This window comes from Crocodylus siamensis, chromosome 6, assembly GCF_052110815.1.
Source record: "Crocodylus siamensis isolate JL-2025a chromosome 6, ASM5211081v1, whole genome shotgun sequence".
NCBI lineage: Eukaryota > Metazoa > Chordata > Crocodylia > Crocodylidae > Crocodylus > Crocodylus siamensis.
The window spans coordinates 70,684,707-70,898,069 of NC_143400.1; the positions used below are offsets into that span (position 1 = coordinate 70,684,707).

Sequence of the window (213,363 nt, forward strand, 5' to 3'; positions counted from 1 at the left end):
ATGATGACATTATTGGCTAAAATGGAGATGGAAAAGAAGAATGGAGATTAGTATAAGAATGCCTAAGTGAGTAAGGAACTGGCCTTGACAGAGGGAAAAATAGGAGCAAGGTGGAATCTATCAAAGACTGGTTTTGGGAGTGAAATAGGCATAAATAGTAGTGTTGTATTAATTTTGTACCAAACTGGGGGGCATGTCAGTAGAAAGGTCACAGGGGGGGCATGTCTACACATGCAATTAATGTGCTGAAAGCTTATTGGGTATGTCTAAATGAAATGGTACTGCAAAGTGGATATTGCATTTTTATTTAACGCTAGCAAATTGCCCATCAAAAATGATGGGGGGGCGGTTGGGTGGGGGTGGCGATGGAGTGCTGCCACCCACCACCCTGTGTCACCTCCCAGGAGTAGGAGAGGAAAACTGCCTCACCGTCCCCTCTGTCCCCCTCTGCCAGCACCCCGCACCACTGCTGCCTCCAGCACTGCTGGCGTTGCCCCCCTGCTCTGTCCCTGTCAATCACTAACCAATGCTCCAAGAGCATTACGGACAGACAGATGGACAGACTAAGTCTTTTATTATATAAGAATGTGTATAGGTAGGTGCTAAATAAATGCACAGTTACCAGAGTTACTGCACAGTAATGCTAGTTAATGTCTTTTAAGTGACACCACTGTGCAGTAACCTAATAATACTGCCTTATAGCATATTAACCCTGTTGATACTATGATGTGCTACTGCACAGTATTATGCTGCTACAGCATAGTCATCTTCTTATGTAGACGTGCCCACAGTGCAGTAAAATACTGTGCAGTAAGCTTTCCCTAGGAGCGTGTCTACACATGCGCCCTTTGGGAGCAAATTTGCTCCCAACAGGAACAGGTATGGGCAGGGCTACTTCTGTCCTGCTCTGCTTCCATAGAGCAGCCAGGGGGAGCTCTAACTCCCCTGGCTGCCAGCCATGAGCTGGCAGGGAGGCCCAGGGTCAGGCCTGGGCTCTGGAGGGTGGGAGGAGCTGTCCTGCTTCCAGGGCAGCTGCTTCCCACCCCACACCTCTGCCCCAGCAGCTGCTTCCAGGCCCTGGCTCTGAGATTAGAGCTGGGGCTGGGATATCATCCCCTGTTCCAGCAGCAGGAATCTGCTGGGGTCCAGCTCTGGTACTGCCTACTTCCAGAGCAGGGGACAATGTCCCAGCCCCAGCTTGGATCACCAGATTGGAGTGGGGGCTGAGAAGCAGGCATTTGCCTGGGGGAAGGGACAGTTCTCCCACCTTATGCTCCCTGGGAGCAATTTGCTCTTGGTCAGCTATGTACCTGTGCACTATTGCGCATTAACTAATGTGCAGTAAATCTATTGCCTGTATTTTTAGGTAGTAGAAAACCAGGCATTAGCCTACTTTAATGCACATGAGCTGCTGTGCATAGTTATGGAGAGACACTTTACTGCACAGTAGATAAGTCTACTGCAGGGGTTTCCAACTGGGGTGTACCCCTGGGGGTACTTAGGCCCCAGGGGGTATGCGGGAGCAGCATGGAGAAGCCAGTGGCAGTTCCTGTTTCACTGGTAGCACTTCTAGTTTTGCTGCTGCGTGGGGGACCCCCCCTCTCATTAACCAACCACCAGGGAAACTCCCCCTTTCCCCCCTGCTCCTCCATAGGCTGCTGGGGGACCCTGTCCCTCACTCATTGGGGTAACTCCCTGCTTCAAGACTGGCTGCTAGGGGTATCCCAACCAAAACAGTTTGAAACCCCCCTGGTCTACTGCATAATAAAGCATCCTGTGTAGATGCACCCTGGGAATAGGATTATATTGAGGACTGGAGTACCAGAAATGGGATAAAATAAAATAGCACAAAGTGTGAGGTCAGCTACTTAGGGAATCACAGCATCATCTTTAAACTGATAGCTTGACCGACTCATGCCGCTTGAGGTGGTGGGGCACAGTGACTGCCTACAGGTGGAACAGGAATTTCCCACAGGCAGCTGCAGCAGTGTCGGTGGTGGGGGAGAGGGGGTGAGTGGCAACCACCGGTAGATGTTTGTGGCAGTGGCCAATATCATGGGGGGGGAGGGAACACATACTCCCCTGTGTCCCCTATGCATCGCCTATGACTGAGAGTTTAGCAGCTGGAAACAACAGCTAGGTACAGAGACCTGGATTAGAAGCCACCAGTGTAATGCAGCTGTAAAAGAGCCAGCTTTTTGGAAAATTGCTACTTCAGTACAAAGGGGCTTTTCACAGAGACTTCAGCTTTCCAGCATTCAATGCAGCCTCTCTGGTCCATGTGCCAGGAAGCATTGTATCCTATGACCTGTGCTCTCTACAGGCTGCAGCCGTATATTAAAAATGCAACTCAGGGTTCAAACCTGTAGTCCTCTGAGTTGAGTTCAGCTGCTTGCTGTCTCATCCACCCCGGTGCTTAGCTGCGAGATCCCCACGCATCAAAACGGATGAACACTTTAGGAAGCATTAAAAGCTGAGCTTGGCTGCCTAACCTGGGAGGCTTAAAGCTTGGTCTTTGCCACCACAATCATGCCTCAAATCATAACTGAAATAATGCTGTTGTGGTACGAAAAACCTGCTTAGGCTTCAAGGGAACGAGCAGATGCTGAGTACCTCTGAGACAAATGGTGTATCTATTCAAGTTTTTTAATACTGTGGTGATGAAGGTGAAGGAGTAAGCGAGGAAGGCTATGTCAGCCGTGGTGGGTAGCCTTCATCTAGGTGTTTTGCAAGGATGGCTTTAATAAGCATAAGAAGTCACAGGCCAAACTCTACTCTTCTGCTCCTGCAATGTGCAGCGGGTGCTGCACCGGACCTGGTATTAAATACTGCCGGATCATGTCCCTGCCCTCCGCACAAGGCACGAGGAAACCCCCCCCGCAATTACACACAGGAGCTGGGGTGCATCCAACAAGCCCGTGTCCGCCAGCGAGGACGCGGCCAGGCTCGCGCTGAGCACACAGACGGGGCCACATCCTCGCATTCACCGAGGGTGGGGACAGGCGTCCCCATAGTGCCCGCGGCTCGGTCACGCGGGCTCTGCGACTCGCAGCTCTGGGAGGTCGGGGGCAACCCGCGGAGAGGGGACGCAACCCTGCACTGAACCCTTGCGCTTGGCGGAGGCGTAGCCGCACTGTGAATGCGGGGCCCTGCGTGCCTACGGCACGGACGGCGGCACGGGCGAGGTCCATCCGCGCTTCGCACGGGACAGATCTCGCCCCCGCGCTCAGCCTTCTCCCCCTCTACCCCCCCAGGGACGTACCAAGCCCAGCGGGGGGGGGAGCGGATAGAACATTCCAAACGGTTGATGGGAGGGGGTCATCCCCGCGAGGCTCCGCCCTCCGCGGCCCCTTCCCCCTCCCGCCAGCCTGTCAGCGCGCCGCGAGGCGGGGCTTGGGCGATGTCAGCGCGCCGCGGCGTTGCGTGGTGGGGGGGTGGGTCGTCATTCTTCCCAGCGTGCCTCGCTGCCCCATTGCAGCCCCATCTTGGGAGTGAGCAGTTTGAATTTGAGCTCCTCTGGTCTCTGCGTGTGGGGCGCTGCGAGCGGGGCCCGCGCGGCCCGGCCCGGCCCGGCCCAGCGCCGCCGCGCCCCTCCCCCCCCAACCCGCCGCCGCCGGTCCCCTCCCGCTGCCTCCCCGTCGCGGGGCCCGGGCAGGGGTCGCGGTCGAGCCGCGGAGCGGGCTCGTTCCTCCCAAGATGCGCCTGGTGCTGATCTCCAGGTAGAGCGCGCACCCGCGGCGGGCGCGGGGCCTGGGCCCGGCCTCGGCTTCGCCCCGCCGCAGCCGCCGCGCACAGACTGCCCGGGGCCGCCACGCGAGAGCCCGCCCGGGAGCCCCGCGCCGGCAGCAGCAGCAGCGGCACTCGGAGGAGGCGGCCCCGGCGGGAGAGAGGCGGCGGCGGCCTGCCGAAGGGCCCGCGGCGCTGCTGCGAGGGGAGGAAGAGGAGGAGCCCGGCCGCCCCCAGCCCGGCCTGGGCCTGCGGAGCCGGGGCGCCGCGCCCGAGCCGCCGCAGGAGGAAGGTGCCGCCGGAGGATGCGCCGCGGCGCCAAGGTCCCAGCCCGCAGAGCGTGACAGCCTCGCCGGCCCCCTCCCCTACCCCGCCGCGGCCCGCGGGGGCGCCGAACCCGCTGCCTCTGGAGGCGCCATGTCCAAGATGCCGGCCAAGAAAAAGAGCTGCTTCCAGATCACCAGTGTGACTACGGCGCAGGTGGCCAGCAGCATCACGGAGGACACGGAGAGCCTGGACGACCCTGACGAGTCCCGCACCGAGGACGTCTCCTCTGAGATCTTCGATGTGTCGCGGGCCACTGACTATGGCCCTGAGGACGTGTGTGAGCGGAGCTCCTCTGAGGAGACCCTCAACAATGTGGGTGAGGCTGAGACTCCTGGGACGGTGTCCCCCAACCTCCCTCTGGATGGGCAGCTGGTTGCCTCAGCCCCAGGAGGGGCACCAGCTGCCAATGGGGGGGCTGTGCCGAAAAGCACTGCGGTGCCCCCAGTGGCCCTGGCCCCAGTGGCAGGGGGCAGCAGTGTCCAGGTTCTGTCCTCTGTAGCAGGAGCTGCTGCTCCTGGGACTGTGGCAGCAGCTGCATGTAGTTCACGCTTCAGGGTGATCAAGCTGGACCATGGCACAGGGGAGCCCTATAGGCGGGGCCGATGGACGTGTATGGAATACTACGACCGGGACTCAGACAGTGGTGGTGTCCTGTCTAGGACTGGAGATTGCATTAGACATAGCAGCACCTTTGATCAGGCTGCTCAAGAAAGGGACAGTGGGCTGGGTGCCACGGGAGGCTCTGTAGTGGTCTCGGCCATGCCATCCTCAGCACACGGCTCTGAGTCTATAGCTGACAGCTCCCTTACTGCTGTGTCACAGCTGCTCCAGACAGAGAAAATGAACCAGCCCTCTCCACAGCAACCTAATTTTGTCATTGGGCAGCAGCAGCAGCCTGTAGGCGGGGCCATGCCACAAAGTACTGCTCAGCCCATGTATTCTGGGGCTCCAGTAGCAAGTCAGCAAATGCTGGTGCCGCCGCAGCAATCCCAGCCGCAGGTAAATGCACAGGGTGTTGTACAGGCTGGACCCAACGGGAAAGGCATGCCACCGCCGAATGCAACAATCTCCCAGCCTAGCCTGACGGTACCACAGCAGCAGGTGCAGCCAGCAAATGTCCCTGTGAGTCAGCCTCAGCAATTTACTTATTCTCAACCCCAGATTCCTTCAGTACATCTACTGCCGACACAGCCTTCTGGCCAGGCAGAATACATGCAACACGTGACAGTTATGCAGTCTCAAGGAACTATCCCGCAAGCTACTACAGGCTCTGTTCCAAGTACTGGGGCTTCCAGCCTTCCTGTGTGCCAGGTGGCTGCCCAGAATCCCTCACCAGTGGGAGCACCAATGATGGGCGTTTCACCCCAGCCTGGTGAAGCAGTGGGACAGGGGTCAGGATTAATGCAGAGTGGCCAGGCACCTCCTAGTCAGACAGCCATTCCCCAGCAAGGAGGTGTGGTGCAGCAAAACATTGGACCTACAGGGATTGTGCAACAGAAATCTATGACTCAGCATCAAATGGGTGGAAGTAGTCAAGTGTCTGGAATGCCTAGTGCTCCTCATGCCATAGTTTCTGGAGTTCAGAACGTGCCTGCAGTTGTGCCCGGTACAAGTGTGCCTAGTGTGTCTACCACTTCTGTTACTATGCCAAATGTCCCTGTTACTCTAGTTCAGTCGCAACTGACCAGCCATACGTCTGTAAGTAGGAGTACCAGTGTTGTCCAACAACATGCTGGACATTCAGTAATGCAAGGCACTCCTAATGTACCTACAAATCTGCCACAGTCTAATATTGGACAGTTTCAGACTCAAACACAAACCTTAGCAGGTCAAATTGACGATACTAGAAGAAAATCAGAACCCCTACCTCAGCCACCACTTTCTCTCGTTGCTGAAAATAAGCCTCACGTGAAGCCTCCGGTTCCGGACACTTTAACGAATCCTCTTCACTTACCTGCAAGTACTCCTATGAACAGTTTTGCCAGCTCTGTATTTGGCATATCTATTCCCGTTGATGGTGACGAAGACAGGTATGAAATATTTTATTACAACTTGAAAATCATTACCCTTTATTAATAATAATTTAAAAAGCTTAATTATCCTTTTGTATCAGGATTTCAGATAACACTGAAGAATGGTCATGAGGGCTAAGGTAATTATGGAACACCAGAAAAAAAGTAGATCAATAGTGAAGCTTATATGGATTCCTCTGAAATTGCTAGTCTTACATTTTATGAATCTGAGGAACCCATGTTAGAGAGAAAATCTTGTGCCCAAATAATACCTGTTTCCAAGTAGGAGATGACTTCTCCTAAATTTTAGGTTATATGCAGCATGTATGTAAAGAAGTAACTCTTACTTTTCCCTCTTCTACTTCCACCGTCTCCCCCTTAGTGCCCACCCCCTTTCAGATGTTAAATCAGGTGAATGGTTTATCTAAATATCAAAATTGCTAGACTGCAATACAACTCTTGGTTATGTTGAAGAGATGGTGAAGCATTTTCTTAAATTAACCCTGCATCTGTCGGTTGTGAGGTAAAATAATGCCAACCAACTTTAAAAAAAAAAAAATAAAAAGTCACAAACTTCAACTGTAATGGCGGTTTAAATCACTGCGTGGAATATCTGCATTTTGAATTATTCCTGTTGTATGTATTATAGTTGAAATGTTCCAAGTTCCCTTGATGTGGCAATTCTCTAAATGGAATGAAAATGATGACCATTTCCTTTTTGGCATTGCCACGCATGGGGGGATCTTTTTTTTTTTTCCCTTTGATTGATACACATGCAAGTCCAGAAATAATGAGAATGGAGTTTCTCTGTTAGGAACTGCCAGATTCTTATTGCTTTTAGGAAAGTGTTAAAATATGAGTCCGTTAACAAATGTCCTGTGTGACTTGAAAGAATTAGGACTTATTTTGATTGCAGATGAACTTTTAGAATCTTGACTGGTATTACTGCTGGATGAATGAATAATCTAAGGTAGTAAAATGTGGTCAGATTTGAAGAGTTTTCAGAGAAAGTAATGATCCAAGCATTGGAGATACTCTTGGAGAATCTTGCGTTATTAGCTTGCTTTATATCTTATACAACTTTTGACATAAATTTCTGCCTTCTCCTCAGTTTTGTGAAATATGCTTATCATTTCTTTGAAAACAGGAATAACCTTGTCATGGTAGGTAATATTTTGATATTCAAAGAACTGTCATGTAACTTTCACATTCCTTGGAAGTGTAAAAGTCTAGTTTACTCATAGTACTTCTGTTTAAACTTGCTGCAAATGGGCAGAGAAGTACAATGTGAATGTACTATGCATCTTATGAGATCTAAACCAAAATATGTTAGGCTTGATTCCACTAACACTTGTCATAGTTGTTGCCTTTAATGATGTGTCTCTCTAGTATTTGGCTTCCCCTTTTAGAAGGCTGAGGTTTGCTTACTATTTTACAGGAACTCAGTATTAAATGTGAAATTACTACCTGCATATGATCTGATGTCCCATGGAAATCACAGTAAGAGTTTGGAGTACAGGTGATAAATGGGAGACTAATTGGATAATGACTTCAACACTTTGGGTATTCAAAATTATAACTTGCTCTCTGTTCATAAAAACTGGAAGTTATTGGATCCCTAGTAGCTTACCTCAAAAGATTATTTTTATAGATATCTTTACAGTATCAGGCTTTTACAAGGCCTCCTATCTGGATATTGTCTTGCTAGTCTTGTCTTTGAGTCTTGTATTAGGATGCTTCTTCTAATTCAACAACTCCATGATTTGTCTTTGGAAACATTAGAAATATTTCTGTCTTCCAAAATTACGGCAGTAGTAGTGTAGACTTATTCCATTCATAGTCTTGTTTTTAAGGCAAAAAAGTACTGTTTTCAGAAATAGGTTGTGACTTTGCAGCTGTATTTTGAATTCCTGCCTTAATTGTGATTTCTAGTGTCCTGTAGTATACCCCAACTCCCGTTTCTCAAGATCCTCATACTTTTCAGTGATAGACTCCTACTTGGTGTGACATCCAAGTAGAATAAATGTTTGTTGTACTGCACAGACTAAGGAAAAAAATTTTGTATACAAGAGAGCTGTTTGATGTTTGTTTGTTTTTTTTCCAGGGATGAGTACAGGATGTCCCTCCAAGTCCATCTTTTCTTTCAGCTGTTTGAAGTTCTCTTCCTTCTTACTTTATAGAGTATAAACCAAAGCTCCATTTCCACAAATAATTCTCTGTGGAGTGGGATGTGAGTGAGGCTGTGTGCAAATCTTCCCAAATGGAATACCTTGCAGGGCTGAAGTGTAAGAAAGTAATTGACTTAGGCAACTTGGTTCCCTACATGAAGCACTTGAAAGTATATGGTTGGTAAAGTAAGGTTATCATAACTGGGAGAGTACATAAAATGATTCTTATAATCTTTTAATGTGATAGTTCTGCTTATGGGTGGCACTGCCATTTCTTCTGTGTTGTCACTTCCCCATTTGCATCTTTTGCACAGTAATAGAGGGCAAGAGACACTTCCTACAAACTAGGTAAAAGCTTGGTTAAAAGTAAGTGAGGGAAGAAACTGTTGGCTTTGGCAGACTGCTGTAATATCTGAATATTTGTTTCCTTCCCACCCCTTTTTTGTATTTGACAAATATAATAGGTAACAGTATGTCTTAAATTTATCTATGGATGTACACATACAAACATTGTGTGTCAGAGCCTGATCAAAACTTAGCAGTTCATTGGGTTACTATAGCTAATACATGCCAATTTCTCAATGACACACAGTAGTGCTATGTAGCCACCTTCAGTGGACCTAGTACCCTGTACTTGGTCATGAGACTGAAGCAAGGTGCAAACTTGTCTTTAAGGTGCTACTGTGCCCATACAATTACTGTTTGTGGGATTGGGGCAATATTAAATGTAGAAAGGCAGAAATCAGAGTACTTAAAAGTCAACTCTTAACTTATATGACTTTTGCTCCTTGTTGTTCGAATAAACTTTGTGAATCTGAACTCTCACAAGGTTCACAGGTCACTTTGAACAGTTAGCAAGCTATTTAAGGGTGTGTTCACACATACTAACTTTCTGACAGTTAAGCCCACTTAACTTTTTAAAGTTACGGAATCATAGAAAATTAGGGTTGGAAGGGACCTCAGGAGGCTATAGCCCAACACCTTGTTCAAAGCAGGACCATCCCCAACTAGATCATCTCAGCCAGGGCTTTGTCTAACCCGGTGTTAAAAACCTCCGAGGGTGGAGATTCCAGAACCTCTCTGGGTAGCCTGTTTCAGCATTTTACTACCCTCTTAGTGAGAGAGTTTTTCTTAACAACCTCAACTTCCCTTGCTGCAACTTTAGACCATTGCTCTTTGTTCTGTTATCTGCCACCACTGAGAACAGTTTAGCTCAAAGCTAGACTGAGCTTAATTGACTTAACTGTCAGAGCATACCCATGTATGTGGAGCAGAGTTGGCTTAAATGAGGTGCAGTACTCTGGGGTATATTGTATTGAGTCTCATTAGTTAAGTTGACTTAGCTCACGAGATGGCTGTCACTATGCCAAAGGAGCTGATGTGGCTTAAATTAAGTCGAATTTACAACGTGTGTACACACCCAAAGAGATCACTTTTGAAAAAATGTAAGTGAACCACATTAACTGCACAGACTTCAGCGGAGATTGTATGCAGCAAAAAAAAAACAGCTTGCATTCCTCTCCCCCCCTTCTTCCCCCCCCATAATAATAGTGACAGTAAGTAGAAAATTCATTCAGTAGACTGACAGTGTAACAGAATGTATCAAAATCATTCAATACTGAATCCCAGTCTAAATTATGGTGCATGTGCTGATGTATAAATTTAGAAATACTCACTTCCTTTAAATAACAGCACAGCTTCCAATGATGTCAACAGAAAGCTTATTAAAAAAAAAAAAAAAAAGGTCAAGGGGAGAATATGGCCTTTGTGTAGTTAACTTCTATTTCTTCAGTACCTTCTCAAGTTCACTATCACTTGGTGAGAAAACGTTCACTTGGAGAATGACTGCTCTTTTGTCTTGTTTGTTTCTGTTCTCTTTTCTCTGTGTTGTTTTTCCCCTCTCCTCTTTTCAGCCACTTAGATTCCAGCCCCCAGAGGAGACTTTGCTCCCACCCATTTTAGCAGATAAAATGATCAGCTGTGAACTAGTTCATGTAGACCCTGATGTCCTCATTGGACTTGGAATTGACACCTTAATATAATTAATAAGACACTAAGGGGCATCACATTTTGAAAATTAATGTTTCAGGCTGTATGCAGATTCTGGAAATTAAGACTGAGTTAATTTACCCTTGGTTCATTTGGAGGGTTTACTTTGCACCCAGTGTGGGCTAGGAGCCCTAAAGTGTGAAGGCTTAGTTTTTAAACAACCAGAATATTATATGGACCATGTCAGATGCTTCCCATGAGATAGATTGAACACATGGGCCAGATGCTTACCCTTGGTCCAACACCTCAGATTAAATGTCAGTCTTCACACAGTACTTGTAACTCAATAAAGAATGATCTCAGAAAGAATGTCCATAAATACTGGTTCCTCAAGGAATCCTGTGTAGCTCAAATGGGCTTTGGTTTATTTTGTAAACAGCTCATCATTTGCCTTAAATCGCTAAATTTTCTTTAAGTTTAAAATGTACAGTAATCCCACCCTCTTTTTAAATTTACACTTCTGGTATACAGAGGTAGGGAGAATCTGTACAAAGGATGACACTCTGAGAAAGGAAGGAAGGGAGAATACCTGTATTGTTATGGTTCACTACCAACTAAGTCTTTGGCAGTAATATGTGTGGTAGCTTAGAGTGTAGACTACTTTGGATCAGTTTATTGTTTAGAGAAGGTTTTCCACATCACCAAAAAACTGTTAACCTAGCTGAACAGCCAGGCAAGTTATTTTATAAGATGTTTGTAGCTAGTCCTACTGTTGACCTTATGAATAATGAGGAAATGATTAGTCAGGAAATTTCATGTCAGGGGGAAAAATAGAAAAAAGTATGCAACAAAGGTTTTTTTTAAACCTGATTTTGGCACTTGAAGCTAGAAAACATTTGCCAAAAGAGAGAGAAGCTCTAGGCTTCAGGTTCCTTTTCGTAACTTGCATAACAAATAGTTTTAGTTCCTGTTCTTCTCCAAATGAGGCCATGGGTGGTATAAAATGGAACAATACATGTGGATGGAGGAAACAGTACCTTTGGGGCAGTCATAACTGTCTGAACTACTACATGATGTTTCTATCAAATACTGAGGAAGAGATGTCGGGGGGAGCTGGGAATCAAAACACCCATCTTGGCTAACTTTCTGTTTTATACTGAACTTAATATATGGCACAAAATAAAGCACCATGTCATCTTAAAATCACAGTAATGGAGTATTAGACTTGTAGAGGTAGAGAATGCAGCATATTCTAATGCTGAAATTTATCTATTGGATTTGAACATACCAGCTGGCTTAATACTGCATTTTGGCTCTTGTAATATATGTTGCCACTTAAAAGAATACATTACTGAGAAAGCTTGTTCAAACCTCCTACATGTTTGGCAGCCTTTGGGGGCAAAATATTATGAGGCATGTTGGAAAAGGAGCAGTGTAGATCATTTTCCAAAGATAGCTGACCAGTGTGAACTGTACAGGCTATATTCCAGGAACTCTAATGAATGGCTGCAATTGTGAACTGTCAACTACAGCAGCTAGACTGTTGAAAACCTGATTGTAAGGACCTCTTCACGGAATATATCTCTCCATTCAGCTAAATGGTTTATTTGTATAGTGTGCTAATTGTTGCTGATAAAGTATTATAATTGGTAAAAACTGAGCTCTTGAGACCTCATTCATAATATAAGAACAAAACCTGCCATGGACATTAACATAACTTTGATAAGGGCCTCTTTATATCTTAGTCAGGGTGCATATTATATGCTCTATTCCATCAGAAAAATAAAAGGATTATGCAAATAGAAATCAGTAGGCAGTACTTGAATTGTACTGTTATTGAATACTATCCCATTCTTGCTTTCTTCATAAGCCTACTAAGACTCCTTAAACTCCACCACAGCTGCACATCTTAAATGTTTCAGCCTTTCCAGTCAAGGGTCCTGTCTAAGCAGAGGTGAAGGGAGTGTTGTAGAAGCAGGCCAGAGCCAAACATAGGCAAGTCTTCTTTCAGACCATAAGTATCTTCAGGTGCATAAATGCTTCCTTTGGTTCAGCGGTTCTCAAAACTTTTTTCTACGAGGACCCATGTGTAAACATCAGTGGACAGTCCCAACCCAGTGCGCCTCACTCCCGACCCACTGCCCCCCAGTCCCTTTGTGTGAGGGGCTCAAGAGTGGAGTGGTGTGTGGGACAGGGCCTGGAACTCTGGCAGTCTGCAAAGGAAAAGCCACGGTTTTCTGCATTTTTCTCCTCTAAAGGAGAACCCATTTTTAAAGTTTGTTCACAACCCTTTTGATACATTCTTGCAACTCACTTTTGGGTCATGACCCATGGGTTGAGAAACACCAAAACAACATAATTTGAAACTCATGTTTATTTGGAGCCAGGTTCCTAAAGTGAATGCTAAAGTCTGCAGTAATAAATGACATTCACATGCAAGCAGCATGTCATTTAACTAAATGAGATGGGCGAAATGAACAAATTTCCTTTTTATTTTCAGTAAAAAAGGGCCATTTAAGATGTTTCGGTTTCACAATACCTTCTGTAGGGTGAAAAACTTAACTGCAAAAATGGGATGTAGAACCCTCAACAAATACTTAAAATAAAATTGCCAACCTGAATACTCTTAAATTGAGTAACACACTTCAGTATTTCATGGTGTAGAGCATCTTACTGGATCCTGGAGTTCCTAACATTTCCGTTTTTGGTTTTCCATGATTTTTTAAAGGGTATCTGTAACCAATAGGAAAACATGGAAGTTGAGTCGAGTGCTGCTAAATGAACAAAGTAAAACAGCCTATTTCATGGACAGGACTTAAATATGCTGGCTGCGGTAGGTGCAAGTTAAACTTTAAAATGTATGGAGTACCCCCCAAAAATGCCACTTTGTCTTTTTAACTTATTATTTCTGATAGCTTTTTTGTGCTTAAATACTACAAATCTTTAATCTTCATTCACTAATGGAATCAAAGTACTTTTCATTACTATTAAAAAAAGGTAGCCACTTCCCTGAGAGAGAAATATAGCACCTATTTCATGGAAGCTGTTTTGAACGAGAAAAATGTAGTTTCTTTTGGGGGTGGGTTGTGGGTTGGAGAAGGTGCATATAAAGTGTCTGAGAATGTAGGTGGTCAAAATTTACCTATCAGACCTGGAATGTAGCCCAGAATGTAAGAACTGAATAATAATGTTTTTGAGACATGCTGTAGATTTTTTGTTTTTTGTTTTTTTTATGACCACAGGTGGCATTGCAGTGAAAAAGAAATTGCAAAAGAAAAATTAACACCCCCCTCCCAACCTAGCACTTTTAGGAAGAAACTACAGTTTCATTGTAGTCAGTGGTTCTGATAATTTCCCATATTAAGTTATAAATTGAATCCCTAGTTTTTATTCATGGTGAAAAATTATCTAAGTTCTGTGCTTGCTGTATGTCAACAAGCATTGATACTCAGTAAGAAACTTCCTATGAATCTCTTCCAAAAGTGTGTGAACCTGTACTTTTAAGGTAGTATGAAACTTCAGCAAACTTACTACAAACACTAGACCAATGTGACGGTTTGTTTTTTGCTATTCTGGAAAATACATCTAGATCATGTACTCTGCAGCAGTTGATACCCTTTCTTTAACTGTGAGTGAGTTGAGGTAAATGATTTGAGGTATTAATATTGAAGTGGTCCTAGACGTAATTCTTCTAGATCCAGGATAACTACTAGTGCAGTGTAAGGCTGGTTTTCCCTTCCCCCTCTTCCATCCAGCCTGCATACTTTATGAACTCAAAAAGGATCTTTGAGTGAATGAATAGTACATTTTGCTATGTAGATAAATTACATCAACCTAACATTAGATCAGCAGCTTTGCTGTTGGCTTATCCTGTTGCTGCATGAAAGACAGCATTGAAAATCACCAAGAATCTGATTGTTGCTGTTTGTTGTGAGATCATAAGAATTCCATATTTTTAGAGGTTATGAGAGAATGCATTGTCACTGGCATATCATGTCCCAGCTCTGTTTTGTGAGCTCTTCCTGCAACTACCGGGTAGGGAAATTTCTAGACTACTTTTAGTGATAGAAAATTGTTTTCTCTTCCCAAGTGTGGTGATAGCTAGCCAGCGTGTGAGTTTGTCTGCTGATATATTTATTAGGGGTTGTGAACTGAAGCAAAGATGCAGTCCAAAAGAAACAGGTTAGTTTTGTTCTTTGTCTGAGGGAGAAGTGGGATGGAAAGATGGTTGTACATGTGTAATGGGAAAAGCAGATGAAGATCGGGTTGGGACTTACCGCACAATAGCGTAATGATGTCTTATGGTCTTTTGGGACAGGATGATGGCATTATAGGGGGGAGACATCTTGACATCTTGTTTTGACTTCTTGGAATATTCGATTCAGCTCTTGGATTGTAGGTGACTGAGTCTTAGTGGTGGAGGTGGACACAATATAACAAAACACAGGAGTTGGGGGAGGGCCTGTTTAATCATCAACACTACTGAAACAAAATTGATGTCTTCAATGTAAACAATCTTAGGTCATGGCTGACATTCACAGGTTTAATTTCTAATGAACGAAGTATGACTGAAGTATTGAAAGTTGTGAAAAATGTACGGTTCTTAATATTATGGGGAACATTATTGTTAATTTCTCTAGTCTGTTTTATATTCTGACTTCTGCTCATGTTTTTAAGCAGCAGTTTAGAAGTCTAGGGTTAACGCAAGTCAAATCTGCACTGAAAATGAGTATCAAGTTTTAGTATATAATGTATATCTAGAACTTCTCTGCATGACTAGAGGGGCAAGAGAGAATAGTAGTTCTAGCTGTAATGAATACAAAATAAGAATTCGGATTTAGTACATATTCTGCCATCAATGAAGTAGAAACTTATTGGATTTATGGGTTAAAGGTAGATGCAATAAAGCATGGGAAGGGCAGAAGCAGATGTCATTGGCAAGTCTGTCACTGATTTCAAGTAGGTGTCTGGAAGATGTCCTAGCCCTGTATGATTCTTCAAGAGACAGGATCCAGGAATTTGAGAGGTTTTGGGCTGATGGCCTTCAGGACAGAGAGGGTTATGCCTTAGAATTCTTCACTTGAAGATGTTTTGATATTCCTTATGTCCTGCTGCCAAAGGAAACAACAGACTATATGGTTATAAATCATCTGTACAAATACTACACACAGAACATTTCAGGAAATTTTATTCTCTCATTCAAGAAGAATTCAGCAAAGGCTTTCTGTTTATGGATAGAAGCTTGTTAAACCAGAAGCTTCCCTCCTTCAAATGTTTGTGCATCGAGGACAGTGGAGTGTAGGATACAATCTAAAAAGAGATTGAAAGTAGCCACCTGATGGGTTTTTTGGGGAGTTTTTTTATCTGTACTTTGAATAAATTCAACACCTTGGATATGCAGCTCTCATCAGATGTGGTTTTGGCCAGCAGATTCTGCACACTGTTGCTCAGTAGGCCAGTAGCTAAATTCTTACACATTCATACTACTTTTTCCTTGGTACATGTTGCTTTTGGACACCTCCCTGCAATATGTTGATTATCCTTGAACATAAGAATAGGAAAATCTATCTTCAGTTTCTGGAAGCTTCCTTATTCCTAGCAGGAAAGTATATAGATCAATCCACCTGACAATAAGAATAAATAATGCTGGGTTGTGTTTTATCCACATTAAGACTTCTCAGGCCCCTCTTCACTAGAAAGTATTTATGTATCCATCTTCTGTGATTATAACCTGTAAGTTTAGTTTTTGGTATTGGCTACGTGAAGCACCTTATCTTTATTACTGGTAGATTTCTAGAATATGGTCACTCCCAGTTTGACTGATGTTGCTTCCAATGAGATACATACAGACAGAACAAGACCTACTCTAATAGATCAGTAGGCTTTCCTGCTGCTGGAGGGAAATTCTGGGAAGTGAATATGCTACATTAATATAGGAAAGCTGCTTTAACTAAAATGCTGGGTGTTTTTAGAAAGCTCTTTTCAGCAAGCTTGCTCACTACACTTCTGGAAAAATGTAGTTTTCATTTATATGTTCATGCATACTACCTGCTTCTTAGACTGAACAGGCAAAGAAAATGTTCTCGGAGCTCTTCATAAACTTCATTTTGTGGTCCATATTTGGTGTGCGTAAAGATATAAACTATACTAGCAGCAGCATACAAGTCGTAAATTGACTGAAATATTCCCACAAAAGTGGCATATCAGACAAAGTAGATGCTATCTTTGACTTGTATAGCACTGATTTCCCTACTACTTACCATCCTCCACCCCACTTTCTTTTCTTTATTAGATTTGCATTCTCCATGTCCAGTACCAATTGAATTAAAAATATTTTACTGTTGCCTTTTTAAGACTTAACTGAGCAGAATTAATATATCATCTTTTTAGTTGTTAGCAATGAGAAACGAATGTAAAAAAGGCAAAACAGGATTTGTTGAGTATTTTAAATGTTCCAGTACACTTCCCTGCTCCAAACTGCAGAATGGTTGTTTCTGTATACTGATTGCAGTTGCATTCCTTAATTTATTTAATGCTTGTTCTTCATGCTGCTTCAAGTTTTGGTTACAACAAACAATGGCACGTATTCTTTTATTATAAACCAGTTGTACTTAATGCCTTAAATCATGCATCATGGAATAGCTTAGTAGTCTTTTTTAATTTGAATTTCAAAGAATTGTAGAATCACTTTCAGCCCAGGTTTTTCTTTTGCCCATGTTACTGATGTAACCAAGTAAGGCTTACTTCTCTAAAAATGAACTCTTTCTTTATATGAGAAGATCTTTAACTATCAGTGTAAAAAAAACTTTCCAGGAGTGAACCTAACCAGTGGCTCATGGGTGGTATGCTGCCCATGGGGACCCTCAAATACTGTCTATAACCACAGGAAATTAAATGTTTAAAGTCTACCTTGATGAAGAAAGCACTGTATGATATCTACAACGTGTTACTTGCTTGGTATTAGGCAAGTGAAGGTGGGGAACTGCTGCTTTAAAACAAATATGCGCCACTGCACCTTGCACTCTTTCAGATAGGTAAACAGTTGAATTTCCCAGCTTTTTGTTTAAATGCTTGGGTCTCATCTTTTTCCCCATCAGATGGAGCAAAAATAGTACCCTGGGCAAGCTTATGTTCTGGAGCATATTATTTGACAGGATGCAACAACAGGCAGAAGTGAAAACTCCCAATTCAGCATTTAATAATCCTGTCTTATTACACAATGGCAGTCGAATGAAATCCCCCTCCCTGTAAAGAAAAGGCCTTTCAGATTTTCAGATATTAAATTAAAATTTAAAACTTGTCCTTTGTAAAAGCTAACTTTCAATCCCAGTTGATAACGAAGGTCCATGTTTGTGACATGCCCCTGGAATAAAAGGAAAAAAAGCAGTTAATTTTAGGTCCATTCTTGGGTAGTAAACGTGCTGGATCAGGCGAACTGCATCGGTCTAATAATGGTATGCATTAAAACAGCTAATCTGGTCTCTTTGACTTTGTGTTCATCTTGTACCAAAATAGACCCTTCATGCTTGGTTGCTTTAATTTTCCTGCAAGTAGGAATGCATGTCGTATCTCCCTTCACGTGTAACTTGCAACACCGAGGAGAAAGATGTTTGACCCCTGGTGGGGGAAGGAACCAGAGTTGCTAGTAAACAGAGCTGGGCTTCAGCATTTACTACTTGAGACTCTCTCTCTTTCTTTCTCTCTCTATCTCGGGTTTTTTAAGCTTAAGACAAATGGATTATCAGCTTGCTGTTCTGTAACTGTGTTTTTGAATGTCCCTCAGCACCTAGATAATGAGTATTCAAGAGGTAACGATCCAAGGCTGGTCCTCTTCTCCTCCCAGCCCCTTTCCCACCTTTTTTATGACTCCAGCCTTTTGGTCATACTAGGGTTCCCTTTCCAATTTTTGAAAGTCTGTCTCTTCTGTGCCTTCTCTCCCCCCCACCCATAATAGTTAAAAAATGTTGTAAGTTTAAATAGTGCCTCATCCTCAAAATAGATAAGGGAAATAAGAGAGCTGATGACAGCATCTCCAGGGACCAAGCTTGCAAGGAGAGAATTTGGCTTTTTAGTGAACTTCCTTATGCTGCATATCCCCCCTCCCCCCCATTTCATATTTTCTCTCTTTTAGAGACCATATGATTTTTTTTTTTTTTTTGACAGGGTAGGACCTTCACCAGCATCTTGCTGTCAGACGTAGGAGGGCTGATTAGAACTACTAGATGGAACTTAAGTTTCCTTGCTGAAGCGAAACATAGTGGTGCAAAGTTAAAGGCAAATAGAACTGTTCAGGACCTGTGCTCCTGGCATTGCCCTGAGCAGTTTCAAAATAAGAGACTTCCTGGTTCCCTGGGTAAAGCAACTTTATTCAGTGTAGGTGCTTAATTTTCACAGTTTCTGAAGGCAGTTGGAGGAAGTAAGGTCTTAGCAGTCACTGTTGTTTCAAGACGCTGTTGTTGGTGTCTGCAGAAGATAGACGTTTTGCTGGGGAGGAGGGAAGAGTTGGGCCCTCAGTATCTAAAGATCAGACTTGGTCAATTTCTTCAAATGTCTTCAGTTTTAAAAACCATGAGATACAAAAATCCCACCACAATTTTTACATATTTTTTTTGTTTTATGTTGTTTTGTTTGTTTGTTTTTTGGGGGTAATTGGCATTGGAGCTGGATGGCTCTTTCACTCCATAAAAAAAAAAAAAATCTTTTGCAGCTTCAGTTGGAAAATACTGTATTTTTATTCTACAGAAATAAGAAATCCTTCCATGGAAAATTGTAAAGATTTTCTGCTGCTTAAATTCAGTTGGAAGGCTACTACTTGTCATACCATAGTATAACTAGAGATCACAATTCTGAGAAGTTTTGAGATTTTATTTTCTACTTATAAAAATGTGAAATCTACGGTATTCTAAATTCTTGTTGGCAGTTGCAGGGCAGTGCTGTAAGTAGGATGGATTTCTAAAGAAGTGCTTGCTGATGAGGTATGTAACTGGCAACTTTTAATAAACAGAAGGAACCACCAGTTTTTTTGTTTTCTGTTTTACTGTCTTGCAAATGGAATTGCTAAGTGAAGGTTGATTTATTGTTCACTGACTGCAACATGAAAAGGATGGGTATCTAAATAAAAGGAAAGTGAAACATCCTTTAGGTAGAAGAAGAGGAACAGAGAGAATTTGGATATTAAATTAAATTTTCCTCCTCTTATGCCCTAAATGCTGCTATAATCTCGTGATGATCTTGTACAACTTAATTGGCTTAGTTGTTAAAACCATTCATACCTGATGTTTCATCTGAAGGCCAGATGTCACCAACGTCTTTGTTCCAATTGTTGGCTGCTTACGTGACACTGCAGTCTCTTCTTGCTTGTAAGTTCAACTTAACTTGCATTTCTTATCCGAAAATCGTGAATTTTATTTGTTATTCACTTATGGTCAGTATACATAGTCAACACCTTTTGAGACTAACAATGTTAAAGTAAATAAAAAAACCCTCCTAAAATTAAACTTGCAGTAAAACTCCACAGTGTCCGTTAGTGTACAACAGCATGATACTGATGCTTTTCTTCAATATGTGGTCTCCCTCTCTCCTTGGGCTTTCTTTGCCTATTTCAACTTTGGGTTCCTCATAGATCAGTAAACCTTTTTTTTTTTTTTTAAATGGATGTGTACCTACCAGAGGAACATGTTATGGTGCCTGTCTTCTGATGACACACAGGAAACAGAAACATTTCATGTCGTTTTACCTACTGTGTCATGTTTCTATTCTAGTTGTCATTTCAGGGCATACACTTGTTTCCAGTATGAAGGTAAATACTGAGTGCTATACAACTAAGGTAAATCATTCTTAAAGACTCATTTATGCTGGTCTGCATTTTGTATACTTGAGTAAATTTTATTTGCAAAGAAAGAACAGTCCTGTTTCTTTTCTTTTTTTTCCCCTCACTAGAAAACTTTCTGAAAATACACTTTTTAATTTTTGGACTCTACCTGATATTCAGTTAAAATTTATAAACATGTAGTTCTTCCTTGCCAGTCTCTCTTTTTTTCTGTAAGGGCCAGATTCTGCTTGCTGAAATTGCATGCAGCTCTTCTAGAAGCCACAAATTGCTTCTTGTCTTTTGAGCTGCTTTAATTAGTCATGTTCAGTTATGTATCAGTAGCTGAATGCTGTTTTTTCAGAGAGCTTCTTGGTGAAGAGAAACTGGTGCTGCATGCTCTGAATATCTCACTTAAGCCTTGATTACAGGATATCACTCCTCCCAATATTTGCACCTTACTTGCCTGTTTTCTGTGCTTCTGCATATGTGATGTGACTGTTCTGTGTTCATTGTTGGTTTTGTACAGTCTCGATAACTGAAGGAAATGAGCAGTGCATTTCAAGTGCACACCTTGCACATGGGCATGCTGATTTGCAGAGGCCAATACCTGCCATCCATAACTGAAGTAGTGTCTGACTGTCATATACCAGCTTTTTAAAAGATGGTGGTTTTGGACTCCTTTAGAATAAGTTCTCTTTTTTGCTGTGTTTTTAGTAAAGTTAAAATGCCAGTCAGATGAAAATAGCAATGTTTGTGTTTTTATATAGAGTAAATTTCTGTAGCATGAAAGCTGTTCTTGGTATTCATTTCAGAAGTATTGGGGCATGTAATTCTTAATTAGAAAACAGACATGGAAATGGGTAAAGGAACTGGAATAGTTAAATGTGATCTCATAAATGATGGCTTGCTTGTGTTTTTTTAAAAAGCAAGCTGCTGAAAACTTACTGTGTGCCATTTTTTTGAGCCTGGTGCTGAGTTTCTAAGTTTATTGCTGGGAACATGTATGTGAAAACAGGGTCATAAGAACTGATTATTTCATTTCCCTATCTAATGTTAGGAAAAGAAAAATCCAGTTTTAGGACATGACATGCTTCATTCAAATGAAGTTTCTACCTAATGGATAACCCAAACTTGTAGATCAGTCCAGTACACAACACTTGAACTTTTTATTTGCCAACACTGGGGGTGGGAGGTGGGGAGTGATTTGTGGGCTTGAAGAGAATTCCTAGAGGACCAGTCTTGTATCTGATTTTCTATATGGAGAAGAAGAGCGCATTTGAAAAATGGGACTTGATCTCTGAGTTGTCAGTAAAATGCCCTCTCTTGTCCTCCCTGCCGAAGCCTTTCTGGCTCTCCAGCTCCAGCTCCGTGGAATTGTTTTGAGGGCCCAGCCCAAATGCTGGCCTCTGAGAATACTTTGAATACTGAGAACTTGGAGAATACTGACCATAAATAATGGTCAGCTCAGAATACTAGCTTGGTCTAACAGTAAATTACCTGTCTCTGGACAAGTCATTCAGAGCTACCTTTGAATACTTTTGTATTACAGCAAGTAACAAACAAAGCAGCTTTCAGGCCATGTTCTACTATTCTGACTCCATGTAAGAGAATAGGTAGTCACAGAGATCTCTATAAAGCTCAAGATTTTTTAAAAACAAAAATAAGATAACACTATGAACTTTTTTTGGCAATTCTGCAATCCGTTTAACTTTTTTATGTGATCATAACAATAAGTATCTCAAGTACAATGCTGTAATTTAGAAATTAGTGTTGTACATCAGTCACCACTTCTTTTTTTGTTACTTCAGTTGTGGCTTAGTTCTTTTTTTCCTGTGGGGGAGTTCTTCCTGTCAAGTTCAAAGGTTTACCACCCCCCACACACCAGCAATCAAAATTTTATATTCTAGCAGAAGTTTGGAGTAGAAAAATGAGAAGTGTTTTTTATGCAGTTTCTTAAATTATCCTCTCAGGTAGGGCTGCAGATAAATTCAGCATAAGGCAAATGTACTTTCAGGCCTTTTCATGTATTTGCATATTTGTACTTTGCTTTAAGAGTAGCTAACTTTTTAGGTTATTCGTTTTTAAAAATAGAAGCTTGTGAAATAAGGCTTTGTGGCTTAAACCATGACTTTTCATACTTAATGATGGTAAGAGGTTTTGACATGTTGCAAATAAATGTAGTCATTATTGGAAGCAGATGATTTTCTGTTTAAATTGCTTCCGGAGGAAGAGGGTTTTTTTGGTTTCTTTTTTTTTTTTTTCTTTAGCACCTTTTATCTAATTAAACTTGTTTGTGTAGAGCTAAGAGCCATAGGACCTTGTCGGTAATTTAAGATATGAGAGGACATATTGTACAAGAGGTATCAAATGCACAGGAAACATTAAAAATACTGTGTTCCTTGTATCTCTAAAGAAATGGCATTTAGATAAGACACTTTGCTACAGTGTTCCCAATTTTAAACAAAGTGGTGTTTTAATTGCTGAGGAAGGTGATGTTCCAAGTGTGAACACAGCACCAATATCTGTTGTCAGGCCAAATTTTTAAAAAAATGTTGTAGGGGTTGGTGGTCTAAAGACATGATTTCTGTCCTCCCCTGCCACACACACACTTTGATTTGGTGTCTTCCATGGCTAAGGTATCAAATAAATCTTTTATTCATTTTCCTGTGGAATCCTGTGGGGATTTTTAGTATGATGGGTTCCAGAAGGTTTGAATACTTTTTGGAAGAGCTCTTGTGCCATTAAATTTAGGGAAGGGGAATTCCACCTAATCTGTCTATGCAGTAGTGTGTAAGAACTGGCTTGGGCTGTGCAGACTTCAGAGTGGTGATCTTGGGAAGTCCTTTGGTTGAAGTGGGGGGGGGGATTAGACTCATTAAGTCCCAAGATTAACCTCCGGGGTGGCTGTGGTGCCACCTAGTGGTGCCAGACCATTGAAGGGCTGTATCTGAGCGTTAGCCCCTCATAACATGGAGGGCCTCCCAGACACCCCACTCATGGCCTCCTGTCCTTTTAAGCCACCCCAAACCTTGGAGTTAACATAAACCCAAACAGAAACAAAACATGCAACTCTTCTTTACACTGACCATTCTAGTCTTTCCTAGCCACACAATTAACCATTAACTCAATGGTAGAGGCAAGTCATGTAGGATTTTCCAGGTGTTTATTACTTGTGTGTTCATAATTGGGGTACTTGAGAGATTCTGGCATCTGATGTACAGTAGAACAGGGTGCAAGGGCCAGTGAAGCCAGTGTGGGGTATGCATCAAAAGGACATAAAATACAAAGCTCTGGGAATGTTAACTGTAAAACACTGATTACTTTCACTGCATCTTTCCAGACTTTCTCTCTTTGCTTGTAAAATAGGAGTAATGCTACTTTACCTTTATTAGGGGTCTTGTAGAACTAAATTCATGTAATATTTGTGAAAGTCTTGGGGTCCATATTGATGGGTATCATAGAAAACCTATGAGGAAACGAGAAATTATATATTCGGTACATGGTTTACAGGGCATTGGATTGGTGTGACTGCAGACCTCATGATGATTGCGTTGTTTTTTAAATAAAAACAATGGAATGCTTGCTACCTCCTGAGGAAGCACAGTTCACCTGTACACTGAATGAAGTAGGAGTCCTACTTGATAACATGCAGGGAATGTATAATCATTTAAAACTAGATAGTGCATTTCCACAAGGGGACTGATGTACAAGTCCCATACATTACTGTTGTAACTCTTTATTTTAACCTCAATGTAGTATTTTAGTACAAGACATTAATGTGATGGTTATGTTGATTATCTCAGATTAGGAAGTGGTATACTACTTTCAAACTGATGTGGGTTAGACTTGGAATCTAACTTTTTTTTTCAGTCATTGCAAGGCTGAAAGTGGAATAGTGTGGTATACAAAGTAAAGATGCCTTATCTTTCAGAAAATTACTCAAAGTCATGAAGGAAAAACTTCTTAACTATTGATTTGGAGGAGATCGGTGTTTTCTCCCTGGCTTGTATTTAACTGGGTGTATATTTATACTGAACTACACAAATAAATGCCTTCTGAGACTGTTCTGTGACTATACTTTGGTTCTTCATACTCAACATTGGGCAGGGACACCCAGGTTGTATTGGGGAAATTTTTCTTTCATTTTTGCTGAGACCTAATGCTTGAAGGTCTTTTTGAACTTTGATTCCATTGAAATAGAAGCCCCCCTCCCAACCCCACCTCCCCACCAACCAGTTTTTCAAGTCTGGACTCCACTTAAGTGGTGACCAAACAGCAGATCACCTGATGGGGGAGTTGGATGTTGATAAGGGTGTTGACTGACAAATGAGACTAGAAGTCTGTATTAAAAAAAATAAAAAAAATCACACTAGACCATTGAAGGTCTGTGGAGAGTGATCAGAACCAGAATGCCAAGTTGTGCAACCGGTGAAGTGAGGGGAAGGATCCTGGCTTCTGTAGAGGAAACAAATCTCAAAGAATGCTTAACAGTCCTTAAAGAAACTGAGGAAGGAAATCGTAAGCAGGTGTTTATTTTGGATGATCTCTATCTCTTGTGCTCCCAGGAGTTCAGAAGGACTTGTAAAAGCAATCAATGCCTGTCTGCTTTAATAAGCCTGTGTTCCTGAGCAGTTGATTTAAACCACAAGAGCAGAATTTTGGGAACAGCTGTGCATAAGCTATTGGGCTGTCTTAGGGTGCTAGCAGTGGTCCCATGGGGACCTACAGCTGTACTGTTTCTGGAAATGGGAGACTGTCATGGAAGTATGCCAAAAACAGAACTCACTAAGCATCTGGGCCCAGCATGTGTATTCAACTGTAGTGGCTTTGTAAATGTCTAGCAGCCAGGGTTCAACCAAGGGTGTGATGCCTGTCTACAAATGTAAGGATCCAGCCTTGGAGTCTTCTGTGTCCTGCTTGCTGTTCTTAGCCTCTTCATTGTGGCAGAACTTGGACCACAGTTCAGAGATCCATGGAAAATGATGTGTTTCAAAGTGAACTGACACTTCTGTTGGGGGCTGGGATATTGGGTGGCCTTTCAGGCTTTTCCTAGAAGGTGAAAATGCATGCATGTAAAGTGTATGTAAGCATAGGATTCAAATTATACACATTTCATAGTATTTTTTTTGTATTATCAGTAGTTCATAAGTAGATTTTTGTTGCAGCACCTCTGCATTGACCGCAATAGTTCAGAATGGTCTAGTGAAGGGATTGGCAGCCTTTGGCCAGATCTGGCTTGCTAAGAGGCTTGATCAGTCCCTTGCTGCATTCAGTGGTAGGAGTATGCAAGCAGCACTTGGGGAGTGAGTGGGGGGAGCAGGGTGGAGGGGTGGAAGCTGGTATTCAATAGCATGTGGTGTCAGGGGATGGTAAGGGGAGCGGCAGCTGGGTCATAAGGGATAAGTTTTAGGGATGAGCCACATTACTTTATCCTGTCTTTGAAGAAAGGATTCCAGCCCCTGGTCTAGCTCTCATGGCAAAAGACTAAACATAGTTTCTGAAACTACCTCCTTTTATGGTAGTGCACAAACTTAAGACCATAGCAATTAAAACAGTGTTTCTCAGTTCTTCAGTCATGGCTCTGACTAGCCTATAAAAGTTATGTAAAATTGTGTATCTGCCATATTTTTGAGGGTGTTGGTCATGGCTGTGTTGGTCTAAGGACACAGGCAGACAAGGTTCTTGGGTGCATGTGATCAAAGATGTGACACTTACCCATGTAAAATTGTGTGAACCTTGAATCTTCCATGCCCCTTGACATTTTAGTTGTTTTCATAGGACTACATTCTAAATGAACTGGAAGATGAATTAGATTGAAGGGTATATAAAAAGGCTGTAATTTTTTCTGTTTGCTGTTTGAGTTGTCTCATGTCCATTCTCAATATCTTCCATTTGATTCTTGGATCTCCTAGGAATCCTTTAGCTGCTTTCTACCAGTCATTCCATTTGAACAACTTACATGAATCAAAGAACTTCTGGGACAGTTATGATTACTTAAATGCAGATTGCATACATGCTGAGGTTTGTGTGGACAGTTTTGCACTTGTGCAGATTTCTTGTGACTTATAAAAGGAGCATGTTCACTGCTTGCCTCTCAACCTGATTTGTATACTAGATAAAGTTAGTGTTGCATAAAAATACCAAAGTAGGTTTCTTTGCTTGGTGTTTATCTTGGATGTTTTCAGAATCTAAAAAACCATGTAAGATTTATTTTTCTTCTTCAGTGCTTCTTCAATCCATATCAGAATTGAGGTACATAGCAACTGCTCTGCATTTATCAGATTTGATATTTGTTGTTTAGCAAATAAAAAAAAGAATACCTGTTGGAATAATTGATTCCTCTTCTTGAATTTATGAAATTAACACCTGAAATGATATTAAAGGACCTTTGTTCTCCAATAGGTTGTGAAGACATGTTTAAAGTATGTACTTCACTAAAGTGAAAATTAACTTTGAGAGGAAGCATGGGGGTAGTAAAATAATAATACAGACTTTAATTTTTTTCCTTTTTATAAGTTTGGGCACTTAATAGAGAAATAAACCTCAGTCCTTCTGACTCATAAAAGAGTACCAAGTGCAGTCTATCAAGTCACCATTGAACCATGATGAGAAATTTCAGTAAATTCTAATTTTATGGACATGGATTGTTAAAAGCTGCATTACTAATTCAACAGCTGCAAGTAATTTTGCTTACTCCCGCTATTATTTTTTAAAGTTTTGTAGACTTTTGATTGAAGTCCTTGTGATATACATATATGGCTTGTGGTGTTCTGGTCTGTCCCAGGATTTTTCCTTAACGAACTCTGTATAGTACAAACTGTGTTCACTTATTTGTTGCTGAATATTGATGAGCACTTCATCATTCTGTGTTTTGTTTGCATTTGACTTATTGAGACAGTCTCTTCAAAACTTGCACAAAGCTTCATTGGATTCTTTAAAGTTTGCTTGGCAACGCATTTGTACACTATAGAACGCTGACGTAGTTCTGAGCAATTCAAATGTGCTTACTGCTGTGTTTCTCCAGTTAGAAGAACTGGAATATGGCTTTAAAAAGAAAGGAAATCCTACTAATGTGATTCTGTTTCAGACTACAACATTTCTACTATGACTTTATATATTTTAATTCAAGTAATTTTTTTTTTGCACTTGTGGGATATTGTCAGCATTTAGTTCTGGAACACTTGCTTTTATTCAAAGCATTTGGGGCTTGAGATGCACAAATCTACTGTGCAGCCTGAAAGTCCAGCTTTTTTCTAGCTTTCACTTACTCTTCATAATTACTTTTGTGACAGAATTATACCTGGGATGCATATTATAACATTCATAACTGGAAGGTCACAAGTTTATATTTCTTAAACTGGATAATGTTAGGGATGTAAATTTCTAATGTCTGCTAGGATGGATTTTGGACTATATACAAAGTAATTTTACCACCCTCTCCCTTCCTTGTGCACTGATTTGAGAGGATGTAAATACATTTTAACTTCCTCCCCTCTTTTCCCCCCCGCTTCCCAAAGCCTTGCAGGATTCCTTGCATACATATCTTCTTTGGTTTGATGCCTTTTACTGCCATCTAGCAAAAACAAACCTTTTAAAATAAATTATTACATTTCATCTGTCCTAGTGGACAGTTTAAAATTGCTGGGAAAAAAGACACTGATGCCAGTGTTGTGCACATGGGCTTGTCATTAATTTGAGGTCAGCTTTCCATACTCTGCAGTCAGTCTCCAGCCTGTCAAAGGTTCAGCATCCAGGCATGTCTGCCATGCCACTGGCTTCTGTTGCTCTTGTCTTCCATTTAAGGTTCACATCTATAGGGTCCAGGTTGAGTTGCATGGGGAGTTCAAAGTGAATGGATTATGATTTTAAATAACAAGTGAAAAATTGTTTTCCTGGAGAGAACAGTATGCATGTAAAACCAGTGGAGGCCATTCTACCTGTCCCTTCTGTGTGGTGGCACTATGATAGAAGATTGGTATGGCAGAGCTCTGTCTTTTGTAAGTTTTTTGTGTGGTTTTTTTTTTTTTCCCCTGAAGTGGTAGGTAGAAGATTAGGGGGCACATAGCCTTTTCTTCCTTGTAGAAAGTGAAATTCTGTTTAAAAGGGAGATTTAGTCTCTAAAGATGGACCTTATATCAGACTTTGGTGGTCTGGAAATAGTACCAAAAACTTTGTCCACAAATCAAGAGGAAATTAATCTTGCTGCCAAAAGTACCAATGGCCTCTTCAGATTATAGTTTATAAATTTTCATGTAGTCCACAGGAAGATTAAAATGTTTAATGCCTTTAATATTAGCACCCTCCTCCACCCCACACATCTCCCTACCTTTTGATAAATGGATAATAATAGCTGAATAACCAATTTTTTTTAGGAATAGTTGGGGTCAACAAAGCTGAACATATGCTGCTTCAAGTTCCACCAAAATACTTTTGGAAATTGTAGAGACTGCCGGTTTTTTAGAAAGCTAGATATTTATCAGCAGCTTGCATGCTGGAGAGGGTGCTATTGCTTCTTTTGCATTTAGTTGTTGTAAGAGATTAGTCATTATTGAAGCTTCCTTGGGGAAGTCTGCAGATGTTTTTCCTGTTCAGCACTCATAGGTGTTGTTAGGTACAATGGCCCCATGAGTCTTCCATCTTCAATAACACAATTATTTCAGTAAGGTGAAGAAGGGGAAAATGTCTCCTGACAACTTTTCTGCGAGTTGTTGTGTGTGTGTGATAGTGCCGCAAGAACTTGAATTGACATATTGTTCTGAAGCATAGTTAGCTTAAGCAATATGGCCAAGAATGAGTTTGGCACTAATTAAATCAAACTTCACTGAGTTTTCACAGGATGCATCAAGCCATGACAGTACAAAAAAGACTTCTGGTTAAGATTTATTTTTTTTGATACAGGCAGAAAATCCAAACATCATCTCAGATGACTCATGTAAACATGTGTATATTCACTCCTGTGTAAATCTAGTGGGACTGGTAGGCAAAGAGGGAAAAAAAGAAAGCAGTACCATCTGATTTCATTTTTCAGTAGCAGTAGTTCCAAACTTACTCTGAAATTCTTTAGCAATTCCAATTCTTTAGCGGAATATTCTTTAGCAATTCCAAGAAAGCAGTCCAAAAATTCTCATGCTTTGTTCTTTAAACACAGCAGACAATGCTGCTGTGTTAAATACACTAATTCCTGAAACTATCTATTCTATCTGTTCTTTTGGAGAGAGAGAGAGAGAGAGAGAGAGAGACAGAGAGACAGAGTGTGTGAGTGTGTGTGTATGGCAAGAGTGGCATTTGTTCATAGTGCACATCTGGATAGTGACTTGAAATGAGCACTTAACTGTAACTGTAGAAGGATGAAACCTTTGGTTCTTGTCCAAAGTTTTGTCTCTTGGATGCCAAAAATAAAATTAATACAAAAAAGGTCCCAAATGTAGGTTGTTTTTTTTTTTTCCTGTTTGTGTCAAGCCCTAAGATAACACGGCATTGATGCCTACACAGTCAGATGGATGGCATGGTAGCTAGATGGTTGTACCCAGAGACTGGTGGTGGATGGGTCATTTTTGATTTTGGAGGGGTGTGGGCAGTGGAGTCCCCAGGGCTCGGTTTTGGGGCCTGTACTGTTCAACATCTTTATCAGTGATCTGGATGTGGATATGGAAAACACACTGTCCAAATTCACTGATGATACCAAGAGGTGGGTGCACTAGAGGGGAGGTACATAATCCAGCTAGATCTTGATAGGTTACAAAGGTGGGTGGATGAGAATAGGATGCAATTCAATGCAGTCAAGTGCAAGGTGCTGCATCTAGGGAGAAGGAACCAGCAACAAACCTATAGGCTGAGGAACACCCTTCTTGTCAACACGTTGGCAGAAAGGGATCTTGGAGTCATTGTTGACTCCAGGATGAACATGAGCTGCCAATGCGAGGAAGCGGTCAAGTAAGGCTAACCGCACCTTGTTGTGCATTTACAGATGCATCACAAGCAGGTCCAGGGAGGTGATCCTTCCCCTCTGTGCAGCATTGGTCAGGCTGCGGTTGGAGTACTGCATCCGGTTTTGGGCGCCACACTTCAAGAGGGATGTGGCTAGCATTGAGAGGGTCCAGTGGAGGACCACTCACATGGTCAGGGGGCAGCAGGTCAGGCCCTACTAAGAGAGGCTAAAGGGCCTGAATCTATTCAGCCTCCACAGGAGAAGGCTGAGATGGGACCTGGTGGCCGTTTACAAACTCACCAGCGGGACCAGCGGCAATTGGGTGAGGCTCTGTTCCCCTGGGCACCACCAGGGGTTCCTAGGAATAATGGCCACAAATTGTTAGAGAGAAAGTTCAGGATGGACATCAGGGAGCATTACCTTATGGTTAGGGCTGCCTGGCTCTGGAATGGGCTCCCAAGGGGAGTGGTGCTCTCTCCTACCTTGCGGGTCTTCAAGAGGAGCCTAGATAGGTATTTGGCTGGGGTGTTATGACCCCAGCACTCGTTCCTGCCTGGGGCAGGGGGTCGAACCTGATGATCTGTTTAGGTCCCTTCTGGCCCTAAGCACTATGAACACAAGACTAAATTTTGGAGTTGCCTCTAAAATTCTTTAAATGCTTTACTAAAGTTTAGTTCTATTGAGACTGAGACTGTTGGGTAACTACAGAGGTATCTAGTTGCTAGATATTTTCACAAACTCATTGGTGTTCTGTGGTGTGCAAAAATTAACTTGCAGACAGATGACTATTATGTTAACCAATACTATACCATATTTTCTTCTGTTTCTCTCTTTGCATCTAACCTTGTCAACTCTCTGAGAAGTTCACTGTATGGTACAACAAACTCCTAGTTCAAGATCGGAGTTCTTGGGTGATACGGAGATGATCAGTTCCATGCATCTCATTGTTGATTAAACATTCTTAAGTTCCATAGCCCACACTTGCCATTTCAGATGTGTTATGACTGCTGCTAGCATTTTTCTTTTAAACACAAGTGTACTGGTCTGGTGAGTTGAAAGCTTTAGCAAGCATCAGAAACTTTTAGTTCAACCATTTTTGTATCACAAGATTTCCCTGCAGTAATGTGGATAGGAGAGCGTTTTCATCTATATCTGTTGGATAAAGAATTTAGACGGATATTCCCATGTTGTTCTAAAGACTATTCTGAATATCCCAAGACACTTACAGAGCTCTTTTTTTTGAACATCTCGACAGTACCTTAAAATATAGGTCCCTTCCAACCTTCCAATCTATGAATTGAGAAGGTAGGAGAATACCTAAATTTGTCTTTCTTCTGACCTTTTTGAATGATTTATAACTGTCATGTCATTCTTGGAACATGCACAGACCTCACAGTGAACCAGTACATCTGGTTGTAGGACATGACACGCTTTTTGTGACTGGCATGTTTTTAAAAGCTGACGTTTGCATTTTGCAGCCTTAACATAAGTGTAATGAACTATCATGAAGTAGTGTATCCAAAACTTGAAAACCATAAAAATGAAAGCATTCATAATTCTTATTCCTAATTCTGTCAATGTTTATTAAGGATTGTGTAATCTGTTTAAAATAAATGTTTTAAGTATGTAAAGCTGATTTTTTTTTTTCCCCCTTAAACCCTTTAAATACCTTTTTTCATGAAATCATAGAAAACTAGGGCTGGAAGGGATCTTAAGAGGTCATCTAATCCAACCCCCTGCTTGATATGGTAAGACCATTCCTATCAGAACTTTCTATTATACAAATCCATTGTCTAACCTAGTAGCAAAGCTACACAATGAACCATAACACATCACAATATGTAACACCTTAATCTGTCACAGGTAAATCAAGGGGACCATAGCACCCAACGTCTTGTGACTATAAAGGTTAACAGGTTTGGGAAGTCCAAGAAAGAGGCCTGTGACCCTGCTATAGAGGAAGGCAAAAACCCCAAGAGTCCATACCAGTCTGACCATGGGATAAAATCCCTTCCTGACCCCAAATATTGTGAGGAAGTCTCAGCAGGAGCATTGGCACACCACAGTCAAATTCCCCAGCCTTCTAAGGAACACTTAAAAAAACAAACAAACAAACCCTTGACACACATGAAAAGCAACCTGTGTAAATTTGCTGATGATACCAAAATTTGGGGTGAGGTGAGCATGCTAGTAGGGAGGGAAAGACTGCAGCAAGACCTGGATAGGTTACAGGGGTGGGCTAGCAAAAACAGGGTGTGCTTCAATACTGACAAGTGCAGGGTGCTGCACTTGGGCAGTAGTAACCAGCAGCACATATAAGATGGGAAACTCCCTTCTTGAGAGCACGGAGGCAGAAAGGGATCTTGGAGTCATTACTGACTCCAAGATGAACATGGGCCGACAATATGAGGTCACGGTGGCAGGGCTAACCGGACCTTGTCGTGCATCCACAGGTGCATCTCTAGCAGGGACAAGAAGGTGATCCTCCCCCTCTATGCAACACTGGCCAGGCCATAGCTGGAGTACTGTGTCCAGTTCTGGGTGCTCCACTTCAGGAGGGATGTGGACAACATTGAGAGGGTCCAGAGGAGGTCTGCCCGCATGATCCGGGGACAGCAGGGCCTACCCTACAGTGAGACACTGCAGGACCTGAACCTGTTGAGCCTTCACAAGAGAAGGCTTAGGGGGGACCTAGTGACCATCTGTCATCTCACTAGGGGGGACCAGAAGGGTTTGGTAGAGACCTTGTTTCCCCTAGCGCCCCCTGGCATAACAAGGAATAACGGCCACAAGTTGTTGGAGAGCAGGTTTAGATTAGAGATCCGTAAGAACTACTTCACAGTTAGGGCGGCTAGGATCTGGAACCAACTTCCAAGGGAAGTGGTGCTGGCTCCTACTCTGGGGTTCTTTAAGAAGAGGCTTGATGCCTATCTAGCTGGGATCATTTGAGCCCAGTTTTTTCTCCTGCCCAGGCAGGGGGTCGGACTTGAAGATCTACAAGGTCCCTTCTGACCCTACTTCTATGATTTGTATGTAGCAGCTGGAGGGGAAGAAATTCCTTCCTGGCCCCAGAAGCTTTCTCAGAAGCATGGGAAATACCCATAGGAGAACATAAGCATAGCTATTTTGGGATCATCCTTGACCAATGCTTATCCATCCTTCTCTTAAATAAATCCAAGGATGGAGTGTCCACAACCTATCTAGGTAGTGCCTTTTGCTGCCTCATTGTTCTAACAGTGAAGAAGTTTTTCCTGATATCCAATCTAAGCTTATTTTGCTGCAACTTCAAGCCATTGTCCAATCTTCTTTCTGCAGCAAGGGTGAGAGAATGGAAAGGCATTTCCCTTCCTCTTCATGTCTATTTTCCCTCTTAAGCAGCTTTTCTGCAAGCCGAACATGCCTATTGCCTTCAATCTCTCCTTGTATGGCTTGTCTTCCAAGCCCTTTATATTTGTTGCCTACCTTTGGACCCTCTCTAACCTCTCCACATAGTTTTTGAAATGTGGAGCCCAAACCTGCACACACTACTGTAGATATAAAACTAAATGAGGCTTAACCAGTGCTAAGTAGAGAGACTGTCACCTTCTGTTTCTTACACTTAATGCTTCTGTTGCAGCCTAAAACCATGGTTGCCTTCTGTGCAGCTGTATCACACTGCAGACTTATTGACTCTGTGACCTACCAAGACTTCCAGATCCTTCTCCGTAGTGCTGCTATCCAGCCAAGTGTCACCCATTTTGAATTTTTAATTATTTTTCCTGTGGTGTAGTGCCTTGCATCTCTCAGCATTTAACTTTATCCTGTTAACCTCCAGCCTAGCTTTCCAGTCTGTTGATTTTTATGCTTGGGAGTCGGATTTCATTTTTCTAATGTTCTCAAAACATCACTTTTGAGCTGAACAAGGATAAAATTACTTGGAAAGCTTCTAGCAGTATTTGTCACGGGTCATAATGGAAATACCTATTTGATTACAAAAGTGATTTAATGCGCAGAGATTATTGAATGCCTGCATATCTTGGAGCATAGACTTGAAGGTCAGGTACCTCCTGAACATCCAAGAAGTTTCAATATGATAGGTTCACTGATGCAAGTTCTTAACACAGACATTTTTTCTTCACTTGTCCTCTTTCAGTTCTCTAAGCTCTGATTTTTACATTTTTAATACTGGCTTCTGTTGAACACTACTTTGGGGTGTGTTTGTGTGTTGTCCACTCAACTTCCCATTCCTTCAAACAGTATTATCTTTCATGCATTTTGAGTATCTTTATAATAAGAGGCTGTTTCATTAACCATAAATATAAGTTCTATTGTACTTTACTACAGCAAATACTTGCTGATCAGAATGTAAGTCCTTAGTTTTGTGACTTTTTTTTTTTCTTTTACACTAATAGCATGACAATGTGTAGCAGTACTTTGTCTGCATGAGGGTTCACTTTTAAAATATAGAATTTTATTGATGGCACACTTTGGAATAATTTTTTAAAAATCATGTTATAGCTACATTTTTGTGTGTCAAACTTGCACCTACTTGCAAGATTGGGTAAGAAGTCTATTCACAGCTGTCAACTGGGAATGTAAGTATTCCTCCTCATCTAATGTACCCAACTGAATACCAGTTTTGCCACTAACGGTGCAATTAAATATACTAACACATCTTTCATGTCTTGCTAGTTTGTGTCATCAGCATATTATGGATTGTCTCTCTAGCTAATTCTCATCCAAGTCCAGAGTTAATTTGAATGCTAGATTTATTGGTTCTCACAAGTTCAGGGATTGAGCTCTGTAAAAACATCTGGTATCAGCTTTCTGCCATGATGGGGGGAGTGGGGAGAAGCTAACTTGTGTGCTAATGGGGGTGGTGGGGAATTGGGGAAACTACTGCTTTAATGAGCACAAAGCATAGGTATCATCATACAGGTCATTCAATTCAGCATGCCTTCTGAGTCCTCTCCATTCATTCCAAGATGAAGGTTTAGTAAAACCTGCAGGAGTCAGTCAGTGTAGATGGATTACTCTGAGATCAGTTTCTCTGACGATTGGGGATCCAGAAAATAGTCCTAAAATATGAGGGATGAAAGAAACAGCTGCTCTCAGGACTCTTGGTTATTTTCTTTCTTTGCTGTTTGAACACTGTTATCCTTGTGGTATGTCCAGGTTCTTTTTAAGATGGCTTATTATATAGCTTCACTCTAATTTTGTTCTTTATCTAGCTAACACTATAGGTAGGAAGGGTGAAAGTGGGCAAAAGTCACTTGTCAGCAGGCAAACATAACTATTAAAGGACTGTAATTTAACACTAGTACCTTTCCCAAATACTTATTCAAATCCAAGATATGTCTCTCCCCCCCCCCGCCCCCCCCCCCGGCGCCGTCAATTTGGAGGGGAAGGGAAAGGAAAGCTTCACCTTAGATTTGAGTACTGGGCCAGGGTGGCCAGTGGCTCAGCTTCAGCTTTGGACTCAAGGTTGGGTTGGCTTTTATACTGGAGGAAGGGGTGTTGGGTAGCATGTGGGATATTTGTGGTATGCGTCTCAGTGGGAGTGCAGTAGGCAAAGCCTGCCCCCTCTCTTTTCCTCCCACTTCCCTGTGGTGATGGGGAGGGAGGCAGGGCAGCCAACTGAGCCAACAGCAAGAGGGGGGTCTGGCCCCTCTCTTCCCACTACTGCTTTTCCCCACCGCAGCAGTGTGGGGGGAGAGAGAGTCAGTTTCAGATGACCCTCTGATAATTGGAGTCTGTCCATGAAAAGTTATAACAAATGACTTTCCCATATATAGAATCTAATTATTGGGGAGTGGGGGCATCTTAAATTTGAAGTCATCTTGTATTTGGTAAATCTTTTAGTTATCACTTATAACTTCATAAATCTTGCATTTGGCTATTGGCAGTTAGCCAAATGAACTAGGAGAGCGCTGTTTTGAAACCAGATCCATTGCAAGAAATATAAATATTGATGTATGTAGTAGCTGGGAATTATTTTATTTTGTCAGGGCTGCCTTTTGTATTAAACTTGTGTCATAAATAAAAATCAGATTTATTTATTTTTAGTTTATTTAAAAATATAGGAACCATGGGAAGCAACTGAGATTTCACAATTGAAGGCAAAGACTTGCTATTTTACGAAGTAAGGATGGAATATAGTATTGTTATTTAATTCATCCTTTGTGAATGCCCCCCTGCATCTCTTGAGATGGAACCATACTAGTAACAATAGAATAATTATCAGAATTGTGGTGCATTATTAGATTTTAGTAGGCACTAAAGCAGCTCCCTTTGTTTTCATTACACTATGCTGATGGCCAGTGCTAGCTCTTTTCTGAGTACCAGAAAGCTCCCTTTCTCCTTTGCTGATTCTGAAGCACTTGCAAATCACTCTAGTGTTGAATATGTAGTGATGTTGCACCTCTGTCTGATTGTGAAAGCTGAGTAACAAATGTGTATACAAGCCCCTCTTCCTTTTTGAGATGCATTACAACATGGATGATGTGTACAAGAAGAATAAGTGGTTACCAGTACTTGAGTTTATTAAAAAAATTCTGAGCTTTTGAGACAAATGAATCTTACTACTTGAATAGGACAGAAGAATATCCTGACTACTTCCATTGGGAGTGTTTCATATGACCACCTCCTTATTTTTTTTTAGATTTCAAGTACATTTTTCCTGGTAGAGAAGTTATATTACTTTGGCTATAGGTGACCTGAGCAAACAGTCTTCTGTTTCAACCACACTGCCGATCTGAGGCATTTAAACATTGAGTCAGATTCCCAAAATCGTGAGATCTTAAAAAGAAATTGCATTTGCTCTCTTGTAGGTTGAGAGTTATTTACAGGTCTTTCTTGGCACCCAGGAGGACTTGTCTCTCTCCTGTATTTAAAAAAAAAAAAAATATTAGAAGATCAGAGACTTCAAGACAAATCATGTATTGCTGAATTTTGCAATATTTGTATCTCTTGCCTGTATACCAGAGAGTCATAGGAATAACCTTTTGTTTAAAAATCATTTTACTTGCTTTTTGTTTAATTGTAAATACTATAGGAAGCTGTTGAACGAACAGAGTGCAAGAACATGTTAATGCTTGTATACATTTTTAATTATAAACTGGTTTTGGGGAAGGCCAAATATGATACCTGTTTAACCTCTGCAATAAATTGCACTGAATTGATATTCAATTTTTTTAAACTAGCTTTTTCAAGAAAGCTAATCCTTACCTAGTTATTTAAGATACTTTTGTAATTTGTCATCATCCAAGGGTTTAATAATGTCTCCCATATGGCTTTGACCAGCAAAGTTCTTCTAGGATGTGTGCTCCAGGGAAGTCTTGGCAGACAAGGTTCTTTGGGTAGATGTGATATCTTTTATTAGACCAACTAAATAGCTGAAAAAATGGTTCTTTGCAAGCTTTTGGGCACAAACACCTTTCTTCAGGCAATAGAGAGACTCCTTAATTAAGTTGTAGGATATTTGGAAGTGCATTCATACTTCATTCATGGCCATATTTAATTCAGTTGAATTATTTCAAATTTTAAAAGCAATTTTATGCAAATTTGATTGACATTTTAAATACACATTTACATACATATAAGCCAATGGTTTTATGGTTTAAAAAAAAAAATACCACCAGGTCAGTTTTTGGGATGAGGGTATAATTTTCTAAGAAGCATTGAGCTTTCTCTTCCATAGTATCCTTTTGCTAGCAACTAGATACAACTTTTTATGTCCTTTCCTCCAGCCAGAACCGCCTGTCTATACTCCAGAATTGGTCACAAAGTTGAGCTTCAACTCCCTTTCCCGTGAAGCAGAGAGAGGTCTGCATGTGGACTATAGGCTTCTAGGCCTGAGTTTACAGTGAGGCTCTATATAGGTGAGGTTGTGCTTACATACATAATTTAATGCTGTATTGCCAGGTATCCGTCTTAATCTCCTAATCTATTTTTCTTAAACCTTCAATGTCTGGAACCACATGACTAAATCTCTTTCTTTTTCTTTGTTAGTTGCTGTAAGTTTCTAGCCTTTGCCTGTTCCAGATTTTTTTGTCGTTATGGAGTGTACCCTATGGCCTCAGATAACTGAAAACATATTAACACAACCCTAAACTTCATCTTAAATGAGCTTTAAAAAACCACCAAAACAAAATAACATAACTGTGTGAGGGTGACTTTTAATGTTTGTTAGGATTGTGCATCTCTTTGCTGATTTCACAGTTTCCCTCCATCTTGTTGCATCTTTTCCTACCCTTTCCAGATTAGTTTTTGTTATCTTCCATCGTTACCTCGGTCAACCTCAAGATCCTGTGCTGTCCATCTTGGCTTCAAGGTCTGCCTCGTGTGCCTTCTTTCATCAGTTCTTTTGATAATGCTCTCTCTACTTCATTCTCTATGCTTTTATCTTGCTCAGGACATTGGGTCTTTTGTAAAGGTCCACAAGTTCTTGAATATGTCTGCTCTTCCATACTTCATTTTCATGTACTGCACCAAGTGTTTTCTTCAGCACTGCACTTTTTCAGACACTTGCAGGCTTTTTATCCAGGATTCATATCTGTATAAAAGGACAGGTTGAATAATTGTACTATAACGCTGGATTTTAAGTTTTCTTGAGACTTTTGCTTGCTGGCATTTATTTTATCCAGGCTGAACCAGCCTATATAAATGCTGTAAATCCTTGCCTTAATTTCTTCAGTTTGATTGTCTGAAGGTAGCGTCACTTTGACTATAGTGGAGAGGCTTGTATCTCTAATCCTAGAAACTATGTTAATGGCAACATGGCATAGCTACCAGCAGGATTTACTATGCAAAACAGGGTCGAGAGCAGACTAAGAGGAATAGCCTGGTCCTCCAGGTTGGGGGTTGGGCATAAGGCAACAACGTCATCCAGGGGGGAGCCTTGGATAAATATGAATTTTGGAACTGTGGGTTTGCTACACTTAGCTTAAAAATAAGTTGAAATAACTTTGTTCCCAAATTCATTTGAAAGCTTGCCTCTTTGAAGGGTGGCTCAGAAATCTGCAAGTAGCACTCTTCCAAAGAGAATGCTTTAATAAGCAAGCCATAATAAGCTTGGCTGCAGTGAGGTACTCTGAAGCTGTTCCATTGCACAGAAAAGTGGTCATAGGACTGCATAGCCCACTCTGAGCTCTGGGAAGGAGGAATCCTGGATTCAGTTCCTTGTTCACAGCAGCATTTAATGTGTTTTTATCCAATTGCTCTCTAACGCAGAGTGCATAAGTAGCCCCCAGAAATAAGACACTTTTGTACATGGTGACATACCACATTTACTCAAAATCAAGGCATGGTTGTTTTCCCCATTTAACTGGGGGGGTGGGGAAGAGAGGTGGGAGAAGCCCATATCTTGGAGTTGAACATGAGGTGGTAGGGAGCAAGCAGAGTTTTATATAGATAATCAGCAGGAATTTTCTCCTGTAAAGGAGAGAAATGGAGGAAACTGGGTTTTTCTTTGCAGGATAGGAGCATTGCAGCCTGCAAGGGTCTGCTTGGGGCCAGGAGGAGCAGGGGGTAGGGGATGCCACATGCATGTGCACATGCAATGCCAGGCAGTGTGGTGGAGAGCAGATCCTTCCAGGTAAGTCCGGGGGGGAGGGGCATATGTCTCTAGATTTTTGTGTGCACAGTGGGGTGCTGGGCTGTCACCTGGCCAGACCAGTTCCGTGCAGGAGCAACCTATGTGGTCCCTGGTGGGACTGGGCATGGGAGGGAGGGAAGGAGTGCTGTGCTGCCCAAAGCGAGGCGGGGTTTCCCTGTATGCCTGGCAGGGGGGGAGCACAACTACACACTACCACTGCAGTCTTTAGTAGGACTTGAATATGTTGTCAGGGCAGTTTTGAGTAGCTTAATTGCAAGGTAAGGTCAGTGTAAGAATGTATCCTCAATTGCAAGTTGCACCTTTGTGCGTACTTACTTCAAATGTTGTGCATGTTGAAGTTCATTTTTTTTGTTCCTTAAAAAAAAAAGCTTTTCACTTTGCAGACTCAAATCCATCTGTTCCAGTTAAACAGATTTATGTTACAGTATAGTTTAACTATTCAATTTTAAGAATAACATCTTGTACCAATAGCATTTGTTTTCCCTTTCTAAAACTGGCTGTTGTAACAATCATAGACTAAAAGAGCTTCAAGACTTGCTTCAGACTGTTTCCTGCATGAAGTTAAAAAATAACAAAACAATAATACAGTTTACTTCCTCCCTCCATTTTTTACCGTTCATAAACCTTCACCTTTTTTTAGTCTTCATTGATATATATTCCTCTGTTCCTCCTAAGGTTGAGGTTATTAGCTTGAGGTTGCTAATGACATTGGAAAGGTTATCTCTAACTATTCACAAGAAGTCAGTTAACTTACCCAGGGCAAGTTGTGCCTGACCAACCTGATTGCCTTCTATGATGAGATGACTGGCTCTGGATGAAGGGAGACTACTGCATGTGATATACCTTGTCTTTAGCAAGGCTTTTGATATGATGCCCCATAGCCTTCTCGTGAGTAAGCTAAGGAAGTCTGGGTTGGATGTATGGACTGTAAGGCGGATAGAAATCTAGCTGGATCTTTGGGCTCAAAGTAGTACAGGCAACCCTCACTTTAACGTGTTTTTGCTTACTGCGGTTTCATTGTAGCGCTAATTTAAAATACCTTCCTGGTTTCACTTAGTGCTCAGCGTGTTCCATTATAATCCTCAGTGTGGGGGTGAGGAGAAGCAGTGGCAATGTCAAGGGAAGTAGTGAGTGGCAGCTAGCGGGAGCCCAGGAAGGGGTGGCAGAAGCTTGGGGTCCGCTCTGGCACGTGGTGCTGGAGCAGCCAGCAAACGGGGAGGAGCGGCGGTGGCAGTGCGAAGGGGCGGGTGGGCGGCAGGAGTGTGGGGCCTGAGCCAGTGCAAGTGGAGCCCACAGAGCTCCCCCATTCCCAGGCTGCCACCTGCACCCTGTTCTGCTCTGGTTACACACTCGCCCACAGGGTATGGATACTGTCCCAAGCCCACGGCGATTTTGGTGGTGGCTGCTCATCCCAGTGCCAGGTTCCCTGGAGGGAGTCCCTGCTGGGCAAAGCAGGATGTGGGTGGGTGGGTGGCCCCACTGCTTACTCCGCGCCAAAGCCCTGCTGTCTTCTCATAAATCCTTGAGTGGGTGGGTTCCCAACTCGGGCACCACGGGCAAGGTGGCTAGGGCCGTGCACAGGTGCACTGGTGGCTGGCAGGTGTGGGTTGGGAGGGACATTTGCGGCAGGGGAACAATAAGGCTGGGAGGAGCTGATGCCTTCCCTGGCGCAGCCCACGTGGTGCCTTGTCAGAAGCAGCCCGGCCAGAGCTGGCGGGAATGCAGGGCACAGGGTGGGGCTGCAGGAGTGTGTGGTCTGGGCTAAGAGGTGGTGCAGAACCAGTTATTTTTATTTACATTAAAATCCTATGAGGAAATGGGTTTCGCTTAATGCTGTTTTGCTTAGCACTCATTTTTTTTCCAGAACAATTAAGAGCACTAAGTGGGGATTGCCTGTAGTCAATGGCTTGATGTCTAGTTGGCAGCCGGTATCAAGTGGAGTGCCCTAGGGGGTCAGTCCTGGGGCCAGTTCTGTTCAGTGTCTTCAACAACGACCTGGAAGATGGCATAGAGTGCACCCTCAGCAAGCTTGCAGATGTCACCAAGTAGATATGCTAGAGGGTAGGGAGTAGTAGATATGCTAGAGAGTAGGGTTAGGCTTCAGAGAGATCTAGACAAATTGGAAGATTGGACCAAAAGAAATTTCATGAGTTTCAATAAGGAAAAGTGCAAAGTCCTGCACTTAGGATGGAAGAATCCCATGCACTGCTACAGGGGTGGGACCACCTGGCTAAGCAGCAGCTCTGCAGAAAAGGACCTTGAAGTTACAGTGAACAATAACCTGGATGTGAGCCAGAAGTGTGCAGTTGTGAAGAAAGCCAATGGCATATTGGGCTGCATTAATAGGAGCATTGCCAGCAGATCAAGGGAAGTGATTCTTCCGGTCTATTCAGCACTGGTGAGGCCACATCTGGAGTACTGTGTTCAGTTTTGGGCCCCTGCTGCAGAAAGGATGTGGACAAATTAGAGAGGGTCCAGCAGAGGCAATGAAAATGGTTAGGAGGCTGGGACACATGACTTCTGTGGAGAGGCTGAGGGAACTGGATTTATTTAGTTTGAATAAGAGAAGACTGGGTGGGGTGGGGATTTAATGATAAATTTCAGCTACCTGAAGGGGGGTTCAAAAAAGGATGGAGCTAGACCAGGGGTGGGCAAAATGCAGCCTACCATCAGGCTGTTGTATACGGCCTGCGGGGCCCCTAAAAAAATCTAGAAAATAGTTATCTGCCCCTGGCTGCCTGTCATGCGGCCCTCGATGGCTTGCCAAAACTCAGTAAGAAGCCCTCCACCCAAAATAATTGTCCGTCTCTGAGCTAGACTGTCCTCTGTGGTAGCAGATAACAGAACAAGGAGCAATGGTCTCAAGTTGCAGCAAGGGAAGTTTAGGTTAGATGTTAGGAAGAATTTTCTCACTAGGAGAGGAGTAAAACACTGGAACAGGTTACCCAGAGAGGTAACCTGTGGACTCTCCATCCTTGGAGGTTTTTAAGACCTGGCTAGACAAAGCTCTGGCTGTGATGATCTAGTTGGGGGTGGTCCTGCTTTGAGCAGCGGTTTAGACTAGATGACCTCCTGAGGTCCCTTCCAACCCTCATTTTCTATGATTCTAATGCAAAAGTCTAAAATGAGTTAAGCTAATTTCAGAAAAATGATTATATTCAAATCATAGGAGAATAAAAAGGAAACTTGTTTTGGTGTTGGTGGCCACTTTAAATATTTGGATTTCAAGGAAGGAAGTTGATAGTAAATGTGAAACAAAGGAAGGTTTGGAGGTAGGAACACAGTAAAATAATCTTGCTGTAAAGTGCCTGTTGAAGTAGACGTTCTTCTACCCTTTTTTAAATTAAAAATCTCTACCTAAAACCTTAAATGTTGGGGCAGCTTGGAAGCCTGGAAAGGCTTGCCTTGGTTGTAACAAGATAGGCAAAAATACTGTAGTTTGAATTGTTTCTGTTTTAAAATTGTATAACCAGTATAGCATTTAGAGCCTTACTTCGTTGTCTTGGCAGTGACAAACTATGTAAGTGGTGATGTGGAGAAAAACTCCTTTGAAGTCCCAACATGTTCAATAGCTAGATAGTCTTAATTTAGTATTTACCAGTTCCAGAGTTGAATTCCTGTCCTGCTTTGTGCATGCATCATAGCTATTATGCTTCATGGAAGACAATAAAAGACTGACTGTATGATTTTTAAAATAAAGTGAAGTGTCAAGATTCATGATAAAATTACTTTGTAGATATTTGACTTGAGAAACCACAAATAAACGTAGTATGTTGTTGCCCAGTATCAAGACTACAGTTCAGAATATTTTTGAGAAACTTGGATTTAGAATGTGAGAGCTAATGTTTTTAAAACAAACAAAACCACTTTTGAGCCCAATGTTAACAGCCATCTTGCTTAAAACTGCTTGTAACTTGACTTTCTGCAAAGATAGTACCCCACAGTTTGGAATCTGTTAAATCAGCTCTTTTGTGCAGATGCAGAATTGCTTCAGTGTTGAACTATTTTACAGACTATTTGGATTTTAGTGTTGTATAAATAACTTGGTGCTAGACCTGCGGCTGTCTCCAGAGATGAGCATTATTATCTTCAGTAGGATTTTCTTAGAGAAGAATTTTTTCATGAAATTACAGAAACCTTCAAATAGCTTAGCCTGAGCATAGTTGTCCTCCTTAAATAGATTATGCTCATGTTTAAAACATAATCTCTTTAAGACTACATTATGGTAAATGAATCCCAGAGAGATGCCGACACATTGATTGTTTTGTAGTTAAATATACAATTGCTAATGTTTTGTCCCTACCATGGGTTTCTTGATGCCTGAAATAATGCTAGCCTAGAGGCAACTTACCCTCTTGGGTTGATGGTGTGAAACCTGCTTTGATAAAAATTGTCCCATACTAGTAACCACCTGACTGGGATTTAATGGCTCTCAGGACATGGAATTCTATTAAATTCAATTATCTGAGAGAAAATGAGCACCCTTTTGGGTTTCCAGGACTCTGAACATACACATGAATGTTTACAGCTAAGGCCCTACTTAAAGCTGTAAATACAATCCTGATCAGATAGTTCCTTTCATAGTTTGTAGGGTTGGAAGGGACCTGAGCAGATCATCGAGTCCAACCCCCTGCCATGGCAGGAAAGAGTATTGGGGTCAAACGACCCCAGCAAGGTGTACATCTAGCCTCCTCTTACAGTCCCCCAGGGTAGGAGCCAGCACTACTTCACTTGGAAGTTGATTCCAGATCCTAGCTGCCCTGACCATGAAGTAGCGCCTCCTGATGTCTAGTCTGAATCTACCCTCTGCCAGCTTGTGACCGTTATTTCTAGTCACTCCTGGTAGCGCTCGGGGGAACAGGGACTCCCCCTGTGCCTGCTGGTCCCCTCTGACTAGTTTGTAACAGGCCACTAGATCTCCCCTCAGCCTTCTCTTGTGGAGGCTGAACAGGTTCAAGTCCTGCAGCCTCTTCTCGCAGGCCCTGCCCTGCTGCCCCTTGATCGCATGAGTGGCCCTCCTCTGGACCCTCTCTATGTTGTCCACTTCCCTCTTGAAGTGCGGTGCCCAGAACTGGATGCAGTACTCCAACTGCGGCCTGACCAGTGTCACATACAGGGGGAGGATCACCTCCTTGGACCTGCTCGAGATGCATCTGTGGATGCATGCCAAGGTGTGGTTGGCCTTCCTGACTGCATCCCCACACTGCCGGCCCATGTTCATCTTGGCATCAGTGATGACTCCAAGATCCTTTTCTGCCTCTGTACGGACAAGAAGGGAGTTCCCCAACCTGTAGGTATGGTGCTGGTTGTTCCTCCCCAGGTGCATCACCTTGCACTTGTCTGTGTTGAATCCCATCCTATTCTCATCCGCCCACCCCTGTAACCTGTGTAGGTCTGATTGCAGCCTATTCCTCCCTTCTAGCATGCTCACATCTTAGTGTCATCAGCAAATTTGAACAGGGTGCTTTTTACCCCCTCGTCCAAGTCACCGATGAAGATGTTGAACAGTGCGGGCCCGAGGATCGAGCCCTGGGGGACCCCACTGCCCACATCCCTCCAGGTCGGAAATGACCCATCCACCACCACTCTGGGTGTGACCCTCCAGCCAGTTGGTGACCCAATTGACTGTGTGGGTGTCAACACTGCAGTCCCCCAGTTTCTTAATGAGAATGGGGTGAGAGACGGTGTCGAAGGCCTTCGGAAAGTCCAGGAAGACTGTCCACTGCTACCCCTGCATCTAATGATATGGTGATCTGGTCGTAGAAGGCCACCAGGTTGGTCTGACAGGACCTGCCGCTAATGAACCCACGTTGGTTGCCCCTAAGCGTAAACTCCCCTGCTGGTCCCTTGCGGACATGTGCTAGGATAATTCTCTCAAAAAGCTTGCCCAGGATTGAGGTAAGACTCGCTGGCCTATAGTTTCCCGGGTCCTCCTCCCTCCCCTTTCTGAAGATGGGAACCACACTGGCCCTCTTCCAGTCCTCTGGCACGACACCAGAGCACCACGAGTGCTCGTACAGCCGTGCCAGGGATCCCACAATGACCTCAGCTAATTCCCTCAGTACTCTGGGGTGGAGATTGTCTGGAGCAGCTGATTTGAATACATCCAGTCCCTCCAGAAGTTCCCTGACTAGTTCCTCACTAACCCTTGGCCAAGTTTCCCCTTAGACCCATGGGGTTTAAGGGGAGCCCAGAAGGGGGATGGCTGTTCCAGTCCCTGCTCAGGAAAATGGAGGCAAAGAAATAGTTAAATACGTTAGCTTTGTCGTCTGGTGTGACGACCAAATTTCCTAGCATGTCCTGCAGGGGCCCCACGTTACCCGGAATCTTCTTTTTGCCCCCTATGTATTTAAAAAAGGACTTCTTGTTGTCCTTGATCCAGGAAGCCAGTCCCAGTTCCATCTCCGCCTTGACTTTCCTGACTGCCCCTCTACATCCTCGAGCAACCGCAGTATAGTCCTCCCTGGTGATGGCCCCTCCCTTCTGTTGGGGGTGCGCCTCCCTTTTAGCTAGGAGACATTCCTGGATGCTTTTGGTGAGCCATGGGGGCTTTTGTGCCCTCCTGCCCCATTTGATCCGTGTTGGGATTACCTCCCTTTGGCCTTGGAGGATCATCTCCTTAAGGAGTGACCGTTCTTCTTGGACACCTGGCTCCCCTCCCCTCTGGGACCTCAGCGCTTCCCCGACTATTCTTCTTAGCTCATTGAAGTCTGCCCTCCTGAAATCTAGGGCTGCTGCCTTGCTGTAGGCTTTTGCCACCTTGCGCTGGATGGTGAATTCCAGCAGGCGATGATCGCTGTTGCCCAGGTGGTCGAGCACCCGCAGCCCCCTCACCAAGTCGTCGCTGGTGGCCAGCACCAGATCCAACCAGGCGTCTCCCCTGGTGGGGCTATGCGCCTCCTGGGTTAGATGGAGGTCCTGCATTCTGGCTAGGAACCTAGGTGAGTGGTCAGACCTGGCTGACTGCTCTTCCCAGCAGATGTCTGGAAAGTTCAGGTCCCCCATGACTACCACATCCTTAGCCTTCACTACCTCTGTGAGCTGACTTAAGAATTCCTGGTCTTTATTGACAAGCAATTGGTAAGTAGATTCTGTGAAATACTATTAAGAGTTTCTGTGCTTAATGTTTAATATAACTACCTGATCGAGCAGGTTAGCAGGAATTCAAATTGTATACAATGAACTTGTCTATATTCTGCGTAATCCCTGCTTTTCCAAGGAGGCTGGTTTATGAGGAAGGGAAGGTAAGCAGTTTCAATTACATAAACTAAAGTGTGTAATACATAGTAATCAGTTAGCTTTTGTGGCAAAAGGAAGAAGTTTTAATGGGAAGAAGCAGTGTTTTAGGGCGTAGTAGTGCAGAGAAGGACTTAAGGTTACAGTAGATTGTAAGCTGGGTATAAGACAAGTGTGCAGTTTGTATGTTTTTAAAGCCAGGGTTTGAAAACCCCTGATTTTAGAGGCTTGGGAGCATGATTTATGAGGAAAGGTTGAAAGAGCTAGGTTACTTAGCTTGGAGAAAAGACTGAGTGGGGATTTGATAAGTCTTCAAATACCTGAGTAGTGATTTTTATTTTTACTATAAGGAAGATGAAGATGGGTCAGTGCTTCTCAATCTTTTTGGACTTGGAGAACCCCACAAAATGCCAGATTTTAGTTTCTGCTGGGTTTTTTTTATTATGAAAAAATAATAGAGATTCTTCTGTTTGAAAGAACTCAAAGACAACAGGACAAAACCTGTTCTGAAACAACACCCTGGTTGAGAATTACCGAGTAGGCTGTCCTCTGTGGCCATAGGGGATAGTCTCAAGCTGCAGCAGAGGAAATTTAGGTTGAAGTTTAGGTGGAAAAGTTAGAGAGAGTCCAGAGGTGAGCAAGAAAGATGATGAAGGGCTTGGAAAGTAAGTCATGTGAGGAGAGGCAGGAGGAACTTGAGCTTGAGGAAAAAGTGCTTAAGAGGGGACCTGGTAGCAGTCTTCAAATACTTGAGGGGCAGCCGTAAAGAAGAGGGAGAGCACCTTTTCTGTATTGCTGCAGAGAACAGGACGTGGACCAGTGGCTTTGAAGTTGCAGCAAAGTAGATTGAGATTTGGATATCTGGAGAAACTTCTTCACTGTTGGGTTATTGAGGCAGTGGAATAGATGCCTAGGGAAGGCATGGATTCTCTATCACTGGAGGTGCTCAAGAAGAAGTTGTGTACAGCTGCTAGTCAACAATTTTTGATTTAGGTGCAACTAGTTTATGTTCTGCTCTGAGTATTTCCCGTGCTTTTGGGCTTTGCTGGTTGTTGCATGGGATTAGGAGGGGGAGTCCTGCCCATTCCCCTCTTATGCTGTATTTGTTGGGTGTGTGGGTCGTATGAATGTGTGGGGGTTTTTTTTGGTTTTGTTTGTTTAAGCCTTTTTCAGAAGCATTGGGTGGTGGCTGTAGCTGAGGGATTTTGACTAGGGTGTGCCAGTGCTCCAGCTCAGACTTAAAACCAGAGAGTTCTGATTAAAGGGTCTTGCCCCTCCACTCAGGGTCAAATCAATCACTATATTGGGGGTCAGGAAGGAATTTTACCCTGTAGTTAGGTTGGTATGGATAGTCGGGGGTTTTACTTTCCTCTGTAGCAGGGGGCATAGACTTCTACCTGGGGTCTCTTGAGCATGTATTAATAACTGTTTACAATAGCAGGCTGTTGGCTGCTGTGGTCCTCCTGCTTTTACCTGTGACAGGTTAGGATGTCATGTCTTGTGTTGTATCAGTTGATGGTAGTTTTTATGAAGAGGTTAGATTACGGATTTGTATAAGATGGTTTGTTCAGGGATGAACTGGCAGGACTTTGAACTAGATGACCTGTGGAGGTCCCTTGAACCCTTTTTTGACTATGAGGGTGGTCAAGCACTGAAACAGGATACCCAGAAAAGTTGTGGAATCGCTATCCTTGGAAGTTTTCAAGAGCAGGTTAGATGGACACTTGGATGCGATGGTTTAGTATGGCTGATCTTGCCCTGATATGACCTCACAAAGTCCCTTGGAGCCCTACTTTTCTGTGACCCTATATTTATATCTTAAACTATCTCGGTGCAGGTAAGAGAATTTCAGAGGGGATATTTTAAAGAATTCCATAGCATGTTGTGTATCCTAAGACATAAGTTGTTCAGCGAAGGCACATAGTTTAAAGGACTGTCAAATGGGTTCAGTTTTAGTGAAATAATGTAATGTCCACTGAGCACCCTCTTTTTCTCTCTTGCAGTGCATCTGGTGCAAGTGTTGTAGCCATTGACAACAAAATAGAACAGGCAATGGTAAGTACAAATTTCTGCCTCTGAGAGGGCAGGTGATTAATCCATCAAATTATATTTTGAGCCACATTTGATTTCCCCTCCTCCCTGCAAAGTTTTAGATGATGTAAATTTCCTTAAAAAAAATAGTAGTAATATTGAGCAAAATTGCATGCTATGCCATGAATGTAATTAGTCTTATTCTGTTGATTTGAAGTAAGAGTTTCCCTATGTTTGTAGATTTATAGAATAACAGCAGATCAAGATTGGCTCTGCAATTGACCAAAAGAGATTCCAGTCTGCCATTTGCTCACAACTTCTTCATAGGATTTGACTAATTCAGCTCTGCTTTTAAATGCTAGAGGGACATGAAGATACAGTGCACTTTAGTTTTGATTTAACCAAAGGACTTAATTCCAGTTATACCCGTAGTGGAAGTGCTTGCTTGTGAATTTAATTTAGTTTGACTGAGACTATTGCCTATTCTCCCTTGTTTAATCATTTCAAGTTTTTCTGGTTCTTATACTAAATCAAAGATGCTTAGGACCTATTAGTCCTTACAACTGGCATCTTTAGTGCTTATTTTCTAACCATAAAATTGTTTCTGTATATAGCCCTAGGAATAAGGCCCACTTACCTCTTGTTACCCATCATATTCTGTGCTATAAACCTAAATATTTTTGAGTAGGGCATTTGAAACGTATGTATTTGTTAGATTTTTCTAGTTGTGGTAACTTACCTCTGGCAGCCAGTTCTAACAACTGCAATAGAATACTTTTTATAACAGTGGGGGCCAAACTTTTTGTAGTGGGGGGGGTGCCACAAATTAGTCCCGTGTCCTCCATGAGCGCCACTCTGATCTCTTACTCCTGCTTGATTTGCTTTTGTTTGTTCCTGCCCTGTCGCCACTCTTCTGCCTGCCCCTCCCCAATCTGCCTCTTGCCACATGCAGAGGTTGTCTGTACCACTTGGGCACCCCTGATTTTAGAAGATGCTTGTTGAAGTAAAACATATTCTGGCAAATGTATTATATGCCTCTGAGGCTAAAACCTAGAACATTACCTACAGATTATTGCTGCTGTGTGCATGCATTACAATGCAGCATTGCTTCTGGGCATTACAATGTGTATGATGAACAAAGGGCCATTTAAAAAGCTCCCTCTGTTCATATTTCTGCAGTGTTTTTAATTCCTGTTGAGTAGAAAAGATGTTCAATTTTTTTATACAGATAAAAGTACCTATGCCCATTATTGGGTAAAAGAACCTATTTAACATACGGCTTTTGAAATTGGGAAAGTTTCACGGTGACTCATAATTCTGGGTTTGCTATTGAACTCAGTCATGCAGGAGATCCAGCTTTCAGTCATGAGGTAGTAATAAATGCCTTATAAAATCATACTGAAATGTTGCATTTGGCAGCTGTATGAAACTTTCAGTTTGTGTAACTATTGACTTACTGTTTACAGGATTTGGTGAAAAGCCATTTGATGTATGCAGTCAGAGAAGAAGTGGAAGTCTTGAAGGAACAAATAAAAGAATTGGTTGAAAGAAACTCTTTACTTGAACGAGAAAATGCACTGTTAAAATCCCTTTCAAACAATGATCAGTTATCCCAACTTTCAACCCAACAGGCCAATCCTAGTAGCACTTCACAACCGCAAACAGTGATAGCACAGCCTCCGCAGCCAACACAACCTCCGCAGAAGCCGAATGTTTCCTCAGCATAAAGCTTTCTTGCCTCATTAAGAAAAAACTGAAAGCAATCTGTCCTTGTGTGCCACTGGTGTTCTTTCCACTTTATATGAAAGCAAGTAGCCATGCTTCAGTTGTGTGTTTGGCCTTTTCAGTATTAGACAATCATTCTGCAAGAGCTTTTCCCTCACTTTGAGATGTTATGCAGCGCAGTTGGTGTTCAGTTATGTCATCAGTGGACAAGGGAAATGGTAGAAGGAGTTCTTAATGCAAAGAGTCTGCATTTATTGGGTGCGCATGAGTGGGGTCTTTAAGAGCTTTGGTGGCTCCCCAAGTTTCCGTTTTCCATGGATTACTTTGAGCCTTGCTATCTTGTATAAGAAGTAACAATTCATCTTAAGAGCCACTGTTCTTTCAATATAAGTAACATTTGCCTACATTTAGTTTCATTTATTTGTTTTATTTATTACAGGGCTGCTATTTTCATAATGTACATGAACAATGTCACAGAACTTTTTTTAATTTTTTAATAAATGTAAGTATCAGTAAAATGATAGACGGGATTGCGTTTAATAGATACAATGTTTAGGCAATAATTGAACAAAAGAATCCTGGCATATTTCTAACACTAATGGCAATTTACCTTTGGTATTTATTTACGGTAGTAAAGACCCAGCTTGAATGTAAATTTTTGTATAGAGTGTAAGTATGAAGACCATAGTGCATCTGTACAGGTAGTCACCAGTTATTGTGATATAATAAATAATTGATGGGCTATTTTGATGAAGAAAACTTCGCTCATTTCTGTTTCTACTTTCTAATAGAGAGAAATTGCCATGATTCCTCTGCTTTTTGACATTTCGTATGATTTTTTTTTTTGGGTGGGAATAAAAAGCTGTGAAATTGTTCAACCTACTTTGTAACCAAAGAAGCAAAGCTGTGTAATTGAGTTTTTATTTTATAATGCACATTCTTTATGTATTTTTATTTAGTGTTTTCTCATTCACAATTTTTCTTTGCTGTCTAGCATGATCTGCATGACCTATAATCTTTGAACCACTTTCGTACCTCATGTTTTTATCCAGCACTCTTATTGTAATATGTAATAGTCTGTGAAAAAATGTCAAATAAAGAACGAACGGCTGGTGTTGGTGGAGCTGAGCTAGTGTAGTACACACTAGTTGTTTAAACAAATGAAGTGAGCCATCTTTTGTTCATTTAAAATGGTGTTTTGAATTTCGTATGCAGAAAATGTTTTGTTACATTGCAGATTTTAATGTATTTAATAAATGCAACATGCAGATTAAGTGCAGTGTATACTGAGTATTTAAATTAAAAATGTACATTTCATAAATACAGTTTCAAGAGAGGCCATCATTTGTGTATACTAACACAGTGTGTCAGAAACTGATGTATAGATATATATTTTAACACTTTCTGAAATTAAATTGCAGTTTTGTTGAACTGTTTGGCTCTAGATGTGTTAAAAAGTGATTAGATTGCATAGCACTTTACATTTAAAAAAGAAAGTTATAATATCCTTTTTATTTATGTCTTCAGTGATCAGGAATCGATTTAGGTAATATTTTTAACTTGAAATTAAGAATAGTAACTTATTCACTGTAATATCAGTAAAGCTAGGAAATAGATATTTCATTTGTTCCTGGATACGTTGTGCCTATGTTTTTTGTCCCTGAACAAAAGTAACACAGGATTGGTATGTACACACATCACACCTGTAATCAGGGTTTAGTGACTGGCTGAATGTAGTGCTGCTTTTCTGCCATTGATTCATTCAATCCCAGGATCACTGATATAGACATTCTTTGCAATATCATGGGGGAAACTTACTTTTCCTTGTCTCAGGATAAATCCTGAAAGTTTCCGTGATTTTAATGCACATGGACATGCCTTGATCAGATGATCTGACCTTGAATCTCAACTTCAACAGGCCCTGATTGGGCACCAAAGCAATATTATGGCTTGGAAGCAGTATCACTACAGTTAGTAAAATCTTGATAGAACTCTTAATGGGGAAGGAAAAAGCCTACACAGCATTTTTGTAGGCTAATTCCAAAATAATATGTATATTGTACATAAATGAATATTTTCTGCAGCACCTGACTTGGTTTGGGAGGGGGATATTATTATTTGGGTTTTTTTAAGGCTTTTACCTTAGACTAGGTTAGGTACCTTTTTTAATTAATTGTAGAAAGTTTGAAATTTATTTGGAATGAATCCTGATCATAAAACAGTAATTTGTCCAATGATTATGCTGATACTCCACTGGTCATTGTAGATTTTTATGCCAAATCTTGTAATACAGCTGTCTGTTTTGGATACATTTCCTCATGCTCCGTAGCCCTTTGATCATGCTGACATTGATAGTTGCACTTAATGTCACTTTTCACTGTACCCAATCCCATTGTTCTGTGAATGGGTGGGGAATGTGCAGCATGATTATACTACTCAGAGCTTTAATCTTTTTCCCCTATTTAATTTGGTTTTCCTTAACTACTTCTAAAGTAGAGTCTGAACGTGTTGATTCTAGAGCACTTTGACATTTGGCTTTTAAGTCAAAAGCTTTTTTACCCTTAGAACGAAATGTCCAGAAGGAAAACCAACAAGTTGGGAACTGAGAGCAACTAATCTGCACAAAACACATTGTCAAAAAGCTGCAAGTAAGCAGTATTCTAATTTGCAGGACCTAGGTGTAATCTGAATTCCAGTGACAATATCATGTTGCCTTGAGCCATCAGCTTGCTTTGTCAGGCTGCTTACAAGTACTGACTTGTATCAGATCTGCAGTTTTGCACATGTTCAGATGACCTTTTTCTGATATGAAGTCTTGGCTGGAGAGACATCAGAGATGCAGCTTTCTCTGAATAACTTTTTAAACAGTTTCTCTAAGGTGGTAGTAAGTTATGGACGCAAGTTTGGCTGGATTCACGTGGGCGTTTTCTTGTGCAAAAAATATTTGACTAGTAAGCTTAAACGTTTGATGTTCACAGGATTTTTTGTCTCTTAAGGTGTTTTATCCATTCAAACGTTTGTGATGAGAAGTTCAGAAAAAAAATAATGATCATACCAATAGAAATTAAATCAGATTATGTAAAATCCAAATGCTGGTCTCCCTTCCACCTCTGTTTTTTTTTAATTCCTTCTGTGTGAATGGAAAGCTGCCTTATTCATCAACATCAACACAAGCTAGTAGAAGCACAAGAACTTAGTGAAACTGACTAGGACTAAGCAATCGTAATCATGGTCCATGATGCTTCTGTCCTCAGAGGAGGAACTACTGCGTGTGGTCGCAGAGGTGGTACTCCATTGGTGGGGAAAGAAGAGAGGTGATGGGCAAGGGGAAATAATTATGAAAAATGGCTAAAAAAGGATGCTGCAACCTGAAGAAAAAATCCTCAAAATCCTTAAATAAGAGGTCTTAAAACTAAAACGATTACCAGTTGATTAACTGATCTTGTTGCAGCCAAGCTTCTGCTGTTTGTATATTGCCTGTGTAAGCCAGCTCCTTACTTTTCTAAAGCCTTTTCTTTGCTTGTTTGTTTTCTATGCAACTGTACAGGGCTCAGTCAGTGGTTTGCATCACATGATACTCCTATAACAAAGAACACAAAACCCCTAGAACATCAGAGTCTGGTTGGTACTGTGAATATTTACAGACAGCACTGCCAGCTGTTCCCAGCTAGGTGAAGAGATGTAGTTAGCCATGGTAGTCTGAAGTTAGCAGAAGGCTTAGGTCAACCACTTGATTTTTTTTTTTTTTTTTGACACTTAGAGGGGCAAGAAAAGAGCCAACTCAGCATTGTACGTAAAACTGGTCACATGAAAGTGGGCCCCTACAACATGAATGAGGGACTGGAATACACAATGTCCACATTTCTTGCCTTCACCTGAAATCTTCTAAGGATTCTTTTATCCAAATAAAATCATTTTAGCCTTGCACCTTTCTTCCATTAAAAATATGCTGTTTTATAACAACTCAGCTGCTCCAAAACACTTAGCTCTGAGAAAATAAATAGGAAAATAATGTGATGGTGATTGGATATGGAAAGTTTGATTAGTGATAGATAAAAATATTTCCAAGTAGCTTCCTTTAGTCTTGTATATCAGAGCAACTGTCCAGAAAAGCAATTGGAGCAACTACAAATTGTCAAAACCTTCTATAGCAGGGGTTCTTAACTTTTTTGTGCCATGGACCCCTTTGGCAGTCTGGTGAAACCTATGGACCCCTTCTCAGAATAATGAGCGTCTGTAGACAGGAAGACTGCGATCATATGCGATCTAGTGGCGGGTCTAATAACTACCGTAATTTTGAAGTAGTGATGAGCGTAAATGATATTTCAAGATATCTGCAACAACTGTAATGTGATATGAAAATATCTGTGATTTCTATTGGTGACAAATCACAGGTACTGCTAATACTACTGTGGTTTGTTGCCTACATTCATAATTGAAGGAAATGCTAAATTTCAGTTAGAGGTTAGTGAAAATAAAGATGTAATTTTTTTCCCATCCAAGTTCACGGACCCCCTGAAATCTATACACAGACCCCTTGGGGGTCTGTGGACCCCAGGTTAAGAACCCCAAGTTCTACAGACTGAATCTTTGAAAAAATCATCCTGGCACACATCCAGGAGGGCCTTGCGGGGGAATGCATGCTCAGGGGCAACCAACATGGGTTCATCAGTGGCAGGTCTTGTCAGACCAACCTGGTGGCCTTTTACGATCAGGTCACCAAATCATTAGACGCAGGGGTTGCTGTGGATGTAGTCTTTCTGGACTTCCGGAAGGCTTTCGACACTGTCTCTCACCCTGTCCTCATCAAAAAGCTGGGAGACTGTGGTGTCGATGCCCACACGGTCAAATGGGTCGCCAACTGGTTAGAGGGCCGCACCCAGAGGGTGGTAGTGGATGGGTTCTTCTCAACCTGGAAGGACGTGGGCAGTGGGGTTCCGCAGGGCTCGGTCCTCGGGCCCGCACTGTTCAACATCTTTATCAGTGACTTGGATGAGGGGGTAGAAAGCACCCTGTTCGAGTTTGCTGATGACACTAAGATGTGGGGGGATGTGGGTGTACTAGAAGGGTGCAATAGGCTACAAGCTGACCTTGACAGGTTGCAACGGTGGGCGGATGAGAATAGGATGGGGTTTAACACTGATAAGTGCAAGGTGTTGCACATGGGGAGGAAGAACCGGCACCACACTTACAGGTTGGGGAACTCCCCTCTTGCCAGCACGGAGACAGAAAAGGATCTTGGAGTCGTCATTGACTCCACGATGAACATGGGCCGGCAGTGTGGGGAGGCAGTCAAGAAGGCCAACCGTACCCTGTCATGCATCCACAGATGCATCTCGAGCAGGTCCAGGGAGGTGATCCTCCCCCTCTATGCGGCACTGGTCAGGCCACAGCTGGAGTACTGCGTCCAGTTCTGGGTGCCACACTTCAAGAGGGACGTGGACGATATGGAAAGAGTCCAGAGGAGGGCCACTCGTATGATCAGGGGTCAGCAGGGCAAGCCTTATGAGGAGAGGCTATGGGACCTGAACCTGTTTAGCCTCCACAAGAGAAGGTTAAGGGGGGACCTTGTGGCCTGCTACAAACTGGTCGGGGGGATCAGCAGGTATTGGGGGAGTCCCTGTTCCCCCGTACACTGCCAGGAGTGACCAGGAATAACGGTCACAAGCTGGCGGAGGGTAGGTTTAGATTAGATATTAGGAGGCGCTACTTCACAGTCAGGGCGGCTAGGGCCTGGAACCGGCTTCCAGGGGAAGTGGTGCAGGCTCCTAGCCTAGGGATTTTTAAAAGGAAGTTAGATGAGCACCTTGCCAGGGTCATCTGACCCCAGTGCTCTTTCCTGCCAAGGCAGGGGGTCGGACTAGATGATCTTCCTAGGTCCCTTCCAACTCTAGCTACTATGAAACTATGAAACTATGAATTTGTGGTAATTCTTGAGCCTAACAAAACCCAAGTAAACCAGCCTCTACTTTTTACTCTGAGTATTTTATTTGCATTTCAAGTAAATTTAATCTTAGCTATTTGGTAGTTTGCTTTCTAAGTGCAAGCACTAGAGACTGATTCATTGAACAGATGAATTTACAATATTAGTAAAGCAACTTTACGAAGATCAAGAGGAAATGTGACATCTTTTAGGTGTATAGTCTTCACAGAACAGGAACTACTGTGGAACTCCGTATGTGCAGATCAAGGCAGCATAATATGCTGGTTACCCTGGCACAGCACCCTTCCTATTCAGTTGTCTGATATGGTGTAATGTCCCACAATCTGGCCATGATGCCCAGGCCTTGAAGAGTGCAAGCTTTGGCTCAGTCCAGATTGGTTGGGGGATACCGAGGGTTGCATGAGGTTGGCCATCTATGGGCGTTCTATACTTCCCTTTTGTTCCTGCAGACTCATTTGGTTCAGTGGCCAAATCTTGCTTCATAGTTTTTACCTTTTTGCTTAAATCCAGGATTATCTGCATTTATTTATGCATCTGTGGCTGTAGATTAGATTAGTCTTCTACACCCAGTACTTGAAACCTTCTTGAAAGGTTTAGCTGGTACAGGAAAACAAGCCGGGTCAACCTAGGAGGTTTAAAAATTGGAGCATGTTACACCAGTGCTTGCATAGGCTATGATGGCTGTTATTTTCCATAAGGGTGCAACTCAAGGTAAGCTTTACAGATCTCTGTGGTTTGAAGCCTACCTACCTGAGATCCTTAGTCAGTATTGTATCAGTTGAGGGCTGTTGATAACACTCTAGCTTACAGACCTAAGATCTGAATGTCAGGGGTTTCTTAATGGAAGGCTTTAGACTATGAATTTATAGACCATTGGTGTAAGAGCCCAAATATGTCAGACTTTCAGGCAGAGCACAGAGCTTTTCTTTTATTTTTTTGCTTGAGGAGGATAGAGGGATATATTTGTACTCTTAACACTTCATGTGTGGAGTCCATATTTTAATTAACAGTTGCTATAGTTGTGTTTACATTCATATTAAGCAATAGCAAAGTGCTTTTTTAAGGTCATTATGGAACGCGGACTGTGATAAGTTTCATCTCTATTACAATCTTTCAAGGGGACATAATTAGTTTCTATAATAACTTTTTTTCTTCTGTACTTGTCAGCTCTGCATATGCAGCCCAGGATCTGAAAATCATGCTGAAAGTCCTTTTGATTTGCTCATCATCATAAGGAAAAAAGATTCTGTATGCCAGATTTGTTGGGGTTCAGCAGGTGAGCAAGATAGAATTCGGCCCTGTAATTTAAATTTTGTTATGAACTGGAATAGTCTCTGTCTCTCTCAGGTGTTGGTGCTTCAGTAAGTAAGTACTATCTGTATTCTTGCTTTTATGTTTAGAGGTAATGTTTAAAGTAATATTAAATTAGTTTCTTCGTTCATTTCTTTCTTATGTAGGAAAAAATACCTCTTACTGTGTGTGAATAACAACTAGACTTCAAAGAGTTTTCTGGGTTAGTATTCCTTCTTTAGGCCAGCCCCTTTTGGCAGGGCAGACCGGCGAGTTCAGTTTGTGAGTTTCAAGATGACTAGGTAAATCATTTTCTGAGTCTTGTCTTTAAAATTAGGGAAACGGGATAGTTTAATGGATTGATATTAAAAAGGGAATTTTCTACTGCCTCTAACCAGTTTAGTTGTGACCAGCCCAGGAGTGACTAAATGTTGTTTAAAAGCCAAGTAACTAAAAGCTTGATAGTGTTTCACTAGTCTATGTGAAATGAGCTTGGTGGGTTTAGTCTAATTCTCAGAGCATTACAAAACTGGCACTAATCGGCAACCTTCTTGGCAGTGTTAGCCAAAAAACTAACCATTTAATGGGCTTGGAAACTGGATTGTCTTAATCGCAGTAAGTTCTTTGGTTTAATTATCCACCAGGTTCCTCTGCTTCATAAATATGTATGTGTCATAGGGCTGTGTGAAGCTTCGGTTGCCTATTTGATTCGGAGGAGATTCGGCAGCCAAATCGCCGAATCCAAATCGAATCAGGAGATTCATTAATCTTTCCAAATAGAATTGGAAGCCTCTGATTCAATTCAGAGTGATTCGACGATTTGGACATAGACACAGCTTTATATGTTTTATCTATATATCTCAAGGTACCAGACGACTTGTAAACGCTGAGATGGTGGGGCAGATGGAATGTCCCATGGGAACGCGGGGTCGTCCCCAGTGTGCTCGGCGGCGGACTTGGAAGCGGACCAGAAGCACTTCTGGTCCACTTCCAGGTCCGTCATGGAGCATACGGGGGATCTCCCCCTGGCCCCGGCTCAGTGACCGGTGCCTCCTGGGTCGGGGGGACACTTAGGGTCCACCTGCGGCCGGTCGCCGAGCTGGGGAGGCTCAGGGGAGGTCCCCTGTGCACTCAGCGGTGGACCTGGAAGTACTGGTCCACTTCCAGGTCCTTTGCTGAGCACATGGGGGCCCCCTGCACTGCTGTGGGATGCTCCATCTGCCCCACCACCTCAGCATTCATGAGCTGCACCTGGTAGCTCGAGGTATGTAGAAAAAACATAGTCTGTGGCTATGACTGATTCACCGAATCGGAATTGAATCTTCAGATTTGGATTCGGCTGAATCAGATTGGGACAGTGAATCGGTGAATTGAATCACTTATCCCCCAAATTGGGCCGAATCAGAATTGAATACGGCCCATTTTGCACACCCCAACTGTGTGGCATCCTAACCTTTCACAAGCAGTTAAATGTGTTTGCCCTCCCCCTATTACACACACATTTGTTGGTAATACAGAAGCAGAGGCATTTCTGCACATTTAAACCAACAGTTTTTATTTACTGTTGCTTGCAGAGATGGGCATAATAAAGGCACAAAAACAGAAGGGGTATGCTGCAGTTAGGTAATTTAAAGCCATGTTGTCAAAGTTAGATGCATACCAAACTCACTTATGTAAATAACACTTAATGTGTTCATGAAATATGTTGTTTTTATGTATATAGAGACACACAGCCAATTGGGCACCTCTGTGGATATTTGGGCAACATGTATCTGTTCACATATTCTGCAGGTCTTAGACATTCCAGGTGAGGTTTGGGGTCCTATTTTGCTAAGAGCTGCATGAACATAGTATGAAACAGTCTCTGCTTCAGAGAGTTATAACCTAAATAGAAATAGCAGGAAAGATGTAGCACATAGATGTCAGTGGCAGAACTGAGAATAAATTTTTGGTTGCCAGTCTTTCCGTCTAGCATCCTGCCTAATTCTGATAGTCTGGCGCATATTTATAGTTATTCCCCCTTCTGAGCTGGATGTGCATTTTGGTTGAGATGCAGTAGTAAGTACTGTGCATTTTGTTCATAGTATTCTGGAGTTGAGAGGCATGTGCCATTTCAGTCAGAGCTATATAGAACAGAAGTAAAGAGAGAATCGCCCCTTCCACATTCTCAGAAATTAGTTCCAGGACCCAGAAAAGCCACCTCTGTTTGAATAAATTGAATGGGAGCATTGAGGTATAGGCAATTTGAGCAATTTCTTCTCTAGTAGGGAGCACTATAATGTTTAGCTAAAAGACCAAGCAGTTTCCTCCTCCTCGTGTATGATGCGGGTAAGGTCCTTGAAACGAAATTGGGACTAGCGTGCCATTAATAATTCAGACCTAGCAATATCTCCAGTAAGGAACACAAATAGGTTTTAAAATGTTTTCCAATGTGGCTGCTCACATTGGAAAACATTTTAAAACCCATTTGTGTTTTTTTATACCTTTGCAGCTATACTCAGCTTGCACAGCAGAAACAGGCCATCATATTTTTGTAATTGTTGGGTTTGTGATTGGTCAGACTTTCTTATTCCCCAGTTACAGAAGGAGTAAGTTTGGGATGGCAAACATTTCACAATTTGTAAGACCTAGGATAAGGATTGGGCCTCAAATGCTGTGGTAAAAAAGTATGAAGTGTCATATGCTAAACTGCCCAATTGTCAGGATCTGACGAGTTTGGTGAGTGTTCTAATAACTTTTAGGATCAACACAGCACTTTTAATGTATGCATCTGTGTTCATAAAATAAGGTATTCTTTGTTCCCAGTCCATGAGTAGGACTCCAGTTCTGTTGTTCAGATTATTTGTATCCAGCTTCTTTGCAAATCAGGCAATTTCATTTTTGTGCCTCTGAAACAACTTTTCATCGTTGTCACCCTCAGTGTTATTTTCCATTTTGAGGCGTACAAATAAAAACGGCCCAACTTTCAAAGAAACTGTCAGCGGTCAAGCTTTCTGGATTTTGGTCCCAAACTTTAGACCTGTATAATTGGGAAGTTTTGCTTCTGTGGTTTGACAGTGGGATCAGTGGGTAACAATTTCAGGATTGGAATTAATCTCTTTCTGAGTTGCTTTTCTGTCCCAAGAGACTTCTTTTCCTGGGAAGGCTTTGTCTTGTCTGAGGAAGTAACTTACTTGTACTTTGTCTCCACCTTCTGGTAGGAAGCTTGAACTGAATGCATCAGATTAATAATGCAAGATGGTTAAGAAACTGCATTTACAATACTAGTTCTTCATGTTGGAATTTACCATCCCCCAGTTTCTCTGACTCAGCTGCCTCTTTGTAACAATCCCACTTCCTCTGATTTACTTCTTCCTGTCACTTTTGGTTCATATTTTCTTTTCTTTTTCTTTTTTTAATCTTTGTTAGCTCATATTGTGGTTGAAGCCCTGTGTTTTACCAAGAACTTGCTAGTTAAGGCAACTTGTTATAGTGCCCATCAGTCCTTTCTTCTGTTCTCCGGGATTTTCATGGAAATCTGCTGGTATGTACTGTTGGTTTAGAGACCCCTGTTGCCTGTGGCAACATGTCCTACCCCTAGTGATTTCTCTTTTGGCCTGTACCCCACCCTGCCATGTGCAGCTTCCAAGCTACTGTCTGAAAGAAGTGTCTTTAAAAGATGTTCAGGGTTTTTTTTAAACAGCACATTCTCTTTCTCTCTTGCTTTAAATAAATATGCATAGTGATGGGCCTCAAGAGCTCTACTCCCTTCAGGGATTTCAAGGTCTGCCAGCATTCCAAGGAGACCAGCCAGACTGTAGGTAACACTTCTAGCAATGTCTGTAATTTCAGTCTTTTCTTCAAGGGGTGCCTGTAGAAAAACCAAAGTGTCTATCCCAGGAGCTTTCTTGGGAGGACAGTAATAAATCTTACCTCTTTTCTGTGTGCGACCTTGTTGAGTGGGAATCAGGAGATGCAAGGAAAAATAAAACCCGGTTATAGCAAGTTTAAGGAAGAGTGAGGCAGATGTAAGATTAGGGGAATATCCCTGGGCATATGGTCATTTCATTAGTATGTGGGATTTGAGTCAGTAAAATTACCTAGAGATGCTCAGCCTGTTGTCATCAACTGGAGAAGCAGTCAGTTGTAAAATCATCATGGCCTGAAGCCATGCTGTGAAAATTGTATCATGAGATATTTGTCAGTCAGTGAAGTCATGTACTCTAGCCCCCTGTTTAATGCAGTTCAACATCACTGCATGGTTATGGACCTTACAAGCTCTGTCTTACCCAAGAACATTTTGGCCTGCTACTTCCACTGCCACTGTAAGCATGGTTTCTTTCATTCCTTTTTACTGAGGTTTGTATCAGGTCTGCTTTGAATCACTACTAGTCGAATAAACTGTGATCCAGCTCCTGGTATTAGGCTGTAGCAGAGGTTGTAATAGCATCCCTGTGTGATGTCATCTACAAAGGTCCCATATCCTTTATCAGCCACATTAATGACTGTTATCCAAAACTCTACCAATGGCCCGGCTTGAAACCAAGGTATTTTAAATGAGAAAATCCTTACTGGTGTTCTTTCCTTCCAACATGCCTACAGTTCCCCATAGACAGCATTTTATTTTCAGTTACTTGAGGGTGAGGACCTAGCTACACATCAGAACGATGCAGCAAAATGTAGGGCTATGGGGCTGCTGTATTTCCCAGCCACTTGCTGGCATGATATCAGCACCTCTAAATCTCCAGGCAGGGTTTTTCCCCTAAAGTCCGTAGTTTCAGCCACCAACCCCCGATCTTTAAATATTTCCTGGGAAGATTGCCCCCTATGCCCTACATCTCCACTCAGCCATAAGAGCATCAGAAATACTTGTCTCTACAACAGAGTTCCCAAGTTTATTGAAAACAACTCTTTAGGATAGGGTTTGCCACTTTTTGCTGTGTGTATGTCTACAACCCCTATGGCAGAGGGTTGTGTCTGTGGCTCCACCAGCAGCATCAGTTGCGCTTCTTGTTGATTTACCAGGCCATTTGCAAGTGATTAATGTTCACCACTGAGATTCCTGCAGTAGTATCCACCTCTCACTCTGAGCCTAAGCACTATATTATAAAAAATTACTTAAGTCTTTTTCTAATTGATGAAAGGGATCATGCAGGGAATAGTGTCCAAGATGTTTTTCAAAACAGGTTGAGAATATCCATTTGTATGTCCTTTCTGAAAAGTTGGGTTCCCAGTCTGTTTATCTAGAAGAGCCAGCTGCTCACCTGGTGCAGAGCCGTCATTGCTTCTAGTTGTCATGTACCATTCAAAGAGTTCCCTGAACACTTTGCCAATGTAATTTTTCCACATAAACAAGCATTGTAATTGCTACAGAAATGTCACCTGGCTGTGGCTGGGAGGACAGGAGTAGAAAAGGTATGGTACATCAGACAATTTCTTTGAGAAGTAAGTAATGACACTTACCAGGAAAAGTTTTGAGAATTATCAACACAGAAAATAGAAAAGCTAAAACCAAAGGCAACAGACATTTCACATTTGCATTTTTCTCTTCTTGTTGCCATAATAATTGGTATATTAGTTTAAATTCCTTACTGGTTACATTCTGGTTTTTATATATATGTTTTTAAGTGAAAAAAAAGCGCAATGCATTGCTTTTTTTCTCATTTTCCTTGCTTCCCTGTTGATGATGGTTAACATTTGTGGCTCTTGCAGAATTGGCAGAGTTAGGGACCATGCATCGTTCTGGAGTCATAGTTGGACTTAAGTTTGGCTGTTCCAAGAGTTCTGTGCTGTTGACTCATTTGGCCACTGGGTGCCACTATTGATGCACTTATGCATACCAAATTGTTAAGTCTCCTACATGATTTCCCCATGGAAGTGGTATACTGTAGCTTGTTATGGGAAGTGCATCTCCCCACTGCTGGAGCCAGGAATTGCTGGGACTTAGATAAGCAACAAAACTTGAGCCAGGATAGCCTTAAGGGGGAGGCTCTGGACTTACTGAGCCTTGAAGAGTTTGTTGTGTACTGTTCCCCTTTCTTCTCCACACCATTGAAAGCTTTTTTTTTCACCTTTGTTTAATAGATCAGTCATTTCTCTCCCCCACACAAGAATAATGCCCATTTCTCCTATGGACTAAGGTGCCATTCTTTCCCTTCATGCCTCCCCGGGTGGCTTCCTTAACCTCAATAGAACAATATTATGGGTATGTTATTTTTGTTGGTTATAGCATGGGATTAGGAGGCAAAAGAACATAGTTGTTACTACGTAGTCTGCTTGGTTTGTATTTTTGGACAAGTTGTAGCCTCTCTCAGCTTAAAATAAATCCTAAACAATAAAGTGTATGTATGTATGTATGTATGTATGTGATTTATATGCCGCCTTTTGCAACAAAGGCTTGTCCCCCTGTTCCCTGCCCTCCCAGATTTCCCATATCAAGCTGGATGTTCCCAGGATAACATTTATGTTTCTCCCCTTTGCTAAGCACTCTGTTCATGTAAATTATACTGGCACTAATGTAAAAATGACCAGGTTTCTGTATTGATTTTGATTTGTGGGATTCGTGCATAGCCTAATAGGCCACAGGCATGTCAAAGCTAACTAGGAAAAGATGTTGAGTCATTCTATGTCATGAAAATATGCTTCTTTTAAAGGCCTGAGTTTTTTTTATCTACTGTGAACTTAGCTGAGCTACTATTTAACAATGCTCTAAAAGACTGGGAGAGGAATAAATACAACTGAAAGGAGAAAAAACTAACTCCCAACATGTTGATACAGCCATCCTATTTAAGAGTGCTCTAGGTAAGAATATTTCTGCATTAAGATTTGGAAATGAGCGTTATGATTTGTCAAGTCATACATTTGTTGAATGTATGGGGAGGTCATTTGCTGGATGAGAGATGGAGAGATCCAGTCCTGGATGATCTGTGGATTATAAAATACTGTAAGCACATAACTAAACAAAAAACTAACTGCTCCTTATAGGAAACCTACCTTTAGCATTCAGTGACAGTGGCTTCCTGTTGGTTCTTAATGTAAATCACAAAGTACAAAGATAATGTAAAATGCAGTTAGCCAGCTGGTCCTAAATCCCTTTTTGTGTCTCTCTTAGTAACTTTGTGCTCAAAAGAAAAGTATCCATCCTGGATAAAAAGGTCAACAGCTGATGTGGTTTACACACTTCTTAGAACCTACTACAAACATGAGAGGAAAAGTCTTCTTTTTATGCGGTACAAATATGCTTTCTCAGTGACTGGATTCTGGACCCTTGTTAAACAGCAAAAATTATGGTTTAGTTGCATTGGATTCTAAATTAAACATGTGAATCCAAAGTTTAGTATTAAGGACAGGACTTTGTCCTTCCTTTATGCTCTGATACAGCGGTCTCAGATACGAACTAATTCCAGTCCTTTCTGAGACAAAGGTCCCATTTATGTCAGTGGGTATGTTGCCTGCACAAGGATTATTGGATAATGTGTTGGTTTTTAAGACAATGCTGTGTTGGGAGCCCTGTGCAACAACTGAACATTTTAGCTTCATTGCTTGAAGGGGGAAGGGCTTGAAAAGTAATTCAAAGGCAACTCTGTGGTTGAACTTCCTTTTCCTTAAGGAAACTCAGCAGGTTTATACCATGCGTTGTTGCATTTCTTTAGAAAGGTGCTATGGACCTCAAAAGTAGCACAGAGAACAGTATGTACCTCATGACACAGTGGTTGTCATGGTAAGTGCATTCTTTTTATTACTGAATTTAACAGAAGAATAGTCGCATTCAGACAATTCTTTCAAGATTTCTCTCAGACAAGTGTGCAGGAGTGGTTCACCCTGTTTGGTTTATACTTGTGAAACTTATTTTCTAGTTAAACTTTCACTCTTTGTGTAAAATTTAAACATTACTAATAGCCAAGTTAAAAGTTGCTAGGCATGGTAGGCAAATGGCTTAAATAGCTCAGCATTTCAAAAGCCTAGAAATGATAGCTGGAAAACAGACCTAATTAACTCACTTTCTCACCCTCTCCTCCCCTTAAATCACAAATATATTTTAATACATTCATGTGATTTAGCCTCCTGGATAGCAGTTTACACAAGTTTAACTACTAACTTATTAATGCAAAAATGTTGATACCATCAGCATGTGAATGCCAAGGACTCTCTAACTGAAACAGCTGAGAGCTGTTTCTCAACATTTTAATTTGGCTGTATAATTGGCAAAGGGGCTCCTAGTTTTCCATTCAAAATTAGAGGTAATTTCATAGGATCCTCCTACAGAGACAATCTATAATTGAAATAATTTATTATTACTGTCACCGACTGATAAGAGATACTGATACTGTCCCCCTGCTGGTCATTCATTAAGTTGCTGTTAGGATTCACCCTGGATCTTAACATGCAGTGTTTGGGTACTTCCCAGCTAACTCCCCTCTTTTTCTGGTACCTTCTCAAACTAGCAACCCCATGCTCTAGGTGCACAAACCAGGAAACTGACAACCAAGCATCCTTAGTGCACAGCCTCCCTCCCTCCCTGCTGGCAGAGGGTCTTTTATCATTTGTCACAATTCCAAATGCCCCTCCTGCTGAGCCTTTAGGATCTCTGTCTGTCCCTGCAATCAGCTCACCTTGGTTTTTCAGGTCAGAAAAGTTCCCCTAGCTTAACAGATTTTCTTTTTCTCATGTGCTTCCTGGACTTTCTATTGTTCCAGTCTTCCTTCCTGCAGACAATCTGGGATAACCTGTTTCTTTTATTTGGCCAATCTCTTTAATTTACTCGTTGTTCTATCAAAGCAGATTCATTCCATGCTTCACAGTTCCTTTGATTGCCCTGTAGTGGCTGTGTATGACAAATGACATGGTCTCTGTCAGCTAATGGCTGGTTGAATATGTGTGGGGGTTGTTAGTTCATAAAATCAATCACAATTTGTAAATTGTACAGAAAGATTCCCCAAAGTCTACAATTTACACCATTTATAAACCTTTTTAATGACTGCTGTTGCTTTCATATTGCTTCCAGTGCAACCCTCTTACAGAGGAAGTAGTACGAAATGTATTGATAATGGCTTAGTCTAATGATAACTGCAATAGATTCTGTGTAAGAAAGAGAAATTGGCAATGTAACATTAAATGTAAGCATATCATACGTGGCAATACTTAGCTTCGCAATATATTTCTTATGAGGATATATTTACACTGATGTACTGACTACAGTTGCATTTCCATTAACACAGCCAGTGGTAAGCTAGAAAGACAAAAAACTGTTGGGGAGCAAAAAAAATATCAAATGCTTCCTCCTTTTACTCCTGGGTGTGGTCTATCACATGTAAAAGAGGAATTTGTTTGCCTTTGCCTGAGAAGCAGTTTCAATAAAATGAGAGGTGTCTGGTTAGTCACCTCAGTTAAGAGACACCAGAAGGTTAAAATCACAAGTATTTACCTCCTCTGCCATAGATGCTGTATTGCTTTATTAGGACAACATGAAATGTGTAACAGATGTAATATCACACACTACTTGGTAAACTATGCATTTAGCGAGACTTTCCTTATTTTCTTTTGCAAAGAAAAATGAGAGTTCCAAGTTTTGAAAGTAGTGCTTCATTTTAATAGGAATCAAATCTGGTACTCTGCTAGTGCGAGGGCATTATCCAATTACCAGTACCTGTGACACAAAATAGGTACCAAGAAAAAGATCTGGAGACTAAATCTTTTCTTCCAAGAAAGGCAATTTTGGTAACCTAAAAGTAGTTTCATATCCTGAGAAATTAAGCATTTAAAAGTTGTGTAAGATGTTGGCTTATGGTTAAAATAAACTCAGTTGCATGTTATGGTCAAGCTTTCCAGCTGGCACAAGTCAGCATATACAAGTTTCATTTTACAGCACTGAATGAACTGGCCCTATGTGTAACTTGGTGGGCAGTATCATTAGTTACTAAATGATCAGATCTGCTTCTAGTTTAAGATTCAGCAATGCTAGACCCGAGTCTTGGTCAACATGATCAGCACTCCCACTGTTTCTTTTTTATACTCTGCCTCTCTGTGTTTATCCTGCTGGTGTCATCCTATTCTTTGGGCAACTCTTTTTAGGGGGGGGGGCAGTTTTCTGTTTGTACAGTTTGAAATGCAAACAGGGTTCTGGCTCATAACTAGAGCTTCTATATACTAGAGTAACACCAGCCAAGGTAAATTGCCTATGTTGTGCCCTTATTAACAGAGTGGTCGGTCACCTACCTAATGCTGTATTCCATTTGCCTGTTTTTAATGTCAAGGCTGTCCTGTTGTTAATCCCATGCTACATGGTTAACAGACTCTCCAGATTGACAATTACCAACTAACTACTGTATTCAGTTTATGCTGCCTTATCAAATCAATACCTAAGTAGAAATAAAGTAATCCAAAAGTGTGTATGTGGAACAACAAATGAGTTTCAGTTCTTTGATTGTAGGAAAACCAACATTGTATTATTTTATAAGAATAACATGGAGGAGAGTATATCTGTCTGACAGACATGATTCTCAAGTTTGAAACTAATTTTGTTTTAGACATTCAAGCTGTGTGGTTCTCAGTGCAACCATATGAAGTTTGGCACTATCTAGCTGCTCATTTTTAGTGACATCTGAATTGTGATGCACGCGTTCCTTGTTCAGTCAAATATGATTAAGATGGCCTATTAGCAACTAAATGGGCAGAGCCTCAACAAAAAGTTACAGAATATTTTTTATTCAGAGGTAAACCAGACAACATGGTTCTCACTTCATAAAGCTTCAACAGAAAATGCAGAGAAGTGGTAAGTTGTATTTAAATCCATTCTGACAGAAAATATAGAAAAGCATTTATTTTGGTTTTACAAGTGCTACATTATGAAGCTGCACACCTATTTAAAAGTTCATCTGATCAATAAAGCTTATAGTATGGACAAGTGTAACTGCAAAAAAAAAAAATAGAAGCCTTTTTTCCCCATATTTTCATGGATAATTTGATATGGAATGGCCCAATTAAAAAAAATCAAGTTAAGGCACCGTCTCATTGAGTTTAAAAGATGATTCACATTTTAAATGCATTTAAAATCATACCAAGATTCTACACTTTTTCAATTTACAAAATATGCCAACTTCCAAGGATGAGGAATGTAAATGTGAAGTTGTGTCTAGACACTGGAGCACATTAAGTGCTAGAAACAGCCATAGCTCCTTTGACTTTAGATGGAACTTGTGAGTTTATGCCACCTGTCGATCTGTCCTTTGGCAGTTAGCTACAAAACAACTGAAATCGAATGCATCCCTAAAAAGTCTTTTCCTGCGTTGATCATAACATAAGCAAGTCTCAATCAAGCTGTTGAATGCTTTTTTTTTTTTTTGGCAGAGTACATCAACAAAAACCTCCATCTTTAAAGTTACTCCTAGCTGTTGCAACAGGCACTTGAATAGTCCAGGGTTGAAAGGCCTGTAAAATAAGCTAGGTACATTAAGTCATTAAAGGAGTTTCAGTTTTAATTTGGACTTTTCTTTCTTTTAAATATTTAAATCCAAATTTCATCCTTACTTGGAATGTATAAGGAAATTTAAATGCTAGAGACCAGAGGCAACTTTGGATTCAGTAGCATGGCTCACCTTGCAGAGATTTAGCTGCATTATTAGCATACATGTTTGAAGAATGCTCCTTTTCTTTGGAAATGTTGCTTGCATGTAAGTGGCACATGTTTGATGGATTCTTATCAACTACATGAAAAAGTCACATTGTATTTAAAACAAATATAGCATTTAATTTGCTGGAAGTGGTTCACAAATATTTACAGCCTAGTTTAACCTGCTACCAAGAACAGCTGAATAGTGCTGATAGTCTCAAAAGCAATACTTACCATAGCTATTACACGTTTTGTGAAATGTATGTCAGTATTACAGTATGCCAGAAGCAGCATTTGTTTTGTGTCATGTTTGGTCATTCCGAGCAAGTAACATCCACTGATTTTACACTAACAAGCACTTGTATTTTTATTAGAACAGTTTTGCAAGGGGCATGGGATAAGGTTTTCCTCATTAATAAGCATTTTGAGCACTAATGCACTGTCACATGCAGTAGTAGAGAGAGGCTACACAGACACAATGATGATCCATCTAGATAAGCAAAATAAAAATAAGGCTGTGAATGGCCCAGCTGGCTTACTTATAAGGGTGCTTTACATTCGCAATACAGCCACTATAAAACAGAGATGCTAGGATTCTTTTAAATAAAACCACTTCCACTTATACAGGAGGTTAACAGATCATAAGACTCGTGTTTACACAACAGATGTAATCAACTCCTACATATCTACACAGCATACAGCTTAACATATCTACATTGAACACAGATGTGTACTTCACTGAATAACTAGGTCCACGATTGTAGATCAATAATAGAATTTTATTGCTTTATACATGTGGTGCTTTTCAAGGCACTGTGGCATGGACTAGAAAACCTGGAATGACTCGTGAAGGAACCTGGAATGATGCGTGGCCACCATGGAAAGTCATTCTAGAGCAGGCTGAGAACGCAGTTATGCTTCCGCACCAGGGTCTCAAACGCAGGAAACAACAGTTCATTGTAATTCACGGGAGAGCAAAAACATGGTTTGGGAGCAGGCTCTCACATGCCCATCCGGATGCTCTGGATGATCTGGAAGATGGCTGTGAAAGAGGAGACGAGGTAAGGGGGGCTGAGGCAGGCAGGAGGAAGGGTCAGAGATGCAGGGTGGTGCCCTTTCACCAGCTGAAGGGGGGGGGGCAGAACTGGCTAAACAGCACAGGGGAAGCTTCAGCCTTAAAAGAAGCCTCTCTTCTCCATCCCCTTCCAGGCTGACACTTGCGCCCGATATCGCTCTGAAAGGAACAGGGTAAGTGGCAGGGGTGGGGGGACAGGGCCCGGAGAACAGGGCAGGCAGAAGCCGAGCCCACTCGGGCACGCGGCGCCAGACAGCTGCGCTGGTGCTGCTGGACGGGCCGGGCAGGAGCCTGGCGATTGCACCTACGGTCCCCCCCACCCCCAGCAGCGGCGGGGAACCTCCTGCGCCAGCGGCCGCCAGCGATAGGCCGAGGCCGTGCGGGGGCACCCCCACGGCTCCGGACGCTTACCGGAGCCGCACACCACGAAGATGAAGAGCGCCAGCAGCCAGGGCCCCACCGACGCCTTCTCCTCCGGCGCGTTGCGCTGCAGGCAGATCACAGGGTCAGCGCCGCGGGCCCCTCCCGGCCTGGACCCCCCACCCACGCCCCCCGGCCGCGGCCCGCACCGAGGTCTTGGCGACATTTCCGCGCTGCGTGATGTTCTTGCTGTGCTTCTCGTTCGCCATCCGGATCCGCTGCTTCGCCACCATCCTGCCGGGATGGGGTCTGCGGGTCTCGGCCGCTCAGCACCTCCCGCGTCTCCCGAGTCGCGCGGCTGCCAGCGTAAGCACTAGCGCTGCGCGCCGCCCCCGGAAACGCGCCGCGCGGGGCGGGACGCACCCGCCACCCGGAAAAGGTCGCGATTCCGTTCGCGTGTCCTCCAATCCGCGCGGCCGAGCCGGGAGCACTTCCGAGGCAGCGCTAGTTCGTGGGCGCGTTGGGGCAGGAAACCGCGCGCCTCTCCTCCGGTCACGTGACCGCTGAATCCCACGTCACCTGCGAGGACCTGGGCGACGTGTAGTTTCCTAGTTTACTCTGACCCGGACGGAGATTGCGCTGCCCAAGATGGCGCCTCCCACGCCGCTGCTGGCAGGTGAGGGCGTGAGGGTTGGCCAGGGCAGAGGGTGTGGTGGGGAAGGGAGGGGCTCCCGCCGTCCCGGGGCTGAGCTGGGGGCACTGCCTCCCAGCCGCCAGCGCAGGTCTCGCGCGGACGGCGGGGCCGCCGCGTCCTGTCCTCACCCGCGGTCGTGCCTGGGGCACCGCCCCCTTGCCTGGGACCGGCGGCACCGCCGTGAGTCAGCTCCGGGCCTGCGCGGCCGCGCCTCGCGCTCGGGGGCTGAAACCGACCCTAAAGGGCCCCCGGGGGCCTGGCGCGAGGCTGCGGTGAGGCTGAGCCCAGCGCCTGCGTCCCGTGGAAGTCTGAAATCGCCGCGAGGAAAGAGAGTGTCCCGAGCAGTTCCCGGGCCCCGCGGAGGTGGAAACGATGAAGGATTTTTCCTATGTGTTTATTAGGTTTGAAAGTTAGGGCTGCAGAGCCTTGCACCACCGGCCCTGGGTAGTACGGAGGGCCATGGCCTGCTGAACCCCACATTCCCTGGCGGGCCAGGTGACATGGCAGATCCTGGCTGTGGGTTGAGCACCCCTGGTCTATGTCAAGGAACATCTCAAAACTGTAGGCGAGCTCTGGAGAGATGCAGAGAGCTGGTCATGAGCATGTCAGAGAATCCTGACGTGAGGATCAGGGCTCAGAAGGGCATTAGGCAAGACTGTCTGGAGGGGTCTTATGACCTTAGTTCTCTTCGTAGTCATGATGGTGACTTAGAGTCATAAAATGATGGAAAATGAGGGTTGGAAGAGACCTCAGGAGGTCACATCTAGTCCAACCCACTGCTCAAAGCAGGGCCATCTTCTCCATACTTCAGTTTTCTTGCATGTTAAAGGCTGATGGAATTTGGTTAGTTTGCTGTGGCATGGACCATTTGTTTCTAAGCATGTCAAGTGCTTTGAAATCCTTAAATGGAAGAGACTGAGAGAAGAGTGTTGAAATAGCTAAAAATGAAGTAAAGGTACCATGATCAGTGTCCATTCAGTATAGTATTTCCTGCCTTTCCCTTGGCCGGGCTATCCAGACTGCCTGGAAGGAATAGGGCTTTGCTTTATCTTCTGTGCTTCCAACTTTTGGAAGCAAGTGCGTCTCTTCTCGCTTCTGGTTGCTTGTATATATTGGACATGTTTTCAGCTATTTATGTTTTTCTGCCCTCTAGTCACCTCTGTCTTCCAGCCTGTTCACCATGTTGTAAACAAGTTGCTTAGAGAATAGTTCTGTAATAGGCATAGAAAGTGTTTATTTTTTAAGGCCTCTTTATTGAGAAGCTGCAGGGTGGGTGAGGTAAGGATACCTAGTAATTGAATTAATGAGGAGCAGAAAATCATTTATAGAGCATAAAGTGTAGGGACAGTTAGGGATTGCTATATCTGTCTACTACATGGTAAAATTAATATTTTTTAAGGCAGAAGGGACCCTAGGGATTTTCTGCTCTGATCTGCATAACCCGGGGTGTAAGACTTCATGAAGTAATGCGTTTTGCAAATCCAGTATCTATTGTTGGATATAGAGTATAACTTTTAGTCTTGATTTAAAGAATACCCCATGATGGAGACTCAGCCAAAACCCTAGGTAACCTGTCCCCTTTAAAGTAATCCCAATTGGTTTAACCTTGCCCTTCGCTATTGTATTTTGTTATATTTTTATATGTTTGATTGAAGAACCCTGTGTTATCACATTTCTGTTTACATCTATGGTTGTATAATGTAATGAAATTGCTCATTTACCTTCTCTTTTGAGAAATTGAGTACTTTCAGCATTGAGTCTCTTGTGCATAGGGAACTACCTAAATCAGTACAGAAGTGTGTGGTGCATCAGCTCCTTTAATCTTGCTCTTTTTGCTGCATGCTTCCCTGCTGCTTGTTGGCTCAGGGACCAGCAGTCTTGCTGCTTGTTGCTGATGGGCCAAGAAGCAAAAATTGTGGTTTTAATTGTGCCGTGGTTTTTGCCTCCTGGCCAATCATCAGCCAGCAGTGGGTCTGCCAGGGCCCCTCTGTTAATCAGTGGTGGGAGGCAAAAACCACAGCATATTTAAAACTGTGGTTTTTGCCTCCTGGCCAATCTGGAGCAAGCAGCAGGGCTGCCTGGTTCCCTCAGCCAATCAATGTGGGGGGGAGGGGCAAAAAGAGCAAGATTAAAGGAGATTCTGCACAGCACACTTCAGGCATGATTTAGGTAGATCCCCACTTATTGGAAGGCACGTTTGAGTCCTATAATCACTTCCATGAAAGCTTGCCTAAGAACCTTTCAAATTCTTCAGTATTCTTCAAGTATTTCAGCACAGCTGGACAGGCTATTGTTGTGGGCTCTCCATGCCATGTTCAAAAGTAGTAGAAGCTCCTTACTTGTAATCAAGATTCCTTCTATTGTATTTTTTTTTTCAAGTCTGAGGACCACACAGGTCATTCTGGCCACAGCACTGTACTGTGCTCACATTTAGCTGATTATCCACCATAACCCCCCAAGTCTGTTTCAGAGTCGCTGCTTCCCTGAAAAGTAGAGGCTGCATTCTTTGTTCCAAAAAGTGTGTGTTTTGTTGTTTGTAAGTACATATTGCTGTACATATTGCTTGCTTGCACTCAGTTTATGTGATCCAGGTTGCTCTGTAACAGTGATCTAATTTCTTCAATATTTACCAACATCTCAAGCTTTCCATTACCTGCCAACGTTACCTGCTGACTTTGTGATCTTTTTTTCTTCTACATCATTCTTAAAATTAATAAATAGTATTGAGCTAAGAACCAATTCAAGGGGGATCCTCCTTGAAGCATACCTACCTGTCTGTCATTATAGTTTGAAACCTAGAAGTTAATTTTTTTTAAATACTAGTTTCTTAAATTTAGGGCTGTGTGAAACAGCATCATTCTGTTTTGCCTGGAGTTTCAACGGTTTGATGGAACAGTGTTTCGTACTGAATTTCATTTAGAGTTGAAACAGCTGTTCCGTTCTGTCAAAACAGAAATGCTGTTTCGAGTCTGGGTGGGGATGGGGATTCAGCCCAGCTGGACTGATTTCCCATCCTCAGCCTGTGGTCAAAACGTTTCGACCAGCCTCATTTTGTTTTGAGGCTATTTAGAGGGCCTTTGTTTCATTCCGATTTTGCTGTTTCGATCACAAAATTGGTCAAAACAGTGTCAGAATGAAACGGCCGGCAAAATTTCACATGGCCCTATTCTTAATTAAAATGTCACATGGTCCCAAGTCAAATACCTTACTGGGTTCCAAGTATATTACGTCTAGGCTGCTACTGTTTTCAACCAGACTTGTAAATCGTAAAAATACCAAATTAATTTGGTAAGATCTACTTTCCATAATCATATACAAATGTTAATTATATTACCCCTATTCATTCTGTATTAATCAAGTCCCATATCAGCTATTCCTTTATTTTGTTTGGGTTAAGCAGAGGACCTTGTATAGAGTCATCACATTTATCCTTTTAAAATAATAACCAAATATTATCCTTCTTCCTATTCTCTAGCAATTTCTAGCCTTACTAAATAACTACATTAGTAGTCCAAAAGTCCAGTAGTTTATCTTAATAAACGAACAGACACCAACAACAAAGAAACTTACAGATTTCATAGATTTTAGGGTCAGAGGGGACCTGTTAGATCATTGAGTCCAACCTTCTGCCCTGGGCAGGAAAGTGTGCTGGGGTCAGATGACCCCAGCCAGGTGTTTGGCCAGTCTCCTCTTAAATACTTTCAAGGAAGGAGACAGTACCACCTCCTTTGGAAGTGTATTCCATATTTTGGCAACCCTCACTGTAAATAATTTTTTCTTGATGTCCAATTTAAATTTGCTCTCCTTCAGTTTGTGACCATTGTTTCTAGTTACCCCAAAGAGCGCCCTGGTAAACATCGTATCCCCTATTTCCTGCTGTCCCTTTTGCTGCCAGCCCAAGCTCCATTTTCACTTTGGCTCTCCTCACTGCTTCCCTGCAAGCTTGAGCCAAGCAGGTTATAGTCCTCCTTGGTGGCTGCCCCTTGCCTCCACAGCCTGTAGGTCTCTTTTTTCCCCCTCCAGGCTCTCCTGGATTTCCCTGCTCAACCAAGAAGGTTTATTTGCTCTTTTGCCCCACTTTATCTGTACTGGGATGGTCCCTTTCTGTGCCTGCAGGATCAGTCCCTCACCCACCCTTCCTGGGCTCCCATCCCTCCAATGCTTTTGTCCATCAGTCCCTCCTTAACTAATCTCCTGAGCTTGTTGAGGCTGGCCTTCCTAAAGTCTTCAGAGATACAAAGTGACCAGCACATCCCTCTATTAAAATTAGAGGTACACTGATACATCAGTCTATTGTGTATCTGCACTGTGAAAAGGAAAAATGACATTATTGGCAATCAGCTTTTTTTGGCTGATGCGGCCGATAATGCTGCAGATAAATGCCATGTGTGCTCACAGCTGCAGCATGCGTGCAGCCAGCCCGGCGGCTTGGAGAGCAGTGTCCAGCTGGTAAGTCTGTTTGCGGGGAGTGGGGAAGGCATGGGAATGGAAACGTGCTGCATGGGGCGGGACCTCCCTGCCACCCGGAAGGGGTCACAGCTTCGCTTACTTGCAGCCTCCAATCCGCACGCCCCGGCCAGGAGGTAGCACCAGCCTGGGGAGAAAGGGATGTGGAGGCTGCAGATCAAGGCCCCTGCTGTGAGGGAGGGAGTGGGGCTGAAGCAGGCACTGCCCAGCTGGGGTCAGGCAAGATGCGGGACAGTGCTTTGAGAGGCTTGTCTGGGAGGTGCAGGGATGGGGGAGTGGATCCCACTGCTCCCTACAACCCTGGGGGACCCACGGGGAGTATGTGGCTCCTGGATCTGTGTGTGGGGTGAGGGTGGGCAGCTGCTGTGGGGTGGGGCTGGGGGTGGCGCCAGGCTGTTCCCAGCAGAGAGGAGCTGGGCTGGGGCTGTGCTTGGAGCGGGCAGCAGTGGCAGTGCTGGAAATGGGGGCTACAATGAATTCCGGGGTGGCCACAGCCCATCCCATAACTCCCCCCGACCCCAGTGCCACTGCCACACACCCCGATCACAGCCCTGGTCCAGCGTCCCTGCCAGGAAGAGCCTGGCGCTGCCCCCTGTGGCAGCCCACACTCGCCCCCCCATACAGATTCCAGGGGCACATGCCCGCTGTGGCTCCCCTGGGGTTGTATGTAGTGGCAGGATCTGTCCCCTCACCACATCCCCTGGACAAACCTTACACGGCTCTGTCTTGCACCCTGCCCCAGCCCCACTCCCTCCCTCACTGGGGGGGCTTCCATCTGCTCTCTTCCCCCCCCGCAACAAACTTGCCAGCTGGCTGCTGCTTTCCAAGCTGCCGGGCTCCATATCAGGAATTGGATTGGTATCAGCCAATATGGCTCATTATGCACCCCACCCTGGCTGGATAGCGCCTGCCCCAGCCCCACTCCCTCCCTTACCTCAGGGGCCTCAAATTGTCCCCTCAGCGCCTCTTCCCTCCCCCCCCCCCACTCCGCCCCCAAAAGACTTACCAGCCAGATGCTGCTCTTCAACCTGCTGGGCTGGCTGTATGATTGCTGTGGCCACGTGTGCACGCAGTATTTATCAGCATCATTATCAGCCGCATCAGCCAAAAAAGCTGATTGCTGATACTGTTAATTTTCCTTTTATGGGTGCCAATGTATCAGTGCATCTCAAATAATTGGCCATCAGTATCCTCCCAAAAAATCTTTATTGCTGTACCCCTAGTTAAAATATTATAGTTCAGTGTTTCCAATTTTTTTTGCCCCATGGCACATTTACCTAAATAGATAAGCACCACGGCATACCGGATGTGGAGGAGGGAGCAGGACACTGATTGTGGGGGGGGGGAAGGGCATGGCCAGCTGGATAGCATTTTGGGCTAGAGCCACACCCCCTGCCTGGCTGGAGCCATGTCTTTTTTTTCTGGTTGGGAAACATTGGTCTAGTTATAACGTAGCAAGAAACCCTTTTATCTGCCTGCCCCCCACCCCATGTGAAGCTTCTCCATATGGCAGAAGCCCCTCTTTTAGTATTTGCCCCCTTTTGGGGTTGCTTTCTCTTTTCTATCTTTTCTTTCTTCCTCTCTCTTTCTTTTATTATATCATTATTATTTTTATATAAGGTATATTTGTAGTGAAAATAGAAATTGTAGATGCTTTTACAAATGTACTTTAGGTTTAAAAGTAAGTAGTACCATGTAACGATGTTAGCAAGAGCAGGAATCTCTGTATGGAGCAGATCCCTGAATGAATCATGGTTGATTGTATAACACAGTAGCTAGTCTGGATAAGTATGTTAATGAGTGGCAATTAACACCTACAAGAGACCAAGAAGAAAGAATCAATAAAGAGCCAGGAATTCCCAGAAACTTCATTGTTAAAGGTATGGTAGCCCCCGTTTAAACTAATCAATGCTGGAAACAGACCCTTGGTGCTGAAATACCCCCTGATCAACCATTTCCAGAGCTCTATTCATCATGGCAGTGAATTAATCAAAACTCAAGGGACTCCTGAGACCACAGGTATGTGCTAACCCCTGGGGCTGGCAGCTGCCATCCCACAGCTACCAAGAGGGACATTGCTCAAGGTCAATGACCCCTTGATTGGGTAAGCCTGAGAATTGTGGGGGGTCACCGAAGTCTGCCAGAGAAGGATAAAAGGCAGTGAAGAATGACCCCAATGGCGCCCTCTTTGACCTGACTAGCATGCTGCCTGTGCAGCCGGAAGGACCAGCCGGCGACCCCCTTCTGCAGCAACATCGCACTGAAAGAAGCCTTGACTGGCCATCGACGCTAGACTTGGGGATAGGTATATCTTGTCACCAGTTCTTAGTGTTCAGAGCTAGCTACTGTGAGTGTGTGTGCGCACGTGCGGGAATGTGTGCGTGTTTGAGGGGATCAGCACCAAGGTTTATGGTCTGACTTTTGCATCTGTCCAATAAACTAGAATTTTATGATGATCCTGTGAGTTGGTGCTTTGTAGCTAACACTAAGTTTTTCACAATACCTATGATAAGTAACCCTTTATAGTACGGCTTCTAGCCCTGTTCTGACTTTGTGATAATGTTCAACTTCTCAATGTTAGTATAGGTCAGTGGTCTCCAACCTTTCTAAGCAGAAAATCACTTCTTGAATTAAAGTACAAGGCCTCTGCTAGGGCATGTGCAGCGGCAGAAGCCCGCACTTCACACCTGGATGAGCCACCCAGGCTCTGATTGTTCCACTACCCGGTCCAGCCGGTGTCCCACTTGTTGCAGTCTCTGCCTCTGCCCCAATCCTCAGTCTATTTCGCTCTCCACCTCTTCCCTCTGCCACAGACTGACCTGCTGGGCAGGGCTGAGGTGCATGCATACGCACACACACTCAGCTCCCCCAGACTGAGACTGAGAGACTGTCAGAGGCTCCACAACTGACCAGTCATTCATGATCTACCAGTTGGTGACTACTGGTATAGGTTGTCTGTTGCCTTAAATAATCTGGACTTGAAAGGGGCTGGCCATTTGCAGTGGCCAGTTGCTACTAAGTAATTCATATTTAAAGAGGTGAAAAGAATGGTAGGAATGTGTTCAAAACAGCTTTGGATCTGCTGTATATGTATTAATAATTCTGTTTATAGCATTAAAGTGAAATAATTCTTGCATTTGTAGCTCAGTGAAGGTTTACTTTTCCAAAGTCAAAATTGAGCTGTTTTAAATTGTTAGTGCTCCAAATTCTGCTTTGATGTAGAGAGCTCTGGTAAGGTATGAGTTCCATTTATTTATTTATTTTTTTGGTCAGTGGGAAAATCTTAATAAAATAATCCATTAAATTAACACGTAGGTTGCACCTTTCATGTAAAACATGCAAAGGTATTTTAAGTATGATGGCTCCCCACTGCAATTAATTTACTACCAGTGCCAGGCTGGTATGGGGTACACAAGTATTGGAATGCATGACACTTGCAGAACTCCAAAAATAAAAGGCTGAAATCACTTGGAAAATGGATTTCTCAAGTGGTATTTTTCCAGAGGAATTTTGAAGATATTGGACGTGATTATGACATGACTAAAGTAAATATTCATTTATATTAACTATGCTTTTCTATCGATTTGGGCAGTCATCCTGTTAGATACTTGAGAAATTTGTGGTGCTGCTTTTGTGAATCTGGTTGTGTGGAAGATTCCGAAAATGATTGCAGAAATGTTCCAAATTGTACCTTAAGAATATTTAATGAAAACACTAATTTACTTTTTATGTTAGGATTAAAAAAGAGAAGGAAGTGGCCCTTTCTCATTAATGTCTGTAGAATTACAGTATCTGTATCTGATTTACAACAAATAAGTCAGTGAGTAGTTTTTGCCGATCATAACTGTTTTGCGTAGACACTTACCTCGTCATTGGGTTGCATTAAAAACATGTTAGATATTTAAATATTCTACGTATGTAGTTATACCAAATGTGCTTCTATGAGATTATAAGAATTGCTGGTTGTTACTGAAATCCCACAACAAAGGTGAAGTTACCACTTTAAAAAAACAAAACAATTATTCATATTCATTGGAAAAATCCAAGATTTAAAAGCTTATGCAGGTCTATTAGCATGAGATAAACTTTTAACTGTGGTTACTAAATTTGTTTTATGATTTCGGAAACAAGTGTGAGAGCTCTCAGGAACACTTTTGAAAAGTCAATTGAGCTATGCTGTTTTGGGGGGGTTGCTACAGATGTCTTCCAGGTAGACAATTTTTGAATGGCTTGTTAATAAGAAAAACAAGGCCTTATCTATATTCAAGAATTCACATTCAATTTCCTATCAATATTGATTATTTGGTTGCTGTTCTAGCAGTTTAATTTTGAGGTCATTAATAATACAGGCAGTCCTTGCACTTATAGTGCGTTAAGTTCCTGGAAAAGGTACTGTAAGTTGAAAGGATGGAAGTTGAATCTGATTTTCCCATAGAAACAATGTTATAATAGAGGGTTACATTCATGACCAAGGGCCTGATGTCAGTTGGAGTGCTGCTGCCAGTTTTGGGCTCCACAGTTCAAAAAGGATGTGGAGAAGCTTGAGAGAGTCCAGAGGAGAGCCACGTGCATGATCAGAGGGCAGGAAAACAGACCTTATGATGAGAGGCTGAGAGCCATGGGACTCTTCAGCCTGGAAAAGCTCAGGCTCAGGGGCGATCTGATGGCCCTGATATGTTTGTCAGGGGTGCTCACCAGGAACTGCAGGAATGTCTGTTCACCAGAGCGCCCCAAGGGATGATGAGGTAAGACGGTCACAAACTCCTCCATGACTGTTTTGGGTTGGACATAAGGAAGAACTTCTTCACTGTCCGAGCCCCCCAAGGTCTGGAACAGCCTGCCGTCGGAGGTGGTTCAAGCACCTACATTGAACACCTTCAAGAGTCATTTGGATGCTTATCTTGCTGGGATCCTATGACCCCTGTTGACTCCCTGCCCCTGGAGCAGGGTGCTGGACTCGATGATCTTCTGAGGTCCCTTCCAGGCCTAATGTCTGTGACTCTTATATTTTGTCTGTTAAACTTCAATTTAGGGAATATTCAGAGAGCGTTTTTTATTCCAACCTATGGGATTATTACTGTGCAAGTTCTACATTAATGGAAGTTGTGAAGTCTTAGTTAGGTGCTTTCTGGAAGTTTCCTGGGAATAGAGAGGCTACTTAACCCTTTGTAGAATCAGGCCTTATTTAAGAAATTTTGCCATCCTTATGTAAGAATATCTTTCAGTTCAGTTTTGTTCAGTTGCTTTTGCAGAGGTAGTGTGTAACACACTTAGTGCTTTCATTAATAAACAAATATATTTTATGTTTAAGCTTTTCTTTATAACCTAAAGAAAACAGTTTGCCGTAGAATAGCACTTACTGCAGAGGGTTTGAGATGTACAGGACTTTCTGTTGAGGCCGCCTGCCCCAAAATCCATAAACGATGGAATCTCAGCTTCAGAATTGGTGAGGGAGAACTAAGCCTTGGCTTCAGACTTTTATCCATTTCCAAAATGAATAACATGTAGCCTTTTTCTTCCAGTGAGAGGATCCAAAGGACTCTATATGGTGAATGGACCACCTAGTTTTACAGAAAATGCAACGTTTAAAAGGTACTTCTTTGTTTTAGGCATTTTAGATCTTTTGCAGGGAATAAACAGTGTTCCCCCTCCCCCCCTCAATATACACATTTTAAATCTAGAGTGCATATAAAATCAGAATTGTCACATTTACATAAAAAGAAAACTTTAATAAAATGACAGTGGTAATATTGAGCAGTGAATGACTCTTCACCCACTGTCAATAATTTGCAGATTGGTGGAGTGGATGGATTCATTTTTGCCTATACACTAGTAGGTGTTGAAAACTGGTTGTACTACTACTGTTGTTCTTGTTTTGTTGAAAAGCCTCATGTGTATGTGTGTTATGTTCGGTTATGTCTTTTAGGGATGCTGGGAAAAACTGCAAAGCTTTCACATTCAGCCAGGATGGTTCTCTCTTTGCTTGGTGCAATGGAGAAAAGTCAGTGTATCTTTTATTACTAATAACTTCATTTCATTTATGTTAAGAAATCTTGATACTTCTGCCCTCTGTAATGTGCAATTGTAAATGGAAATGTTTGTGTGTATTTTATAAAGACAGTTTTTTGCACTTCAGTTGCCAGGGATAGGAGGTTAGTTTTGTAATTAGCCGGTACATTGTTTACAGTTGTTTTCACACATTTATTAGGTCACTATTATCATGGTACCTGAATGTGTGGTATTAGAATTTCTGTTTTCTGTTCATATTTCCTATAAGATATATGTCCAACTCTCAGGCCTGGGAGTTTACCCATGACCTTCAGTGCAATAGGGTTGCAGAGCTGTTTTTAGGCAAAACTCTTGAAAATCAGGTAAAAGAGATTGCTTTTGATGGGGAGGGGATTTTTTCTGAATATTTGGGCTGTCTGCAGTTACTTTATATCTGTCAACCAAAGTTAGATTTTTCAGTATAATGAGCAATACTTTTTTTAAAAGCTGGTACCTGAAAAAAATCAGGCCTGAACTACTAGATATGCTGGTGCCACCTGAAAAGTTGGTAGGAATTAAAGCATTTCACAGGGCCCATAATTATTGACTAAATTGAGTTGTTTCCTAGTATGAAGTTCGTTGGTAGCAAGTGGAGAGATTAGATAAGCTTTTTTTGACGTTTAAGTTGCCTTCCCCCCCCCCAGTAGTTTCAATCACCTGGAGAGATGGAGAGATCCATCTTTAATAAGGTCAGAATATTGTTATCACTGTCCCTTCCAGCTATACATTTTCTGTAATAAAAGGTGTCACCAGAAAAAAAACCTTACTTATCTCATCTTTAGTAAACTTTTCAATTAAAGTGTTTTAAAAAGTACTACATTGTATAGCAACGTAGTTGCTGCTGCATAGGATTGGTATCTTAGACGACAAATTCTTAGAAGTTCATTGTAAATTTAATAAAAAATAAAACGGAATCCATCAGCCCCTTTGAAGTTTGGCATTGTTTTGTTTCCAATCACTGAAGAGAGCCAGTGAATGCAGCTGGTAGGGAGGAGTCTCCTAATCCAGTTCCTGGAGGCTGTCACAGGTTAAATAACATTTCATTCTACTTTTCTGTTGTTCTTTGGGTCCCAAATTTCTTCCAGTCTTTAATCACAATTAACATCCTATGTCCGTGGCTGCTACCTGATCGTGGTTGTTTAATTTACTTTTTCACTGATCTATGTGATCTCTGAACATCAAACAATATATACAATAAAGCCTCAAACCTTCAATGCAAGATCTTCCAGATATAACAGTTCTTTTTGCTCTTGTCTGTTTGTGACCCAGCTTTAACATTACAAGAACATAGTCAAGAGTTTATTTTTTCTTTTTGTGGCTGTTTTATTAAGTTGGAATTCAAATGTTGCAGATCAAGAAATACATTTTAGATTTGAGAATTTTACTTACTAATTACATTGTTGGTCCACTTGGATCTGTGATCTTACAGTGTGTTTTATATGAATATTTAGCCAAGGGAGCAGGGAACTTCTTGCATCTGCCAAATTCAGAACAGATCTAGAACAGCCAAACATGTGAGAATGACTCTGGGTATTAATTAACCACTCTAATCATGCTTTGTTGCAATGACCTTTCTTGGTTCCAGAGTAAATATTGTGAATGTCACCAGTGCTGAGTTAGTGCGTTCTTTTGATCTTCCAAAGGCAGTTTGCCTTGAGCTCTCGCCAAAGAATATTATCCTGGCAACATGGCAGGCATACACAAGTGAGTATTTTCCCATGTGTAAAAATACATGCTGAAAAAAATACATACTCCAACTGAATCCAGTTTGATGATGTCTTGTTGCTGAGTTGCTTTGATTAGCATTGCAATTTGGCAAAGAGGTTTTAAAAAAGTGTTTCCTCCTTGTATAGAAAATGAAGTGGTTGGTTAAGTACTTGAAAGATGGTGCCATCTTCTGAAAGCATCTGTATTGACCACTACTTGAGGGAGTTACCAGACTGGATTGAACAGCAGTCTGATCTGTTGAGTAAACTTTATGTTAAAGAATTAACAGTTGTTGTTAACATACACAGCATGTTTGAGCACGTTGAAATACTGTCCAGACAGTGTGTGTTCAAGGAATCATAAGACATCTTATGGAAAGAGTTTATTATAAACTAGAAAGAGGATGGACTTCTGTGTGGGTTTGAACAGTGATTGGGTGAAAGAGTAGGTGTCAGATGTGGAAAGTCATAGAGTTGTGCTTAGTCCCAAATACAGCTTTGCAGAGACAGTTATGTTGTGCATAATGAGGAGAGGGGTGCAGTGAGTCATGGCAGTTCTTGAGAACCAGGAGGGCTGTTTTCAATAGGATACAAATATGGCTGTGAATATAAAGGTAATGAACACTGTGAATGATATTTTCATGGGGGAACACAACCTAGAGGATATGGAGAGTTTACTTTTCCATTGTACGCCTAGGGGTAGCTTTCTTAAGGTTTTGATGGATTTTTTAAGACTTACCTTAGTGCTGATGGGTTTATTCTGAGAACTGTAAGGAGCTGACCAGCAGATGGATGCTGGTAATGACCTGTAAGTATAGTACAGTGGAGGAACATTGCTCCCAAGTTTTAAAATAAAAGGAGATGTGGGGTTACACCAAAAAAATCCCTGTTCGAGAGATGGAATAGATGAAAGCCTTTCTAGAGGTGCACCAATATATCAGTCCATATTGTATCGGCATCTATAAAAGGAAAATTAACATTACTGGCAATAGGCTGTTTTTGGCCAATATGCCTGATAATGTTACCAATAAACGTTGCATGCAGGCAAGCAGCTGCAGCATGAATGCAACCAGGAATGCAGCCTGGCAGCTTGGAGAACAGTAAGTCTGTGTGGGGGAGGGGGGTTTGTAGGGGCAGATCGGGGCCCCCCATGGTGCAGGAGGGAGTGAGGCTGGAGCAGGCGCTGCCCAGCCAGGGCGGGATGCAGGATGGAGCAACAGGTGGTTCATCTAGGGGGTGCCTCCCGCCACTACGTGCACCTCTAGGGGAGGCGCAGAGGGCATGTGCCCCCCCGGGTATGTGCGTGGGGCAAGGGTGGGCTGCCTGCTTGGGGCTGTGCTGCCCTCTTCTCAGCAGAAGGGGGCTGGGCTGGGGCTGTGCTCAGGGCAGGTGGGGGTGAGGCAGACAGCAGCACTGAGAGGGGGGCCTACATGGGGCTATGGCCCACCCTGTAGCCCCCCCCCCTTCCAGAGCCACTGCCACCACCCACCCTGAGTGCAGCCCAGGCCCAGCCTGGCAGATGGGAAGAAGCTGGCATAGCCCCTGTCCCTGAGCCTGCAGCGGGCAGCCCACCCTCGCCGTGCACACACTCCCTCCCTCAGTGCAGGGGGGACCTTGTTCTGCACCCCCCATCCCCCTTCCCTCCCCCCCCCCATGCACCTTCCCTCCAACAGACTTACTGGCTGGACGCTGCTCTCCATGCCAGGCTGCATATCGGCAGTCAGGTTGGTATTGGCCAATACTGTTGGCTGATTAACCAGCCTGATTGGCCAAACAAATCTTTATTGGTGCACCCCTAAATCTTACTGTTACAACGTTCCCAGCATCCTACCTCATGAGAGTGCGTTGCTCGGACAGGATGGTAGTAAAGTAGAGTTACACTCATGCCTAGGGCCACCATGGTAAATGTGTGTTTTCATTACAGCTGCTAATGATGGCACAGCAGGGGTGCCCAACCTACAACTTTATGACGTGAAAACGGGGAAATGTTTAAAGTCTTTCATCCAGAAAAAGATGCAGAACTGGTAAATAATGTTTCTAAGCACTAATTATTTCAAAGATAAGTAATTTCCAAAACATGATCCTGAAAGTGTCATTTTAGTGTGGTGTTGTTTTTCAAAATATTGCATTTCAGTAAGTAACTGTACACAGTTGTTTTTAATATAGTGAATTTGCTATCCTCATGCACAGTAAGGTGCAGTTGGTGAGAAAAGTCTTATTAGCAACTCTAAGTTTGGTTGCATGCATTTTTATTATATAGCTGCTATCAGCCTCTTGCAAATTTGTAACATTATTGAATCTATTTGACCAGAGATCTAAACTTAAGATTTGCTGTTCAGCTTTTAAAGGTCAGGATAGTAAAATGTTGCCTAGTTCTACCTATATTATCATTTTTTTTTCCTTTAATCTCAGGTGTCCTTGCTGGGCGGAGGATGAAAGCATTTGTGCCAGGAGTGTAAACAATGAAATACACTTCTTTGAAAAGAACGAATTTAGTACGCAAACTTTCATTGCATTCTTCATACATATCCCCTTTGGCTTTCTTCACCTTGTCTCATTACTCTTATTTCTTGGCTTCAATTGAAATATTACTTAAAGCTTTTAGTATGGAACTGAAAATCATTTCAGATTTAATCAAGTCTTGGCCTGCTATATTTTAGACACAGGTGCCCAATTCTGACCTGACTTATTGCTAATAGAATTCATGAAATATGTGTTGGTACAGAATTTGGCTTGTGATTTCTCCCATGGCTTATGCTCAGCTTTTCTAGTCCAGTTGTCAAAAAGAAATAGGGGAAAAAAAGGTTAGAAAATGAATACTTGCAAGAACAGCACCGCAGTTGAAGGAGATTCTTTCAGAGGCTTGGTGTGTGTCAAGGGAATTTAGGGGACAAGGAAAGCAAGCTGGATGGTAGATGGTAGAGAGGATGATGGGTGGAGGCAGAGCAGCATGTTGGAAAAAAAAGACAGTGCTGGGCAGAGAAGAGAACATTGAAAAAGGAAATGGGGATGCAGAGAAAGAGAAAAACCTTTAAGATGGCATAAAGGTGTTGGGAGTTAATGGTGGGAGCACAACACACTGTCATGGGTAATGTACAACGGGAAGTATTTTTTTCTGAAGTGGTTGGAACTTAGAAATATCAAGAAATTGTGCATCTGACAGAGAGTAGCTGAAGAAAGAAGGTTAGGTTGAAAGTGGGAGAAGTCATCTGTCATTTGATGATGGATTCCTGGAGTAGTGTTTAAATATTCTTGGGGAAAGGTTTTCATCATCGTTCCTGGTGGGGGATGAAAGCTTCCAAAATAACTTGGAGGGGGAAATAGTCCTTGGGTTGCACTTGTAAAAATGTTTTTTCATGCCGGAAGGGTTCCTGCCCTGTACTACTTGTTCTTTCCCTTTTTGTCTTGATTCTGATCTTACCAAGAGGTGAGACTTGTGAAAGCAAATTTCCTTTGCACTTTATATTTAAAGCTAGTTGTTGTACAAACTTTGCTGGCTTTAGTTAACAAAGAAGTGGTTCATGAATTGAACCTTGCAGTTTCTGTGGGAGGGCTAATGATTTCCAGTCAGACTAATTCCAGCCACCTTTGAAAGATCCCATTGAACCAAGGCTACTTCTTGGGATTAAAGATGATACTGAACATTCTGTTCAGATAAAATGTTCAGAAATGAATGATCTACTCTGCAGATCAATAAGGATGATTTGTGACTTAGATTGGTATGTATTTTCCTGGAAGCAAGGGTGTACTTTCCTTTAAGATGGGTGTTAGGTGCTGTCTCAGTCCACTCAAATGGAAGAATAGTGGGAAAGACAACTGGATTCACTTGGAAGGAAGCACCCCTTAACATGGGGGTGGCCAACCTGCAGCACAAGTGCCACAAGTGACATTTGGCAGATCAGGGTGGGGGCAGGCAGCACAGCAGCAGGTTGGTGCCTTCTGCTATAATCCTTAACGTGGTAGAGAGACACCCATACACCCATCAGGTGTTTGGGAAATATGACTCGTCTAAGAGGAAATCATTTGTCATTTCTGGTACTTAGCTTACTCTGAGAGTTGCTGGAGTGGAATTTTTTTCTAAACGCATTATTTTGAGTGTGCTAGCAGTGGAAGCAGTGTTTGGTACACAGGAGGCCTTTCAAAGGGCCTGCCATATGAAGTCATCACCTGGCTTTCATTCATAAAAATCCTGGGAGAAGCGCACCTGGCTTTGTATAGAGTGGAGGTAGATGAGTAGGAACAGCTGTGGCTGCCTCTGTACACAACATAGATAAGATGGAAGACTGACACGTGCCTGGTTTATGGACCAAAAAGTGTGTTCGGGCAGGTTTAAGAGATCTTCCGACTGCATGAACTTCTTCCTCAAAGCTTGCAGAATGTTTCAGACCCAAACTTGGTTCAAGTAGGTTCCAGGTTGTGACTGTAAATAGAAGTAAATCTAGCCAGAGCTTCAAGTCTGAGGGAATATACAGTTAAAGGTGGTTGCACTGCTGTTTTTACCAAGTAAAGAATCTGTTTACGGGTAGATACACAGCTCCATGTTTATCAGTGTCACAGGCCCAAATAACATTATGATTAAGTATGCGGACTACCATTGTCTGTCATTTAACCTTTTTTTGCAATTGTGGTTTTGCAGATACTATTGCAAATAAACTTCATTTGCAAAAAGTTAGTGATTTTGTGCTGTCACCTGGATCTCAGCCAAACAAGGTACTTGTAACACTTATTCATTTGACATTTTACATTTTTGGTTCTCTTAAGGAATCATGCTTCTTTGCCTCTGTGTTGCTAAGAATAATACAAAAACTTAATATCCTGGTGTCGATTTAGGTTGCTGTGTATGTTCCTGGGAGCAAGGGTGCACCCTCCTTTGTAAGACTATACCAGTACCCCAACTTTGGTGGTCCTCAGTCGGCATTGGCCAACAAAAGTTTCTTTAAAGCTGACAAAGTGACAATGCTATGGAATAAAAAAGGTATAGTGGCCATGTGTTCAGTCTTTTATATTTTAATTGTTTTGTTTGTTGTGGAATTTCTAATTTTTGTACTTATCTAACTAATTTGTATCTAGGTGGATACTGAAGACAAATGCTTATAAGAATGCACTTCAGAGTGCTACCCGTCTGATCTCTTCCTCTCTGTCTCCCTCCCCCTGCTGTCATGTTGTCCTGCTCCTTTTGCCCCTAGTATTCATTTTATACTTTTCATATTCTTGCCTTCTGATACTTTTTAATGCTTCACATGAACCTCCTATTACAGTTAAATTATAGGTTTCCTGGTAAAAATCTCACCACATCATATCCTAATTCTTGTTGATATAGAACATACTTTCTCCTATTTCATTTTTTTTTAAAAGCCACTTAATCTAAGATCCTCTCTACCATTCCTCCTTTACTTGTCAAGCGTCATGTCTTAACTTGTGTAGACTGTAAACTGTTTCAAAGGAACAATCTGTTTTGTAAAATGTCCCATATGTTTGTAACGTATGTAAAATGTTTAGTAATCAACATTGTACAACGTGACCCAAATTTTGCCCTCAGCTGTGTCCTTACAGCTCCCACTGAGAACAGGTGGAATCATAACCGAGTGTCAGAGGACAGAAGCTGACCATTTTATTGAAATGTACATTTAACATCAGTGCGGCTAGAAATTCACACTATATTGTGTATTTGCAGTGTGGGCCAGCTTGAGTTGCTGTGAAAACCTGAATGTTGTTTTGCTGTTTTTAACTGTTTAAAGTGTAGGCTTATGGTTACTGGAGTGCGAGTGAGAAGTTTAAATTTATTTAACCTGTATGGGGGAAAAAAAAAACCCACGAAAGAGGAAAACATTCCCTTGTCCACTGATCTTACTGCTCTTCCTTATTTGCATGGTAAAAAATGTCCCAAACTAAAAGAACATAATAGCACAGATGCACATTTTATGTAACTAATCAACATTAATAATATGTTTATTATTCTGGTCCCATGAACTAATATGTCACTGAATATTGTGGAAATTAATTGCAGTCTTACTAATTGTATATGCCTATGAATATAATTTCTACTGTTTAGAGCCTTACGTTTATGGGAGTAAAATATTAAATTACAAGTATATGCATGTACTTCCATTTGTGTATACAAACTGCGTAACCCAGTGTGTGCTTTGCCACTTGTTGAGTAATGGCAAGTCTTTCAAAATCATGGTGGTAAAATGTTATGCTGCAACCCACTATTGCATACTCTTATATATGGGCATATACATCGTCTCTTTATGTCAGTAAAAGTTCGTTAATTTTTTGCATAATTCTAAAATGCAGTGACTGGGCTATGCTCTCATCCTTCTCTCAGAAAGTTTCCCTTCCACCCCTTGGGTTAAAATCTAGAAGGGAAAATTTCGGGTGAAAAAGAGAAAATGATAGACAGTCATGAGCATGTGGCTGTAGAGAAAGCATCCAAGTTACCTTAATGATAGATTTCACAATTAGCCACATCTGCATTTCTCAGTGTGTATATGATTGTTTGTGGAATAGTGCCCTACCTGGTTTGCATTTTTTTTTAAACGTATCTTCTGTTTTGTACCTTAATAGCCACTGCTGTGCTAGTAATAGCCAGTACAGAGGTTGATAAAACCGGAGCATCGTATTATGGTGAACAAACCCTACACTACATTGCAACAAATGGAGAAAGTGCTGTTGTACAATTACGTAAGTGGTTTTTAGAGCACTAGTGGGGTTAGAGTGTTGTTGCAGCTGTGATGGTCCAGAAGTGCATGACAGTCGAGACTTGTTTTCTGATCTCTTTTATTGGACTGACTGTGTAGCTGGAAGAGGAGTCTGACAAACTTTCAGGCATGACCGAAGGAATGGCAGTGTGCGTCTGAAAGTTTATCACACTTCTTCCCCAAGTGTACAGCTGGCTGGGTGAAAAATATCACAAAATGCTTTTCAGAGTGAGAGTTATTGTTGAGTTTGGTTGGGGTTTTTTGTTAATTTCTGTAAAAATATATTGTTTGTCATTTGAAGTGGTTTAGGAACAACAGGGTGGCCAGCGAGCGACACAGATGCCACAAAAGGCATTGGCAGTGTGTGTGTGTGTGTGGCATCTGGCAGATTGGAGAGGGGGCAGGCAGCACAATTGCAGGTAGGTCAGGAAGCAGAAAGCAGAGCAGCAGCTGAGGCAGAAAGTAAAGTGCAGGGAGTAGAAGGATGAGAGGTAGCTTGGGTAAGACTAAAGAATCAGAGTGGCACTTGGGGAGGATGCAGGGCTAATTGGTGGCATGCTTGCCACAAAAGTTGGTTCCCACTGATGTACTACACAAATAATAAGATGTTGGAGTTTGTGATGGAAATGGGCAATTCAAAAGAAAAATACTTTAAAAAATAAGTTCCATTTCCTGTGTTTCTTGGCAATTGAATACCTATAAAATTGCATCAGACTATAAACTGCAACTCTCATGCCTACTCATGTATATGTTTGGTGGTGTGCTGTGCTGAAATGCAGTTGTTCCATCATCTAGGAGTTTCCATAACAGGCCCTGCCCCTTTCCGTGTGTGTCCACATGGATATGTGTTCACACAAACAAGTTAATTGCATTTTCAGAGTACGTGGAACATGGTAATTGGAAAATAAATATTTTGAAGGAAAAATCAACAATAAATTTGGGATGAGACAAACAATACATTTTGTGGAAGTTAGAGGGTTTTAATCCTAGTGTCCTGGTGCATTCCAAAATCTGCTAACCCAAGTCTATTGGAGTGCTTTTTTTCCTTGCTCTCCTAAACTGCTATACACTGTTGAACAGCTCCTGTGTTTCACAGGTGTTGACAGGCTTAGCAGTCAAACAAATAAAAGATTTAGCAATCTTCATATTAAAAGAGATGTGACAGTGCAAGCTGTTGATTAACTGGATTTTCCCATTGTTGTTTGCCTTCTCTTCAGTACCAGTGCCGATTGTGATAGATTCTCCATTTGTCCTGCTACAATGCCATTTCTGGTAGCAAAGACTAAACCCCCATTTTCTTTTGTTGCTAACTTGACTGAAAACCTTGGCCAGGATTATAACTAGGAAGGGGTCTTCTTCTGGGAGCAATTACCTTTCTTATCTGAGCAATTAGTGTTTAAGTATGTACATCTTAAGGCTTATTTTGCAAACTGCAGTTTTCATTTCAAATGCATCATTAAAAATAACACTTTATAGTTAACTTTTCCAAATGTAGCTATTCCCTTTGAAAGAAAAAGTGAAACGTGTCTTTGATTATTGCCAACAAAGAAACATGAGCAACAGGAGTCAGTGATCAAAATTTATTTTGCTAAATTGAATCAACGTTCTGTTTTAAGAGTTCATATAAAAATGAGTATCAGCAATTCATTTAATAGATTTCATAGACATTTGGGCTGGAAGGGACCCCGGAGGATCATCGAGTCCAGCCCCCCACCCCAGGGGCAGGAAGTCAGCAGGGATCATAGGATCCTAGCAAGATAAGCATCCAAATGTGTTTTTTAAAGGTGGCCAAAGTGAGTGCTTGAACCGCCTCTGGTGGCAGTCTGTTCCAAAGGGGGCTCGGACAGTGAAGAAGTTCTTTCTTAAGTCCAGCCTCAACTGGTCACAGTGGAATCTGTGACCGTTTGATCTTGTCATCCTTCTGGGGGGCTCTGGTGAACAGTCGTTCCCCCAGATCCTGATGAGCACGCCTGATAAGCTTATAGGTGGCCACTAGATCACCCCTGAGCCTGCGCTTTTCCAGGCTGAATAGCCCCATTGCTCTCAGCCTCTCTTCATAAGGTCTGTTTTCCTGACCTCTGATCATGCGCATGGCTTTCCTCTGCACCCTCTCAAGCTTCTCCACATCCTTTTTGAATTGCGGAGCCCAAAACTGGACGCTATGCTCCAGCTGTGGCCTTACCAAGGCCAAGTACAACGGGAGAATGACATTCCGGGATCTGCTTGAGAAGCATCTATGGATGCAAGCCAGCGTTTTGCTCGCTTTACTAGCCTCAGCATCACACTAAAGGCTCATGTTCATCTTGTGGTCCATAATGACCCCCAAGTCCCTTTCATCTGTAGAGTTAACCAGCGTAGCACTACCAAGCCTATAAGCATGGTACAGGTTTTTCCTCCCAAGGTGGAGAACCTTGCATTTTTTGGTGTTGAACACCATCAGGTTCTCATCCACCCATTTCATGAGTCTGTCCAGGTCCGCCTGGATCACCCTCCTGTCCTCAGGTGTGGGTACTTTACCCCAGAGTTTGGTGTCATCGGCAAACTTGGCCAGTCCGCTTCTGACACCAATGTCCACATCATTGATGTAGATGTTAAACAGTATAGGCCCTAGGACAGAGCCTTGTGGGACCCCACTGGTCACAGCACCAAGACGAAGTTTGGCATGACATTGGCCCTCTTCCAATCATTGGGCGCTTCACCAGAGCGCCAAGAGCTCTCAAAGATCCATGCCAGGGGCTGAGCTATGATGCTCGCCAGCTCCCTGAGTACCCTTGGGCATAACCCATCAGGGCCAGCTGACTTGAAGGTATCCAGCCTGTTGAGGTGTTCCTTCATGAGGTCAGCCTCGATGGAAGGCAAGGAATCTCCCTCACCCGGGCCTCCCTGACCCATAGTGCGCAGAGCCGCCCGGGGCTGATGGAAAGCTGACGTGAAGTTAGCTTTTTCCTGGGCGTCATTTGTCAGTTGCCCCATCTGGTTTAGCAGGGGTCCAGTGTTGCCCTTGCTTTTCCTTTGGCTCCCCACGTATCTATAAAAAAGACTTTTTATTTTCCTTGACATTTATATCTAGCTGGAGTTCCATCGTGGCCTTGGGTTGCTCTCTGCAAGGCCAGACTATTGCAGAGTATTCTTCCTTGGTGGCGGTTCCAGTCCTCCATCCTTTTATAGGTCCTCCTTTTCAGACGCAGGAGGTCCGCCAGTTCCTTGGAGAGCCGAGGGGCTGCTGTGCCCTCCTGCTGTCTTTCCTCCAAGACAGGATGAACTTTGCTTGTACATCCAGGATTGCTCCCTTGAGGAGCATCCACATGTCCTGAATTCCCCTCTCCATTGGTTTGTGGCCTTTTAGGGCCTCTCTGACAAGCCTCCTTAGCTTGTCAAAGTCAGCTTTCCTGAAGTCAGGGACTTCAGTACAACTGACTGACTTGCCAGCTTTACGGCCGATGTGGAAGGTGATCAGTTCATGATCACTGTCACCCAGCTTCTCTTTGATTGTTAGGTTGCCAATTATGTCATCCCCAGTTGCCAGTATGAGGTCAAGCAGTGCTTTACCTCTTGTCGGCCCATTCCTGCATCAAATAGAGGTTGTCCACACGAGAGAAAGCTTTGCGACTGCTCGGATTTGGCCGAGCACTCCTCCCATGAGAGATCTATGTAGTTAGTCTCCCATGACAACCATACACCAGCCAGTTCCCTGGTGAACTCCTGGTCAAGGTTTTGACTCTGGGTAGGGGGTCTGTAGTAGACTCCCACCATAGTATCTCCTGTGCTGTGTGTTCCCCACAGATTTTAGCCCAGAGGGTCTCAAGTCAACCTCCATGGGTGCCAATGTCGACTTGCAGGGACGCATAGCTTTCCTTGATGTAAAGAGCTACACCCCAGCCCCTTTTGTCCATTCGAACTCTCCTGTACAGGGTATAGCCGTCTATACCTGTGGTCCAGTTATGGGTGGAGTCCCACCGTGTCTCTGGTATCCCAGTGACATCATAGTTATTTGCATTTAGGAGGAGAACAGTTAATAAACAGTTCCTCCTGTTTATTCCCCAGGCTCCTGGCATTTGTGTATAGACATGTAAGTGCCCCCTTAGGGGCTCTTGCCTTGCTTACATTTTGTTCCAGGGCTGGGGCTGGGGTGGGATCCCTTATGTGCCTTGGCCTGCTGGCTTTGCAAGGGTCACTCAGTGGGCCAGCAGCAGTCCCCCCATCCCCTATTCATTTGGTTCTACATGAGGATAGCTACCTAGACCATATGTGGACTGATATCTATGTGATAAATTGTAGAAATGTTCAGTAAAGTGCATTTTTTAAATTCAGCACTGAGCACCTCATTTGCAGTTGGACTGCTGTTCCATCTTTCCACTCTGTATTTCAGCATTCCAACCCTCTGACAGCCTTTAGTGGTTAACCGACATCCCACAAAAATGTATTTGAGTCTCCTCCATTTTTCTTACAAAAGGAAAATTTCTCTGGTAAGAGGCTAAGGATGATCAATCTTTGTTCGTGTTCCAGTAAAAAGATCCAGTATTTTACAGTGTAAAAACTTTATACAGCTGGTATAAAGGTCCTGTGTTTTTTTTGGAAGTTTCCAGTGCATCACTGCTACAAATTTTAGAAGGCCCTGATATTTTGGCTTTGAGTGGTGGGACAAAAAAACCCAAGGGATTTTTAAAATAGAGTATAAACTGGTGTTTTGTGGTATTAATTTCTACAGTGCCGTTATCAAAAGTCAGTTTGCTTTAATTGTCAGTGGTTGGATTTCAGCAAAGATTTGTACTAACATTGGTGGGGGTGGAGTTTTAGTCAAATGAAATGTATGAAATTTAAAATGTTAATTTATATTTCTTTTCCTTTTAGCAAAAACTGGTCCCATTTATGATGTGGTATGGAATCCCAACTCCACAGAATTTTGTGTTGTGTATGGTTTTATGCCTGCTAAAGCAACTGTTTTCAGTTTGAAATGTGACCCTGTGTTTGATTTTGGTACTGGTCCTCGCAATGCTGTCTATTACAACCCTTCCGGACATATCTTAGTTTTAGCAGGATTTGGAAATCTCAGAGGACAGATGGAAGTGTGGGATGTTAAAAACTACAAAATTATTTCCAAACCCCTGGGATCAGATTCTACGTATTTTGCATGGTGTCCTGATGGGGAACATTTTGTAACTGCTACGTGTGCTCCGAGGCTGCGAGTTGGTAATGGCTACAAGATCTGGCATTACACCGGCTCTGTTCTTCACCAGTATGAAGTCCCAGTAAATGAAGAACTATGGCAAGTTTCCTGGCAGCCATTTTTGGATGGCATTTTTCCGGCAAAAGCAGTAACTTACCAGGCAGTTCCAAGTGAGCTGCCAAACACTGAGCCAAAGCCTGCTCAAGCTTATAGACCACCAGCTCTGAGGAACAAACCTGTAACTAGTTCTAAACTTGTAAGTAAATGTCATCTTGGTTGTGCAGCAAACTCTTGCTAGTCTATCCTAGCACCTGTTTGATACTTCATTACAAAATACTTTTAATTGGGGAAGGTAGGGGAACGATCAGCCTAGTCTCAACTTTTAAAGAAATAGACATCTGTCAGAAACCTTGTGTTAGCAACCAGCTATCTTTTCAAGGAAATGTTCTAGAAGTCATATAAGCTTTGCAAGGCAAATCATCTCCTTAACTTCCTGATTACATAGAGTTTGCAAATTCTGTGTATAGTTGCTGTTGTTGCAGCATACCAAAAGGGTATGTGGGTAGCTGGGAAATCTGTTGCTCCAGCGGTGCTGCGTTCATCATGTTTTAGTGAACCTGTTTGCTAGAGTCTGAGCCAGAACTAAAGTTCTTGGGGGATGGTTTGCTGTCCTAAATCATACTGGCCTCTCCCATTAGATAAGTCCAGCTTGGTTGGGCATTTGTATCTCCAAATTAATATTTTCCCCTCTATTAAGCCCAGTGAAACCATTAACAAATCCAGTTCAGCCTAAGCATTTTTCTTTTGAGAACGTACTCTTTATCTTCCTTTTCAGTTGTCAGTTAGCAACATTGTCCAAAGTCTCATTTTATAATAAAATAAGTGCATTGTGTTTTAATTGTAATTAATGAGTATGATGATTACAGTATGTTTCCTCTTTATTTCTTTTAACTTTATATGGTTTTGATTTTGAGACTGCTGTCTACAAAGCAATAAGAGACTCATCACAAATCCTCAACTGTTACTCACCCCTAGTGTCTCATTTCACCATGTAAAGGCATTTGGTCAGCTTAAGGGGGGTAGGCAGAGTCATAGAATCATAGAAAAATAGGGCTGCCAAGGACCTCAAGAGGTCATGTTGTCTAAACTCTTGCTCAAGGCAAAATCATTCCTTGCTTAAGTCATTCTAGAAAATAGTGATAGAAAACTGTTTAAATATATTTAAAGGCATTGAAGCATTTAATATATCCAACCTGCTAGACATAGGTTTTTTAGAAAATACTTGGGAGTGTATTGATGGGTTTTTTTCCTGGTCTGTGTCTGTTTTTTTTCTAGAGTAGTCTGCAAGGGGAAATGGATATGATATGATACAAAAAAAAGGCTTTGCTTTTTGTTTTTGTTTTTTTTTAATTAAAAAAACTCAGAACTATCAGTTCTTGTCTTCCCTCCCTTGGAGAACCAAATAAGTGGTACCAGATCTTTCTTATTTTGCAAGTGAAGGGGCAGGATTATTGATGGTCTAACAGAATTTTGCTTCCAACTGAACCTCAAGAGTTTTAATTAAACAGTTGTCAATAAGACTAAAGTCTATAAACAGTCTGACAAAACAGTGTTTTCCTGTTTTATTTTTTCAGGTATTTATCTTCTGGGTACATGGGATGTTGTGATTCTGCCAGGAATCCATAATCTTTAGGAGGTGCAGGATAGACAAATCCTGAAACCTAAGGGAAGTCTTTTGGGGGCTGAAACTTCCTGTGCTGTCTTAAGCTATCAAAAAGAAAGGGCACAAATCCATTTTTTTTCATTTGTAGGTCACCTTTAAATGTATGATGGCACTAAATTTAATATATAAAAACATTTTAGCGGTTTTTAGCAGTAATGGTTTTTAGGGTTTTTTTACAAATATAGAATGCATATTTCAGAACTGCTTAATTTTGTGTTTCCCACAGCATGAGGATGAGCCTCCTCAGAACATGAAACCACAATCAGGAAATAGTGATAAGCCATTATCTAAAACAGCACTTAAAAATCAAAGAAAGCATGAAGCAAAGAAAGCTGCTAAACAGGTACTGCTGGAGTCAGTCCTCTTAAGGATAATATTAAATGTGTTTGCCAGTCCTATATAATGAACTTAGAGTTATTTGTGGAATGCATCTGTTCATGACTGCATGCTAAATATCAGGGGATAGGATAGCACATTTAATACACATCTTAAGTTATCAGGGCTCATGATAGAGGGTGATAACTTTTATTAGACCAACAAGATTTTTGCAAAAAAAATTCTCTAATTGCAAGCTTTCAGGCACAAACACCCTTCATCAGGCATTGGAGAAAAGATTGTAGAAGTTCTCCTGGGTAGAAATGAAAGTTCATATTTCATGGGATTTCACAGAGGCGTCAATATATGGAATACTCCTCTGGGCAGGCAGTTCTTAGCAGGTAAACTGTCTTAAAGTAAATGAGACCTGGGCTTTGTCTCTCTCATAATGGTTTTCATAGTTTCACAGACATAGGGTTGGAGGGGACCTGAGCAGATCATCAAGTCCGACCCCCTGCCCTGGGTTGGGATGAATACTGGGCTCATATAACCCGTAGTAAATTTAAGCTCGTACGACCCCAGCTAGGTAGTTATCAAGCCTCCTTTTAAAGACCCCGAAGGTAGGAGCCAGCACCACTTCCCTTGGAAGATGGCTCCAGATCCTGGCCGCGTTGACTGTGTTTTGCCCCCTTATATTTCTTTTCTGTGGGCATGCTGAACCACTAGCTGTTGTTTGTGAAAGAATCATGAAATGTAAAGAAAAAAATCGTACATTTTAAATAATTTTTTTCCTACCAGTACGTAATTGAACCAAGTTTTCTTGATCTCTCTTAATAGAAAGAATTTTAAAAAACCCCAAACCCTGCAGTGTCAGACAAATTCTGATGAATACCATATCTTATAACTGCAAAGTGGCTTTTAACCATAAAAAAACATTAGAGAGCTAGTGAGAGGGGGAAATGTCGAGTGGTTTTTCCTGTTTTCATGTGTGTCAAATCAAATGCATTGATAAAATAGTCTATATTGATATTTTTTTTTTTTTGTAGATGAAATATTTATTTTATTAACTTCCAGGAAGCCAGAGTTGATGGGAGCCAGGAATCAGCACCACCTCCAGCAACTCGGAATGTACCCTGCAATCCCATGCCTGCTGTGACATCAGGAGACCCCGAGGTAGACAAAAAGATAAAGAACTTGAAAAAGGTAAGAGAGGATTTTTGTAATGAAGGACAGTTTTTCTATATAAGAAGGTCCTAAAGGGCCAATCTCAAAGATTGCTAATAGCAGCACCAAGGGGAATGCATGTAAAATGTATAAGCTGTTCAACTGCTGTTTTCTGCTTTCTCATATTCTAAAGTAACACATCAGTAATCATTTAAAAATGGCTTTATCCATGTAGGGCTTAAGCACGGTAGAGCACATTGTGGTCTGTCCAGCATGACAGTCATTTCTCCACACTTCCTGCCATTTGTCAAGTACTGCTGGGTTTGGTTTGGGACAAACCGCTGCTAAAAAGGGCCAGTGTGTGGCTGATACCTAGCTGTACTTATGAAGCAACCCTAGGAGCCTCTTGTCTTTGCTTGGCAGGCACTCCCCTGGTGTTCTGGGAAGACTGTTCCAACTCCAGATTACAGGGGACAGGGAGAGTTGCTTTTGCTTACTGGTAAACTTTATTCCTTCCCGATAGTATGTTGCATGTATCTCCCAGTATAGCCTATCACTATGGCTTTAGATGGGCGTAATAGTTGTGCTGAGAGAGGCTTTTCACAAAGACAGCATACACCTATTCAAGGTGTCTCTTGTGGAAGAGAACTGGCTCTGGCACAACAAAGTTATCTTCACTTCCAACCAGGAAGATCTCTCCCCCCTCAATCTAATTTGAAGGCCTGCACACTTCTTGGTGGTTGAGGATACCCAGTGTCCTACAGTCTTCACAGAATTTTTAGCATTGGGAATGAATGCCTGTCCATGGTCTATAGTTGTGTTCTGAGGGGATATCAGTAGGAAATTATATAAATTCATCTCACTGTTTCTTGTACCCAAACTTCAAAAAGAGACCAGGTGAACTGCCAGGCCTGAGAGTTCTCTGATCTTAAATCTAGTCAAATAAGAATGAAGTAGTGTTCGGACAACAGGGTTGCTCTTCTTGATTAGTAATTAAGGTGTATTTTTGGTGTCTCACTCTTATCAGATCAGCCTTAGTTTTCTGCTTTGATTATGGCCTTAGCCATGGTAGAAGGTGATGTGTGGAGAAGGAGAATTTTTACTGCAGAAGATCTTCCTTCTGAACCTTAGATGTAGCCCTTCAGTGAAAGAAATTGTCCTGTTTCTGGATTGGTGATATACATTAAGGTATCTAGGATATGATGTTGTAGTGATTACATTTTTCTAGGGGTGCACCAATAGAGATTTTTTTTTGGCCAATACAGATAGCCAATTTTTAAAGGAGGCATATCAGCCGATACTGATCTGATTTCCGATATGCAGCCCGGCAGCTTGAAGAGTAGTGTCTGGCTGGTAAACCTCCTGTAGTAGAAGGGAGGAGGTGTGGGAGGGGGCAGATCGAAGCCCCTGTGGTGAACAAGGGAGTGGGGCAGGGTCTGGGGCAGGTGCTGCCCACCTGGGGCAGGACGCAGGATAGAGCCATGGCTTGTCTGGGGGGCATGGGGAAGGGGGAGCAGCTCCTGCTGCTGTACATACCCTGGGAGGGCATGGGGGACATGTGCCCCCAGATCTGTGTGGGGTAGGGTGGGCTGCTGCAGGCTGGGGCCAGGGCTGCCCTAGGCTCTTCCTAGTTGGGGGGGGGGGTTGGCTGCACTGGGTTGTTCTTGGGACAGGTGGCAGCCGTGCTGGGAAGGGACTATGGGGGGGGCTGCACCCACCCTAAAACTTGCTGTAGCCCTCCTCTTCTCCCCCTACAACCCTCCCTGCCTGCACCAAGAGCAGCCCAGCCCAGCCCCCTGCTGGGAAGAGCCCAGGACAGTCCTGACCCTAATTTGCAGCACCATCCCACCCTCATCCCATGTGCAGATCTGGGGGCACACACCCTCTCAGGGTGCAGGCAGCAGCAGGAGCTAATCCCACCCTCCCGTGCCCCCTGGACGAGCCATGGCTCTGTCCCATGCCCCAGCCTCTCTCCTTCCCTCACTGCAGGGGCCTTGATCTGTTCCACCCCATGCCCTGAACAGACTTACCAGCTGAAGCTGCTCTCCAAGCTGCCAGGATGTGCTCCTCACCACCTACATGCTGTGCTATGGCTGCATGCGTGCACGGGGCATTTATCAGCCACATTAGGCAAAAAAAAGCTGACTATTTTCTTTATATGGGTGCTGATCCGATATCGGACCGATGTATCAGTGCACCTCTACATTTTTCTTCAGTGCTGCTTAGATGCACAGGTGAAAAGTGTTTTTGTTACCACGTCTCCTGTGTAGGGAATTCCCTTATCTGATAAGTGAATCGACCATAAACCAAGAAAATTCCAGTAACGTTGAGCTAAGTAATGTTTCTTAGCTCAATGTAGTTTTTTTTTTTCTCTTTTTCACAGAAACTGAAGGCAATTGAGCAACTAAAAGAGCAAGCAGCTTCTGGCAAACAGCTAGAGAAAAACCAGGTATTACTAACGTGTATTTTGTTTGTTTTGAGGATCAGACCTCTTTCTCCAATGCTGTCAAGCCATAATCCATACTGCTTTTCAGTTATTCTCCTAGGTAAGTGCCAAAAAGACTGCCCACGCCCTGTATCAAAATCAGATTTGAGCCACTACCTCAAAGAAAAGCATTCTTCTCCTCAGATTAAATTAATATCTAAAAACACTGGATCACTGGTGGTGAAGAGCTCTTTGGGGGTGTAGTCAACAGAACACAAGAGAAGACTATTTGAGCCTCCTCAGTCAGCATCTCTGCCTACAAGTTGTTCTCCAACACAGCTGTCTTGTTGCAAGCTGTGCCATTACCATTACTTGAGTGAGTAGGTCAGTTCTTGGCAGAAAAATATTGACTGACACTGCTGTTATTCTCAAGTCCTTTCCTGAGTCCTTTTTTCTGTATATTCCTTTGTAGGCTGTGCATGTGCAGTAGATGTCTGAGATCAGGGAATCTTTGCTAACAAAACCTGTTTGATCCGCAAGTACCTTGGGTATCCTCATATTATCATAGCAAATACACAAAGCGCAGGACCAGCTGGCACTCCATTTTCTTTTTCCTGCTGTTTTTTTGGGATGGAATGCCTATGTCCACAGCTTTAGACCATTGGTAATTATGCTTTCTAATTTGTAGATAGTTAATAGATAAGAGTTATTTATGACATTTAGGGCCCCTCTAGATGTACAGGTAAAGGCACGATAGGACCTGATGTGCAATCCGCACAATCATGTCTCCTGCCGTGCTACATGTGCTTGGCTGCAGGCTTGATTGTGGGATTCAGCATCAGGTCCAATCACGCTTTTTTGCCAGAACAGGGAGGAGCCTGGGATCATGCTCCCTGTATACCAACTCCCATAGCTGACAGGGCCTACAGCTGGGGCAGCATTCCACATGTTGCCCTTGCTGCAAACCACATCACCTGAGGAGGCTACCAGTGTTCCTTATGCTGCCCCTGCTGTGAGCCCCACAGCTGATGAGGCTCACAGAGTGCTGAGTCTCATCTGCAAGCCCTGCAGCTGATGAGGTTTGTGGAGGAGGAGGGGGGCAGCATGGGAATGCTACTGATTTTCCCTCCAGAATGAAAAGTAAAAGTCCAGGGATAGTTTTTGATGGACCAGTCTACAAGGGCTAAGTAACATCTTGGTCTCATGAACTCCTGCATAAAACAGACTCCAGGCTTTTTTTTCAGTTGGATCTGAAGCGGTTTATCGCATGTCTTTGGCAAAAGAGTCAGTTCCACGGAAGAGGAATAGGGACAAACCTCTAAATACCTTAAGATACCTTGTATTTACATGGGGATACAAATTTTCAACTTGTAACAAGTCTAGTGAGAGTCTGTGTCCTAGCATGGGTGCATTTGGGGCTCCTGAAGACTTAGGCACCTTGTCACCTAAGTCTTACATTGCTAAAATGCTCCCTGGTACTGGAGCTACTGTTCTGGGACCCAGTGATACCAGTTCATTTGGAACCCAGTGGTGCCTTTTTGCCATACATTCTAGAAATTAGCCCCCTTGCATAGAGCCCCTTTTGCCTAATCATATGCTCTGCTTTCTGTTCCCAGCTCTGCTCCCTGCCTGATCCCCTTTTCTGTCTTCTGCTCCCTGTCCTGTCTACTGCTGTGCTGCCTGTCCTCTCCCTGATTGTCATACGCTGCACAAACAGGCTGCCCATTTGTGGTACCTGTGCTGCAGGTTGGCCACCCCTACCTTAAGTTAAGAGGTCTAATATTCTTCCTTTCATTGTTTAAGTAGTGGGAATATCTCATTTAATTATTTTCCTAGATCATGTTACACCTAAGTTAGCTCAGATAAGAGAGAAGTGCATTCCAGATGTGAAAATTGTTAATACTTTCCCTGGCACCTCCCTCTTTTGTTAGGTCCCTGTTGCAGAGCTCTCAGGTACCCTGCGACTGAGAGCAGAAACGGCTCAGGAGAGGCCCCTAGTGGCGGGAAGGGGGAATCTCAGCTGCCAGTCACCAGGACTGTGCAGGTGCTGGTTGCTAGGGCAACTAGGGAAACCTGGAGACAGGAAGGGGCAGAGCTTAGCCCTTCTTAAGCCCAGGCAGGAGGCCAGGAGGGCAGTTTCCCTCCGGTGGCCGAGGGAAGAGGAACTCGGCCAGCACAAGGGGAGAACTCTGATGGTGGGAACATCCCCTGATTCCTGCTGGGGTTTGGTGCGTTCACTGTCTCTGGTAGGGATGGATTCTTATATTTTTGGCTGGATGGTCTAGCTTTTTATGTTATAGCCTAGGGGCTTTGTGTTTACCGTTTCACCGGAGGACCGGGTGAAGCTATTAGGGGTTGGAGGAGGCCTCATAGGGACTCCACAGTAGCATGGGGGTTCCTGGCACCGGAGAAGGCACAGCATTGTTTGGGGTGCATTGGCCCAGCCCCGGAGTTAGGGGGCAGCGAGGAGCCCCGGAGCTGACACTGGCGAGAAGCCCCAGAACGGGCAGTGTGAGACAAGCTAGAGGGCACCAGCGAGGGTGCAGGCTGAGGGACAAGCCCGAGAGTGTCCGCGCGGCGCAGAGAGTAGGACAGACCTGAACAACACCAGACACATCTGCAAGCCTTGGGCTGCGGTGTAAGGGGAGGAAAGGAGCTGCAGACAGTGCCTCAGGCACCAAGACAGAGAATAGGCAGCTTCCCACTTGATTAAGATCTTTCAATCAAGCAAATAAAAACAAGGAGTGGCAGGAAAGAGGGCGGGCAGTTGGCCCTTCATCAGTGTTGCGAGACCACTAATAGACGGCCCCGAAGAGGCACAACTGTCACAGTCTTTCATTTTCATAACAGATGACATAGTGGGATTTTTAATATAGATCGCATAGACTGTCTAAGAGTCATTGCGTCTCATCAATATTATAGAGTTCAAAGCAGTGTATAGAGCATGTGATCATTTCCTACTATTTATTTCCAATCGGCTTCTACAGATAATAATGTCAGGCAACTGGACATCAGTATACTACATAAGCAAGGAGGAACACATTTTTTATGATTATGTAGAAAAGCAGTAATGCTCTGGAATTGGTACATTCGTCATCATATTACCTTGTCAATGATTCACTTCTTCTGGGTTCAGTGCATACGAGCCAGTAGTCTGACTGGGGATTTCTATGGGGAATGCAATGGGAGATCAGTTGACTCCGTGGTGTAAGTCATAGTCCAGCAGTGGGACCATCTATCCAGGGATTTGTTTCCAGCAAACAAGAAATGTCAAGAGTTTAATAGAAACTAAAGTTAGTAGCGAAGTTGTTGAGGCAGTGGTTCACCAATTCCATTACTCCTAAGAGAACAGGACAAGTCATTGTAGTAGCCCTCATCTTCACCAGCACAATTGTGGTTCCTACCGCTGCTTTAAGTACCTGCACCTCTTCCTCTTATACTCTGCTGTCAGACCATTTGACCCAACATGGAAATTTGTTCTGCTGCCCCAAGATAAGTAACAAATCTTGTAGAACTCCAGTCACTGTACACATGTTTATTTTCACATGTTTTGGATTGCAGTATGCCTTTTGCAGCTGCTTCTTAACTCTCCACCTTTTGGTGGATAGGAGGATTTTGCAGGGCTGCATGGTGGTGGAGAAAGTACACCAAGTTTTCCCTCTACACTGTCACCCAGCTCTTGTTTCCTTATGATTTAACAAGCTTGTTCACTTCATTATACTCCACTTGAGACTACAAGGATGTATAGAAGATTCTTAATTATATAGAGGAGGGGTAGCCTCATGGTTAAGGCACAGGATTGTTACTTGACACATTTGTACTTCTGGCTCTGCCTCAGATTTTCTGAGTGGTTTTTAGCTGGCTGGCCATCTTGGTTTCCTTATCTGTAAAATGAAGACAATACTTTGCTGGAACGTTGTGAGGCTGAAGTAAAATTATATCTGTAACATAAATGTTGCATCTATTAAAACTTTTCTACTATAGTTATGAATTAGAACTAAGATTACTATAGCAGAAGGATTTAGGGAAAATGGTTTCCTTTGTTTGTGTGTGACAGCACTTCATGTATAATCAGTTCTATTTTATCCCTAGACCAAAAGTGCTCAACCCCTGGCCTATAGGCCAGATCTAGCCCCTAGAGCCTTGTCTGCCATGTGGATCTCCATGGATCTGTGGAGATTTCTGCGGGTCATGGCCCTACATCAGGGTGGGCAATTATTTTGGCTGGAGGGCCACTTACTGAGTTTTGGCAAGCTGTCAAGGGCTGCATGGGTAGCCCCACCCCTTGCCAGGAGCCCTGCCCCCTGGTTGCCATGTTGTGACCTGAAGTCCCGCCCCCTAACCCCTGACCTTTTCCACCAGAAGTACTCCTTTCAGCAAGGGGTTTGGCCATCTCTGAACCAGAAAAATAACAAGCTTTACTCTAAAAATCAAATATCTACAATATTCATTAATTTGATTTAAAAAAATATTTATGTACTAATTTACGTGTCTGTGTAGTGTACATAGAGGGAATAACTTGAAATGAAGTGTTAGTCTTGTACATTGTGGTATGGGGGCATGATGGGATGGGCATAGGTTTGTGTGGGGGTGGGTGTCTGGGGGGGTGGATAGATGTGGGGGGTGTAGGGTGAGGGAACATGCGAGTGTGTGTGGATATGTGGGGTGTGGGTGGCTATGGGGTTTGTTGGAGATGGGTAGAGGAGGAGGGTGGCTGGGGGTGCAGGGTCTGTGTGTATGACCGTGCAAAGGGGGCTGTGGGTGCATGTGGGATTTGCCCTACAAACACACTCTATATGTCACTTGCTGTCTCTGTCTCACTGCACATATACACACTTCCCTCTCTCCCTCTCCCTCCTGGCCCCGAGGTACCAGGGACAGGCCCTGTGCTTCTGCAGTCCAGCAACGTAGCCAGGAGCCACATGGTGCCGGAGCAGCCAGCAGGCAGAAAGGACTGGTAGTGACAGCTGGACGGGAGCATGAGGCCCGTGTGGGTGTCCTGGGCCTCCTGCCCCCTCTCTAGAACAGCTGGTACCAGATTCTGTGCTCCTACTGCCCTGCTCTGGGCCCTGTTAGCACTGGCCCCAGGATACAGGTGTGGGCCCTGTGCTCCCACCCAACTGTCTCTGCACTCCCATGCGCCCGCTCGCTACCACTCGCTTCCACCTGCTGCTGCTTTCCCCTCTCTCCTGCCAGCCACTGCGGCACTCTGGCACCACGTGGTTCCCAACTGCACGGCTGTGACCACAGTTGTCAGTAGGAGCTGGCCCGGCCCCAAGGACTGGAGGCGATTTGCCTACAGTCCTCCCACACTCTTACCCGAGTTTCCCTCTCCAGCGAAGGGAGGCAGGGGGAACAGTGCACTGGGATGTGCTACCTCTGCTTGGCCTGTATCAAGCTCCGACTGCCCCATGCTGCCCCTGTTCAGTCACAGTACACTGGGATTTGGCCCCATGCTTGCCCCCGCATGGCTGGGGCTCTGGGGGCCTCACATTGTCCCTGTCCAGCCCGTATGCTAGGATTAGGCCTCATGCTGCCCCCACCTGGCCAGAATTGGGCTCTGGCTGGGCAGAGGTGGTGCAGGGCCCTAGGGCCAATCCTAGCATATGAGTGTCATGGGGCCCAACTTGGCCCCCTGCCATCCATGTAGCCCACAGGGCCCCAACTATGAGCACTATTTATGCCTTAATCTGTCAGTTTCCTGTGTTGTTTATGTGGGTTTTTACTTGCCACTGAATAAAGTAAAATGGTTAAGGGGAAAATAGAACAGTATGACTTGTAAAGCATCACAAATTTTCAGAGGGACTGAGACAAAAATGTAATACCTGCAGTTACCTTTTAACTCCTTTGTGCAGACTGACTGTATTTGAAGTCAACAGTTAGCACAATCCCATTGCCAGTCTTTTTGATGTTAGGAGCTGAAAAGTAGGTAGTGGTAGTCCTTTTATTTTAGGGTCCACAGAAAATGCATGTAGAAGATTGATAAAGCTGCAATACTGTGGAGTCTCTAATTTTAAAAAATGGATCAGTGTTTCTATAGATCAGCAGTTCATATCAACAGATTTAAATTGAATGTTACCCTATGTTCAGCTTCTTTACTTTTGAATTCCTAAAACGTGTCTATTGAATTATTAGAGGTTTCTTCTTCACTGTTAGGGTTGATCTTTACTTTTCATATGCGCTCAGTAAATCCTGCTATTTTTGTTTCCCTTTTAATAAGCAAAATTTATGATCTCTTGTGGTTTTTTTTCTAGTTGGAGAAAATTCAGAAAGAGGGTTCTCTCCTTCAGGAGCTAGAAGATTTGGAACTGGGCTTTTAAAACTTTACGGAAAACAACTGGGATTTTTGCACAAAATCAGTGCAAAATGGAATGCATATTAACTTGAACAGAGCAAGGAATTTCTTTCAGTGACAAATGGCCAATGCAAAGGTTTATGTATTTGCTGCAGACCTCCTTTCTTAACCCTTTTTATTTGCACATTCAAAATTGTAAACAAATTATATGCAGCACATCCAGTCCTGTTACCACTCGCACCAGAACACACACACTTGTGTTCCAGGAGGACATCGCTGAAAAACCAAAACAAGCGTGTTGCTTTCTTTTTTTTGTTTGCGTGTTTTGAAGGAGGGAAAGGATATTGCTTACCCATTTCATAGCTTTATTAAACTTAACAGATATGTGACCCTTATGCAAAATTAGGATTGTAGACGATAATAAAGAGCATATAACATTCAAAGTTTTGGGGTTTGCATTTAACATTAAAAGAAGTCGTTTTGTTAGTTAGTGTTTGTTTGTTTGTTTTCTTACCAGGTAGGAATTTAAGAAATGTTATGTTGAAGCCATTCTGCCAACTTCTCCTTTTCTAAAGATGAAATAGAAGTAGTTGCAGATATTTCGGATGCCTTGCATGCCCTAGAATCCGCACCTTCCCTGCACAGCCACACATCCCTGACAAATTTGTGGTTTTACAATCATATTTTCCTATCCTTTTATTTTATTTTTTTTTTCCTTTCCTTTTCCCTTTTGCTAAGGGTGATCTGAGCAAGCAAAGTTAAAATAGGTAATGTGAGAAAACACTAACTGCCTACACAGCAAGTGCTGTCAAATGCACAGAGTCAATAAAGCCCTTCAGCCTATTAGAATAATACTAGTCCCAATTCTGCAAAGTGATACTCTGCACAGAGATAAGAGTTTGTTCATCTGGATCAGATGTGACTTCTGGGGTTATGAATATGACCTGAATAGTAGATTTTTTTTAAAAAACAACTAGACATAGGTGAATATTTTTAAATGATAGCATCCCACTAAATTATGTTAAAAACACAGCCAGAACCTAAGCGATAACTGGCATGTCAATGGAATAATGTTTTCCATCATTAGCAGGTAATCTCTTATTACACTTTTCTTCATGGTTAAAAAAAAAAATCACAATAGTGTGTTGTTGATTTTACCATGTAAATGTATTGCCCCTGGCTTTGTAACAAATAATTTTGGACAAGTTTCTTATTTGCAAACAATTTCAAGTAAAATAAGGATTTAGAGTCAAGTTTTATATTGAAAGAATAAATCAAAGATTTTAATTTTGCTTCCACTGTGTCTTCCTCAGTTAATTTGACAAACATCATCTTATTAGTTATGAACATGTAGTTAGTCATTGAATCGTTTGTAAAGTCACCTCTAAAAGTAAATTCTACCCACTTTACACCTGCTTTGCATGTGTTTAAGCCTTGGCAGCTATGTATATTGAAGGCAGCACTCTGACCCTTCTAAGTGGTCTGTGCTGCCTGATTGCTGAGTTTGAGTATATGTAAGTGGTCTGGGCTTGGTTCTTGGCTGCAGTCCCAGGCTATGCAGGGAAGCAGTGTAGACATGGTGTTACCCTCCCTTGTCACAGTTCAGAGAGAAACAAATGAAATATTGCCAAATATATATATTAGTTTTACTTCAATTTTTGTCTTGGTTCGGAACATGTGATCTCAGCTTTTCAGTTTAGATTAAGAAAGAGCTGGTCAGATTCAATACAAATTCTCTTTCCAGAAATGTACTGCTTATTTTGGGTAACTTCCTAGTTTCTTAATGTAGCAACAAACAACAGAAAGACAAGAGGGTATAGCGCATGAAAACACATGAAGCTCAGCTAATTTTTTTTATCACATTCATGAAGCAGACTTGTTTTTGTTACACTATCTCTAGACTCCAGTAACTAAGGTCTGATAAATTATTTGTCTTGAGAGATCTTAAGAAGGTTCTGGTTTAATGGGAACAAATCACATGTGTCATGCTGTATGTGAGAAAACTGCAGGTTAACTTAACAAGCAAATGGTTTTTTGTTGCCAATATACTCCCCCTGGAGTATTCAGGTAGTGCGTTAATGGTTTGTTTGTTTGTATTAATTTTAATAAACTCTGCAGTTACATTTCTCCTAACTGAGCAAAAAACTATTTCATGTTTACTTGAGCAAATGGGGCACTTCTGAAATAAGTGTCCACATGGATTGCACCAATGTGAGAAATTTAAGTTTAAAACAAATTTAGTTGGTTTTGGAGTATGTTTGCATAAAACCAGCCTTTACAAGTTTAAAATGTTACGTTCACACTGGATCACTAGATACAGGGCTTGATTCTCTATTGTCTGGTACCTTGTCTAGACATTTACATCCTTGCAAAGTTTACCATTCTGATCTTGGTGCATTTTATTCATTTTGCATGGGTATGCATTAATTGAAATGGGAGCAGTAGGAAATATAGAAGATCACCCAGTTTTTCCTTTATTTCAAGTGGGATTCTGATTAAAAAAAACAAAAATGTCTAATCCAGTGACTACAAGCAATTCAAAACCATATGTTATCACAGAAAAAGGTAATTACAATCTTAATGAAGCATTTAAGAAATAGCCAATCTGCTAGCTGATTGATTTGAGAACAGAAGTTAAAACCAATGTGAAGTATTAAAGCTTTCCTGAGTTCCTATTCAAATTTTCTGCAGTTCTGTCATTTTTTAAAGATTCATTCTCCTTCTCATTACTTTGCGAAAGACCTGCCCAAGGAACATGAAAATCTAACTATAACACAGTACTGTCAAAGCCGCAAAAGAAACTGGAAGCAGAATTTTTTTCCTAATCTTTCAGTTACAGTAACCTGATGTGTTAATTGTAATAATTTGCTTTAAAAAAAACATGCACATAATTTTTAGTCTTTTTCAAGGCTCCTTTCCAAAATTGGCAGGATCTCTATGGATTGGAATTATGGAAGAACAACAGATTTATCCAGGGGAAGTGAAACAGCTCTCATTGTGAATGTCTACTAAATATTTAGAGAAAAGTAATACAGAATAAAGAATATTGAGCTCATGAAGTAGAAACAAGTACATATACCTGTCCATAGCACCATAGGAAAGAAAATGGATCTACCTTGGCCACGTTCCAAGACCACTGGATAACCAGTTTCCAAAGGAGCCCGTTTCGCAGCCCCAAAGTAGAAGGAAGAGAGGTAGAGGGTCCCTGACTGAAGTAGTAGCCTCTTACGTTAACAGTCTGAGCAAATGAAATTGGCCCAATCAGGACTGGCTGATGACAACTGACCTGTGTTAGGCACCAACTGGTGTGCAAAGCAGTTTGGATTGATTAAAGAAATAGGTTGTGATCTTCTTGGCTGTGTTAACCATTGTTCAAGTCCAGAAATCACTACAAACAAGCTGAACTGTTGAGTGTTTTATAAAGACTATTATCCTGATAGCCTACTGAGTTTTTGGCTTGTGGAACCTTCTGCTTGTCTGCTGTTGATACCGTGAGAGAAGGGATACTCTGGTATAGAGATAGCTATTGAGCAATAGGGAGTTATAATAGAACATATAACTGGATATAAGCATGTGACCAATGGAAACCAAAAATAAGGCTTTGTGTCTTTTTTTGGGATGAAGAGATATCTAAGGTTAGGGAAGCATTGGTTAATTCTTGCAAATGTATTGGCGTTTGTGTCGGGTGTAGATTGTAGCTGTGTTGGTCTAAGGACATACGCAGACAAGCTTCTTTGGGTAAATCAGATATCTTTTATTAGACCAACTCAAATAGTTGGAAAAATGATTAACAAGCTTTCAGGCACAAACACCCCTTAGGCTGAGAAATCTTCTGCAGATGGTCTGTGCACTCCTGGATGGAGTGATAAAGCATCCAGTATGTATGTATGCAAGAAAAAGAGTCAGTTAAAATATAAAATGTATTCTAAGCACTTGGAGAATTTCAGTGTGCTGTTTGGAGAGTGGGGAGGTGAGGATGAAGAGGCTCTTTGCTTCTGGCAGGGATCTAGCCACTCAAAAGGCCAGGGTCTCTTGATAGTCTGGGTGGAGAGCTTGGATGGTTGGTGGTTGAATTTGAATTGGATGAGCAGAGTGGAGCATGGGGGACAGCCTGAGAAAACTGAGACTTGGGGGGGCTGCAGGAACAGAGACCCAGACAGACACAGTGAACAGTCTGGGGATGGAAGGGAAACACTGAACAAATAATGACCGGGAGTTTTCTGGGGTTGGGACCCCCTGTAAGATAATACAGGGAGCGCATTTTCCGAGTTCCAGTTAGCACACCATGGCACTCGGAGATGCTGATATTATAAAAGCCTTTGTCTGTCCATAATGCTTTATTCATGCTCTGGTTGACAAACAGCCAATCGGAGTGCGAAGAAGCATTAGGACAGGTGGCAGCACACCTCCATGATTGAGGGGACAGAGGGGGGCTGAGGCCAGCACAGCTGGTCTCCACCCCCCCCCCTCGCTCCTTGGAGGTGATGGCGTGGGGGAGAGCGGCGTTGGGGTTGGGACGCCACGGGGGGAGGCCACCGGTGATGGCCTTGGCCTGCTCCTCCCCACTGTCATTGCCGCCTGTAAGGCCAACACGGCTGCAGTGGAGAGGAGTGGGCATGCTGTGGCTGTGTCGGTGGTGAGGGAGGAGTGGGGCCAGGCCTGACGCAAGGAGGAGAGGGGGCAACCGTGAGCCGGGAGAGAAGCCGGCCCACCGTGGTGGTGGTGGGAGAGCAGCGGGCCTGGCCTGATGCAGCAGTGACTGGGGGAGGGGGAGAGCGAGCTTCCTCCCTGCCTTGGTCCTGGGCCCACTTCTCCCCCTCCCCTGCGTTAGCCCGGAGCCCGCTCCTCCTGGCCCTTGCCACTGTTGGGTTGGCCTGGGCCCTCTGTGGCAGCCGGGCCTCTCCCCGCCTTCGGCCCAGTCCTCCGTTGCATAGGGCCTGGACCCCAAGCCACAGGAGGGAAGGGGGGAGCAGGCCTGGAACGGGGAGGTGCCATTCCTGCCAGCTTCCCACCCCCCCCCCCCGCCCCAGCATCCCTGATGGGCAACTGGCTAGTACGTATAAGCAATTCACAGGGTGCAGATTTGTGTGCATATCATAAGTGTTTGGAGAATTTCAGTGTTCGTAGGGGTGGTTGAGTGAAATAAAAAAAGCACATGGATTTACACACTAAATAGTTTTCCTGTTGAAATAGGAAAATAAAAAAGTAAAAAAAAAGGTCAGAATGAAAAGGAAAAAGAATGAGAATAAAAAAATGGTAAAATATTGGTGTAAAACAAAAATAATTTAAAAATGCATGTAAAATAATGAAATAACACGAGTAAATTTAATGAAATAGTGTCACTTTCAGCCAGCTGTGCATATCAGCAAGCGATGAGCTATAGACATCACTGGTCTGTAACAGGGATTAGTGGTGGGTGGCATCTCTTGCTGTAATGTAGTACAAAGAGATCAGTGGGTTGGATTATTATGTGGTGACCTCTGCAGTAATTTACTGTGAATTGTGCACTGAGCATGTCATAAAATTTGAAACTGATGATGTGTAAACTGATAGAAAAATAAAACCCACCATTTCAATATTTAGGGGGGACAAAATGCAACCCTGAAGGATTCAACCCGGTCACGTATATACAAGCAGCCCTGGAGAGTGAACAAGCTGTTCTGTGACTCCAGTGCAACTCCATAACCGACCCTTGGAGGGCACCAGAGAAGGAAGAAAGTTTACTGAGCGTTAACTACTCGGTACCATTGAAAGCAGTTTTACTTGGGCTTTGACAAATTGTGCAGAAGCTAATTCCTTAAAAATAATATCACTATCTGGCTGGCAGTGTCACATAATGATGTTCCCTGTTTCCTTTGAGCTGCAGAGTAAAATTCAAAATTAGCTCATTTTCAACTGATATCCCTCCAAGGGTCTTTCTCAAAAATGAATGTTTTAAATTAGTTAATTATAGAAACACTATTGTTACCTCTATAAATATGCATATTAAAAGAACTTCAGCACACAAGTTCAGCTTTTTTCATCAGAGCAAGCATGAGTAAGCATATATTTAACAGTTAGTGCAGGGATGGGCAAAATATGGTCTACAGGCTGGATGCATCCCACAGGCTGATTTTTTTGGCCTCACTAGGCAGCACTGCGGCACCCCCATGTCATGCCAGCCTGTAGACATGGCCAGGTCCATCCCCCTCTTTCTGTCTGTGGGCTGCGTACCTCAGGCTTGGTGAGGGAAGGGGGAGGGTGCTAAGTTCCTTCCAAGCCTCCTCTTGTGGGTGCTGCACGTCCACAGTGTGGCCCAGCGGTGGCTTCCAGCTCTGCCCTAGCCCTGCGCTGTCACCGCCTCAAGGTCCCATCCTGTGATTCCAGCCTTGCCTGCCCCTGCTGCTCCAGAACACTGCTGCCCAGAGCCTCATCCCACAGACAAGAGTTTTGATGAGTTGTTGCAGGGCGCAGGAGGTGCTGACCTGGCCTGCAACTGCTCAGCAAATCAGCCTATGTAGTGCTTGGGCCCAAATAATTGTCCATCCTTGTGTTAGTGATTAGAGCCAGTGCCTGTAAGCCAAACTTCTAGATCAGTGGTTCCCAACCTTTTTTTCTGTGCCCCATTGCTGGGAGCAGAGTGCAGGGGCGGGGGAGCTCCTGGCATGTAGCACAGCTCATCTTTTCTGTGTGGTGTTGCCAGCATTGCCCCTGCAAACCTCATTTGGGTCATGACCCAGTATTGGGAACTGCTGTTCTAGATGATGATGTTTTTGGAAAGTGTATTAAAGCTGTTTGCAAAGTTGTTAGAATACTCTGGAACCTCCAGATGAAAGGCAGTAAACACATCTGCATTGCTACAAATGCACACAATTAACTTTTGTATGCGATTGCTTGTTAAGCAGAACAACTTTGATTGGAGTACTTGTGTGCATGAGTTTTCACAGGATGTGGTGCTAAGAGATGTTTTTATCCAAGAGGTTAATTTATCTAAAAGGCCAATGTATCAGTTTCACCTTTGCTTTTTTCTGAAATGGGGAGAGAGATATAGTATAGAGCATAAGATCTAAACTATCCTGTCATTGGAGCTATGTGAATGGGTCTGGTCTGGTTAGCAGTCCCATACCCTGTGCAAAATCCCACAGAAACCACTAGGTCTTAGCCAGTATGCACGGATCAGCCCAGGTGTGCAGTGCCAGAATCTGACTCTTACAATGGAAGTGTAGACAAAGTAACAGTAAGTAGGAATCATCTTTGGAGATCTAATGATGGTACTTTTCATTTTACCAATATGGCTAATTCCTGCTGATCTTCCTGAGTTCATTTTCTTCTTACCAGGACTGATTTATTGTAGGCAATGTTATGTGTTGATAGAGGCAAACCCAACAAATTCCAAGCCTGACAAAATCAATTGTATGTCTGTTGCTGTATAGAAGAATAATTAAGGACTTGAGTGATGCAGAAACTAGTGGCCTTTTGTGAAACTACAAAAGGACAGCCTCCAGCCTAAAGCAGGGAGGTCCATGGTGGGTACTTATAAAGCTATTTAGTGCTTTAATTTTTTGGTTTCTTTTACAAAAGTCTGAATGATACACTTCTTATTTATTAGATGATTCATTTTTCATTCATAAACTTGTCTCAAATTGCATTGGGGTGCAATTTAATTCAATTAAAATGCATGAAAGCAGCATTTTTAAATGGCCACTTATTAACTAACAAACTATGTTGAGGGGACTGGAACCATAAAGAATGAAAAGCTGCTTTGCTTTTAAACTGGACTAAATAAAGGAGGTATTTTCTGTAGTGAGGGACTACCTCTCCCTCATGGGAGAGGCAAGGATGTACCTAGTATTGGAGCAAGGACAAAGTTAGACCAGCTTTCCATAGATTTCATAGACATTAGGGCTGGAAGGGACCTCGGGAGATCATTGAGTCCAGCCCCCTGCCCAAAGGGCAGGAAGTCAGCTGGGGTCATAGGATCCCAGCAAGATAAGCATCCAATTTACTCTTGAAGGTGTTCAATGTAGGTGCTTGAACCACCTCCGCTGGCAGACTGTTCCAGACCTTGGGGGCTTGGACAGTAAAGAAATTCTTCCTTATGTCCAGCCTGAAACGGTCTTGCAGGAGTTTGTGACCGTTCGACCTCGTCATCCCTTGGGGCGCTCTGGTGAACAGATGTTCCCCCAGATCCTGGTGGTCACCCCTGATGAAATTATAGGTGGCCATCAGATCACCCCTGAGCCTACGCTTTTCCAGGCTAAAAAGTCCCATGTCTCAGCCTGCCATCGTAAGATCTGTTTTCCTGACCTCTGATCATGCGCGTGGCTCTCCTCTGGACTCTCTCAAGCTTCTCCACATCCTTTTTGAATTGTGGAGCCCAAAACTGGACGCAGTACTCCAGCTGCGGCCTCACCAAGGCCGAGTACAAGGGGAGAATGACATCCCGGGATTTGCTCGAGAAGCATCTATGGATGCAAGCCAGTGTTTTGGTTGCTTTACTAGCCGCAGCATTGGAGGCTCATGTTCATCTTGTGGTCAATGATGACCCCCAAGTCTCTTTCTTCTGTAGCGCTAACCAACGTAGCATGGCCAAGCCTATAAGGGTGCTGCAGGTTTTTCCTCCCAAGGTGGAGAACCTTGCATTTTTCCGTGTTAAACACCATCAGGTTCTCGTCCGCCCATTTGCTGAGCTTGTCCAGGTCCCACCAAAACCAGCCTTTCTGGGATCTTCCTCGGGGAAGGATGAGGACAAAGCCTGTGGTTCAGCTCGTCTATCTGCCTCCCACCCACACCAGGCAGCCTGGCCCTCACAACTTATTTTTTTTTAAAGAAATGTTTTATGTTCCCAGCCAAATCAAGTCCAAATCCATGAGTCAGTCCAGAACCACAAGTGGCCCCACAGCTGGCAAACACCCTCCCACCCCCACCAGGGGCTGCAGACATTTCCAGCCTCTTTTGGCCGGCTTCCTACGTGCAGGGCCAAGCCCGGAGGCTTGGGGGTCGGATGCCCCCAAGTTTGGCCTGCCCTCGGCCATGTGGCTGCAGGAGCAAGCTAGGGCGGAGCTTCCTATTTCCGTAAAACAGGCATTAAGCCCCAACCCCTCGGCGGGTACTAAACCAGAGGAGCAGTCATCTCCGGGAGCGCCTAAGGAAAACTACCCGCATGGGCCAAGATACAGGGTGTTCCCCTGCTGGGCCCCGGCTCCAGCACTGCCGGGTCTCCCCGGGCGTTTCCTGCGCGGCAGGGCCGGTCCGTGCGGGCCTCCCCCTCCCGGGTACCAGGAGCAGCGCGGCGGGAGGCGGCCCGTGGCCCCTGCACCGGTCCCGCGGGAAGCCGGGCCCCGTCGCGTACCCCAGGCGCTTCCGGCCGGAGCCGGCGCGTGGGAGGGGCTGACCCGGGCGAGGCGGTGACGCGAGGCCCCGCGCATGCGCACCGCGCACCGTGACCTTGCTGAGGAGCGGAGCGGAGCGGAGCGGGCCGGGCCAGGCCGGGCCGGGCGCGGCGGGACGATGCGGGCGCTGGCGCTGCTGCTGCTGCTCGCGGCGGCGGGGCTGAGCACGGCGGCGGCGGCCGAGCCGGGTGGGCTGCCGGCCAAGAAGCTGCGCATGGCCTACGCCACGGGGCCGCTGCTCAAGTTCCAGATCTGGTGCGTGCGGCCCGGCCGGGCCTGGCGGGGCGGGGAATCCCCTCCCCTCCCCTCCCCCCTGTAGCGCGGCCTGGCTCGGAGCCGTTCTCCAGGCTTCAGGCGGGGGCGGGGCTCGGAGGCCTCGAGCTCCCGGGACTCGTCCCCGCTGTGTGGGCGTCTGGCCAGACCTGTGCAAGATGCAGGCCAGCCCGGTAGCCGCCCCGCTCGGGTTGCGTCCTTGCGGTGCGTGGGGTGGCGCTGGGTGTTGTTCTCGGGGCCCACGCATCCGTGAATTTGGTGATGAGTTTGATACCTTAGTTCTAGAGCAGGGGGCGAGCAAAATACAGCCCACCCATTGATCCTGTTCGGCCTGTCAGCTGCCGCCAGGAGCCTGAGGAGGGCAGGCCATGCCCAGTGCTGCTCTACTCCTGTATGGCTGGGGCTGGGCTGGCTCATAGTGTGTAGGCTCCTCTAGCCCTGTCTGCTCCACACCTGGCTTCTTGTTGGTGCTGCGGTTGTGCAGCTCTGACTCTGTGGCTGCGAGCAGCTGGGCTGGCACAGGAGTGGGTGCGGTACAGCAAGTTGGGAAGCTGTCCCACCTGCCCGGATGCTGCTGCAGCATCTTTAGGAGGTGAGTCCGTGCTGGCGATTCAGCTCCAGGTGCTGCCCATGGGTTCCTGGGTGTTGTGGTGGCTGAGATGGCTATGCAGTGTGCTGCATCATGCTCCCTCCCAGACAGGCCTGGCCGTTGGTGGCTGTTGTGCCATTACTGTGTGGTTCTGGTAGGATGCTGGGGGTGGAGGAGTGTGTGTGCTGCCTGGCCCAGGTGTGGTATGCAGCTCTCCCTCCTCAAGCTCCTGGTGACACTAGTGGGCTGGACAGGATCAATTGGCATCTCTCTCTGCCCTCAGCAACTTACCAAACTCTTTAAATGGCTCTCCAGCCCAAATAATTGCCCATCCCTGGTCTAGGACACTTCCCATGCTATTAACTAACAAAATACTGATTGCCTATCGGAATGACAGGTAAGGACTAATGGCAAGAGAAGTATAGATGGGAAAGCAGAGATGGTCTGAGCTTAAACTTCAAGGTCTTCTCATGAGATATTTGCCACCCTTGATAAAACTGACTCTTCTGAGTCTTTTGTGCACAGGGGTGCACCGATACATTGATCTATATTTGACTTTATCAGCAATAAGCTTTTTTTGGCTGATGTAGCTGATAATGTCACTGATAAGTGCTGCATGCATGCGTGCAGCCAGAAGTGCAGCCTGGAGAGCAGTGTCCAGCTGCTAAGTTTGTTGGAGGGAAGGAGTATGGGGCTGGGGCAGACACTGTCAAGGTGGGGTGGGGTGTGGGACAGAGCTGGCAGCTCTTGTGGGAAGGCAGCTCCCGCTGCTGCATACACCCCCGGGGGAGGCATGGGGATATGTGCCCCCTGGATCTGTGCGCGGGGCAAGGGCAGGCTGCCACTGTGCACTCAGGGCCAGAGGCTATGCCAGTCTCTTCCCAGCAGAGACTGGGCTGTGGCTACACTTGGGGCGGGCAGTAGCAGCACTGGGATGGGAGGGCTGTGGTAGGGCTATGGTGAATTTTGGGGTGGCTCTAGCCCCTCCTGTAGCCTCTACTCCCAGCGCCATCACTGCCTGTGGCAAGCGCAGCCCCAGCCCAGCCCCGACCAGGAAGAGGCCGCTTCCTTCGGGGGAGGGAGGTATATGCAGCAGTGGGAGCCACCTCCCCTTCTCCTTGAAGATGGCACATGAGTGACTGCCCTAGTTGCACCATTGCATCCAGTGTTAAATGAGCATAATCATGTGGTAACTGACCAGCTCTTGGAACATATAATGTATGATTTTAGGTATCTATCTAACTGTAGCAGAGCTGATAATTTGTGCACTCGCTGCTGTGATTTTTCTGTGTGTTCAAGTCCATTGTGAAAAACTTGTAGCACTATTTGTTGGCTGTTGGTAGCACACAGTGCCATTTCAGCAGGGGAAAAATATTCACAGTGCAAAAATGTACATCTTAGTCCCCAGAAGTGAATTCTGGGCCTTGCTCACTTTTGTTTAGGCAGTTCTGTCAAATGCCACAAGTAGTAAAGTTAAGATAAAGTAGTGTTGTTGTTGTAACTTTAATTTACTTTCTATATTTTTCTCATGCATTTTCACAAGTTGAGTGGCTGTCAGATTATTTCTACTGCAGTGTTTATGTAATGAAATAATTACACGTATACATTGTCAATCTTTCAAGAATCAAAATTGACCTGTAATCATTTATCTAAAATCCTGTTTCCATAGTGTATGGTTGTTCTGAGGTTTGTGTTTCATTTTTCGAATGAAATAACTGGTAGTTCGCTCTCTCAGACTATCAAGTATACTAAGTTGAGCTCCTGAAAAGCAACAGTGCTTTTGTTTCAAAGCATTTCTCAGAATCAAATTATTTGGGATCAATTGTAGCGTTTCTATTACTTGTGAAACGAAAAGAGTTTGGTTGTACTGTGCCCTTTTCTTTTCAAATTTTTGACAGTCTTAAAGCAAAAATATTGATCTAACATATTTCTAAAAACTGAGTTGCAGGTAAAAATATTAAACTGTGGTTATTTAAATAATATTGAGTTTTTCTGCCCAATCAGATGCAGGTTTTCTACTTGGATCATCTGACTCATAAGTGACATTTTGTGATAGCTTTCTCTATTTTTGGTGTGGTGCCACTTCAGTGTTTTATAGTATTGAACATTTTTTTAATATCAAAAGGTAGAAAAATGGAAAACCTAGTACAATCATGCTAATATTTTAAAGGTACTGCCTTTGGATTAATTCTGTTTTCCAGCAATGGACCTTCTTATGTTATGATGTCTCAGACACATGTTTGTAAGCGGAGCCGGATCTTGCTGGTTACACATAACAAAAATCTAAAAATTGTGTGTACTAGGGGCAAAAGCTGATGTTTAAATAATTTCTTTTACATTTTGGAGGACTAATATGATTCAAGTTAATGTAATTTTTGCATTGGGAGTTCACCATTAAAACATCTTGTTAACAAGCTCTTTTTTATATCAGTCTCTTTCACTGCTGTTTTTGATGTCTTTGAAATTCTAAGCCTTTTTATAATTATAAAGAAGAAAAAGAAAGATATTGATAAGCATTTAACATAGCTGCTTAATCTGTTACAGTATTTTTCTGAGTGCTGGAGATGGGTATCTCTTCTGGGTGTGCTGTGGAGCCCTCATTCTGTTGTCTGTTATCTTCTCTCTTATACCCACTTCAACCTGTTTCCTAACTGCTTTCCTGTTCAGTACTACTTAGTTTATATCCTTCAGTATTAAAAATACTTCATCAGTCTTTGCAGACTTGTACAGGAAGCTTAAATGTGATGTTTGGGATGGGGGTGGGGAATTCAGAATTAATTGATGCTGTTGCAAAAATGCAGGGTGATTTGTTACAGTCTGACCTTTCTGAATGTGTCATAGAACTCATGAGAAGATTTTATTACCTGTGATCCAGACAAAAAAAAAAGTTTCTTCATCTTTAATCTTTTGAGACGTATGTACGTGCTAGAACTTGACCTGTAGGTTAGTAAATGAAAGCAAATGCCATGTGAAATCTAGTTGAAAGCTTCCAGAATCATCAGCTTGGCAATTTGTGTTTAATTAATATTAATTTGTGTCTAAATGAATAAGCCCAAAAGTATATTTGGGAAGGTATTGGCAGTTTCCACTGTGCAGTGAATATAGTGTACAACGTTTGAAGTTCAGTAATAATGTCTGTCTTTTAGTGTTTCCTGAGGCTACAGGCGGGTGTTTGAGGAGTACATGCGGGTTATTAGCCAGCGGTACCCAGACATCCGCATTGAAGGAGAGAACTACCTTCCCCAACCTATATATAGGTATGTAAACAATTAGTTTGTTTAGATGGGTTAACTGGTTTTTTGGGGGTGTATTCTTCACTCTCTGTCCAGTGTGCTAAAGATGGCCAATGTATATGCTTAATTAAAAAAATTTCTTCTTACATCTTGTAAATTCTTTTTGTTTTCTTATGATGATCTTTCTATCCTCATTTCTTTAAAAAATGAAAAGAGGCTTCTTTTGGTTTTTTTTTTTTTAACTGCCAAGTGATCCTGATTTGAATGTGTCACAAAACAGAAAGCAACCACATCTGTATCATAATGTCTGTAGCTATTATTGTATGGCAAATTGAAGTCCATTTTAATTCTTCAGATCCCTCATAGTAAATTTTCACCATTGAATCTGAGTACGAGTTCACATAATTTTACTTTATAACTAAACTGTGTACATATTGATAGTATTATGTGTGTATATGTATTATGATATGACCTCATTTGGTTTGGAGCATTTGGTTTTAAAACCAAAGTGAAAAAACTTCACTGTGTCATAGCATAATTCCTTTAAATATAACTTAAAAACTTGGGGGGGAAAAAGTGATGAGAGAACTTAATTGAAAAGGAATTATTTTAGTAATTAAAAGAGTCCTTTGTAGGCTAGATAGAGGTGTACAGTTACTGTGGTGGTTACTGAATCATGTAGTACCTTACAGCCTTCTTGTTAGTAACAGCCAGTTTGCAAAATAGATATAAAATATTTTTTTAATCTTAGCAACTTTAGAGATAAAAGCAGGGTATCTGTTTAAGTCTTGGGGTGTGCTGTTACTTTCTGCCTGCTTTCTAATTATATCCTATGAAAATGATTATACCAATTGAAGTGATATTTAGGTATAAAGTAGTAAAGCATTTGAGAGCCTTATAAAGTGACTTGTATCTTTTGCTTTTGTTAGACACATAGCATCCTTCCTGTCAATCTTCAAACTAGTATTAATAGGCTTAATTATTGTTGGCAAAGATCCCTTCGCTTTCTTTGGCATGCAAGCTCCAAGTATCTGGCAGTGGGGCCAAGAAAATAAGGTACATGATTTACTTTTATTTTGTGGTGGTGTGGTCTAATTTTGATGCGATTGCATAATACTTCTGTGGGGGTGCTTGAAAACTGATATGGCTTATTTTATTTTCAGGCTCTTAGGGTGCAAGTAGAAGTGTAGTGCTCTGCTGTAACTGAGAATGCTTTGCAGGAAACATTCTGAATTTAATCTGATAACTGAGGTTAATCTAATTACTTGTAATGGTGGTGCCTGGTATTACTGGTAGAAATGCAGATATGAGGTCTGGTTGCCTATAGAGAGGTACCTAATGTCACCCCATTGATAAAGATATAGCAGCATGGGAGTTACACCGTCAGTAAGAAGGCACAGCTTTTTTCATTGTACTGAGAACAAACTTGTTGTGTTTTGGTAGGTGTTAAAATTGTGTTTTTTCTCCAAAAGCATTGAATCGTGGCAGTTTCTTAGATATTTCTTATCAAACAAGCTTTTGTTACATTTTTTAGAAACCCGTTTGGCACTTTAAAAAGTAAAATCCAGTTGCGTTTTTACTTTATAGAATATTCCCAAATACTTTGGGAAACTTGTGTTCTTGATTAGACCAATAGCTCTCCAGTCATTCCTAGTACAGCACTAAAACATTACTTTCAGAATTCTGAAACAGTGATTTCATTCTAGACTTTAACTAAAAAGACAGAACCATGATATGTTTTATACTGCTCCAAAGTTGTTGGGTCTTGAGTGTCTTTTAGATGTTCTTTTGTTGTTATAGATGCAGCAAACCTCAACTTAAACTACCAATGCAGTAGGTTTGAATCATGGGTCAGCTTCAGTACAGTACTGGATTCTGCTGGCCCACAGAATCATGTCTTGCGCATCTGACCTAGATTAAGGCTTCATTGAAATGTAACTACATTTTTTGTAGTGCCCTATTGTTATTTCATGTACTTAATCCTTTCATTGGTGGTTACCGACGTAAACAATGTTTTAGTGCTAATAAAAAGAGAATACTATAAATAACCATAGTAGCTATGAAATCTCCAAATGCCATGTTGCTGAAGATTGCATCATTTGATCCTTGGTGTATGATGCCAAAAGAAAACTCAGAAAGATGGTGCAGAAGGAACAGTGTGGTTTGGGTTTGCAACAGAAATATCATCTATCAAAATACTTTTATATTTAGTTAGGGAGGATGTATCTTACTTCTTAAGAAATTATGGAGAACCTCCTTGATTTTCTTAAATACTGTATTAAGCTTCTGTATCTCATTCCAAGGCTCTGCAGAATGTGTGTGGCTTTAATGGGAGTGGGAGAGGGGATGTTTGATCTTTTGTAGCAGGGTTGGCAGACATATGGCTCATAGGCCAGATCCGGTCTGTAGAGATTTATGATCCAACCTATGGTCTTTGGATCAGCCCTGCGAGCTGCATGCAGTGTGTGAGCTGAACCTGGCACTGCACATGGCACATAGGGTCAGTCTGGGGTGCGTGATGCATATGACACCCATGCTGGGCTGGTTTTGTGCACTGTCTCCAGATTGATCTTCTGTGCTTCACGCAGTGCCAGATCCAGCCCGTGTACCACTTGCAGCACAAGCCCTGGAGCAGGGCTGGCACCTACTCCATGTGGTATGCAAGCTGGACATGGCACTATGGATGCTATGTGTGGTACTTGGGGTCAGTCACAACCTGGCCAAGCAGGCTTCTGGGGCCAGATGAGTTTGACACCACTTTTCTTTAGTAAACTTAAAACGAACTTTTAAGAATCAGTGGGTTCAGTATTATTTCTGAATTCTCAAGCTGGATACTTGAAAGAAAAAATTGTGCAAGCTATTATTTAGAATAAAGAAAAAAAGGACTTTTATGTCCCTGAAAACCTGCAAATTTTTTCAAAGAAGATGCAGATGAAGAATTAAAATGTCTCTATGGACCTTTCAGTGTTTTATGAATAAAAAGTTTGGTTTAGAAGATCCCAATATGTGAGACTAATGCTGATTTTTAATTTGTTCTAGGTCTATGCTTGTATGATGGTTTTCTTTCTGAGCAACATGATTGAGAATCAGTGTATGTCAACAGGTGCATTTGAGATAACTTTGAATGGTGAGTTCTGTTCTCTTATTTTCAAGAAATTGCTATGTGTGCATGCCATGTTCTGTCTACAAGGATTTTAGAGGCTACCAGTCTCTTCTGTTACTCCAGGTTAAGTTGCAAGGTGGCAAATGAGTTTGTGAATGAGTTTGTGCACTTACCTGTGTCATTTGTTATTTTAGTATGTAATTGGAATCTACTGTATATATGTTGCATAAGGTGATTATTATTTGCCTCCTATTTTGAAGGCAGATGAGCTCACTCAGGGGAACTTCTATGGCAACCATGGTAGTCAGCTAGTTAGTAAGAAGGTGCAATTCTTTTCATAGTACTCTGAGTAGAAAGCCAAGTTAAAAACTTGTGGATTTAGTTTTTGTATGTTTCATCTTGATCTCCTCACCACCACAGGCTCAAAAAGCACAAGCCTTTTTAAGTCAGCCTTAAGAATATTAAAATTCATACAGAAATGAGTAGACCTCATTAGATTTCAACCTGTCTTAAGCCTTTTCTGCAGTTGAAAGGCTCAAAATTCTGCCCTGAACCCTAAATTTTCTGAATTCAGGAGCTGACTGGCTATTGTTAAACTTCTCAGCTACTTTGTTGTAACTGTGCATTTCCTCCACCCCGCCCCCCTCTTGTTTATAGATGTTCCAGTGTGGTCTAAGCTGGAGTCTGGTCACCTTCCTTCCATGCAGCAACTTGTCCAAATTCTTGATAATGAAATGAAACTCAATGTGCATATGGAGTCAATGCCCCATCATCGATCATAGCCCCTTCTTTCAGCGCTGAAACTTATTGTAAGTTGTTGTGTTGTTTTTTTCCTGTTTTGCATTTTGATTGCCTTTTGTTTGTTTTAATCCCTTCCTCTATACCCCCAGACACTTTTCCCCAGGATTATTAGGTACTTGTTGCATTGCAAATGGTAATGGATTGCTCACTCCAGGGTAACAGGGTGTCAGGTTTGGGTGGTCAGGGCTCTTAAAGAGTTTCTGATTCAAAAAGTCGGAAAAATATTTTATGATAAAAGTTACTTTTGGAGTCCCTTATTGAAAGCTATAGGGAGAATTTTGTCTGTCTGAACCAGGTCAACTCCTATTTACAGCATTTAGTTTTTGGGGAAAGGGTGTGTGTTTGTGACAAAGTAAGGTAGTAGGGTTAATCTGTTTTTTTAGGGGATTTGTTTGTTTTCTTTCTTTAGAAAATTAAGTAGAACAGGAGAAGATAATTTGGGATATATAAGTAATTAATAAGAAAGCTTTGGACATCACAGGAGCAGGAAATTTTCCTTCCAGAAGAGATTGCCTGTAATGGCAAGTCAGGTAGTCCTGCTTTATAAAGTACAGATACAGTATAGATCATTCTTCTATATCTTAACCCTTTTCATGCAGAAAAGAGGACTGGGTTTTGTGATGACAGTACAGGCAGTCCTCAGACTTAGGACGCAATTGGTTCCTGAAAACCGCTTCTTAAGTCGAAATGTTGTAACTCGGAACCAATTTTCTCATAAGAAACAATGTTATAAATGGGGGATTTGTTCCTGAACCAAGGCCTGATACCCTATTTTCACCAAAAATACCCAAGAATTATGTACTCGATCAATTATAGATGAGTAATCTAGCTACATTAATGTATTTATATTGTAAAAAGCAATCATATTGATTTGGAAGGACTTCTTTGAGGTGACTTTGCTGGACTTTATGAAAGGCTCTTGGTTGGACTTTTTGAAGGGTTCTTGGCTGAAGTCTTCTCAGGCGTCTTGGCTGCAGGTTTTTCTGGAGTCTTGTCTGCTTTCTTAAAGAAAGTGTCCAAGGAAGTTTGGACAGATGTTCTCCAGGGAGATGGGTGACACAACAAACTTGTTTGCTGGTGTGGCATCACATTGGATCAAGCATTCTAAAGTAGAAACTGACGTCATAAAGTTGAAACAGGGTGTTAATTTATAAATGTTGTAAGTGTGAAACATTGTAACTTGAAACGCTGTAAGTTGAGGACTGCCTGTACTTAAATTATAAGCTCTCTGAGTTAAAGACTGGCTTTTATTTTCTTTGTACAGAATCTAGCACAATGGAATCCTACTCCATGACTTTGGCTCTTAAAAGGTTACAAATAATAAACATAACTTCATTCAGGGTGTTTGTGTCTTTCCCACCTTTGTACCTCATTTAAGAAGAAAAATTTCCTTCTTGTGTATTTCCTCCCTGTTACATATGTAATAGATGACATTTGTTCAGTAATTTCTTAAAAATTGATCTTTCTGCCATAACTGCTAGTGATTCCTTTTTCCCTCATCTGTAAATGATATTTACGATGACCTCTCTTTGGTAGGACAGAGCCCAGTGTCTAACCTCCATGTTTCAGGTGTCTTTCAGCAGTTTCACTACCAACCACGAGCTGCCTGTAGCACCTTTGAGTAGTTGTACCAAATTTTTGTTGTCCAGAGAACTTTCCTCTGGCTTGAAGTGAAAGATTGTACAGACTGATCTTGCTAGGCAGGATATGAGTTCAACAACTGTCAGTTGTCCACTGGGGATGTCTGAAAATATAGGAAAGCATGTATTGAGCTTTGAAGATTTAAAACCCTACGTATGTTACGACATATAGTAGATGAGTGACATGCTTGTTTCATGAGTCCAGAGAGTAGGAACATATATTACTACCTTTTCTCACTATTACCCTGGTATTCTGCACATTATGCTCACTTAATAACCAACTGCACATACTACTTGGAAAGCTGTGAGTTGGAGGATGAAAAGTCATAACTAAATACAGAAGTTTAAAATTTGAATTGTAAAACTAGCACTCTTTAAACAGGTTCTATTTTAAAAATATCAAAGGGTGCAATAAACTATAATTCTTAGTAATATTAATATAGTAAAATATTACATATCTATGTGCAAACATGGGCTGTTTGTGCATGAAAGGTTTTCTTTAAGTTAAACTGCATTGATGTAGTGCAACTTTCATGGAGGTATTCTTGTGCTAAAGGGCTTTACTCTTCCAGACTGGTTGTATATCTGAGCCTTCTGCCTCTGGGGGTACCCTTTCAGGTCAGAGCCCTCACTTCTTTGTGGTTTTTTGACTTAGTGTCTGAGCTGAGGTTTTGTGAACAAATTGCAAGTACATGTAGAACGCATCTCTGACATTTCCCTGCAGGACTGGTTCTAGAGCGCACACATTCTGACCCAGTCTTACTTGAAGATGCCAAATCAAGAAATTCTTCCACAAACCTACTCTGGTAGGCATCATTTTGTGGCTGTTATTGCATACACCAGAGAGAGTGGTGTGAGGATAGCTGCAGAGAGATGCCTCCAGAGTGGCTTCTCTGCATGGTTCCTGGGTTTGGTGCATATGATCAGGAGCAGGTGGGCAGAGCACGTTTGAAAGTGTTCTTGTTGGGATTCATCAGGAACATGTCATGGACATTGTGTTTACTCTGCTGGTCCATATGGTTTTGGCCACTGGTGCAGTTTTCCCTTGGCACCTGTGATTTGAATGTGATACAGTAAACAAAAGTCAACTGCTTCAAAACCAAGTATTTAGATAGGTAGTAACATTTGTCAGAGCTTAAACATTCTGCATGCATTTGTTGGGGGAGTATTGAGTTTAAGCTCATGCTGAGTAATGTTTGTGGGGACTGGGATTCTAGCTTATCTCCTAGGCTACAAGTAAATGCCACCAAATGAAATGGATCAACTGTGTTGGGATGTGTCCCAGCACAGAAAATTTGCTTCACTGGGAGAGACTTATATTACCTGTTGATCCTGTGGGACAAGGAGCGATGTCTTCCCTGCTTACTGAGAGGCACACCAGGCAAAAGCTGGTTCCATTGCAGTCTGAGTCCTGGGACCACACTGAAGTGTCAAACCAGTGTCTCTGTAACCAGATGAAAGCCAGGCAGGCACTCTCAGGGCTTGTGGGGGGACCTGATCCTGCATGGAAATTACTGGGGTGTGTGGGATTGGATGATAAGCCCCTTAGAGAATCTGCTGGGGCAGTTGAAAAGTGTGAGCAGCTCTGGGCTGCCAAGCAAACAGACATCTGCTGCTAAATAACAGCACGAATTAATACTAGCTACTTCATGGCCACAAATTTTGGGCATTCGTGGCATGGCAAGTGGTATGGATGTCTGTTTGCTTGGCCTTTGTGCCTCCATAATAATTCTTATGGCAGTGCAAGGTTGGCATCTGCTTCTAAGCATACAGACATGGCCTCGTCTCATCTCTGAGCCTCAGACCTGATATTTTAATCCTTCCTCTTGGGCTTTTCCTTCCCCTTTTTCAGCAGCTTAACCAAAGCATGGTGGTGTTACAAAAGTCAACAGCTTCATAGTTTTATTATACAGGTGTTGCTGATTGGGTTAAATGAAGTTGTTGACTTTGACTTCTGGTTCCTTCAGACCAGCAAAATCACTTAAGCCTGATTTACCAATTCATCCTTTAGCTAACGCTTTAATCATTAAACGAACAGGAGGTCCCATAATAGATATAAAATTAGCTGTCTCCCACTTCCTTCAGAAGCACGACTTGGATCTTTTGTATCCTTCATATTTGATGCATGCTTATTTGTAGGACCCTGGACAGTGCACTCTTCCTGCTTGCAATGTGGAGTACAAGTTTTTGGCATGGATTTCCTGTTACATGAAGTTCATTCATCCTGTTAATCTAGGAAGTCTGCTGTTGTAGGCTTAAACTAGATTGTAGCTACATTTCCCAAGCAATGGAGCTATCATAATTTCCCTCTGGAGATGATTCAGTGGCTTAGTAGATTTTGTTTTTAGAAAGATTTCCCTAGGGTTGTTTTGGGGGGGGGGGGTTTGTTTTGTTTTCCCCTCCTCCCCCGCCTTAGTTTCTTCTTTACTTAACTCTCCCCCAGGATTCTAAGTATAGTCCAACTACCTTCCCACATCACTTTTCATCTCCGTAAGTGTGTAATGAGTAGTTCTTCTCCACAATCTGAGTGAGTATGTTGGAACTTCCAGAAGTGTATAGAGATATTTCACAGACGGTTTCCTTTCGTTTGATCAAGAAGGAAGTGCCCTCCCCCCATAACAATGTTTTATGCATTTCTTTTCAGGCATTAAAGCAAAACTTTCCATTGGCAGCGTGGCTGAAACCAATGAAGGCCTGCACTGAAGACAGCAAGCTGTTAGTGCAGACTGGATGCTTTCTTTACAGTCACGTTGTACCTCCTGAAAAACCTCGATGGAAGACCTCTTTCAGTGCTGGCATGTTTCCAAATACTGCACGTTCATGGAGTGCAATAATACTGTATAGTTTTTTTAAGAGTTAATTCGACCAGTTCATAGCTAAACAATACAGGCATTACTAATTGTAACTTTTATTTTATATTCATGTTTCACAGAATGGCAGATTGAGTTGATATCTAATTTTTCCTTGGAAAAAGTTTGTCTAATCTGTTGTAATTTTATATGAATTTATGTTCTTTTTGTAGTTTAAAATAGAATTACAGGAATATCCGATATAGTCCTAAACTGTCTTAAATAATTGACAACTATCTATCAGACATCTCTAATATGGTTATATCAGGTTTGTATATTTTTCCAAATATATTGCAGAGTGAAATGGTGCACTATATGCTAAATTATATGGACAAAACTGTATGGAGAGTAATTGCATCACTTTTGTGATTTCAGAAAAAACAAAAAAGATAACTGCTTTTTAAACTGCATTGGCCAGCTCAGGAGTTTCTTCCTCACCCAGTTAAAAGAATGGAAAAGCTGGGCCTTTATACTGTCCTAAATATAAACTAAGCAAATGTAATTTAAATAAAGAGTTGTCATTTGCTGTGTGAAGTATCTTGTATTAAGATTATAGAAAATATAAATGTTTTGTGCTGAGAATATAAACAAGTCTAGAAAATATACACTTCAGATACATGACTTGGATGAGAGAACTGATTAGTTTCTGAATTGTAGAAAAGCAGGAAAGGAAGGGATCTCCGGAGATTATATAGTCTTGCTCCCTGTATGAGGAAGGATTATCTCAGACTAAACCACCCTGCCAAGTGCCTGTCAAACCTGCTTTTGAAAATTTCCAAGGATGGAGATACCACAAACTTTCTAGGAAGCTTTTTGCTGTGGTTGACCACTCTGAGTGAAAAGATTTCTTTTTTATCTCCAATCTAAGCTGCTTCTACTGCAATTTGAGACTATTGCCCATAGCGCTGTCCACTGTGGCTACAGAGAAGAATCTACATTGTCTTTATAATTATCCTTCAGGTATCCCTCTGTCTTCTCAGATTAATCTAGCTCCCAAGAAAAGAATGTGAGTTCTGATAACCCTGGTTCCTTGAGTACCTGTTTCATAATCTTTCCAAGTATTGAGGTTAGACTGGTCTTTAGGTCTCCCATTTCTTCATCCAGGACTTCATCCAATATATGCATGTTCAAAGATGATAGCTAATGGCTCTGAAATGAACTCAGCCTGTACCTTTGAGCAGTACATTAGGGTGTTTTCTATATGGGACCTGAAATATTCAGCTTCTCTGAGTAATTCCTGACCTGTTCTTCTACTACTCTAAGAGGTTTGTCCTCTTTGCTTTCTTTGCTACTAGCTGCACTTGTCATCTTGTAGTTGACCTTATACATGGTCTTTTTTATTACACGCTTACATTACCTTTTATATTACCCTTTATATTATCTTTTACCTCCCTTGCCAGTTCCATCTCTTTATGTTGACAGCCTTGTATGGAAGACTTTCACAAGAGTGATATTCTTTTAAGTGAGCATTTCTAAATGATGGGGTAATAGCTTCAAAGATTAAAGACTGTTCTGCCCAAATGCATTCACAGTGGAGAACTTTTCTACTGCTGTTGATAGCATGAGATCTAGTTATTCCCTTGCCAAGCTCCAGGAAGGCAAATATCATCACCCTCATGGTGAAATTTGACTGTAGAGTTGAAGTAGCTCAGTAACAGGTAAGGTGGTTTTGTGTAGAGACTGAGTTAAGTGATAACTTATTAATGATTCTGGCCCTTTCCGTAGTCCAAAAATTTAGGGTTTAGATGATATCTGTAAGGAGCCAGATTGTGTGACCTTGCAGTTCCCACTGACTTCAGATATTACTACTGTTGAGAACTGTTACTTTTGTGAGACTTTTTTCTGGCTTTATGAACAGAAATAAAGCAAGTCCTATAATCCAATTGTCTTTTTGAAGTAAGATCTGTTACCCTCTCAAATTACTATTACCCCTTCTTCAGTATTTTAGGGGCAAGTTTAAATGATAGTTGGGGATGGTAGGACTTGAAGATCTGTTTCTAGGGCACAGCCAAGTAATGCTGTCAAGGCTAAGAGGATGGACCCTGTGGCCCCTCGCTATGGGTTCTGGATGGGTAAGCTCAGCACATGGTTCAGGCTCTGGGCTGGAAATGTTTCTCTTGCTCTATCTCTGGGTGTTTGGCAGCCAGGGGTCTCCCATAGAGCCTTAGTGATTGGGTTTGGGGCCTCTTCAGCTAGTACCTGTGGTCAGGCTGCTTGGGATGGGGCTGCTGGAACAACCTGAGCTAGAGTTAGAAAGTGGGTATGGTTTGGAGGCCTTGCAATGGACCCAAATGCCTGCTTTTCCCTCACATCAGTACAAGCTACATCCTTCCTGGTCTGAATAACAAGCACAACATCCAAAGTTAATTCACTTGCAATCCTACCAATGTCTAATACATGGTCTCCTGCTTGCAATGCCCATCTGATGTCTACATTGGATAAACAGCAATATCTCCATGATGGAATGACTAAACAGTGCTGTAACATCTGCTGTAGAAAAGGCACAAAAGCCTGTGGCTGAGCACTGTAACCTCTCTGGACACTCCACTGCTGAGCTCAGGATTGCTGTTCTCAGGTAGCAACGTTCTTAGAACCAGTGTGAATGCCAAATTGCAGAAGAAGAAAATACCCACAGACTGGATTGTGTTAAATCTTGTTTCAACAAGGAGTATGGATTTTATCCCATTATCTGGATTAGCTTCTATGACTCCTTTGGTCCATGTGTTTATTGCTTGTTTGTTTGCCTCTCCCAGCACTCTTCCCATCCTCTTCTCTGTCTCCGTCTCTCTCTTTGCACTGCCCCACCTCGCTTTTGTATTCAATTTTTTTCTTAATTGTTTTGTGCACATCCTTTCTGATGAAGTGAGCTTCAGCTTGTACTTCATAACCTTATTTAGTAAGGTGCATTTTTACCCTGCCTTCTGCAAGATGTGGAGGTGTCTTTCTGGTTGGCATGTTAAGACTCCTGGAACTAGGCTTAGGGCACAGGTAGGTAATGCAGTCCAGATCAAGGTTAGTATGATGGAGTACACCCCCACCCCCAGGGGTTGGGGGTGGGTGGGTTCCAAGCACGGGTCAGGTTGTGGACTGGGAAGGTTCCTCCTGTTCTCATGGGTGTTTGGCAGCTGGGGATGTCAGATTGATTCTAAGCCTCTATGTGCCAGAAGGGACTAGCCAGATCATCGAGTCCGACCCCCTGCCATGGGCAGGAAGCAGCAATGGGGGTGGCAGGGGTCATAAGATCCCAGCTGGGTGCCTGTTCAGCCTCCTCTTGAAGATGTCCAGGGAAGGTGAGAGCACCACCTGTCTGGGAAGCCTATTCCAGGCTCTGGCCACCCTTACAGTGAAGTAGTTCTTCCTAATATCTACCCTAAACCTATCCTCCCTCAGCTTGTGGCCATTGTTCCTGGTGACTCCAGGGGGGCCCTGGTGAACAGACTCCCCGAGTCCCTGCTGGTGGCCCCTGATAAAATTGTAGGCAGCCACAAGATCCCCCCTCAGTCTACTCTTGTGGAGACTGAAGAGATTCAGGTCCCTCAGCCTCTCCTCATAGGGCTGGCCACGGAGGCCCCCAACCATATGAGTGGCCTCCTCTGGACCCTCTCCAGGTTCTCCATGTCCCTCTTGAAGTGCAGCACCCAGAACTGGACACAGTACTCCAGCTGCGGCCTGACCAGTGCCACATAGAGGGGGAGCAAGACCTCTCCGGACCTGTTAGTGATGACAGGGTGCAGTTGGCTCTGCTTATTGCTTGGTCGCATTGGCGACTCATATTCATCCTGGAGTCGATCATGATTTATGATATTCATCCTGGAGTCGATCATTAATTATTAGTGATCAAGTTTGGAGCCTATCCAAGCTAGTACTTGTGGTCAGGCTGCTCAGGATGGGGACTGCTGGAACAGCCCGAGCTAGGTTTAGGGTTAGAGAATTGACAAGGTTTGGAGTTGTTTTTCCTATTGAGGTGGTAGGACTCCTAGAGCTATGTTTAGGGCACAGGTAGTAATGTAGTCCAGGCTCAGAGTTAGCAGGATGGACCCTGAGATTCCCCTACCTAGGATGGGGATGGGTGGGCTCTAAAACATGAGTCAGACTGCAGCATGGAAAAGTTCTTTCTCTGCTGGATGTTTGACAGTTAAGGCTTTCCCATTTAGGCTTAATGATTGGGTTTGGAGCCTCCAAGCTAGTACCCCTGCTCCAGTTGCTTGGGGGTGGTATTTCCTTGAATGTAAAGAGGCCTGTGATTAATTTGAAGTTTTTTACTGGTTGATATTCGTTCATTCTCATCTAAAATAGATGAATTAAAATTTTCTGGGGTCTCTGGGAGTTTTTAGCTTCTCATTAATTATGTACTTCATTCATATTTGACAGAAACCAGTAATTGCACATGCTCTGTGATTGTACAGATGTGTTGCTAGGAAACTTCCAGAAACTGTTCATAAACACTATATCCTACTAATATTTACCTAGGCTTCACAATTTGGAAAAGAAGAATAAACTACTTTTAATAGTGGTGGTGATCTGCTTTGAAGGCTAGCTGATCTGTTTATATAACAAACGATATATTGTCCATGTCCTTCGTGCAGGTCACAGGGTATGATACGGACTGTGAAGTGTGGTTTGTGTAGCTTGGGCTGGTTGTGGATAACCTCACGAATTACTCTATTATTGTAAACCTACCCAGTATAACTGTAAAAGATATGGGTATTTTACCAGGGATCCTGGTTTTCTCTCAAAAAAAATCTCGTTTTCAGATTTAAAAAAGTAACCCAAAATCCACATTTTCCCATAATTAAAATGAAACACTACTTTATATATATTAGTGGTGTTTCATTTTAATCACAGGAAAATATGGATTTTGGGTTACTTTTTTAAATCTGAAAATTGGGATGTTGGGTTTTTTTTTCCCAACAGAGAAAACTGGGGTCCCTGGTAATTATACTCACGTTTGTTAAACGTGGCAGAAGTACAAGTTTGTTTTCATGCTATGAGTGCACGAACCTTGCCATTGTTGCAATTTTGTATATAATTCTGGGTCACCAAGACCACCAGATGTTTTATTTTTTACAGGTTACATTGAATCCCATAAAACAGTATTTATGGTATGTTTTCAAGCAAAAATAACTCTAACGAGTTGGAGAGAAAAGTGTTGGCAGTCATTAAAAAAAGCATTACCTGCCTTCCTTCCTGAGAGATACTTACAAAGCATTAACAGAATACTTAGTAGTTTTACACTTTAACCAAAGGGATTTAATTCTGAAACAAGCATGCTGCATTTCTCAGTTTTGCTGCCATGAAATGTTTTTGTTTTCAATTAGGTCTTCAATTATTGTGGGTTATTTTCCCCCCTATAAATATATTGGTAACATGAAACCCAAATACCTTTTATCCAGCTATTATCGTGCCCCTGAAATCATAGTTTTGACTTGTCTGTCATGTATAACTGTTGGCTCCTACATAATGCATGTTTGCTTCTACATAATGTTAAAAGTAGATGATCAAAATTTTTTTCATTAAAATCATGTTAGCTTTCACATTTCCATGCACTAAGTGGATACATATATGTAGAAGTAGTCAATGGCAATTTTCAAAATTACAGTGTTTTAACCCATTTTAGTGCTTGCTAAATACAGGTGTTTAGAATACAAGGTGTTGGAGAATAGGGCCAAAATGTTGTTGATGTAATTGGGGGTGCTCTGTAAACTACTATGGATCCATCAGTGCAATTGAAATAGGAAGCCACCCCTTAAAAGCTGCTTGAGGCACAAATTTTTGGGGGTCCAACAGTTGGGAATAATTCCACCAATGCTAGTGAAATTATACTGGTATGAGAGAGCAGAATCAGGGCACTCACCTTCATTTTGTGTAAAGCACCAAAGGTCAAACTCCAATGATTTAAGTGTCTCAGGATGCAGATAAATCTAATGTTTTTTTCCTGGGAGTGAGGTATTTCATCCTTTTGAAATCCTACTTGGTACTTTTCTGTATGGGTAAGGGGCTTGGCTTGCACTGCTACAACAAGGCTCAGACTCCTAGTGGCTCCCCCACTGTCTGCTCCTGGCATACCAACATCTTCCAAGTCGAGCTTGTGATGTTTTTGATACTCTTCCCAAAAATGTTACTGACTCCTGTTGTTGATAAATATTTTGACTCAGATTCAGGTCTCTGTTTCCATAATTCTGAATAAGATCAGAATTGGGCCCTGTAGCTTCATGTACTGAACATAACCAATGCATTTTAACATAGCTTTTCCAAGACACAAAAGCTTGACAAATACTGTGTGACTGCCTAGAAACAATGGAATGGTATAAATCCATTTAAAATGTTTGCAAAGCTATTAGTGGAGCTTTTATACTGGTCTTTAACAAAAGGTTACAAGTAATATTTATCTTGGACTGGTTGACTTAAAATCAAAATCTGTAACAAATGTGCACTAAATGAAAATAGAATGTTTAACCAGCAGCGAAATAGATGATGTATTGGATTCATTTTTTGTTGAACTAGTTTGCAGCATGCCAGAGTGCAGATAGGGCCAAATATAATTGAAATGAATTACGTGCAAAATGGGTATCTGATTGATGATAAAATAGAAGCAAAAATACATGCTGCTTTTCAAGTAAAGAGCTACAATGTTTGGGGGATTAGAAATAATCCACTGATACATTTGCTTTGCAGGCAGACAGCCCTTTGCCTTCCTATGACCAGATAGAAAATACCCTTTACACATCCTCTGCATATGCCCTAATATTCCATATGATCCTCAGTGTGCAGCTCTCCACCTACTCCAGCACCTGAAGACATGATTGAACCCATTTTTTGTGCTAAGTAGTCCTTTAGTCAGGTCCCTGAGGACACCCTCCATTTCTACCTGTCAGTTCATCTTCTCCCCTGAATTACCAAGTGGAATATTCCCTGGTTCCTAATTTCTACTTGATTGGGAAATTTCCACTTCAGTTCATTGCTCTTGGCCTGAGTTCATAAACATAACTGTTCTGCTCTTTGGGTTTCAACATACTGCTAGTTTCTCCAATAAAGACTAAAGAACTTCACCTGATGCTACAGATGTAAGCAAGGTGAGCTTTATAACGTGCAATGTGAGCATAAGATGGACCCAGTCCAGTTTTTGGCCCTTTTTAATTTTCTAGCTAAGGCACATAGTGTGTAGACCAAAACCCAGCTCTGACCCAGGATTGTTCTCAGCTAAGATAACCTGATATCTGAAAACCAGGACACTATCAAGAGAGACATAGGATATGGTCTTGGTACAGGTCAAAGAGGGTGCATATAAGTGAGTTTTGGCAGATGGGGAGAAAAAGCATTTATATCCCTCCAGGACCTTACCCACCACTCAGTGCAGAGGAGAGACTGGTTTAAGCATGCGTGCAGAGATCATTGGAAGGAGAGGAAAGAAGGGGCTTGTTTGTGTGACAGGACTAGCAGTAGAAGCATGTGGTTCTTGAGGCATATTCCCATCCATCCGTTTTACTGTGGCCCCTCAGGTGATCACTCTGTTGTGGATTACACAGTACAGGGGTTTATGGAAGCATCATCAAAAAAAAAAAAGCTTAGTTCCTCAGGTGTTATGTTTTCAGACTAACATCTGATGATGTGACAGACTTGCAGGTCTGAGGGCAACAATTTAGATTACAAGATCCCTCCTGGGATAAGTTCCATGATGCATTGGTGGCTATATTGCCTGGAAATAGCATAACAAAACTAGCATGGAGTAGCAATAATTTATTTTCCCGTATAAAAAGAAAAAATACAAATAAGGGACCTTTACATTTGACCATGGTCTGGCCCTTTGAAGACTTAAATCTTGTCCTGAAATCTAAAGGTGGTTTGGTGTACTTGTAACTCCATGTGCTCAGAAGTGTGTGGTCCAGTCAGAAAAGCTGTAAACAAACCTCTTCCCAGGGTTATAGAGTGCACCGGCTTTAAGTGTTTGCTAAGGTCAATAAGGTTTCTGTAAACACCACCATATCACAACCAGCGCGCACGGATCTAATGCACTGTCAATCCAAAGCAAAATGCTCCATATTTTCCTAGATCTTTTAAAATGTGTTTATGTATTTACTTCTCTGGAAGGCCTATTCGTTTAAATTTCTCCTCTTTGGAGTGTTTTTTTCCCATAAATAAGGTCACGTTTGCTACAATCTCTTTGTTCAACAACATCTTAAAGAAAATGGAAACAATATTTTTTGTAAGGGTTTTTGCATTTGTCTTATACATGTACACACATGCATGTGATAGAAATACTATACATGAATTAATATAGTAATGAACATTGATATGCCATCTTATGACTTAGTTAATGGAAGAATCACAATGAAATGTGATTCCAGATGAGCGTGTGTTCCCAGGGATGGTGGTGATGCTCATGTGATCATGTTTTCAGTGTTTGTCATGCTCTTTCAGTTACCTACCCTGCATTCTGGCTGCCAAATGATTGACTCCAGGACCAACTTTTAACAATCAAAACCTTTGAGCAAATGATCTGTGCCTGAGACCAAACCGGATAACATTCAGCACTTGATCTGTGATGGGACTAGAAAGGGATTCCAGACTTGGATATGGGTAGTGGACTGTGTAATTAAGGAAGAGTTCAGTTTTTCTGCCTATAGTTTGGGAAATTAACACAACAAATAATAGTAGGTAGCTATATTTGGACAGGTTATCTGATAGTGACCATTTGACAGAAAGATCTATTTTAGCACTAGTTTTAGTGAGCAGCAGGGACTTTATAGAAAAATTGATTGTGGAAAAGAATTGAGGATGAACAATCGGAAGTTGATTTGATTTAGTTTAAATTGCAGGAGGTACAAAAATATGTCTATAATAAGGGTCCTGGCCTTCAGATGGGCTAAGCTTGAGAAGCAAAGGCAATTTAGTTGGGGAAGTCAACCAGATTCAGGAGCTAAGGGACTTGGATATAGATGTGGCATGGAATTATTATTTTAAGATAAAAGTGCAAACGCAATCTGGTGGTTGCTTCCCAAGCTAAGGATAAAAACTGTAGGAAAGGGCTACAAACCTGCATGTAAAAAGTCATTTGCCATTAAAAACAAACAGGATATACTAGAAACAGAAAAAAGAATTGACTAGGACAGTTACCTTTCTGTGGTCAAAGAACATAGAAATCAAGAGAACAGCTAAAGGCTTAGTTGAGTTAAACCTGGCAAAGGTTATCAAAACAAATAGAAAAAAAAAATCTCTGATCTCAAAAAGAGAACCAGGAGGGAAGAAGTTGGCTACTTTATGTAGAAGATGAGATTGAAGTAAAGCATTACCTCAGATCTTGGTCCATCCCTAGGCTGGCCTTGATTTCTGTCTTCTGCACAGATGCAGTTGTAATTGAAGAGGATGGTTGGGTAGCACATGACAATGAAAATGTGATTATAGAAATCTGATCTGAGGAAGCGAAATAGATTATTTACTCTCCCAAAATCAGGAGTCTCAGATGATCTCAATCCCACAATGTTGAAAAAAAGTGGTACATAAAATAGCAACTACTCAAGCAATGGACCTATCAATACAAGGATCATGCCAACCTCTGGAGAATATAGCGAATGTAATGTCTCTCTTTAACAGAGAGAGAATAAAGAGTGACCCAGGCCTATCAGCTTGACTTCAATAGTAGGTGAGATGCTTGAAAAGATACTGAATGAAAGAAAGAACAATCAAAGACAAACAGAAAGTTTTCTAAACAAAGTAGTAGGGACAAAAAGCCTAAATCCCTTAAAGGTTGAACTTGGTAAGTTTATGTAAGGGATAGTATGGTAGAACAGGAAATAAAGTGTATGAAATAAAGTATTTGCAATCCCTATTCTGCCCATCTGCAGGGGCTAGGAAGGATTTCTTTTTTTGTTTTCAGAAAAGCTACTGGCTTCTGGTTTGTTGTTTCCCTTCCCACCTTCCTCTGAATCATTGGACTCCAGTAGCCTGGAGTGAATTGGCCAGGAAGGAGGTTTAATTCCCCCCTTGCTGTCCCACTGGCATGGACCTGAGCCAGGGTCTGCCCGGCACTCCCCCCTCGCTGCTGCAGTGGTGGGGGAAAAGGCATGGGCAGATGCCAGCTGGCAGGGGGGCCACCAGCAGGGGTCAGAGCTGCTGCAGACTATGCAGGGTGAGTGGCAGCACCAGGGCTCAAAGGGGTGGCTATAGCTCCTCCAAGCCCCCAGCACCGCCACCACTCACCCCGCACTGTCAGAGCTGCCGCAGACTGCCCCCCACCTGCAGGAAAAGGTTCGTGGTCTGGGACAGCATGAGGGGGGCTGAAGCCCCATCATGGTCTCTCCGCCCTTGCTGCTTCAGTGGCAGGGGGAGGGGTATGGCTAAAGGTTAGCCAGCAGGGCCCCCTTGAGGAGGGGAGCGGGGAGGAGGGTTATTTCCCCCTTCTCTTGGTGTCTGTGGAGGGGGCAGGGAGAGGCTTATCCCACTGCTCACCCCATGCAGGGAGTGAGTGGCAGTGGAAGTCAGGGCTGGCAAACCCTGCTGCAGTCCCCCAGGGGTAGAGTGGGGAATAACCTCTCTTCCTGCCCTACCCCCCAGGGGACCTTGCCACCCCTGTCCCTGCTGCTGGAGCAGTGAGGTGGGAGCAACTGTGATGGGGGCTGCAGCCCCTGTCATGGTTTCCTCGAGCGTGAGCCTCTTCCTGGCCAGGGGGAGGGGGGAACCATGCTGCCGCACTCTGGGCAGGGTGAGCAGTAGTGGCAGTGATGGGGTGGCCTGGGGGTGGGGGCTATGGCCACCCCTTTGAGCCCTGGTGCTGCCACTCACCCCACACAGTCTGTGGCAGCTCTGACTCCCTGCTTGCGCCTCACCCCCTTCCTCCCCACGCCAGGAAGAGGCTTGCTCTGCCTGGACACCATGACAGGGGGTGCTGCTACCAAGGCCCCTGCCCCCTTGCCACTCCAGCAGGGGCAGGGGCATGGCCAGAGGCTGGCCAGCATGACCCCCTTAGGAGAGGGGGCAGAGAGGAAAGCTATTCCCCCTCTCCCACTGGTATCTGGTGAAGGGAGTGGTAGGGGACTTCTCCCACTGCTCTCCCCACACAGGGAGTGACTGGCAGCAATGGTCAGGGATAGCAGACCCTGCTGTCGTCCCCCAGAGGCAGAGGGGTGAATAAACCCACTCCCTGCTCCTTTTGCCTCAGGAGCCATGCCGGCCAGAGTTTGGCCATGCCCCCAACCCCCACCCCTGGAGCAGTGCGGTGGAAGCATGAGGCAGACCCTGGCTCAGGTCAGCCCCGGTGGGATGGCAGGGGGAATTAAACCTCCTCCCTGGCCAGTTCACTTGAGGCTACCGTTAGGGCTGGCCACGACCCCACTGCCGGAGCAGTGAGCAGAGAAATGCCTCACAGGCCTGTGCTGATGGGACAGGGAAGGGAGGGGGAAATAAACTTCTTACACTGGCCCCAGAAGGGAGCAGGTCTAGCCAGGCCCCTGCCCCTACCCCTGCCTGTCCCTGCTCTGGCTAGGGAGTAAAGGGGCAGGACCATCCCTGCTCTGCTGGAGCAGAGAGCACAGCCAATCCAAGAGAGCATGCTGGGATGCTGGGGGACTCTGGTTTAACTTAAACCAGGAAGGGGTCTGGGACTGAAATTGCATAAACCTGTTTGAGCTTAATCAGTTAAGTCTGATACTACATTCAACCAGGTTTATCTCAAACCAGTTTCTGCCATTTTGAAATTGGTTTATATGCACTGAACTTATGTTCTATTACAGGTTTAAACCAGTTTCTGATCACATAAACTGGTTTATGTGTAACTTCTGTCCCTAGCCCTAGTGAGAGAGTTTTTCCTAATATCTAACCTAAATTTCCCTTGCACCTTGAGACCCTTGTTCTATCATCTGCCACCACGGAAAACAATCTCGCTCCATCCTCTTTGGAACCACCCTTCAGTTAGCTGAAGGCTGGTATTAAATACCACCCCGTCTTTTCTTCCCCAGACTAAATAAGCCAAATGCCCTCAGCCTCTCCTCAGAAGTCATGTCCCCCAGCCCCCTAACCATTGTTGTTGCTCTCTGCTGGTCTCTCTCCAATTTGTCCACATCTTTTCTGTAGTGGAGGGCCTAAAACTAGACGCAGTACTACAGCTGTGGCCCGACTAGTACCAGATAGAGGGGAATAATCACTTTGCTTGATCTCCTGGCAATACTCCTACTAATGCAGTTCAGTATGCCATTAACCTTCTTCTCAACAAGGGCACACTGTTGGCTCTTACTCAGCTAATTGTCCACTGTAAACCCCAGGTCCTTTTCTGTACAGCTTCTGCTTAGCCAGTTGCCCCCAGTCTGTACTAGTGGGCAATAATGGGATTATTCTGTCCTAAGTACAGGACTTTGTACTTGTCCTTATTGAACTTCCTGAGATTTCTTTTGGTCTAGTCCTCTAATTTGTCTAAGTCTCTCTGAATCTTGGCCCTAACCTCCAATGTATCTACTATTCCCCCTACCTTGGCATCATCTGCAAACTTGCTGAGGGTGCACTCTATCCTATTTTCCAGATTATTGATGAAGATATTGAACAAAACTGGTCACAGCACCAACCCCTGGGGCACTCCACCTGATACAGCCGAGTTGCATCTTACGTGGGGGTTACGTTCTGAAGCATAAGGCAAAAATTGTGTATAGTTGAAATTGCCCTTCCCACCAGGCTTTGGCACCGAGCAGCTGCCGTCACTGCAGGGCCTGGACAAGGTGGGCGTGGTGCCTGGGCGTGCAGTGCAACAGCTGCGCCTTCCACATGCACTCCTCGCCCCTCTCGTCCTCCGCTGCCTCGTCCTGCCAGGGCAGCCAGCTGAGTGTGAGCAAGCTGCTGCCCCCCAGCCATGCCGGTGCATGCAGGCAGTGCCACCGCACTATGCACCATGCCCAGCTGGCACCCAGAGGCCAGCCCCAGCAGCCGAGCGCGTATAACTGAATTTGCGTAAGTCAAATATGCATAAGATGCGGCTCAGCAGTACTGGCTGTCAACTAGACACTGAGCCATTAATTACTAACTTTTGAGTATGAGGATCCAGCCAGTTTTCTATTTGCTTTACAGTACATTCATTCAACCTGTACTCCCTGAGTACATGCTTGCGAAAATGTTGTGGGAGACCATAACAAAACCCTTGCTAAAGTCAAGCTACATCACATCCATTGTTTTCCCTCTTTTCTGAAGTCCAGAGTCCTTTCTTTGTTGCTGTCTTGTCTTCCTTTTCTCAGGATCCTGAACTCACTTAGCTCATGGTTGCTGATGCCCAAGTTGCCATCCACTTCTACAGTCTCCACCAATTTGTTTGTGAGCAGCAGGTCAAGAAAAGCATGGCCCCTGGTTGGCCTCTCCAACACTTGTACCAGGAAGTTGTCCCCAGCACTTGCAAAAACCTGTGCACTGCTGTATTGCCCACCCAAAAGATCTCAGGGTGATTTTGAAGTCCCCCATCAGGATCTCAGGGTGATTTTGAAGAACCAGGGCCTCAGATCTGGAGTTATCTTGTAGGGAGATGTTGGGGCCCTGAATTATTCTTTTGTACTAACCACGCAGAAAGGGGTGGGTAGGATGGTTTCTGTAGTATAATTCATTGGGCAGTTTCACCTGTATTTGCAGCAACAGGCCTATGACCAGGAAAGAGTTTTGCTGAGCTACCCTCTATAGACCTGAAAACTAATGTGTCAGCTATTTGAAATAACACAATCTCCTCTCTGACATCACTTCATTGTTTAGTAAGTGGCTAATGGAGTCATTCACTTTCTGAAAAGAGGCCTCTAGGAACAAAGTCTTATTATAGCAAAGAAATATGAGCTCTAATAAACATTTGTTTTAATATTCACATCTTTAAAAATGTCTGAATTAGAATAGTTATTTCACTGAGTCTAAATTCATATTGCATCATAAAATGCTGGCATGTTTTTAGTTGCCAAAGAAAATTACAATTCTGTTCAGATAAACAGGCCTGGAATTAGATGCCTTGTGTGTATTTTTAGACTTGACTTGGCCTATCAGTTCAATCCAATGTAGCATTTTATACAGAATCATTTGTGTAAAGTATCTTAAACCATATTCTGGAGAGACTGGTCCTGATAGATGAGTCTGTAACGATTCTAAATGGAATGTACCAGTATATTGAATTCACCTGGGCACAGGTATCATAGGTGGAAGGCAAACATCAGAAAATACTGATGCTGCTATTATTTGGCCTTAAAAAATGTTCTCATGAAAATATTGGCTCTAAGTGTAGGTGGATAATGTATAGTAAAACCATATGCCCTGTCTCTCCATGAGATTTCTGACTGGCAGCATCTGAGGTTGAGTGTTAATATTTTATACCCAGCACTTATGAGCTGTTGAAGCCAGTGTTGAAACTTTCTGGGGCAGCCTGCAGGAGTGGGGGAGGGGAAACGGGGGAGCCGCAGTGGTGCAGAAGCACTTCACTTGTGCTGCTGTCCCCAGCTGACATGGGTTTGGGGCTCCCCGTGCACATTCCAGTTGCAGGGAGTGGCTGTGGGGTGCTGGGTTCAGCAGCATGCAGGTGCCTCCTTCCAGGGCCTGCTCGTTACCCACGCTTCCCCCGCAAGTGTTTCCTGCTGGCTGGGAGCAGATGCTGGAAACTGGAACCTGTGCACCACCACTGTTTATCCTTAGCTGACACAGGCATGGAGGAAACACAATGACTCCACAAAGGTGTATCAAATGCACTATGATCCAGGTCCAAAATACACTGTTTTTTCCCATGTCTATTTCCCCATGCCAAGAATAAAATTAAACATTGGAGAAATATTTGCCTCTTTTCCCATAGCTTTCCATGTCTTCAAAAAAACTGGTAATTACAGTTGGCGTGTGACATTCAGATGTAGGTGACTTTTGTATCCAAGCTTTTGGTGCCCTTAGTGTACAGTAAAGCTAGGGGGAGAATCCTGGCATCCTAGTGCCCAGTTTTTTGCCCAAGCAGTAGATGTTCCTTTCTGTCACTAAAGCCCAGACTGTTGCACAAAAAGGTGTATTTATTTGTTAAACTGAAGCTTTTTTCATTCTGATCAACCTGCACAAAACGTGTAATTTCAGGCCAGGTTCTTCCTGCTTCTGGGTTGTTGTGTGTGGTGCTTTAGTCTAGGTTTTGGTGGTGTCTTTCTGTAGAAACCTTACATACATATTCCTTAGTTTCCATAGTTCTAAGAGCTTCCTTTAAATCTTCCTTCTCCTGAAATTAAAAACACTCTAATAGAAATCATAATCCCATTCTTGTGCTTGACACACAATCTTTGTAGTAACTTGAGTCCATTGACCTCTTTGGAACAAATACTGACATCTTTATTATTCACACTCTGATTGTTTTACAGTAGATATTTTATATGGGATCATTTCCTTTGTGGGCTAGGAAACTCACTCAGTTTGCACTTGTTCTAGCCACCTGTCAGAGTTATGATTTATTTTTGCTTTGTTTGATAGCCTTGTTTTATCTTTCTGCGTCAAAGACATTCAGGAACTGACTGAACAAGCAAAAATCCCCAGCCACTCTTTCCTTCCACTGCAGTGAGTTGATTCTGCCAGTCATTTTAGGCTGGCAGCAGACAAGGACTTTGCTCTCTTCTGCATCTCTCAGCATGTTAATAAAGGCAAAGGATAACATCTGAATGAAAGGAGAAAAAGTAAGAGACCCTTAGTAATTTACAGAAGAGCAATGGCGGATTGAAGGACATGATCTCTAAGAGAGTTAAACCGAGCAGTTAAAGGCTCCCAAATTTATTTTTATGCTTCTGAAACTTCAGATTCCAAACTCAATCTGCATTTCTCCTCCCATCTTGGCTTTTTTTGGTGGAGTCATAATAGGCTGTGGGGGCCAGTTGCCAAAGTGCCTCTGGAAGGTAATGTAGCTTCATTCTTGTTTCCCAAGGAAGATGCCAGATCTTCTGTACGGAGTCTTGCATTCTCTCTTGAGCTGTTTCATTCCTGCTGCCAATCTACTGGTAATTGTGGTCGTCTACAAACTGATGAAGAAGAAGCAGGGTACAAACTACATCTTCATCCTCAACCTGGCTTTTGCAGACCTGCTGGTGGGCATAATGTGCATAGCAGAGGCACTGGATGATATGCTGGATGGAAACTTTGACAGGAACTTGTCTTTCTGTCTCTTGCGGATCTGCATGAGCCTGACACCTTGTATTGGCTCCATCCTCACTTTGCTCTTGATTTCCCTTGATAGATACCTGGCAGTAAAGCTGCCCCTTCATTACCCGGCCCTTTTGAACAAAATACCCATAGTCCTCTCACTCACTATTCTGTGGGCCATCTCTTTCTTGTTTGGCCATATGCCTTTGATTTTCCCCTCTCTGCAGAAAAGCAACTACACGGGGTACTGTGGGCTCCTGTATGCAGCCAAGAGTGAATACCTGTATGCGATCTGCTTCGGCATCTTCATCCCTGTCCTGCTGATCCTGATCTGCCTGCATGTCTCGGTGGGGAGGATTGCCTACTCACAGCACAAACGGATCTTGCGCAGCTGCTTGCAAGCAGAACCCCTCAGAACCCACCTCCGCCACTTCAAGGCACTGAGGACGGCTCTTATAGTGATCATCTGCTTCACACTCTCCTGGGGGCCTTACTACATGGTAGGCATTGTGCAAGCTATCTGTGAGTCCTGCAACCTGGCTGAGCTTCTGAAGGATATCTTATTTCTGCTGGGAGAACTCAATTCCCTTATCAACCCCATCATCTATGCACTGTATAGTAAAGATATAAGAAGCCATTTGGCCAAATTGATGAAATGCAAGAAGAAAGGGCAAGCAAATCCATTGGCTGTCATCCACTTTAATATCCAAGCCTCTGGTCGCTTAAACAATCAAGAGGGCCAGGGGTCTGGTTCATCAGGAGATCAAGCTTCTGATGTCACTTTCCCCAGCTGTTCTGGTAACTGCAAAATAGTCTTCTCAGTATCTTGATTCAAAGCAGGTGAGCAGCCCGCAGTCCAGCAATGAAAGGGATCATGGGATGGATACTTTTTGAGTACAATGAGTGACAAAGAAAAACAAAATTGAAAACCACTCCAGGTTAAAGTTGTTTTTTTTTTTTTGCCTTTCCATACATAAAATAAGACTGAGTTGTTTGGAAATGTGTGTGTTTGGGGAGCAGGGCAGCAGGCAAGGGGTGGTGTTAATCAATTTTGACAAAACAGGGGCTTGTTTTTAAAATCAGTCTGCTAGAAATAAAATGTTTTCCATGGATGGTGGGTTAAACCTTGAACTGCACTGAGCCACTGTATGTTCCCATTTGCACCAGAGCAACTCCTGTGATGTTATGTGTTCAACAGCAGTTACACATCGGATCATTTCCTGCACAGGCTTGCACTTACTTTAGACACCTGTCAAGGGTTATAATTTATCTTTGCTTTGTTGGATGAAGCCCTCTCTTATCTTTCTGTGTCAGACACATCCAACAAGTGACTGAATCAGCTGCTTTCTGCCACTAAGTGAAAGTGAGATCAGAGCTGGGCTCTGTGTTTATCAATATATACTGTGCATTGGCTAAATGCTCTGCTGTGCTCCAAGTATGTTTCTTTTTCTGAACTTTCCAAGTGTAGTGGTTGTTGGAACACTTTTGCTACCCTTTTATCAAATGGCTGGTTGCTGACTTCCATGACTTGTCTGATTCCTTTTGTTTCCAGTGCATGGGTATCCAGACCATTAAAACCACCACAGCTGTCATTATTTAGCAACCATAGCAGTCTTAGTAGCAGGGAAGAGTATAAGATAGGTAAAGAAACTAACCTATTCCTAGCCATAACCCCTCTTAGGCAGGAGTTAGATGGTCATTGGAGGAACAGCATGGGAAAGCCTGTGCTACTGCTGCCTAGGTTATACCAGTCTAGTGTATAGAGCTTGGTTAAGGGACTGGAGTGGGAGATAGGAAACTTAAATACAGTTTCTGGCTCCAAAAGACAGAGAGAGAGAGAGAGAGAGAATGTGAGAAAATTAGTCTGTCTGTGCCTTTGTCTTTCAGCTACAAAACAGGGAGATTAATGATTCCCTTCTAAATGATGGTGATTGGGGTGGAGGGCACAGTGATGTGGGTGCACCCCCTTTTTGGATTGGACTGCACCATGGGGAACTTCTTAAAGTTCCTAAAGCAGGTAAAAATCCTTCCTCACTTTTCCTGCCTGCTCAGATGTCCTCTTATCACCTGCTTTTCTCTGCTATCCCAAGCCATTCCTGCTTGCTGCGTGGTGGCTGGGCTCAGCTGGGGAGGGCTGATAAATGGCAGCAGGGGTGCCTGTGCCTGCTGCAACTGGTGGGGGGTGGAACTACTTTGCTCTGTTGTCACTGTCCTCTCTCCAGCCCGGCCAAGCCCTTACTCAGCCTGGCTGGCTCTGAAGTGTCCTCACCCCACAACAGTAGAGAAAGCAGCAGTGGCAGGCAGGGAGAGGTGAAGAAGAGAGGAGGGGGCTGCCTCTGAGCAGGAGGGGGAAGGGAATTCCATTTGTTTTAGAGGTTTTTAAAAGTCCCCAGAGGCTCCCATGATGTGCTGGAGAGCCCCCAGACAGGGGCTGGGAGCAGAAGTAGAAGAAGCTGGGAGCAGGGGGTACACCCACCCCTGCAATGTAAGTTGCTGCTCCCGCACCCATTTGGGAAATCCTGGATCTGCCCATGGGAGCAAAGACAAATCTATAAATTCTTGTGAAGTCTCAGCTATTATCATGTCAGGGACTACGCTGTTATATGTGTAGATGAAAAAAAAAAAAGGCAGGTATCTGTCTTCCAGCTCCTTATTGCACTATAATTCTTACTCACTACAGCACATACTCACTCAGTACAATAAGCCCTGCTGAGAAAGTTTGTTACCTTCCATCTGTATTTGTGTTGACAAAACAACATCCTAACCATAAACTGGGCTGCCTATACAAATTATTCAAGTAGTTGTAACATTCCAGGCAGTACAACATGCATTTCAGTAGGAATGAAATATTTCTGAGCAAGAAAACTATAAAGGATTTTAAAAAAAATTTTAAAAAGCATTTAAAAATGAGCCCAAGTCATTATCTCTAAGTCTTTAACGCAATTAACATAAAACACTTTTAAGGAAGAACTGGATCCCTCATATTTAATGTAGGATGTGATGCAATGATTACTACCACAAACTATCTCACTTAAATTAATGGGATACTAATGATAGAAGGAACTGTACCTGGTGTGTGGGGGACAATTGCCTAGGTAGTTAAACAGAAGGTAAATGAGTTGGCCTTGAAAATTGAGCCTACTGTATAGAAGTTCTTCAGGCTAATTTTCATAGATCTACAGTATTCTTCAGAACAGTGAAATGAATGGTCACTGTGCAGCATACATTCTGCAGGTCAGACAGGTGCGTTTATTATAGCTCTTACTGAACTGTCTAGGTCCTCATTTGTGCCAGAATTCTTACACAGGTACATTAATTTTAAAGCCTGGGTTGCAAGGTATGAAGGTGGCTTGATTTTGTCCCATTGCTTGTTAGAAGGGAAGTTTAAACATCTCTGAAGTCTGTCAAACAGATGCTGAATCTTTATTTTGCAGGCAAACAGCAGTAGTTCTTCTTCACAGGGAAATTTTGGTGATGGAAGTTGACTACTCTGCCTTGCCTTAAAGGAAAGAAGGAGGACAGGCAAGGAGTTAACATAATTCCCAACTACATGCTTCTCTTTAATAGACTAATCAATAGTTCCTAGATGATCCTAGAAAATCACGCTTCAGCAGAGGCACCTGAAAACAAAACGTTCCAGCCAGTCAGCAAGTTTCCACCCAGTAATGGTGTTCTCCCAAACTTGTGGAGGGAAAGGCTCAAAGCATGTCAAGCATGCTGAGCTCTTGCTCGCTGCAGGCAACTTTTCTTACACCTACAATGTATTTTATACTACCTGCAAGCAATGTGCACTGCCTAAAACTCTCTAATATTTTATTTCAGTCACAGACATCCCTTTGCCCACCCCTCTCCCGACTGCGACAGAGGTGCAGGCGTTCTGGGGCGAGCTGTACAGTGCTCTATTCTCCCCCATTCCATTCCCACTGCAGATGAGTCCTCTAAGAAGCACCAGTTATCTACAGGGGTAGTGTTTAGTGCTGCCATAGACCCAGCTGTGTGCTGGTGTTTTGTGGGAAGGCAGTGGGGTAGAGGAGGCACTTGAGGCCCATTTGAGAAATAGATCAGCAGAAGAGATGTTTTTGCACAAGAGAATGAAAATGATTTCCAACTGGGAACATTTCCCATAGCTCCTGCTGAGATCAGAGTCTTTATTTGGAATTATCAGTTAACAATCCTTTAATTATATTATGATGAATGATTGCTGTAAAAGCCAGATGAACTGGTGATTTGAAATGAATGAAGCATATGGAATTCAAGAATTCTGTCATATTTCAAAGTTCACAAATACAGTTTAATTGCTAGGTTCTTCTAAAGATTTGAGTTGTGTTGCCCTTTTCAGGTAAAATCCCTTTATTCACCTTCCTCCTCCCTTAAAACATGCTGAAGAGACTATCCAGTTCCTTCTAGTTGCTGTACTTCAATGTAGGAGGGATGCATATGTGTGTGAATAAATACCTGCACTTTTGTTCCCACGATGAATTTTGCTTGTTGCCCCATGGCCAGAAAAGAAATCATAATCTTGTCTTGTCCATATATCCTGACACCAAGATACTGGTTCAGGGATATAAAAATGGGTTTAAATGGAATTCGAGATTCAGAAGGTTTCAAATGGCTTGGCCAGGTCCACACCCTCACTCTGTTGCCAGCTTGATCTAAGTAATGTCCTTCCTCAATGTTAATGTTTATCCTAAGCAAGAAGGAAAAAACATCAATAAAACAAGACTGGTAAGTAACACACAATGCATCGGCCCTACTCCATGTACCTTGGATTTGAGTGATTCTGGAAGCAAAGGATCTGCTCGCATGAGCAGAAGCTCAGAGAATAAATAACAAAGGGTCTACCCTACTGAAGTCAATGGGAGTCCTGCTCTTGTGGAGGAAGATGAAAAGTCTGCTCTATGGGCTCATCTCTGCAGGGTACTGCCAAGTGCTCAACTCCCATGGAAATTAAAAGCTGTTTAGAGCAAGTTGGCACCTTGCAGGGTTAAGCCCTAAATACCTAAAAGTAGAAAATCGGGAGACTTTGGCTGCATCAAGTGTTTTCTTCCCTTTACTTCATTACAGCTTAAAGGTCTTTGCAGATCTGACAGTGCCACTATTTTAGGCAAATGTCTTGATTCTTGGGGCAGACCGGAAGGAGTTGAATTTGGTATTAATTTCTCCCTTAAATTGTCTCTCTCCATGGCCTCCCCCACCTCAGACAAGAGAAGCCAGTGGACAAGGGAGGGCCTGGGCTGAACAACCCTCAGCTCTGAAAGAGTGTAAATGTCGGTGGTCTGTTCATCTTCTTACTTTCCTGCCGCTGCAAGGGTAATTCTAGTTTCACCCCTGATTTGGCAGGCTGCACAGATCACGCAACGATGGGCTCTGTGCCTGTGAGAGTCTTCATCTGCACTAAACTTCAAGCAGGATAGTGCTTAAAGTTTATTCAACTCAATTACTATTAATGGGGTGTGTGTGTGTGCATGATTAACTTTAACACACAAGTCTTTGAAAGACTGTGGTCTAAGAATGTAAATAAAACTGTGGTGAGAAATGCCTGAGCTAAGTTGGCCTTCTTATCTGTCTGTCTATCTATCTATCTGTCTGTCTATCTATCAGTACTATTAAAACCTCATCCTGATCCACGCAGTACCAAAATTCTGGCAGGTGCCAATCGGCAAAAATAAATGACTGAGTGCACCTGAACGTACCATATAGTCCCATTGGGATGATAGCAAGTGCTTTTACCACTGGACTCAAACACTGCTTGGACTGCTGCATTATTTGGCTTGTCTTCTTGTACTATGCAAATCAAACCTCCTTTCTTGTTCACAACGATCACCGCCAGATTTCCAGATGGATAGCTCCATTTGGATAAGGAACTCAGTCTGTGGTGGGCGAGCAGTCTGTAGTGGTATTACATAGCATTAAATATTTCAGAATGTTGTTTTCACAGCACTCCAAGTGACATTTCCTTGATTACTGTTTTCATGCCAGTCACTAATATTTTAATTGGGGGAATCTCTTTCTTTTTACTATAGTGTGCGTCAAGCCCTGCATACAAGTTATCTGCAGCCTACTAGGCAGGGTGGAAGGTTCTACTGATGTGTTTATCATTTAAATATATATGGTTTCCCATTAAAAATATACCTGGTGTTATAGTGAATGCAAAGCAGAGGAGGCAACTCATGTGATTAGAATGGTAGCAGAAAAAACCCTGGAGGGAGAACTGTGCTGGGGTCATTCATTTTCAGGGAAATCTTACAACATCCCAAAACCAAAGAGATCCACAACCTTTGCTCCTCATACTTGGTGTCATGTGAAAAACAAAACATCTGCTCAACAGGAATAGCATTATGGGGTTGAATTAACATGCCTCATGCACATTTATGGCACCATGTAATTTGGCATTAGTAGTAGTACTATTTATTACTACCACTACTACTAAATGTTGCCCTGAGGATAGAGGGGTCTGGGTGGAGAATGCCAGCATAGGAAGGAGACCTCTGTTAACTTTGATGACAGAATGTTAATATCTCTTCTCATGTGAAATTGAGGTAGAAAGATGGGACTGCAAGGAAACATCACATGAAGGAACTTAATGCATTCTACCCATATACTTTGAAGACTATGGAGAGGTGATTATAGTTCTGCTGGCTTTAAGCAATTCTTGATTGTGGCTTGTTTATTGGCTGTCATAGCTCTTTCTTGCTTTTTGTTGCAAAAGGTTAATCTTAGATTTACCATTCCAACTCATTGTTAAAAACCTATACTTTTAAAATGTGACCAAAGTAAATTAGTCTTGTGAAGGATACAATAATTGGGATGTCCCGTCTGGAAATAAGGTAAGAAATTTTCCTCCATGCCTGTAATACTTTTCCAGGAACTGGTTCTTCATTAACTGTGGAAAATTAAAAGGAATTTTTTTTAAAAAAAAGCTGAAACTGTCACAAGCATCATTGTTAATTGAACAATCTCTCAGCCTTTGTATAATATCTGTCTTTTATCTTTTGCATACGTGGGTTCTTTATTGAAGTGCAGAGGTATAACAGCATCTCTGCACCTGGGGTAGCACTGGTAGCTGGTGATGACAACACTGTGGCTGGTTGGCACCTACAGCTTCTATTTTTGCCCCCACTCCCTCCAGGTGGGTGCCTTGGGCTGTTGCCCTAATTACTACCCCTTCCCCCTTCTGCTGATGCAGCAAAGCCTGGGCCTGGACATTTAAGTTCTTCATTTGGTAGTTATAATACTGTACTGTAGCTTTGTTTTCTCTCCCCTGCCATGTATTACTTGTTTTGGTCTGTGCCCCAAAGATGCTCCAGTCTAGGCTTCTATCATTCCCATGGAATTATGGAGCATACTGCTAAAGTAGACAGGCATGGAGAGGTTTGCAACACAAAGCTTCCAGGCCTACTGCCAGTGTTTTATCCACTACTGTGTTTAACCAGTTATTTATCACTGCTAATTTCATTCCTCAACAAAAGTTTGCCTGAAGGAGGAACACAGCACAAAAGCTGATATAAAGAACAAACAGAAAGAGGCCAGAAGAAAAGGAAACTAGCTAGATTCTGCCTGCCAGGACATGCTTAAGTCTCTAAACTTTCAGTGGTTTCTGGCAGAGAAGCAAATGGAGAAGGCTCCTTGAAAGGCCAATGTCCTTGTGCTAAAGGGGGATCAGAATAACACAAGCTGATGGAGTAGCAGTCAAATGGGGAAAGGTAGCTAACCACCATACATCGTAGTGTTGTGAATCCTTGGCCTGCTTCATGCACGGGGTGAAATTCATCCCTATGCAGAGGACCAGGAAAGCACATTGTGCAACATGTAAGTCCAATCAAAGCACTTCCTCAAGGTCTCAGCAGAACAGCCACTTGTCCTCCACAAAGAGGGGACTGCACTGTGCAAATGTCAGACCACAGAAGGGGATCTCTTGCAGTGAAACTTCAGGAGCTCTTTACCTTTCCACCCACTATGGTAAAGTCACAGCATGTAATACTGTAGTTAATATCCTCTCCCTCTTCTTTTTCAATTGTCTCATCAGATGGCAGAGTATAAGTTCCTGACCAGGGTGGCTCACGGGAAAGCTGGTAGGAAATGGTATTAAGTTGTTTTGAATCTGAGAAGTAAGCATAGGAGTTATACATTACAGGTGGGGCTGGTAATGTTGTCTATGATGAGGCTTTACAACAGTTCCAATTATAAGACTCTCTTTACAGTTGATTATAATTGTGGAAAACGGTTCAGTCTTGCCAGGTGTCAGATACAGGCTGATGTTTTCGTTTCTTGAAAAGTGTAGCCAAATTGGTGTAACCATTTCAGACAGCAAGACCAGGAAAATGCATAATTTAGCTTTTCTTAAATACAGGCAGTCCTCGACTTACAGCGTTTCAAGTTACAACATTTCACACTTACACCATTTATAAATTGACACCCTATTTCAACTTCTTGACATCAGTTTTGACTTTACAATGCTTGATCCAATGTGATGCCACGCCAGCGAACAAGTTTGCTGTGTCATCCATCTTCCTGGAGAACGTCTGTCTAAACTTCCTTGGACACTTTCTTTAAGAAAGCAGACAAGACTCCAGAAAAACCTGCAGCCAAGACGCCTGAGAAGACTCCAGCCAAGAACCCTTCAAAAAGTCCAGCAAAGTCACCTCAAAGAAGTCCTTCCAAATCAATATGATTGCTTTTTACAATATAAATACATTAATGTAGCTATATTACTCACCTATAATTGATCGAGTACATAATTCTTGGGTATTTTTGGTGAAAATAGGGTATCAGGCCTTGGTTCAGCAACAAATCCCCCATTTATTACATTGTTTCTTATGATAAAATTGGTTCTGAGTTGCAACATTTCGACTTAAGACGCGGTTTTCAGGAACCAATTGTGGCGTAAGTCTGAGGATTGCCTTTACTTCTGGTGATTATTTGCTTTGTAAGGTCCATAGTTTGGAGCATGGAACTGAAACATGAGCATCCTGAAAAGAATCAGGTCCGAGGTCTCATAGTGGGTACACAAAATTAGTGGATACTGTTGATCTAATTATCTGTGTCTGGATTCCCCATCGGGAAAACGGCAATAATACCACCCCTTGTCCCACAGGGAAATTAATTCCTTTGTGTAAGGTACACAAATAGTGGACATCATAAGAACAAAAATGAGGAAAATTAATAATTTTATGTTCAAAACAGTGCCTGGAGAGCATGCAGGAAATAAGGCCTGAGACCACACCTGGAACAATGAGGAGAGAATAAACTATCGAAGAACTGTTCATTAACTGAGCAGTGTGCATGCAATGCCTAAATAAGCCAGAGTTCCTATGTTAAAATAGGATGTGATAAGGTGACTAGATTCTCATCTTGTACATAAGAAAGACCAAATTAAGGTCAGCAGATGCAGGTATTTGCATAAACTTTTTGGCTTACTTCGAGGATATGAAACTGGACATTTAACAGTAGGTGAAGCAGGAACTTGCATGACCAAGCCATATTGTAATGGAGATACAAGTATGTCGAATTAATCCTTTATAACTGATTAGTCTTGTAGAGGGCTAGAATTTAACTGGTTATTCACCTTCAGCCTGGATGAGCAAGAGACAGGCAAGTTAATTTTGGCATTTTCTAACTTTCAAGAAAAAATAAATTTTATAAAGTGAATGATGTTCTTTTAATATATTTGTGTGTGGTGTGTGTGTGTAATTTATGCCTGAACTCTTCAATATACAATGGCTGATGTCAGAGCAAGGGAAGGCTCTCTATTTAACCCAAACACCATACTATTTAATATTTAAGGTTGGTGCCACACCACATGTCACATTTTTCCAGGGGTGCCACAGTGGCTCTAACTAATTAGTTACATTGAAATCTACACACGCATTTAGAAGCAAAGTTGTGACAGTGTCAAAATAGCCATTTGGATTAATTCTAACAGTTAAATAATCCTACTTACATTCAATGAAACTGGTCTGCTCTGCTGTCACATAGGCCAACTGTTTTACCATTTGTCTCTCCTGTTGCCTATTAAGAGGAAACAGACAAGTCACAAATTAAAAAAACCTTGATTAGAAAATGGAACGTAAATCTCTGATGTCTTTGTAAGAGAGATGGCCTGATTCTCCTCTCTCAATATTGCAAGCAGCTCCTTTTGGAGAAAATGGAATAATCCCAGCATAACATCTAAGCAAAAACAGAACTAGTTAGCTGTGTTAGTCTGAAGTCAGGCAGAAGGTAGGGTAGGATAGCACGTTAGAGACTAACTCACTTAGGCATAAGGTGACAGCCTACTTTATCAGATGTTGATGATATAAGCTGTTGCCCATTGAAACTTATGCATCTCTGAACAAGTTAATTTTTAAGGTGCTATCCTGTCTAGGCTCCTCTTCTAAACAAAAGAGAATTAGGCCCATGTATGGCTGCCAATAATGCAAAACTAAATGGGTCTGTGTTTTATTAGCCAAAACAAAAACTACAACAGATGCAAAATCTGGACCTTGTGCAAAATAAATGCAACTTCCTGCAAGGTTCAGTACCCGAAATAGATGGATAAAGCATACAGGCAAGTGGGTCTGAGATATGGTAATTTCCTCTTCTGTCTATAAGGATGTTTACAGTAGTGATAAACGTGGTAATGAACAGCTGGAAAACAAGGTGGGGATTCCTCAAACAACTGAGCCAGAAGGTTCGTGCTTTGTTTTTGCTGCCTAGCTATGAAGTCTCGTGAGTTCTGACTTAAAAAGATGAAGTACTGGAGTTTATTTCTTTGTGGAGGCTTCCACCTTACCACGAGTTGTTTTGGCAACCTGAAAGCCCCTTTATCAGTGCAATGTTGTTTGAAATAGCTAGGGCAATGGACATGTTGGATTCCAGGGTGAGAGGACTAGTGTGTACCTGGGTTATTCAGATTTGTTGTAAAATAAAACACCAAACTTTTTCTTGCATAACTCTGGGTATGTTATGCTGGCCAGGACTATTTATAACATCTGTCCAGACAGAAGAGACTTTCCTAATAGCCAGTGCATGGAAAAGGCATGGCAATAGTGGGTTAGGAACAAACAAAAAGCCTAATACAGGAATATTCTTGGATAACGTCCCATGAATTTGATGGAATGCCTTAACAGACGGCAAAATTTAAAATTTTATAAAGAACGTAATGGTACTTAAAGCACCAAACTGTTTGACTCCTTTTCTGAGTGTTGGGGGACAGTAACACTAAAAGAAAATGCTACAGTGCTGGGGGTAACTTAAATCTGCATAAGTTTTTGTCTTCCTTTGAGTATAGAAACTGGAGATTCCCTGGCAGTCTGAGAAGGACAAAGAATGACCAGGCAGTAGGAAAATGGGGATACCAGCTTAACTAGCTAATATTATTTTTATAATTGATCAATCATAAAGAAGACTAAAATTTGTTTAGCCTTTAACATAGATAGGCAGAAGTCTCAACCAAGGCCCTAAGAGTTAGGCCTGTATACCTAAATTATTGGCATTAGGCAATTTCTGCCTCTCTGGCATCTCCATCTTTGTTTTTTTTTCTTTTCTTTTTAAGGAAGGAGAAATTTTTTTATAGTTACTGACTCATTTGATGCTATTGCTCTTTTAGGTACTGAGAGAACCTAGAAAGAACAGATAAATTATTTGCTGGGTTTTTTTTACATAAGCAGCCTGTTGTCTCATATATTAGAATAATTTGTTGACTCTGTGATGAATTTTTGCTGGTAAGAGCATAATTTGCGGCTAAAATGATGTAATATACATTTAAAAATAGAATCCCCCTCCTCCAAACCAACCTATATAAGAAGCAGTGCTGTGGGTCCTGCACAGCAGGGGTGGTTGATTTTTACAGTGCTTCTCCCCCCCACCCCCAATACTAAGGACCTAAGCTTTTGGACTGCTGAACATTCACAATTCCAGCAAGCCAGAGGCTTGGGAATGCTCAGCACCTCTGAACTGGACTCAAGGTCCTTCAGTTTGGACACCCAAACAAGGAAAGACCCCAAATCAGCATCTAACCATCAATGTTAGCTCAAGTGGTTCAGATAAAACATAGGGGTGCTTGTATATGTGATGCCATTACCATGTATGTGCACATGACAAAAATGTTACTTTGTGTGGCTTAATGTTGTCACGCTGTACATTAGGGCTGTGTGAAACAGCACTGTTCCATTTTGACTTCCATTTCAAGGTTTCAATAGAACAGCATTTTTGTTTTGAATTTTGTTTTGATTCAAAACAGCTGTTCCTTTTTGTTTCGTCGAAACAGTGATGCTGTTTCGACATTTTGCCCATACCCTATAATGGGGAAACTTGAAACAGCCTCTCTCATCCAGCAGGCAGATTGGGAGCCCAACCCCGGCAGGGCTGCAGGGGCTGTGCCAGTCCTCCCAGGGTTGCGGGCCCCTGATCTGCCTGCCAGATGAGGGAGGGATGCTGCTTAGGACCAGGAAGCTGGGGAAGGGAACTGAGCCCCATCACTCAGTTCCCCTCCCCAGCAGTGGGATTGATCAGGGAAGGGAACTGGGGCTGAGCTGAGCGCTACCATCAGGCTGGGGAAAGGAACTTAGCCTAGATGAGCTGTTTCCCACCCCAGCGCGATGACTGTTTCCCCAGCCCAATCATCACGCTGGGGAGGGGAACTTTAAATGATCTGGCATTGTTGCAAACTAAACTACATCCTAATGTGTTGCACCTATTAGTCAGCTTGCCCTCCGGCAGTGGGAATGGCAGGCAGGCTCTGCAGAAAAAAAGATCAAGGCCCTTATCGCTTTTGCCTTCAGCAAGGCCTCTTGCCATAACAGTGAAGGAAATCCCTAAATTGAAAAGGTGGGTTTCAATTAAAAACCCACTATTTCAATTTAGGGGGCACAATGTAACCCTAAGGACTAAACATCCCTAATGTGTACAAGTGCCAGACACTGCTTCCAGTCACTCAGCTGTGTTGTGAGTCTGCCTCCACCCTTCTTCAGAAATGACTGAAGCCAGAAAGAGAACCAGTATCTGCAAGAAACAGTGCAGAGACCAGGCCCTCTCTGGGCTTTTCTTTTGATGAGATATCAGCGCACACAGCTCCTGCCCACTGTAGATCTTCTCTTCTTCCATGCCTGTGTGCTGTATTCATATTTTCCTTCTATTTCTTTCCCAGGCTGGAAAGTTATTCCTGAAAAGACCTGAATCAAAAGTTCATTATATTAGCCAGCAAATGGTACCTTAAATATGCTTTCTCCCGTGCTCGCTGCCTTTCAGTTTCATTACCATGTGCTTCATGAGGGTCAATGGAGATTGACTCATTCTTAGATTTTTCATAAAGCTGGCTTTCATTAACAATGTACTTGTAGAGATCTCGGCTGTTCTCACAACAAAAGTTCTGGGAAGCAAAGCAGTAATGTTACACCACAGTGAAGTTCCAGCTCCATAGTGGAGCTCTGCTAACACTTTCTAATAGCTTACCATTTGGTAATCTTTTGAGAAGGGGTCAGTATATTCATAGGAAGGGAATACCTTCAGTGGGCTGCCACAGTACTCGCATACTGGAACACATTCTTCTTCTATCTACAGTGTTGCAAGGTGGGGGGAAGAAAATGAATATATGTATGCTGATGCAATCTTTTTATCATCCTCTTGTTATCTTAGAAACAGAAGACACTGCTCAAAACTCTGTTTACAGTATAAAAATATAGTTAAAGCAAAAGGTCTTAAATGTATTTTTAATGCACCTCCGCTATGCATCACCAAATTCTCATCACCAAATTCTCACCATGTCGCACAAAAGTGGACTTCATCATGTCTTACAATACTTGCCCATGCTCAGCACAGAGAATATTTCCAATGAGTAGATAGGGGTTGCAGTACAAAGAAAAGTTTGCTACAATAAATACAAAATCTGGGATCTTGTTATTCATGCCTGAGAGTATTTTCTTTTCTAATTGGCAAAAGCTAATATGATTATTGAACAAAGTGGTTGCATATTATAGCACTGCTTCAACTCCCTGAACAATCCTACATCAGAACTGCTGTGCTAATATCTCTTAAGGAGAGGTGGGATATTCTGAAAGTTTATCTATCTGCTTCTGTATCTATCTCCCTTCAAAATGTATATAGAATTAAATATATTTTAATTACAAGACTGTACACTTCACAAGCTTATGCATTTGTTAAGCTATTTCTCATCGATATTCATTCTAAAAAGCACAGTTTGATGGGGCTATCTGGGGAAAAAAACGCTATTACTTAAGAGTAGGGGTATAAGGACTCATATAAGATATATAAGATTCCTTATTGTATCTATTTAATGTCCTGCTTGAACAGCTTGGTCTGTTCAATAATGGAAGTGAGTGTGAAGGAAAACATGGGGAGTAGCCTCAAGGCTGGAGTTCCTTCACAAAATCTGCAATGCTTACTCCTTCCCTTGCCTACAATTTGTATGAATTTTGGTTCTTGTTCAACTTCCTAGGTTTGCTTTGGGCCTCAAGTTTGCTGGTAGAGATATGCTGGCCAGTCTCTTGACTAGAGAGGAAGCTAGTATCAGCAAGATAATGCGTTTGCCAACATAAAACCAGGTCCACAAACAGAATAATGGCTAAAAAGTTTTGGCTGATAAACTGCACCTAACTTGTAGCTTTTGCCAGCCTCATTATTTTGGTTAGGGGAGAGGAAAAACAGTCCACAGATTTCATAGACATTAGGGGCTGGAAGGGACCTCATGAGATCATTGGGTCCAGCCTCCCCGCCATAGGTGGGAAGTTAGCTGGGATCAAGTGACTCCAGCAAGAAATATATCTACCCATTTTTTGAAACAGTCCAGAGTATATGCTTGCACCACCTATGGGAGGGAATTTGTTCCAGTTCCTGGACACGTACAGCGTAAAGAACTTTTTTCTTATGTCTAGTCTAAATTGGCCTTCCTGGAGTATTTGGCCATTAGACCTTGTTATCCTTTGGGGAGCTCTGGTGAGCAGCTGTTCTCCCAGGTTCTCTTATATAATTGGAGGCTGCCACCAAGTCCCCCCGAGTCTCCTCTTCTCCAGATTGAAGAGTCCCAAGTCTCTCAGCCTCTCCTCATACGGCCTTTCCTCCAGGCTTTGGATCATGCAGGTGGCTCTCCTTTGGACTCTCTCAAGCTTCTCCACAAAAAGAAACTTCTGCCAAACTGGTGGAACAGGGGCCCAAGCAGTGCCACAGGGTTTGTTACAGGGAAAAGTATTACTGAGACCCCCCTCCCCCTCCAGGTAACTGTACTACAGTAATAAAGAAAGAGCATATAGGCAGTGCACTGGAAGCATGCTGATTAGAAAACTAAGGAGAAACCCCTGTGTGGTGTTGGGGAAATCATATCACTGTAAGGGGTAGGTTTTAGGGAAATATAAGTCCAGCTTCTAGGTCAGAATAGGTGGTTTGGCCCTGACCTTAGCAGGGACAAGGGTGCCTAGGAATCCAGGCAGCTAGAGGATGAAGCGGAGGGAAGTCCAGGTACCTGGGAAAGCTGGAGGGAGTACTAGCTAATAGTGGGGCAAGAGTTTGCAGGGTTTTATTTCTTGTGAGTCTGTTAAACCTCCTTGAGGCTTGGGAGTGGTTAAGGAGTGGCTGGATGCTATGAAAGGGTACACTGGGGGGGATGCAATGGATAAATGTGGTTTGTAGAGGCTGGTAGGTCTGTAAAGCTAAGGTGGATGCTAGGGAAGTTGCAAGTGTTGTAGATAGCAGGCATAGGACCTGAGCCTGGTCTCTGGAGAGCAGTGAGAGGAGCACAGAGTGGCAGGGGCAGTGTCAAGTGAGGCAAGGCCTAGAGCCCAGAGTTAAACAGTTCAGTTTTGCTAGTAAGAGAAGAAGCCCTGCTTGAGTCATGGAGCCAAGCCTGATGATGAGTAGTGTCAGGTGATGTACCCAAAGCTCATGTTGGTCTCCCTAATTGTATAAACATTTAACCATCAAGTTGTGGCAAGTGAGACAGCAGGCTGATACCCTTTGAGATCACAGTGGGGCAAACAAGATGGGTGAGGCTGTTAGTGGTTGCTACAGTCATCTATGATGGGAGGCCCTGTCACACTCAGTAGTTGTGTATGAGGATAGTTCCCAAAGTTTTTAAGAACAAGTGAGACAAATACTTGGCTAAGATGATTTAGATGGGGATGATTCTGCCTCAAGCAGGGGATTGAACTAAATGACCACTTGAGGTCCCTTTTAGGTCATCTTTCCTATGATTCTATGAAAATAAAATTGTATTACCTCCCTTTTAGTGACATAATCAGACATTGTCCTAGAAACATGCCATCAGCATGGGATACTATGGATGACTTGTATAGTATGAGACATATTTTTGTATACAGATTACACATTTCAATAGCCTGACAAATAAAACCTGTCACTGCTACTGAATTCCCTGTGGCACATTTGGATAGCATCATCTTCCACAGCTTTTATGGAAGCTTTTTCAGCTGTCTCCCTTCCCTCCACTCCAGCAGTTCATAGGAATTAATGTAAATCATGTAACAGACAGGAAAGTCACCTCTATCTGCATGTTCTCTCTTGATGATTCTGGCTTATATGCTAGAAGAGCTGGTAGCCCAATGCAGGGGAGTGTCCACAGAGATTCCTCAAACAGCTTTACAAAGTCTTCATTAAACTTAGATGAGAAAAGAAATACAGTAAAAGGTCAGATCATTGTTCAGAGGGAAAAATGGTTAAGAATAAACTGAATTACAGTAACAAGTAGGTGTGCCATACCTCTGTGTCACACAAAATACCTATGCTGGCAAGTTCCTGTGACAGGGCTACCAGCATATCTAAATAGTAAGAGTGAGAATTAAAATATTACATTTCAAAGAAAGCATGACTTTCTGCAATCCTGGGTAACCAGTCTTCCTTGTTTTTTTTCAATACACCTCCCCTTCCCACTCAAAATGCACACCAAGGGCTGAGAACTTTCTGAAGCTTTTCGGCAGAGATCTAAACCAGGAATAGGGTGGCCGTCCTCATTTTCTGATGGGAACCACGGATACTGTCATGCTGAAGCACTGCATTTAAGAACAGGCTTAACTTTACGCAATGGAAATGTTCTGTGCTTAAAGTTAAGCAAGGTTAAAGTGATATAGTATCTAAAGCAGCCCTAGACTCTGTTGGCTTGTGAAGCAAGATACTGGGAGTTTGGGATATCCTGTGGCACCTTCTAGTCCACTCCCTGTCAGTACAAGGCAGCTCTCTTTAGTCAGTTTATATGTACATGTGCCATAGGATGGGATTTCTACCACTTTGCTCAGACAGCTGTTCTTCAGACCAATATGTTTGGTTAGCAGGAAGCTTTCTCTGACTTCCAGCTAAATTGTATCTCATTGCTAATGTAATTTATCTTCCAATTCATCCTTTGTTTTCTTCCCATGCTTATTATCCTCATCTAGCTGTTGGCTATAAGCCAGATAAATATCTGCTTCTTTTAATCTTGTGCTTCAGCTTCTCTAACCAACACCTAACTGTTTTAATAGTTTTTTACCACACTCCTTTCTGGTTATTGATATCCAGTGGCTATGGGCCAATTTTTCCAGAATTGACTGCGACCCCCTAGTAGAGAAAGTGAAAACAAGTTACCAGTTTTAGAAGTGGAGTCAACATGAGCACCAGTCGTCTTGAATTCTTTTGTCTTTCTCTGGCCTGAAATTAGAATATGTGTTTAACATTAACAGTGACCAACATGGGGATAATGCATTTGATTACCTCAAACAAAAGAGCCCCAGAGAATGCTTGGTTTGAGGAGAAGCAACTTTAGGTAGGCCAATGCAGTCAGCAGGGCCCTACAACATGGCTAGCAGACTCTCTACAACAGTAGTGTGGTGTTTTATTGGATACAGTGCAGCGTAGAGACTTCTGAGTTAGAATGAGGTTCACTAGCTGGGACACCAGCAGTAATCTAGCTCTGGCAGGATAGCTCTTAGCAGGGGCTAACACCCAAACTAGGTGTCTACCTAACTGCTTGGGCAGATTTTGCAGGTAGTGCTGTGTTCTGAGCTGCTGCATTATGCCTGCTAAGGCCCAAGCATGTTAGCTAAAAGCTTGTTCAGGGACCTCTAGACCACAGTGCAGCCACAGCAGTGTAGATATAGTAGTGTAGCCTCTAGTGAAGCTTCTGGCAATGCTCTTATTAGCTCTGGTATTCCTTTCCACAAAAGTATTTGTACTTAATTTCATGACCAAGTGCACCTGTTATGATTCAAAGCAGCACATTCGTGTCCCCTTAGGAAGATGGCTGATAGCTGGTATTATGGGGCCTAAGCTCCAATTCCTGTTAGCACCCTTTGGGTGCCTTGTGCTTCTTAGGACCTGTTGTAAGGGGCAGTACTTTCTGCACTGTCCTAACAAGGGCTGAAAAATGTGCCTAGTTCTTGCAACGAGAACACAAATGAGTGGGGTTGTACCAAAAAAAAGATGGGGCTAGGCTGTGTCTATGAATTGATCCCTTAAGGCAGTTCCATGCCTTTTGTCTGGTTGCTTAAGGAGTTAATAATTTGCATCACATGTTTGCATGACTTGATTGAGCAGGAGAAGGAAACATACAGTGTACTTGTAAGTCTATTTAGAGACTATGAAAGCATCTCCTACAGAAACACAATAAACAAGTATCTCTGTCATAGGCAGAGAACTCCCATACACACTGTATATTCATGTACCAGCTAAACGCTATCATGTGTTTGATCATTTAAACATGTGTTGGAAGTAGTGTGGTATAGTATTTACAGCAAAGAAGTCAAAACTCCTACGTACTGTTCTCAACTCTGCTAAGAACTGACTCACTGCAGGACCTCTGTGTTGAGTGTTAGCTGCATCAAGTTCATTGCTCTGCAATACAGGCAGTCCTCGACTTACAACGTTTCGAGTTATAACGTTTTGCACTTACAATGTTTATAAATTGACACCCTATTTCAGCTTTCTGACTTCAGTTTTGACTTTACAACATTTGATCTGAACCAGTGCCATGCCAGTGAACAAGTTCGCTGCATCGCCCATCTCCCTGGAGAACATCTGTTCAAACTTCCTTGGACACTTTCTTTAAGAAAGCAGACAAGACTCCAGAAAAACCTGCAGTCAAGACTCCTGAGAAGACTCCAGCCAAGAACCCTTCAAAAAGTCCAGCAAAGTCACCTCAAAGAAGTCCTTCCAAATCAGTATGATTGCTATTTACAATATAAATGCATTAGTGTAGCTATATTACTCACCTATAATTGATCGAGTACAAAATTCTTGGGTATTTTTGGTGAAAATAGGGTTCAGGAACCAATCCCCCATTTATAACATTGTTTCCTATGGGAAAATCAGTTCCGAGTTACAATGTTTCAACTTAAGACACGGTTTTCAGGAACCAATTGTGTTGTAAGTCCAAGGACTGTCTGTAGAATGACCTGCTAAAAGGCATCTTATAAATGTGCAACAGCTGTATTACGTGTTGTCTCTTCTATAGTAAGCAGCTAATATTCTAAGTAACAAAGCCATTTCTTACTTGGTTTTCTGTAGACATGTTCATAAAGCCAGCTAGTTTCTGTCTGCATTGACACTGAAATTCCTAAAGGCTTCTTATGAGCAGAGGCATCAACATAAGCAGACGTTTTTCTTTCACTTAAATTAAGACATAAAATTGCAAATTAATCATACACAGCTGCTGCAAAGAAGTTGCTTTTTATGAATCTATTCATGCAGGAGATTTTTTTTCCAAACCTGAGTGTTTGTTAAACAGCTGGAAATTAAGAGCAGTTATTCCTATGCCTTGTTTCTTATATATACATTTTTTACTGTCTCTAAGATATGGGGACTTAATTTCCACAGTCTGTCTGTGAAAGTTGCCAGTAATCTAGGCAATGAAATGCTTTTGGAAAGGGGCCTTGAAGGTTAAACTGTGAACAATGCAGATTGGATTCCCTCTCCAAGCATTGCAACCATTTTGTTCTTTATTAGTTCACTTCAGAAAGTTGGTGGAAAAGAAAGTAATGGACGCTAGATTTGTCCTATATGTCAAAGACTTAAAAATGTGTTTTCTTCCATAGTAAACACTGAGATGAAATGTGTAAGGGGTGGGAACCCAGAATTATTTGAGCCAGTATTGTTAGGTCCACTGTGAAGGCTGAAGTTCCAACATTTGACTTCTCTTACTGGGTTTGATCACAAAAATCCTGTTAAGCATCTGTTTGCTTTTTTTAATCAATCCTACCACACCAGGAGTAGGAACAAACTTACAAACAACAAAACAACAGAGGCAGACATGTGGAAGAAAATAAAACTAGGAAACCAAAATAAATGTTAAGCAAAATGTACTGTGAATAGCACTGAGTTCAATATCCATAAATCAGCTTGAGTATCCTCTTAGATCTCCAGTACCTTCCATCTGCAGTCTCTCTCAGCTATGCTGGTTGATCTAAAGTTGAAAACAACTGATAATTCCTTTCAGAGGCTTCTTTCTTCTGCAGTATCTGATAGGGCTGTGCAACGCTTTGGTAGCTGATTTGATTTGGAGGAGATTTGGCCCAATTCGGCGGCTGAATCTCTGAATTAAATCAGGAGACCCATTAAATGGTCCAAATCAGATTGGAAGCCTCTAAATCAATGTAGAGAGATTCGGAGATTTGGAAGGCTTGCAGCAAACAGATACTGGGAAGAGGGAGGAGAGGGGGGTAATCTTTCATATTCGGAAAGGCTGAGATGTGGGGAAGGACTGCTCTGATACTGATGACTGGGGCTGGCCAGTGATGGATCTTCCTCTGAGTTGCCTGCTGTTTTCATCCTGCTCTGCCTTAACATACACAAGTGATACAAGTTTTGCTTTCAACAGTTTGAGGTGCACTTTTACAGAAACCCCTGCACCTATCTCCTTGAAACTTTGCAGACTTCATGACCTCAGAAGGGGGCTACCATACCTATTGTTTTCATTTGAATCTCCAAAACAATGATAAAATTATAGGTATTTTAGTGATTTCCCCATTATACTTTATGGCTGAATCTCCAAATGGGTGCCAAATTTCCAAATCCAAATTGACTGAATCAAACTGGGACAGTGATTTGAATCACTGAATTGAATCACTGTCCCTCTGAATCGGCCAAATCCAAATTTGAAGTGAATACTTGCTGCTTTGCATAGGCTTAGTATCTCATGCAGCTGTCCTGAATCAACTGTGAAAGCTTTGGCCTGCTCAAAAATGCAAAGAAAGTGACTTGTGTGGGATAAGTGGGTGGTCTCAGTCCAGGTTTACACTATAACCACCAGGCACAGCCCAATTAATGGGCTGTACTGTTGCCTGTTGAAGTAGAATTTAAAACAAGCTAGATATGATGCTCTTTCATCATTCCAAAGACATGATCGCTCCAAGCCCAGGTTAAGGCCTGTATAGTAGTATACGATAAAGCCAATTGAGCTGCATGTTCCAAACCTTGCTGATGATCGTAAAACTGCATTTTCCATGGATGTCACACCTCTTAGACAAAGGCCTAAAATAAGCTTGAAATACAAAATACATTCTACTGAGGAAAGCCAGTGAATAGTAAAGAAGATTTGTAAATAGTTCCCTTGTTAATTCTAAGTTCCTCAGCACATGGCCTCATTTCATCAAAGACAAGTTCTGCGGTAATATTTCACATGCTTACCTGCTTAATTTGTGTAATGAGAGGAAAGAAGTTTCCTTTCTAATTCCTCCTAATATTCCACGAATCCCTTTGAGACCTGTTGAACACAAATAAAGTAATCTGTGTTCTGTATCAATTCCAAGTAGTTTAATAATAAGTGATTAAACACCCAGTGTCTCCAGTGTGTTTGCTGGCATGAGTATTGGTCAGAATTTGATTTATGTGTTAAAATCAAAACTAAAACATATCCTTTCAGGATTCTTAAGAGCAGACATTTCTTGTTACCTAGTCCAAAAAAGGTGAAACTTTTAAGACCTTAAATTAAAGTTAAAAGGATTATTCCTGCTGCATGTAGGCTTTCTATACTGTGATACTTTGCTTACTGGGTTGTCCATGCAACTTCTCTGGAGCTTGCTTAATGCAGCAGCTTAAGTGCTCCTTTGGCTAGCTCACCCACTTCCAAGTACCATGGATGCCAATATAGCATGTTTCTGTCTTTAAAATATAGTAAGTAGGATATAAATACTTAAACAGCCTGTGCTTGCTCTACTGTCCTAGTCTGGCAGCATCAATGGATTGTATGGGATTTGCTCAATTCTTCTAGGTTGATCATGGAATGGGAAGTTTCTCAGGTCTTGAACTATAAAGGCCTCTGCTAGAAAGCGTTTCTTGGTAGAACTTTATTGATCAACTCTCTTAGTAGAGATGCAGCTAATGCCAATAAAAACACAAATTTGTCAGTGTACAGTATTTACACTAGGGCTTTTGCCAGTATAACTACAGTAATTAAAATAACAATTCCTTTTCACACTCCTAACTGATACAGCTATGCTAGTAAACATTTCAAGTGTAAGCCAGGCTGCAGTCAAAAAGTAGGTCTATGCTGCAGTCACAGTATTTTATCCTGCTCCTTATGTGGGGTTTCCAGCCTGTACTGACCTCCATTCTACCATGACTAGACTGCCACAGGTACCCAATCTTGTTAGTTTAAAGCTGGCTTGGAGATGTCTGCTTCATGCAACAGTCTCTGGGTTCCACAGGCAAGTAAATATGGATATGTCTACACTGTACACCACAGTGAAATACAGAATCCCATGTCAATCCCAAGTGAGCTAGTTTGGGCACTAGAAGCCATCCAGCTGTGGTATCATGGAATCCTTCATTTGCTAATTTACCCTGGGAAGCCACAACCTAACAGCATCTGGTACCCAGGCTAACTCATTGGCAGACAGTGTGATACACCCCTGTTTGCTGAAATGCAGGCATACTAACTCCTGGAAAAGGTTGACAAAATCCCTTCCTTCATTGTCTACACACATGACAAAGCCAATTATTGCACATGCCTTGGTCTTCACCAAAATCTAACAGGTTTCCTGGGTCAGCTAACCCTCCGCCTATGCACCTATGCACTGATCCCTTTGGGTGGATTCATCTGAAGTGTACAGGGTCTGAATTTGTGCTCAATCTGTCTGATCTGGGCTATAGCTATATGGCATTTAGCAAAGAAAATGATTTTTGAGCAAGGTGCTGTCACACCCTAGGATTCCTTGGGATCCTTTTGGGGTGCCACAAGATGCTACACAATGTTAACACAGTTAGGTGCACAAATACAATTCACAAGATAAGCCCAGAGATTTCAAATAAGAATCCATAACGTTAAAAACATTTTAGCCTGTTGTGGTCTTTCTGAGTTCTCTACAACAGAACAATTGCTCTAGTATTTTTATGTAGTCAAAAAAAGAGTGAAAACTAAGAGCTAGTATTTTCTGAAGGCTGCCTTGAATCTATTCCAGTCTAGAAAAGTTGAAAACCACTGAACTAAGGTCTGTGCTAGAAAGGATTATACTGGAAACTTCTTCCAGTACAGTAATGCCACTGAGGGATGTGATGGTTTTTTAAATGTTGTTTTCACACAACAACAGTTATGTTATGCTATCCTATTACCACTAGAGCTTGCTTATGTATTTGGGAAACCTGAAAAAGTACTTTTTAAAAAGATGTTTGTTGCACCTCTATTAGAAAGTCGTTGCCAATCAAGCTACACAGGCAAGTACTTTCCAGTGTATTAAACTATAAAATGTATGTGGGTGTGTCCTCCCCCGCCCCTGTGTGAGGGAAGAAAAAACACTGCTGGCTTTGACAGTGTGATTATCCAATTTCCAAACACACAAGCAATTTCTTATGACATGCAAGTGACTGGGCAGGTTGCACATTTGTACTTAGATCCAGATTGTAGTTGCATATTTCATACATGCAATGCAGAAGTTAACGGCAGGGAAAAATCTGCATTTGGCCTTCATACTTCAAATTGCTTTATGCTTAATCTGTTCTAAGGGGTGTGTGGAACTACTTTGACACTACTACAGCTAAGGCATAACTCTCCATTCCAGCTGCAGGTGTCATGCTGTGCTTAGTCAAGATGTGCCAGCTTTCAGTGGGCTGGAGAGCTTTTAGTCCCAACATCCTCTGCACAATGTGCATAGCTGACATAAGTGTAAAACCTGTTTGGCTGGCCAGCTAGCCAAGAAACAGGCAAGCAAGAATTAAGCCCAGTCTCTGTTTCAGTTATTTTTATGTTTATGGAAGCTTTTGTGACAGTGACTACAAAGACTGTTCCCTGAGCCCCTGAGAGTTTGAATTCAGTTGCAGAATTCCTTTGCCTTGTTTTTCTAGAACGTTTAAACTCTTCCCCTTTCCAGGCCTAGAAAAATGACTGATTATACCATACCCTCAGTGCACACTCAAAACTTTCCCACTCCTACATACTTTGGAAGACTTGCCTATTGTTCCTCTTCTACAGTTTGGTGCACTGATCCAAGTATAATATGTTATTTCCATCTTATTTGTCCTATCATTGTTCCCAACATTCACAGATTTCCTTACTCCACAACCTTACACCATTACAATACCAGACTTTATAGGAGGTAATACCTGTGTCTGAAGCTGTTTGTGCTGTAGCCCTCTCCTGAAGATCGGTCTCAGATCCTACCTCTTTGCCATTATCTGATTTTTCCCTTGAGCTCACATCTTGAGGAGAACTGAACATTGAAAAAACAACCTGATTAGATTTTAGAGAAAGAACATTTCACTCATAGGATAAGTCTCCATTGTAAGATATCCATGTATTCCAGCTCATATGCTTGCCTGTATTTTCCCCCCATCAACCACACGTATGCCCCTATTCTTGTGTCTTGGGAGAAGTAGAATCTGACTTCATAAACTCTGTTCTAGTTCTAGGTATATCTCCACTTACCTAGTGGAGCATGGCCATCAAAGGTGCATATCCTCCTCCCGGGACATTCCAATCCCATTACTTTTTCTAGCTATTTTGCACACTTCTTTCTTGCTCTCTGCTTCTCAAAAGCTGCATGGAACTTCATTTTGCTCTGTTTGATGTTTAACACTTCATTTGTTTAAGGGCAGAAAAGCCATGTAAGGAATTTCCACAGCATTTTGGCCTCCTATATTCCCTCCTAGTACCTACTCCCCTCAGTCATATGCAAAGATGAATGGCCTAGGTGTTTCACATTAATGCTTTTGCTCTTCTAAATATGACTGCAGGGCCACGGGGCTTTTAAGAGTTTTTAGATAATATTTTTAAAGGTTTTTTCCCCCCCTCCCTTTTTTTTTTTTTTTTTTTTAAATAAATGCTACAACAATACATTATTTATTATTAAGACCTTTACTAAAAATGAATGTTCACATTCATACTGTTTTACGTGACCTTGTTAAAATGTGAGTATTAATATAGCTGGGGAACTTTGAGTCATGTTTAAGGCATGGCAGTTCTTTGTGCTACAGTCTCCAAAATTCAGCATTCTCATGTTAGTTGCTTTCTATGGAAGATGCCCAGGAATTCCTCAGGCCCTAGATCATTAGGTTTGGGGCTTTTTCTTCTGTATTTTCACAGTCAGCTTAAGCATTGGTAGTCAGAGAAGATGGGCCAGTCCACAGAAAAGCAGTCACCCACTTTTCCCCAAGGCAGTTTTATTAATGTTCTTTCAGGTTTTCCCCACTCCTGGAAATCAATACCTACACACTTACCAATCATGCAGCAGCAATTCTACTCAATCAGTCATTTTTGGTGATGACGCAGTTTTTGCTGCTTCACCTCTGTAACGGACTAGGTCCCCATCCATTTGCTGATCTGTTATGCTGTCACCGGGCTCTTAAAAAATCTCCATTTGGTAGACTGATGGAATCCCTCTGCTAGCCTTGTGTTTCCTTTCAGGAATTTCCAAAAAAGTTGAGTCCCTAGTGGACTACCAAGCCTGAAAAGGATTTTGGAGCTAGTCCCAGTAACAGACACAATTATGAATCACCCCCAGTCAAACCTGTGATGTGGACTGATTTACTCTGAATACTTTTTGTAAAAAAATATGCATAGTTCATTTATTGAGATGTGTACAGTTCTCATGTTGCTAAGTTTGAACCTGCAGTCTTGGACCAGGAGACTGAAACATTTAACTGAAATGACAAACACTGCAAATTGTAGGCTTGTCTTTGTGCAGGCCTAAGGTGAGAAGAATTCAATTTGTCCTATATTAAAAATAAAATGAATGTAGGGACTCTACCACTGTCTTTGCAGTGTTAGATCTGAAGGGTGGCCACCCTGCCCCAGAGCTCGAGTGTGCAGATGAGGCAGCTGAGGGGGAAACAGAAGGCGGCCATGGATGACATGGTCACAGAGATGCTCAAGAGGAGCTTGTAGTTCAAGAAGATGCAGCAGGCAGAGGAGTCTGTTGAGAGGTCCCTGGAGTAGGAGAGGAACAAAAGAGTGGGATTGGGAGCTCTGATAGAGATCTTCTGTAGAGGTCACATATTAGGCCCAGGTCCTTTGGAGGTTACTGGGCAGTCCCAGAACCCATTCTGATGCAGGTTTCCTGTCTAGGTACAAACTTCTCTTAGAGCTCTTTCCTGATTTCCAGTATGCTGTCATGCCCTGCACAGTATTTCTGGAGTTGGGCAAGCAACGGACTATGAAGAGAACAATGCCCATACCTCTGACCCCTGGTCAATCCAGCACACTGCAGTGGATACCATGCTCCTGTGAGTGGCTTTTTTCCTGTTTCCCCCTATACATTGTTTGTACATCAGTTTCATATCTTGAACCGTGTTTTAATAGCCACAGTTTCTTACTGTTAGCAGGCAGCTGGCCTAGTTGGGGTGTTCTTTTGGTTCTCCTAAGTAATATTTGTTACTTAAATAATCAGCTCTTTGCTGGTATCTGCTTACTTGCAAGGAAGTGAAAAGCCACAGCTATGCCACATTTCACTGAAGTTTTGGAAAACATCAAGCAATCTACACAGCCAGTATGAGAGCCAGTAAGTGGAAAGGAACAAATCACAGAGATTTTTACAGTTAAATGTATGTTAGGCAAAGAAATTAGCCTTTGGCCAATGCAGTCCATAAATTAATCAGGCACAATATCATCACAGCAATTATGTGAGGTGCCCTCCTCCTCTATATTAAAAAGAAGAATGCAGCAGGTAGTGTAAAAATAATTACAATAATAGTTTTAAAAAATCAGTACAGCATGTTTCACAGGAAAGCCCAGTTTAAAAAACATCACATGCACTTGAAAATTAATGACTTATTAACATTGCCATGCATGGCCAGGACAGGAGTATATTGAGTAGGGCTGTGTGAAACTTTTGGTCCCCAATTCAATTCGATGTAGATTCGGCCCAATTCGGTGGCTGAATCTCTGAATCAGAATTGAATCAGCGGACCCTCTAATCTCTCTGAATTGAGTCAGAACCCTCTGAATTGATTCAGAGAGATTTGGACATACACAGCTTTAAATGTTTTTTCTACATACCTCTAGGTAGAAGGGGCTTGTGAGTGCTGCGATGCTGGGGCAGATGGAGTGTCCCACAGGAGCACGGGGGGCTCCCCAGCATGCTTGGCAGCAGAAGCACTTCCAGTCCACTTCTGGGTCTGCTGAGGAGTGCACAGGGGGTCCCCCCAGCTTGGCGACTGGTGACTTCTGGGTCGGGGGCCACCCAGGGTCTCCCTGCGGCCAATCGCCAAGCTGGGGAGGCACGGGCGGGCCCCCCAGCACACTCCCCAGCAGACCTGGAAGTAGACTGGAAGTGCTTCTGGTCCACTTCCAGGTTCGCTGCCGAGCATGTGGCGGGCCCCCCATGCTCCTGTGGGATGCCGCAGCATTGCAGCAATCACGAGCTATGTCTGCTACCTCAAGGTATGTAGAAAAAACTTTTAAAGCTGTGAATCAGCATCAAATCTTCAGATTCAGATTCGGCCAAATCAAATCAGGGACAATGATCTGAATCAACTAATCCCCAAATTGAATAGGGCCCACTTCGCACACCCCTAATATTGAGCATCTTTAATTTCCATTGGCTCCCATGACCCTGTTATTGATGGTATTTTCTGACTCTACACACTGGTGAATGAGCTCATTCACATCCAGGATCCACTCCCTCATTCTGGAGTGCAAACTATAGGCATATATGTTTCATCAGTAGTTCTGGTTCTAGCCTTGCATCCATTGTGCAAGAAGCCATCATATTCACCCAGCTGGTTTTATAGGCACTGCCAACTCATCTTCAGCCTTCCAAATACACAATCCATTACTATTTATCATCTGCATGTACTTTAGTTTTCTATATGGACTTAATGTGATTACATAGGTAAAGATAGGCAGAGTGCCTCAAAATAATACCATGTGCCGGTACATCATTAAGAATGTCTGAGCATGGAAATGCCAGATCTCCAAAAACACTGGGGTCACATGATATTGGCATCTCTGGACATATCCTTGAGGTCCACTAAGCCCTGTGGAATCAGAAAGTAGGATTCATTCTGGAGGGCAAACTATAGGCATACGTGTTCCATCAGCAGTCCCGCGCTATTTGGGAACCCCATTCTGTAGAAACCAAACTTTATTTCAAGTACATTCCTTACTTTCTCAACCAGTGCTAAATGACTTTAAGAATACTGGAAGCTACCATGAAACTGGGTAGCCATGGACCTGCAGCTGTCTGCAAATTGGGTAGCCATGGACCTATGTAGCTGTCAAATTAGTCAACTGTCCTCATGCTGGAAAGCTGAGGCAAAGTCCTTGTTCATGTGTCTTCATGCAGGAGTTCGGGTGCCACTATTGGCCATCCAAGGCCTACAAACTATTCTGGCAATTTTCCTGTGCCAGAAATGCCGGTCTACCTATGGGGATTGGATGATAACTGCACCACTCAACAGGTACATCTGCCCAATCTCCACAGAAGTCAAATGTCTTCAGCTCCTGCGTTCAGCACCTTTGCACATTTCAGAATGGTCTAAAGACCCTTGAGCATCTCTCAGAGTATATACATCACAGTAGAGAAGCAGTTGTCCCATGACCAGGAGTAGCTAATTAATTTGGCCCACTAATACATCATGCACAAAATAAGGTTTGTTTAATATCTCAAGCAACAATAGGATAAAATAAGCTTCTCCCATGAGGACAAGAGAAGCTAAATTATCCCACAGTGCATCACGAGTCAATTCCTAGTACTTGCACGGTACTAAGAAACTTGAGATTCACCCCTCAAAATCCTAGTATCAGACATGTATTCCAGGAGCATCTGGGTATGCAGGATGTGGCACCTGTAAGGCAATTCAAAGGGGAGGAGAAGGAGGTGGGTTTGCCTAGTTCAAGCTTGCAGGGCGTGGGAATACAATGTAGGGCTGATATATATACATGGTGCTTGACTACTTGCCATAGTTAAATCAATTGGCACATCATCTCCTAAGGAACTGTGATTCCTAGCCACAAATAAAATGTAACATTGTGGCTGTTTAGTGGCCTAAGGCAAATAAACTGCTACCCTTACAGTAGTTGCTAGCGGGAAGGTATCCTTACTCCAACAGCTCCTCAACTGTTAAGTTTTTTACTAAAGGTCAAGCAAGTTATACATAACTTATCAGGAACAGAACTTCCCATAGTGCAGTTTAGGAATGGAAGGTGCAGCCCTGAAAAACTTACAAAATCCTTGTCAGTGGAAATATGGGAATCAGTGGGAAATGTACGTGTCTAGCTGATAACAGTTAGGAGTGTGAATCAATTTACCTGTGCAGTTGGGGGAAGAGAAACTGAAATGATCTCTATGATCCTTTCCAGCTCAAGTGATTAGAATAAGGCCAATCTTAGAGGAATTGAGAAGCAAAGAAAACCGTTTAGCATGCTAAACACATTGATTTGCTGGTTTTATATTTCCCTTATTAAGAAAAATGGCAGCATGCACACCTAAGAAAATAACAATGACAAGTTAAGTTTTATATTAAAAGTAACAAATCATCAAGAGCCTGATTCAGCTTCCACTGAAATCAGTGGAAATAATTTCACTGATTCCAAATGACAGCTGTACTGGTCAAACAAAGGCCCTTTCTTACCTGCTTAATTTATTTAATGACAAGGAAGAACTTTCTTTTGTAATTCCTCCTGGCACTATGCGATGATCTTCAGTACCTGTTACACATAAATATTGCTAGCATTTAACTTAGACTCTATCCATACATGAATAAATGAGCACAATTTGAATTTGCTCTGGGAGACAAAAACAGTGATTAGTAAAGATGCATATAAATTAAATCAACATCATATGTATTTACTGAAGGGACTATAAACTCCACAGCAAAAGCCCTCTCTTATATAGGCAACACAGTTAACTCCATTTTTTCACTGATTCAAAGAATGGTGACCATGTTTCCTCCCCTGCTTGGCCATTGCTCCTGTCCTGCTTCACACATCAGATTACTGAGGCTAATGTTTTCAAGCTTAGTTTATACATCTAACTTTATTTGGGTGACTAAGTGATGGCAATGGGAACACTGTATGTTCACTAGCTCTAGAAAAATCAGCCCGATATTTGGATTCTTAGACAAAGATGTGTCAAATTTTAGGTATCCAGAACTGAAATGTTTGCTTGATGCTATACCTCATTTCTCAGTACCCACAGAAATGAAGTGCAAGTATGAATTTAAAGTGCAATGACTATTTCTGAATAACTCCAGCTGTACCAAAGTTCTTTTTGGGGGGTATTCCTTTCCATCCCTGACTATTCTCTGTTCTGTCCTTTGTGACTTGACTTTCTTCTTGTCCTGTATGTGTATTATAGCTACAACCCCAGTGCCCAACAAGGCTGGGGCTTCAGAGTACCTGAGGCTGGAGGTGCCCGTTCTGTGGCCCCTTCCTGGAAGCTGCTCTCTGACTCCACCTCTGTACTGCCAGCTGTTTCCCTCCTTCCCGAACTCTTGTGTTCAGATGAGCTAAGCAAGTTGAAAAGACAGCATGATCAGCCTGCAGGGGGAACACATTTCCCTGTACAGCACTTACGGTTTCACTGATGGCCCTTGTTTGTAACATCCAGCCTTATCTTATAGAGGCATCCAATTTTCTGCTCTCTGTAGAAAGGAAGTGCTCCATTGACTTGCTTGGTTTGTTGCTTGTATAGTCTCCCGAACTCTGCCTATTTCCAAGTGGATGTGCCCATGCATTCCTGGCCCATCACTGGCACCTAGGGTGGCCATTTGTGCAGGGACTGAATGAGCATAGACTGAACTAGAACAAAAGGAGAAAAACCAGTGGCGAGAAGTGGACGTGTTGAGTCTCGGGGAAGGACTGGAATGTGGGGGCTGTGAAACTATCCAAGGACTGAGGAAGCCTTCTGATAAGAACTGGACAAGCGCAATGCAGACACTCCCGCGAGGCCTCTGGCGGCCGGAACGGTTCTCTGCCCGTCCTCTGCTCTGCTGTTAAATGCTAGACAGCCTCTCCTTGGAGAGGGTTTGTGCAAAATAAGTCTTGTTACAGGTTACACTTCGAGCTGCTCAAATGTTGGTGGGCAGTCACGGTTCGGGCTCGGAGAACTAAAAGGTAAGCCCCCCCCACGACAGGCCAGGCCAGGCCCCGCCCCGCCCGGGCGCTCCCAGGCACTGTGTCCCGGGGGAGCAGCCGGGGAGGGGTTACCCTGCCCGCCTCAGCCCTGCTGCCCCGCGGGCTGCGGCACGGAGAGCGGAGGCGACTACCCCCCGCCGCCAGCAGTCAGTCAGCTGAGGGCAAGGGGCAGGGACGGGGGCAGCGGGCCGCCTGCGGCGGTGTCCACGCGAAGGGGAGCCCGGCCTGGAGCGGCCTTGCCCGCCTCGGTCCCACGTGCTCAGGGCCCGAGGTGCCGGCAGCGCCGGGCTCCAGGGCGGCTCCGCCCCCGCGCGGCTCGGCCTCAGGGCCCGGGTAGCTCCTGCTCCGCGCCAGCCCTCCCGCGCCGCCCCCCGCTCCCGGCGCTGGCGCCGCACCTGGCTGCTCCGCGCGGCCCGGGGGCTGCTCCCTGCTCGGCTCCGCGCCCCGGCGCCTCCATGGAGCCCCGCTTCGCGCACCTCGGGCGGCGGCCCCTTTAACGGGGCTCCCCGGGAAGCGGAATGTTGCTGGTCTCCACGGAGACCGCGTCTAGGGGCGTTCCAAGCCTCCCCCTCCCCCCCCCCCCCGGAGATTTAAAGGGCCAGGACACGCTGCTTCTCCCTGAGACGCTTTGATCCGGGCGGTTCAGGCGCTGCAGTCTGCGCGCGGCCTAATGGGGGGCTGGCCGGACGCACACAGCAGTGCAGTTTCTCCTCGACGGTCCTGGCCCGGCCTCTGCGACGAGCACATGAGAAGAGGAAGAGCCCTAGTGTGGCCTGGGCTGTAATACTGAAGGCAGTGACTAGGGGGAGACGTTCAGTCATCCTTTGGCAGCATCCCTGAGAGATGGCCTGTGTTACCTCCTGTTTGGTTAGGCGAGGAAACTGGAGTCATCCCTGATGGGTGTCACCGGAGTTGTGCCAGGGGGGAGTTTGGTGACAGCAGTCTTTGCTGGCTGTTTGGGCTGGCGGTGCAGAATGCTGGCCTCGCACACTCTCCTCTCAGGCTGGCACTGGTGTGTGGTGCTGTCTGCACACAGGAAAGCTTACCAGCGATATGGTTTATACCGTTCTCTTGCACTTCCTGGCAACTGTTAAGCACTGCAGTCCCGGGGAAGGCTTCTGAACTGCTAGTCTCTACGGGAAGTGTTTACTTAACAGACACTGGAAGTGAGGGAGTTTTGCTGATTGAAGGGAGGGAGGAAAACAACTAAGCAGTGAACTGTAGTCTTACCAAAACTAGTTGACAAACAGGGAAAGCATTCATAATTTGTTATGAATTTCAGTGACCCCCCTGCACCCTCTCCCATATGTAAACACAGCAAACTGACCAGCTCTATGTACAGTCCTTAGTGGAAGGTTGGTTCAGTTGTTAGGACACTACCATGAGGTACAGGAGACCCCACAGAACTGCATGGGGTCTTCCAGGTTATGAAGTCCAGTCCTCTGTTGTCTCAGGCAAATGTATCACACATTCTTGCATTTAAACAAGAGTTTTATCAAACCACTGGAGCTTGTTCTCCTTATTACTCCCATTGGAATAGAGTAATCCTGCTCTGCTTGTTAGAAGCCACTTTCCAATTTCCAACCTAATGTATTTGCTCCTGTGCCAACACTGTTGTTTAGCTTGGGATGTCAGATTCATCTGACCCTATGGGCCAGGTGAGTGGCATGGAACCAGGCCATGTCCCCCCATGCATGCTGGATCTAGCATGCTCCAGCCAGTCCAGGACTGTCACATATGGCTGGGCACTACATGCAGTGTTGAGTCTCATACTGGCTGGAGCAGACACTGTGTATGACAGTCCCAGCCAGAGTCGGGGACCCACGAACCCCTGTCCCTCACATGCCAGATCCAGTGGCATCTCTGGCTGCACTCTGGGGCTCTTGCTGCATGTGGTGCCTGCCTCAGACCTCCTGGAATGGGTGCTGCCTGCAATGTGGTCCCACTGGTCAAAGCAGCCACTGGATCTGCCATGTGGGGATGGGGGCTTCCCAGCTAGACCCAGGTGGGTGCTGCATGCAGTGCATGTCCTGGGCTCTGTGCACAGATTACAACATGCACTGCATGTCCCCTATGCGGCACTGGTCAGGCCGCAGCTGGAGTACTGCGTCCAGTTCTGGGCGCCGCATTTCAAGACGGATGTAGACAACATTGAGAGGGTCCAGAGGAGGCCACTCATATGATCAGGGGGCAGCAGGGCAGGCCCTACGAGGAAAGGCTACGGGACCTGAACCTGTTCAGCCTCTACAAGAGAAGGCTGAGGGGGGATCTAGTGGCCTGTTACAAACTAGTCAGAGGCGACCAGCAGGCACTGGGGAAGTCCCTGTTCCCCCGAGCACTGCCAGGAGCGACCAGGAATAATGGTCATAAGCTGGCAGAGGGTAGATTTAGGCTAGATATCAGGAGGCGCTACTTCACGGTCAGGGCAGCTAGGATCTGGAACCAACTTCCAAGGGAAGTGGTGCTGGCCCCTACCCTGGGGGGTCTTTAAGAGGAGGTTAGATAAACACCTTGCTGGGGTCGTTTGACCCCAGTACTCTTTCCTGCCATGGCAGGGGGTCAGACTAGATGATCTACTCAGGTCCCGTCTGACCCTAGAAACTATGAAACTATAAGCATGAAGATACAGTCACAATCCAGGGCCAGCACCAGGGGCTGGATCTTGAGACACCCTGGTCTAGCTTATAGAAATGTTTGCTTCCTCCCAGTGTGTTATGGTAATTGTGTGACCATAGCCCCCTTCAGCTTTTGTTTTGCTAGGCTGAACAAGCCAAGCTCTCTATTGCCTGTATAATTACTAGACGCTAACCTGAACAATAGTTTACAATAGAAATATTATTACCCAATTGTAATGACAACAGTAATAAGGACCACTGGAATGTATGTTTCCCAACACAGTTGTTTCCCTCTTTGCAGTTTAGACCTTGACATGTTGTTTGTTCTTATTTGGTGGGTAAATAAGCCCTCCATTGGCTAGTCTCTGGCAGAAGATGCTCATTCTTAGATCCTGCCTTGATTGGAGACTTATGGCAAAAAGGCCTTTTTTTTTTAAATTATGTTTTTTTTCTGTGGCTGTTGAAGAGGTTTTTGATCCCAAGCTGTAAGCAGTCTGAATTGCTGTCATCTTGATCTGAGAGAGAACTCAATCTTGCTCACCTTCCACATGGCAGAAATGCAGCTGACTGAACATGCTGGTCTTACGCAGGCACACAAATGAGCAACTGTGTTAGAGGTTCAGAGTGCGTAGATGACTTGGACCAGATTTCCAGGATCCGTCTTGCTAGTACTTACTTACTGAGCCTTGCATTGGACCTGAGGTGCATTGACTACAGAGAGGGGCTTTGGCACATAACATGCATCATTATGGTATGGAGGTCTCTAATAATATCTCTTGATATTATTTATGGTCTTTCCAGCTGCTCTGGAAAGCAAACATGTGCCTAGGAGCAGGTTGCATGTGGCTGACGTTTTATGCTAGTAAACATTTCCCTGCAGAGAATCTGGTAAAACTAGATATTGTTTGTCTGTCCACACAAGTTGAGGTAATCCTAACCTTTTTTCTACTCTCTGATATCACAATGATGGTTGAGGAGTGACTCAATCACAGGTAAATTCTCTCCTGTATGCTAGTATGCCTCTTACCCTCTCCCTTCCCTTGGCCAGCTTCCAGACTACTTCAGATTCTCCTGGCCAGAACCTCCCCTATTTGTTTCCCCTGGCTTGATCTCCATTAATCCTGAGAGAAAGAGGAGTGTTCCCTAGACAACAAAGGCTTGATCCAGGAAAAGTGCCTGGTTACTGTTCAGACTCTCTCTCTCTCTTTCTGGGGAGTGTTATTGAAAACAAATAATAATTAAGTTCAGTTTGAGCGTTCTTCCCAAGGTAAGTAAGTTGCTTACAAGGACTGTCAGTCCATACACTACATCATTTCTTCTCACAGAGTTTCCATTTGTTCTGTCCAGGTGTGGCAGCAAAATGCCATTGCCTAGTTCACTAGAGCCCTTTCTCTTCTTTCCTAGGAAGGTAAACACCTGCTGAAAGAGTGGCAGTACTTGACTGCAATGTCCTAACATGCTTTTAAATGTCCTCCTTCCCCTTGCTTGCTTTTTTCAGTTTCCACCCTGCTTCTAGCTCTGTGTTACTTATGAAGGTGCTGTACCATTGCCATTGAGTATCTGATACATGCCCACTGCCTTCTAAAACTGATGGCAATTCCTCTTCTCTACCAGGGCCAGAATAAGACATGGGTACTATGGTCCTGCTCATTCACTTGTCCAGTTACACTCTGGCAGCTGGTTAAATATTTGGTGCCTTTTGCCTCCTCAAGGGAAAGAAGGGACTCTAACAATTCCAGATAGGAAGCCAAATATTAGTAAGGAAGAAATATTTCAAGAATAATAAAGATTTTCATGAGCCACATGTTACAGATTTGCGCTGAGAGAAGGATTCAAAACCTCTCAGCAGTACCTGGCTAATGCTCCTTGTTTGCTCAGATGGTTTACATTCCAGTTCACGTATGTCAGAGCTGAGGAAGCTGCATAATTCCTCTCTCCTATAGACTGCATTTGGTTATTGTTAAAGGAGCTATCTCTGTTATGGTTAAAAGGTAGCACATATCCATTGACAGCCCTGTGTGAAATTGGTACGTGTCCACCACACCTCCCAAATACCAAGCTGGGAACTGACTGAGAAGGACAGGTGCAATACAGAGACACTAGTCCCTGTGTTGATGTCCTTCATGACTACATGAATGAGGTAATTGTCAGAATGTACAGTAGATATTCTTGGTACTTGCATCAATTTTTAGTGAGGGCTTTAAACAACTCTGGAATTGGATGTTTGTCAAAGCAAAAAACAGGGTACCACAAAGAGGAATGGTGGAGGGAAAACTCCCACTTGCTGGAAAACAGGAGTAAAATAATACATTTAAAGAAGATGACTGACTTTATAGTCACTTGCTTTGGAATTGTTATTGGCAATGCACAAGCGCTCTGCTATTTCTTTAAATGCCGTGAACAATTTGAAACAGTAAGTGTGAGAACTGTGTTGATCTGCATTTTCCTATTTTAAAATCACACTACTTGTCAAATTGGATATGTAACTAGAGTACTTGCCAAGGAGTCAAAAGCCAGCCATCCTGTCATAGTCTAGATGCTAAACTCAGACATTGCTTATCAAAGTCAGATGACACCCCCCCCGTTAGGAAGTCAGAACTTGGCCCTCTGGTTGAGTTCAGGATGGGCATTATGAAAGAGACCTGATAAGAACATAAATGCAGAGGCAACTGGAGGCAATACTGTTTTTTTCCACTGCCTCCCTAGCCACACCACATGGAAGATGAATGCTGAAGAGCATACACACAACCTGAACCTCCACATATTTATTTAACTGTTACATTTAAGTAAAATGATCAAGGGGCATTCATTATCCAGGAGGTTCAGGCCCTTAAGATCACATAGAGGCCTTTTTTAGTTTTATGTCTATCAGTTTTGTAGATCTAGCTAAACAAAAACAATAAAGATTCCTATTTTTAGTCCTATGCACATTGCTTCAGCCCATATGGGTGATGCTGATGTTGGGTCGGAGAAAGCAAAAACCGGAATCTTACTGCTTTCTGCTTGTAATACAGTGGGCTCCCGCTCCTGACTGAAGATTCTGAATCCTGCTGTCATATAAATCTGGACTGTGAAACACAGCCTTCATGCCACATGTGACCCATGAGGAGTTAAACTGAGGCCCCTGGGCTTCCTTCTCAGAGTTTCTGCTGCAGCAGCTGCTGGGGCTTTGGGCTCCCCCCTCTCCCTTTGTCAAGGGGTAGCTGGCACATCCTGTAGTGCAGGGAGCTGAGACAGGGTCCACTAGCACATGAAGTACAGGTGGGGGGCTTCCCCACTCATGGTGGGGTGTCACCGCATATAGTGCAGCAGACAGTGGTTTTGGTGTGTATGGTGCAGAAGCAAGGGCTGTCTAGGGGCCCACAGCTTGCACTAGTATGGTCCCTGATTTTTTTTTTTAAATATGTAGGGGGCAAAAAGAAGGTTCTGGGTAACATGGGGCCCCTGCAGGACACGCTAGGAAATTTGGTCATTACACCAGATGACAAAGCCAACATATTTAATGATTTCTTTGCCTCCACTTTCCTGAGTAGGGACCGGAACAGCCACCCCCCTTAGACCCCAGGGGAGGCGCACCTAGGCCAAGGGTTAGTGAGGAACTAGTTAGGGAACTTCTGGAGGGACTGGATGTATTCAAATCAGCTGCTCTGGATGATCCCCCGAGTGCTGAGGGAATTAGCTGAAGGTCATTGCGGGACCCCTGGCACAGCTTTACGAGCAATCGTGGTGCTCTGGTGAGGTGCCAGAGTACTGAAAGAGGGCCAATGTGGTTCCCATCTTCAAAAAGGGGAGGAAGGAGGACCTGGGAAACTATAGGCCAGTGAGTCTTACCTCGATTCTGGGGAAGCTTTTTGAGAAAATTATTCTGGCGCACATCCACGACGGGCCAGGAGGGGAGATTATGCTTAGGGGCAACCAACACGGGTTCATTAGAGACAGGTCCTGTCAGACCAACCTGGGGGCCTTCTATGACCAGATCACCAAATCCTTAGATGCAGGGGTAGCAGTGGATATAGTCTTCCTGGACTTCCAGAAGGCCTTCAACACTGTCTCTCACCCCGTTCTCATTAAGAAACTGGGGGACTGTGGTGTTGACACCTACACAGTCAGATGGGTCACCAACTGGCTGGAGGGTCACACCCAGAGAGTGGTGGTGGATGGGTCATTTTCGACCTGGAGGGATGTGGGCAGTGGGGTCCCCCAGGGCTCGGTCCTCGGCCCGCACTGTTCAACATCTTCATCAGTGACTTGGACGAGGGGGTAAATAGCACCCTGTTCAAATTTGCTGATGACACTAAGATGTGGGGGGATGTGGGCACGCTAGAAGAAAGGAATAGACTGCAATTGGACCTAGACAGGTTACGGGGTGGGCGGATAAGAATAGGATGGGATTCAACACTGACAAGTGTAAGGTGATGCACCTGGGGAAGAACAACTGGCACCATACCTACAGGCTGGGGAACTCCCTTCTCATCAGTGCAGAAGCAGAGATGGATCTTGGAGTCATCATTGATGCCAAGATGAACATGGGCCAGCAGTGTGGGGATGCAGTTAGGAAGGCCAACTGCACCCTGTCATGCATCCACAGATGCATCTCAGGCAGGTCCAGGGAGGTGATCCCCCCCTCTATGCGGCACTGGTCAGGCCGCAGCTGGAGTACTGCGTCTAGTTCTGGGCGCTGGACTTCAAGAGGGATGCGGACAACATGGAGAGGGTCCAGAGGAGGGCCACTCGCACGATCAGGGGGCAGCAGGGCAGGCCCTACAAGGGGAGGCGATGGGACCTGAACCTGTTCAGCCTGCACAAGAGAAGGCTGAGGGGGATCTAGTGGCCTGTTACAAACTAGTCAGGGAGGATCAGCAGGCATTGGGGGAGTCCCTGTTCCCCCGAGCACTGCCAGGAGTGACCAGGAATAACGGTCATAAGCTGGCAGAGGGTAGATTTAGGCTAGATATCAGCAGGCGCTACTTCACGGTCAGGGCAGCTAGGATCTGGAACCAACTTCCAAGGGAAGTGGTGCTGGCCCCTACCCTGGGGGTCTTTAAGAGGAGGTTAGATGAACACCTTGCTGGGGTCGTTTGACCCCAGTACTCTTTCCTGCCATGGCAGGGGGTCGGACTTGATGATCTGCTCAGGTCCCTTCCAACCCTAGAAACTATGAAACTATGAAATTGAGGCGTGCAGCTCCCACTGATGTGGCCCATATAGCATGCAACCCTGGCTACTGAATAGTTGGATAGCCCTAATATATATAAATAAGAACATTGGCACTGGAGGGAGGGACAGACAGAGAGATATCACTGTGTAAAGAAAAAAAGCAGTATTTGATGGCTGCACACAAAATAACCAAAACAGGTTTAGTCTTCCTCATGGCCATGAGCAGAATAAGTTCTGCTGAACAGATTTTAAAACCCTGCTGGAACAGTAGGTAAGCACACTAGGGATTCAGATTCCTATTAACTTCAGTGGGAATTAGATGTCTATCTCATGCAGTTTTGAAAATCAGTTAATGTACACCTTTGTGGGGGGGAGGAGGGGAGCCTGGAGGACATGGTTAAACAGCATTATCTGTTCTTATAGAACCGGCTGTGTTGGAGCCAGCTCCATATAAATAGGTCTACACAATAATGATAGCAAGTTTTAAAATCTAGTTAGCTGATCTAGTTTTAAAATAGGGATCTGCCCTGGTGTAACAGGAATAGAGAATTCCTCCTGTTTGGGCAGCTTGTCTCACTCTTGCTTGCCATGTCTTGCTGTAATACTTGATTAGAAAGAAAAAAAAGTGTGGGAGGCTGTCTTACTTGTGGGGCCCCAATGTCTGGGCCAAGATACATGGCTCCACCTGCCCTACGCTGTGTCTGTCTCCACTCTTGGATCTTATCCACACAGGCCAGTTACCAGAACCCTTTATAGGGCTCACTAGGTTCTTATTTCTGACTTGTGCTTCAGCATTTAGTCAAGAACAGTATCGGTCCTTTAGTTAGTTTCTTAAAGTATAATGATCAACATACAAAATCACTAACTTAGGGTGGGGAGCTGGTCCTCTCTGCCCAGTTTCCCTTTTCCTTGCGGTTTTCCCTTCAGATCTGTTTACAATATCTTTCAGGTCTGTTCTCTATGGTTCCCGTTACAATAAATGAAAATTGACAGGTGTCTTTGGAAATTTACAGTCCCTCACAACTGTCTTGGTTCCCCTTCAGGATTTTACCGGGCATTCCAGTTGATCAGAGTTTGTGCCCCCACTCTGCCTCTGTCGGCATTCACACTGCTTTCACGTCTGAGTCTAACTGCTGACCAGTAGTCACAGTCTTCCCTAACTGGGCAGTTCACACCCAAACTGAGTCCCTCCCTTAGTCCAGAGCTCTGCTCCTTACTCACAGTGTTGGTTCAAAAGGCCTCTCTTGCACTCTCCTTTGCAGGTCTGAGCCATCTTCAGCTTCTTGGTGTCCTGAGTAATACCAGCATAGTTGTCCCAACTTCACATCACTATCTCCATATTTCCTCTCCGGCATCTGTTTTGCCCGTGTCTCCACATGGACCCAGGTAAGTCTCTACTCCCTGGTTCTGACCCCTTTCCAGGGGTAAACCTTTCCTTTCTGTGGTCTAGTCTTCCTCTATCTGTCTACAGCCCCAGAGCCTTTAAACTTGTGCGTGTCCCTGAGTCACACTTGTGTGATGGGCTTGGAGTGGCTATATCTATTATTACTTGAGTCTCTCCACCATATTTTTGGCATCAGCTTATCCTAGGCAAGTGTAGCAGGGTTGCTACTGGTTATTAGTTATCAAGAGAACTGTGGGTATATACTGAGTCAAAGTGAGGGATGCTTTAACTTTGGTCTGGATAGAGAAAGGGTCATGGGGTCTGCCTGGATGTTGGGGGAGGGAGGCGACCGCTATCTTAGGGGTTTGGAAGGGGCAGAGTCTTGCATGGGGGATTATGGGGAAAAAAGTGGCATTTGTGCTAGTAGGATGAAGAAGTAGAGGGAAGGTTCATTTCTGAAGTGTGTGCGCAAAGGTGATGCTTACGACTTGACACTAGGTATAAACAGTTTCATTACAAAATTCCAGCTCCAGAATGATGATATTCAAGGAAGTAATTGCTAGTACAGAATGCAAAAGTTACTTTGCCACTATAATGTCATTAAGGCAAGCTGACAAGGATACAACAGAATTGCATCTTCAAGAGGTTCCCTTAAGGTTAGAGACCTTTTGCTCAGTTAGAGCTGAATCCCAAGCAGTTGATAATGTTGTGAATTAAGGCTACTATAATTAGCAGCTATTACATTTATTCAGCCTCATTAGGGATGCCTTCCTGACCTTGGGATTATTATTTTGATCAATCCAGTCATTAATATTGAATTTCTGAGAGAATTTGCTCTCTTATCAATATGCAATCAACTTTTCCCCGCTGCTACTAATTCTGAGTTCCACTTTCAAATAGTGTACTGTAATCTTCAACACAAATGTACTGTTTATTTCCTCACAAAATCTATACTACAGCCCTTTGGATCCAGAAAAATGGCTACTAACCAAGTTTGAAATACAAGTGAAAGGTCAGCTGCAGTTGTTTTAAAAATATGCTGCCTGTGAACTATTGTACAACATGCATGAGTGTTGTGAGAATTAAAGGTTTGTATAGCACAGTGTAATAAAAGGCTTTCACTATGATGAAAGGTTTTTACTGCTAGTTAGCTCAATGGAAGATCAAAGTGAGCTTTGTGCTGCTGTATCTCAATTGCTAACCAGTATAAACTAGCTGGGGTGTGCCTACAAGAGCTTCAGTCACTGCAGCATAGCAAAAGCAACCACACTGCAGAACATCTGAGTTATTGAGTGATCTGTCTACCAGCAGAGTGACTGAATATCTGCTGAGTTGTTCTTCAAGCTACTGCATTTATACAGCACTAGGAGCCTCCAGGTGTCTTTCACACACCCATGCAAGCCTACTAATTTCTCACCACTGGTGAAAAAGACTCCCAGTGACTTCACTTTTACATCAGAAGAGCTGTAGCTGTTACTGAAATTAATAAGCTAGTATAGTAGCCGTGTGGGGGGAGGAGAGGGCTTGATGCCCCTTCTGACAGTGCAGGGGTGGATTTTATCCATCAAATAAGAGACACCTTCCCAAGGCTTAATGTCTTAGAGCAAACCTTTCAAACCTCCTAAATCAGGGGCCTGAATTTCAAAGTTGATCACTCAAAGCTACGCTGACTGTCATGGCAGCTGGGGGTGCACAGAACCTATGAATTGTAGCTTTTAAGAGTCTAAATATGGATTAATGTGCCCATGTAAATGACCTCTAGCTGGAAAATACTGAATTGACCTTCCACATCCCTTGGGGTTAGTTAGCTTGAATTGAACACAGATTTTTGTGGGGATAAGAGCTGGGTTTGAGCTGAAACTATCAATGCAGTGAAGGCAGCCTGTGGATCCTAAAACGTATCCACATTTAAATTTGTTGCAAATAAAAGATGGTACAAGAAGCTTTGAATGAATTTACTATTACTCACCTTCTAAAGCCTTAATTCTTGACTTCAGCTTACTGACTAAAAATGTCTGATGACATCCCTTTGTGTATTGTTGTAGGGGATTTCAGTGGGATCAACTTTTACAGGAGATGCCAAAGAATTTGAAGTCTGACCTTGGCAAGTGAGTGAAAGAAAATTCTTCAAATATTTGATCTGCAAGTGGAACGGTATGTGCAACTGATGATTGGTATAAGAGCAAGTAGTAAAAGTTTTATATAGTAATTTTCATTTATTAGGGCTTTAGAAACAGGGAGTCTCAAAACAAAATATAGAAATATTTTCTTTTTAAACTTGAGGAAACAGATATGTCAATGCTGCAATCACACTTTTGATTGAAAACGTAGATAATAATCTTGGGCCCATAGGGTGCTTGCAGACATATAAAAAACAAACAACCCCCCTCCACCAAAACCCCAAAAGCAAACCAGTGCTTTACTTTAAATTCAGTGCATTCCTGTGCTGAGCCCTGTGCATGCCCAGAAGAGGCAGCACATTGCTTCAACCTGACTTGCCCAATGTCTGTAAAGAACGGGTTGCGTTAGTGGGGCTTTTATCTAATAGCTGGTTGAATCAGCTTTAGCTAACAGTGCCAAAAAGCTCTGCTGAAGCACCCAATCTTTACAGATGCTGAAAAGCTGGGCTGAAATAATGCAGTGCTTCTTCTGGTAAAGTGCATGGTTTTTCTTTCTTTCTTTTTTTTTTTTTTTACTTCTCCGAGCAGCCATGGTGGTTAAATAACTTGCTTAAATGGACAGAGCTAATCCATGGCAGAGTCATGACTCTTGCTTTAGCCTGTGAAGTCTTGCAGAATGTCAGTCTGAACATTTTGCAATTCATCTTGTCCACAGAATTAAAAAAAATGGTTTTTTTCTAGTGAGAACTGGGGTACCTGGGATCACTTCACACAAGCTAGATTAAGTACCATTAGCACTGAAGCTATAGTGGCATAGACTTGTGCATAGGCTGTAGGCCACCCAGGGCTCTGATTAACTTTTGCAGCTGAGGCCTGTTCTGACATGGCTTCACTGTTATCAGTTAAGTATGATTATAAAGATATCTTAATTCATGGTTTTTATATACTTTCAAATTCATATTAGATGGTTCCTCTGCTCTGTTACAGCACTACTTCCCACTCAGTGGTGCGCTACTGCATTGCTAGTCTTTTCTGTATGCAATCTTCTGCATAGCTATTAGGGCATCACATTGGTAAGACTGTATCCAAGAATGTTTTAAGTCTGCTTCCTTAAGGAGCAACTCAAACTTTTCTTTCAGGTATCACTATGCCCACCCCCATTTTAGAGCAGAAAGAAGGTGCCGTCTTTTTTTGGTCACAGCTGTGCTGTTACCAAATCTTGCTTCCCATAAGAATGGTGCCTGATCTCTAAAGACCTACATGTGTTTGTTTGGCTGCTTTATCCATGTAGCCTAACTATATGATGAAGCTTTAGATCTAATCCTACAAGCTAAAAACCATTAACTCCTGCTGAGGAAGTTCTACATGTAGGAAGTATACCAAGTCTGTCCATAAAGTGTTCTGTTTTCTTCTGTTGTGATTCAGATAAAATGTTGATAACAGTTAAGCATGTGTTGACTGAAATTATCACAGAGGAAAACTTTCAGGTATAGGGAGGGCAAAGGATGTGAACCAACCTAAAAAGCTACTCCCGTAAATACAAACCTTGATTGATGTGGGTGCTTCCATCAAACAGGCCACTTGATGCTGTTTTTGCAAAATATTTATTAAAAAACTAAAGTAAATATGGCAACAAAACTTAAATAGCAAATGACATGACACTGGCCATAAAGCTTTCACTATATTATTCTAATCAGTCTTTTACAATAGCAATAATCAAGTATGTCTCCAGGGAAAGCCACACGTAAACAGCCTCAATATATCTATATACTATCAACTCCTAGCTGTTTGAGAGCCATTAGATAGTGTCTCCTGCTTTACTGGCACTTGATACTGGGCTCTCTGGGCAGCGTGTTAGGTACATTCAAATAGCTGAAGTGAGTGGAAGCTGAAGAGACTCAACACTGGAGGATCAGGCCTTTAAAGATACAGCAAGTTATCCAGTACCCTTCTTCTCTCCTCTTTCTTCATTTCAAAAACATTTTAGAAAATAAAGAAAAGGGAATTGGAGCAGCAAGGGAACCTGCACCAAAATACCTTGAATTCCTTTCTGAGTCAGTATCTCACAGGTCTCAAAACTGAAGCTGTATGTCCTTCCCTATTGATCTCATGTCCCTCAGGGAGAGAAAGGCAAGAGGCATTTGTTTTACCCTTGATGAATTCCTGCTAACCCGAGTTTTGGTTGCAGACTGGAGGGCAACTCAGTCCCTCAGATCTTTTAAAAAGCCATATCTAATGGAAGCTTTTTGTAAAAAGGGGATAGACATCTTCAAAAAAGCACCCATGAATTTTAAAAACCCTCTTTCTGCTTAATTACTAACAGGACACACTTGCTCATCTTGTCTGGTTAACCATGACTTTAAATCGAAAGAGATGGTTGTTCAAAATGTTGGCTAATTAGGAGCTCTAACATATATGAAGACATAGTTGAATACCATTAAAAAACCCTTAGTAAATGTAAAGCGCTATGTCCAGACAACCCTAGGTTTCACTAACTACACAAATAGATCAAGGACAACATGTAGAAATAGTCACATTGATTCCAAGGTTTCCATTGTCTGCAAAAAGGTGTGCTATAGCTGTATCAAAAACTAGACAGTCACTGTTCATGATGGCCGCAGCCACGCCATCATGAATAGAGCGGGGTGTTGCCTCCCAGGTTAACCTGCGACGGTTCCCATTCAGTTCAAGTCTGTATGCAAAGTTCTCTGCTTGTTTGCGGGTGCCAATGAGCAACACAATGGCAAAAAACTGTTGGTGACCCTCATACTTCTCCTGCTTCTCTAACACCAGCATGAAGTGATGACCAAAACAAGACTGCATCATGACCCAGTCAACGGCTCCTGGAAGATTAATGTCTGTGGCAAGAAAGACTATGTCTTCTCCCTGAAGGGTGGTGATGCTTTTGTGGGCGTGCATTAGGTGGGACATTACTGCTTCCAAAGAGCCCTGCCATTTACAGGAGGCACCAGGACATGGACAGGAGTACGGCCGATATTCACAGATGTCTTCATGTTCCGGCTTTTCTGTATGGTGGAGTGTCAGGGAACAGCCTGTGGTGGCATACTGGAAAGAGACAAAACACAAGCCATCAAGAGACCTGGCCATTTTTATTGTTCAAAAGCTCCCAGTTGGAAAGGGCAAACCATGGAGTGTCAGTAAGGCCATCACTGTATTCCAAATGTTATATGTCACATACTCTAGGCACAGAGTTGAGCTTTATTTTACTAAACATTTATTCTTGTATTGTCTGCTTTTCAGTGCATATTTTAAGCACTTAAATAAATGGATTGTAAGATGGTCTGAGTTCACCCCAGTATGTTCAGCTGAATTAAGCTGAAATGATCACGGCTGGGTTTTCTTCTTTTCTGAAAGTATAGAAGACTCCATGCCTAAACTTCAGATGGCACAATGAAAAACATTTGTAGACATTTGGACAAAATTGGAATTTGTCTTGAATTCAGTGAAATATTTGTTTGAATATTTACAGTCCCAGTGCTCTGCTCCTGCTCTGCTCCTTGATGAGAATCAAAGGAATCTTCAACAAGTAAAGACAACAGCATGAAGAAGTTAAATTTAATTTAAAACTCTTCTTTGTCAATTTCTGAGCAACACAGGTAAGGACATGTAGTGATTTATTTTCAACCAGCAAACATACTTCTAAATTGTCAAAACAGATTCAAATACTCCTTGAAAAAGAATGCATTTCTTCACCCTCCTATAGCAATACTCCCTTAGGGAGAAAAAAATTCTTCCCTTTTTACCCTAATGGTTGAGCTCCCTCAGTGTTGCTGTTGTCAAGATGCGAGACAAGCCAGGGCACTTCCTAAACTGACAGCAAGAAGCCTTGACTACATACATACCTAGAATCCAAGTGATAATGGATTAAGCAGTTTTCCTTTCCCATATGGCTTAACTCTAATGAGATGGTCATACAATGATGCAGACCTTACAGGAGAGGTCAGTTCTTCCCTTCCTCATAGTATCAATTTGTATACCCATTTTATTTCCAGCTTTCTACCAAGGGGGACAGTTCAAAACACCAAATGGCAAGAAACCTAAGCCACTATGCCACAGCATCTGAGAAGTTGTTGTATAACTCTTCTATATGCATGATAGGTAAAACATGTCAAAAGACAGTTCCCATGTCAACTATAGCTTGGTGCAACTGAAAGTGCTACTGGGAATTTCATCTTGGAATTTTCTGCTTTTATCTCAATATTAATGTGCTCTTAATAAATATCATTGGTATTTTGGGTGTTACCGATTTCCTTTAAAAATAGCAAGAAAGTATTTGGTGGCATAATAATTTGGGTTCAGAAGTCAGGGAAGATCCAGAGGAGATGTGGTTAAGGATGACCTGTAATTTTTAAAACTTGGATTTACCCTTTGTTTTAACATCACACAAAAAGACACTTTTTAAAACATATCAGGATTGTCAAGTTTTGGAGGATCCCAAATGTTTACTAAGTGATTAAATACCTTAACACAGAAGACTGAGTGGCCGAATGTCTAACATTATATTCTTTATTCAAAATGTATGCTAATCATTGGACCTAAGCGGCAATACTGAAACCGTACAATTGTCTGTACTTTGACTAAAAACCCTTTTCTCAGGTACCATTGTCTTAAATCATGTACTACCAGAACACTGCTAATGTTGGTTGTCATATAGTCTTAAAGGGTAGACAGCATCTTTATTTCTCATGCCAAAAGAAACAGATTTTGATAGCAGGACATTTAAGGCTGCCTTTACAGATTACACAGCTCAAAAAAAAAAAGCGCAACCAATTTTTTCCCTTCCTTTGTAAATCAGTCAGGCCTGTTGTCTCTTATAAGTCAGCCATTAAGAAAGGGCTCAAGAAACCAAACTGACCAATTAGTGTGCTTACAATTATGAACAGCCAATAATAGTCATTAACAATTCACAGGTGGGATATAGTAGCTGCAGCAAACCCAATATACCTTTCAATACTTGTTTTTGTGCTCTACTTATTTACAACATATGAAGTTCAGCTGATACTCCTGATGCAAGTATTTAGGTACTTATGGGAAGAAGTTCTGTTCAGAGTGCCTAGAAACATCAGTATTTTAGCATAGTAAAGAACCCTTAAAAATTTGTGGCAGGTGGGAGTACTTTTGGCTCCACCCTTTTCTGGAACTATAAAAGGCAGTGAGCTAAGGCATCGGTTCTGGTTAAGTAATTGAAGGAAAAACTCCTAATTTTGAACAGAGGCATTTCTTCAAGGTCACAGCAACAAAGAGCACCCTACATGTGAGGAGCTATACAAGAGGCCTGAGAGATGGAAGAATTCACGTTTCAATCTGAGGAGAAAAAGCCAGAAAACCAAGGTAGGAAACAGCACTGGGAACTGTGTGCGCTGGTGGGTTGCCCTAGTGACCTCACTACAATATTATCCTCACAACAGTGAAGAACAAGGACCTAGTGCAACAAGGTGGGCCAAGATCTCCAATCTTACGCATCCCCTTCTGATGGTTGAAAGTGATTCTACTATTATTAGCCAGTAATAATTACAACTGTGTCTTTTAACTACTGCTTCCTTGTAAATCAAGTAAGTACATATGAACAGAAGGGACTGTTTCAGAAGCCTGTAGACTCAGTAGGTAGGACTACATCTGTTCCTGCTAGAGGATTCTTGCTCCTCCCCTATGCTTCTGGGCTAACAAGCCAAAGTTCTAGTCTGCAAAGTTCTATCTCTAGTTTGCAAGCTCTCCAGATACATAGTGATATGCTATCTTCAAATACTTAAAAGCTTGAAGACTTTTCTGTTGCACGTGATGATTAATATGTCATAGTTTGTGCAACATATGCATTTATGGCTCTTTACAGATAAGACCCAATCTTTCCCTGGAGAAAGTGGAAAAATAAACAAACTTACAACTTAATCTTATCATTCTTGCTCTTCAAAGACTCAAGAAGTAAATTTTTAATGCCCCCCACCATTACCAATATCTCTTGAGGACTTCTGGGGAAAATAGTAAATCAAGGCTTCTTTAAAATTATTTTGTTAATTAATTAAAAAAAATTAACTCTTCCAAATGCTGGTTTTCCAGTGGTTATTTTTGGTCCTATATAAGCACAAGAAATATCGGATCAGAATACTAAATGCCTGCCAAAAGGATCAGACTTTCTTATTGTGGTGGGTTACTGTATTGCAACCATGACCTGGTTTGCTGCAAGAATGCTGGTATACAGACTTCAGTACTTTGTTCTACTTGTGCTACTTTGCTTCTGCAGCCTGCTTTAGATGTTATTAATGTGTTAACAGGAGCCTTTCATTCATCTCTCCTCCTCTCCCACCTCTTCCAAGTTTTAAATTTCTGCCAAGGGAATTATTTTGCTATATAAAGCCACTAAGCAGGAAAACAAGAGTTCCATGTATCCACAATGACAGAAGAAAGATGGGGTCCCCTTGGCAAACAGCAGAGCCACTATCCATACCAAATGGTGTAATTTGTCAAGTGCTACACTGCTGCTAAATTGGCAGCCCTCTTTATACTCTAAATGATGTGGCTCTCCTGTGATTATTTTTTCCCCCCCTCCACAATTGCAGCCCTTATCAACACCTATAATCAAGCAATAGGCTGATTTAGCAGCTTTGAACTGAATATGTTTTCAATAGATGCACCAAGTTTGCACTGATATCTGATCTCAAAATGTTTTGTGAAGATTAATATTTTCAATGCCCCCTAACATAGTCCAGCGTTATCCATGGGATAAAGGGAGTTGTAGAGTAGTAAAATGCCTTGCCTTAAGCCACATGAGAAATCAGTAGCAGAGTTGAGCCCAAACTGGAGCAATCCTGATCCCAGTCCTGCTCTGTTAGGTTTACCACTGTGCTAGAATTGGTCTTTGTAGAACTTGGTGCCACAAGTGAAAGTCTTCTACTGAAACAAAAGTATACCACAGGGATACTGTTACATCCCAGCAGTCCTCCAAGACCCAGAAAGGCTAGGGATCCCTGGCTCTTGCCTGTTACTCAGTGTTTGTACAGTCTGTCCCTGCCCCTAAAGGCTTATCGGAGAGATCAGGATTCACTGATATGTCTCTGTCCTCTGCCTCTATATATTCAATAACAGATTTTTTTCCAGACTTCCCATGATAGTAGATGCAGGTATATGTGGAATATGATCTAAAGCCTCCTAAACATTTTCCCCAGACAACTTGGAAGGAAGTCTTTTGTGTTTTGTTTTTAAGGAGGCTTTTGAGCCACATTCCTGTCTCTTCCATTGTCTTATTTACATTACAGCTATCTAATTTTCCAGTTAATACATACAAACAAAAGGCTTTTTTTAATACAAATTTTCAGTTATAGTTTTAACCATGGCATAGAGTAGACAATAGATTAGTGAGGGACCAGAGAAGTGACAGTGATGCATTAGAAAAATAAAACCATATCACATTTCTTAAATGTACTGCTCATGAGCATGGGTGAATCTAGGATTTAAAAAAGCTGGGGGGAGAAGGTGGAGTGCAGATGGTGCATCATCACCCATAATGCACACTATACTTTCTCTGGTTAGGGAGAGTCATTGAATGAGATGTGTACATTTAATGACAGATTCTGTAAAACAAAACCTAGTCATCTTGAGTTCCTTGCCAGGGACCTCCAATACCTCACTGGGTCAGCGATTTCCACACCTGACATAAGGTTTTTAACTAAAGTTAAAAACAGCCATTTTGGGTAATGTTTCTTCTAACAGATGACAAAATTGCAGAAGAAAGGATAATTTTGAATAGTGGAACATCAAGATCATTAAAAAGGAGAGAGGATCATTAACATCTGTAGAATGAAGGGAGATGAGCAGGAATGAAGTGGATTACAACGAGCCATAAAGTTAATAGACTCCCTTCCCTCACTGCTGCCTGAGTAGAAATGCTACTTCCCCTCCCAGGCAGTAGACTTCAAAATTTGGGTTGAGCAAAAATCAAGAATCAACCACTGCATCCCCTCTGGATCTGCCCCTGCTTATCAGTAATATCACGTGCGTATTGGCAAGCTGTCATGGATCCATAGCAGAAACACTTTAGAAGATTCTCCGGCTCTCCTGAAACTGGTGGGGAGGTTATGTGGAAAGTTCTGGAGGCAATGACCATTAAGGGTGGTGAGAGAGGGGCTTCCTGGGAAAGGAGACTGGAGATCCCTGTTTGAGGGATCTAGCTGTGACCTGACGGGAGGGTGATCCCAGGAGACTTTTTCAAAGAAATTTGAGGGCTGGGTGGTAGTCTGCATATAGGGAAGGGATTTAGTCAGGTTGCCCCCCTGCATTTAATCACTTCATGTATTTTATACAATTTGTTTTACCTTGTATTAAATGCTTCAGTTTTTCTGTAGCAAACTGTGAATTAATTAATTTAATTAATTAATTAATTAATTTTTAGGGTAAATTAATAAATAACTTGGGCATACCCATTCAGCGGAGTGGGGGGACCAAGAGGTGCTCCCAGAGATGTACCCTAAACCTAGGGTGCATCTCTGGAAGCACCTCCACAATTGATGTCTTTGTTGCATGTGCTTTGAGCAGCCACCACATATTGCCCTTTGCTGGAAAGCTATGCTGATAGGACTGTCCTCTTGTTTTGTGTTGGTATTCAGTAAATTCACCAAAATGGTAAACATAAGTTTCCTTAAGCATCTCCTGTTGGAGCACTTAATATCTGTGGTGTGAGCTCTGTCAGCATAGATTAGCTTTGCCAAGAACTATATGGTGAAAGTGGGCTGTTTTAGCTTGTGATGTGTAACCCAGGTTATCTGAAGCAACCCATTGGATCTGGCTGCCCAACCCACACTGATATCTTGCCCTAAGTGTGTAAAGTCTGGCAAGTCTCACTCTCTATCTTGCTAAAGGATACAGCCCTAAAACCTAGGTACCTCCTGCACTCTCCAAAACCTTGCACTAGAGACAAGTTTTGTTAGGTTACAGCTAGCTACAGAGCCCTTTGTTCCTACTCTTCTAGCAAAGCTCTATCGTCTATCACTGGAACAAGGAGGAAGCTAAACTTTTATGTAAATTAGAGGTACCTAGAACTACCAGGATCTATTAAGCACTTTGCAAATAAAGCAAAGAATGCAAATAGATTTGATGGGAAAGAATGTCTCCAAAGTATTAAACCCCCCCCCCACTATAACGAAGGATAAATATACCTCCAGACTGGGAGGTGGGGGAAGAGGGTGGGGAGATCAGTGGAAAAGAATAATAGAAAACAATATTAAAATATAGACTACTGCATAGCCCATAACTTACAGATCCAAAAACAAGCCTGTTATGGCCTGAAACCAGGCAGTATGATCTCATGTTGGGGATTTCTATTATATTTGCCCAAGACCTAAAATAAGTAATGAAGACTTGAGAGATCACTTTGAAGAACACAGCCCATACATGGAGGGTAAACAAAATACATCTATGAGTCTGAAAGTCAGACAGCTGGCATACTATTTACTTAATATCATGCCACTGGCTCTGTTTATTTTACACCAAAAACTAAAATAAAAGAGTCAAACTGAAGATGTTTATTAACCATCAATTTGCCTTGATCCCTTTATGTAAATTTTTGTTAGGGTTGGGAGGAAGCAGTGAGGTACAGAATGAAACTCAATTTTTTTCTGTAAGTCAAAAGATTGTTTTCCACTGAGTTTTAACAGGTTCTAGTTGGTACGTAGATCTGACTTTAGAGGGCTCGGAATAATTTCTCAGGTTATAAAGACACATGGACAGCAGAATCTGTAGGTGGTATATTTCTTTAAACATTGATACTGTTGATCCCTGGGACTTCAGGTTAAGAGGAAATTTGAAAATGTGGGTTGTTTAGCACCTCTAAAATGAAGTCGCCTACTGCTCTGTGAAACCCTACATATTTCTTCCCATTGTCATAAATAAAGGAAATATTTATTAAATTTGCTAAATTGGATCATAAGTCAGATTATCTGGATCATAAGAAGCTTGAGTTTATGCAGAGAACACCCAAAATCATTCTGAAGATGGACTATCTGAATTTGATTCCATGTAGTCACCTAGCACCACATATGCTACAAGTGTAAAAATAATTTGACATTCCTTCCTCCAGCTGAGGTCAAAACCAAAATGCTGGGAGGAATTCTGTGCTATGAAGATCTGAAGTGAATGCCACTGCAAACCGAAACAAGCAAGAACTATCTAGACTTCTAACAACACGGAACAGAAGGGGCTGCTCTGCACAGGGAAATGTCATTTCCATGGTCACAGCACTAATCGCTCAGGCCTGAATGCTTGTTTATAAAGGGCCAGTGGAGAAAGCTAATAGTAATAAATAACTAACAGTAGCTGGTGTGTAAGGTTGCAGAAAGCCCCTGTAGCTTGCTATATCTTTAGTTCAAAGTAAACATCACTATTTATAAATCCCTATTTTACTGTAAACTTCTGAATAAGTAGGGAATCTGAAAAATGTATTCCCTTGCTCAGCGTGAGGCTAGATGGCCAAGATTCAGGTTTGTTTGTGTTTTTTACACAACTGAACTCCTGCAGCATATCTTGCATCAGGATTGCAAAATTGGATCTTAATATCTGTATAAGCAGTCCCAGACCTGAAGGGTTTTTCTTTAATGTATATCACATGACAAAACCACTGTGGATCACATGAAGGTAATCCCAAAATAAAATAAAAAAACCCTTCCTGATTTAAATAGCACTTCTGAGTAAATAACCACTTTGCATTTTACAACTTTGTTTTATTTAGAAAGGCAGGATGTTACTCCAGCCATATCTCTGAATCTACTGATGTACATTTAAATTTTTATAAGAGTACCTGAAGCACTCAATAGGGATTGACTTCACTAATTTTAGCAGGACTAACATTTGCATCTCTCAAGACTTGCTTCTTCCAGAATCCCCATACAAAGCAAATCAACGGTAATTCTTAATAGTAAAATGTATCAAGATTACAAACCATATGGGCCTATTCCTGTAAGCCCTGTCCTGCTCCAACCCCTCCCCTACTGTCTCTTAACTCCATTCATGGCCCCACAGCTAAAATTAGTGCCCTGCCCAAACGAGCTCCTGATCTATCTTTACTCTCTATTGATGGCTTTTTTGAGCACTATAGGGACAGGCAGAAGACTTCTAAGTATGGAAAATGGCTACTAGGGATTTAAAGGCCTGGTGCTGCTGCTACTTGTCCCTGGTGAACACCTGTGTCGTGTGTGCTCTGGTGACAGCAGGTTATATGGGGTGGGGTAGAGAAGGATGGAGTTGGCAACTCTGCTAGCCACAGCACCCTTACTTGGGGGCCTCTGGGAGCTGCAGCCATAGGGCTTCTGCAGCAGGGAGCCTGGCCAGCAGCTGGAGCATGGCTCCAGCCACCCAGGCTCCAGTTCTGAGCAGCATGCACTACTGCCACATGCTGCTCTGCTTCTTGCATGGGGTTTTTGATCCTGGGATTTCCTGGAGTCAAGAAAACCCCCTCACACTGCAAAGTAACAAGGTGGGGAATGGGCACCACATACTGCTCATCTGGATGCAGCCTTTGTCTTTTTTTTTTTTTTTTTTTTTCCTATTTGTACACTCGGTACAGAGAAGTCCTGATCCTGATCAACACCTCTGCAATACAAAGAACAGTGTGGCAGTGCTGTCTGCAGACCTGGGAAGCCTAATCACACTGGTGCGTACCTGAACTGCACAACTCCGCTAATAGCAGCAGTAAAGTATAAATGACCCTTCTGACTGCTGCTGCTGTCCTGAGGTCTGAGAAGTATGTGATGACTATTACAACCCTGTTAATCTTACTTTGCTGATCTTTAGGCAATTAAGAGCATCAGCACAGGAATAAAGAAAAGTCAATCATATCTCAGCCTGTTTCACATGAGCCATTGTACCATTGCTATCTCATGGCTTTCAGTCACTGAGGCCAGAACTGAATTTACAACCCAGAGGTGAAAAGCTCCTAATCCCACTACCAAGTGTCTGAGCTGGCCAGTTCCCATAGCGTTCCTCAGTCACTCTAACCTCCCTCCTCTTTCTCCAACCACTGTTAACCAAGTAAGGGCAGCGCTGTCTGTTAGAGCACTGAGTACAGACCCATGGTTAACCACAGATTATGTTAGCAGGGATTTGTGAACAACAGTTTCCTTAACTGCAAGAGGTATAGACTCCAAGCAGGTATTTAAGCTAATTCACACTGTGAGAGGATTTTTGCTGGTGTCTTTTTTAGACTAACTTAATTTGACCCCAGTAGTCTTTCCTGTCTAGAGCGGGGGGGGGGGGGGGGGGGGGGGGAGGGGGGAGTAGACTCAATGATCTCACAGGGTCCCTTCCAGCCCTAAACTTCTGTGAATCTGTGTTGCTGTAATAAACTTAGACAAGCTTTCAATGCATAATTCACATTGTGTTATCTGTACCTTAACACACATGTCCCTATTGAGACCTGACCATTTTTAAGAATGCACGGATCTGAATCACTAGTTGATCTCCCTTATCAAATGTATACTGGAACTCTCTGTAAGCTGAATTGCCTGGCACGGTCTCTGTGCCTTGCACGGTAAATATCAGCAGCTTGATGTCCAGATACAGACCAAAATGAGAGGGGCAGGCCTAAAGAAGAGGGGAAGGATTAAGGTGCCTATAAGAGAGTAAAAGACAAAATCTGTACATTGCTTTCTTCTACCCTTCTACTCTATGATGCATGCTGCCTTTGTTTCAGAATTTAAAGAGAATTATCTTAACTACATTGGGAAAGGCTAAGTACTTGTGTGTCTGGCTACCCAACACCATGCAAGATGATAGCTCTTGTTGGGGTTCACAGTAAGAAGAAAAAGGGATGTTTTTATTAGCTAGCCAAGTTTTGCCTATCCTGAGAGCCTCTGAACAAGATTAAGACTGATTGATTTACAACGTTCTTAAAGCAGCGAAGCTTAACCGACGGGCAAAGATTTGCGGTTTTTAACATTGGACTGCAGGTTCCCCCCAAACACGCTGATGCACTCTTTTATTGATTTTACACAGTTAAGATGCATGAGGAGATGCTTTAAAAAAAAAAGTTGACAACCCTATCCCTTCATTTTAGGACTTTAAAAAGCCTTCCTAGACTGAGTCATCCAAGAAGTCCAACAATAAAAGATGACAAGACAGCACTTAGCCTTTATTTCAGGAAAGCTGTATATTCTCTCTCTTTGTCTCTTGTCCCCCTTTAAAATTCACAAGCCAGGTAAAAAGGGGAGGCATCCTACACCTGGAAATGCCAGTCAAACAGGTTTTGATGCTAAATGGGCCAATGGCTGGCTTCAATATGAAAAGCACGAACAGTAGGATTTGGATCTGAGAAACTGTTTATAGTTGTGTTGTGTGGATTTCACTGAGAACAACTAGGGAATGCTGACTGTCATAAATTAGATGAAAACTAGGCACTAAAAAAAAAAAAAGGAAATGAGGCCAGCATCTCTGCGAGGGGGGAAAAATGCGATGAATGTCTTTTATTTCCTTTACACTGAGACTGTCACAGCTGAGCACATAACTCTCTCTCTAAACTTCTTGCTGTGTTGGGTTTAAAATGAAACATGCGTATTAGTTCTACGTTCCATCTGTTATTACCCTTATCACCTTAATTTCACTGTTCAGTATTTGAATGGGAGCAGACTGCTACATTCTTAAGAACTCATGGAGATACCTACAGCCATATAACTTTGTCTTGTGACTGAAGTCAGAGCTCACACGCTAGAGAAGTGCCCTAACCAAAGACAGTGCTGAAAATGCCGCAGGAAGTAGCACTGATGATTCATTCAGGAGATGTCATTCTTCCCTCTGCATCACCGATGAATCAATGCCTGTGTAGGTTGTTAGAAGGCGTCTGTGCTGGGGTGGGTCTCTCCTAAAGTCTGTCCAACTAGCAACCCCAAGCAGCTATATCTTCAAAACCACACCGATCTTAAGCATTGTTTGACCTGGATCATAACATTCTTCAAACCCACTTCACTGGACAGTCTTGCTGCCATTGCATATAATTACATTCAATAACACAGAATATCATCGTACTTTTATATTCTACAGCAGAGAGAGGGTGGCTTAGCATCTGCAGGAGACATTCCTTATTTTAGTTTTGTAAAGTTACCTGCCTCTAGGAACTTCAAGGAACTGTTTCTGATGGTGTTGTGTGGTTTGTTTTTTTGGTTTTTAAAACAAGATCTAATTAAATGGCATCTCCAAAAGTAAATGCCATCCTGACTATATTGTGAATTATATGAAATTCAGAACTGTTTGCCCAATTCTTTCAAACCCCCTCACCCAGAGTTTGATATATCAGTGTTTATTTAACCTGCCTCCCTGGCAAAAGTGCTGAGAAGTTCAGAACTGATCTAAAAATTTCCACTACAATTGCTGAATCATCAGGTTATCCATCCCTCTCCCTCCAAAGAGGAAAACCAGCTGAGGAGATGGAAACAAGGCATCTACTACACACAAACAGTTTTGAAAACCTATCCAAGTTGCATACTAAAATATCTAATATCTCTTGGCTTGTAACTATAGGCCAAACCAGAGCAACAGCTGACACTGGATTCCTGCAAACTAGGGCTTTTCTCAAGAGTCACCTCTTTAGTTCCGCTCATGGGGCGTTTTGCAGATCTTTACAAATATACCCTTAAACTGAAGACTGCAGAGCCACAGGTACTCTCCATATGTAGGGACCTACCTAAATCATGGCACAAGTTTGCAGCACAGTGATGTTTCTAGTCTTGCCCCTTTTGTTACTGCATGCCTCCCCCTGCTCCCCCCCCAATAAATAAATAAAAAATTGCTGAGTAGTTGAAAGGCAAAACCAGTGAAATTAATTGCCTCTTGGCCACACAGTGGAACAGAGAAAGGGGACATGCAGCAAAAAACCCCCAAAGTTAAAGGCACCACCGCAGATTTCCACTGTGATCTTTTTATTTTTTTTTTTAGGTAGGTCCCTATCCATCCATAGCTACTGCAGCAAAGTTCCCTAGTGAGGTTGTCTTGGACTCCTGCAGCGTACACTGGCATGTGGCTAAGAGCAGAACACTATGGGTCTTACAAATCATCATCCTCTACAAACCTGCCACTGCCATCTTGGAATAACCTCAGGAAAGCCCTGGAAGCCTACAAACCATAATGCTTCTATATCAAGTCATCAATCAAAGTAGATGATAAACTCTTAGTCAGCATTTTGACTAGTTTCAGATGCCATCTTATGTCTCTGCCTCTTCAAGGTTACTGTCTCTTATGAAAAATTCAGCAATAGTAACATCTGTTATACCTTTTAGATGGCTGAAAAATGCAACTGGTTGAAGTGTCACACACCTTGTTCTGCATCATTCCTTTCCTAGCTGATAAGAGCTGACTTAATGGCTAGCAATCTTTTTTTCCAAGTCACTCACAGGACCTCAGCCCTGAAAAATACTTTGTGCTCAAAAAGTGACTCTTTATGCTATAAAGTCTTAATGTTCTGCAAATATTCTGTCCAGACCCTGTCATCAGTGATTCCACCTTGGGTTCTACACCAAGCTCTGCGCAGAACTGAAACATGACTTGGAAACTTATCACTGACTTACTGCTAATGCTAAAGGAAGGAACCCTATTGATGTACCTTGCTTTCAAGTCCCAGGTCCTTGCCTAAAAGAGCACCCAGGCTTTGGGGGCGAGGAGGAGGAGGACAGAGTTGATACAGGAAACACCTTTTTGTTTAGACTCTTTAGACCTTATTCCAAATTTAGGAAATGTCCTGTGTGTGGTGAACAAGCTTTAGAAAATATCATGAGACCCAATTATAGGGGCACGCATGTACATGTACCCATGTGCATGTTTATACACTGTAAAATGTCAAATCCTTGTTAGAATGACAGTGCCAAGTTATGTAAGAATAAAGCAATTAAAACCCACCCTTAAAACAAAGATGCTTTCAACTGTAATGCAGGACCAACTGTAAGGCAGATGTTATTGCTGGGTTCTGTTGTTGGCTGTGGCAGTGTCATGTGACTCTACAACTTAAACTACAAACATTGATATAGGTAGGGCATGAAAGCCAGTATTCTGAAAATACAAAAAAAGGCTGGAGTTTCAAGGACAACCCTCAGCCTGGAAAGTAACAGAATGAGCAAGAATGCTGGTAGCTGGAAAGCATGGGACACATGCACAAAGGCACAGATGGTGGAGATGAAGAGGCAGTAGGGCCTCCTGTCACTTTTCTGAGCCAGAAGGAAAATACGTTTTTCACTCAACTTCAGTCCAGCCTCTGGGGCAGGCTATCAAATCCTCCTCACAATGGCACAAAGTCTGTTGCTTTTGTTATGTGATCTCCTGTCCCAATCCTGAAAGTAGATACATAAGTGACATGTGTACAAGTTCCCTGGGAATCTCACGTGACATGAAGCCCATTCTAGCACAGTAACTAGGACCTGGACTTGTCTGGAAAATCAAAGCTCTGCTAGGTGTAGCTAGAATCTGTTGGATATGCTATGAATGCATACTTCACTAAAGAGATCTTTTAAATAGATCTTTACAATATGCTTTTAGTGAAATAAGCAAAAAAAAAAATCCCTTAAGAGTTTTATCTTTCCTTGAACTTAAGGTTAACCTTATTTTGTAAATATGCTTTGTGGTTTGTCATGGCAGGAGCAGGGATTAAACCTTCACTTTACAGGATACCACGAAATAAGGTCAGTTTAAGAAGTGAGTACCCCTCAGACTGCAGCTCTGTTGCACTTCTTTTTTCAGTGCGTTTTTCTGGCCCCCTTTCTACTGTATGAAAAACCCACAGGAATTGGAGGAGAACCTTGGGGGTGGGGGGGGGAGTGACACTGACTAGATGCACAGACCTAAGTAAACTAATCATGACCCTTCTCTCTATGTAATAATGTTAAATAGACCAAAAGTGGTCAGTAAGAGTGTGCTATTTTTAAAATCTTCACAACCTCTTTAGTGACCAAGCTAAAATATGTAGTTGGGTAAACCACAGCCCTTCCTTGGCATTTGTCCTACAAAAGCAATACCCAGCCCAGAAAATAATGCTGTAGAATAGGTCAGACCATGAACTTGGGCTCTACCCACTTATGCAATATCATTTTGGAAATCCAGGGCTCCTGCAATGATTCAATAGTTGACTCCCTCTTCAACACCTGAATTACAGTTACACACTGACATTATGTCTAACACAGCTGTGAAGCAGGCTTAAGGCAAGATCACTGTACTAAGCTGTGAGCATGTCTGGAAAGAGGCAAAGCATGGAGATCTTTTGAGACATGCTCAAGGAGATGCGCATTCCCGCCTCCTCGGCCTGTTTCTTTTCCTGCTCCCTACCCCTTCTCCCAGGGGACGAAGTGTGTTCCTGCCACCAGGCCACACTCTGCGGACCAGGTGGGAGAGGGGAAGCACCCCACTGCGTTGTCCTCGGGTCCCGCTTGCTCCAGGAGAAGTGAGGAGCTTCTTGGCTTCTGCAGACCGAGGGGGCCGAGTATTTGCACAGAGGCCCCACACGCGCCTGGCCAAGGGCCAGGAGCCCCCGGTGACCCGGCTGGGACGGGGTGGAGGATGTTTCCGCTCATTACAGCCTGGAAAGGGGAAGCGAAACTCCTTGCTCGCGCCTTTCGGCAAGTCTGCGACCATGGCGCGGCGGGGCAAGGAGCCGGGGCCCCCTCCGGCGCGGTGCTGCCGCAGGCCGGGCGCTCTTACCTTGCAGGGGAAGAGAACAGCCGAGGCCACTTTCTCCATGGCCAGGTTCCTGATGCTCGGGGTCAGGGACCCCCTGCACGTGGGGCAGCAGCTCAGTTTCTGCCGGCATTGGTTGCACACCAGGTGCCCCGCCTGGCACTGCAGAATGGGGGGCAGCACATAGTCGAAGCACACGGGGCACTCGAACAGCGAAGTCAGCTCGTGGTGCTGAGGCGACACCGGCCCGCCGCCGCCGCCCCCGGCCCCTGCAATCACCGCGGCCGCGGCGGGCACCGCAGAGGAGCCGGGGCCGGCGGCCGAGATGGTGGCGGCGGCGGCGGCGGGGGCAGCAGCCGGGGACGGCGTGTGCTGCTGCTTGCCGCAGGCTTTGCTAGCGCTGGGGCCGGCGGAGGACGGGCGGCTCATCGCGGTCCGAGCAAACCATGGACGTGTGGGCAGCGGGCGCGCCACGCAGCGCCACCCCGGATCGGGGGTCGGGCCCCGGGTGGAGCTCGGCCTCCCGCTGCACCAGCCCGGCGCGGGAGAGACGACGGGGCCGCCGCGTCAGCGCCGCCTCCCCCGCGCCCGCGGCTCCCGCCGGCTACTGAGCATGCCCCGGCCAGGCCGCGCCGCGCCGCGCCGCGCGGGGAGGGGGGCGGGGCCGCGGGCGGGCGCTGAGGCGCGCCGGGCCCTCCCTGGCGCCGCCCCGGGCCGACGTGCCCGCGGGAGGCAGCGCCGAGCGTGCGGCTGCAGTGTCCGGCCGGCCCCCGGCCCGCCACCCTCCTCCCGGGATCGCCCCCCGGCGCCTCCCCTCCTGCTCCACAGCCCGGCCCCGGCGCCTGGGGCGGGATGGGGCATCCAGCAAGGGCCCCTGGCACGGACGCGGGGTTTGCCCTCTCCCTTTGGCCGTGCCGGCTCCCTCCAGCTCCGTCCCGGCAAGCAGTGAATGGGGATTGTTGACTTTGTCGGGTGTGTTTGTAGATTTAGGGTGAAAGCACGGGAAAAGCAGTATTCTCTGGCTAGTATTTTTTTTTCTTGTCTAAACAGTAAGGAGGAAGCTGGCCTGCAACTCGTTCTTTCCGCCTGTCGTCTCTGTCAACTGTCTGTCTCCTTTCGAGGACAGTCTCTACTGTGGCTCACTGATGGGTCTTGAGGTGACTCCAGTCCAGTCCTCAAGCCACACATTGGTGCACAGAAGTTGCGGGTCTTTCTGCAGGGAAAGTAGGTTGCTGGCTGGGATTTTGCTCCTTTTCCTTCTTTCACACTCACTGTCCGACCAGTGAGCACATACGACCCGTGGACACTAATATCACCCAGTCTGCATTTAAAGAAAACTTGGTAATGATATTGGTCAGAATTTGGTTTATACCAGAGGTGCCAAGCATATGATACCAGCGCTGGATTCAGCTTGTGGAGCTGTATGAGTTGATGAGCTCTATGGAGCCTCTGTGGTGCTGAACCAGTCCCATGTGCTGGCCCTGGCCTCTGTGCTGCATAATATTCTTTCAAAGTAAGTCTCTTTCATGACAATGGGCCAAAAGGACCCTGTTCTTATAGTGACTTCTGAGTCTGTTCAGACCTATAAACTACTATTTTCCTACAACTTCTGGTGAAGACCTACAAGCACTTAATAGCAGTACTTAGATTAAATGCTACTGATTTATTTTCAGAAATGGACTTTTGCTGATATTTCTAGATTGTGTCATGATTGCTATGTTCATCAGTTAAAGCCCTGATATTATTTCAACAGCTGCAAACACATGCTTACCACCGTCTACATTTGACCAATGCAGCAACATTAATTTAAGGCCAGTCGTTGATGAAGTACAGCTTAGAGCAGTGGCTCTCAACCTTTTCAGGATCAGGGCTCTCCCTTCACCACTTCTATGAATTGGCAGCATCTCCTGTTGAGAACTCTTGGTGCTGCCTCACTTCAGTGTTTCTCAACTAGGCTGGGTATTGCTGCCTGCAATAAAACTGGCAGGCACCTGCTTATCAGCCAGCCCAGGAAGAGCTGTGGCATGTATACATATTCCTCATACAGTAGGACTTTTGATCAGCCTAAAGCAGGCAGGGGCCACCTCCTGCTGTATAGCTCTTCCTGGTTCACCTGCCCCTTCCCCTGCTCCTGCCAGAAACAGGTACTTCAGTGGAACAGTCCTGTAAACCTCGGCCTCTTGGAGGAGTGTGAGAGGGGCCCACCCAGGAAAGGCTAAGATGAGCTGGTTCCTGCCTGCTTTAGGCTGATCAGAAAGCAGCAGGAGTGTGCACAGGGTAGTCTTACCTGGCTGCAGCCATAGTGCAACACCCTGGATGAGAACCACTGGGTTAGAGAAAGAAGAGCCACCTTAAAATCTTCCCATTCTGCAGGCTTGTTAGCTGTGTAGAACATCAGCTGAGAGCCAACAGGGCTAGAGCTCAATAGCTGTTGTTTCTGGCAGGTTGGAAAAAAGTATTCAGTGCAGTATAACACAGTGAAAATGGCTCCATTATGTCAGCTGTCATGAGCATTCAGAAGGGATGGAACATTCGAGGCCATTGGTAAAGGACATGTGGCAGTGTGCATTGCTGCCGCTTTTATCTGCATCCATGGAGGCTTAAGTTGAACGGTTTGTAGGAACAAACTATTCAACAGCGGTGTGCAAAGATATTGCAAAAACTACCAGTATGTGTGAATGAAGGAGAATATGCTGGTTGAGGCAGCAGCCCAGAGCAAGTAAGTATAGCTGTGTTGTAATCATGGGGAAAGATAAACTTTGGGTTTAAACCCATGGGTTTGGTACCCTTGCAGGACAGGGGCCTGCATCTCCATATTGCTTTAAAGAAGTAGTTTCATAACATCTATATACAGGGAACCCTCACTATTCGCGAACTTTGCGATTCAAATATTCGTGGGGGAGGGCAGAGCTGGGAGGCGGGTGGAGAATGAGCACCAGGGGTGTGGAAGGAGGAGGTTATGGCAGTGGTGGTTCGGGTGGCAGTGGCATGTTCTCTCCTGGAGTCAGCCATGATGGCGCCTGGGGGAGGGGAAGGGGTTGGTCTCCAGGTACTGTGGCCCTGGGGACAGGGAGGGAGGTGGTGGTGGTGGCATTTTCTTTGCCGCTGCTGCTGTGCAGAGCAGCCGTGGCGTCGCTCAGGGGGAAGGGGTCAGTCCCCAGGCACTGCGGGGGAGCCCCACGAACAATGTGGGGGCGGGGAGCAGGGGGTGGCTGTGGGGTCTGACAGGGAGCCTCGTCAGTATTCATGGATTTTGCCATTTGACGGGGATCTCTGGAACAGATCCCCAGCGAATGGCTAAGGTCTCTTGTGGAGTTGGTGACAAAAATTGCTGGGATTGGTGGCTTGGTTATCCCTCCCCTCCTCCCTTTTCCCCCCTTTACCTAGTTTCCTATAAGGTTTGTACCACATGTGAAAATTGTGGTGGTGTATTAGTGTATGAGACTGAGCAAGTGGAATTGATTAGGCTGCTTTCATTGTCCAAGCTAAGTGAAGTTCGAAAATCAAATTTAATGTGGTTGAAGGCTTTTTTGTCTTTACAGCATTATACAGGTGAAGAACCTTTGCTTTTGGAAGAAAAATCTCACAGCTTTTTTTTCCATGTTAATGAAATACAGAAAAAAAGTAGGAAGACATTTACTTGTAGTGGGGAAAGTGACCTACTTGAGTATACTTATTTATGTCAATTTGATGTTCATCACGCATTGATGTCCTCATAGCCTTCCACATGCAGAGGTTAAAGACTGAATTGTTTCTGATTAAGGGTTGTGGAAAACCCCATGTCCAGCGTGAGCCATCAGAACTACCAGTTAGCCATGAAGTGTAACTGGAAAATTACCTTGGTGGTGTTTTACTTAGACTAGTTTTCCATCAGTTGCTGCAGCTAGACTCTAGAGGCTGCCTGTACTTGCTTCTCTATCAGATACATGCTGTTCAGCCTTTTCTCAGCACTTCAGTGTAATGATATAATTAGCAAGGTTCCTTTGGTATGTGCAGTTGCATGACTCATCCTTGATTCTAGCCACTAGCAAGATTCTTAATTAAGTTCCTATCTGGGCAGAACTTTCATTTAAGGGAAACTGACAGTAGTTTCAAGTGTTGGGAGTTCATTATTTTTCTGTCACATTTGCAGAGTCTGTTTGTGCCCTGTGAAGTCATGCAAAGCATTTATGGGTTAAGGGGAGAAAGAGGAGGAAAATATGATGAGTCATGCATTTCTAATAAAAATGTAGAATTTTACAACTATTTTTAGCACATCAGTAAATAATTAAATCATGTACAGTTAATCATACCTAGTGATAAAAGCTTGTATTTTATACCACATTTTGCAGCACTGTCCTAGGGTAAGGTCCACAAGAGGATTTTTTTTTAAGTTAATAGGTAGACAGAACCCAGACTATTAGTTGAGTACCTGACTTCATGTCAATAAGAATCTTTTCCCTAAAGAGCCCTGTTTGGTTTGAATGCACTGAAAGGAAAAGGGATAGCTACCAAGTCAGAGTATACCTACGTGGCCCACACTTGCAGGGAGGCAGTCAGACAGGCCAAAGCAGAAATGGAACTTAGGCTGGCAACACAAACTAAAGACAGCAAAAAGTCCTTCTTCCAGTACATAGGGAGTAAAAAAAAAGGCACAGGGTAGCATTGGACCCCTACAGGACAAACAAGGGGCATTAGTGACAAATGGGGACAAGGCTGAGCTTTTCAATGAGTTTTTTTCCTCTCTATTCCTGAACACGGATCAGGACAAATCTCCCAGCTGGATCATAGACAGGCACAAAAGGGAGACCAGCCCACCAACTGTTGGCGCCGACTGAGCGAAGGGACACTTGGAGGGGCTGGATGTTTTTAAGTCAGCAGGCAGGGATGAACTTCTTCCAAGGGTGCTGAAGGAATTGGCCAGTGTCATAGCAGAGCCACTGGGACAGCTGTTTGAGCACTCATGGCGCTCAGGTCAGGTCCCAAAGGACTGGAAAAGGGTTAATGTGGTCCCTGTTTTCAAGAAGGGGAGGAAGGAGGATCTGAGTAACTACAGATCAGTTAGTCTCACCTCTATCCTCAAGAAAACCTTTGAAAAAATTATTAAGGATCACATTTGTAACATTCCACCGGGAAAAACAATGCTGAAGGGCAACCAGCATGGATTCAAATAGATCCTGTCTGACTAACTTTGTTTCTTTTCATGACCAGGTCACAAAATGTTTAGATGCAGGAATCGCGGTAGATGTCATTTACTTGGATTTTAAGAAAGCCTTCGATATAGTATCTTATCCTATTCTCACAGATAAACTGAGTGGCTGTGGCATTGATGGTTACACAGTCAGGTGGGTGGCAAATTGGCTTAGGGGTCATACCCAGAGTGTGGTGGTGGTGGATGGGTTGGTTATGACATGGAAAGATGTGGGCAGTGGAGTCCCACAAGGCTCAGCCCTTGGACTTGTGCTGTTCAGTGTCTTCATCAGTGACTTGGATGAGGGCGTAGAAAGCACTCTGCCCAAATTCACAGCTGATACCAAATTATGGGGTAAAGTTAACACGCTAGAGGGTAGGGAATGAATCCAGGCAAATCTGGACAGGTTGCAAAGTGGGTGGAACAGAATAGGATGCAGTTCAACAAGGACAATTGCAAGGTGCTGCACCTAGGGAGAAGGAATCACCAGCATGCTTACAGGCTAGGGGAGGACCTTCTTAGCAGTGGAAAAGGATCCTCGGAGTCATTGTTGACTCCAAGCTGAACATGAGGCGTCAGTGTGACAAAGCAATCATTAACGCTAACTGCACTTTATCATGCATTAGCAGGTGCATGATAAACTGGTCCAGCGAGGTGATACTTCCTCTCTGTGCGGCATTGGTCAGGCCGCAGTTGGAGTACTGCATCCAGTTTTGGGCAACACACTTCAAGAGGGATGTAGACAACCTCAAGAGGATCCAGAGGAGGGCCACTCATATGGTTAGGGGCCTGCAGCCAAAGCCCTACCAGGAGAGGTTGTGGGCCGTGGATCTCTTCAGCCTCTGCAAGAGAAGGCTGAGAGGTGGTCTTGTGGCCACCTACAGATTCATCAGGGGTGAGGAGCAAGGAATAGGAGATGCTTTGTTTACCAGGACATCCCTTGGAGTAACTAGGAACAACAGCCACAAACTGATGGAGAACAGATTTAGATTTCATAGATTTCATAGACATCAGGGCTGGAAGGGACCTCGGGAGATCTTCGAGTCCAGCCCCCTGCCCAAAGGGCAGGAAGTCAGCTGGGGTCATAGGATCCCAGCAAGATAAGCATCCAATTTACTCTTGAAGGTGTTCAATGTAGGTGCTTGAACCACCTCCGCTGTTCCAGACCTTGGGGGCTTGGACAGTAAAGAAATTCTTCCTTATGTCCAGCCTGAAACGGTCTTGCAGGAGTTTGTGACCGTTCGACCTCGTCATCCCTTGGGGCGCTCTGGTGAACAAACGTTCCCCCAGATCCTGGTGGTCACCCCTGATAAACTTATAGGTGGCCATCAGAGCACCCCTGAGCCTGTGCTTTTCCAGGCTAAAGAGTCCCACGTCTCAGCCTATCATCGTAAGATCTGTTTTCCTGACCTCTGATCATGCGTGTGGCTCTCCTCTGGACTCTCTCAAACTTCTCCACATCCTTTTTGAATTGTGGAGCCCAAAACTGGACGCAGTACTCCAGCTGCGGCCTCACCAAGGCCGAGTACAAGGGGAAAATGACATCCCGGGATTTGCTTGAGAAGCACCTATGGATGCAAGCCAGCGTTTTGGTCGCTTTATTAGCCACAGCATCGCATTGCAGGCTCATGTCCATCTTGTGGTCAATGATGACCCCCAAGTCTCTTTCTTCTGTAGCGCTATCCAACGTAGCACTGCCGAGCCTATAAGGATGCTGCAGGTTTTTCCTCCCCAGGTGGAGAACCTTGCATTTTTCGGTGTTAAACACCATCAGGTTCTCATCTGCCCATTTGCTGAGCTTGTCCAGGTCAGCCTATCTTCTGGCGTGGATGCTTTGCCCCAAAGTTTGGTGTCATTGGCGAACTTGGCCAGTCCACTCCTGACTCCAATGTCCACATCATTAATGAAGATGTTGAACAGGATGGGTCCCAGGACAGATCCTTGAGGGACCCCACTGGTCACAGGGCACCATGATGAGTGACTGCTATCAATTACAACCCTCTGGGTCCGACCACAGAGCCAGTTTCCCAGCCAGCGGATCGTGGTGGAGCCAAGGCCGCAACTGGCCAGTTTGGCTAAGAGGTGATCATGGGATACCAGATCAAAAGCTTTTTTGAAGTCAAGATATATGACATCAATCTCTTCTCCCTCGTCCAGGTGATAGGTCACCCGGTCATAGAAGGAAATGAGATTGGTCAAACAAGACCTACCTGCAACAAACCCGTGCTGACTATCCCTTAGGATATTAGCCTGGGCCAGTCCATCAAGGATGGCCTCCTTAATAAACTTTTCTAAGATCTTCCCCAGGATAGAAGTCAGGCTAATGGG

At 43.2% G+C, this 213,363-nt stretch overlaps 7 protein-coding genes and 1 long non-coding RNA gene across 12 annotated transcripts; 5 read left to right on the forward strand and 3 right to left on the reverse strand.

Moving 5' to 3' along the window:
* The first annotated feature begins 4,137 nt into the window (after positions 1–4,137).
* Positions 4,138–51,979, forward strand: TSC22D2 (TSC22 domain family member 2). Its single transcript, XM_090052647.1, has 3 exons — positions 4,138–6,083; positions 48,796–48,847; positions 50,290–51,979. Exons 1-3 carry the CDS (start codon positions 4,144–4,146, stop codon positions 50,548–50,550), a joined length of 2,253 nt encoding a protein of 750 aa, XP_089908773.1. The 5' UTR covers positions 4,138–4,143; the 3' UTR covers positions 50,551–51,979.
* Positions 51,980–70,127: 18,148 nt separating this feature from the next.
* Positions 70,128–71,231, reverse strand: SERP1 (stress associated endoplasmic reticulum protein 1). The gene is made up of 3 exons (XM_090050620.1): positions 71,014–71,231; positions 70,856–70,931; positions 70,128–70,411 (listed from the first exon to the last, which is right to left on the reverse strand). The coding sequence occupies exons 1-3, from the start codon at positions 71,095–71,097 to the stop codon at positions 70,371–70,373; spliced, it is 201 nt and encodes a 66-aa protein (XP_089906746.1). The 5' UTR covers positions 71,098–71,231; the 3' UTR covers positions 70,128–70,370.
* Positions 71,232–71,322: 91 nt separating this feature from the next.
* Positions 71,323–110,200, forward strand: EIF2A (eukaryotic translation initiation factor 2A). 2 transcript variants are annotated; one of them, XM_090050618.1, is made up of 14 exons: positions 71,323–71,480; positions 81,488–81,557; positions 81,892–81,966; positions 83,599–83,717; positions 85,644–85,743; positions 86,132–86,214; positions 88,356–88,429; positions 88,550–88,694; positions 90,287–90,403; positions 95,272–95,843; positions 97,537–97,653; positions 98,700–98,828; positions 101,173–101,238; positions 107,469–110,199. In XM_090050618.1, the coding sequence occupies exons 1-14, from the start codon at positions 71,453–71,455 to the stop codon at positions 107,532–107,534; spliced, it is 1,761 nt and encodes a 586-aa protein (XP_089906744.1). In that variant the 5' UTR covers positions 71,323–71,452; the 3' UTR covers positions 107,535–110,199. The 2 variants fall into 2 exon arrangements, with proteins under 2 accessions (XP_089906744.1, XP_089906745.1); XM_090050619.1 differs by lacking the exon at positions 101,173–101,238 and having other exon boundaries at positions 107,469–110,200.
* A 6,707-nt stretch (positions 110,201–116,907) lies between these two features.
* Positions 116,908–129,902, forward strand: SELENOT (selenoprotein T). The gene is made up of 6 exons (XM_090052278.1): positions 116,908–117,135; positions 120,889–120,999; positions 121,905–122,031; positions 124,015–124,102; positions 124,736–124,887; positions 129,164–129,902. The coding sequence occupies exons 1-5, from the start codon at positions 116,915–116,917 to the stop codon at positions 124,858–124,860; spliced, it is 672 nt and encodes a 223-aa protein (XP_089908404.1). The 5' UTR covers positions 116,908–116,914; the 3' UTR covers positions 124,861–124,887; positions 129,164–129,902.
* A 14,844-nt stretch (positions 129,903–144,746) lies between these two features.
* On the forward strand, positions 144,747–146,324 carry GPR119 (G protein-coupled receptor 119). The gene has a single exon (XM_090050474.1). The coding sequence runs from the start codon at positions 145,253–145,255 to the stop codon at positions 146,291–146,293; it is 1,041 nt and encodes a 346-aa protein (XP_089906600.1). The 5' UTR covers positions 144,747–145,252; the 3' UTR covers positions 146,294–146,324.
* A 2,202-nt stretch (positions 146,325–148,526) lies between these two features.
* Positions 148,527–177,641, reverse strand: ERICH6 (glutamate rich 6). Of its 4 annotated transcripts, none has more exons than XM_090050471.1 (17): positions 177,336–177,641; positions 176,203–176,312; positions 175,437–175,512; positions 169,971–170,077; positions 167,061–167,136; positions 164,929–165,044; positions 163,026–163,088; positions 162,168–162,226; positions 161,950–162,066; positions 158,946–158,996; positions 158,654–158,811; positions 155,404–155,471; positions 153,407–153,564; positions 152,261–152,346; positions 151,157–151,309; positions 149,919–150,150; positions 148,527–148,962 (listed from the first exon to the last, which is right to left on the reverse strand). In XM_090050471.1, the coding sequence occupies exons 1-17, from the start codon at positions 177,395–177,397 to the stop codon at positions 148,699–148,701; spliced, it is 1,956 nt and encodes a 651-aa protein (XP_089906597.1). In that variant the 5' UTR covers positions 177,398–177,641; the 3' UTR covers positions 148,527–148,698. The 4 variants fall into 4 exon arrangements, with proteins under 4 accessions (XP_089906597.1, XP_089906596.1, XP_089906599.1 ...); XM_090050470.1 differs by having other exon boundaries at positions 148,540–148,962; positions 158,895–158,996; positions 177,336–177,638; XM_090050473.1 differs by lacking the exons at positions 176,203–176,312; positions 177,336–177,641 and adding an exon at positions 176,380–176,853 and having other exon boundaries at positions 148,549–148,962; positions 158,895–158,996; positions 169,971–171,792.
* LOC149862979 (uncharacterized) lies at positions 176,796–191,145 on the forward strand. The gene is made up of 4 exons (XR_016442846.1): positions 176,796–176,919; positions 185,975–186,098; positions 188,142–188,250; positions 191,010–191,145. It is a non-coding gene; the product is annotated as an uncharacterized LOC149862979 (long non-coding RNA).
* On the reverse strand, positions 190,590–206,534 carry SIAH2 (siah E3 ubiquitin protein ligase 2). Its single transcript, XM_090050476.1, has 2 exons — positions 205,890–206,534; positions 190,590–191,282 (listed from the first exon to the last, which is right to left on the reverse strand). Exons 1-2 carry the CDS (start codon positions 206,292–206,294, stop codon positions 190,725–190,727), a joined length of 963 nt encoding a protein of 320 aa, XP_089906602.1. The 5' UTR covers positions 206,295–206,534; the 3' UTR covers positions 190,590–190,724.
* Positions 206,535–213,363: the final 6,829 nt, after the last annotated feature.

What these genes read in the sequence shown, in the direction of transcription:
- TSC22D2 (XM_090052647.1), top strand. Translation starts at nt 4,144, where the DNA reads ATGTCCAAGATGCCGGCCAAGAAAAAGAGCTGCTTCCAGATCACCAGT. An exon ending in GTTGATGGTGACGAAGACAG is followed by an intron (nt 6,084 to 48,795) that starts GTATGAAATATT and finishes TCTCTCTTGCAG; the next exon opens with TGCATCTGGTGCAAGTGTTG. An exon ending in ACAAAATAGAACAGGCAATG is followed by an intron (nt 48,848 to 50,289) that starts GTAAGTACAAAT and finishes TACTGTTTACAG; the next exon opens with GATTTGGTGAAAAGCCATTT.
- SERP1 (XM_090050620.1), bottom strand. Translation starts at nt 71,097, where the DNA reads ATGGTGGCGAAGCAGCGGATCCGGATGGCGAACGAGAAGCACAGCAAG. An exon ending in GAAATGTCGCCAAGACCTCG is followed by an intron (nt 70,932 to 71,013) that starts GTGCGGGCCGCG and finishes ATCTGCCTGCAG; the next exon opens with CGCAACGCGCCGGAGGAGAA. An exon ending in CTTCGTGGTGTGCGGCTCCG is followed by an intron (nt 70,412 to 70,855) that starts GTAAGCGTCCGG and finishes CCTCTTTCACAG; the next exon opens with CCATCTTCCAGATCATCCAG.
- EIF2A (XM_090050618.1), top strand. Translation starts at nt 71,453, where the DNA reads ATGGCGCCTCCCACGCCGCTGCTGGCAG. An exon ending in AACATGGCAGGCATACACAA is followed by an intron (nt 83,718 to 85,643) that starts GTGAGTATTTTC and finishes TTTTCATTACAG; the next exon opens with CTGCTAATGATGGCACAGCA. An exon ending in AGATAAAGAACTTGAAAAAG is followed by an intron (nt 98,829 to 101,172) that starts GTAAGAGAGGAT and finishes TCTTTTTCACAG; the next exon opens with AAACTGAAGGCAATTGAGCA.
- GPR119 (XM_090050474.1), top strand. Translation starts at nt 145,253, where the DNA reads ATGCCAGATCTTCTGTACGGAGTCTTGCATTCTCTCTTGAGCTGTTTC.
- ERICH6 (XM_090050470.1), bottom strand. Translation starts at nt 177,397, where the DNA reads ATGGAGGCGCCGGGGCGCGGAGCCGAGCAGGGAGCAGCCCCCGGGCCG. An exon ending in GAGAGAACATGCAGATAGAG is followed by an intron (nt 158,997 to 161,949) that starts GTGACTTTCCTG and finishes GCAACACTGTAG; the next exon opens with ATAGAAGAAGAATGTGTTCC. An exon ending in GACGGGACATCCCAATTATT is followed by an intron (nt 151,310 to 152,260) that starts GTATCCTTCACA and finishes ATCCAAATGGAG; the next exon opens with CTATCCATCTGGAAATCTGG.
- SIAH2 (XM_090050476.1), bottom strand. Translation starts at nt 206,294, where the DNA reads ATGAGCCGCCCGTCCTCCGCCGGCCCCAGCGCTAGCAAAGCCTGCGGC. An exon ending in CTGTTCTCTTCCCCTGCAAG is followed by an intron (nt 191,283 to 205,889) that starts GTAAGAGCGCCC and finishes GTCTCTTTCCAG; the next exon opens with TATGCCACCACAGGCTGTTC.